This window comes from Scyliorhinus torazame, chromosome 4 (assembly GCF_047496885.1).
Source record: "Scyliorhinus torazame isolate Kashiwa2021f chromosome 4, sScyTor2.1, whole genome shotgun sequence".
In the NCBI taxonomy this organism is placed as follows: Eukaryota; Metazoa; Chordata; class Chondrichthyes; order Carcharhiniformes; family Scyliorhinidae; genus Scyliorhinus; species Scyliorhinus torazame.
In genome coordinates, this window is record NC_092710.1 from 279,654,557 (window position 1) to 279,942,914 (window position 288,358).

The 288,358-nt window shown below is 48.6% G+C and overlaps 1 protein-coding gene across 3 annotated transcripts; it reads right to left on the reverse strand.

Annotated features, from left to right (window-relative positions):
- Positions 1-45,003: 45,003 nt before the first annotated feature.
- On the reverse strand, positions 45,004-236,429 carry cyb5r4 (cytochrome b5 reductase 4). Of its 3 annotated transcripts, none has more exons than XM_072499837.1 (16): positions 236,200-236,429; positions 229,254-229,401; positions 215,762-215,862; positions 199,924-200,008; positions 180,608-180,658; positions 178,931-178,982; positions 167,421-167,478; positions 162,369-162,462; positions 156,821-156,853; positions 156,171-156,293; positions 125,795-125,935; positions 124,072-124,221; positions 93,873-94,020; positions 86,737-86,823; positions 63,186-63,350; positions 45,004-46,617 (listed from the first exon to the last, which is right to left on the reverse strand). In XM_072499837.1, exons 1-16 carry the CDS (start codon positions 236,257-236,259, stop codon positions 46,563-46,565), a joined length of 1,551 nt encoding a protein of 516 aa, XP_072355938.1. In that variant the 5' UTR covers positions 236,260-236,429; the 3' UTR covers positions 45,004-46,562. The 3 variants fall into 3 exon arrangements, with proteins under 3 accessions (XP_072355938.1, XP_072355937.1, XP_072355940.1); XM_072499836.1 differs by having other exon boundaries at positions 229,254-229,407; positions 236,200-236,428; XM_072499839.1 differs by lacking the exon at positions 180,608-180,658 and having other exon boundaries at positions 229,254-229,407; positions 236,200-236,428.
- Positions 236,430-288,358: the final 51,929 nt, after the last annotated feature.

The window sequence follows — 288,358 nt, forward strand, 5'->3', positions numbered from 1 at the left end:
AATGATAGTTTAATGGTCACTATAGCCTCAATCACAATTCTATATTATATAAATTGAATTTAAATTACACCAGCTGCTGACCCCATATCCCGAGCAGATGAAACTAGTCCAGTGACACTACTATTACGCCACCATCTTCTCCCACCTCAACATGCCTCCAGATGTCTGCCCAAGATGGATACTCGGTGAGTTGGCATGGAGGGTATAAGGGCCAAGGATGGTCGGTGAGTTGACCTGAGTTAGGATAAAGGACCATGGGGATTGGGGGGGGGGGCATGAGTAGGCATTGAGTTTGCATGGGGGCACTGTTATTGAAAATATGGAAAGGTGTGTCATTTGAAACATGGAAGTCTGGCAATATCTGGTCTGAGAGAAACATGAGAGGATGCAGGGAAAGATTCCACAAAGGGTTAACAGCAGCTGCAAAGAGCAGGATTGTAAAATGCAGATATCCTTAGTCAAACAGGCTTAGCAAACAACGAAACAGGATTTTTGAATGAAGCCAAAAACAATGGCTCACACCTTTGTTGAAATTAACTATCTTAGTATGCAGCTGGAAATGAAAGGATGAGGTTCAGCTGAATTTGGTGACAATTCTAGGTGTGAAATTTTGCTAATACCAGGTAAATTAAAGAAAACTGGAGACTATCAGTCTACGAGAAACCTAATTCAAAGCCAAAATCAAAGTCAAAATTATGAGCTGAGGACACAATTGGAAAATAAAACTATAGAAATGACAGGAACCAAACCAAAATTCACACCTCTTGAAACAAAAGCATTTTTGAATATCACAAAGGAACTTTGAACATCACAAAAGAAGCAATGTAATCAGAGACCTGAGAGGTGAGGTAATGTCAAAATGAATACTTAGTTGTATTAGAATGTTTAGATCAAAGATACTTTTTACAATCAAAGTGTTACAATAAAGAGTTACTTTACAATAAAGTCATAAAAACTTAATAACTGTTAGAAAGAGGAGATAAACCTAGAGACCAGAGCAGGCAGAACCAGAACTCAGAACTCAGAGAGAGGGGAGAAACAGAGAAGGAACAAGCAGCTCAGAGTCAGATTACAGTCAGCTCGGCCATGGGAAAGGGACAGGGCATAGCAGCCGAGCTAAAACAGCTACATCTAAGGAAGAACAGAGTTTAAAGAGGGGGCAGAGTCAGCTCAGAGTCAGCCAGCTGAGCCAGCGCTCATAGATCGGTACATGGGAAAGATAGGACATAGCAACCGAGCTAACCAGCAAATACATCTAAAGAAGACCAGACTTTAAAGAAGATTGATTGTCAAGTTGGGCCTGAAGGTCCCTTCAACCAACCAGAAGGATCCAGAAGCAAGATCTTTTTACCTTTCTGCAAAGACAGTAATTGCAGCTTTTAAAAGAAAAAATATAATAATAAAATAACTTAATTTAACCTGAAATAGTGGTTATTCCAAAGTCGACTTTACTTACTTAGCAATGCGGGACCCAGGATCGATGCTACTAAGGGGTAAGTAGATGAAATCTTCGGGGAAGGTATGGGTTATACCGGGGGATAACTTGAAAATATAGTGTGACCTGAATGGCACCCACTGAAGCCTGCATCGGAGTCAGGGAGTGAGAATCCCTGTTCACCGTTTAGAATGTTGGCCCTTTTTGGTATAGGGGGACTTCTAAGAATAGTGGTGAGTTTTCAACAACAGCACGGATGTGGTATGGCAAATGGGTGGGTGGGTGATGGAGTGTGAGGGGCGAGGACGTGGATGTAAAATGTAATTAAGCCACGGGCACAAAGTTTAACCATCCCGCTTCGACACTTGGCCTCCCCAATGTATGCCTGTGATCTGTTTCTGGAAACGGTGGGCCCTACTCTATCCTGCACCAGCGAAGATCCCAGGGTACTTTCTACTGAGGCAGAATATGGTGATCCGGAATGTTTGCCTACTCGAGCTGTTTACCTCAATAGCAAAAATCCAGAACCTCTGGGTAATCATTTGGAAACAAAGTGAATATAGGTTTCCCAATAGCAGAAACACCCGATTGATGACTCTTATCCAAATTACAAGTGTATTACATGACAGAATGTTCAGAGGAGACCTCCACCCCTCAAGGCAATGCCACAGATTCTCACTCTATCCAGGGGTAGGTTGCTTGATGATGCAGCAGCTATTGGGATGCAAAAATGCCAAAATGTGTCTTTGTGCCCACCATCTGGGGAGTCCTATATCAGAGTACAGAATTGCCCATAGTTACAACTTTTTAAAATTCATTCATGGGACATTCTGTGCCGGAATTTATTGCCCATCCCTAATTGCCATTGAGGGGGCAGTTAAGAGTCAACCACATTGTTGTGGGTCTGGAGTCACATGTAGGCCAGACCAGGTAAGTGCAGCAGGTTTCCTTCCCTAAAGGACATTAATGAACCAGATGGGTTTTTACAACAATCAACAATGGTTTCACGGTCATCACTAGACTTTTAATTCCAGATTTTTATTGAATTCAAATTCCACCACTTGCAGTGATGGGATTTGAGCCTGGGTCCCCAGAGCATTACCCTAATCTCTGGTTAAGTAATCCAGTGAAATTACCACTTTGCCACCTCCTCCAAACAACTGTTTGCAAAGCAACATTGTCATGGATCTGGAAGTGAACCTCTGCTGGTGTTGTTGGCTCTGAATGTTGCGTAAAGCAGGTAGACCAAGAGAAAATAAACATCACCCTGCATGTGAATGTTCATTTCCCAGGAACACCAGTGACTCATTTTTATGAATACAAAAAAGAAGAACTACTGGCGACATTACATATATGTGTATATGTAACTTTGCACTTCAACAATATCTTTCTGTGAAGTTCTATCCGTAATGCAATCTCTACTGAGAAGCAATCAGGGACGGCATTTCTTGTTTCATTTCCTCTTTGGAAAAATTCTATTTGTATCTGCTTTTAATACCACAGCAGATACTTGTCTACAAGGAACAGAAAAGGCGGGCAGGAAGAGTACCTCATACATTCTGTCTGAATTTTTTAGAAAGACAATTGATCTCAGACGGTCACTCAATCGCAGGGGCAATCTTAACAGCAAACTGGGTAAAATTACTCATGTGGGCACCTTAAAATAATCCTGATGAAGAGATTTATTTTGCACTCTGAGTTATCCAATTTGAATGATCTCCCTGAATATGGAAGTTGTGTACAAACAGTGAGGTTTGGACCTTGGTTAGGAGCAGATAAGGAAGAAGTTAAATGGTATCAAAAGATGTGCTACGGTACAGGAATCTTTGCATATGTCATTACTATTCCTTCATACAAGGACTGGATCAATTCTGACTGTCCATCAGTTACATCCTCAGGTAGTAATCAGAAACTGGGAGGCAAGTACCGAGGGCTTAGCAATTGTTTCATCTACTTTGCCCATTATCACATCTTCAGCAATGTGCTCTGTTTCCTCGTCATGGTGAAAGAATTAAGGCTGATGAGGGCCTATGTGAGAAGATTCCAGGATCCTTATGTGACCAGTAAACTGAAAAAAGTATTGGTGAAGCCGTGTTAACATGCCGAGAACCATGGAGCTTCAGGTATCTCTGCGGTCTCTGTTGTGGGGCCCCTCAAGCACAGGACAGAGTTATTCTAGGGAATGCTATGAGTAACACTATTTGAAACTTTGGGTACTTAGAGGTGGCTGTGACTGCTGGATTTCAGGCACAGGATCATTGCTGTGAGAGTGGGGTTTACTCATCTCAGAAACCGCCCGTGGACTGACTGCTCTCGCCAGTAGACCCAACACTAAGGACAATGCAGAAGGGTCAACAGAGAGCTCTTCGTCTCAAGAAGGTTCCGCAAGTTCTCATTCTAGCCAAACCATGTAGGAAGCATTGGCAAAGAGTGTGCACGGCATTGGCAACCATTTAGCATAATCTCAATAAACTCAAATCAATAAAGATTTTTGTCTGACTGGTGATTATTGGTTACCTATAGATTTTTGGTCCCCCCTGGAGTGTTACCTGTCCTTTTTTATTTTAATGGTCAAATTGTGAAACAGCCATAATTCCCAAGAGCTCTAATCAATGGAAGCATTGCTTGAATGGGCCTATAGTGTGCGTGCACTATCAAAAATGGACACACTGCGTGAGCCCAGGTATCCTGTCAACAGGTCACCAATCGGACCATTGGGTGTTGGGACCCCCTCCTGAGGTGTCATTGGCAAGAGGCCAAGGGAAGTGGCAAAAGGGTGGGATGGAAAATGGGATAAAAATAGACACTTGGGGCACATAGCGAAGACTCGATGTGGGAGGTGACCGTGACCATCTGAAGACTGACTGGAGAAGAAAGGAAGGAAGAAGCTGCCAGTGAGATCCACCTTTGTGACGATGGACCAGAGGGACTGAGTAATCAGACCTACTCTTCAACCAGACCACCTTTGCAGATAGTATAACTGAATCTTACTTGTTGAACTTGTATTTGTGTTTGTCCTTTGTTCTTCTCGCTATTAAAAGATACCGAGGTAAAGCCTTTAAGCAAGTGAACTGGTCGAAGGTATCTGAATTGGACACAAACAACAATGGAAACACAGAAACTAAGAAGAGAGTAGGCCATTTGGCCTATCGAGCCCACTCTGCCATTCAACACGAGCATGGCAGACCCTCTATCTCAATGCTATATTCTTGTTTTCTCCCCGTCCCACTTGATGTCATTAGAATCTAGATATGTATCCATCTCTTTCTTGAATACATTCAGTGATTTGGCACAACCTCCTGTGGTAGAGCGTTCCAGTTTCACTGCAGAAATCTTTCCTCATCTCAGCCCGAAATGGTCTCCCCCATATCCTGAAACTGTGTCCCTGGTTCTAGACTCCTCAACCAGGGAAAACATCCTCCCTGCATCTAGTCTGTCCAGCCGTGTTACAATTTTATATGATTTATATGATTCAATCTATTCTCTAGTGAATACAGGCCCAGTCAAACCAATCTCTCCTCATAGGAGAATCCCACCAACCCCGGTATCGGTCTAGTGAACTTCCGCTGCACTCACTCAATGGCAAGTATATTCTTTCTTGGGTAAGGAGATCAAAACTGCACACAATGCTCCAGGTGTGGTCTCACCAAGGCCCTATATGACTGCAGTATCATATCCCTATTTCTGAACTCAAGACCTCTTGCAAAGAAGGCCAACGTACCATTTGCCTTTCTAACTGCTTGCTGCACCTGTCTCTCCACTTTCATTGACTGGTGTACAAGGACATACAGATCAGCAATAACCTGCTCACGGACACTCAGTTTGGGTTCCGCCAGGGTCACTCAGCTCATGAGCTCATTGCAGCCTTGGTTCAAACATGGACAAAAGAGCTGAATGCCAAAGGTCAGGAAGAGTGACTGCTCTTGACATGAAGGTAGCCTTTGACCGAGTATGGCATCAAGGAGCCCTAGAAATACTGGAGTCAATGGGAATCAGGGGGACAATGCTCTGCTAGTTGGAGTCATACCTGGCACAAAGGAAGATGGTTGTGGTGGTTGGAGGTCAATCATCTCAGTTCCAGGACATCACTGCAGGAGTTCTTCAGGGTAGTGTCCTAGGTCCAACTATTTTCAACTGTTTCATCAATGACCTTCCTTCCATTATAAGGTCTGAAGTGGGGAAGTTCGCAGATGACTGCTCAATGTTCAGCACCATTCGCGGCTCCTCAGATAATGAAGCAGTCCATGTCTGAATACTGCAAGACCTGGGCAATATCTAGGCTTGGGCTGACAAGTGGCAAGTTACATTTGCACCACATAAGTGCCAGGCAATGACCATCTCCAGAAAGAGAATCTAATCATTGTCCTTTGACATTCAATGGCATTACCATCGCTGAATTCCCCACAATCAACATCCTGGGGGTGACTATTGATCAGAAACTGAACTGGGCTAGCCACATTAATACTGTGGCTATCAGAGCAGGTGAAGGCCAGGAATTTTACAGTGAGTAACTCACCTCCTGACTCCCCAAAACCTGTCCACTATCTACAAGGCACAAGTTAGGAATGCAATGGAATACTCTCCACTTGCCTGCATGAGTGCAGCTCCAACAAAATTCAAGAAGCTCGACAGAACCCAGGACAAAGCAGCCTATTTGATTGCTACCCCTTCCACAAACATTCAATCCCTCCACCATCACTGGCAGCACTATGTACCATCTACAAGATGCAATACAGGACCTCATCAAGCTTCCTCAGGCAGAACTTTCCAAATCCACAATGACTCTCATCTAGATGGACAAGGGCAGCAGATACATGGAAACATCACCATCTAGAGGTTGCCCTCCAAGGCACTCATCATCCAGACGTAGAAATATACCGCTGTTCCTTTACTGTTGCTGGGTCAAAAATCATAGAATTCCGTCCCTAACAGCATTGTGGCTGTATCTGCACCTCGGGGCCTGCAATAGTTCAAGAATGCAGCTCACCACCATCTTCTGAAGGGCAACTCGGGATGGGCAATAAATGCTGGCCTAACCAGTGACATCCACACTTCCCTGTTATATCACTACTTAAATAATACTCTTCCTTTCTGTTTTTCACACTGAAGTGTATAACTTCAAATTTAGTCGTGTTGTACTACATCTGCCAGATGTTTGCCCACTCATTCAACTTGTCTAGATTACCTTGAAACCTCCTCGCATCCTCTTCACAACTTACAAATCCGCCAGGTTTTTTTCATCACTAACTTGGAAATGTTACATTTGGTTGCCTCATCCAGATCATTTATATATATCGTGAACAGTTGGAGACTAAGTACTGATCCCTGCGGTACCCCACCAGTCACTGACTGCCACTTGGAAAAAGGCTCATTTATTCCCACTCTCTGTTTCTTGTTTGTCAATCAATTCTCGATCCATGCCGATATATCAGCCCCTAACCTATGTGCTTTAATTTTGCTCACTAATCTCTTATGAGGGACCTGATCAAAAGCCTTCTGAAAGTCCAAATACACTACATCTACTGGTTCTCCCTTATCTATTCTACTAATTACATCCTCAAAAAACTCCAGTAGATTTGTTAAGCATGATTGGCTTTTCATAAACCGATGCTGGCTTTGTCCAATCCTAGACTCTAGCACCTTCCCCACAACTGATATCAGGCTAACTGGTCTGGAATTCTCAATTTTTTCCTCTCCCTCCCTTTTTAAACAGTGAGGTTAGATTTGCCACCCTCCAATCTGTAGGAACTGCTCTAGAGTTTTTAGAATTTTAGATGATGACCACTAATGAATCCAATATTTCCAGAGTTACTTCCTTTAATACTCTGGGATGTCAATTATCAGACATTGGTGATTTGTCGATCTTTAACCCCATAAATTCCCCAAGCATCATTTTATTACCAATACTGATTTATTTTAATTCCGCCATCTCACGAGAACCTTGGTTCCTCAACATTTCTGGGAGGTTAATTGTGACCTCTTTTGTGAAGTATGTGTTTAATTCTTCTGCCATTCTTTGTTCCCCATTATAATTTCCTCGGCTTCTGACTGTAAAGGACCTACATTTGTCTTTACTAATCTTTTTCTCCTCGCATGTTTAATGATGTTTTTACTGTCAGTTTCTATGTTCCCTGCAATTTTACTCTCATTCTCATTTTCTCCCTCTTGATCACAATTTATGCACTCTTTTGCTCCCAATCCTCAGGCTTGTTGCTTTTTTGGAGCAATTTTATATGTCTCCTCTTTGGATGTAATATTATTCCATATTTGTTTGTAAACCATGGTTGAGCTCTTTTATTTTATTGTCAGACAGGAATGAATAATTGTTGTAATTCATGCACATGTACTTGAAATGTGATCCATTGCCTGTCCACTGTCAACCACTTTAGTAAGGTTCCCCAATCTATCCTTGCCAATTCGTGCCTCATACCCTCATAGTTTCCTTTGTTCAAATTCAGGGTTTGACTACTTCACTCGCCATCTTAATGTAGTATTCTATCATATTGGTGGTTGTTCTTCCCCAAAGGACCCCACAATACAAGATTATTAATTAATCCTTTCTCATTGCACCATACCTACTCTAGAATAACCTGTTCTCTGGTTGCTTCCTCAACATATTGGTCGAAAAAAAATCATGTACACACTTCAGGAACTCCTCCTCCACTATACCATTGAAACTATGTGCAAATTAATTTCACCCATGATTACAATTGTACCCTTATTGCATACATCTTTGATTTACATCTCCACTACTGCTTTGGGGCTTATAGACAACCCTCAGAAAAGTTTTATGCCCTTTGGTGTTTCTTATCTCCACCCATACAGATTTCTGATTTTCTGAGCTTATATCCTTCATCACTATTACATTGATTTCCTCCTTTACAAATAATGCAACCCGACTTCCTTTCCCTTTTTGTCTGTCCTTCCTAAATAATGGATACCCCTGGATGTTCAGTCCCCATCCTCGGTATCCCTACAGCCATGTCTCTATAATTGCAACCATATCTATTTGTACTGTAAATTTAACAACTGCATTATGAATGCTCCCCGCATTAAGAAACAATGGGCGGGATTCTCCGTCTCGCCAGCCGGCCAATGGGGTTTTCCATTGTGGGCAGCCGCACGCCGTCGGGAAATCCCTAGGCTGCCGGCAAAACGGAGAATCCCAACAGCGGAGAATCCAGCCCAATGCCTTTAGACGTGCCTTTTTAACATTGTTAGTCATCTTAAGCTCTATTTTGCATTCTGGATCAATTTGTTTTTCGCCCTTGTTTTTTCTACCTTTCACTTTTGCTTCTTACATTTCTGTCTTTTCTATCCTTGTTTCTCCCTCCTCTGTCTTCCTGCTCAGGTTCCCATCACCCTGCCATTCTAGTTTAAACCCTCCCTGACAGCCCTAGCAAAGACTTCCCCCTTAGTGCTGGTTCTTCCCTTTTGCAACCCATCCTGCTTATACGGATTCCACCTTCCCCAGAACTGGTCCCAGGAATCTGACTCCCTCCCTCTGACACTGTTTCTGCAACCATTGTATTCTTCTGGTAGATCCTGCTATTTTTACCCTCCTTAACACATGGCACTGGTAGTAATCCTCAGATGACTACTTTTGAGGTCCTACTTTTCAATTTACATCCTAACTCTCTATATTCTGCTTGTAGGACTTCATCTTTTTTTTAAACCTATGTCGTTAGTAATGATATGCACCACGACCACTGGCTGTTCACACTCCCCTTTCAGAATGTCCCGCAGCTGCTCCAAGACATCCTTGATCCTGGCACCAGGGAGGCAACTCACCATACTGGAGTGTATTTTATGGCCATAAAGTCTCTGTCTGTTTCCCTTCCAGTTGAATCCCCTATGACTATTGCCCTGCCATTCTTCTTCACCCCGTCTTGTGCAGCAGCACCACCCATGGTGCCATTGGATATGACTTTGGTTACTGTCCCATGAGAAGTCATCCCCTCCAACAGTTCCTTAAACGGTATATATGTAGAGAGGGGGCGGCCACAGGGCCTCCTGCACTATCTGCCTACCTCTACTCTGCCCGGTGGTTACCCATCTGCTCTCTGCCTGTTCAGTTTTTACTTGTGCTGTGACCACCTCACTGATGCGCAATCAATTGCACAAATACGCAGATTGGGTACAACTGTGGCTTTATTGCAGTCAGATGCATGGCCTCCTGCTGCAGCTGGCGAAATGTCAGGGCAGTGGAGGTTATGCATATTTATACAGGTCTTAGTGGGCGGAGCCAGCTGGCAGGGGCTACCGGCGAACCTGTAGTGCAGGTCCTACCTTACATCCCATAATACAGTGGTTCACCACATTCACCCCCTGTTAAAAATGAATCCGGCGGGACTATGTGAATCTATATACAAATAGTGCAATTATGTACAGTGGTAAGAATAGGGAAAACGTAGGGAACAGGGAAGAAAAAAAAAGAAAAGTCCATGTTGACCATCCGGAGTCCGTCAAAGGTTCAGCCGGTCCGCTGCTTTGGTGCTTCGTTGGGAGCGGCGTAATAGTAGCGGCGAAGTCGATGCTGGCGGTGGTGGAGGTGGCACCGATGGCGGCGGTGGCGGTGGTGATGCTGGCCAGTCATCGGGGAACTCCGGGAGCGTGCCAAAGTCTTCTTCGTCCTCTTGTGCGGAAAGGGGGGGGGGGTTGTCTGGTGGTGTCAATGTTGGCGGCACGGTGGGAGGGGGGGGGGGGGGGGCGCATGGGTGGGGGAGTGTGTTGGGGTGGAACCTGATGGTGCCAGGTCCCTGAGTGAGACAATATCTTGGTGGCCGTCGGGGAACTCCACGTAGGCATATTGAGGGTTGGCATGGAGCAGGTGAACCCTGTCCACCAAGGGGTCCGCCTTGTGGAGTCGGACGTGCCTACGGAGAAGGACCGGTCCTGGAGCTGCGAGCCAAGTCGGGAGCGACACCCCGGATGTGGACTTCCTGGGGAAGGTAAAAACACGTTCATGGGGTGTGGTACTAGTGGCGGTGCACAATAGTGACCGGATGGAGTGTAGAGCGTCAGGGAGGACCTCCTGCCAGCGAGAGGCTGGGAGGTTCCTGGACCGTAGGGCCAGCTGGACGGCCCTCCAAACCGTTCTACTTGCCCGTCTACCCGGGTGTTGTAGCTGGTCGTCCTGCTGGAGGCGATACCCCTGCTGAGTAGGAACTGACGCAGCTCATCGCTCATGAATGAGGATCCCCTGTCACTGTGGATGTAGGCGGGGAAACCGAACAGAGCAAAGATGGTGTTGAGGGCCTTGATGACGGTGGCAGACGTCATATCGGGGCATAGGATGGCGAAGGGGAATCTGGAGTACTCATCGACCACACTGAGAATGTACGTGTTACGATCGGTGGAGGGGAGGGACCCTTTGAAATCCACACTGAGGCGTTCAAAGGGGCGAGAAGCCTTCACCAGGCGCGCACGGTCCGGCCGGTAGAAGTGCGGCTTGCACTCCGCACAGACCTGGCAATCCCTGGTGACTGTCCTTCCTTCCTCGGCGGAGTAGGGCAAATTGAGAACTTTGACCAGATGGTACAATCGAGTGACCCCCGGGTGACAAAGGCTGTCGTGTAGGGCCCGGAGATGGTCTACTTGTGCGCTGGCACATGAACCTCGGGAGAGGGCGTCGGGGTCTCGTTGAGTTTGCCGGGGCGATACATAATCTTGTAATTATAGGTGGAGAGCTTGATTCTCCACCGCAAGATTTTATCATTTTTGATCTTGCCCCATTGTGTGTTATTTAACATGAAGGCTACCTACCATTGGTCAGTGAGGAGAGTGAATCTCTTGCCAGCCAGGTAATGCCTCCAATGCCGCACAGCTTCAACAATAGCTTGGGCGTCCTTTTCGACGGATGAGTGTCGAATTTCAGAGGCATGAAGGGTGCGGGAAAAGAATGCCACGGGTCTGCCTGCCTGGTTTAGAGTGGCGGCAAGGGCGACGTCTGAAGCGTCGCTTTCTACTTGGCAAGGCAGTGACTCGTCCACTGCCTCGCATCCCGGCCTTGGCGATGTCTGCTCTGATGTGGGCGAAAGCGTGTTGTGCCTCGGCCGCGAGAGAGGGACTTGGGTGGACTGAATGAGTGGGCGGGCCTTGTCTGCATAGTTTGGGACCCACTAGGCGTAGTAGGAAAAGAACCCCAGGCAGTGTTTGAGGGCCTTGGGGCAGTGGGGGAGGGTGTGGTCCATGAGGGGGCGCATGCGGTCGGGGTCGGGCCCGAGAAGTCCGTTTTGGACTACATAGCCGAGAATGGATAACCGGGTCGTGCTGAACACACACTTCTCTTTGTTATAGGTCAGGTTGAGAAGAGTGGCAGTGCGGAGGAATTTATCGAGGTTGGCATCGTGGTCCTGCTGGTCATGGCCGCAGATGGTGACATTATCTAAGTACGGAAAGGTGGCCCGCAAACCGTACTGGTCGACCATTCGGTCCATTTCCCTTTGGAAGACTGAGACCCCGTTTGTGATGCCGAAAGGGACACTAAGGACGTGATAGAGCCGACCGTCCGCCTCGAAGGCTGTGTACGGGCGGTTCGCCTTGCGAATGGGGAGCTGGTGGTAGGCAGATTTCAGGTCCACTGTCGAGAAGGCCCGGTACTGTGCAATCTGATTGACCATATCAGATATGCGTGGGAGGGGGTACGCGTCGAGCTGCGTGTACCGATTGATGGTCTGACTGTAGTCAACCATCATCCTGTTTTTCTCCCCCGTTTTCACCACTACCACTTGGGCTCTCCAGGGGCTGTTGCTGCCCTTGATGATACCTTCCCGCAGCAGCCGCTGGACCTCAGTCCTGACGAAGGTCCTGTCCTGGGCGCTGTGCCGTCTCTTCCTGGTGGCGACGGGTTTGAAATCCGGGGTGAGGTTTGCAAACAGGGAAGGTGGGTCGACCTTATGGGTCGTGAGGCCGCACACAGTAAGAGGTGGTAGGGGCCCGCCAAATTTCATGGTTAGGCTCTGGAGGTTGCACTGGAAGTCCAGGCCGAGTAGCAAGTCAGTGCAGAGGTTGGGGAGGATGTAGAGCCGGAAGCCGCTGAACTCTTCGCCCTGGATGGTGAAGGTGGCGATGCAGTAGCCCCCGGATCGTCACGGAGGCCAGGGAGATTCTTTGGTTAATGGGGTGTACCGTGAGGGAGCAGCGCCTTACAGTATCGAGGTGGATGAAGTTCTCAGTGCTCCTGGAGTCCAGAAGGCAGGATATCTCATGCCCGTCGACCTTCACCTTTGTCGACGCGATCGCGAGGTTATGCGCTCGGGACTGGTCGATCGTGACGGAGGCGAGACGTGGCTGGTCGGCGGCGGTTGCAGGCGATGAGTGGCCCGATGAGGTGCCCGATGGGCAGGGGTCCTGAGGCAGGGTAGATGGCGGCACCCACAGGCCGCACGTATCCTGAGGCAGGTAAGATGGCGGCGCCCTCGGGCCGCAAGTGTCCTGGGGCAGGCAAGATGGCTCTGCCCATTGGTTGTGTGGCAAGCAAGATGGCGGCGCCCACGGGCCGCACGTGGTCTGAGGCGAGGAAGATGGTGGCGCCCACTGGCCGCACGCAGGGGGTGCAGGGACAATAGCGGCGATTGAGCGGGCCTGGCACACTGCAGCAAAATGTCCTTTCTTGCCACAGGCCTTGCAGAGCGCACTCCGCGGCGGGCAGCGCCGCCGGGGGTGTTTTGTCTGTCCGCAGAAGCAGCACTTGGGTCCCCGGGGTTGGTTGGCTGCCGCGCGGCGCAGGCGTGGGGTTGGCTGGGGGCGGTCGCTGATGGGGTCCACGATGGGGTGGCCGCTGACAGGGTCCACGATGCCCAGGAGCGTGGGCTGTGCGGTCGGGGGCATACGCCTGTACGTTGCGTGAGGTGACTGTGAGCGAGAGCGCTAGTTTCTTGGTCGCCGCGAGGTCATGCGTAGCCCCTTCTAAGAGGCGCTGGGCCGACCCTATGCCGATAATGAACGCTTCTCTCAGGTTAGAATGTTCAGCGGCCGAAACGGCCTGTCAATCGCAGTCTCTCATCAGGGCGAGCAGAGCACACCAGAAATCTTCCACAGACTCACCGGGAAGTTGGTGCCGCATGGACAGGAGGTGCCTGGCGTAGATCTTGTTGGTCTGCTGAACGTAGTTCTTCTTGAGTAGCGCCATGGCCTCTGCGTAGGTAGGCGCATCCTGGATGAGGGGAAAGACATCGGAGCTCAGCCGCGTGTACAGAATCTGGAGCTTCTGTGCCTCTGGGATTGGGTCTGTCACAGATCCGATGTATGCTTCAAAGCAAGCTCGCCAATGTGCAAAGTCCTTTTTGGCGTTGTCTGCTTGAGGATGCAGCTGCAGGCGATCAGGCTTGATGCGGAGATCCATCTTTGTAAAATCTCTGTGCACTATCAATTACGACGAGACGAGAGTAGAGAGTAATCGAGGCTTTATTAAGCAGAGATGTGTGGTCTCCTATAGCCGCTACCGAAATGGCTGCAGTTCGGAGGCACACACCTTTATACTCCGCCTACTGGGCGGAGCCAGCAGGCAGGGATCCACCCCCGTACCTGTAGTACTAACCCTCGTATGCAGTGCAGTATATACAATATAATACAACAGTGGTGACTACCACACCCAACCATTAGCTCACAAGTGTGCCCATGAAGTCACGGATGCCCTGCCACATGGTGCAGTGGTTAGCACTGCTGCCTATGGCGCTGAGGACCAGGGTTCGAATCCCGGCCCTGGGTCACTGTCCGTGTGGTGTTTTCACATTATCCTCATGTTTGCATGGGTTTCACCCCCACAATTCAAATAAACATGTGCAGGTTAGGTGGATTGGCCATGCTAAATTGCCCATTAATTGGAAAACAAATAATTGGGTACTCTAAATTTATTTTAAAAAGGAAAAAAAAAAGAATGCCCTGTTTGCCCAGGCAGCAGGCTATATGAACTTTGACCTGGACCAAGCCCATCAAGATGCTCGGCAGAAGGATTCTCCACCATCGCCGGAATGCCCTACGTCCATGAGGTAATAGATGGCACTCTTGCCAGCTTGCAAACACCAGTGCCCTTCATCCACTCCCTGAACATCCAGCTTGTATGCGACCACCACCTGAAGATGATGCATGTGTGTGCACGCTTAGCATGCAGGACAGCTACGTCCTGGGGCAGTCAGTGATCCCTGGCATCTTCGAGGGACACCCCAAGGTGGCCGGCTGGCTCTTGAGGGATGGGATGTGCTGGTGAGTGCAAGAATATGCTGTGGCACATCGCGGTCTTGTGCTGGGATGGGGTGCTGTTCCAGGCTGAGGGTCATTGGGATGGAGGGGGGTTTTCAGGCAGAACTGGAGCCAGTGGGCCGATGCCGACTCACCTGTGAGGCCCGGTCGAGCTCATTGAGCTTCTTGCGGCACTGGGTGACTGTCCTCCTGGTGACACTCCCCGTGCTGACAGCGCTGCCACTGCCTCTCAGGTGGCACTGGCTGACCTCTGACCCCCTCAGGGCAAAAGATAATTCCTTCTGGACTCCACCGCGTCCATGAGTCTGGCCAGGTCGTCATCTCCGAAACGTGGAGCTGGTCTGCGCACTGTCTGGCATTTACTCTGTGGGATCGGTTTAAGTGCTGCTCCCCCTCGTTAGCAGGGAGCTGCTGGACACGGCCGCAGAGAATCAGCCGGCGGGACAGACATTTGCGGCATGAAGCCTGTAGAGCTCCAGAATATGTTCTAATTAATGTTAGATACCGGTCACGGCCTTGCCGGGTCAGCCATTGCAAAACACCCGGTGATTTCCACTTGCTACCACACTGACTACGAATTTGGTTCGATTGCACCCCCAGTGTCTGCTGAGTGGGTTTCCTCCGGGTGCTGCCGTTTCCTCCCACAGTCCAAAGATGTGCAGGTCAGGTGGAGTTATGGAGATAGGATGGGGGAGTGGGCCTAGGTAGGGTGTTCTTTCGGAGGGTCGGTGCAAACTCGATGGTTCAATTGGCCTCCTTCTGCATTGTATGGATTCTATGATTTCAATTAAGGTGCCGAGTTTATGGAAACATAGTAGGCTCTGCTTGCCATTCTGGTCTGCTATTTTTACTGTCCTTTCAATTTAATTTAATTCAATGAGCCATATTACTCCTTCCCTAATAATGGCCACAGCTGCAAGGTTTCTCCTAGGCTGATCCAAAGGTAAGACAAAGATTTGCATGTTTGTAAATATTCTTGGGATATTGTTCGCAGTTTTGTGCCAAATCCATGATCTAATTAAAGTCTTGTCCTGGGAAATAATGAATCAATAGTGCAGATACCAGGCCCCAGATCATTAGTGATGTTAATTACTGCCAATCAACCTCTCTGGGACTGGAAATTTCTTATTACAGGTGTGGAAGTGCATTCGGATATTTTTAAAGATAAATTTCGAATACCCAATTATTTTTTTTCCAATTAAGGGTCAATTTAGCGTGGCCATTCCACCCAACCTGCACATCTTTTTTGGGTTGTGGGAGTGGGACCCAAACAGACAGGGGGAGAATGTGCAAATTCTACACGGACAGTGACCCCGGGGTCATCGGCGCCATGAGGCAGCAGTGCTAACCACTGTGCCACCGCGCCACCCTTTGCATTCGGATTTTGAATTTTCGAAGGAAATTTTCATTTCTCTCTCTTTTCTTTCGGTTGACATGACTGGATGTTAAATTCAGCTTTAGTTTACCCTCCTACTCAGTCCATGTGCTGATTCTATTTTCAAATCCTTAAATCCCTTTGGTTAAAGAGGTAGGCGGGATTATTTATGTTTGTTCCCAAAGCAGTTTTTCTGGGCTTGTGAGTCTCGTATGACGGTTTATTTCGTTCAATAAGTTTGGGTTCATAAAGGTGAGAAATGTGTAAGTGCTGGTTTGATGACATTGGAGATTGTTCTACATGATTACCCTTCACCCCGTCTCGGTGATATTGACAGCATGCGAACATTGTGCTATCTGCAGCATGCAACCCAGAGCTCAATGGCCTACTACTTGGCAGCACGCTCAGCAGGGACCCGGGCATGTGTGAGGCTAGCAGGTTTTAAAGCTATCCGGCAGTTCTTAAAGCCTGCCTTTGTCTACCTTTTAAGGGAGGTACATTCTGGCTGCAGAATATGTTGGAACTGTTTCCAAAAGTGTTTCTCGCCAGGAATGAAGTAAAGCAATGGAGCAGCAGTCCAGAATGAGGCCTGCCAGACTCTCTGATGTGGTACTGGAGTCCGGAGTCCAGCAGGTAAAAAGGAGGATAGATGTCTTTCTGCAGGGCACCAGGAGCACCTCCAGGAATACACATAAAAACACGGTAAATAGGAGGAGGAGGCTATTCGGTCCACCAAACCTGCGCCACTATTCATTATCATATGGGCAGCACGGTAGCACAGTGGTTAGCACAGTTGGTTCACAGCTCCAGGGTCCCAGGTTCGATTCCTGGCTGGGTCGCTGTCTGTGCGGGATCTGCACGTTCTCCCTGTGTCTGTGTGGGTTTCCTCCGGGTGCTCCGGTTTCCTCCCACAGTCCAAAGGTATGCGGGTTAGATGCATTGGCCACGATAAATTGTCCTTAGTGACCAAAAAGGTTAGGCGGGATTACGGGGATAGGATAGATACGTGGGCTTGAGTAGGTTCTCTTGGTAAGGGCCGGTGCAGACTCGATGGGCCGAATGGTCTCCTTCTGCACTGTAAATTCTATAATTCTATGATTATTGTCATGGCTGATCATCAAATCCAATAGCCTGTTCCCTGCTTCCCATCATGTCCTTTGATGCCTTCAACCCCAGGAGTTATATCTAACTCCTCCTGGACCGTACGAGCGAGTCCACTTTTGGCAACATTTAGCGGGATGTTTCTCGCCGCCTGCAGCTCAGCTCGCCAGCGCAGGAAGACCACTTTTGGATCAGAGCGGCATTGTTAAAGGCAGTCTCGATCTTTCGACCCCCTTGAGTGACCCCACCGTGGCCTCAGGACCCCCTCGCTTCTCCCAACTTAGCATTTCCGGGGTCCTTGAGCTCTCTCTCACCCCATCTTTTATGGGCAAGGCACCCCAGTCCCAACCCCTGGCGCGGGCAACCTGCCTGCCTGGCTGAACCAGAGTGCTTTTGGAGTTGGGTGAACAGGGAGTTAGGTGAAACCGGCAGAAGGTGAAGCCAAAAAGACTGAGTGCGGAGCTCAGTCTCAGTCCGGGCAGGAGCAGGGGAGAGCCGAACTTCATAAACACCAAGGTCAGATTCCTGTTCTCATTGACTTCGCTGCCAGTGTCACAGTGAAAGTCATGAGTATAAAAAGTGTTTTTTGTTTAGGAGGGGATTAACTGAGAAACAGCACAAATAAGTGTAAGTCAGGGTCATTACAATAAAATAATATAAGTAAACAAAGTAAGGTAAGGGAAATAAAGTTAGCGTTAGGGAGATAAGTAAATAGTCTTCTTGTATAGCTTCATTTTTTGTTAAAAAGGGAGTAAATGAGAGGCTTAAGGTATTCATGGCAGGAGAGCTTGCACCCGTGATATGTGGCAAATCATGGAAGCTTCAGTTGTCTTCGGTGACCATATGTGCAGAAAGTGTGTCCACCTGCAGCTACCGACTATCTGCATTTCAGAGCTGGAGCTGTGGGTCTGCTGCACAAGAGGGACCAGTGTCTGTAGTGATCTCTGTATATCAATTTCCATGATCAATATATGTAATGCTAGTACAGGCAGTTGAACACTAGAGGTCTCACATCAGGACCTATGTTAATAGCTTTCCCGCTCTTTCTGAAGGAGTGTGTATTATCAGGAGTGAAGAGAGAACAGACATAGGAAAGCTAGAGCGAGAAGTTATTTGTTATCAAAGCATTGTATTGTATAATTTAATTAGTTATCTCTACAATTGTTTCTTTATTTTGTTAGTTGAGTATTATGTGAAAAGAACTCACAATATTTATTTACATTACTCATTAAATTAGTTTATCTTTACAAGAAGACTACTGCTCATTTCAACAACTCAGTTGGTTCAAAAGAGTAATACATGTATTATGCAAGATAATATAACAATGTCCTTGCAGGGAGGTTTTTTAGTGCTGTTGGGGAGGGTTTGAACTAACTTGACAGCTGCCTGGGACCCCAAGGGAAGGTTTTGCAGGGATAGATGCACAGCCAAAATTAGAAGAGACATCAGGTGAGTCAGGAAGGCATTAAATGTCTCGACCAGTTAAATCATCAGGGAGTTTAGCAAGATTGGGTGGGATTTATTTTAATGTAAGGCAATCATTTTCAAACTCAGGGTCGTGACCCGCAGGTGGGTCGCGGCGGGAGTTGGTTGGGTTGCAGAGCGATCGCTCGTGGATTTCCCGATCATGGGAAGAAGTGCCCAATGGCTGGGACCGGCTTTTCAAAATGCTGGCCGCGACCGGTTTTCAAAAATGCCAGCCGTCCCACGCATGCATGCCTCCTCAGTCAGGTGTAGCAGTGCGCAGACTCGGAGCCCAGCAGGGCAGACCGCCTCCTCCGTATGTCAACATCCTGTTCCAGGAGCAGATTTTTTTTGAAAAATCGATTAGTCTTCCCACCAGAAGCGGCGGCAGAGAGCAGGTCACGGACCCAGTACACTGGCGTCACATACTATGGGCGCGAAATTACTGAGGAAAGCTTCCTCCATTTTGTAGTTGTCAGCAAACAAGCAACAGGACTGTGTGAACAACTGAAGATGGATCTTTTTGGACTAGGGGTCAGAGACACAAACGGGCCAGGATATCACAGAGAGAATGGTAGCACAGTGGTAGCACTATTGTTTCACAACGTCAGGGACCGAGATTCGATTCCCAGCTTGGGTCACTGTCTGAGTGGAGTCTGCACGTTCTCCCCGTGTCTGCGTGGGTTTCCTCTGGGTGCTCCGGTTTCCTCCCACAAGTCCCGAAGGATGTGCTTGTTAGGTAATTTGGACATTCTGAATTTTCCCTCTGTGTACCTGAACAGGTGCTGGTGTGTGGTGACTTGGGGCTTTTCACAGTAACTTCACTGCAGTGTTAATGTAAGCCTACTTGTGACACTAATAAAGATTATTATTACTATTATTATCAGTATCTGGAGACACAAAAAGTGCAACCATGCAGCAACATCAATAGCCATGTGACATACCGCTGTCGTCCATCTCATCGTCCCAGCCATCATGGAACAGTTTTTCAAAATCAAGGCCACACTCACAAACCTTAATGACAGTCCAAAATGGCAGCAGCCAACTCCAATAAGGACTCCCCGGTAAACCATTCTGCCACAGCAAGCCGGCATCGCAAAAACGTCACAAATGGAAAATGTGCGCCCAACGCCAGAGGTGGTCCTCATAGAATTTACAGTGCAGAAAGAGGCCATTCGGCCCATCGAGTCTGCACCGGCTCTCGGACAGAGCACCCTACCCAAGCCCACCCCCCCACCCCATCCCCATAACCCAGTAACCCCACCCAAAACTAAGGGCAATTTTGGACACTAAGGGCAATTTAGCTTGGCCAATCCACATAACCCACACATCTTTGGACTGGGGGAGGAAACCGGAGCACCCGGAGGAAACCCACGCACACACGGGGAGGATGTGCAGACTCCGCACAGACAGTGACCCAAGCCGGGAATCGAACCTGGGACCCTGGCGCTGTGAAGCAATTGTGCTATCCACAATGCTACCGTGCTGCCCTTCAGCATCAACTTCATTGATCATATCCTGTAGTTCTGCCTCAGTTGGGTTCTGTCCTAGTGATCTCATAACTGTCCCAAGTTCTTTTGTTGTTATGGTACCATCCCCATCTTTGTCAAAGAGTGAAAAGGCCTCTTTGAATTCAGCAATTTGCTCCTCTGTTAGTTGATCAGCCATTTCTGCACCGTTGTGGACTGGTTGGCGATTGCCCCGCTCGCGGCTGAACTCGTGCCTGAAGTCCTGATGACCTCACCTCCGGTACAGCCAGATACAACGGACCCCGGAACTCTCCAAGCATAAGCTGGCAGTGTGAAGGTATCAGGGTGCCACTCTGCCCAATGCCTACCCACCCAGGAGTCTCCAATAGCCTGTGAGACTCACTACCCCCCCCCCCCCCCACCCCCCCCTCCCAAGGTGCTGTTATGTTAGTGTGTACCAGCACCTACCAGGTAGCCGCTGAACCCCGGGCCCCAGCGGAAGCTGGCGAGAGCATATTTAAATGAATCTGATGACTTATTTAAATAAGCATATCTGGTTCGCACCCAGCGAGGGCGAGGGGGGGGGGGCTGGAAAATCCCACCCAGAACGTGGGATTACTTATAGGAAATAAAATAGCCGATCTTCCATCGCTTTATATGCAAATATTTCCTAAAATCCATTGAATGTTGCACTGAGCCAGTTAGGGATATTTGGAAGAACCTGAACCAGCTTTGGAAGGTCATGAATCCACGTGTGTAGTTTAACTTTAATATGGTTTGCAATGGAGCAGAAAAGAAAGTCAGAAAAATAAACACAAAGCCACAACTCTGAGCCTCACTCTTGACACAATTTTAAAATGTATACCTCGAAGCACTTGGATGCCTAACTTGATTCTCTCCTCACTTGATGGATACGCATTTAGTTTTCAGCAAGGTTGCTGCCAGTATCTTGGGGAAGGAACCTTGCTTGATTTCATCTGCTCCTAACTCATGGACACGATAGCACGTCTATTACCTCTGCAGCTGGGAACAGACAATTTGGCGCAGACTGGGGGGGGGGGGGGGGGGGGCTAAGACTTGGTCCTCTGTATGGGTCTGAATATCTCAGTACATCATCAGACAATGGCCTTATTCAGTGATCAGCACAGGGATCCCTGAGACAAATGGAATCTAAAAAGGTTTTAAAATGAGCAAAATTCAATTTACTCCCACTTAGCTGCATTTGGATCGGCAGAGTGAATTCAGTACTGATACTGCAAAAAAACATTATAATTAAGAACCATGTAGTCTTACACAGCGGGGGAAGGGGGGTTCACTCAACTGTTGCAGCTTTCACTATAACAAGTTTCTATTCAGATCATGCCGCAAGTGCACAATGTGAGAAGTATAATTTCATGCCAATTGTCAGCTTGAATTTTCCCTGAGCAAATCTACTCTACCAGAAATCTAACCTTTTTTCGAAATAAATCCTCATATTCTGCTGCAAAGCTATTTTGTGCTTACAATTTTCTAAGTTATATCAATCAGTACTTCACCATGTCAAAGAATTAGAACTTAGAACAGTACAGCACAGTACAGGCCTTTCGGCCCACAATTTTTTGCCGACCATTTATCCGAAAATAAGATCAACCTTACCTACACTCCTTCAATTTACTGCTGTCCACGTGCCTGTCCAAGAGTCACCTAAGTGTCCCTAATGACTCTGACTCCATCACCTCTGCTGGCAGTGCATTCCACGCACCCACCACTCTCTGTGTAAAGAACCTACCTTTGACATCTCCCCCATACCTTCCTCTAATCACCTTAAAATTATGTCCCCTCGTAACAGCTATTTCTGCCCTGGGGAAAAGTCTCTGGCTATCCACTTTATCCATGCCTCTCATCACCTTGTACACCTCTATCAAGTCACCTCTCTTCCTTCTTTGCTCCAGTGAGAAAAGTCCTAGCTCCCCCAACCTTTCTTCATGAGACATGCTTTCGAGTCCAGACAGCATCCTGGTAAATCTCCTCTGCACCCTCTCCAAAGCATTCACATCCTTCCTATAATGGTACCATATAACCAGGGTTTTATAAAGCTGCAGCAAAACCTTGCGGCTCTTAAACTCAACCCCCCTGTTAATGAAAGCCAACACACCATATGCCTTCTTAGCAACCCTATCAACCTGGGTGGCAACTTGAGGGATCTATGTACGTTGACCACAAGATCCCTCTGTTCGTCCACACTTCCAAGAATCCTACCTTTAACCCTGCATTCAAATTCGACCTACCAAAATGAATCACTTCACATTTATCCAGGTTGAACTCCATCTGTCACTTCTCACCCCACTCTGCATCCTGTCAATGTCCTGTTGTAAACAGCCCTCAACACTATCTACAACTCCACTGAAGTGTTGGGTACTCCACTGAAGTGTTGGGTACACAGACGAACCAACACGGTTGGGAATGGTACAACGCAGTTTTATTTCAAACATCTATTTACACTGGTAAACTGTTTACTGAGGTTCGATCATGACTTGATTCTATGGACCTATTCCTAATTCTATCCTGTAGTGGCACTCAGCACATGGTGGATGTCTGAGTGGCTTGTACTGAGCTCTGTGCCCTGAGCCGTCTCCTGCTCGAGTGCCCAGGAAGTGTCGTGTTCCCTGTTTTGTACTGTGTATGCTCTTGTCTGTGATTGGCTGCCGTGTTGTGTGTGTTGATTGGTCCGTTGATCTGTCCGTCAGTATGTAGCTATGTATGTGCTATGATGTTTACCTGAATATCATGACATCCACAAACCTTTGTGTCATCGGCAAACTTACTAACCCACCCTTCCACTTCCTCATCCAAGTCACTTATAAAAATCACAAAGAGCAGAGGTCCCAAAACAAATCCCTGCGGGACACCACTGGTCACCGCCCTCCAGGCTGAATACTTTCCATCCACTACCACGCGCTGTCTTCTTTTGGCCAGCCAATTCTGTATCCAGGCAGTCAAATTTCCCTGCATCCCATGCCCCCTAACTTTCTGAATGAGCCTACCAAGGGGAACCTTATCAAATACCTTGCTGAAATCCATATACACCACATCCACTGCCCGACCTTCATCAATGTGTCTCGTCACATCCTCAAAGAATTCAATGAGGCTTGTGAGGCATGACCTGCCTCTCACAAAGCCATGCTAACCAGCTTTAATCAAACTATGTTTTTCTAAATAATCATAAATCCTATCTATAAAAATTCCTTCCAATATTTTGCTCATATTATGTAATAATTCCAGGGAAAGGAGTCGAGAAGGCTACGAAGGTTTATTCTGGAACAAAAATAAAACCCAGCCGCAGCACACACAGAACAAGTGCCTGAGCCCGGGACCTTTCGCATCTGCCTGGTCTGGGCTGGCATTTAAGCCCGATTCCCTGTTGTATGGGCCTCCGCCCACTAAATATGGGAACTTGTAGTCCACAAAGCCCGCCTGTCACTCCCGCGACAATGAGACCGCTTCCACTTTGTGGAGCCTGGTCTGTGGCAGGTAGAACCAGGTCAGAATGTGTGAAGTGGACCTTCGCTTCCTCAAGGAGAGCCGTGGGGTCACTGATGCAGGTTCGTCTTTGGTACTGGTCTCCAGAGGCAGATCAGTCTCCTCAGCTCGAATCCCGAGTCTTCACTATCGGGGGAGGTGACTTTTGAGTCCCCCACAGGCTGAAGCCTAGTGCCGGAGGAGGTCGCGACTAAAGTTGGTGATGTGGTTTCGACTGGAGCTGGTTCTCCACTCGTTAGGTTGTCCAGCTGCTTTTTTAAGACTTCTTCTTGGACCTTAACTTTATTGGAGACGGGTCCTGCCTTCTCCAATACGACTCCAGTTTTCCAACTGGAGCCGTCCCCGAAGTTTCATACATATACGTCAACCCGTCTTTAATGGATCTCCTGGTGTCATAATTTCTCGCTCTCTTGTTTGGACTCCACCTTCCCTGTCAAATTGGGAGATAGCAGGCATAGCCTGGTGCGAAGCCTTGGTCCCATCAATAATTCTGCCAGGGCATGGTATAGGCATGGTCCGGTAGTTGAACAGGAATCAAACCAATCTTGTGTCCATGGAGCCAGCTGATTGTTTCTTCATCCTGGCGGCATGGTAGCACAGTGATCATCACTGTTGCTTCACAGCGGCAGGGTCCGAGGTTCGATTCCCGCTTGGGTCACTGTCTGTGCGGAGTCTGCACGTTCTCCCCGTGTCTGCGTGGGTTTCTTCTGGGTGCTCCGGTTTCCTTCCACAGTCCAAAGATGTGCAGGTTAGGTGGATTGACCATGCTAAATTGCCCTTAGTGTCCCAAAAAGGCTAGGTGGGTTACTTTGGGTTATGGGGACAGGGTGGAGGTGTGGGCTGAGGTAGGGTGCTCTTTCCATGGGCCAGTGCAGACTTGATGGGCTGAATGGCCTCCTTCTGCACTGTAAATTCTACAAAATCTATGAATCCTGTTTTTGAAAGTCGGTATTGCCCATTCTGCCAGGCCATTGGATGTGAGTGATATGGTGCCGTCCAGATGTGCTTGATGCCATTCTATTTCAAGAACATCTGGAACTAGTAAACGTTACCATTGTCAGATTCTAGGACCTTTGGTATGCAGTGAGTGCAGATGTGACCAGATTCAGGATGAATTTCTCATAATAATTTATCAACTCCAAAAACGATTTCAACTCTGTTGGATTTTGTGAGGTTGGCACATCCTTAATGGCCTTGCCCTTATCCTCCATGAGGTGTATGCCTTTCTTATCCACCCAATATTTGAGGTAGATCACTTTGCCTGCCTTAGATAATTTCTCCAACCGAAGGCGCTGAGGACACGGGTTTGATCCCGCCCCCGGGTCACTGGATGTGTGGAGTTTGCACATTCTCCCCGTGTCTGCGTGGGTTTCACCCCCACTAACCAAAGATTAGGTGGATTGGCCACGCTAAATTGCCCCTGAATTGGAAAAAAATAATTGGGTATTCTAAACAAAAGATATGCAATTCTCCCTCAAGGCGTCTGCCTGCATTGGAAAACTGTTTCAAGACCTCATCAAAGTTCCTCGATGCTCTTGTTCAGTAGTCCCTGTCGAGATATTGTGCCATCCTGGGTAGCCCTTGTAAAATAGTTTCCATGACACACTGAAAGATGGGACATGCTGACAAGACTCCAAAGGGCAGGGGTGTATATTCATACAGACCCTTTTGGGTGTTAATTTTGACGTACTTTCTGGATGGTTCGTCTAGTTTGAGCTGGAGATAAGCATGATTCATTTACTGTTTTGAGAAGCTTTGGCCACCTGCAAATTTGGCATACAAATCCTCAATGCAAGGCATGGGACACTGGTCCAGTCGCGAGGCCTTGTTGACCGTGAGTTTATAATACCCGCACAGGCCGACTGACTTGCCGAGTTTGAGGACAGGGATTACGGGTACGGTCCACTCCGTGAACTGCGTTGGCCGTATTATCCTGAGGTTTTACAACTGCTCAATCTCAGTTTCTACCTTCTCAAGCAATGGGTATGAGACTGGCCGTGCCCTGAGGTATTTTGGCATGGCGTTGGGGTCAACATAGATTTTGGCCCTTGCTCCTTTCATTTTACTGAGGCCCTCTTGGAATATGTTGGGGCATTTACTAATAACCTCATATAATCCACTGGTCCCCAGTTTAACAATTTCCAGCCAGTCCAGCTGGATCTAGAGCCAATCCCTGCCATGAGACTTGATCCTTACCCTTGCACGACTGTAAGTGGGAGTCGGGCCGACTGCGGTCCATGAATTGCCAGGGTCATGGTGGTGGACTGGGAAAATCAGGTTGATAGTGAATCCCAAGAAAAGGAATTTGTGGAATGTCAAAGAGATTTTTTTGGAGGAGCTCGTGACGGAGCCTACTAGGGAACAGGCAATTCTGAATTTAGTGATATGTAATGAGGCAGACCTGATTGGGGAACTTAAGGTGAAGGAACCCTAAGGGAGCAGTGACCCCGATATGAATTTACACTGCAGTTTGAGAGGGAGAAGCAGGAATCAGGTGTAACAGTATTTCAATTAAATAAGGGTAATTACAAAGACATGAGGGAGGAGCTGGCCAGAGTTGATTGGAAAAGGAGCCGAGCAGAGAAGACAGTGGAACAGCAATGGCAGGAGTTTTTGGAGGTTATTCGGGAGGCACAACAGAAATTCATCCCAAGGAGGAGGAAACCTGCTAAGGGGAGGACAAGGCATCCATGGCTGACAAGGGAAGTCAGGGACAGCATAAAAGCTAAGGAAAAAGCGTACAAAATGGAGAGGAAAAATGGGAAACCAAAGGATTGGGCAGCCTTTAAAATCGAGCAGATGACAACTAAAAAAGCAATAAGGGGGAGAAGATGAAGTATGATGCAAGCTAGCTAGTAATGTAAAGAAAGCTAGGAAGAGTTTTTTCAATATATAAAAGGTAAGAGAGAGGCAAAAATAGACATTGGACCTCTGGAAAATGTGGCTGTAGAAGTAATAATTGGAAACAAAGAAATGGCAGATGAACTGAATAGTTACTTTGCATCAGTCTTCACGGTGGAAGACACGAGTGGGATGCCAGAGCTCCAGGAGAACCAGGGGGCAGAGGTGAGTGCAGTGACCATTACTAAGGAGAATGTTCTGGGGAAACTGAAAGGTCTGAAGATGGATAATTCACCTGGACCAGATGGACTATACCCCAGGGTCCTAAAAAAGACAGCTCAGGAGATTGTGGAGGTATTGGTGATGATCTTTCAGAAATCACTGGAGGCAGAAAGGCTCCCAGGGGACTGGAAAATGGCTAATGTAACACCACTGTTTAAGAAGGGAGGGAGGCAGAAGACGGGCAATTATAGGCCGGTTAGCCTGACTTCAGTCATTGGTAAGATTTTAGAGTCCATTATTAAAGATGAGATTGCGGAGTACTTGGAAGTGCATGGTAAAATAGGACTGAGTCAGCACGGCTTCGTCAAAGGGAGGTCGTGTCTGATAAATCTGTTAGAGTTCTTTGAGGAAGTAACAAGGAAGTTAGACAAAGGAGAACAAGTGGACATCATAGATTAACATAGAATTTACAGTGCAGAAGGAGGCCATTCGGCCCATCGAGTCTTCACCGGCTCTTGGAAAGATCACCCGACCCAAGGTCAACACCCCACCCTATCCCCATGACCCAGTAACCCCACCCAACACTAAGGGCAATTTTGGACATTAAGGGCAATTTATCATGGCCAATCCACCTAACCTGCACATCTTTGGACTGTGGGAGGAAACCGGAGCACCCGGAGGAAACCCACGCACACATGGGGAGGATATGCAGACTCCGCACAGACAGTGACCCAAGCTGGAATCGAACCTGGGACCCTGGGGCAGTGAAGCAATTGTGCTCTCCACAATGCTACCGTGCTGCCCCAGACGTGATTTATTTAGATTTCCAGTAGCCTTTGACAAGGTGCCGCAGAGGAGACTGTTAAATTAGTTAAGAGCCCATGGTGTTAAGGGTAAGATCCTGGCATGGATAGAGGATTGGCTGACTGGCATAAGGCAGAGAGTGGGGATAAAGAGGTCTTTTTCAGGATGGCAGCCGGTGACTAGTGGTGTACCCCAGGAGTCGGTGCTGGGACCACAACTTTTCACAATATACATTAATGAACTGGAGGAAGGAACTGAAGACACTGTTGCTAAGTTTGCAGATGATACAAAGATCTGTAGTGGGGCAGGTAGTATTGAGGAAGCAGGCGGGCTGCAGAAGGACTTGGACAGGCTAGGAGAGTGGGCAATGAAGTGGCAGATGGACTACAATGTGGAAAAGTGTGAGGTTATGCACTTTGGAAGGAGAAATGGAGGCATAGACTATTTTCTAAATGGGAAGTTGCTAAGGAAATCAGAAGCATAAAGGGACTTGGGAGTCCTTGTTCACGATTCTCTTAAGGTTAACATGAAAGTTCAGTCGGCAGTTAGGAAGGCAAATGCAATGTTAGCATTCATGTTGAGAGGGCTAGAATACAAGACCAGGGATGGACTTCTAAGGCTGTATAAGGCTCTGGTCAGACCCCATTTGGATGTGCTGGCCTTGGAAGGGGTCCAAAGGAAGTTCACAAGAATGATCCCTGGAATGAAGAACTTGTCGTATGAGGAACGGTTTAGGACTTTGGGTCTGTACTCGCTGGAGTTTAGAAGGATGAGGGGGGATCTTATTGAAACTTACAGGATACTGCGTGGCTGGATAGAGTGGATGTAGAGAGGATGTTTCCACTTGTAGGAAAAACTAGAACCAGAGGACACCATCTCAGATTAAAGGGACGATCCTTTAAAACAGAGATGAGGAGGAATTTCTTTAGCCAGAGGGTGGTGAATCTGTGGAACTCTTTGCCGCAGAAGGCTGTGGAGGCCAAATCACTGAGTGTCTTTAAGACAGAGATAGATAGGATTTTGATCAATAAAGGGATCAGGGGTTATGGGGAGAAGGCAGGAGAACGGGGATGAGAAAAATATCAGCCATGATTGAATGGCAGAGCAGACTCGATGGGCCAAGTGGCCTAATTCTGCTCCTATGTCTTATGGTCTTATGGTCCCCGTAATTTTCAAAGATTAGAACAAAGAAATGTACAGCACAGGAACAGGCCCTTCGGCCCTCCAAGCCTGCGCCGAACATGCTGCCTGTCTAAACTAAAATCTTCTACACTTCCTGGGTCCGTATCCCTCTATTCCCATCCTATTCATCTATTTGTCAAGACACTCCTTAAATGTCACTATCGTCCCTGCTTTCACCATCTCCTCCGTTAGCGAGTTCCAGGCACCACTACCCTCTGTTAAAAAACCTACCTCGCACATCTCCTCTAAACTTTGCCCTTCGCACCGTGAACCTATGTCCCCTAGTAATTGATTCTTCCACCCTGGGAAAATATTCTGACTATCCACTCTGTCCATGCCCCTCATAATTTTGTAGACTTCTATCAGGTTGTCCCTCAACCTCTGTCGGTCCAGTGAGAACAAACCGAGTTTATCCAACCTCTCCTTATAGCCACATATATTCTCCCATATATGTGGCTAGTGTGACTCTGGTATCCCTTAGTGCAGAATCCCCATTTGGTGGTGATAGAATGTCTGTTGCCTAATGACGGAGACGTATCTACCTCTATCTCGAAAGGATGCCTGTTGAAGAGCAGCCTCATTCATATTGGGACAACCTTAATTGTGACGAAGCGGACGGCAGCACGGTGGCTCAGTGGTTAGCATTGCAGTCTCACGGCGCCGAGGTCCCAGGTTCGATCCCGGGTCTGGGTCACTGTCCGTGTGGAGTTTGCACATTCTCCCCATGTTTGTGTGGGTTTCGCCCCCACAACACAAAGATGTGCAAGGTAGGTGGATTGAACACGCTAAATTGCCCCTTAAATTGGAAAAAAATGAATTGGGCACTCCAAATAAAAAAATAAAAAAATTGTGACGACGCAGTTCAACTGCATTGAATCCTCCCCTGAGGGCTGGTATACTTGGAAAGCATGGGCCTGAGGTGACTTTGGGTTCTTGCCTGGGTGGTATGCATATTGCCGATTCCGGCAGCCTAGCCTAGGTCTGCAGCACTTACAACAGCCCAGTGGCTGACACTTGTATTCCTCCAGAGAGGTTTCCCTGGTGCATCTGGGGTTATCCAGCCATTTCTTAGGCCACCAGGACATCCTTATGGAATGTTGGGTTGATGGTGGGCAAGGCATGTGGGTGCCTTCATTGGAAGTGCAGGCTGCTCTAAGCAAAGACCTTCTCCCCAACCTGAGGATGTTTGAACCCTTTTTTCAGCCTTCTCCAGGGACGAGGATATCTCAGTGGAGTTTTTCAGGTCTAGATTGGGCTCCATCTAAGGGCAGCAAGGTAGCACAAGTGGATAGCACTGTGGCTTCACAGCGCCAGGGTCCCAGGTTCAATTCCCCGCTGGGTCACTGTCTGTGCGGAGTCTGCACATTCTCCCTGTGTCTGCGTGGGTTTCCTCAGGTTTCCTCCCACAGTCCAAAGACGTGCAGGTTAGGTGGATTGGCCATGATAAATTGCCCTTAGTGACCAAAAAGGTTAGGAGGGGTTTTTGGGTTACGGGGATAGGATGGAAGTGAGGACTTAAGTGGGTCGATGCAGACTCAATGAGCCGAATGGCCTCCTTCTGCGCTGTATGTTCTATGTTCCATCGGTCATTCTTTTTGGGTTGTGATATTGTTAACCCCACAAAACAGTCTATAGCATAGCACCTTGGTCAGGGATGGGCCGAAGTGCCAGTACTTTGTCATCTTCCGCAACATTTTGAGGAATTCCATTTAACAGGTTCTCCCGGGATTCTCTGAACTATATTAAAGCGCGAGCATTGGAGAATGATGGACGCTTTGGATTATAATGGTTATGCACCGTACGGGTGGGGAAGATAAGGAGGAATGGGAAGGGGAGTTGGGAGAGGAGATCAATTGGGGAGTATGGAGTGCGGCACTGCGTAGGGTAAACGGGACCACCTCTTGTGCAAGGATGAGCCTGATACAGTTTAAAGTGCTGCACAGGGTGCATATGACTCGGGCGAGAATGAGTGGGTTCTTTCAGGGGGTAGCTGATGAATGTGAGTGGTGTGGGCGGGGCCAACGAATCACACACACAAGGTTTAGGGTTGCGAAATAGTGGGAAGATTCTGGGTGGGAGTGTTCGCGATCTTAGCCAAGATAGTGGAGGAGGAGGTGGACCCGGACCCTTTGGTGGTGATATTTGAGTTTCAGAAAAGCCGGAGCTCACGGAGAGGAGGAAGGCCGATGTCGTGGCCTTCGTCTGTCTGATTGCACGGTGGCGAATTTTGCTGGAGTGGCGGTCTGCATCGCCACCGGGGGTAGCGGCTTGGTTGGGCGACCTGTATGACTTTCTGCGGTTAGGAAAGATAAAGTATGAGTTAAGGGGCTCTGCAGAGGGGTTTGAGAAAAGGTGGGGGATGTTTGCGACCGTGCTTGAGGAGCTGTTCGTCATAGGGAAGGGAGGGGGGGGAAGGGGAGGGTGAAAAAGGGAAAAAACTTGTACAGACTGTATAGTTGATTGCTGGGAAGTATGTTTCCTGGAGTGTTTATTTGCTGTAACCTGTTTTGATACATGTTTGTAACAAAATACATTTTTAAATAATGATTCCGCACCAAGTCTCCGAGTTTGTCGAACGTTTTAGTGTCAGGGGCCACTGGGAAAGTTTATGATGCTTAACTTTGGGGACCCGAATGCTGTTGAGAGGATTACCTCATGTTTCTCAACCCCTTCAATGCCATTGGCACAAAATAAATAGTGCATGCGTTCGGCATACCGTTTGCGTTGCACTGCTCAAGTTTGCCAAAGAAATACATTTCCCTGTTTTTTTTTCTTACCGGAGCCATTTTCTGTGTTTTAAAGGCTGCTCAAAATCCTGTGCTTGATCCTCGTCGCCAATGTAATCATCCCAGGGGAAGCAGATTGGAAGGCTGAGGAGGTTTATTTTGGAACGAAAATAAAGCCGCAGCATATACAGAACAAGTGTCCGAACCCGGGACCATTGGGATCTGCCCAGTCTGGGTCTGTGTCGCCATTTAAAGCCCTGCTGATTCCCTGTTGGACGGGTCTCCGTCCGCTCAACACGGGATCTTGTATTCCATGAAGCCCATCGGGAGTTGAATCAGCGAGTCTCCATGGTTGGCATGGGGGAGGTTATACCAAATTGTAACACAAATATTACTAGAATTCAGCAACTGTCCAGTATATTATAATGGAAGTCAACTCAGAAACACACAGCAATGCTTGCAACCATAATAACTATAATAATTGAGGCTTAGCACAGAAACAATCTTTAGTACAATCTTTTTCTTTGAGGACCGTAGAAACAAAATGGCTTAGGACTCAGAGATGAAACTAGATGGAAATCTGATTGAACATTTTACATGTTGAAACTTCTCCTGCTGATCCTTTGATCGCCCCATTAAAAGAATCTGGTGACATTTGATGTATATATATATATATTTCCCAAGGGGAACTCTGTGGGCAAGGAAATAAGTCATTTTTTCATCCATTAACGAGAGGTTCCTCAGGTAATAGGATTTATATTGAATCATTGGTTATTATCAATAAGTTTGACCACAGTATGGTTAAGATTTAGTAATTTAGAAACATAAATTACCTGAAATATTGAATTTGTGACTTGCATTTGAAGGCAATCTGGGAAATGGGTTTCCTGTCAGATTTTGAATGAATACACTTTCGTCATGTCAATTCGTAGCCAATTGTTGTAGTGATTGGGTTGATAGCAAGTGGTTGATAAAAGAATCCTCTCCTGGAGTGGGATAGCTTGATCTTGTTTTCGGACAATGCTTGGCACATCATCGAACCTGTTCTGTGCTGTACTGTTCTATGTTCTATTGTTAAAAGACAACTTCTGCCATGTCACAACAGAGATATGGATCAATTGGGGCAGCAACAACTTGCACTTTTAATGTAGTAAAAACATCCCAAAGCTTTCTGAAGGGGGCGAGGGCAAAGGTTGGGGCGGGGTGAGGGGAGGATAGTTAGGAGATATGATTGGCCTGAATAGTGTTGACTGGCAGTCTTGTCAAAATCAAATCGAACATAGGGTGCGATCTTCCGGCCACACTGCACAAAAGCAGCTTACGGTGCAGGGTGGCCGGTGAAAGCTGGGTGACCCCGCTCCGGGGATCTGCCCCGCTCGCAACGCCTCGTGAGATTCATCAAAATTCAATCAATTTTTGGCAAATCTGCACATTAGAGGGAGGCAGTAAGCCATACTACAGTAGGCAGATTCCCGAGGTACCTGAGGCTTTGGATTCAATCCCTTCGCCTTGAGGACCTCGGGCGAGCTGTTTGGTAATGGTCGCCACAAACGGCGTCCAGACAAAATGGCACTCATGGGGGACTGCAAGGGGATTGCAGGCCCCCAGTGCATTCCCTTTGGGCAAGGTGGTGCCCTGGCGGTGCCACCTGGGTGCCAACCTGGTACTGCCAAAGTGCCCAGGTGGCGTGGTGGGCAGTGTGCACGACACCTTCATCCTGGCACACTCGACGGTTCCTGGCATGTTCGAGAGGCCTGAGGACCGAGCCCCCCCCTCCCTCCCCCGGCTGAGGGGGTTGGCTAGTGGGCGACAGGGATTATCCACTGCGGTCGTGGTTGATGCCACCTATCTGGAGGCCATAGACCGACGCTAAGACCCGCTACAACGATGCACACAGCGACTTGGGGTGTGATCAAGTGGTACTTCGGCATCCTGAAGATGTGATTCAGGTGCTTGGACTGCTCTGGAGGGGCCCTCCAGTATGACGCTGAGGGTCGGCCACATCCTGGAGGCCTACAACATGGAGGATGATGACAACCCGCTCTGCGATGAGCTCCGGTGCTCCGCATCGTATGACATTGTCTGACTCCTGCCCACAGTAGCACTTTCCCCTATCCATCTGGGTGATCCACCACACGGTGCCATCGGATCCCTGGGTGGTGGGGACGGCATGCGGGAGGAACCCAGGAGCTCAGCCCACTCACAACATCCGCCCATTCCCCTCAACCCCTTGTAACCCATCTCTGACCAGTCCAGATCAGCCCCCCCCTCACACCGATCTGACAGAGCATTGAAGCAGGTTGCAACAGTGTGAACAGGTATTTAACGTGCACAAATATTTATAGATTTGTGCCCTAGCCCCTGTAACATAACTGGTGTATAATTATCTGGCCTTATGGGGCCTAACGCTACATCTCGGTGGACCTCGCCGGTACATCAGGACTGGAGGCGGGCTGCTGTGATTCCTGCCCTGTGACCTGGGTCACCGTTGGCGGGCATCTTCTGATGAGACTGGGCCTGGCTGCTGCTCGGGTGCCCCAGATGGCATGGTGCCACCCTGTTCTGCACGCTGCCCACCAGATGCGCCAGGGACAGGAGTGGGGTGGGGAGTCCAAGGCTCTGCGGTGTTCCGCCACCTCCCGTGCGGGAGCCACCGGCATAGGCCCCATCACCTCCTCCTCCCTCGAGTGCCCAATGAGCCCCAGACTACTGCCTGGGATGGGGATGCAAGCAGAGCTATCTCCTAAGGCCCCCACGCCACCTGCCGCTGACAGTCCTCAAAGTCAGCCCTGGTCTCGACCAGGGTCTGCATGCTCGTGGCCATGGACCATCTCCGTCTGGGACTACGCCACATCACCCATTGTCACATCAGCCAGTAACTGTGCCATCTCCCTCTGGAACTGGGCCACCTCCCTCTTGTCGGTCAGCACCTGGGCAATACCGCCAATCTTCCCAGCCACGGCCTGCTGTGACTGGGCCATGCTCAGGATTGCTGCTGCATTTTCTAGGTGGCTCTGGCACATGGCTGCTTGTGAGGTGGCCACCCTATCCTGGGCCTCGGCCAGCGCCTGCATACAATGACCCAGGCATTGGAGATGCTGATCCATAGCCACAACCCTCGCCCCCAATGCCTCCACCGTGGATGCCACCCACATGGTGTTGGCCTGGGTAGCACGCATGGTTGGCACCACCTTCTGTTCCTGCACACGGTTGGACTCCTCCAACTCCACCTGTAGGTGCTGGATGCTCGGCAACAACCCCTCATGTAGGTCCTGGCTCTGTGACTGCAGCTCCAGGATCGAAGGGACTGTCCGTTTCAGACGCCCAAAACCCAACTAGACGACAACTAGTTCCTGGGGTTGGCCTGCCCTCCGACCATCTGCCCCCTTGGGAGTTCCTACCTCCATCTGATGTACAGGAGCAGCTATGCGTTGCGCACCAGAGTGTGTCCCAGGAGCCTCTTCACTAAAGTGCCCAATTGAGGTGTGTCTTTGTGATGGTGGAGGGTGTTGGAGACAGCTGTGACGGAAAATCTGCGTCATCCCCGGACTCCTCATCACTGCTCGGCACACGGGGGCTCCGGATGTGGCAGTGGCGGGGTTCAGCGGATGGACCTGCCCCATCATCAGCAAGTTCTGCAAGGCACGAGACAAGACGCATGATTAGACCGTGGGCTGGGGTGGGTGTGTGGGGGGTGGGGGGACGGTGTGGGGATGGGATGGGGGTGAGGGTTAGGGTGGGGTGGGGGTGAGGATGGGGTTGGGGCGGTGTTGGGGTGGGTTGACACACGTGTCACGGGAAACCGTAACTCAGCTGGGTGGCACTTCCTCGCCCACGGCTCACCTCCATCCTGGCAACTTCCCTTTCCTCTGGGCATTATACTCGTGGTTTTATCTGTGACATCCTTTTGGAAAGCAAATTCCTGCAGATGCTGGAAATCTGAAATTAAAAAACAAGATCTTTTATTCTTTGACCTTACTGCATCTCGGCTTCTTCAACCAAGACACACAAATTCAATCCATGGTTGCAATTTCTTCTCTTATCTTTGATGACACTCCTCCACCTACTTGGTTGGGTTATTCAGATCTTTTGTAGTCAGTTGGGTAGGACACAATTTCTGAGACTATTTTCCAGGAGCTGCTTTGTTTAATGGGAGTGTACATAGGAGAAGCATCTGCAAAGGGTCACTATTTTTAGGGCGTTCCCAATGTTCTGGTCATTATAAAATCAAGTAGGCCTCAAATCTGGAATGCTGACCTCTGCTTTCAATTAGTACTCCTGTCAAGCAAGGCAGTTGCCAATCTTGGAAAGGTTCCTCTGTGTTGGGCTTCAAACAAAAGGAATCCACAACTGTGGTGCACAGCTTTGTCAGCTCCATCCCCAACTTTGAGCTCTGACCCGCACATATCTTAGAAAGTGTTTGAAGAATAATTATCTCCCACAAAAATGGAAAAAAAGCGCTAAAATAAAAACAGATTACTGCGGCTGCTGGAATCTGAAAACAGAAAATGCTGGACAATCTCAGCAGGTCTGACAGCATCTATGGCGAGAGAGAACTGAGCTAACGTTTCAAGTCTGGATGACTATTTGTCAAAGCTGGACTTTCAGTCATCCATACTCGAAACGTTAGCTCCGTTCTCTATGTGCAGATGCTGTCAGGCCTGCTGAGATTGTCCAGAAATGTTTGTTTCAAGGCAAAAACAAAGCTCTCTCTGACATACCCAGTTGTATCTCGTTAGCACTGCTGCCTCGCAGCACCAGGGACCTGGGTTCAATTCCAGTCACTGTCTGTGTGGAATCTGCACATTCTCCCTGTGTCTGCGTGGGTTTCCTCCAGGTGCTCCGGTTTCCTCACACAGTCCAAAGATATGCGGGTTCGGTGGATTGGCCATGATAAAACACCCCATAGTGTCCAGGAATGTGTAGGTTAGGTTACGGGGATATGACGGGGTGGATGGGTGAGTGGACATGTGTAGAATGTTCTTTTGAAGGGTCAGTGCAGACTCAATGGGCTGAGTGGCCTCCTTCTGCACTGTAGGGATTCTATCATTATACAACATTTGAACTGGAAACTTTGAAAATGATTATTAGGGCCAGTTTTATCAATGAAGATTGCAGACTTGGATGACTCCTTTCATGTTCCTTTGATTCTCCCTCTCTCAAACAGTTCTGATAAAATGAAATGCAAATATTGCTGGACATACACTGTGAAGCTTTTACTTACTTGTGCACTAGATGTAGGATTTTTGGAAACAAGACCAAACATTAGGTATGAACATAAGGACCAGGAGCAGGAGTAGGCTATCTGGCCCCTCGAGCCTGCTCCACCATTCAATGAGATCATGGCTGATCTTTTGTGGACTCAGCTCCACTTTCCGGCCCGAACACCCTTAATCCCTTTATTCTTCAAAAAACTATCTATCTTTATCTTAAAAACATTCAATGAAGGAGCCTCTACTGCTTCACTGGGCAAGGAATTCCATAGATTCACAACCCTTTGGGTAAAGAGGTTCCTCCTAAATTCAATCCTAAATCCACATCCCCTTATTTTGAGGCTAGGCCCCCTAGTTCTGCTTTCACCCGCCAGTGGAAACAACCTGCCCGCATCTATCCTATCTATTCCCTTCATAATTCTTTCTGTTTCTATCAGATCCCCCCTCATCCTTCTAAATTCCAACGAGTACAGTCCCAGTCTACTCAACCTCTCCTCGTAATCCAACCCCTTCAGCTCTGGGATTAACCTAGCGAATCTCCTCTGCACACCCTCCAGTGCCAGTACGTCCTTTCTCAAGTAAGGAGACCAAAACTGAACACAATACTCCAGGTGTGGCCTCACTAACACCTAATATAATTGCAGCATAACCTCCCTAGTCTTAAACTCCATCCCTCTTGCAATGAAGGACAACATTCCATTTGCCTTTTTAATCACCTGTTGCACCTGTAAACCAACTTTTTGCAACTCATGCACTAGCACACCCAGGTCTCTCTGCACAGCAGCATGTTTTAATATTTTATCATTTAAATAATAATCCCTTTTGCTGTTATTCCTACCAAAATGGATAACCTCACATTTGTCAACATTGTATTCCATCTGCCAGACCCTAGCCCATTCACTTAGCCTATCCAAATCCCTCTGCAGACTTCCGGTATGCTCTGCACTTTTTGCTTCACCACTCATCTTAGTGTCGTCTGCAAACTTGGACACATTGCCCTTGGTCCCCAACTCCAAATCATCTATGTAAATTGTGAACAATTGTGGGCCCAACACTGATCCCTGAGGGACACCACTAGCTACTGATTTCCAACCAGGGAAACACCCATTAATCCCCACTCTTTGCTTTCTATTAATTAACCAATCCTCTATCCATGCTACTACTTTCCCCTTAATGCCGTGCACCTTTATCTTGTGCAGCAACCTTTTCTGTGGCACCTTGTCAAAGGCTTTCTGGAAATCCAGATATACTACATCAATTGGCTCCCCGTTATCTACCGCACTGGTAATGTCCTCAAAACATTTGACTAAATTAGTTAGGCACGACCTGCCCTTTGTGAACCCATGCTGCATCTGCCCAATGGGACAATTTCCATCCAGATGCCTCGCTATTTCTTCCTTGATGATAGATTCCAGCATATTCCCTACTACCGAAGTTAAGCTCACTGGCCTATAATTACCCGCTTTCTGCCTACCTCCTTTTTTAAACAGTGGTGTCCCGTTTGCTAATTTCCAATCCGCCGGGACCACCACAGAGTCTAGTGAATTTTGGTAAATTATCACTAGTGCATTTGCAATTTCCCTAGCCATCTCTTTTAACACTCTGGGATGCATTCCATCAGGGCCAGGAGACTTGTCCATCTTTAGCCCCATTAGCTTTCCCATCACTACAGTATGGGGAGCAGCATGCCCTGTATGCCCAATAATTTTAATGGATAGAAAATGTCATGAAGTATATTGCCCTGAAATTAAGTGCCTCTTCTCTGTGTAATATCTTTGATATGCCAAAAAAAAGGGAATATTGCAGTCTCCATTACCCACCCTGGGAGAACAAATCCAAGAACAAATTTAGCCATTTGTTGAGCTTCAAATCCCTCTTTCAATACCAAGATAGATTGAACTTATTTCTCTGGAGTTTTGAGCTCAATGTCTTTGGTGCGCAGCTTTTGATTTTTCTTACCAACGCTCAATGATTTTCATTAACTTGGTATCAGACAGAGCGAATGTAATGGAACAAATGCCCATTCAATGTAAATCAATCCTATCTGGAAATATGGGTCCAGTTTAGTTTCTGGTCAATGGTCAGCCCCCAGGATGTTGAAAGTGGGGGATTCAGTGATGGTAATGCTGTTGAATGCCAAGGGACGGTGTTAAGATTCTCTCTTGTTGGAAATCATCAATACCTGGCACTTGTTTGATGCAAGTGTTACTTGCCGTTGTCAGCTCAAGCCTGGATGGTGTCCAGGTCTTGTTGCATTAGGAACTGCCTCAATATCTCTGGAGTCGGGAATGGTGCTGGATATTGAGCAATCATCAGAGAACATCCTTAGTTCTGATCTTATGATGGAAGGAAGGTCATTGATGAATCAGCTGAAAATGCTAACATTGATGCCAGGGTGGCATTGTGCACAATATCAGAGTGAAATATAACTGAGGCAAAGCTCTTTTCTCTTCCCAAACAAATAAAAATATATCAAAGACTTGTTTCTCACAATCCACATTCAGATGATACATTTTCTTGCTGTTGCTTCATTTTGCTGTGCTCCAAAGGCCATGACCATAAATTTGTTGTTACTTTGATACAACAAAGAGAAAAGGTCATCAAGTGAAATGTTGAAATGCCCATTCTGTTGTTTTTCCCAGACAGCAGTTGGTTTTGGCGCTACGACTTGCTGTTTACCATTGCACTTTGATAATAATAATCTTTGTTAATGTAAGCCTACTTGTGACACTAATAATGCAAATTACTGTGAAAATCCCCCAGTCGCCGCACTCCGGCACCAGTTCGGGGACACTGAGTGAGAAATCAGTGTCCAATTCACCTAACAGCACGTCTTTCAGGAGTTGTGGGAGGAAACAGGAGCATCCGGAGGAAACCCACACAGACACGGGGAAAACGTGCAGATTCCACACAGGCAGTGACCCAAACCGGGAATCAAACCCAGGTCCCTGGTGCCGTGAAGCAACAGTGCTAACTGTTGGGGTGTATGTAATAAGCTTCAGCTAAAGTACATTTGGATTTTGCAATGTATTTTAAGTTGTCTTGTTTAAGAGTCTCTCTGATGTAATGTTGATTCATTCAAGCCTCAGTGATTACTTCAAATGCTTTCGGAAAGTTTAATGTCTTGGCTGACGAATGCAAGTCTCCAGTAAGTTAATGTGAATTATCTCTCTGACAGGTATTGCAGAATCCAGTGGAGATTCAAAATCTGGAGTTCTGCTCCACCACCACTGGGGAATCACATTTTTAGTTTGGCTTCTAAAAATCATTGAAGCTCTTTTGAGACTGCAACGTAGGTACAGGGATCATGATAGAAGACTCAGGCTTCATGTCCGCCTGGTGAGGAAGCAAATCAATTACCCACCCCAAAGACTACAATCAAATGACATCATGTGAAATGTCAGAGGAGATGTGTTGCCAGGAGACTGCACTTCAACAAGGAAGCAACGGGACACCTTTGTGAAATGCTGAAGACCTGAAAACGAACTCTAACTGCTGCACTGCCCTAATAGTGAAATAAAACTTACAACATCGCTGAATGTCTTTGCGGCTGGGTCCTTTCAACATGGCATTTGTGACATATGTAATATTTCACAGAATGCTGTGAGGACCTGCATTCACCAGGTAATGAATGCAATTAATGCGGTCATACAGCAGTTCCTAATGTTAAACATTAAGTGAAATGTAAACATGGTATCAAAATTTGTATCCCTAACATTTTTGCAAATAAATGTTTTAAGCTACTGCAAATGTCTAATTGAAACATCAAAACACAACATTTAATTATGAGATAATTCTAAATGAATAATATAATTGAAGTAAACAAGGCAGAAATATAAAAATCAACCCAAAAAAATCAGATGTTACAAGGACAGTCATAGCTAAATTCAAAATGCCCTGGGGGGCGCGTTTTCAATCTTACGGCTAGGTAAGAACCATTTTGTAACTGCGGGCGCGATCTATCGGCTGTTCAAGCCGGCGGGATATTCCGGTTCCACGCCAGCTCACGGGTTTCCCAGCAATGAAGGGTGCAGTCACCGCAAAATCCTGTTGACAACGACGGGGTCGGTAAATACTGCTAGCGGACCACCTCAGCCACCCAAAAACACACGGCGGGTCGGTCGGTAAATCCCACCCAGTATTTTATGAGCCCATCTGCAGGTCTGTAAGGTGACGGTGCTATTTACATTTTGTCCTGCTTCAGGAATCTCCATTGTTAGTGGTCAGAGAAGTTCTGACTTCTCTTCTTCCCCACTAAATATTTAGTTGTCATAACCTAAACGAAAACATGCAAGCATGTTTTTAAGCATGCCACACATAAAGTTATAGAATACAGTGCAGAATTAAATAGTAGTTTCACAGATCTAAAACAAATAACAAAACCTATGTTCACTAAATATTAAATAATAATAATCTCAATCATAAAAAATAAACTTAAAAATTACTTTAAAGGAACCAATAAACAATGGCATTGCCTGTTTAAAAGGACAATAAAACAGGTTGATAAAACTTCAACATACCTTTAAAACAGCTGTGAAATCTGTTGCTGGCTGCCTTCAATACAAACTTGCAGTTGAAATCCCTGACCTCAATGGACTTTGCCGTCACAAGGGGACGTGGCTACATTCAAACTGCGCCGGGTTCTGGCCTGCACAGTATGTCCCGCGCAGGACCAAGGCTGCAGCTGGTGTCGGGAAGTTCGTCGGGATTTTGGAGCGTTAATAAACGGGCACTTTTCTTCCTCAGTATCGATGGCCCATGGCTTCACACCGATGCATGGAAGTTATGGGCCAATATTTCAGGTCGATGCTCTTTTGCCTAATGAAGCATTGGGCTGAATTTTGGATTCATGTCAAAGGCAGGACCAAAGTACTGGAGGAAAGTCGAAAACTGTCATCAGAAGGTGGTGTGCTGGGCTGTCATTTTGTTCAGTCGAGTGGTCCATGGGATGATATGCTTGACCAATGATGAAGGGCTGAGTAAATTAGGTTTACATTCTCTCACGTTTAGAAAAATGAGTCAGTTTGCGGACGACACGAAGGTTGGTGGAATTGAGGATAGCGCTGACTGTCAGAGTATACAGCCGGATATAGATCGGTTAGAGACTTGGGTGGAGAGATGGCAGATGGAGTTCAATCCAGACAAATGTGAGGTAATGAATTTTGGTAGGCTAATACAGGTGGGAAAAAGTTAATGGCAGAACCCTTAAGAGTATTGGCAGGCAGAGGGATCTGGGTGTATACGTCCACAGGTCACTGAAAGTGGCAACGCAGGTAGAGAAGGTAGTCAAGAAGGCATACAGCATGTTTGCCTTCAACGGATGAGGCAATGAGTATAAAAATTGCCACGTCATGCTGGAGGCTGTATAGAACCTTAGTTAGGCCACACTTGGGATATCGCGTTCAAGTCTGGTACCACACTGCCAGAAGGATGTGGAGGCTTTGGAGAGGGTACAGAAGAGGTTTGCCAGGATGTTGTCTGGTCTGAAGGGCATTAGCTTTGGGAAAGGTTGGATAAACTCGGTTTGTTCTCATTGGAATGACGGAAGTTGAGGGGCGACCCTTTAGAAGTTTACAAAATTATGAGGGGCATGGACAGAGCGGATAGTCAGAAGCATTTTCCCAGGGTGGAAGAGTCAATTACTAGAGGACATAGGTTTAAGGTGCGAGGAGCAAAGTTTAGAGGGGATGTAGGAGGAAAGCTTTTTCACACAAAGGGTAGTGGGTGTCTGGAGCTCGCTGGCGTAGGTGCTGGAAGCAGTCAAATTTAAGGGGCATCTAGACAAATACATGAGTAGGATGGGAATCGAGGGATACGGACCCCGGAAGTGTAGGAGATTTTAGGTTAGATGGACAGAATGGTTGGCGCAGGTTTGGGGGGGCCGAAGGGTCCGTTCCTCTGCTATACTTTTCTTTGTTCTTTGTTGCAATCCCAGCTGATGTTACCACTGGACAATCAGTTGCCAGAAAGGAACTCGGCTCAATAGATCGTAATTTTTATTTTTTTTTGTTTTGGGAAGTGGATGAACAGAATCACTGGACTGCCAGTATACTGGACTGCCAATATACACTTGTTTTCCTGCTGTTACGCTAATTCACATATCACAGAACCCCTTCACGCAGATGCACTCTTATCTATCTCTTTCTTCACTTTATTTTGTCCAAATTTGATTTATTTTACTCAATTCTAAAAGCCAATATACTTTCAACAAAAGAATAAAACATTTATTAAACAAGATTAACTATAAAGCACTACTCTTTCACCCCAGCTATACCTTTTATCAAGACATTGGAGTAAAAGGAAGATTTTAGAATTGAGTAAAATAAATCAAATTTGGACAAAATAAAGTGAAGAGATAGATAAGAGTGCATCTGCGTGAAGGGGTTCTGTGATATGTGAATTAGCGTAACAGCAGGAAAACAAGTGTTTTGCCCAGGTGACCAGAGAGTCACTCAGGTTGTCTTTGAAGTGCTTGCTTTGTCCTCCACTTGTTCAGGGGTTTTCCTTGAGCTGGGTGGAGAAGATTTACTTTAGCAGTTGGGACTCTGACATCCTCAGCACATGGCCGGCCCAGCAGAGTTGGATCCGGATGATCATGGCCTCGATGCTGGTGCTCTTGGCTCCTTCAAGGACACTGATGTCAGTACAGCTGTTCTCCCAGCTGATGCGGAGAATGCGTCTCAGACAGTATTGATAGTACCTCTCCAGGGCCTTGAGGCGGCTTCTGTACGTAGTTCAAGTTTCTGAGACGTGTGGAAGAGTTGGGAGGACAACTGCCTTGTAGCCGAGGATCTTGGTATCAACACAGATATCGAGAATCAAAGACTGGTCCTTAGACGTTCGAAGGAGGTGCTCACGGATTGTATAAGATATTGGATCTCTGCATCAATGTCAGTCTTAAAGGAGAGGAGAGGTGGTTTCCACATTTGGGAGGGTTTCTCCGTTGATCTTGATGGAGGGAGAGACTGGATTTTGCCCTAGGATGGTTTAGTAAACTCTTCTTGAGGTTGAGGGCGAGACTGATTCGATGGTATACATGGCTTGGAGATTCTCTTCTGAAAGTGGAGATGGCGATGTCATTCGCATACTGAAGTTCCACGAGTGATGTCAGTGTTGTTTGCTTCTTGGATTTTAACTGGTTGAAAGGTTTTCCGTCTATCCTGTAGATGGTGTCCACTCCACTGGAAAGCTTGTTCTTTACAAGGTGAAGGATGGTGGTGATGAAGGTGGAGAAAAGGGTGCGGGTGATGACCCATTTCTCGTCGACTCCAGTCTTGACCTTGAAGGTTTCGGTCTTATTTCCGTTGTTTAAGACTGTCGCCGACATCTTGTCGTGAAGGAGTCAAAGGACGCTGATGAATTTCTCTGGACAGCCGCCCTTTGACAGGGTCTTCCACAGCACTTCCCGATTGACTCGTCAGATTGATGAAGATCATGTAAAGTGGTTGATTTTGCTCCTGGCATTTCTCTTGAAGTGTGGAGCAGTGAAACCGACGTCTGCTGTTCCAGTTAGGGTTCTGAGCTTCACCATCACTCCGGCCGGCTGTGCCTGCTCACGCCTGTTGTGCTCGAGTTTGTCCTGCAATGAGACATATGGGAAAAGTGCAGCCAGGAGTCCTTTCAGATCAAATGGGGATGAAGTCTGGCACGCTTGGGAGGTGAGTGGGAGCACGCATTGGAGAATACATGACAAGTGCTTTGACCCCACTGGGTGGGTGGGTGGGAGTAAGATCACCGAGGAGGTGTGAGGGTTGTGTTAAGGGGTGCTGAGGGAGACAGGAGGAGGTGGACTTACCAGAGGTGGAAGGAGGTCATTTATCTTCTTACAGCACTGCAGCCCTGTCCTCTTTTGGAGTGAGATGGTGCTCAGAATCGCAGCCACAGCTTCTCAGTCACTTTGCTGGCTGGATGTCTGCCCAATCTGCCTCTGCTCGACTCCGTCGAGAGGTTTGCTGGAGGCTCCCTCTGTACAACGTGTTGCAGACTTTCTGGCAGCCACCCCATTTGGAGCAGGTGCTGTGGAAGCGTTTTAAAGGGGTGCCCACGGATTACAGAGATTAAGTTTCCACCGACCGTAACAAAGGCAAACCTCCACAAGGGGAGCGTGAATCACATGGAAAAAAGATTGTTAAAGAGGCTGAATATTCAGTGAGTTTTCCCGCTTGGCGGCAATGGGAATCTCCCTAGTTTTCTCACCGGAACCGACACTTTGAAAAATGTTTTGTTTCCGCTCTATCTTTAAAAAAAAAAATACATTTCTTTTCCTCTATTAATGGTGTTCACTTTGCAGGCACAGTCAAAATGAAGAGCTTTATATGTGAGGAGGTGAGGTCTCAAACGATGTCCCACCACTCAGTTACACGACAACCGATCCCATTTTCCAATCATAACTATACGACTGCATGAATGTGTGCATTCTTTGTTTGTGGAAAATACTGGACACAATGGGTAAATTTTTAAAAATATAATCTTTATTGTCACAAGTAGGCTTACATTAACACTGCAATGAAGTTACCATGAAAAGCCCCTAGTCGCCACATTCCGGCGTCTGTTCGGGTACAGAGGGGGAATTCAGAATGTCCAAAGTACCTAAAAGCAGGTCTTTCGGGACTTGTGGGGGGAAACCAGATCACCCGGAGGAAACCCACGCAGACACAGGGAGAACGTGCAGACTCCACACAGACAGTGACCCAAGCCAGGAATCGAACCTGGGACCCTGGAGCTGTGAAGCCATTGTACTAACCACTATGCTACCGTGCTGATCCCACCTCTCGATCTCTTAACTGGAAACTTTTCCCTTCTTGGTAGCAGTTGTAGGTTTTTGGAAGCATCAACAATTCAGACTTTGAAAGACATTTGCCTTCACTGATTTTCACAGAAGTCATTAGTCATTAACAGACGTTAATTTTCTTCCATGTCTCTTTGTATTGGACTCGCTTATAAAAATTAGTCTTATTGATGGTATTCTGGAGATCAGATAACTTCAGTGGGCACCGTCTTCATATGTAACTCAAACATTCAGAACCAAATCTCGCAAGACGCCCAAAACGTTTGATTTAAGGAATTATTTTAAAAAAAAATTTAGAGTACCCTGTTCATTTTTCCAATTAAGGGGCAAATTAGCGTGGCCAATCCACCTACCTTGCACATCTTTGGGTTGTGGGGGCGAAACCCACACAAACACGGGGAGAATGTGCAAACTCCACACGGACAGTGACCCAGAGCCAGGATCGAACCTGGGACCTTGGCGTGTGAGGCAACAGCACTAACCACTGCGCCACCGTGCTGCCCTGATTAAGGAATTCTGACGGGGTCAAACCTATCATCCAACTCCTGCAAATGGACAATCTCCTCCTCAGCACTGATTTAGACATGTCTGTCCTTCCCCACGCGTGCGCCACAGTAAGCAAATTGCAGTAAACAAATTGGGTAAATCTGTTCATGTTTGCATAAATATTTTATTGTACTAAAAAAAAAATTATATAGGTTCAAATTATTTTTCCAAGAAATAATGTAATTGAATCGGTCATTTGAGGGCCACTTTATACATCCAGCACTACAAGATATAGATATCAGTCCATACTCCAGGCTCAGTGAGGGAACATTACCGTGATAAATTATGCACAAAATATAACCTAGTCTTCCAGAATACAGTTGAGGTCGCAGAGTATTGCTACATTTTTAATACAGCATATTCGTCTTCCCTTACAGCAGGTACAACTAATACAACCAACTTGCACATTCAACATAATACCAGACAAAAACTTAAGCCTTTCAAAAATACTGAACCTGTCCAATCGGATCATCCTCATGAGCGCATGTGCAAGTTCATGTAAAAACTGAGTGCGTTCAGAACAGCTGTATCCAATGCAGCACACAAACTTCAGCTGAGGCAGGAGTTAAGCATAGCTTTTTTGAAAAAACGTTTTCAGTTGAACCTGCTCAGCAGGTTTTCTTCCGTTGCATCAAAAACGACTTTACTGATGATGTTTTTGCTGCGTGTGGATGTTATCCTTTGAAAGCATGAATCTCTCCATTGTTAAATCCTAACTGTTTGAAGAAGCTGCAAGGACATGCAACACAATAACAATTAACACAGTGAATATTCTATAATTTCGAATGATCAAGACATCACAAGGTGGCCACAAAGTGGGAATAGCTCTTTAGTTTGAGCAGAGGCACTGCTGGGCTGGTAGGTTCGGGGGGTTGGGTGGGGGGTTGGGGGGGGGGGGGGGATGAACTATTTTCTACATTATTTTAATGTTGATCAGTTGTAGTGCAACTGAGTGGTAGGAAATCCGACCAACTGTCCTGGCTTGAGACAATCCACACCTTTTTAGCCTGTGATTATCCATCCCTCCCTGCAGTCACACCGTCTGGACCTGTAAAGACTTAATTACCTGCAAAGACTCGCATTCAAAGTACCATCTTGCATCACTGAATTTGTCTATATACTTGTTTGCGGAACCCACCTCTTCATTCATCTAAGGAAGGAGCTGCGCTCCGAAAGCAAGTGATTCGAAACAAACCTGTTGGACTTTAACCTGGTGTTGTAAGATTCTTACTGTGCCCACCCCAGTCCAATGCCGGCATCTCCACATCATGGTTACATTATTTTAGCATTGTGTGCTCCCAGTCTCAGAGTAACACAGAGAGAAAGCTCCCCAGTTCTGCTCAACTCCTGAAGTACAAATTATGTATTTTTTCACGCCAGACATTAGATTAAGCAAAGTTAACAAATGTTCTCCACAATGAAAAATTTCTATTCTGTAATTATACTTGCAAGAAACAGTTCCACTCAAGATGCATTTCATACATAAGGAAAACTTCATCCAGAAGTCTGGACTGAATTCGAGATCACAGAATCATTTAATTTACAGTGCAGAAGGAGGCCATTCGGCCCATCGAGTCTGCACCAGCCCTTGGATAGAGCACCCCACTTAAGCCCACACCTCCACCCTAACCCTGCAACCTCACCTAACCTTTTTGGACGCTCGGGAAAATTAGCATGGCCAATCCACCCAATCTGTACATCTTTGGACTGTGGGAGGAAACCGGAGTACCCAGAGGAAACCCACGCAGACACGGGGAGAACCCACGCAGACACGGGACAGTGATCCAAGCCGGGAATTGAATCTGGGACCCTGGAGCTGTGAAACAACAGTGTTAACTACTGTGCTACCGTGCAAAAGAAGACTTTAAAAGATTCAAGACAACCAAGGAGAGCATCAGAAAACATACAAAATTGAATTGAGAAAATAAATCCAGGACAAATTTGAAAGAACAGTTATTTTTCCACCAAATAAAAGCAGGTCTGCACAGGTTCATGATAGGCAAAGTATTACAGATACCTTGAGAGTGTGAAACAACGCAAATGATTAGTTGCCCTGTTGTAAATAATGTTAAATCCTTTCTGAAAGGCCAACTCAGTACAATCAGAAGAGATAAACATGTTGAAAATGGTTCAAGGGAGTTGGTTATTTATTTCCTTGAGTTAAAAAGATTAGAAATTCCAGACAAGGCCACTCATAAAAGTGTGTTAAATCAAATAGTAGGTACGGGAGTAAAGCACAGGCTGTCCAGACTTAAGTGTCGACCTACCAATATAAAGGTGATAAGATATAAACTGCACAGGACATGGATAAAATATTTTTTTTAATTGAGAAAAGCTGTTTACTCTACTTTGTAGAGTTGGAAATAATACAGAACAGACAGCCTGTTCAGATCTATCACAGAAACATTCTAAGGAAGCTCAGCCTCCGTTTTAGATAAACATTTCCTCTTAACATCGGCAGATTGGGTTTCTGAGGCATCAGAAACCTGGTGGGTATATAATGAGACAAAATTGCCCAGATCCTTCAGCCTTTTTATTATTCCTTCATGAGGTGTGGGTGTCGCTGGCAAGGCCAACTTTTATTGCTCATCATTAATTGCATTAATTGAGAAGATGGTGGTGTGTGGCCACCCTGAACCATTGCAGTCCGTCTGCTGCAGGTACATCTGCAGTTCTGACAGGAAGGGAGTTCCAGGATTTTGATCCAGTAATAGTGAAAGAACAGCAATATAGTTGCAAGTCAGGATGGTGTGTGTGGTACCCTCAATAACGACGCTTAGAGTGTAAACGGTAAAGAAGGCTTTAATAAACTAAGAACTAGACTGGTGCTGAGACGTGTGCTAACAGCTACGCCGCCCACAAAGCGGCCCCTTATATACGGCTCCCAGATGGGCGGAGCCGGAGGCGGAGTTACCCAGGGTTCCAAGCCCGATCTTAAAGGGGACATCACCTTACATGATGACAAGGGTACAGTGTTACAGTAACCGTTCATCACATTCACCCCCTGTTTAAAAAAAGAGTCCGGCAGCGGTGAAGTGCCATCATAAGTCCATCCGTCTCGGTGGCCGGATCGTCCTCATCGACCTCCTCAGTTCGGGCGGTGGTGCGGCGGACACTGATGTCTTGGTTGAGGGTACGTCCGGGAGCACGGCGGTCGGAGCTTCGGTCCGGGTCGGGGCAGGGGAACGGAGCGCAGGATGAATTGGCGGGGCCGGGGGTAGCGGTGCCGGCGGGGTGTGTAAAGAGCGGGCGCGCGCGGTAGGTGCTCGCCAACGGGGAGTGGGGCCGGGAGGGGGTGTGTTGTAGGGGGTGCCGGGTCCTGCAGGGGAGCGGTGCGGGAAGGGGCATCTGTAGTGGGGAATCCAGCGGGTGCCAGATCCCGGAGGGAAACCGTATCTTGCCTGCTGTCGGGGTACTCGACGTGGGCATAACTGGGGTTGGCATGGAGTAATCGGACCTTTTCGACCAGGGGGTCCGTTTTTTGGTTCCTCGTGTGCCTCCGGAGAGGAACAAGTCCCGGAGCCGTCAGCCAAGGTGGAAGCGAGACTCCGGAGGTAGACTTCCTGGGGAAGACAAACAATCGGTTGTGAGGGGTCTCATTCGTGGCCGTGCAGAGGAGCGACCTAATGGAGTGAAGGACATCGGGCAGGACCTCCTGCCAGCGTGTAGTTGGGAGACTTCTTGACCGTAGGGCCAGAAGGACAGCCTTCCACACTGTCACGTTCTCCCTCTCCACCTGCCCGTTTCCCCGTGGGTCGTTCTGCTCGAGGCGATGCCTTTGCTGAGCAGATACTGACGCAGTTCATCGCTCATGAATGATGTACCCCGGTCGCTGTGGATATAAGCGGGGAAAGCGAACAGTGTGAAGATGCTGTGCAGTGCCTTAATCACGGTGGCTGAGGTCATGTCGGGGCAGGGAATGGCGAATGGGAAGCGGGAGAACTCATCGATAACGGTGAGGAAATAGGCATTACGATTGGTGGACAGAAGGGGCCCCTTGAAGCCCACGCTCAGTCGCTCAAAGGGCCCCGAGGCCTTCACGATCCGAACCTTGTCTGGCCGGTAGAAGTGCGGTTTGCACTCCGCACAGATCTGGCAGGCCCTGATCATGGCCTTGACCTCCTTGGTTGAGTAAGGTAGGTTGCGGGACTTGATAAAATGGACAAGCCGGGTAACCCCCGGGTGGCAGAGGTCATTATGGATGGCTTGCAGGCGGTCGTCCTGCGCGTTGGCGCATGTGCCGCGAGAGCTCCCCTGGACGATACTTGATATCGTACGAGTAGGTGGAGAGTTCGATCCTCCACCTCAAAATTTTATCGTTTTTTACTTTGCCCCGTTGCGTGTTATCGAACAAATAGGCAACCGACCGTTGGTCGGTGATGAGGGTGAACCTCCTACCGGCGAGGTAGTGCCTCCAGCGCCGCACAGCCTCCACAATGACTTGTACCTCCTTCTCGACTGCAGAGTGTCGAACCTCGGAGGCGGTGAGAGTCCGGGAGAAGAACACTACTGGTCTGCCTGCCTGATTGAGGGTAGCAGCCAGGGCGATGTCTGATGCATCGCTCTCTACCTGGAAGGGGATAGTTTTGTCCACCACGCGCATAGCAGCCTTGACGATATCGGCCTTGATGCGGTTGAAGGCCAATCGAGCCTCAGCCGAGAGGGGAAAAGTGGTGGTCTTTATGAGTGGGCGGGCTTTGTCCGCATACTTGGGGATCCACTGGGCGTAGTAGAAGAGCCCCAAGCACCGTTTGAGGGCCTTGATGCTGCGGGGGAAGGGGAGTTCCTTTAGGGGGCATGCGGTCGGGGTCGGGACCTAGGACTCCGTTTTCCACGACATAGCCGAGGATGGCGAGCCAGGTTGTGTGGAAAAGCATTTTTCCTCATTATAGGTCAGGTTAAGGGCTCGGGCGGTCTGGATGAACTTTTCGAGGTTTGCGTCATGGTCCTGCTGGTCATGGCCGCAGATGGTGACATTGTCCAAGTACGGGTATGTAGCCCGCAAACCATACTGGTCCATCATTTGATCCATCGCCCTTTGAAAGACGGAGACTCCATTTGTGACGCCGAAGGGGACCCTGAGGAAGTGGAAGAGCCGGCCGGCTGCTTCGAAGGCAGTATAGGGGCGGTCTTTTGGTCGGATGGGGAGCTGGTGGTAGGCGGATTTGAGGTCGACCGTGGAAAATACACGGTATTGGGCGATCCGATTTACCATTTCCGCGATGCGAGGAAGGGGGTACGCATCAAGCTGCGTGAATCGGTTTAAGGTCTGGCTATAATCCACGACCATCTGTTTCTTATTCCCGGACCGGACTACCACCACTTGTGCTCTCCAAGGGCTGTTGCTAGCCTCGATGACCCCCTCTCCCAGTAAACGCTGGACCTCTGACTTGATAAAGTCATATCTTGGGCACTGTACCGCCGGCTCCTGATGGTGACGGGCTTACGGTAGTCAGAGTTCTCAGCCGAGTTGGACTCGTAAAATGGCCGCCGCCGTCGGCTGCGCGTGTAGGGTCGAGAAGATGGCCGCCGACAAGATGGCCGCTCCCATGATTCGCACGAGGCTGATGATTCGTCACAAGGGGGCGTGTCGGGTTGGTGCGCAGCCACATTGCGAGGTCTACGGGCCTGAGAGCCTGCTTTTGGGCCGGCTGTTCTTTGTTTTTCTGGCCCCTGGGCCTGGCCAGGCAGACCCTCGCAAAATGCCCCTTCTCGCAGTCGTTGCAGATCGCGGAGCGGGCTGGGCAGCGTGGGCATGGGTGCTGGCCCTGCCCGCAGAAGTAGCACGGTGTGCCCCCATGATGAGCGGGTCGCCGCGTGGCACAGGCCTGTAATATGGCTGAGTCTGAGGAAGTCCGGGGGGGCTCGCAGAGTCCGCGGGGTACGTACCCAAGTTATGTCGGGCCACCTCCAGCGAGGAGGCGTGTCCTGGAGGTTTTTTGCCCCGTTTTCGAGCAGCCGCTGCCGGATGTAGGTCGAGCGGATGCCGGACACGAAAGCGCCCCTGATGTGTAGGTTCATATGGACTTCCCCTGTCACATCCTGGTGGTCACAGTCCCTGGCAAGCGCGGTGAGTTTTTCGACGAATTCGTCTAGCGATTTCCCCGAGCGCTGCCGGCAGGTAGAAAGCAGATGCCTGGCGTGCACCTCGTTGATAGGCTAGACGAACCGCTTGCGGAGTAGCTCGACCGCCTCTTCATAAGTCATCGCCTTTTCGAGCGTGGCTGAGATTCTGTGACTCACCCGGGCGTGGAGTAGACGCAGCTTGCGTGGCCCAGTATGGGAGTCTCTGAGGAGTCCAGGTAGGCCTCGAAGCATCGGAGCCAGTATTTAAAAATGTCCTTTGCCTCCGGTGTCCATGCTTCCAGGTTGAGCTTCTCTGGTTTTCGGCCTGCGTCCATCCTGATGTAGTTTAGTTTATTAAATTGTGGTACCCTCAATAACGACGCTTAGAGTGTAAACGGTAACGAAGGCTTTAATCAACTAAGAACTAGACTGGTGCCGAGACGTGTGCTAACAGCTACGCCGCCCACAAGGCGGCCCCTTATATTCGGCTCCCAGATGGGCGCAGCCGGAGGCGGAGTTCCCCAGGGTTCCAAGCCTGGTCTTAAAGGGGACATCACCTTACATGATGACAAGGGTAGTGTTACAGTAACCGTTCATCACAGTGTGTGGCTTGGAAGGAAGCCTGCAGGTGGTATTCCCATGCATCTGCTGCCTTTGCCCTTCTAGTTATAGAGGTCACAGGCTTCTAAGATGCTGTGAACGGAACATTAGTGACTGGCTGCAGTGAATCTTTTAGATGGCACACACTACTCCCACTGTGCGTCAGTGGTGGAGGGAGTGAATGTTTAAGCTGGTGTAGTGTCGGCCAAGCAGATTGCTTTGTCCAGGATGTTGTTGAGATTCTCGGAACTACACTTATCCAGGAAAGTTTAGAGTATTCTATTAAACTGCAAGTTAGGAGTGTATGGACATGTCCTGGGGAGACAGAAAATGAGAAATTTGTTGCAGATTTCTCAGCCTCTGACCTGATCTTGTAGCTCCAGTCTTTATATGGAGAGAGAAAGAGAAAGAGAGAGAATTTATCAATGGCAGTGTTATTGAATGCCAATGAGAAATTATTAGTTTTTCTATTGTTGGAGATGGTCATTGCCAGACATTTGTGTGACATTTGCCACTTCTCAGCCCAAGCCTGAGGGTTGGCCAGATCTTTCTGCATTGAATGGTGCTGAACATTTTGTACAATCATCAGTGAACATTCCCACTTTCGACCTTATGATGGAGGGAAGTTTAGTGATGAAGCAGCTGAAGATGGTTCGACCTAGAATACTCCCCAAAGGAATTCCTGCAGTGATGTCCCAGGGCTGAGATGATCAACCTCCAGCAACCATCACTTTTGGGCTGGGTATGACTCCATCCAGTGATGAGCTTTCCCCCTGATTCCCATTGACTTCAATTGTGCCAAGGTTCCTTGATGCCATAATTAGTCAAATACTGTTGTGATGCCAAGGGCAGTCATTCCCACCTCACCTTTTGATTCTAGCTTTTTTGGACTATGACTGTAATGAGATCAGGAGCTGAATAGCCCTGGTGGAATCCAAGTGGGTCTCCATGAGCAGGTCATTGCTGCATAAATGCCACTGGATAGCACTGTGATGACCCCTTCCATCACTTTGCTACTGATCGAGGAAAGACTGATTGTGCGGTAATTGGCTGGGTTGGATTTGTCTTACTTTCGACAGGACATAATTGGGCAATTTTTCACATTCTTGGGTAGATACCAGTATTGTGATTGTACTGGAATAGCCTGGCTCGGGTGTGAGCTCGATCATCCGCTATGCACTTCTGACTAAGGATGGTTGCAAATGCTTCAGCGTTGTCTTTTGCACTGATGTGCTGGGCTCCCTCATCATTCAGGATTGGGATATTTGTGCAGCCTCCTCTTCCTGTTAGTTGTTTAATTGTCCACCACCATTCACAACTGGATAGATCATAGAATTTACAGTGCAGAAGGAGGCTATTCGGTCCATCGAGTCTGCACCGGCCCATGGAAGATCACCACACCCCCACTAAGCCCACACATCCACCCTATCCCCGTAACCCAGTAACCCCGTCAAACCTTTTTGGACACTAAGGGCAATTTAGCCTGGCCAATCCACCTAACCTGCACATCTTTGGACTGTGGGAGGAAACCGGAGCACCCGGAGGAAACCCACGCAGACACGGGGAGAATGTGCAGACTCTGCACAGTGACCCAAGCTGGGAATCGAACCTGGGACCTTGGAGCTGTGAATCAACAGTGCTAACCATTGTGCTATCATGCCGCCCACTGATCCCTGAAGGTGATAAGACAGGTTAATCGGGTAGTTAAGAAGGCATACGGGACACTTGCCTTTATCAATCATGACATAGATTTTTAGAGCAGGGAGGTTATGTTGGAGCTGCACGGAACATTGTTTAGGCCACCGCTTGAATACTGTGTTCAGTTCTGGTCACCACATTAGAGAGGGTGCAGAGGAGATTCACTAGGATGTTGCCTGGGATGGAGCCAAGTTGACACCTCATTCTTCGATATGCCTGATGTTGCTCTCTTGCACTCGTCATTGAACCATGGTTGATCCCCTAGCTTGGTGGTAATGGTAGAGTGGAGGATATGCTGGGCCCTGAGGTTACAGATTGTGGTTGAATACAATTCTACTGCTACTGATGGCCCACAGCGCCTCATGGATGCCCAGTCTTGAGTTGCTAAATCTGTTCGAAGTCTATCCCATTTAGCACGGTGGGAGTGCCACACAACACGATGGAGGGTTTCATCAATGTGAAGACGGGACTTTGTCTCCACAAGACTGTGCGATAGTCACTTCTGCCGATACTGTTATGGACAGATGCATCTGCAACAGGCAGATTGCTGATGCAGTCAAATATGTTGTTTCCCTCACCACCTGCTGCAGTCCTAGTCCAGCAGCTATGTTCTTTATGACCTGGCCAGTTTGGTCTCTGGTGGTACTACAGCCTTGGTCTGTGGTGGTTCAACATCTCACTCCTCCACTCTGAGGTCCCCACCTCCTTCAAGAAGACCACCATAATACCAGTACCAAAGAAGAACAAGGTAGCCTGCCTCAACGACTACTGACCGGTGGCCCTGACGTCTGTCATCATGAAATGCTTCGAGCGGCTAGTCATGTGACGGATCACTGCCAGCCTCCCAGACAGTCTCGATCCACTGCAGTTTTTCTATCACTGCAACCGATCCACAGCAGATGCAATCTCCCTGGCTCTACAATCAACCCTCGAACACCTTGACAACAAGGACACCTATGTAAGACTGCTGTTCGTCGACTACAGCTCCGCCTTCAACACCATTATCCCGACAAGACTAATAACCAAACTCTGCAATCTTAGACTTGACCTCTCCCTGTGCAGCTGGATCCTTGACTTCCTCACCAACACACCGCAATCTGTCAGGATAGGTAACAGCCCCTCCTCCACAATAGTCCTCAACACCGGGGCCCCGCAAGGATGTGTGCTCAGTCCTCTACTGTACTCCCTATACACACATGACTGTGTGGCAAGATTTAACTCCAACTCAATCTATAAGTTTGCGGATGATACGACTGTGGTGGGCCCCATCTCAAACAACGACGAATCAGACTACAGAAGGGAGATAGATCACTTAGCTGCATGGTGTACCAAAAACAACCTCTCTCTAAATGTTGGAAAGACCAAGGAACTGGTCATCGATTTCAGGAACCATAGCACGACACACACTCCCATCTGCATCAATGGCCCCGAAGTGGAGATGGTCGACAGCTTTAAGTTCCTGGGGGTCACCATCACCAACAGTCTGTCCTGGTCCACTCACGTTGATGCAACAATCAAGAAAGCCCAACAACATCTCTACTTCCTACAGAAGCTAAAGAAATTCGGCATGTCTGCATCGGCTCTCACAAACTTCTACAGATGTGCCATAGAGAGCATCCTATCCAGCTGCATCACAGCCTGGTATGGCAACTGCTCAGTCCAAGATTGCACAAAACTGCAGAGTGTGGTGAACTCAGCCCAATGCATCACACAAGCTTGCCACCCACACATTGATTCTATATACACCTCCCGCTGCCTCAGGAAGGCAGACAGCATTATCAGAGACCCCCTCCCACCCAGGCATTGCCTTCTTCCAGACCCTTCCATCAGGCAGAAGGTACAGAAGTCTGAAGACTCGCACATCCAGATATACGAACAGCTTCTTCCTCACAGCTACTAGACTCCACAACGACACCCCCTCGGACTGATCTTTTCCATGTAAGACTATTCACGACACTCTATGCTGCTCTTGCTCATGTATTTGCTTTGTTTGGCCCCTTGTTCCGCACTGTAACCAATCACTATTTGCTGATGTACCATTTGTCAATGTTCTCTGTTGATTATTCTCTTTGTCTACTATGTATGTACTGTGTATATTCCCTCGGCCGCAGAAAAATACTTTTCACTGTACTTCAGTACATGTGACAATAAATCAAATCAATCAATCAATCTACCAAGCCCTCTTGGTGATGAACATTGAAGTCCCCACCCAGAGCATGTTTTGCACCCTTGCCACTCTCAGTGCTTCCTTCAAGTGGTGTTCGACATGGATGAGTACTGATTCTTCAGTACTTGGCCAGGACGTGGTAATCAGCAGGCGGTTTCCTTGTCCATGCTTAACCCGAAGCCATGAGACTTCACGTGGTCCAAAATCGATGTTGAGGACTCCCAGGGCAACTCCCTCCTGACTGTGTACCATTGTGCCGCCACCTCTGCTTGGTCTGTTCTGCCGGTGAGACAGGACATACCCAAGAATAGTGATAGTGCTGTCTGGGATATTCTGAGAGTATGACTGTGTCAGGCTGTTGCTTGACTAGTCTGTAAGTCAGCTCTCCCAACTTTGGTACAAGCCCCCAGATGTTCGTAAGGAGGACTTTGCAGGGTCAACGGGGCTGGTTTTCCCGTTGTTGTTTCCGGTGCCTGTTTCGATGCTGGGCGGTCCGTCTGGTTTAATTTCTTTTTTATGTTTTATTTGTACTGGTTGAATACAATTGAGTGGCTTGCTAGGCCATTTCAGAGGGCATTTAAGAGTCAACCACAGGGCGGCGTGGTGGTGCAATGGTCAGCACTGCTGCCTACGCTACTGAGGACCCGGGTTCGATCCCGGCCCCGGATCACTGTGTGGAGTTTGCACATTCTTCCCTGTCTGAGTAGGTTCCACACCCACAACCCAAAGATGTGCAGATAATTTGCCCCTTAATTGGGACAAAAAAAAAAATTGGGTTCTCTTTAAAAAAAAGTCAACCACATTGCGTTGGGTCCGGAGTCACATGCAGGCCAGACCAGGTAAGGATGGCGGATTTCCTTCCGTAAAGGACATCAGTGACCCAGATGGGTTTTTACGATAATCGAAAATAGTTTCATTAGACCTTTCATTCCAGATATTTTATTGAGTATAAATTCCATCATCTGCCGTGGTGGGATTTGAACCTGGGTCCCCAGATCATTATCCTGGGTATCCTGGGTATCTGGATTACGAGTCCAGTGACAATACCACTATGCCACCGCCTCCCCTCAATTGGGAATGCAACACACAGTTTGCTGCTGCCTTGAAAAAGATCACGATGGCGCTGGTTTTCAAAAATTAATTCATACAGTCTAAAAACAATTTACATAAATTGGCATGAATGCGAACCATGCGATTCTCAAAACATCTCTAATTTCTTAGATCATAAGACCATAAGACATAGGAGCAGAATTAGGCCACTTGGCCCATCGAGTCTGCTCCGCCATTCAATCATGGCTGATATTTTCTCATCCCCATTCTCCTGCCTTCTCCCCATAACCCCTGATCCCCTTATTAATCAAGAACCTATCTATCTTTGTCTTGAATTGGCCTCCACAGCCTTCTGCGGCAAAGAGTTCCACAGATTCACCATCCTCTGGCTGAAAAATTTCTCCTCATCTCTGTTTTAAAGGATCGTCCCTTTAATCTGAGATGGTGTCCTCTGGTTCTAGTTTTTTCTACAAGTGGAAACATCCCCTCCACGTCCACTCTATCCAGGTCTCGCAGCATATTGTATGTTTCAATAAGATCCCCTCTCATCCTTCTAAACTCTTGGTGAATGTATATGCACTGAATTGGGATGATGTAGATTTGTGAGGGGGCTGTTGGGAGCGATTTCAGACCTGGCCACGCATCAGTTGATTATGGGAGGGGACTTTAACTGTGTGCTGGAGCCGAGGGTGGACAGGTGGAGCCGCAGGACGATGGGAAAGCAGCGGATGGCGAAGAAGCTGGGAGGGTTTATGGGGATGGGGAGCCCATGGCGATTCAAGAACTGGGGGAGGGAGGCAGCATTCCTTCTTATCACACCTTATATATATAAGGTACACTCCTGAATTGACTTTTTTGTGGTGAGCTGTGAGGTGTTGGTGGGGGTGGTGGCGACAGAGTATGCAGGGGTAATAATTTCGGACTATGCGCTGCATTGGCTGGAGATTGGGCTCAGATTGGGACGGGATCAGAGGCCGGGATGGAGGTTGGATTCGGGGTTGTTAGCAGACAGAGGATTTTGTGATAAGGTGCGGTTGGTGATAATAATATAATATAATGATCGCTTATTGTCACAAGTAGGTTTCAATAGAGTTACTGTGAAAAAACCCTAGTCGCCACATTCTGGCGCCTGTTCGGAGGGGCCGGTACAGGAACTATGATTAAGGATTATGTGGAGTTGAACTAAAATAGAGAGGTGTAGGCGGCTACATTCTAGGAGGCATTGAAGGTGATGGTTCGGGGAAGATTATCTCATTCAAGGCGCATGAAGATAGGAATAGAAGAGAGAAGTACGAATGATTATTGGGCGAGATAGTCAAGTTGGACAGGGAGTATTCGAGGACCCCCACTGCGGATGGATTGGCGAAAAGGAAAACGCTACAGGGACAGTTCGATAGGTTGACGACGGGGAGGGCGGTTGGCCAGCTGCAGAGGGCAGGAGGGTCAGTATGAGTATGGCGAGAAGGCAATCAGTTCGTCCAGGGAAATTTTGAGGATACGGACAGGGACAGGGGAGGTAGTGTCAGAGCCGTGGAAGATAAATGAGGCATTTAGGGAGTATTACGAAGAACTGTACAGGGCGGAGCTGGGGAGGGGGGCAAAGCGGGGGATATGGGATGGTTCTTAGATGGGGCTGGAGTTTCCACGGCGGGATGAAGAGAAGAGGCAGGCGCTAGAGGAGCCTTTAGGGCTGAGGGAGGTAACGGAGTCGGGGAAGTCTCTGGAGCTGGATGGTTACCCAACGGAATTTTATAAGGAGTTTGCGACGGAATTGGTACCACATCTACTGGGGGTGTTTACTGAGATGCTGGAGAAAGGGGAGCTACTGGAGACAATGACACAATCGCCTTATACCAAAGAAAGTTATAAGAATGTGGGTCATACAGGCCCATATCACTGTTAAACACGGATGTAAAAGTGCTGGCCAAGGTAGTGGCGGGGAGGATGGAAGGATGTGTCCAGGGGGTGGTTGCAAAGAACCAAACGGGCATCCAATTCTTGAGTAATATAAGGCAATTGTTTAATGTGATTATGAGCCCGTCGGGAGGACGGGTACCGGAGGTGGTGGTGTCCATGGACGCGGATAAGGCATTTGATTGGGTGGAGTGGCGATACCTGTTCGAGGTCCTGGGAAAGTTTGGGTTAGGACCGAGGTTTGTGGCATGGGTACATTTGTTGTACATGGCACCGGTGGCGAGTGTATGGACCAATGAGATGAATTGACAAAGTTTTGGGTTGCACAGGGGAACAAGGCAGGGGTGTCCACTGTTGTCACTACTGTTTGCTCTAGCGATAGAGCCCTTGGCAATGGCCCTTCGGGGGTCAGTAGCGTGTCAGGGAACTAGAAGGGGCAGCAGGAGCACTGGGTGTCGCTATATGCAGACAACCTGCTACTATATGTGTCAGACCCGCTGGAGAGCAGAGGGAGGATTATGGGCCTATTCGAGAGGTTTGCGAGCTTCTCAGGCTGTAAGTTAAACGTGGGGAAAACTGAGGTGTGCCCATGAACGAGTTGGTTCGGAGAGCCAGATTAGAAGGGCTACCATTCAGAGTAGCCAGGCATAGGTTTAGGTATTTGGGGTTCCAGGTGATGGGAGAATGGGCGGTGCTACATAAGTGGAACCTAACAAAGTTGGTGGAGGAGATAAGGGAGGACTTTAAGAGGTGGGATTCGCTGCATCAGACGCTGGCAGGGAGGGTCCAAGTGGTGAAAATGAATGTCTTGTCAAGATTCTTATTCATATTCCAGACGATTCCGATTTTCGTTCCAAAGGCCTTTTTTCAGAAGCTGGATCGTTATTTTGGAGTTTGTATGGGTGGGGAAGCTGGCAAGGGTAAAGAGGGCCCTGCTGCAGAGGCAGAGGCAGAAGGGGGGGTTAGCACTACCAAATTTGCTGCATTATTATTGGGCGGTGAATGTGGAGAAGGTGAGGCAGTGGTGGGAAGGAGAGGGGTTAGAGTGGGTTAGGATGGAGGAGGAGTCCTGTAGGGGGTCCAGCCTGAGGGCCATGGTGACGGCGGTGCTCCCGTTTACACCAAGGAGATATACAGAGAGTCCAGTTGTACAGTCCATGATTAAGGTGTGGAACCAGCTGAGGAGACAGTTTAGGGTAGAAGGCATGTCGTTGTTAACGGCACTATATAAGAACCACAGGTTTAAGTTGGGACGGATGGACGGTATTGTCAGGAAGTTGAAAGAGGAGGGATTTGAGGGCTAGGGTTTGTATCTGGAAGAGAGGTTCACAAGCTTAGAGGAGCTCAGAGAGAGGCTAGAGCTCTCGAGGGGAAGCAAATTTAGGTATCTACAAGTAAGGGACTTTGCACGGAAGGTGTGGAAAGGGTTTCCCAGGTTGCCGAAGTATTCCTTATTGGAACGGTTGTTGCTTCCAGACGTGGGGGGGGGAGGGTAGGATTGGGGACATATTCAGGTGGCTAGGAGAGCAGGGTGTGTGTGCAGGTGGTGAGGATCAAGGAGAGCTGGGAGGAGGAGTTGGGAGGGGGCATAGATTGGAGAGTGTGAAATGAGGCATTGGGCACGGTCAACTCGACCTCCTCGTGTCCGAGGATGAGCTTGAAACAGTTTATGGTGGTGCACAGGGTGCATATGACTCGGGCAAGGATGAGTGGGTCTTCCGGGAGTGGCAGGCGAATGTGAGAAGTGTGTGCTGGGACCAGAAAACTAAACGCATATGTTCGAAATGAAAAATAGCTTATTGTCACAAGTAGGTTTCAAATGAAGTTACTGTGAAAAGCCCCTAGTCGCCACATTCCGGCGCCTGTTCGGGGAGGCTGGTACGGGAATTGAACCGTGCTGCTGGCCTGCCTTGGTCTGCTTTCAATGCCAGCGATTTAGCCCTGTGCTAAACCAGTCCCTTCTGGTTCTGGGGCAGTGAGGAGCTGGAGAGATACCGGGCAGGGGTGTTCGGGGCACTAACAAAGATTGTGGGGTAGGAGGTCAGGTTGGTCCCTATGATGGCGATCTTCGGGATATCGGAGAAGCCGGAGCTGATGGAGGGGAGGAAGGCCGATATTGTGGCCTTCGCCTATCTGTTTGCTCTGCGGAGAATTTTATTGGAATGGCAGTTGGCAACGCCGTAGGAGGTGGCAGCCTGGCTAGGGGACCTGTATGACTTCCTCCGGTTGGAGAAAATCAAGTATGAACTGAAAGGCTCAGTGGAGGGCTTTGAGAACATGGTGGCCATGTTTAAGGAGGTGAAAACGTGGAAAAAGCCTGTACAGACTGTAAAACCGAGAGTTGGGGAACATGTTCCTCGGATTATTTATATTTTATAACTGTTTGAATAAATTTGGAATAAGATACTTTCCAAAAAAAAATCTTGAATAAAAGGGAGTCACTTTAGAACAGAGATGAGGAGAAATTTCTTCAGCCAGAGAGTGGTGGGTCTGTGGAATTCATTGCCACAGAGGGCGGTGGAGGCCGGGACGTTGAGTGTCTTTAAGACAGAAGTTGATAAATTCTTGATTTCTCGAGGAATTAAGGGCTATGGAGAGAGAGCGGGTAAATGGAGTTGAAATCAGCCATGATTGAATGGTGGAGTGGACTCGATGGGCCGAATGGCTTTACCTCCGCTCCTATGTCTTATGATCTTATAACATGTCGATAGCAACAAGAAGAACCATCACAATTTCAGCTATATTACTTTCCAGTCTAAAACTGAAAAGCGTTTACAGCAATTCTTAAAACTCAGGTTGTGTTAAATCAAGGAGACATTGAGTGAATAGGAGCCAATGTAGATCAGCAAGGACAGCAGAGTCTATAGGCAGGCAATGTTTTGGATGAGTTGAAATTTATGAGGAGGAGGATGAAAGGCTGGTTGGACAGCATTGGAATAGTCAAATACAAGTAAAATACTGCAGATGCTGGAAATCTGAAATGGAAACAGAAAATGCTAGGGGTTTAGCAAAGGGCTAAATAGCTGGCTTTTAAAACAGACCAAGGCAGGCCAGCAGCGCGGGTTCAATTCCTGTACCAGCCTCCCCAAACAGGTGCTGGACTGTGGCGACTAGGGGCTTTTCACAGTAACTTCATTTGAAGCCTACTTGTGACAATAAGTGATTTTCATTTCATTTTCAAATGCTGGATACACTCAGCAGATCTGGCAGCAGAGTGGATATTTCCGGTAGAAGAGTCATATAAGACCATAAGATATAGGAGCAGAATTAGGACACTCGGCCCATCGAGTCTGCTCCGCCATTCAATCATGGCTGATATTTCTCTCATCCCCATAACCCCTGATCCCTTATCAATCTAGAACCTATCTATCTCTGTCGTCAAGGCACAAAGTGATTTGGACTCAAAACGCTAACTCTGTTTCTCTCTCCACAGATACTGCCAGGCCAGCTGAGTTTATCCAGCATTTTCTGTTTTTAGAATAGTCAAATCTAGAGATGGTAAAGGCATTTGTAAAGGTTTTGGCGGCAGAGTGTAGAGGTGGCTGATGTTACCAAATTGGATGATCGATGGGTTCAGTGCTGCATCAGTTGCCGAGATGTGAACAATCTGGTTCTGTCTAAGACCATCATCAAGGAGGGGAATGGAACTGTCAGCAAAACAATAAGCAGGACTATACAAGGCTACTGAGAGTCATTAAAAATTTAGAAATAAAGTAAATCATGGCAATGGTCTAGAAGTAAAAACAGACTATGGAAATTTGAAGAATATCATCCTGTGCAGGTTGGATAGCTCAGTACATACCCAACAGCTTGCTCAGTGAAGGAGGTTGGACCACAAACACACACAAGCGTTTGCAACTCTTCAGTACGCCCAGTCACAAATTCTGAACAAAGAGACATTTCAACCTTTCCCCGTTTCCCTGTCCATTCGAGGTGAGGCTCTGACAGGATGTATTCAACCTCAAACCTAAGGAGATAAATAAAAAGGCATTTTTATACCATGTATTCATGGTGCAGTGTTTAATTACTTTTTCTTATTTCATGTAACATGGCATAGGAATTGCAGCCTATTTTTCAGCTGTTCCCTGATCAGTTGCTTCAGAAACATAAGCCATCGGACTACATTCGGCAAAGAGTAATACCTAAATGCAGTGTGCTTATGAAAAATTCCTTGGTTGACTACTTTTAGAGGCAATAAATAGCCTGCTTAAATATAAATGGCTAGGATGTCTATTAAAATAATAGAATTACGGAATTTTTAGAAGAGGAAGTTGAACATTTGAATCACATAATTTCAAGATACAATCATAACAAATTTGATGAGGTGGTGTTATGGGCGAGGCGTTTTCTGAACCCCAAAATGTATCATGGAGTTCAACCAACCTCTCCCTTTAATGGATTTGTTGCTTTTCCTAGCACACGGCTTTTTCCTAGGTGTGGGATTACAATTATGGACATGTGGGTTTTTAAACACAAAACACTGTTTATTCCATGAACTCAACTTAACATCTTAAATAAACATTGGATCTCTTAACACCCCTTACTTCAAAGATAACTCAGAAAATATTGCAACAGTAAATAACCCCTTAAAATGTTCCTTCAAACTTCCAAGAGACTTAACACCTTTAAACAGTATCACAACAGGTTAAGTATGTATATATATTTTCTGTAGAATGGCAGAGATATATTAGCTTGGTTGACTTCAGCTCCAGCACCTTGCTTTCTTCCTGCGGCTCTCTGGAAACACACAGACACACACAAATTGTTTTTTCCAACTGGCTTCTCCCTTCAAGCAACTCACAGCAAACCAGAACTTCTCAAGCTGCTGTCTCAAACTGGCTTTCTCCTTTTAAACAGCTCACAGCAAAACAGCCAGGCACTTTGAAGCTGCTCTCTGCAAAACCAGCCAGCCAGGAGTTCAAAAGCAGGGAAGTTATGTCAAATCTTTATAAAGTTCTGGTGGGGCCCCAACTTAATTGCACCCAGTTCTGGTCACCACACTTTAGGAAGGAAACGAGGGGCATTGAGAGAGTGCAAAAAAACATTTACTAGAATGGTTCATAGGCTGAGGGGCTTGAGTGACGCAAGGGCAGGTTGGAAAAGCTAGGGTTGTTCTCCTTGCAGCAAAGGATATTGAGGGGAGATTTGACAGAAGCATATAAGATTATGACAGATTTAGATCAGGTCGACTAGGAAAAATTGTTCCCATTAGTTGATGGACAAGCGCCACAGAATACAGATTTCAGGTTTGGGGCAAGTGATGCAGTGGGAATAGGAGAACATTTTTATGCAGCGAGTGGCAATGACCTAGAGCTCGCTGTTCACAAGGGTTGTAGAAGCAGAAACAATCGATGATTTTGAAAGGAAAGTGGATGGGTACTTGAAGAAAATAATCTCAAAGGTTCATAGAGAGTGTTGCTAACTGGATTGCTCTGCGGGGAGCCAGCACTGAGTTGATGGGCTGAATGGCCTTCCTCTGCGCTGTAAGTGACTCTTATCTTCACATTCTTCCTAAAGTGTAGTCACCAGATACTCTAACTTGTGGCCTAACCAAAATTCTATGAAGGTTCAGCATAACTTACCTGCTTTTGTGTAATTTCCCTTCAAATATGGTGATTATTGTTTTAATAGACACCTACAGTAATACACTTCATATTATAAATGGCCTCTGAGAAATTAATTAGAATTTTCCCCGATAGGCACCTAACAATAAAACAATAATAATTTTGGTACCGATTCACCCACCATGGGCTGAATATTCCGTCTCCGCAGAAATAAAGTTGGTGTGGAGCCAATCTGCTCCGCACTAGCCCACACCTCAGCCATAGTGCACTGAGGGCAGCCTAAACAAAGGTTGACTAGGACTACTGCCCCTTACTGGAGAGGAGGTCCTGCCCTCGGGAGCTGCCTGCCAATCCAATTTACCAGCAGCTCCATCAGTCCCAGGAGCGTTAATGGACGCTGTCAATGGGGAGCAAGAGGGCCCATAGTCCCAGAGACAGGCAAATCCAGCGTCTTGGAAAGGAGGGTTTGGGCCAGTCAGGCAGGGGGTGGGGGAGGGAGTTAGGTTTAAGACTGCAGGCGGGTACCAAGAGGGGAGGGGATGAGGAAAAGAGTTCTATCTTAGGGGGTCATCCTGCTCCCCATTCACAAAGGGCAGGCCCCAAAGATAGAAACCTCCTCTCCTTGCCACCCTTTAAAAAATGGGATGCTCATGCCAAATGTTTTATCTTGTGGGCAGCATATTATCAGGGTGAATTTGCTTGGTAGATTGCTGATTTAGGCACTCGTCCTCCCTGTATTAGGTATGTGAAGAGAAAAAGAATGGTGAAGACAAATGTAGGTCAGAAACCGGAGAATTCATAATGGGGAACAGAGAAATGGCTGACCAACTAAATACATACTTTGACTCTGTCTTCACAAAGGAGGATACAAATAGCATAACAGAAATGTTGGGGAACACAGGGTTTAGTGAGAGGAAAGAACTGAAGGAAATCAGTATTAGTAGAAAAATGGTGTTGGGGAAATTGATGGATTGAAGGCCGATAAATCCCCAGGGCCAACTCCCGCTCCTATTTGCTATGTTTCTCTGGGGGCAAGCTTGGGTGTGGTTGGGAAGGTGGTGGGTATATTTCAACATTCTGAATGGTACAAAGCGATACAGATTTTCTGTAATGGGAAGATGGGTGATGTAGACCATCGACTAAGCCGTCCAGTGCGCCAACCTCACCAGTGATAAACGCTCTATTTTCCTGTCTTTTGATGCTAGAAAGTGTTTTGATGCATAGTGGTGCACAGACGTGACACAGCCAACGTCCACTGATGTTTGGTATTAATTTCTAATTTGATCACTTAAACAGTATCATTCATCCACTTAATAATAAAGTTACATTCTGGTTTTCTGCATTTTCAGGTGCCTGTGCTAATTGCAGGTTTCAATCGCTTCAGATTACTAAATGCCCTGGGAGAAATTAATTTGAATTTTCCCCTATAGGCACCTCACAATAAACAATAATCATTTTGTTACCGATTCATCCACCATGGGCTGAATATTCCGTCTCCCCAGAAATAAAGATGCTGCCATATTCCATCCCGGATATATTTCCACCAACCAATTTGTGGTAAATTTGCTAAAACAGGATGCGTGGGTGGAATATGGACATTTGCAACTTTATTATTAAGTGGATGAATGATACTGTTTCGGGGCAAATTACTTTCAAAGCACTTCCTGTGGTTTGCAGGGAAATATTTGAAATTCAATGCAAAATCAGCATGAGGTAATTCATTAACAGTGAATCTCTCAGATATCTCTGCATTTAAATTCAGAGTTACATGATCCATAACAACCACCTTAACTCTTTAAATAAACTATTTTAACATTTCTATCCTTTATAAAATATTGATGCAGTATCTCACTGAGTGTATTTATCAAGATGAATTCCAAATGAAACCTAAGGCTGGATTCTCCGCTGCCTGATGGGTGCACCACAAATCTATGCCAATTCCGACACGGTCTGGCAGTCAGGTTCATGCACCGCACCGGCTGCCCCATACAAATCCGTATGGATTTGATTGCGATTAGCAGATTGGACATTGCACGCTCCACTCCTCTTAGACAGTAGTCGCGTGGGGGTGAATTGGCGCAAGTATTTGCTAAATTGGGGGAAGGCTAATTACAACAATATTAGACAGGAACTGATAAATTTGGATTGGGGGCGGCTGTTTCAGGGTAAATCAACATCTGGTATGTGGAGGTCTTTCAAATGTCAGTTGATTAGGATTCATGACCAGCATGTTCCTGTGAAGATGAAGGATAAGTATGGCAAGTTTCGGGAACTTTGGATGACGAGGGATATTGTGAGCCTAGTCAAAAAGAAAAAGGAAGTAATTGTGAGGTCTAGACAGCTGGGAACAGACAAAGCCCTTGTAGAATATAAAGAAAGTAGGAAGGAACTTAAGCAAGGAGTCAGGAGGGCTAAAAGGGGCCTTGAAAAATAATTGGCAAACAAGATTAGGGAGAATCCCAAGGCATTTAAAAAGTATATAAAGAGCAAGAAGTTGGCCAGGGAAAGGGTCAGCCCACTCAAGGACAGAGGAGGGAATCTATGTGCGGAGCCAGATAAATGGGTGATGTACTAAATGAATTCTTTGCATCAGTATTCACCAAAGAAAAGGACTTGGTGGATGATGAGTCTAGGGAAGGGCGTGTAGATATGTTTGGTAATGCAGATATCAAAAAGGTGTTGTGTGTCTTAAAAAGCATTGAGGTGGATAAGACCCCAGGGCCTGATAGAATCTACCCAGAATACTGAGGGAGGCAAGGGAAAACATTTCTGGGGCCATGACAGAAATCTTTGTATCCTCATTGGCTGCAGGTGAGGTCCCACAGGGATGGAGAATAGCCAATGTTGTTCCTTTGTTTAAGAAGGGTAGAAGGGATAATCCAGGAAATGATAGGCTGGGGAGCCTTACGTTAGTGGTCGGGAAATTATTGGGGACAGGATTTACTCACATTTGGAAACAAATTGACTTATCAGCAATAAGCAACATGATTTGTGAAGGGGAGGTCATACCGCACCAACTGGGTAGGTTTTTTTTGAGTAAGTGACAAAGGTGATTGATGTAGGTAGGGCAGCAGATGTTGTCTACATGGACTTCAGTAAGGCCTTTGACCAGGTCCCTCATGGCAGACTGGTATAAAAGGTGAAGTCACACGGGATCAGAGGTGAGCTGGCAGGTACAGAACTGGCTAGGTCATAGAAGACAGAGGGGAGCGATGGAAGGATGTTTTTCTGATTGGAAGGCTGTGACTAGTGATGTTCCGCAGGGATCAGTGCTGGGGCCTTTGCTGTTCATATATATGATTAGTACGTTTGTGCATGACACAAAGATTGGTGAAGCTTGGGATAGTGAAGAGGATTATCAGAAGATACAGCAGGATATAGATCGGTTGGAGACCTGGCAGAGAAATGGCAGATGGAGTTTAATCTGGACAAATGTGAGGCGATGCATTTTGGAAGGTCTAATACAGGTGACAATTATACAGTATATGGCAGACCCCTTAGGTGTATTGACAAGCAGAAAGATCAGGTCCACTGATCACCAAAAGTGGCAACACAGGTGGATAAGGCAGTCAAGAAGGAATACGGCATGCTTGCCTTCATTGGTCGGGGCATTGAGTACAAAAATTGGCAAGTCATGCTGCAGCTGTACAGAACCTTGGTTAGGCCACATTTGGAATATTACATGCAATTCTGGTCGCCACACTACCAGATGAATGTGGATGCTTTGGAGAGGGTACAGGAGAGGTTTAACAGGATGTTGTCTGATCTGCGGTGTATTAGCTATGAGGAGAAGTTGGATAAACTTGGATTGTTTTCACTGGAGCGCCAGGGGTTGAGGGACGACCAGATAGAAGTTTACAAAATTATGAGGGACATGGACAGAGTGGAGAGTCAGAAGCCTTTTCTTCGAGTGGAAAAGTAAATTACTAGGGTACATAGACTTAAGTGGGAAAGTTTAGAGGAGATGAGGGTGGTGAGTGCCTGGACTGGAGCTGCCGGGGTAGGTGGTGGAAGCAGATACGTTTAAGAGGCATCTTGACGAATACATGAATAGGATGGGAATAGAGGGATGCGGAAGTGCAGAAGGTTTTAATTTAGACAGACATCATAATCGGTGCAGGCTTGGAGGGCCGAAGGGCCTGTTCCTGTGCTGTACCGTTCTTCGTTACAAGCAAGTCCTGCGCACCATGGCTGTTGAGGGGGAGCGAGAAGGTAAGAAAACTCTCAAAATGTGTCGCCCTTCCTGGAGGATCTCTGGCTGGACCACAGGGAGTAGCGGGGAATGACTGGTGGCAAGTCCGTGCACTCACGGTGTCCCCTTCGGGATGGGGATGGCCTGGCTCAGACTGCCATTACTGCAGGATGTGATTTAAACGCACCCCTTTGGTGCAACATGCAGGTTCCTGGCTGTTCACACTGCTGACTGTATGTCAATGCTCAGAGAGCCTCCGGTCATCTAGGAGCCCACCCAGCCTGTGCCGCCCCACTCCAGAAACCCTCCAACCCCAGCAGTATCATCAAGGGAATGGGCATGGTAATGCTCAATAACTGGTCCACCAGGTGTTGGCACTCATCAGTACATTCCTCAGAAGCGCAGCTCCACTGCCAATGAAGCAGTGGAATTGTTGAGCTCACCTCACATAAAGGACACATATACCGTGACCTTTGGCAGCCACCCTGTGGCAGGTGAGAGTACCTTTAAGAAATGGGTGTTTATAAATGGGTGTGTATATAAATATCTGTAGTGAGAGAACCTTTAAGAAATGGGTGTTTACTACTGCAGTGATGTAAGAGAGTGGGTGGAGCTGGGCTGTCTGTCAGCTTTTTACTTTTGTTTTTGAGCAGGCTGCAGGGTGTGTTTTAGTTTCGTTTTCAGTGTTGGAGCTGGAGCCAGGCAGAGCAGGTGTACTGTTGATCTCTCTGCCATGAAAATACTATCTCTTGATCATTTGGTGAATTCAGAATTATAAATGTTCTCAGTAGTGAATGTAAACCTAATGTGCTTCTGGTAAAAGGTGTTTTAAGTCTTATGGATGTTAAAAGGAAAGCTTAAATGATTACTTAGCGTTGTATTCTTTGGGGGTTGTATTTGAATTAATGGTTGCTAAGATGTTCACTGTATGTTTTGAAAAGGTTAACTTGAGTTCATAGAATTAACATTGTTTTGCTTTAAAAAATACTTTTCCATTTCTGCTGTACCACACCTGTAGAGTGTGCCGTGTGCTCCCCAGACCACAATCTATTAAAAGTTGTGGGTCAGGTGAACTCCATGATACACTTTGGGGTTCTCTAAACCCTGGCCCATAACACATGTCATACTGTCCCTCTCAGAGTAGAGGCCTCACCAGTGACAATATCAGCTAGCCCAACATCAGGACCACGAGCTGACTCCAAGCCTTGCCTGTCTACCGTGCTGCTGCTCCCATCCATCCTTCCCCCGTCAAGGAAACATGACCAGCTCCCTGACACAACCTGTGTGTAATACCCAGGCTGTAGATCACACTGCAGCTAAGGTCCCAGCAAAAGCACACTTCCCTTGCTCACCCCATCAGTAGGACCAGCCCACACACAAGTCTCTTATCATGGAGGAGCTTGGCAGCACGTTGACCGTCTCCACTACACCAACCAGTTGGCACCCTGCTGGTGGGATAACACACGGCCCACCAGTGTGGAGACCCACAGTAAACCCCAATGGGGGAAACAGGACAGGGCTCACAGAGCCTATCACTGACACTGGTGCCTCTATTGACAAGTACGGGTGGTGAGGATGGGGGATCCCAACATCACAGGCCGGCGTTCTCCCCCTGTCTGCTTGGGTTTCCTCCGGGGGCTCCGGTTTTCTCCCACAAGTCCCGAAAGATGTGCTTGTTAGGAGAATTGGACACTCTGAATTCTCCCTCTGTGTACCCAAACAGGCGCCAGAGTGCGGCGACTGGAGGATTTTCACAGTAACCTCATTGCAATAACCTCATTATTAAACGTACTTAATAATAATAATTGCTTATTGTCACAAGTAGGCTTCAATGAAGTTACTGTGAAAAGCCCCTCGTCGCCACATTCCGGAACCTGTTCGGGGAGGCAGGTATGGGAATTGAACCCGCGCTGCTGATTGTTTTGCATTACAAGCCAGCTGTTTTAGCCCAATGTGCTAAACAAGCCCCAAGTGACAATAATAAAGATTGGTATGCAGTGATGGGAACAGGGGTGCACCTGCAGAGATATGGATATCAGACTACTGCCAGCTGTGCTCGCTATCTACCTGGCCGCTACTGCCGTTGCGGACGAACGGAGGCTAGAGCATGAGAGAGGACCCTGCACAAGAGGAGCCTGCCCCAGAAGAGCTGGGGCCAGCTGGTGAGGCTCAAGTGCAGGCCGTCCAACAGGTCAAGGTGGTGAGAAGGAGATGCTGCACAGGCCACGTGTATACCATCGACGCCTATCCTTCGAGGAGCTTCCAGATCGCATGTACCACTGATGACTCCGGCTCAGCAGGAAGACCATGCGCCATTTGTGTCAGACCGTGGCTCATCTGGAACCAGGGGTGTATTGAGGACACCAACTCCCGGTGCCAGTCAAGGTGATGGTTTCCCAGAACCTTGAGATCTTTGGCTCATTCCAGGGCTCGAGCGGGGACCTGTGTGGGATCTCGCAAATATCCGCACAGTATTCGTGCTGTCACAGATGCCCTTATGTGCCTGGACATCATACAACATGACCTTCAATGTGGAACAGATCCCCCCAGGCTGCCTGGGCAGCAAGTTTAGCCGCCATCACTGGCATGCCCGAGTTCCAGGGGTGATTGATGGCACCCTCTGAACACCAGTGCATCATGGGTGTCCTTCATCAATAGGAAGGGGTTCCACTCCCTGGACGTGCAGCTGCACACCATGCACATATGCACCCAATATCCAGGCAGTGTGCGCAACTTTTACATCCTGGTGCAGATGAGGGGTTGGCTACTGGGTGACAAGGGCTATCCGGTCATAGAATCACCACTGTGCAGAAGGAGGCCATTGGGCCCATCGATTCTGCACCCACCCTACCTAGGACCATGTCCCCACCCTAGTCCGTAACCCAGTAGCCCCACCTTACCTTTTGGACACTGAGGGGAAATTTAGCATGGCCAATTCACCTACCTGCACATCTTTGGACTTTGGACTCTACCTTCCCCCTTGCCTTCCACTCCTTCCCACTACCACAGCTGCCTCTTCCACCTCTGGGGGTCATTCCAGGATCATCACAGAGTGTTGGCCCTGGGTTGGCAGTATCAGCGGGTCTTGTCCACGGGACGGAGGATAAAGACGACTCGCTGTGAGATGAGCTCTGGTGCTCCTCATTGCTTGACAAAGTCTGACTCTTGCCTGTAGGAAAACATGCCACTGCCCGCCTGGGTCCGCTGACCACACCTTCTCATGGGCCCACATATCTTCCCACCCGGCAGAATGGGGTTAGAGGCAGTTCGAACTGGTGGTGCAAAAGTGTTTAATGGTGACTATGTACAACGGTACGCCCTAACCCTAAACTATCTTCTATGTTCTACACGCTTGCCAACTTAAGTATCATCTACCTTCCTTATCTTATCTGCCCTACTGCTCCTTCAAGCACATCAGAAGCGGAGGTAGCCTGCTGCGTGCCTCACCCTCTGCCATGTGAGGTCTTTGGCAGCCGTCCCCTGGAGGGCCTGGACCTGGGTTGGCACGGCTGACCTTCGCGTGTCATAGGTGACGACGTGTCACCCTGTTCTGCCTGCTGCCCATGAGATGTGTCAGAGTCAGGTGGGGGGGAGGGGGATTCGGAAGGGCTGAGGAGTTCTAGCATCTCCCCTGTGGCAGACACCGGCACGGGTCCCATCACGTCCTCCTCCCTTGGGGTTCTCGCTGGCCCCAGGCCGACTCCATGGGACTGAGAGGAGGCCAGAGTGAGCTCCGGAAGCGCCAGTCACTTGGCGCTGCCAGTCCCGGAGGCCCTCCGTGTTTGGACCATGGCCTTGATGCCCTCAGTCATGGCGCTCTGAGACTGGGACATGTATTTGTGACTGGCGGCAGTCAGTCAGTGCCTGCTCAATGTTCACGATGCCCTCAGTGACTGGGCCAAGCTCTGGAGTGCCGCTGCAATGGCCATCAGCACCAAGGACATATCCACCTTTAACTGGGCCCTCCTGTTCTGCACCTCAGCCATGGACAGGACAGTGTGCCCCAAGTCTTTGATGTCCTGACCCATAGCTCTGATTTCTTGCCCCAAGCCTTCCACTGTAGATGCCACCCTTTAAGTGTTGGCCTAGGTGGCACACATTGTCGGTAACATTTCCAATGCCTGAAGGCGGATGAACTCCTCCAGCTGGACTTGCAGGCGCTGGAACGTTGCTGACACCACCTGCTGAAGGCTCTGGCTCTTCGGCTGCATTTGCACGAGTGGTGGGATCAAACTTTCCAGAAGCGCAATGCCTGTCTGGACAACAGCTGTTTCCTGGTATCAGGCAGCGTTCCGACCTTCCTCTCCCTCGGGAATCCCTGCCTCCACCTGAGGTGCATTAATCTGGTGCGCACCAGAGGGTGACCCAGGAGCCAGATGGCTAACATTACCCACTAAGGTGATAGTCTCTGCGCTGGTGGTGGGTGCAGGTGACAGCAGTGATGAAATGTCAGTGTCTTCCCCGGACCTGTGCTCTGGGGTATGTTGGGCATGTGGCTGGGGGCGGCGACCCGGGCCAGCCCGACCTCGTCTTATCGTGTTCCTGCAAAAGAAAAGACATGGGGTGAGATCTTGGGAGGGACTGGTTTGTGGGAGACCTCCATTGGGCTCTCAGTTGTTTGTCACGTGCTGACCTCTGCCCTCTCCCTGGCCTCGCCTTCGAGTTGCAGGTCTTTCTCCTCGCTACGATGTGGACCCGAAAGTCAGTGACTCCACCTCCTGTCTTTTTGCGCTCACGCCTATTATGGGCCGCCTTATCCTAGGAGACATAGAGAGGACATACTGAGTCTCTGGGAGGAGAGTTCTATGGGGGGGTTGGGTCTGTAACTGGTGGCATGTGTGTGCAAAGCTCCTAGCCAAAGAAGACAATGCATATTTGTAGGAGTTTGTCGAGGGTGGGATCTAGGGGAAATTATTATAATTATAATCTTTATTAGTATCACAAGTAGGCTTACATTAACACTGCAATGAAGTTACTGTGAAAAGCCCCTAGTCACCACGTTCCGGCGCCTATTCAGGTACATGGAGGGAGAATTCAGAATGTCCAAATTACCTAACAGCACGACTTTTGGGTCGCGTGGGAGGAAACTGGAGCACCCAGAGGAAACCCCACGCAGACACAGGGAGAACGTGCAGACTCCGCACAGACAGTGACCCAAGCCATCCCGGCAGGTGGGGTGTTGTTGGCGTCTAGGGCATTGGGGGGTGATGTGAGAAGTGAGGGACGGGAGAGATGCCAGGGCAAGATCTTCTTTGAGCCATTGTCTTGGCTGGAATGAGAGTGTGTGGTGAGTAGAGGGTTTGTAAGCAGCTCCAGCTTGTCAGGCTCTTTAACGCAAACCTCGGTCGCAGCAAACCGGATGCCAGCGGGGCAGGGCATCACTTGCAATTCACGTGGGCAGAGTGCTGGCCAATTTGCATCTCCTGAATTTTGTCCCACAGCGGGAACGCGAATTCCACGCAATTCTGACCGGAAAACGGTCTCCCAAACGGAAATCCAGGCCCATTTTTGGACGACATTCCATGTTAAAAAATAGCACCTGACACTGTTAAGGAACAAGAGATCAGTGAATCATTACAAACAATAAACAAATTCAAAAACTAAATCCCATTTAAAGGATGCTTTCTGGCCAGCTATTGTGTCTGAAAGTCAATTATATTTATGCTGGCTAAATTAGTTGGAGAAGTATGATGTTACGCATGCAAATTAAGCTGTTGACTCCTGCTAGTTTTAATCAGACACAGCTAAATGTTATTTGTGTGATGAATAAATATGACAATGTTTTGCTGTGCACAACATTTATTGTAGATAGATTGCCCACCAACACCAAAATTGTGATCCCAGGAAGTTGTGAAGTGGCCCAAATCTCTGACACAATTTCCTGGCATCTTTGCACTGAAAATCTGACACTTTGATATAAATGTCCCATCACAAAGGCACAAATTCAGGAAATTCTGGGCTATCATCTCTTTGGTACTCTAGTTAGGCAGAGTAAAACTTCACCACAATCCAGTCATATACCCATCATGACCATATCAAACATTATGGGCGGGATTTTCCAACCTTCCACGCCTAAATCGCGCCCGGCACGGGGGCTGAGAATAGCCGTTCACGCCGGAAATCCGGCACGACGTGCTTCCGCGATTCTCCGCAGGTCCGCTAGTCTAACATGCACATGCAGTCAACGCGGCGCCGGTCGGGGGCCGTTGGAACAGGCCTCCGCGGCGATTCTCCGCGGTCAACCGGCCGAACTCCCGCTGGCGTGGTTTACATGTGGTACCACTCGGCGGAAGCTGGGACCCACGGCCGCGGTCCTGGTGGGGGGCGGGGTGTATCGGACTCCGGGGTGGGTGCTCATCGGGGGCCACCGCGATCTGGGATGGACCTACCTTTTTCCTCGCGGGCACGCTGTGTGGCTCCGCCATGTCGCCAGCGCCGAGGTGGGCCGCCACATGCATGCGCGGACCTGCTTCCGGCCGCCATGCGCATGCGCGGCCGCGCGGTCTGGCTAGCAGGGCCCTGCCAGCAGCCAGAGCTGCGGGATGCACGCCGGGGCTCTGCTAGCCCCCTGGAAATCGGAGAATCACCTTGGGCCTTCGAGGAAAAAGTCCGGAGTGATTCTCGCCCGTTTTCCAGCGGGCTTGGGGACTTAGTCCCCAGAAGGGAGAATCCCGCCCTATAATTGGTGAGGAGAATCTTTTACTTCAACCGAGTGAATCACTGGGTGCACCCACTAAGTACCTTAGAGACAATGCTCACTGTAATGGAAATTGAATGCCTGCCATTGCCTGTCCACTGTCCTTCCTTTCAGTAATGTTTCCAGTCAATCATAGCCAGCTCATGCCTCATACCATCATAGTTACTTTTATTGAGGTTCAGGACCTTGGTCTCAGAATCAACTACCTCACTATTCACCTTGATAAAGAATTCTACCATATTATGGTCACTGATCCCCAAGGGTTCTCTCACAACTAGATTGCCAACTAATCCTTTCTCATTGCACAACATCCAATCCAAGATGGCATGTTCCCTTGTTGGTTCCTCAACATACTTGTCCAGGAAACCATCCCGGATACACTCCAGAATTTCTCCTCTATTGTACTGTGACTAATTTGACTCACCCAATCTGTATGCAGATTAAAGTTACCCATAATCGCAGATGTTCCTTTATCACATGCATTTCTGATTTCCTGTTTAATGCTATTCCCAACATTACCACTGCAGTTTGGTGGTCTGTATTCCACCCCTACAAATGTTTTTTGCCTCTTGATGTTCCTTAACTCGACTCAGACAGATTCCACAACGTCTGTACTAATATCATTCCTCAATATTGTATCACTATCTTCTTTAATCAACAATGCTGGGATCAACTGAGACATGCTCTGAAGCACCACAGCAATGCCCACCTGTGACTAGGACACCTCCCCCAGTGACAAGACATGCTCTGGAGTGCCTCAGCAATGCCCACCTGAGACTGGGACATGCTCCACAGCTCCTCACCAAGATCCACGTGGGACTGGGACATGTTCCCCAGAAACTGGGACATGTTGTCGAGGCGCTCAGCCATAGCTTCATTGACTGATCAACACCTTGGACACCTCCACTCAAGCTGCTGACATTGTTCACCAGGCTCTCCAATGCGGTCCCCACCCTAGCAGTGTTGGCCTCGGTGCCACGCATTGCCGGTGCCATCTCCTGCACCCGTAGTCTCTGGGACTACTCCAATTGGCTCTGGACCTAGAGCGTTATTAACATCCTCCTCTGAATCTCACGGCCGCACCCTATCGACTGCATCAGCTCCGGGTCCTGGTCTAGAGGTTCAGCGTCGGACTGGGGCCAGCTGGGTCCTGGGATCCAGCAGATCTGCGATTGCTGTCTCACCTGGGTATTCCTGCCCACACCTGATATGCATCAGCAACCACGTGCTGCTTACCAGAATGTGCCTCAGAAACCTGACCACTACTGTCGCCCACCGAAATGTGTGCCTCCACGCTGGTGGAGGGTGGGGATGACAGCTGTGCCGTGAATATGGTGGTTTCCTTGGAACTCCCCTCCGAGGTGTTCTCATGGGAGGCGGGATGGGGGGGGGGAACCTCCCCGAATGGGTCGGCACCGTCTGATAGAGATCCTGCAGGAGAATAGACATGTGGTCAGTGGAAGGGATGGGTCAGTCGGTATGGCATTAACAACTCGCGTGTGACAAGCCATCTGGGTGGGGCTCGGTGCATCCTCACCTCTGTACCATATGTCAACCTCTATGTCAACGACCAATCTGTCCTCGGCTACACGAACGACATCCAGGGCCCGCACCTCGAAGAGGTTGAGGACTCTGATGCCTGGCGCCCGCCTCCCATCTGGTCCCTCTCACATCTGCTGTGCGCCAATTATTCTTGCGGGGCACAGAGGGGGCATCGAGAGCCACATACTTTGTTTATCGTTGGGGGAGGGGATGGGATGGGGGGGGGGAAATGGAGAATATGGAGCCTGGGAGGATGGGGCCGACGTGGGCATCACTGCTAGACATGGGTGGGCCAGGGCACGGTACAGTGCTGGGCATGGGATATGCAAGGCGCATGCTCGGCGGGTGGAGGGGGCGTTGTCTGGAGGCCAGTGCCAACCCACCCATGTGGTCCGATGGAGGTCGTTGATCTTCTGACGGCATTGGCTGACAGTCATTCTGTTGATGCTTCTGAGCTGGCAGTTGTTGCAATTTCCTCCCAGGTGGCACTGGCTGCCCTGTGGTGGACCCTCCAAGCCCCTTGGGGGAACAGGGCATTCCGACCACTTCTAACAATCTAGCTAGGTCAGCATCCCTGAATCATGGTGCATGGCTGCAAGCTGTGTGGTGTTTGCTCTGGAGGATCGGAGTAAGTACTGCTCCGTTTGTTGTGGGCGCGGTCCTGGCGATCAGCTTGCGGCGTGAAGCCTGTGGGGTGGGTTATGTGGACCAATTAATGTTTTATAGCGGTGATGGCCTCGCCGGGCTGTGTGTCAGGAAGCCTGTGGCAATTCCCGCTCGCTTCCACACTTAGGAACTTTTCCATTAAATCGCGCCCACAATTTACCATATGCCTCACAAACTTCGACCCCAGTTTTTCAGGGATCAAAACCCATAAGTTTCAGAACCAAAGTATAATCTCTGCAGTCACATCAAAAACCTCAATTCCTTATTCATCAAAGTTCCCCGAGCCATATTTTCTCCTATTCCTACTTGTCAATCAAGGCAGGAAGACTGTAGATTGATCTTGATCTTTAGGGGAAAAACTGATAGACTGGAGTACAGCAATAAACAGTGCAAATGGAACCAGGATGCAGGGGTCAACTTTCAGAGTGAACTTTACACAATGAAGGCCCATTCAAGGCCGTGGTTGAGGGCTGGGAGCTGTCAGCGTGACACTTTCCAGTGGTGTGATGGTTCATCTTCCTTCTCCTGCTCCCCAAGCAGCACTGATCCACAGGCTGAGCCACAGGTACTAGCTCTCTGGAGCATGGGGGACAGGGGAGTGAGGAGAGAGAGAGGGGGAGCGGGCTGGAGAGAGAGGGAAAGAGCAAGAGAGTCATGCCAGGTGTGTTTCGAAAATATTTTTTTTTTGAAATTTAGAGTACCCAATTCGTTTTTCCAATTAAGGGGCAATTTAGCGTGGCCAATCTACCTATCCTACACATCTTTGGGTTGTGGGGGTGAGATCCACGCAGACGCGGGGAGAATGTGCAAACTCCACACGGACAGTGACCCGGGGCCAGGATCGAACCCGGGTCCTCAGCGCCCTGAGGCAGCAGTGCCAACCATTGCGCCACCATGCTGCCCTCGTGGGTGTGTTTTAACTGAAAGCAAGTGCCACAAAAATATTACCCATGTAAATCAACCTCAATTGCATAAAGACTGGGAACCATCATAGTTATCTCCAGTGTTTCCTTGCCTACTTAATGAAAGTCCAATGTTGCAATACTAACCAATGCTTCTTGTACTGGGCTACCTCTTAAGATATTCAAAGTTCTCTTGGTCAATTTGGAATGATTTAATACAACTGTCCCTGAAAATCGTGTTGAAGTTGCTGATTTTGCTGAAGTCTAACTGCATGAAGACAATTTTTAAAATGATAAATTTAGAGTACCCAATTATTTATTTTCCAATTAACGGTCAATTTAGCGTGGGCCAATCCACTTATCCTGCACATCTTTGGGTTGTGGGGTGAAACCCACGCAGACACCGGGAGAATGTGCAAACTCCACACGGACAGTGACGTAGGGCCGGGATTCGAACCCGGGTCCTCAGCGCCGTAGGCAGCAGTACTAACCACTGTGCCACCGTGCTGCCCCAGAAACAACATCAAAGGGCTCTCGCAGGATTTGAACCCGGGACCTCTCACAAATTCATGAAACACGAACCCTGAAGCGAGAATCTTACCCCTAGTCCAACGAGCCGGTCTGCAATAGGACAATTAAACAACCGTAATACGCACAACATTCTTTTTTTTGGTTGCAATTACATGTGCTTTGTTTGACATCTAAACAAATGGAAACTCTTTAAAATATATATTTTTTAAAGTTTCCATACTTTCCCTAGTATAATCTTTCTTGTGTATGCAATAGTGAACATACACCACAAACACAAAAAACAAATTTGGCTACATTGACACAAACCTCTGCTGGAGTGTCCAGTGAGGGTCTTTTGTTCCAGGTGACACAGCTTTCTAAACTGTTATTACAGCTATTCCTGTTTTTAAATTGTGAGGACAGCTTTTCACCAGTCTGTTGAACTAATCTCCACCATGTGATGGCTTTTGCAATATGACTCACTGAAAGCTTTATTAAAATGAAAGGGTTGTGAGTGTTTTGTGAGATGGCGCATCATCCTTTCGTACATGTAAATTGTAGTATAGGTCAAATCTAACAAGAGGTTTATCCAGGCAGGGGAGGTAGTGGTTTTGTGGTATTGTAACTGGACGAGTAATCCAGAGACTCAGGTTAATGCCTGCCATGGCAAGTGGCGAAATTTGAATTCAATTAAGAAGAAATAAATCTGAAATTATAAGTTTAATCAGCCAAGAAACCATTTGTCGACTGTCATAAAAAGCCATAGTGCCCTTTCGGGAAGGAAATCTGCTGCCTTTACCTGGTCTGGCCTACATGTGACTCCAGGACCACAGCAATGTGGCTGACTCTTAAATGCCCCTGCACGGGGAATTAGGGGTGGACAATAAATGCTGGCCCAGCCAGCGACATTCCATGAAGAATTTAAAAAAATGCCTGATCTTAATTCCAAACTCAACTCTTAAGATTTTATTAATTTGCACAAGGACAGAATGGTAGGTATAAATTGAAACAGAATGGAAAAGCACCAACAGATATTTAGGAATCTAGCTACATCATTAAAAACTAGCTTGTCCATGCAAAAGATTATCAAGGAGGCTAATGGAATGTGGGAGTTTTGTGACAGGAAGCACAGAATAAAAATACAGGAAGTAAAATTGGACTTGTACAATCTATTGGTCACACCTTATTTTGTATTTGAAAAAGGAGTATACTTATTTAGAAAGTTTGAGTAAAAACTATATGGAAAGAATCTTTTCCGCTTGTTTTTGATAATGGGGGTGATCTACCGGCTGCGTTACGCCGGAATGGGAGCACGATGCGGCCGGTAGATGCCGGGAGACCCTCCCACAGGTTTCCCAACAGTCAGTGCGCCTTGCGAGATCTCTCCAGACCTCGCGATCAGGATCCTGCCCGCAATGGGTGCGACTTCTAATCCCCGTGTGGTTTTAAACCCACTTGGGTGTGCTCACCCGCGGTTTACCGGCCTCCTGGCATCTATTGGCCTCCCCAGCAAGCCCCAGCTGGACGCTGTCCAGTACCGGTCCACAAAAACGTGGACTAGGGGGAATAGCAAGGGATCCTGGGATATTGGAGGCCCCTGGGTGGTCAGAGACCGGGCAGGGTGGCCCCCTGGCCTTCCTGTTGGAACACGGACGCCTTGGCACTGCCGCCTTGGCACTGTCAAGGTGCCCAGATGGCACTGCAAAGCCGGCAGCAGCACTGCCAGAGTGCCAGTGCAAGGATGCCGGGGTGGCACTGCCAAGAGTCAGGGCCTGGGAGCCTTACCCATGAAAGGAGGGTGGATATGAAGTGGGGTGGGGGGGTGCAGGGGAGGTATGAAGGGGCATCTGGAAGATTTGGGGGTGGTTGAAAGGGGGCATAGGAAGGCTTGAAAAGGGGGGCCTTTAGCGACCCCATAGTGGGGTATCATCACTTGGGGGGGGTAATGCCCATGTATGTGGGGGGTGACATTGCCCATGGGTGGGGTGTTTGGGGGATTCACTAGCCCTCTTAGGGATTGGGGTACACTTTCAAAATGGTGGCCCAATCTCAGAGGAGCCGGTCTGGCCAGTGAGTTCAGCTCCCCAGTGATGAAGATAATTTGACCGAGGAGAAACTCCCTAGGGCTCCAAAAAAGTGACTATATGTGATTAGATAGCGATGGGGAACCCAGTAAAACCCGCCACAAATGACACTTAGAAACCTTTCTGTTAGATTGCACCCAATATCTTTGTTAAAACTCACTTCCACAGACACATTTCTTTTTACGGCAACCATGTCCAGCTCCAACCTATTTCATGTGGATTCCAGCTTAAATGTGACAATTTGTGTGTCAGATGCCCTAACCTTCACAGATATCTCTGTGATATTTGGTGTTGCTGTATTCACTGCTCTCAATTATACATTGAGATTGAGCCTCGCCATCGCCTGATTTGCTGACTCATGGCCAAATACTGGAAAAGTGGAAACTTGGCCAAGATCCTACATGGCTGGCACGAAGTATTGAGGTGATGCACTATGATTGATGTGGGGAGAGAGGAAGAGGGAGAGAGGATGAGGTTGAATATGTAGCGGGGAATTGGTGAAGGGATGACTGAGATAGATGGAGATGAACAAGGATACAGAGAAGGAGATGGACAGAGGGAGTAACCTTGTATGTTTACTGCAATCTGCGATACTCATTTCTAAATTGAAATAAACTAGCAGTTACTAGTTTACACAATTCTCACCTTTTTATACAAAATGAAAAATGTGTGCTGCCTGTCCAATGATTCTGGCAATGAGTCATTCATTTTCTATAATAATTACTGTTGGTTTTTATCTGCAATTTGGAATTCACTCTTGCACTGTGTCTCCAAGCAATGAATCTAATTTTCTTTTAGAGTAAGTAAACAGCAACCAGGACCATAGCAGAGCAATATGTTAATCATCTTTTAATTGTATGCGATGGCCAAGAACCTTTCTCTGCTAGACTAACATTTGAAGTGGAATATGTTGACGACAGTATGTAATTTTCAATTAACAAGCAAAGCCATATACTGAGTAATGTCTTTTGGCAGACATATTACTGCATAGATTTGAGATCTTCTGTTACATGAGAGACTTGGCAGTCATAGATTTTTGGTCTGCAGATAAAGGCCAGATTTCTCTGACCCCTGCCGCTAAGACCGGGAATCCTGATCGGGCAGAGAATCCCATGTTGGGCAAAAAAACAGGAAAGGTGCTGGCTGGCAGACTGTCACCAGTCTCTGATCCCTCCCTGCCGGCCAGAGCGGGATTCCTGCCAGCACGCAAACAGATCCTTTGCATTAATTTGAATGGGATTAATGGGCTGGAAGCTTGAATACCCCCCACCCCTCCCCCCAATTATGCTCCATCCCTCACAGGGGGGTGTCACGCGGGCATGGTTTGGTGCAAGTATTTACAAGCGGGGTCCTGGAGTCATGGCCTTTGAAGGGAAACCAAGGAGTCCAGTACCTTTTTCATTGTCTTCAGGCTTGCTGGGGGTTGTGTGCCTGGAGCTCTGGGACTAACAGGGACCGATTTGGTGGCAAGGGCGTGGACTTGGGGTGTCCCCTTCAGGATCGGGGTGCTGTGGCCAAACCTCCCATTGCTGCTGTAAAAGACTAGCAACTCATCGCTTCGGTGTTATTTACAGGCTCCTGACTGGCATGGTAGCATAGTGGTTAGCACTGTTGCTTCACAGCGCCAGGGTCCCAGGTTCGATTTGCGGTTTGGGTCACTGTCTGGACGGAGTCTGCACGTTCTCCCTGTATCTGCGTGGGTTTCCTCCGGGTGCTCCGGTTTCCTCCCACAAGTCCCGAAAGATGTGATGTGAGGTAAATTGGACATTCTGAATTCTCCCTCAGTGTACCCAAACAGGCACCGGAAAGTGGCGACTAGGGACTTTTCACAGTAACTTTGTTGCAATGTTAACGTAAGCCTACTTGTGACACTAATAAAGATTGTGATAACTGTTGACTGCTGCCAGTATCCTGAAAATGCTCTGAGGTCTCCTGATCAAGTCGGTATCCATCGACCCTGCCCATCTGGAAACCTTCATGTATCTGAGGTATGATGAAGGGAATGGGCATGGCCAAGCTCAATCGCTAGACCACCAGGGGTTGGGACTTCTCATTGTACTCCTTAGATGCATAGCTCCACAGCAGAGCTAAACCCACACAAAGGACACATGCAATGATGACACATGCAATGGTGGCCGCTGGAACGCTCTTTTCCAGAGATGAAACGTCTGCCTTGGGCAGCTGTTCACTGGGACTGGCACCCCTCCAACTGGCTGCTTGCTCGGAAGCCCCTGCCTCCACTTGTTGTGCTACAGCTTGTCTGTGGTGCTCACCAGAGGGTGACCCAGGAGCCTGACCAATAATACTTCCCACCGATGTAATAGTCTCTGTGCTAGTGGATGGTGCTGGTGAAAGCAGTGCTGGGAATTCAGTGCCGTCCCAGGAGGTCTGCTCTGGGGGTCTTCTGAGGGTCTGGATAGGGGCTGCGACCCCGGACAGCCCGGCCTCATCTGATAGGGATGCTGAAAGATATAAGACATGGAGTCGGCTCTTAGGAAGGACAGGGCTGTGGGAGCTGAATGACAACGTCAGATAGAACTTCTGGATAAAGTTGTATTCGACTCACTTCTTCAGCACATGCCGAACTCCATACGAGCCACAGCTTGCTTCTCGGCCTCCATAGCAAGGTCCATGGCCCTTTCTTCAAAGGGGGTGTGGACCTGTATTTTGGGCATTCTGCCACCCATTTTCTGACATTCCCTTCGATTATGGCCCGCTTTATCCTTGGGGACACAGTAAGGACATAGGTACTGGACAGGTAGACGAGGGTAGAGCAGTTGATGTGGTGTATATGGATTTCAGCAAAGCGTTTGATAAGGTTCCCCACGGTAGGCTATTGCAAAAAATACGGAGGCTGGGGATTGAGGGTGATTTAGAGATGTGGATCAGAAATTGGCTAGCTGAAAGAAGACAGAGGGTGGTGGTTGATGGGAAATGTTCAGAATGGAGTGGCAGAATGTGGAGTCACAAGTGGAGTACCACAAGGATCGGTTCTGGGGCCGTTGCTGTTTGTCATTTTTATCAATGACCTAGAGGAAGGCGCAGAAGGGTGGGTGAGTAAATTTGCAGACGATACTAAAGTCGGTGGTGTTGTTGATAGCGTGGAAGGATGTAGCAGGTTACAGAGGGATATAGATAAGCTGCAGAGCTGGGCTGAGAGGTGGCAAATGGAGTTTAATGTAGAGAAGTGTGAGGTGATTCACTTTGGAAGGAATAACAGGAATGCGGAATATTTGGCTAATGGTAAAGTTCTTGAAAGTGTGGATGAGCAGAGGGATCTAGGTGTCCATGTACATAGATCCCTGAAAGTTGCCACCCAGGTTGATAGGGTTGTGAAGAAGGCCTATGGAGTGTTGGCTTTTATTGGTAGAGGGATTGAGTTCCGGAGTCGGGAGGTCATGTTGCAGCTGTACAGAACTCTGGTACGGCCGCATTTGGAGTATTGCGTACAGTTCTGGTCACCGCATTATAGGAAGGACGTGGAGGCTTTGGAGCGGGTGCAGAGGAGATTTACCAGGATGTTGCCTGGTATGGAGGGAAAATCTTATGAGGAAAGGCTGATGGACTTGAGGTTGTTTTCGTTGGAGAGAAGAAGGTTAAGAGGAGACTTAATAGAGGCATACAAAATGATCAGGGGGTTGGATAGGGTGGACAATGAGAGCCTTCTCCCGCGGATGGATATGGCTGGCACGAGGGGACATAACTTTAAACTGAGGGGTAATAGATATAGGACAGAGGTCAGAGGTAGGTTCTTTACGCAAAGAGTAGTGAGGCCGTGGAATGCCCTACCTGCTACAGTAGTGAACTCGCCAACATTGAGGGCATTTAAAAGTTTATTGGATAAACATATGGATGATAATGGCATAGTGTAGGTTAGATGGCTTTTGTTTCGGTGGGTGCAACATCGTGGGCCGAAGGGCCTGTACTGCGCTGTATTGTTCTATGTTCTATAGTGAGATGCCGGCATGTCAGTTTTATGGGGGAAGGGAGGTTTCTAGCTGGTGGCATATTTGGGCAAGCTGCTTGGCCAAAAGTGGCAGGCATGTGTTGGTGGGTTCGGGATGGGGGGGGCTGTGAGGGACATCCTGGTAGGTGGAGTGTCACTGGCATATAAGGATTTGGGGGTAGATGTCAGGGGTCAAGGACGGAGTGATGGCAGGGTCACAAAGCTGGCCACTCACCGGAGTTGATTGAAGGAGGTTGTTCATCTTCTTCCTGAATTGCATGCTGGTCCTCTTGGTGAGGCTACGAGCACTCATTGCATCTGCTACCTCACCCCAAGACCAAGAAAGCACAACAGCGCCTATACTTCCTCAGGAAACTATGGAAATTCGGCACGTCCACATTGACTCTTACCAACTTTTACAGACGCACCATAGAAAGCATCCTATCTGGCTGTATCACAACTTGGTATGGCAACTGCTCGGCCCAAGACTGTAAGAAACTACAGAGAGTTTTGAACACAGCCCAATCCATCATGCGAACCCGCCTCCCATCCATTGACTCTGTCGACATCTCCCACTGCCTTGGGAAAGCGAACAGCATAATCAAAGACCTCTCCCACCCTGGTAATCCTCTTTTCTAACCTCTTCCATCGGGCAGGAGATACAGAAGTCTGAGAACATGCAATAACAGATTCAAAAACAGCTTCTTCCCCGCTGTTACCAGACTTCTAAATGACCCCCCTATGGATGACCCGATCCCTCTACACATCTTCTCTACTATTGTTAGCACTATACTCCACATGCTTCATCCGATGTCTATGTCTATGTATTAACATTGTGTATTTATCATATGTCCTATGTTTTTCATGTATGCAACGATCTCCTGGACTGTACACAGAACAATACTTTTCACTGTACCTCGGTACACATGACAATAAATCTAAATCTAAATGTTCTTGTGTCATAACAAGATGTTATTGGAATAGAACTAATTTTCATACTTATATGTTTTAATCTGGAAGCTAATTGTAATTATTTCTGTTATGGACATTATAACGTTTACAAGCAATATCACCATTGATATAACAAAAAAACATTATTCTTATATACTCATGAAAATAAACAAGAATGGTCAATATTATTCTGTAACAAGAGACCATAGGCCTTTCGCTTGATCTCATATCCATGGACATACATAAATCTGTCACTTTAACTTGATTGACGAAGACACTTTGGTGTAGACATAAATTACCTTTTGTCTTTTGAAGCCAACAGGTCTAATTGATCCCTCCACACAATGTCCTTTTCTGTTTTGTTGAACACCATCAATCGGATTTTCCTGAAACCAAATAAAAGTGCCAAGGTAACATCTAATTCTCATCAGTATTTACAAAAGGTTGTTTAATTTAAAAAATAGCTTTAAAATCCTAAAAGGATGGTTTAAATAATGATGTGGGATGCATTGCCCAATAAGGCGATCTGCAGTTCCTGTTGTGTCAATAAGAATGGTGAGAAGCCAGATGTATCCCCGTTTGGAAGGAGACGACATGGAACGACAAGTTATACTTGATGCGACCATCAATTCATGAGAGACACGTTGAGAAGTAAACCGTGGTTTTAATCAGCTTACAACTGAGCCTGCCTGTGACCGGTACAACAATGAATGCGGCCCCGCAGGTCAGCTGCCTTTATACTTCCTGTAAGGGGTGGAGCCATGGGCCAGCCCGTACATGCCCCGACATATCCCCCTGTGGGTGAAGCCGTATAATGGCCCATAGGTGGAGCCCACAGGGTTAAACACACAACGTAACACGATACAGCAGTAACATGATATCACAGTGCACTGGTGAATTAACAGTAGTTCCATTCACCACAATACTGAACTGTTCTTGTGGGGCGGCACGGTAGCACAGTGGTTAGCACTTTTCTTCACAGCACCAGGGACCCGGTTCGATTCCCGGCTTGGGTCACTGTCTGTGCGGAGTCTGCACGTTCCCGTGTCTGCGTGGGTTTCCTCCGGTGCTCTGGTTTCCTCCCACAGTCCAAAGATGTGCAGGTTAGGTGAATTGGCCATGCTAAATTGCCCATAGTGTCTGAAGGTTAGGTGGGGTTACGGGGAGAGGATGGATGTGTGGGCTTAAGTAGGGTGCTCTTTCAAGGGTCGGTGTAGACTCGATGGGCCGAATGGCCTCCATCTGCACTGTAAATTCTATGATTCTATGATCCTATGATCTTGGGACAGCTGCAGTATACAATGTTGAAAAAAATCAATAGTCTAGGACAAAATGTGAAATTCACCTTGCTGCACAATAATTCCAGATCTTTATGCACAATACGCACCTCAACAAGGCAATATGTCAAACCAGCAAGACTGATTGGACAGGGATATATTCAAATTATGTTGGGAGTATGTTGTTGAGGTAGTGTATGGAAAAGTCACATCTGATCCAAGACTGCTTTGTGCCTTCAATGCTAACGTGAGGCCAGATTTTCATCTTGGTTGGGCCATTTCCTGCTGTTGTTTACTGACTTTTAAAAGTCAGCCCATTCACCCAGTATTCCAGTCAGGAGACAGATAGAGGTTAATAGAGGTTAAACGCTTCTTGAGGCAGGCCCAAGGTGGCAATGGAGAGATGTGGATGGCGAGGCTCATGCGTTAAAAGACTCGGCTTCATTTACTGGAGCCTTGGCCCTGTTGTCATCCCAGTTGTTAGGCCCTCTAGCTTTCACCCTTCAACCTCCCCCCACCCATCCATCTCCACGCCCCATCATGTCTCCCATGCCCCCTCACCCAGCATGTACGTCATCAATGCATTCTACAATAACACAGTCAAGTCTCTGAAACGCTCACTGAATTATAATTTTAAAATCAGCCATTTAAAAATTCCTTTGAAAACATTGCCCTCTTACATTCTCATGCAGCCTATTTCTGTTTACAAAGTTGCCAATTGGCTTCATTCTTGGGCTGAGCTCCAAGAGTGGCGAATGCATTCAGCCCTGCAGGGGGGCTGATTACACAACGTTAAAGAGACAGCTAGCTTTGTTTGATTGATTGGCAGTTTTATTCGTAATAATGAAGTGGATTTTCGATGCCTGTTGATATGAATGAAATAAGGGGTGTTAAGTGGATTAAAGGTTTCTTCAATTAAACGTTTCCTACCTGTGTCTGATAGGTAATTTTGTGAGATTGAAAGAGAGGTAACGGGCGGGATTCTCTGTCTTGCCGCACCCGTTTTTGGATCCGCCATCCCGGCAGGCAGCCAATGACGTCTCCCATTGTGGGTACCACCACGCCGCCGGGAGATCCACGTGAGTGCACTGCCGACGAAGCGGAGAATCCCGCCGACGGAGAATCCAGCCCAATGTTTTTTCAAAGGGATTTTTGAATATTTTTTCCTATTATTTCATGAGCATTCCAAAGGCTTGCCAGTGTTTTATGATTCATTGTTTCTGTACCTATTGCATTCTAAAAGAGTGCCTCAAAGACTCGGCAAATGTTAGGACATGCATTCAATGTGAAAATCAAATCACAGGGCTCTCTACATACATTTATATCAGATTCTGCATACAGTAGAATGCAGAAGAGCATCTATCCATTGGAGAAAGTGCTCTAATGTATCCGAACAGTGTTGATCAATGTAATGGTTTGTTACCTTTTAAGGACAGAAACCTATAAGAAATCACTGCATTGACAGCGTATTTAAATTATCAAACAATATCTAGTTATCACAGCTGAAGTTGGCGGGAGCTTTTAAACTCACCCACCAAAAGGTTCCCGAATTCACAGCAGGCTTTCTCCAAGGTTCACAAATTTGTCTTATCTGTCAGAGCCTGAAGGAATCCACTTGTCTCCATGAAAATAGCAAGAATTTGTAGCTGGCATTTAAATAGAGAATCTAACATCACTTTAAGGGAGAATCAGACCACGACTCTGACGTAAATGATGGGGAGTGGGGGATGGAATCGAGGAATAGTTTAAAAATACTGCCCTGAATGCCTCCTGCTTTGTTCTCCCATGGATTTGCTCAGTGTTGGGAAATGAAAAGTCACTTGCGACATCCAATAATAAAAAAAGCTTGCGATCTTAGCAATAAAGTTTCTGATAGTTAAGGATATTGTCAAGAGCATGTTGAGGAAAAGGGAGCCCTTCTAATCATTCCAATAAACATATTTCCTGCAACTGATAGTTATGCAATGTATTTCAACTTCCTGAGTATCATGCAATAAATAAAGATTTGTGGAGGAATATAGAGGTCTTTGAAATGCGGATGCGGAAATGTATGCTTAAAATTTGTGTACCGATCACAACAGCACTGAAGAGGTGCTTGAAGTTACAAGAGCAAAAGTAAATTCTAAGAATTGACATCCAGGAAGAAAATGTCAGCACTTCAGCCATTTGATCAGAGCTGAAAAGCTACAGTGATCTCTTTGAGGCAGCAAAGCGGAGGTCAGAAAGAACAGTCAATCTCAGCACAAGTTGGATGACAGAGGTCACAGTTCAGGTGCAGTCGAGCTAAACTGGATGTGTGAGGGTGGTTCAACACAGGCAATGGTGCTTTACTTTGACAGCAGATCTCCTGCTAGAAGTAGCTACGAGCAGCAGTAGTTTATTATTGAAGAATCATCACTGGACTGCCAGAACAAGGTCACATCCTCATCGCTCAAAATCTTTTCCATGTCAACCGCCAGCACATGGACATTTAACTGGTAGCAAAAATAAAACCATTTATTGGAAACAGGCTGTCAATTCCAAAGTGGACAACAGGAGCAGGCAGGCAGAAGGATACAAGTGAACAAAGGCTTTTACATAGGACAAGGTTGCAAAATTAAAAAAGAGTTGAGAGAATGGGGAAAAGTAAAAGCAAAAATATGACAAAACAATAGCACGTAAAGTGTTCTTTTGTTTTATGTAAAATTGTGTTCAACATAGTGATTTAGTTTTAACAAAACTGTTAGTAATAAAGTCATTCTAGAATAGTTGGGGGAGGATGGATGTGGAAATTATGTCTGACTGATTTGCACCATTGGGAACCACTTGAAAATATCAAGAGTCATCGCCATAGTATTTCCAGAATGGTAAAACCCATCTCTGGCAAATGCATATAGGAGTTGCTAGAACATCCTTTAAGATGCATGAACCTATTGAATAACTTACAAAATGGTATTTCCAGATATTAGAGAGATGATTGCCTAGTTACTTTCATTATCCCCCTTATGTCACAAAATGGTAATTGAGCACAAAGGGGGCTTTGGATTGAGTGTGTCATTCCTTAGGGCCTGCAGAATGCCATCCTGTTAATGCTATTCCTATGAGATTAACATTTGAACATATCAGGAAAATTTGTTGCTGGCTGAGGTTGTGCAGCAACCGTGGTTTAAAAAACATTGTTCCTTGCATGAGTCGAATTGTTATTAAAATTTTGAAATAAAAGAGGTTCTGATGAAAAACCAATAAGTCACATTGGCCCAGATCTCCGGACTGTCAGAGGCTGGACAAAAGACCAAAGATGTGCTTTGTCCCGGCTCTGGGTCACTGGCCGTGTGGAGTTCGCACATTCTCCCCGTGTTTGCATGGGTTTCGCCCCCACAACTCAAAGATGCGCAGGCTAGGTGGATTGGTCACACTAAATTGCCCCTTAATTGAAAAAAAATGAATTGGGTACACTAAACTTATAAAAACAAAGATGTGCTTTGGCATCCTATGAAAGTCCTGATGCGCTGACCTTCATGGGAATTGCATGGGATGTTTCAAGGGCAATTTCATAGCTCCACGGGACCCCTGTGAGTGTCCCCAATTCGAAGCGTGAAATGGAGACCTTGGACCGATCCACGGTACTTACCCCGAATCACTCAAGCGTTACCATGCTTCTCCACCCTCAATCCCTCTCGGACTACCACGGCTGACTGCCTCCAGTAACTAGAATTCACTTCCCCTCCTGACCATTCTCAGTTTGATCACTTGACTCTCTCTACCAACCTGATCTGACTACCTTGCACATCACCCTGGCTAATTCCCTGACTTGACCGGACTAGCCGCTGACAGACTACCCCCCGACCCAAGTGGCATCGTGTCCACCTGCCATCTCACCCACCTGTCGCTCTACCACCAACCCTCTTACTATAAATAAAGCTAATGGCTAAAGATAGACAAGTCTCCTGACCCTGATGGAATGCATCCTAGAGTGCTAAAAGAGATGGCTCGGGAAATTGCAAATGCACTAGTGATAATTTACCAAAATTCACTAGATTCTGGGATGGTCCCGGCGGATTGGAAATTAGCAAACGTGACACCACTGTTTAAAAAGGACGTAGGCAGAAAGCGGGTAATTATAGGCCAGTGAGCTTAACGTTGGTAGTAGGGAAGATGCTGGAATCTATCAACAAGGAAGAAATAGCGAGGCATCTGGATGGAAATTGTCCCATTGGGCAGTCGCAGCACGGGTTCATAAAGGGCAGGTCGTGCCTAACTAATTTAGTGGAATTTTTTGAGGACATTACCAGTGCGGTAGATAATGGGGAGCCAATGGATGTGGTATATCTGGATTTCCAGAAAGCCTTTGACAAGGTGCCACACAAAAGGTTGCTGCATAAGATAAAGATGCATGGCATTAAGGGTAAAGTAGTAGCATGGATAGAGGATTGGTTAATTAATAGAAAGCAAAGAGTGGGGATTAATAGGTGTTTCTCTGGTTGACAATCAGTAGCTAGTGGTGTCCCTCAAGGATCAGTGTTGGGACCACAATTGTTCACAATTTACACAGATGATTTGGAGTTGGGGACCAAGGGCAATGTGTCCAAGTTTGCAGACGACACTAAGATGAGTGGTAAAGCAAAAAGTGCAGAGGATACCGGAAATCTGCAGAGGGATTAGGATAGGCTAAGTGAATGGGCTAGGGTCTGGCAGATGGAATACAATGTTGACAAATGTGAGGTTATCCATTTTGGTAGGAATAACAGCAAAAGGGATTATTATTTAAATGATAAAATATTAAAACATGCTGCTGTGCAGAGAGACCTGGGTGTGCTAGTGCATGAGTCGCAAAAAGTTGGTTTACAGGTGCAACAGGTGATTAAGAAGGCAAATGGAATTTTGTCCTTCATTGCTAGAGGGATGGAGTTTATGACTAGGGAGGTTATGCTGCAATTGTATAAGGTGTTAGTGAGACCACACCTGGAGTATTGTGTTCAGTTTTGGTCTCCTTACTTGAGAAAGGACATACTGGCACTGGAGGGTGTGAAGAGGAGATTCACTAGGTTAATCCCAGAGCTGAAGGGGGTGGATTACAAGGAGAGGTTGAGTAGACTGGGACTGTACTCGTTGGAATTTAGAAGGATGAGGGGGGATCTTATAGAAACATATACAATTATGAAGGGAATAGATAGGATAGATGCGAGCAGGTTGTTTCCACTGGCGGGTGAAAGCAGAACCAGGGGCATAGCCTCAAAATAAGGGGAAGTAGATTTAGGACTGAGTTTAGGAGGAACTTCTTCACGCAAAGGGTTGTCAATCTATGGAATTCCTTGCCCAGTGAAGCAGTAGAGGCTCCTTTATTAAATGTTTTTAAGATAAAGATAGATAGGGCAGCACGGTGGTGCAGTGGGTTAGCCCTGCAGCCTCACGGCGCCGAGGTCCCAGGTTCGATCCCTGCTCTGGGTCACTGTGTGGAGTTTGCACATTCTCCCCGTGTTTGCGTGGGTTTCGTCCCCACAACTCAAAGATGTGCAGGTTAGGTGGATTGGTCACACTAAATTGCCCCTTAATTGGAAAAAATGAATTGGGTACTCTAAATTAAAAAAAAAAGATAAAGATAGATAGTTTTTTGAAGAATAAAGGGATTAAGGGTTATGGTGTTCGGGCCGGAAAGTGGAGCTGAGTCCACAAAAGATCAGCCATGATCTCATTGAATGGCGGAGCAGGCTTGAGAGGCCAGATGGCCTATTCCTGCTCCTAGTTCTTATGTTCTTATGTTCTTATTTACCCTCTTACCATTTTACCAGCCCATTCGCTAACATACATCCATTCACTAGCACTCAAAAAGACATTTAAACTTACCAAACGTCAGCTCGTGCTGTAAAGAGGATTCCCATCCCCGACTCCACAGCGCTGTGATGGAGTTCCCCAAGGGATGCTGCATTCCGCATTTCTAAGAAAGCTAGACTCACAAGATCCAGCAAGAAATGTAGAGCAGTGTCAAGTCAGGGGAATGCTCGAAGAGAGCGACAATCTGCTGAAGGTTACCACTCCTCGGAATATCCGTGCCACTGGATTTTAATCTCACATGCATATTGTGCCGGATAAAGGGAAACGCATGAAAGCAGGATTCCGTAATCGCGGAAAACGATTTGACCTTAATTTAAAGAGTCAGAAATCACACTGGTCAAACTCACCTGAAAGAAGACATTTTCCAACTGAAGTTTATAAGTTTGATCATTGGAGTGAAGCCTGTACCAGCAGCCATTAGGATGAGCTCAGTTATTCCTACAAGTTGTGAGCATTTGAAGTTGCCTACTGGGCTACTCACCGATACACAGTCTCCTTTAGATTAAATAAAGCATCAAATTAATGAGAAAAGGCATTACATAAGCATAACATTGCTAGTTATTTCCAAACTAACAAAATCCCTTCCTTTTAAAGTACAGCTGTCACATTATTAGGAACAATTGAGTTTAATCTCTGTTAAAAGTTGAATCACAGGTAATTCTGATTTAACCACACAAAATTGATAAACTTGCTGCACCTACTTCATTCACTTGTTTTATTACTGGCGCTATTATTATGCGGCATTGTACAGAATAATCAAAACCAAACCGTTAATTGTGAGTGCTTCTGTGATACCGAGGACTGGATTTTGCCACCGGAGTTGGGAATTGGGAGGTGGAAACGATTCCACTTCACGACCATGCCTCTGTCGCCAGGATGCCAGGGAAAGCCACCTCCACTTTGAGCCGGAGATAGGTCTGCCATTGCAATTGGTGAACCCGACACACAAACCAAGGTGGGATGGCCCCAGGATGCTGTCCGGCTGCCATTTTTGAAGAAGCCTGACAATCCCTGATAGGGCCTAAGCCTCAGTTTTTGACACGTGAATAAAAAGAATGATGTCCTGGGCCCACTGAGAGAAAGAGAGAGAGACAGAGAGAGAGAGAGACCCCGTCATCAAGATTGAGACCCTCCCAAAATTTGGCCCTTTTATGAAGTCCCTCTCTTACTGACCTTCATCAACATTAACTTGCCTTAATGCCACAAGTCGCTATAAATCCTCCAATTCATCTTCCAAGATGTTTTCTGGCCGTCTGTCCCACCCTTTAGTTGTTCATGACTCTGCTCACTTGGTGGGGTTGCAGAAACACCCCCGCCTCAGGTGAAAATTCGACAAGGTCTGACCTTGAGTTTCTGGCAGGCTTCCTTCCCGCATCCAGCAAAAACGGAGGCTGAGCTTCCACCTGCACTGCTCAGGAGCCACCGTTTTGCTATTCCGCTTCTATTGGGTTGTGTTTCAGACGCGCAAAATTAGGCCCTGGAACTCAGTTTAATAGTAGATGGATGTGATCAAATGACACATCTGACATTTTTGAAAAGTTAATTTCCTGTTCACGTCCAAGATTCTCTGTTCTGGAATCTAATACTCCCACCAGTGGAGAATTGAGATTGGTCCCCCTGAGAGCACCCCTGACGTGCCATTCCATGGCACTTGGAAAATTAAATTGGGGAAATCGGGTTTTCCGTGTCATGGAATGGCATGCCTGGATCTGTGCTGAAACTGAGATTGGCAGGACCTATCTCTTGGTCAGGTTCAGCACCTCTGAGATCAGTGAGCACTTTACCTGCTACAGCTCCGCACCCCCCCCACCCCGATCACAGGCAAGGCACCACCTCACCCTAATCACCCGAACTCCCTCCCCCACCACAGCCCCCCTTCAGTCGCCCCCCCCAGACCACGCTTTCAGCCCCCCTCATTCCCCATTGATCCCCCCTTCAGCCCCACCACTCCCATTCTTCCCCCCACTCCCTCCCCTCCCGGCCCCCATGTCTCCATTTCTGCCCCCGCCCTCATTCCCACCTCCCATTCAGGCTCCATCCCTTAGCAGTGCCAACCTGGCACTTTGCAGTCCGAGGGGTGGCAAGGTAGAAAGAACAGCTGTGAGGGGTGCCCTTTCACTTTCTGTGAAGCACTCCAGACAAAAAGGCAGACTCGTAAAAAAAATTGGTGTTCGAGAAGCTACCCTGACTTAATGGATCCCCGCAGAACTAGAAAAATAGATAATCCGATTCTACGCTTTAAAGTGCCAGCGAGGTGTCAGCAGGAAATGCAAACAATCCAGTTCAAAGCATTCAGCCTCCTAGCCATACACACTGCCTTCAATACTTCAAAAGGCAATTAAATTAACTGGGCAAAAACCACTTCAAAGATTTCCACCACTTTAAAGGCATAACTTTCACCTTCATCTCACAGACCTTGACTTGTCATGCTGACAGACGTTTTAAAGGGTTTAGGGGTATAGATGGTAAGATTTTCATTTTATTATTAGGGATGTGCATTTATGAGATAATGAATGACTGTCTAAATGGTAGGGATACAGATGAGCACATTTTCACTTTATTGTGGGAAAACTTTAACTTTTCAATACTGTATAATTGGTTATTTACACTCACTGTATAATCGGTTTCCTGGCTTCAGATGGGGAGAACAGCCACAGGAGCCCAACCTCCAGGAAGATCCCGACCTGATTACTCCAAGGACTGATGCTAGCATAACTGGCACAGTTCCCCATCTTCCCTCCTTCTCCCCTCAAACACAACAGAGCAATGTTTGCCCCTCCAGTCTCCAGGAACTGCTCCAGAATCTAAAGAATCCTGGAAGATGAAACCAATGCACCACCATCTCTGCAGTCACAACTCCAAGATGCAGGCCATTGGAACCTACCACCAGCCCCATCTATCTTTCCAGGACCATCACTCAACCCACACTGATTTTGTACACACTGACATACAAACAAGAAGCAGGAGTAGGCTATTCAACCCCTCAAATCTGCTTCACCATTTAATAAGATCATGGGCTGATCTGATAGTAACCTCAAGTCTGCATCCTGCCTACACCTGATAACCTATCTTGCATATTAAGAATCTATCCAAACCTATCACCCCCTTGCATACCAAGAATCTATCCATCTCTGCCTTAAAAATATTCAAAGTCTCTTTTCAGGAAGAGAGTTTCAAAAACGCATGACCCTCTGAGTGAAGATTTCATCTGTTTTAAATGGGCGCCCCATATTTTTTAAACAGTGACCCCTAGTTCTAGATTCTCCAACTCGAGGAAATATCCTCTCCACATCCACCTGGTAAAGACCCCTCAGGATCTTCAAGCTCCTCCCTCTTGCCAGACACCTGACCTCCCGCCAACACTTCAGAGAGTCGTGCGCACCGCCCAGTCAATCACACAAACCTGCCTCCCATCCATTGACTCTATTTACACCTCTCGCTGCCTGGGGAAAGTGGGCAGCATAATCAAAGACCCCTCCCACCCGGCTTACTCACTCTTCCAACTTCTTCCATCGGGCAGGAGATAGAGAAGTCTGAGAACACGCACGAACAGACTCAAAAACAGCTTCTTCCCCACTGTCACCAGACTCCTAAATAACCCTCTTATGGACTGACCCCATTAACACTACACCCTGTATGCTTCATCCGATGCCAGTGCTTATGTAGTTACATTGTATACATTGTGTTGCCCTATTATGTATTTTCTTTTCTTCCTTTTTCTTCCCATGTACTTCATGATCTGTGGAGCTGCTCGCAGAAAAATACTTTTCACTGTACCTCGGTACACGTGACAATAAACAAATCCAATCCAATCCAATCCACAGTTCCGTCCACTGTGACGATGGACACAAAGCACCCTACCACTTTTCCACTCCCCACTACAATTCCATCTGTCCTTGCTTCTGTCATGACCACGCCGATGGCATCTGTGAAAGTAGCCCAATTTTAAACACTAGTTCGTGGGGTGTATAGTTTTGTTTTGGGAGTGATGTGAGGAGTCACGTGAAACTCCAGTGAAAATAACCAGCCCATTCATCGTGTAGCAATGATTAAAAACTACTCATTAAATTAAAGAAAAGACAAATACACAAGAATAGGTCTACAACACTCAGAGACAATTATGTATATGAATCACTATGTACACAAACTGTTTATGTAGAATGTGCTCTTGTTCCAAAATATATCTAGGATCCCTGAACACCTCAAGACTTCCCCTTTCCCAAAACAACATTCAAATTAAATAAATCAAGAAGTCAAAAAACAAAGAAAAGTACAGCACAGGAACAGGCCCTTCGGCCCTCCCAGCCTGCGCCTACCATGCTGACCGTCTAAACTAAAATCTTCCACACTTCCGGGGTCCGTATCCCTCTATTCCCATCCTATTCATGTATTTGTCAAGGTGCCCCTTAAACGTCACCATCGTCCCTGCTTCCACCACCTCCTCCAGCAGCGAGTTCCAGGCACCCACTACCCTCTGTGTAAAAAACTTACCTCATACATCTCCTCTAAGCCTTGCCCCTCGCACCTTAAACCTGTGCCCCCTAGTAATTGACCCCTCTACCCTAGGAAAAAGTCTTTGACTATCCAAATCGAGTTTAAAATTACCACACAATACAGGGCTGATAATCAAGTCTGGGAAACATCTTATTCTGGTCCAGCGAAGATATTTAAACTTTCTTTATGAAGGTTTCTGTATTGTGTAGGCTCTCAGGCTTTGATGCAAGTTTAACTTCCTATCTGTGAGTTGTGGACTAGCCTCTTAGGCTGTTAGATGTAAAACATGCCTGTCCGCTTCTGAGAGTGCTGGCAATTATATAACTTTCCCCTTTGATTCTTCATTCTGTGCAGTGGACTGTCTGCCTCTCTCAAATTCTTAGATTCTAAAAATTACTATATATACCTCCACTGATCTCTCAGTCGTCTGGGTAATCTGTTTCTACTAATAGGACGATTTAACACCTGATTATGTCTCGGCACCTGCTAATCTAGTTACTGGGGAAGTCACATCTCATCATGCCTTTTAAATGCTGACTACTGCTGTCGCTAGGCATATTTCTACATATTGCTGGGCAGATTGCATCCTATCATGCCTTGTTAAATTTGTTTTACTGTTATTACTAGGCAGATCCATGGCCTCTCCAACAGGCCCAAATACACCACCACCAATCTACTCTCGTCCACACACCCACAAAACATCTACAATCTGCTTCTATGTCACTTGCCAGTGGACTCTCCTCTCACCTTCCTCATCGACCTCTCGGTCCTCTCCTGCCAAACTCCAACATCCTTTGGCCCATCACTCTTCCTGGCAGAGTAACAAGTCTCCTTTTTTGATCCAACACTATCTCCAATGGCTGGACATCTCCTCCTTGGGCACCTGTGCCCAACAAGAATGCATATTTGCTGCAATCCGTATACAATTTTCCAAGTGCCAGCTGAAACTGCCCACCATCGCATCTTTCAAAGTACTTTCCTGAGCACCTCAACCAACTTAGGCCCCCGAATCATGCTATTTATCCCACCCAGATTCAAGAAACAGCCTTGGGATCCAACCAAGTCTTCTCCAATTGAACAGAAAATTCATGCAGTCATTCCTTCCCAGAGGCCTCTTGGCCACATGGTCACACCTATAAACTCCTTCTCATTACACAACACCTGATCCAAAATAGCCAACTCCCAAGCCGCTTCCACGACACACTGATCACTCTGCAAAAACTCCACAAGTTTCCTTCCACAGCACCACTGCACATCTGGTCCGTTCAGTCCACATGAAGTTTTTTTATTTGTTCATGGGATGTGGGAGCCAACCAAGTTGCTGTGGGTCTGGAGTCACATGTTGGCCAAATCCTACAGAAGCTAAAGAAATTTGGCATGTCTGCATCGACTCTCACAAACTTCGACAGATGTGCGATAGAGAGCATCCTATCCAGCTGCATCACAGCCTGGTATGGCAACTGCTCGGCCCAAGATCGCAAGAAACTGCAGAGTTTGGTGAACTCAGCCCAACACATCACACAAGCTTGCCACCCCCACATTGATTCTGTCTACACCTCCCGCTGCCTCAGGAAGGCAGACAGCATTGTCAGAGACCCCTCCCACCCAGGCATTGCCTTCTTCCAGACCCTTCCATCAGGCAGAAGGTACAGAGGTCTGAAGACCCGCACATCCAGACATAGGAACAGCTTCTTCCCCACAGCTACAAGACTCCTCAACGACACCCCCTCGGACTGATCTGTTCCCTGTAAGAACACTATTCACGATGCCCTATGCTGCTCTTGCTCATGTATTTGCTTTGTTTGGCCCCTTGTTCCGCACTGTAACCAATCACTGTTTGTCGAGGTACCATTTGTCAATGTTCTCTGTTGATCATTTTTTTGTCTACTATGTACGTACTGTGTACGTTCCCTCGACCGCAGAAAAATACTTTTCACTGTACTTCGGTACATGTGACAGTGGGCAGGATTCTCCGACCCCCTGCCAGGTCGGAGAATCCCCAGGGGGCGGCGCGAATCCTGCCCCGCCGTCCCGTTGCCGGCTGCCGTATTCTCCGCCGCTGTTTTTCAGGCGGGGGCGGGATTACCGTCATGCCCCCGGTGATTCCCCGGGCCCCGATGGGCCGAGCGGCCATCCAGGTTTGGTTAGTCCCGCCGGCGTGAATCATTCAACTCACGTATCGGCGGGACCTGGCAGGTAAGTCGGCGGGGGCGGTCCTCGGGGGGGATCCGACCCCCACAGTGGCCTGGCCCGCGATCGGGGCGCACCAATCTGCGGGCGGGCTTCTTCCTTCCACGTTAGCCCCTGTAGTGCTCCGCTATGACCGGCGCGGAGAAGAGAACCCCCTGCACATGCGCCAAAATAGGGCGGCCGGTCTGCGCATGCGCGGAACCACGCCGGCGATTCCGCACATGCGTGAGATCCCGCTGGCCCTTCAGCGCATGCGCAAACTCGCGCCGTCCCTTCGCCGCTGGCTGGAGCGGCACCAACCCCTCCGGCATCCACCTAGTCCCCGAAAGTGTGGGGAATTCCGCATTTTCGGGGTTGTTGACGCCAGAGTGGTTGGCGCCGGTTCTCCCGCTGGCGTGGGGACCTAGTCCCCAGAAGGGAGAATCCCGGCCAATAAATCAAATCAAATCAAATCAGGTAAGGATAGAATATTTCATAGGAACATAGAACATACAGTGCAGAAGGAGGCCATTCGGCCCATCGAGTCTGCACCTACCCACTTAAACCACTATCCCCGTAACCCAATAACCCCTCCTAACCCTTTTGGACACTAAGGGCAATTTAGTATGGCTAATCCACCGAACCTGCACGTCTTTGGACTGTGGGAGTAAACCGGAACACCCGGAGGAAACCCACGCAGACACAGGGAGAACGTGCAGACTACGCACAGACAGTGATCCAGCGGGGAATTGAACCTGGGACCCTGACGCTGTGAAGCAACTGTGCTATCCACTTGTGCTGCCCAAAGTTCCTTTGCCTAAAGGATGTCAATGAACCAGATGGGTTTTAATGACAATCGACAATGGCTTCATAATCATTAGACTTTTAATTCCAGATTGTTTTAAACTGACTTCAAGTTTCACCATCTGCCATGGTGGGATTCAAACCCGGATCCCCAGAGCATTACCCTGATTCTCTGCATTACTAGTCCAGGGACAATACCATTATGCCACTGCCCCCTCATGACGTCCTCCTTCATCATTGCTCCACCCCACCGCATGAGACTCAATCCTCCGGATTCACACACTGCCCCACACCACAGCCACTGCCTGAAGGCCCATAAACAACTCCCCACCTGGATTATTAAACAAAGGGCCTAATTAAACTTGCCAATCAGACCATGTACATTTTCCTCTAGATCATTTGTATATAATTACAAGCAACAGTGGTCCCAGCACTGATCCCTGTGGAACACCACTAGTTACAGATCTCCATTCTGAAAAACTTCCTTCCACTGTTACTCTCTGTCTCCGGTTGCCAAGCCAGTTCTTTATCTATCTAGCTAACACACCCCGAACCCCATACGACTTTACCTTTTGTACCAGTCTGCCAAGATGGACCTTGTCAAATGCCTCACTAAAGTCCATGCAGATGACATCCACAACCTTTCCCTCATCTATTAACTTTGTCACCTCCTCAAAAAACTCTCTCAAGGTGGTAAGACATGACCTTTCCTGCACAAAATCATGTTGCCTATCACTACCAAGTCCATTAGCTTCCACATGTGAATAAATTCTATCCCTCAGTATCTTCTCCAACAACTTCCCCACCACTGACGTCAGGCTCACCGGCCTATAATTACCTGGATTGTGAAACAAAGGAAAAATGTTAGCTATTCTCTAGTCCTCTGGAACCTCGTCTGTGGTAAAGATGATGAAAAGATATCTGTTAAGGCCCCAGATTTTCCTCTCTTGCCCCCCACAGTAACCTGGGATATATCCCATCTGGCCCTGGGGACTTGTTTACGTTAATGCATTTTAAGATATCCAACACTTCCTCCTTCATTGTGCTGACATGTCACACGCCCATCCTTAACCTCAAAATCCATCATGTCCCTCTCCTTGGTGAATACCGATGCAAAGTACTCATTAAAGATCTCACCCACTTCCTCTGACTCCACGCATAACTTCCCTCCTTTGTCCGTGGGTGGGCCTACTCTTTCCCTAGCTACCCTCTTGCTCCGTATATATGTTTTCCAAATTTGCATGCTTGTACATAATGTACCAAGGATATCAAATCTGACCCACATATTATCCTAGTCTAATTTTTCCTGCAATTTATCTTCCATGAACAGAATATTCAGTAAAATTGAAAAAATGTTCTTGAGAATTTCAGCTTATTACACAAATAGCTGACTTTGGACAACAGTGTTGCATTAATAGTCCAGGTCACTTTGCCCTATGGTACCCATCATTTCTTGCCATTGGCTATTGTTTCAGAGAAACACAGAAAAGTCAGCCGTTGGAAAAAAAGTAGGGTTATATCTGTCAATTCCACAAATTAATATATTTACTCAACATCTACTCAATTCGCCACTAGTTTTTTCAGTTAAATGCCATCCTTTGTACAAAGTAGTTATCCTGAAATTATACAGGGTGAAGCTACAACACAGGACTACTTGCGTGCCAAGCTGCAGAAGTGAAAAGTGATTGACAGAGAAGAGCAATTTCACAACCAATGGATCAATCCAAGCTCTACAGTCGTGCCACATCCAGTTCTGAATGGTGGTGAACAATTGAACAATTCACTGGAGGAGGAGGCTCCACAAGTATTCCCATCCTCAATTGTGGAGGAGCTCCGCACATCAGTGCAAAAGATAAGGCTGAAACATTCACAAGGATTTTAAGCCAGAAGTGCCAAGTGGATAATTCATCTCGGCCTCCCCTGCATCACAGAAGTTAGTCTTCAGCTAATTCGATTCACTCCATATGATATCAAGAAACGCCTGAAAGCACAGGATATTGCAAAGGCTATTGGCCATGACAATAATCCGGCAATAGCACCAAAGACTTGCGCTCGAGAACTTGCTGCACCTCTAGCCAAGCTGTTCCAGCACAGCTACAACACTGGTATCTACAGGGCAATGTGGAAAATTGCCCAGGTATGTCCTGTACACAAAAAGCAGGACAGATTTAACTCAGCCAATTATCGCCCCCATCAGTGTGCTCTCGATCATGAGTAAAGTGATGGAAGGGATCATCAACAGCAATATCAAGCGGCACTTACTGAGCAATAACCTGCTCAGTGACGCGTAGTTTGCATTCCACCAGGGTCACTCAGCTCCTGACCTCATGGCAGCCTTGGCTCAAATATGGACAGACGAGCTGAACTCCAGGGATGGGAGAGAGTGACTGCCCTTAACATCAAGGCAGCATTTGACTGAGTGTGGCATCAAGGAGCCCTAGCAAAACTGGAGTCAACAGGAAACGGGGAAACCATCCACTAGTTGGAGTCTTACCTTGCACAAAGTAAGATGATTGTGGTTGTTGGAGGTCAGCCATTTCAGTCTCGGGACATTATTGCAGGAGTTCCTCAGGGCAGTGCCCTAGGCCTAACCATCTTTGGGTGCGTCATGAATGACCTTCCTTCCATCATAAGGTCAGCCCTGGGGATGTTCGTTGATGACTGCACAATGTTCGGCACCATTTGCAACTCTTCAAATACTGAAGCAGTCCATGTGTGAATGCAGCAAGACCTGGACAATATCAAGGCTTGCGCTGACAAGTGGAAAGTAATATTCATGACACACAAGTTCCAGGCAATGACCATCTCCAAAAAGAGAGATTCTAACCATTGCCCCATGACATTCAATTGCATTACCATCGCCGAATCACCCACTATCAGCATCCCAGAGATACCATTGATTAGACACTGAACTGGACTAGCCATATAAATACTGTGGTTACAAGAGCAGGTCAGAGGCTAGGAATCCTGCAGTGTATAGATATATGCAGTTGCATAAGATAAAGATGCATGGCATTAAGGGTAAAGTAGTAGCATGGATAGAGGATTGGTTAATTAACAGAAAGCAAAGAGTGGGGATTAATGGGTGTTTCTCTGGTTGGCAATCAGTAGCTAGTGGTGTCCCTCAGGGCTCAGTGTTGGGCCCACAATTGTTCACAATTCACATACATGATTTGGAGTTGGGGACCAAGGGCAATGTGTCCAAGTTTGCAGACGACACAAAGATGAGTGGTAATGCAAAAAGTGCAGAGGATACCGGAAGTCTGCAGAGGGATTTGGATAGGTTAAGTGAATAGACTAGGGTCTGGCAGATGGAATACAATGTTGACAAATGTGAGGTTATCCATTTTGGTAGGAACAAAAGCAAAAGGGATTATTAATTAAATGATAAAATATTAAAACGTGCTGCTGTGCAGAGAGACCTGGGTGTGCTAGTGCACGAGTCGCAAAATGTTGGTTTACAGGTGCAACAGGTGATTAAGAAGGCAAATGGAGTTTTGTCCTTTATTGCTAGAGGGATGGAGTTTAAGACGAGGGAGGTTATGCTGCAATTGTATAAGGTGTTAGTGAGGCCACACCTGGAGTATTGTGTTCAGTTTTGGTCTCCTTACCTGAGAAAGGACGTACTGGCGCTGGAGGGTGTGCAGAGGAGATTCACTAGGTCAATCCCAGAGCTGAAGGGGTTGGATTACAAGGAGAGGTTGAGTAGAGACTGTACTCGTTGGAATTTAGAAGGATGCGGGGGGATCTTATAGAAACATATAAAATTATGAAGGGAATAGAAAGGATAGATGCGGGCAGGTTGTTTCCACTGGCGGGTGAAAGCAGAACTAGTGGGCATAGCCTCAAAATAAGGGGAAGTAGATTTAGGACTGAGTTTAGGAGGAACTTCTTCACCAAATGGGTTGTGAATCTATGGAATTCCTTGCCCAGTGAAGCAGTTGAGGCTCCTTCATTAAATGTTTTTAAGATAAAGATAGATAGTTTTTTGAAGAATAAAGGAATAAAGGGTTATGGTGTTTGGGCTGGAAAGTGGAGCTGAGTCCACAAAAGATCAGCCGTGATCTCATTGAATGGCGGAACAGGCTTGAGGGGCCAGGTGGCCTACTCCTGCTCCTCGTTCTCATGTTCTTATTGCTCACCTTCTGATCCCCCAAAGCCTTCCCACCACCTACAAGGCACAAGTCAGGGATGTGATGGAATACTCCCCACTTGCCTGGATCAGTGCAGCTCCAACAACACTGAAGAAGCTCAACAACATCCAGGACAAAGCAGTCTGCTTGATTATAGAATTTATCATAGAATTTACAATGCAGCAGGAGGCCATTCGTCCCATCGAGTCTGGACCGGCTCTTGGAAAGGGCACCCAACTTAAGCCCACACCTCCAGCCTATTCCCATAAACCAGTAACCCCACCTAATCCAAGGGCAATTTAGCATGGCCAATCCACCTAACCTGCACATCTTTGGACTGTGGGAGGAAACCGGAGCACCCGGAGGAAACCCACGCAGACACCGGGAGAACGGGCAGACTCCACACAGACAGTGACCCAAGCCGGGAATCGAACCTGGGTCCCTGGAGGTGTGAAGCAACTGTGCTAACCACTGTGCTACCGTGCCTCCCTTCACCTCCTTACAAACCCACGATTGCTACCATCTAATAATAACAATAACAATCTTTATTAGTGTTACAAGTAGGTTTACATTAATACTGCAATGCGGTTACAGTGAAAATTCCATAGTAACCACATTACAGCACCTGTTCGGGTACACAGAGGGAAAACTCAGAATGCTTAATTCACCCAACAGCCTGTCTTTCAGGACTTGTGGGGGGAAACCACAGCACCCGGAGGAAACCCACACAGATTCAGGGAGAACATGCAGACTCCGCACAGACAGTGACCCAAGCCGGGAATCAAACCGGAGTCCCTGGCACTGTTAAGCAACAGTGCTAACCACTGTGTTACCGTGTTGCACATAGACTCTAGGAGGACAAGGGCAGCAGAAAAATGGGAACCCACCACCTGGAAATTCCCCTCCAAACCACTGACCAACCTGATTTGGAAATATATTGGCATTCCTTCATTACATTATCGCTCGGTCAAAATCCTGGAACTCCCTCTCTAACAGCACTGTGAGTGTACCTACACCACAGGGACTGCAATGGTTCAAGAAGGCAGCTCACCATCACCATTTTAAGGACAATTAGAGATGAACAATAAATACTGGCTGAGCCAGCATGCCCACTTCCTGTAAATGAATTTTTAAAATCCATATCCTTGCTATTCTTCGGGTCAAGAGCTCTCTGCGAGCTCTCTCCCACAGATTCTCTTCCACAGATTCGCTTCCTACATCTCTATAAATCAGTTGACTCGTGTCCTTAATCCTTTCATTCCTAGGCTCACCGGAGTAGATTCTGAGCTACATTTTGTAAGGTAAGAGTTTTGTTTTGTGTTTTTTTTCTTGTCACACTTATTAGAGGGTAGCAAGCCAGACTCAGTGTCCTCGACCAGCAGGTAAGTGATTGGCTGGTGAGTGGTAAGTAGTTTTTCCTTTCATTTTTCTCTTGGCATTGGAGTTGTTGTTGTAAGTTAACTTAAGGATTTAGACACGGCAGGAGATCCCAGACCCGTGTCATTCTCCTCGTGTGCGATGTGGGAGTCCCTGGACACGTCCACTGTCCCTGGCTCCTTCACGTGCAAGAAGTGTGTCCAGCTGCAGCTCCTGTTAGACCGCTTGACGGCTCTGGAGCTGCGGGTGGACTCACTTTGGAGCATCCACGATGCTGAGGGAGTCATGGATTGCATGTTTAGCGAGTTGGTCACACTGCAGATAAAGAGTACTGAGGGAGATAAGAAATGGGTGACCACCAGACAGAGGAAGGGTAGGAAGGCAGGGCAGGTGTCCCCTGCGGTCATCTCCCTCCAAAATATGAATACCGTTTTGGATACTGTTGGGGGGAGATGGCTCACCAGGGAAAGGCAGCAGTAGCCAGGTTCATGGCTGGATGTGCTGCGCAGGAGAGCAGGAAAAAGAGTGGTAGAGCTATAGTGATATGGGATTCGATTCTTAGGGGAGTGGACAGGCATTATTTTATTGAAGTTTTCAGATTTAACAAATACAAATTAAACTACAACACAACTATGAAAATTGTTCAAATATGGTACAATTGTCATGTTAACACAAGAAATCAGATATAGAAAAATATACAACAAGAGCTACATCCAAACCTCCCCCCGTATCCCCCCGAACCCCACCCATAAACCCTACCTCCCCCCCCCAACTGCTGAAAGTAATTAACTCTTTGAAGTGAGGGAAATGGCTGCCACCTCAGGTAAAATCCCTCTGCTGATCCCCTGACGGTGTACTTGACCTTTTCCAGGTATAAGAAGTCCATAATGTCACCCAACTAGCACTAGGAGGAGTGGACGCTTTCCATCCCAGCAGAACTTGCCTTTGGGCGATCAGTGAGGCAAAGACGAACGCATCCGCCCTCACGTCGGTTCGCAGCCCCAGCGAGACCGACACCCTGAAAATGGCCACCAATGGACAAGACTCCATGTCAATGTTAAGAATAGCTGTTAAAGAAGGAGACCCAAACGCTCACCATCTTTGGACAAGACCAGAACATGTGCGTATGGTTGGCGGGTGCACGAAAACACCGCTCGCACCTGTCCTCCGCTCCATCAAAGAACCTGTTCATCCTTCTTTTGGTTAGGGGAGCTCTATGAACCATTTGAAAATGAAAATGAAATGAAAATCGCTTATTGTCACAAGTAAGGCTTCAAATGAAGTTACTGGGAACAGCCCCTAGTCGCCACATTCCGGCGCCTGTTCGGGGAGGCTGGTACGGAGATTGAACCGTGCTGCTGGCCTGCCTTGGTCTGCTTTCAAAGCTAGCGATTTAGCCCTGTGTTAAACCAGCCCCTGAGTTGGGTGGGGCTGAGCCGCGTGCAGGATGAGGTCAGATTTACCCTTCAAAGGGTCTCATTCCAAACATCGTCCCAACTCCTCCTCCCATTTCACTTTCACCCCATCAAGTGACATACATTCCAATGAGATGGTCTGCTCATAGATGTTTAAAATCCTCTCCCCCACCCACCCCAATTTATGCTAACCGTAAGATTTGCTCCAACAGGGAAGGCTGTGGTGCTAAGGAGAACATAGGGTAAACCTTGCGACTAAGTCGCACAATTGAAAATATCGAAATAGGTGTGACCCTGATAGTTGGAATTTCACCAAGAACTCCTCCCAACTGGCGAACCGTCCATCTACAAACAGGTCTCTAACACACTCTAGCCCCCTTCCCTTCACACGCCTTAAAAGTTGAATCCAAATCCGATGGTGGAAACCAACGGTTACCATTTATAGGAGCCAGTAATGACATGGCACTCAGCTTGTCATGCTGTCTGAGCTGCCTCCATATCTTCAAGGTGGAGATTACCAATGGGTTTGAGGTATATCTTGTTGGAGAGAGTGGGTGAGGTGCCGTTACTAGGGCCCAGAGGCTCAACCCATTACATGATTGCCTCCATCTTCCCCCACCTGGTGTCCGACTCTCTGTACCACCCCAACACTTTCTCCATGTTGGGCGCCCAGTAATACATGAAGAAATTGGGTATTGCGACACCACCCAATGGTTAATTAATTTGTTTACCCTGGCAAAGTTCACCCGAACAAAGAACGATTTAGCACGAAAAGTAGGAAGGCATTTGAACAGAAATTGAAACCTCGGCAGAACGTTAATTTTGATTATTTGAACTCTGCCCATCAGGGACATCAGAAGGCTACTTCATCTCTGCAGATCGAGTCTCACCCTATCTAACAAACTATGAAGCCTCTGACAACATGTCACTTGGATGCCCAGATACCGGAAGCTACACTTACGGAAGGTAAGTGGTCAATCTAATGTTGCTGTTTTTCAGTTAAAAGTGCAGTGCGTAACTTAGTGTCTGATTGGCTGAAGCTGCCCCCACCCTAATTGCTGAGAGGCAGTTGTCAGTCACCTGAAGCCGGCTTAGTGACACAAAGGTGTACATTGTATTCTTCTGTTTGAAGCTTAAGTAGTGTGAGTCACCCTGGTTAGCTGATTTCTGTATAAAAGACAGACAGAAAGCGCACTCAGTAAGCTTTGCGCAGGTGAAGGAGACACATCTTGAGTGAGGGAGACACATCCAGAATGGGAATTGGAACTTGGTAATTTGATGCAGTGAGGTAATTCGGTGCAGAGTGGGAGAAGGTGCTTTTTCCCTATCATTTTGTTCTCTTTCTTCTGGCTTGTAACTGTTAATCTGCAGGGAGAGACCAGAGAGCATCCTGGGAAGGTAAGTGATTTTTATTTTATTTTTATTACCTTTTCAAATTGTGTGTGGGGAGAAAACTGTAAGTGACATCACGTAAAGCTGTGACCTGATTGGCTGGTTGGGAATCTAAAAAATAATATTGCAAAAAATAAATCTAATTGATTAACTAGATAGTGGAGTAACTAAACCTGAGGGCAGAGATCGGTATTTAGCATTTAATTTTACAGCAGAAATGATCTAGCATCAGGGCCATATAGTTAATTGTAACTCAATCTACCAATAATTCAAGTGTTTATTTTAAATTAATTAATTAGTGCTTAAATGTCACTTAGCGGGGAGCAGTGCTCCAACTGTGAAATGTGGCAGATCTGTGACGCTTCCAGCGTTCTGGTTGACTACATCTGCAGTAAGTGTAACCAATGGCAGCTCCTCACAGACCGCGTGGTTCGGTTGGAGCAGCAATTGGATGCACTTAGGAGCATACAGGTGGCAGAAAGCATCATAGATAGGAGTTATAGAGATGTGGTCATACCCAAGGTGCAGGCAGAGAGATGGGTGACCACCAGAAGGGGCAGGCAGTCAGTGTAGGAATACCCTGTGGTTGTCCCCCTCTCGAACAGGTATACCACTTTGGATACTGTTGGGGGGAATAGCCTATCAGGGGAAAACAGCAGCAGCCAGAGCAGTGGCACCACGGCTGGCTCTGATGTTCAGCAGGGAGGGTCAAAGCGCAGAAGAGCAATAGTCACAGGGGACTCTATAGTCAGGGGCACAGATAGGCGCTTCTGTGGATGTGAAAGAGACTCCAGGATGATATGTTTCCTCCCTGGTGCCAGGGAGCGGGCATCCTGAAGGGTGTGGGCAAACAGGCAGAGGTCATTGTACATATTGGTACTAACGACATAGGCAGGAAGGGGCATGAGGTCTTGCAGCAGGAGTTCAGGGAGCTAGGCAGAAAGTTAAAAGACAGGCCCTCTAGGGTTGTAATCTCGGGATTACTCCCTGTGCCACGTGCCAGTGAGACCAGAAACAGGAAGATAGAGCAGCTAAACATGTGGCGAAACAGCTGGTGTAGGAGGGAGGGTTTCCGTTATCTGGACCACTGGGAGCTCTTCCGGGCCAGGTATGACCTGTATAAGGACGGGTTGCATCTAAACTGGAGAGGCATAAATATCCTGGCCATGAGGTTTGCTAGTGTCACATGGGAGGGTTTAAACTAGCATGGCAGGGGGGTGATACTGGAGCAATAGGTCAGAAGGTGAGAGCATTGAAGGAGAACTAGGGAATAGGGCCAGTATGGCTCTGAGGAAGAGCAGACAGGGAGATGTTGCTGAAAACAGTGGGACTGATGGCCTGAAGTGCATATGTTTTAATGCAAGAAGTATAACAGGTAAGGCAGATGAACTTAGAGCTTGGATTAGTACTTGGAACTATGATGTTGTTGCCATTACAGAGACCTGGTTGATGGAAGGACAGGATTGGCAGCTAAACGTTCCAGGATTTAGATGTTTCAGGTGGGATAGAGGGGGATGTAAAAGGGGTGGAGGAGTTGCGCTACTGGTTCGGGAGAATATCACAGCTGCACTGCGGGAGGACACCTCAGAGGGCAGCGAGGCTATATGGGTAGTGATCAGGAATAAGAAGGGTGCAATCACAATGTTGGGGGTTTACTACAGGCCACCCAACAGCCAGCGTGAGACAGAGGAGCAGATAGGTAGACAGATTTTGGAAAGGAGTAAAAGCAACAGGGTTGTTGTGATGGGAAACTTTAACTTCCCCAATATTGACTGGGACTCACTTAGTGCTAGGGGCTTGGACGGGGCAGAGTTTGTAAGGAGCATCCAGGAGGGTTTCTTAAAACAATCTGTAGATAGTCCAACTAGGGAAGGGGCTATACAGGACCTGGTATTGGTGAATGAGCCCGGTCAGGTGGTAGAAGTTTCAGTCGGGGAGCATTTCGGGAACAGTGACCACAATTCAGTAAGTTTTAAAGTGCTGGTGGACAAGGATAAGACTAGTCCTAGGGTGAATGGGCTACATTTGGATTTGGATTTGTTTATTGTCACGTGTACCGAGGTACAGTGAAAAGCATTTTTCTGCGAGCAGCTCAACAGATCATAAAGTACATGGGAAGAAAAGGGAATAAAAGAAAATACATAATAGGGCAACACAACATATACAATGTAACTCCATAAGCACCGGCATCAGATGAAGCAAACAGGGTGTAGTGTTAATGAGGTCAGTTCATAAGAGGGTAATTTAGGAGCCTGGTAACAGCGGGAACGAAGCTGTTTTTGAGTCTGTTCGTGCGTGTTCTCAGACTTCTGTATCTCCTGCCCGATGAAAGAAGTTGGAAGAATGAGTAAGCCGGGTGGGAGGGATCTTTGATTATACTGCCCGCTTTCCCCAGGCAGCGGGAGGTGTAGATGGAGTCAATGGATGGGAGGCAGGTTCGTGTGATGGACTGGGCTGTGTTCACGACTCTCTGAAGTTTCTTGCGGTCCTGGGCCGAGCAGTTGCCGTACCAGGCTGTGATGTTGCCCGATAGGATGCTTCCTATGGTGCATCTGTAAAAGTTGTTAAGGGTTAATGTGGACGTGACAAATTTCCTTAGTTTCCTGAGGAAGTATAGGTGCTGTTGTGCTTTCTTGGTGGTAGCGTCGACGTGGGTGGACCAGGACATATTTTTGGAGATGTGCACCCCTAGGAATTTGAAACTGCTAACCATCTCCACCTCGGCCCGGTTGATTCTGACAGGGGTGTGTGCAGTACTTTGCTTCCTGAAGTCAATTACCAGCTCTTTAGTTTTGCTGGCATTGAGGGAGAGATTGTTGTCGCTACATCACTCCACTAGGTTCTCTATCTCCCTCCTGTATTCTGACTCATCGTTATTCGAGATCCGGCCCACCATGGTCATATCGTCAGCAAACTTGTAGATGGAGTTGGAACCAAATGTTGCCACACAGTCGTTTGTGTACAGGGAGAAGAGTAGGGGGCTAAGTACGCAGCCTTGTTCATTCTTACTGATTGTGGTCTGTTGGCCAGAAAATCGAGGATCCAGTTGCAGAGTGGGGAGTCAAGTCCTAGGTTTTGCAGATTTGATATGAGCTTGGCTGGGATTATGGTATTGAAGGCGGAGCTGTAGTCAATAAATAGGAGTCTGATGTAGGAGTCCTTGTTGTCGAGATGCTCCAGGGACGAGTGTTGGGCCAGGGAAATGGCGTCTGCTGTGGACCGGTTGCGACGGTATGCGAATTGCAGTGGATCAAGGTGTTCTGGGAGTATGGAGGTGATGCGCTTCATGATCAACCTGTCGAAGCACTTCATTACGACTGAAGTCAGGGCCACTGGTCGGTAGTCATTGAGGCACGTTGCCTGTTTCTTCTTTGGCAACGGTATAATGGTGGTCTTCTTGATCAGGTGGGGACCTCGGAGTGGAGTAGGGACAGGTTAAAGATGTCCGCGAATTCCTCTGCCAGCTGGTCCGCGCAGGCTCTGAGTGCACGACCAGGGTTCCCGTCCGGGCCCGTCGCCTTCCTAGGGTTCACTTTCAGGAAGGCCAATCTGACTTCGGAAGCTGTGATGGTGGGTATGGGTGAATTATGGGATGCTGGGGCACTCGACAGCGGATTGTTGGTTACCTGCTCGAACCGAGCATAGAATGCATTGAGTTAATTGGGGAGGGGTGCACAGCTGCCAGATACTGTTCGGCTTCGCTTTGTAGCCCGTTATGTTGTTTAGTCCTTGCCACAACCACCGAGAGTCTGTCTGTGACTCTAGCTTGGTTTGAAATTCTCTCTTGGCATTTCGGATGGCTTTGCGGAGGTCGTACCTGGATTTCTTGTATAGGTCAGGGTCGTCTGTCTTGAACGCCTCAGATCTGTCCTTCAGTAGGGAGTCAATCTCGCAATTGAGCCATGGTTTCCGGTTGGGGAACGTAAGTTCTGCTTTCTTTGGCACGCAGTCGTCCACACATTTGCTGATGAAGTCTGTGACGGTGGTGGCGTACTCATTTAAGTTGGTCGCTGAGTTCTTAAATATGGACCAGTCCACTGTCTCTAAGCAGTCACGTAAGAGCTCTTCTGTCTCCTCGGACCAGCACTGCACAACCTTCTTAGCTGGATTCTCCCACTTGAGTTTCTGCTTGTATGCCGGGAGAAGGAGCACCGTCTTATGGTCTGATTTCCCAAAGTGCGGTCGGAGGATGGAACGGTAGGCGCCCTTGATTTTTGAGTAGCAGTGGTCAAGAGTGTTGTTGCCTCTGGTGGGACAGGAGATGTGCTGGTGGAATTTTGGCAGTACACTTTTGAGGTTGGCCTTGTTGAACTCTCCGGCCACGATGAACAAGGCCTCCAGGTGTTCTCTTTTGTAGTTGTTTATAACTGTGTATAGTTCGTCCAGCGTCTTCCTCACTTCTGCCTGGGGTGGGATGTAGACCGCTGTGATAATGGCTGAAGTGAACTCACGTGGAAGATAATATGGGCGGCACTTCACGGTCAGGTATTCCAGGTCTGGGGAGCAGTAGGTCGTCAGGGTCGCCATATCCAAGCACCAGGAGGAGTTGATGAGGAGGCAAACCCCTCCACCCTTCGCTTTGCCTGATGATGCCGTGCGGTCCGCCCAGTGAATTGAGAAGCCTTCAGGTTGTATGGCACAGTCCGGTGAGGCGGGGGTGAGCCATGTCTCTGTGAAACAGAGCATACAGCAGTCTCTTACTTCCCTCTGAGAGGTAAGTCTGGCGTTAAGTTCATCCAGCTTGTTTTCGATCGCTTGGACGTTTGCCAGGAGTATGCTGGGGAGAGGGGTCTTGAAACCGCGTTGCTTCAGTCTAACCTGCAGACCGCCGCTTCCTCGGACGGCGGCTGCTGCTGGATGATCCTGGGATCCGATGGTAAATGTCAGCTCTTGTGGAAGGTAGGTGGTTGACTTTTACAAAACATTCTCAGACCAGCTAGTACCAGTTGTGTTAGATATGTTCAACGACACTTTAAGTTGAGCTTACCTGCCTGGTACGTTTACACAGGCCTCCATTTTCCTTATTGAGAAAGATGGCCCCATGGAGTGTGGTTCTTAGGGGCGCATTTCGGTGCTGAATTGGATGCCAAGGTACTGGCTAAGGTGCTGGCTTTGCGGTTACGGCCATGTGTCCCAGATATAGTGGTAGAAGACCAGATGGAATTTATAAAGGAGAGGCAGCTGGCTCTAATATTCTTTATTAATTGTTCACACAACGACTGGACTTTTCCTCCCTGATTTACATATTCTTCCTCACAGTGTGCCAAATTGAAAACATACACCATTAAAAACCGGTGTTCCAAGTCACCCTTATACTCCCTTATACTTTGGGATACTCTCGCATTTCACATCGGCGGGGTTCTTTCCAGTAGTGAGTAATTATGATCTGGAATGCACTAATAATAATAATCTTTATTAGTGTCACAAGTAGGCTTACGTTAACACTGCAATGAAGTGACTGTAAAAAATCCCCAGTTGAGTGGGTGGCAGAAAGGAAATGGATAAACACCTGGAGGGGAAACAAAAAAGCAGGACAATTTGGAAATGGGGCTGATGAAATTGCTCTGGCAGAGATTATAATAATCTGTCTTAGTGTCACAAGTAGCCTTACATTAACATTGCAACGTTTAGCTCAGTGGTTTGTGATGCAGAACAAGGCCAGCAGCGGGGGTTCAATTACCGTACCAGCTGAGAATTCTGAATTCTCCCTTTGTGTACCCGAACAGACGTCGGAATGTGGCGACTGGGGGCTTTTCACAGTAACTTCATTGCAGTGTTAATGTAAGCCTACTTGTGACAATAAAGGTTATTTATGTATTTAATGAAGTCAATGTGAAAAGCCCCTAGTCGCCACATTCCGGCGTCTGTTCGGGTACACAGAGGGAGAATTCAGAATTCTCAGCTGGTACGGGAATTGAACCCGTGCTGCTGGCCTTGTTCTGCATCACAAACCAGTGGTCTAGCTAAACCAGCCCCGATGCAGTGTTGATGTAAGGCTACTTGTGACACTGTGTTCGGGTACGCAGAGGGAAAATTCAGAATGCCCAATCATCTAACCTTTGGACTGTGGGAGGAAACCGGAGCACCCGGAGGAAACCCACGCAGATACGGGAAGAACGGGCAGACTCTGAACAGAGAGTGACCCAAGCCGGGAATTGAACGCGGGTCCCTGGCGCTGTGGTGCTATGAAGCAAAAGTGCTAACCACTGTCCGCAGGAGCCAGCATGGACATGAACGGCTCAGTGACTTTCTTCTGTGCCTTAATTATTCCATGATACTGTGAAGTCAGCCTCAAAACTAATTTTGAAAGTAAACCCCTTAACACCTGGCAAGTCAGACAGTGCATGGGTGGAAAAGTCGTCAGAGGGTTAATTTTTGTGCACAATTGGAGTACATCTTTTTTAAAAAAAGTTTATTTCTACTCAGAATAGGATGTAATGGCATAATGAATTTGAAAGCATTCTAAACTCTAGCACTGATTGTTTGGATACAAGTTATATGAAAATCTCCACTAAATGCAAGCTCTCTCATTTATTAGTGCTTAATGAGTAGAGCGGAACTCCAACGTCAGAAAATAACCTGTCCTTGAAAAATACATATAAAGCTCAAAGGAATACAAATGTTAACAGAATTTGATGGAAAATATATAAATAGGAAGTAATGAGAACAATTTAATTCAGGCAATAGTTGTTGCATTCTCTGCTTGGACTGGGCTGTGATAAACAACACTTCAGTGACAGGAAGGCCATACTGCTTTAAAAGATCATCCTGTATTTACTGTTGAATCCAGATAAAAGAGTCAGGTTTCATGTTGCAGGTACTGAGCTAAAAATTGGCCTGGGTTTTGCAGTTACACTGGTGGAAATGTTAGCGTTCTCCATCATTACAGCAATGAAACTGGCAGCAATAAATGGAATCGCCACATAGAACCATAGAATCCAGATCCATAGAATCCCGATCATGCTGAAAGGAGGCCATTTGGCCCATCAATTCTACACCAACTCTCTGAAAGAGACCCTAACTAGGTCCACACCCCCAGCCTATCCTTGTAACTCCACGGGCTGGATTCTCCGTTCTGGAGACTACGTTTGCACACCGGCGTGAAAACGGTGGCGTTTTACGCCAGGAAAACTGGCACAAAACGGCCACCGACTCCCAGTTCCAGGGGGGCTAGCAGGAAGGCAGCGTAGAGCTTCCAGCCATGGCCTGGAGAATTGCCGGGTCCGTGGCCACACATGCGCGGGGCGGCCTATAGCGGCCGTGCCGTGCATCATGATAGATGCCGCTTGCGGACCTGGCCTGCAAAATAGTCCTCTCCTTTGGCCGGCTCGCACGCTCCGGACCGTCCCACCAGAGTGCCCCCAGCCCGAATATTTTCCCCCCTGCCCGCAGATCGGCCCTCCCCCGACTGTCGCGGCACTGGACTGAGTCCGCAGCCGCCACGCTGAGTTCCCGATGGCTGAGACCATGAGAGACCAACGCCGTCAGTTACTCGACCGGTTGGAGATGGAACATCACGGTGCGGGCCTCAGCCAACGTTCGGAGACAGTTTATATGGCACGCGGCGTACTCCTAGAGTACGACACTTTTCAGGGGGCAGAGCAATTTCGGCATCGGAGAATCCAGCCCCACATCTTTGGATATTAGGGGCAATTTAGCAGGGCCAATCCACCTAACCTGCACACCTTTGGACTGTGGGAGGGAAGTGCAGTACCTGGTGGAAACCCACACAGACACGGGAGGAATGTGCAAACTCCACACAGACAGTTATCCGAGGGAGGAATTGAACCCGGGTCCCTAACCCTGAGGCAGTTAAAGGTAGAAATAACAACATAATTCATAAGAAATAAAGAGCAGGAATAGGTCATTTGACCCATCAAGCTTGCTCTGTCATTCAGTTAAGATCATGGATGATCTGATTGTTGCTTCAAGTCCAGCCCCCACCTCACCTCCATAACCCTAAACTGTCTTATACATCAAAAATCTAAGGCTCAGTCTCAGCTGTTCTCTGGGGAAGCGAGTTCCAAAGATTAACAGTCCTCTGAAAGAAGAAATTGCTTCTCACTCCCGTCTCATGTGGGAGGTGTTTCATTCTGAATCTACACCCTCGTTCTATGTTTTCCCTCTCGACCCTGTTAGGTCCTCGCATAAATTTCAATAAGGTCACCTCTCATTCTTCTAAACGCCAATGACTCTCAGCCCAATCTGCTCAAGCTTTTCACTGAATCCCTAAAGTGCAGAAGGAGGCCATTCATCTCATCGAGTCTGCACCGACCTTCCGAAAGAGTACCCTACCTACGCCCACTCCCCTGCCCTATACCTGTAACCCCACCAAACCTGCACACCTTTTGGACACAAGTAGACTTACATTAACACTGCAATGAAATTACTGTGAAAACCCCATAGTCATCACATTCCGGCACCTGTTCGGGTACAGGAGGAAGAATTCAGAATGTCCAAATTACCAAACAGCACGTCTTTCGGGACTTGTGGGAGGAAACCGGAGCACCGGGTGGAAACCCACGCAGACACAGGGAGAATGTGCAGACTATAGTTCTATAGTTTGCAGATGACTACAGTGTCATTACCCACTCTGCATCTAGTTTGCAAACCACTCCTGATTTCTTCAGTTCTGCATGCAAGAAACTTGGCCTATCCTTGAATGTTGCCAAAGCACAACTCCCATCAGCCCACAACTGGTCAGCCAAATATTGCACTTCCCACATGTGTTGAAGGAAAGACTCTGGAATATGTTAAACACGTCCCATGGCTGCCACCTCTTTCAAAAGGCAATCATTGAAACACCATTGGATCAGCTGAGCGAGCTCTGCCTTCTACAAATTAATAATAAGAATCTGTATTAGTGTCTCAAGTAGGCTTAAATTAAGGCTGCAATGAAGTTACTGTGAAAATCCCCTCGTCGCCACACTCCGATGCCAATTTGGGTACACAGAGGGCGAATTCAGAATATCCAATTCACCTAAAAGCATGTCTTTCGGGACCTGTGGGAGGAAACTGGAGCACCCGGAGGAAACCCACACAGACACGGGGGAAACTTCCAGACTCCGCACAGACAGTGACCCAAGTCGGGAATTGAACCTGGAACCATGGAGCTGTGAAGCAACAGTGCTAACCACTATGCCATCATGCTGCCCATTTACAGTACAGGAGGCCGCCTTTCGGCCCATTAAGTCTGCACCAGCCCTTGGAAAGAGCACCCGACTTAAGCCCACGCCTCCCCATAACCCAGTAACCCCACTTAACCTTCGGACACTGAGGGGTAATTTGGCATAGCCAACCACCTGACCTGCACATCTTTGGACTGTGGGAGGAAACCGGAGCACCCGGAGGAAACCCACGCAGACACGGGGAGAACGTGCAGACTCCGCACGGACAGTGACCCAAGCCGGAATTGAACCTGGGACCCTGGAGCTGTGAAGCAACAGTGCTAACCACTGTGTACCGCCCCAATGAGAACTTTCCATTTTATTCTATAATATTGCTGTTGAACCCCTCAAAAATATTATGCCTTGTTAGTAAGACGATAAGGAACAGGAACAGGAGTAGGCCGTTCGGCACCTCGTATCTGCTCCACCATTCAATAGGATCAGGGCTAATTCAACATTCCTCATGTCCACTTTCCTACCTTTTCCCCACAACTCTTAATACTGATCAAGAATCTGTCCATCACAACCTTAAGTCTCTGCCCACAGAGTTTTCTGCAGCAAGGAGTTCCAAAAACTCACAACCCTCAGAAAAAATTCCTCCTCTTCTCAGTATTAACTGGGCACCCCTGTATTCTGAGACTATGCCCGATGGTCCTCGACTCTTTCATGACGGTAAACCTCAGCATTTACCCTGTCAAGCCCCTTAAGAATCTTGTATGTTTGAATGAGATCACCTCTTATCCTAACCTGTTTAATTGTTCACAAGACAATTTTGCCATACCGGGGATCATCCTCGTGAACCTTCTCTCAACCGCCTGCCATGAAATAATATCTTTCCTTAAATAAGAGGACCAAAGACTGCTCACAGTACTCCTGATGTGGTCTCACCAGTACCTTGTACAGTTGCAGCAAGGCTTCCCTACTCTCAAACTGCAACACCCTAGAAATAAGGGCCAACATTCCATGAGTCGTCTTGATTATCTGCTGCTTGCTTTCTGTGTTTCATGCACAAGTAACCTCAAGTCCCTTTGGGTTGCTGCTTTCTGTCATTTTTCTCCATTTAAATAATACTCTGCTCTTACGTTTTCCTTTCCATGAAGCCAAGTTGACTCTGCTTGATTTGATTATCATTTTCCAGATGCGCTACTATTACTTCTTTAATAATTGATTCCAACATTTTTCAAACAATAGATGTTAGGCTAATTTGCTTATAGGTACCTGCTTTTTGCTTCCTTCCTTTTTTGAATAGGGGTTGTGGTGATATGCATCACTGTATATACACAAGGGGTTAATGGAAATACACTACAACTAAGTAAACACTAGAGGGAGCACCGAAGATGTCATGACATGCAGACATACAGCTAATGAACACTTAGAATAGGACACGACCAATGGGCAGGATGTCACATTGGTAGTTTTCCAATTCTCCGATACTTCTCCTCCAAGGAGTTTTAGAAAATTACAACCAATATATCCACCATCTCTGTAGTTACTTCTTTTAGGATCCTAGGATGCAAGTCATCAGTGCCAGAGGACCTTTCTGCCTTTAGTCCCATTATTTGTCGAATATTGCTCTAATGCTGGTGATGGTATTTAATTGCTGCCCCTGTATTCTTTGGTATTAATGGGATGTTCGAAGTACCTTCCGCCATTAAGACTGATACAAAATATCTGTTTAACTCCTCTACCATTTCCTTGTTCCCCAGAACTATCTCCCCAGATTCATTTTCTGAGAGGCCTATGTTCACTTTGAACCCTCTTCCTTTTTATAAATTTAAAGAAGCCTTTATTGTCAGTTTTTATATTCCTCGCTAGTTTGCCCTTGCGGTTTATTTCCTCACTTTATTATCTTTTTAGTCCTCCTTTGCTAGATTCTGAATTTATCCTAGTCTTTGGGACAGTCACTAACTTTTGCCTCCTTGTATGCTTTTTCTTTCAACTTAATACGCTCCTTAACTTCCATGGTTAGCCATGGTTGGTTTATGCTGCTCTTCGAATATTTCTTCCTTACTGGGATACATTTTAAAAAAAATATTTTTTATTCTCCTCCTTTTTCACATTTTCTATTGTAATGTCAATCCCCATATCAATAACAACGATCCCATCCTCCCACCAAACCCCAGACATTAGCCCGCATGTTAACATATAAATGACAAAAAGGAATCAGGAATCACCCATAGTCACCATTAACACATACAGTCCCTCTCCCCCCAACCCTCCCAGCCCCCAACAACTGGGATACATTTTTACCGAGAGTCATGAATTATAACTCTTGGCTGCAAATCTGTTTTATTTCCTTAAATGTCTGCCACTGCTTGTTTACTGTCTTTCCTGCTAATCTATCCAGCCAGTTCACTTTAGCCAACTCTATCTTCATTTCATTGTAATTTCTTTGTAATTGAAGTTAAAAACAGTTGTTTCCGACTCACATTTATCACTCTCAGACTGAATATTAAGTACTATCATGTAATGATCACTACTTCCTGGGGGATCTTTTACTCTGAGGTCATTTATTAAACCTGCCTCATTACCCAATACCAGATCCAAGATAGCCTGTTCCCTGGTTGGCTCCATTACATATTGCTCTTGGAAACTATCCCTAATGCATTCCAAGAATTTGTTGTTGGAGCTACCTGTTCCAACTTGAACTCAAATTAAAATGAAGATTAAAATCACCCATAATTATTGGTCTATTTATATGCTCTTATTATTTGTTGATTTGTACCCTTTTCTACTGTATGGCTACTGTTTGGGGGTCTATACAGCGCCCCTACCAATGTCTTCTTTCCCTTGCTGTTTTTTACCTCCACCCAAATGGACTCCACATCGGTCGTCTCTCACAACTGTCCTCATTTAATCTCTTATTAACAGTCCTACCCCAACACCTTTTCCTTCCCTCCAGTTCTTATGAAAGGTCAAATATCCCTGAATATTACACTTCCAGTTTTGATCTCCTTGTAACCATGTTTCCGTAATGGCTATGAAATCATATCCATTTACCTCGATTTGTGCCGTCAGTTCGCCTAACTTATACAAAATCTTTTGGCTTGCCTTTTTGCCATTGTTAGTCATCCTAACTTTTCTTTGTACTGTGGCCCTATTTTCCTCTCGCCCTTGATTACTCCGTCTACCGTTTTTTGCATTTTACAGTCCTTTCTTTTATTACTGTCCTTGCTTCTTCTTCCCTTGTCATCCTGCTTAGGAACCCATCCACCTGCCATTTTAGTTTAAACCTTCCACCAACCAAACTAACAAACACTCACCTGAGGATATCAGTCCCTGTTCTGCCCAGGTGTAACCCATTCAGTTTGCACTGGTCCTACCTCTCCCAGAACCTGTTCCAATGTCCCATGATCTGAAACTCTCCGCATTGCACTTCTTTCCATGTATTCATCCAATATATCCTGCTATTCCTACTCTGACTAGCACATGTCACTGGTAGTATTCCTGAGATAACTACCTCTGATAAATACCTATTTTTCAACTTACTTCCTAACTCCCATTATTCGGCTTTTAGGACTTCATCCCCTTTTTTACATATGCCATTGGTACCAATGTGAACCACGAGCACTGGCTGTTCACCCCTTCCTCCCTCCAGAATATCCTGTAGCCGCTGTGAGGCAACCTTGACCCAAGCACTAGAGAGGCAACATATCATCCTGGAGTCTCGTTTGTGGCCAGGGAAACACCTATCTACTCCCCTTACAATTGAATCCCCTATAACTATTGAATTCCCACACTTTTTAATCCTCATCTGTGCAGCAGTGCCAATCATGATGCAACAAAGCTAACTGTGGCTGTTTTCCCCTGAGAGGCCATTTCCCGTAACAGTATTCAAAGCGGTATATCTTTTTTGTAGGGGAATAGCCACAGGAGATTCCTGCACTGCCTGCCTAGTCCTCTTCTTCTGCCTGGTGGTCACCCATTCATCTCCTGCCTATGGACTCTGAGCCTATGGTGTGACTGTCTCTGTACATGCTAGACAGTCCACAGAGACCCCAGCCACCACTTCAGTTCCAAAATCCTAGCTTCTAGGGGCTATAGCTAGAGACACTACCTGCACACATGCTGACCACAGGCACTGGAAATGTGCCCCTCTTCCCACATAGAACAGATGTGTAACTGGGTTTTAGACAATGTCCTCGGTCATAACTGCTCAACAATCTCCCTGGTCCTGAAATTCCACATTTGTTTAATGTACTGGTTTCCCTTATGGAAAACTGCACTTGTAGACACTCATTGCGACATCAGCCTTTTCAATATTGCAATTCAATCATTTCATCAGTAAATATATGCAACATAGCTCAATCATGAATATATTACATCAACACTGGTGCAACTGATTGTGAGCTACTTCAGAAAGTGATTCATCAAGGCAGGTCACAATACACGACTGATACACTATGGTTCACAAAATCTCAGTCTCGCAAAGGCACACCTTCCTACAATTTCATTAATATTCCTTCATAGAGAAAAATACAAGTGTCTAGCTACAGACATAAAATATATGAAGAAGGCATTAAAAAACTGTAACATACTGAAATAAATATCACAGAAACAAATATGTATAAGGTTAAATTATCCATTGATTATATGTTCACAGATCAACTCGGTGGCCTTAAATTACACCAAATATAACAGACAAGTCATGTTGAAATAAAAGAGCCTTCATCTGAAACATAATTCTGCCCTTTCTCTTTACAGATAATGATGTGCCAACTGTGCACTTGCAATGATTTCTGTTTTAGTTAACATTTCCTGGCTTAATTAACCTATGGAAGGGTAAAAGTAAATAGATTTTATTTTTTCAGAAGGAAGCATTCAGTAGTTTTGATTAAATATCTTTTAGGATTTCATTTTGCTGATGGCCCCTGAGTGAACCTGCAGCTTGGTCTTCAATTCCATGTATAGAGTATGGATGCAGGAAAGACTAAGGGGTGGGATTTTCTGGCCACTTCCGCGGTGTGTGTCCCAGCGACGGTGGAAGAGGCTCACCCTTGGCTGCCAGAGGGATCATCCAGTCCCACCAATGCCTACGTTGGTTTGCGTGGTTTGCCCATCCCGCTGCCGGGGAAATCCACCACTGGAGGGGGGGGGGCATCAGTGGGACTGGAAGCTCCCACCAACGGAAAGGTCCGTAAAATCCTGTCTAAATGACTGTCACGGGAATTCTGGGAGGAGCTTTTTTAAAAAAAAAAAATAGATCCCATTTATCATTATATTTACGATTATGATGAAGATTACATGCTAACATCAGAAAACTTTGGAAACATTTATTTTCTATTCACTCAGTTGCTGACACAATTTTAGTTAAATTGTAATATCTAAGTTGGGTAACCACAAACCTTACCACCCAACTCCCCCCCGCCCCACATCCCTGCTTGCAGTTATTTGTTTGCATTTTAGCACGTTCACTACCACTCTTAGCCTTCTAATCAATCACAATTAGTTTCCTGATTCTGACGCAACCCAAACTGTTGAGTCACCAGTACAGACTAATTGCAAAGACAATGAAAACTATCGCAATTAATCTGCATCTCATTTATAGGCAGAACAGTCGGATCAAACAAATAAAGTCAAAATCCATTCTCTTACCGATTTGAAGCTTGTCAATAAGTGGTGTTAGCAATCCATCAGAGTAAATTTTGATCATTAAATAGATATTTGTACAGGTAAGACCACCATCCTTTGGCTCGGTATACAAGGATGACAACACAGGAGTATACGGCCGAACTACTTCTACACCTGGGAGAAGAGAAAAATGAAAGGGTAGTATAATAAAATTGCATCCTGGCTGAGCAACTAAAGACAAACATATACTGGTCCAGTTAGAACAAAGCACAATCTATTTACAAGCAGCTGTGGAATAGGCAAAGGTTTACGCCACTAGGCCTGTGACAGCAGGAAGTCCGGTATTCTTAGTTTTTATTTTTATTTTTTTAATGGTTGTTCGTGGGATGCAAGTGTCGCTGGCAAGGCCAGCATTTGTTGCCCATCCTTAATTGCCCTTGAACTGAGTGGCTCGTTAGGCCATTTCAATGGACAATTAAAACCATATTGCTGTGGGTCTGGATTCACATGTAGGTTATTACCGAGTAAGGTTGGCAGATTCCTTTCCTTGAAGGACAACCGTGAACCAGATGACTTTCAGTGACAACTTCATATAGCAGTGAGCTGGCATAGACATGATGGGGCAAATGATCTCCTTCCTTGTTGTAACCGTTCTATGATTCCATTATGGAGACTAGCTACCAATTGCAAATTTTATTAATTGAATTTAAATTCTACCAGCTGCCGTGATGGGGTTTGAACTCAGGTCCCTGCATTAACCTGGGTTTCTGGATTACTAATCCAGTGAAATTATCACAACCCCACCCTCTCCCCATTAAATTGCAAACCAGTGTCTCCTGCTGGAACCACATGGGTACCAGGTAAGGATATGCTCTGACTCAGCTGTGATTTGAAATTCAAACATTTAAAACGATGGGTTAGGGAGGGTCACCATGCCAACATTTACACCAGCATGATTCACTGCTGTTAGATCAGGGCTAAAGGGAATTAAATGAAAATGTACTACACCAGGAAGGTAATCACAGCAGTGCCCTGCTACAACGTAATTGTGCTAAGATCAAGCGCTTGTTAACTGATCACGACACAAAAGTATTATTGATGAATGCGTTTTGAAAAACTTCAATTTCCCTTGAGGAGAGGAGACTTTGAAATTGTTCACAATTACAGCGTCTCAATAGATTTTAATGTAATTTATAAATCATTGCTTGCAAATTCCAGATTCGATTCTTGGGTCACTGTCGGTGCAGTCTGCACGTTCGACGAGTATCTGCGTGGGTTTCCTCCGGGTGCTCCGGTTTCCTCCCACAAGTTCCGAAAGACGTGCTTGTTAGGTAATTTGGACATTCTGAATTCTCCCTCTGTGTACCCGAACAGACGGCGGAATGTGGCGACTAGGGGCTTTTCACAGTAACTTCATTGCAGTGTTAATGTAAGTCTACTTGTGACAATAAAGATTATTATAAGATTATTATTAATTTTAAAAGCAAAGATCACATTTTTTTTCCATGTAGTCAATTTCCCAGTAGTGGAAAGCCACATCCTCTTAGTAAATCAATGGCTCATAGGTAGATTTATGTTAAAAAGATAGCTAATAATTAAGGAACTATTTAACACATTCACCTTTGCCCCGTGGATGCTGCATAAAATAGAATTACAAATTAATTCTGCTTATTCATGGAAAGACTTCTTTTGCATTTAGATTACATGCTCTTAGCAGTGACGAATACATATAATTATGCTGTTGTACCTTGAACGCTCCTTTTGAGGTAAATATGTTGTCCAACAGGTATGGTCAAATAACATCCAGGGGGTAACAGAAAGCACAGCAGTCTAGTGTCATGTGACACATCCATCTTTGACAGCAGGGTGCACTTCCGATAGGAAAGGTCTAGGGGTTGGGGCAGGGAGAAAAAATACATTTTTTAAAAATTATAACTGAATTACTGGTACTTACAACTTTGATTTTTTCCCCTCGAATTTGCACATTTTTTGTTATATCGTTGCAACTGATTACTAACTGAAATAAACCTGTGTGTATGGAGAACACTTTTAGGGTCATACCACACAGAAAAGGCCCTACGGCCAATCGGGTCTGCGCTCGTCATAAACAACCACCTTGGTTTAAAGGGGTGTGATAAAAACCTTTTCAACCAGAGGGAGCCTGGAACTCACTGACTGAAAGGGTGGAGGACCTCATAACATTTAAGAAGTATTTAGATGTGCCCTTGCGAACCCAGGGCATACAAGGCTATGGGTCATGTTCTGGAAAATGGGATTCGGATAGTTTAAAAAAAAAATTTTTTTTAATTAAAGGTGTTTATAAAATATCAATAACAAAATTAGAAAGGAAAAAGAACCCAACAGGGTTAAGTACAAAACACAATCTAAAAAAGCGACCCCCCCCAAACCCCTCCCCCCCGTACATAAATAATAAATTAACATTAACACTCCGACTTAACACAACAGGTATATACACCCCCTCAGACCCTCCAGTGTAAATAACATAAACAAAAATAAAGTAAACCCCTCCCCCCCCAGCTGCTGCTGCCATTGACCAATGTCTATCGTTCTGCCAGAAAGTCTAAGAACGGTTGCCACCGCTTAAAGAACCCTTGTACCGACCCTCTCAAGGCGAATTTCACCCTCTCCAATTTAATGAACCCTGCCATATCGCTGATCCAGGATTACACGCTTGGGGGCCTCGCATCTTTCCACTGAAGGAGAATCCTTCGCCGGGCTACCAGGGACGCAAAGGCCAGAATTCTGGCCTCTTTCGCCTCCTGCACTCCCGGCTCCTCTGCCACCCCAAATATTGCGAGCCCCCAGCCCGGTTTGACCCTGGATCCTACCACCCTCGACACCGTCCTCGCTACGCCCTTCCAAAATTCCTCCAGCGCTGGGCATGCGCAGAACATATGGGTGTGAGTTGCTGGGCTCCCTGAGGCTGTATGTATGAGGCTGAGCCTCACGCACGAAGAGGAAGAGTTCACCCTCCCTAGGGCATCTGCCCACGTCTCATCTTCGATCTCCTCTCCCAACGCCTCCTCCCACTTACCTTTCAACTCCACCACTGAGGCCACCTCCTCCTCCTGCATCACCTGGTAAGTTTCCGAGATCTCCCCCCCCCCCCCCGAGAGCACCCTGTCCTGTACTGTGTGTGGCAGTAGCCACGGGAATTCCACCACCTGCCGTCTGACAAACGCCCTTACCTGTAAGTACCTGAAGGTGTTCCCCAGGGTGAGCCAGTACTTCTCCACCAGCTCACCCAAGCTCGGGAACTTCCCGTCCACAAACAGGTCCCCCAACTTTCGTATCCCTGCCCTGTGCCACCCCGAAAACCCTCCACCTGTTCTTCCTGGGGCGAACCGGTGGTTCCCCCGTAATGGGGTCCACGCCGAGGCCCCAACTTCCCCCCTATGCCGCCTCCACTGACCCCAAATTTTGAGGGCCGCCACCACCACCGGGCTGGTGGTATACATCCTTGGAGGGAGCAGCAGCGGCACTGTTGCCAGCGCCCCCAGACTTGTACCCACACAGGACGCCGTCTCCAGCCTCTTCCATGCAGCCCCCTCCCCCTCCATCACCTACTTGCGCACCATCGTCGCATTGGCGGCCCAGTAGTACCCACAGAGGTTGGGCAGCACCAGCACCCCCCCCCCTATCTCTACTCCGCTCCAGGAACACCCTTCTCACCCTCGGAGTCCCTCGCGCCCACACAAACCCCATTATAGTCCTGTTAACCCGCCTGAATAAAGCCTTCAGGATAAACACGGGGAGGCACTGGAACAGGAACAAAAACTTGGGACCACCGTCATTTTGTACCCGCCAAGGACAGCGGCAACGCGTCCCACCTCTTGAACTCCTCCTCCATTTGCTCCACCAGCCTTGTAAAGTTAGGGCCCCCCAGCTCCTGGCCACCTGGACCCCCAAATGTCTGAAGCTCCTCTCCGCCCTTTTTAGTGGGAGCTCGCCAATCCCCCTCTCCTGGTCCCCTAGCTGAACTACGAACAGCTCGCTCTTCCCCATATTGAGCTTGTACCCCGAAAAGTCCCTGTATTCCCTAAGGATCCTCATTACCTCTGGCATTCCTCCCACCGGGTCCGCCACATACAGCATCAGGTCGTCCGCATAAAGCGACACCCTCTGCTCCTCCCCACCCCGCACCAACCCCCTCCAGTTCCTCGACTCTCTCAGTGCCATAGCCAGCGGTTCAATCGCCAGTGCGATGAGCAGGGGGGACAAGGGACACCCCTGTCTCGTCCCTCGGTGCAACCGAAAGTACTCGGACCTCCTCCTGTTTGTGGCCACACTCGCCATCGGGACCTCATACAACAGTGTAACCCACCAGACAAACCCCTCCCCAAACCCGAACCTCTTCAGCACCTCCCACAGGTACCCCCACTCTACCCTATCGAAGGCTTTCTCAGCGTCCATCGCCACCACTATCTCCGCCTTTCCCTCCCTCGCCGGCATCATGATAATGTTCAAAAGCCTCCGCACATTCGCGTTCAACTGTCTCCCCTTCACAAACCCCGTCTGGTCTTCATGGATGATCTGCGGCACACAATCCTTAATCCTCGTGGCTAAGACCTTCGCCAGCACCTTGGCATCTACATTTAGCAAGGAAATCGGTCTGTAAGACCCACATTGCAGGGGATCCTTGTCCCGCTTCAGGATCAAGGAGATCAGTGCCCGGGACATTGTCGGGGGTAAAGCCCCCCCCCCCTCCCTTGCCTCATTAAAGGTCCTAACAAACAGCGGGCCCAACAGGTCCAGATATTTTTTATAGAACTCGACCGGGAAACCGTCCGGCCCCGGTGCCTTCCCCGCCTGCATGCTTTCTATCCCTTTGATCAGCTCCTCCAGCCCAATTGGGGCCCCCAGTCCCGCCACCAGTCGCTCTTCCACCTTTGGAAACCTCAATTGGTCCAGGAAACGGCCCATCCCTCCCTCCTCCCGTGAGGGCTCGGATCGGTACAATCCCTCGTAGAAGTCCCTGAAGACCCCATTGATGCCAACCCCACTCCGCACCACGCTCCCTCCCCTGTCCTTAACTCCCCCGATCTCCCTAGCTGCGTCCCGCTTCCGAAGCTGATGCGCCAGCATCCGGCTTGCCTTTTCCCCATACTCGTAGACTGCCGCCTGGGCCTTCCTCCACTGCACCTCCGCCTTTTTGGTGGTCACCAGGTCGAATTCGGCCTGGAGGCTGTGCCTCTTCCTCAACAATCCTTCCTCAGGCTCTTCCGCACACCTCCTGTCTACCCTCACCATCCCCCCCACCAGCCTCTCCCTCTCCCCCCGCTCCTTGTGGGCCCTAATGGAGATCAGCTCTCCCCTCACCACCGCCTTCAGTGCCTCCCATACCATCCCCACTCGGACCTCCCCGTTGTCGTTGGTCTCCAGGTACCTCTCTATACTTTCTTGGACCCGCTCGCTCACCTCCTCGTCCGCCAACAGCCCCAACTCCAAGCGCCACAGCGGGCGCTGGTCCCTCTCCTTCCCCATCTCCAAGTCCACCCAACGCGGGGCGGGGTCCGAAATGGCTATTGCCGAATACTCGGTATCCTCTACTCTCGCTATCAGCGCCCGACTCAAAGTGAAAAAGTCGATTCGAGAATAAGCCTTATGGACATGTGAGAAGAATGAAAGTTCCCTAGCCCCCGGCCTTGCAAATCTCCAAGGGTCCACCCCTCCCACCTGGTCCATAAACCACCTCAGCACTCTAGCCGCCGCCGGCTTCCTACGCGTCCTAGACCTGGAGCGATCCAGTGCCGGATCCAACACCGTGTTAAAGTCTCCCCCCATTATCAGGCCCCCCACTTCCAAGTCTGAGATCCGACCCAACATACGCCACATAAAACCCGCATCGTCCCAGTTTGGAGCATACACATTGACCAGTACCACCCTCTCTCCCTGCAACTTACCACTTACCATTATGTACCTACCGCCATTATCTGCCACAATGCTCGACGCCTCGAATGACACCTTCTTTCCCACCAAGATCGCTACCCCTCGATTTTTGGCATCTAGCCCCGAGTGAAACACCTGACCTACCCACCTTTTCCTCAGTCTTACCTGGTCTGCCACCTTCAGGTGTGTCTCCTGGAGCATAACCACATCCGCCTTGAGCCCCTTCAGGTGCACGAACACGCGGGCCCGCTTAACCGGCCCATTCAGTCCCCTTACATTCCAGGTTATCAGCCGGATCAGGGGGCTACCCGCCCCACTCCCCCGCCGACTAGCCATGACCCCTCCTCGGCCAGCCACGCGCCCGCACCCCACACCCGGCCCGTTCCGCACAGCGGCATACCCCCGTCTCGACCCCCCCCCCCCCCCCCCCACTCGCTCCAGCTCCTCCTTGACCTTAGCAGCAGAAACTCGATTCCCCCCCGGCTAGGACCCATCCTAGCTGGTTTACTCCCCCCATTGCACTTCCATAAGTCAGCTGACTCCTGCTGACCCCAGCCACTCCCGCCTCCCCTTCGACTCCTCCCATTGTGTGGCACACCTTCCTCTTCCGCTCCCCATCCACAGGCTCACCCCCTCCCCCCTCCGTTCTAAGCGCGGGAAACAATCCTCGCTTCCCCCCCCCCGGACCTGCCCCCCCACAGTCTTCAGCGCGGGAAAAAATCCCGCACTCTCCACCTACCAGGCCCTGCCACCAACCAAAACAGTGCCCAACCCGCCCCATCCACCCTCCCCAACCCGAAAGTGAAAAACACAGAGAAAAAGAAACCCAAAACAATGCAAAGGCCCCCCCCTCGCCCCCGAACAAAGAATCGGCATAACCTATCCACCGCAGTCCCCAATCGCCCAGTCTGTGTCCAGCTTCTCGGCCTGAACAAAGGCCCACGCCTCCTCCAGAGACTCAAAATAATGGTGCCGGTCCTTGTAGGTAACCCACAGTCGCGCCGGCTGCAACATGCCAAACTTCGCCCCCTTCCTGTGCAGCAACGCCTTCGCTCGATTGTACCCGGCCCTCCTCTTCACCACCTCCGCACTCCAGTCCTGGTATATTCGAACATCTGCGTTCTCCCACCTGCTGCTCCTCTCCTTCTTGGCCCACCCGAGCACACACTCCCGATCGACGAACCGATGGAACCGCACCAGCACCGCCCGCGGAGGCTCGTTAGCCTTGGGCCTCCTCGCCAACACTCTGTGGGCCCCTTCCAGCTCCAGGGGCCCCTGGAAGGACCCCGCTCCCATCAGCGAGTTCAACATGGTGACTACATAGGCCCCCACGTCCGGCCCCTCCAGCCCCTCCGGGAGGCTCAGAATCCGCAGATTCTTCCGGCTAGACCGATTCTCCATCTCCTCGAACCACTCCTGCCATTTCTTGTGGAGCGCCTCGTGCGCCTCCACCTTTACCGCCAGGCCTAAGATCTTGTCCTCATTGTCAGAGATCTTTTGTCGAGTCTCTCGGATCGCCACCCCCTGGGCCGTCTGTGTCTCCAGCCGCTTATCAATAGAAGCCTTCATCGGCTCTAGCGGGTCCGTTTTAATCTCTCTGAGGCAGCGCTGGATACCCTCCTATTGCTCCTTGGTCTCCGCCCGCCGCCATTTTGTCCTTCCCTCCCTTCTTCGGGTCCACCACCACCATTTTGTCGGCCTGCTCCTAGTTGAAGCCATATACTGACGGGGAGCTATTATTAACTCCTTCCCACACCGGGAAATGTCGAAAAAGTTCCGTTGGGGGCCCTGTAAAGAGCCCAAAAGTCCGTTCCAAGCGGGAGTTGCCGAATGTGCGACTTAGCTCTGCATAGCCGCAACCGGAAGTCCCGGGATTCGGATAGTTAAATGAATGTTTTTGACCAGTCGAAATGTGATGGGCCGAAGAGCTTTTTCTGTGCTGTAAACGTCTTGTGACTCTAACCAGGAGGTCTTGTGGCACACTAGGCACTGTACCTGTACCTCAGTCAGGAACTCAGGGTGGTCGATATTTCTGGTCAATGGAAGGAACGTCGGAGCCACAACCTTCACTCTTTGTGGCAGAGGTGGTGGAGGTGTGTGTGTGTGTGTGTGTGCGGAGGTGTGTGTGTGTGCTTAGGTGTGTGTGTGTGTGTGTGTGTGTGCGGAGGTGTGTGTGTGTGTGTGTGTGCGGAGGTGTGTGCGTGTGTGCGGAGGTGTGTGTGTGTGGTGCGGAGGTGTGTGTGTGTGTGTGTGCGGATGTGTGTGTGCGGAGGTGTGTGTGTGTGTGCAGAGGTGTGTGTGTGTGTGCGGAGGTGTGTGTGTGTGTGTGTGTGTGTGTGTGCAGAGGTGTGTGTGTGTGTGCGGAGGTGTGTGTGTGCGGAGGTGTTACTGTGTGTGCGCGGAGGTGTGTGTGTGTGCTGAGGTGTCTGTATGTGTGCGGAGGTGTGTGTGCGCGTGTGCGGAGGTGTGTGTGTGTGTGCGGAGGTGTGTGTGTGCGCGGAGGTGTGTGTGTGTGCGCGGAGGTGTGTGTGTGTGCGCGGAGGTGTGTGTGTGTGCGCGGAGGTGTGCGTGTGCGCGGAGGTGTGCGTGTGCGCAGAGGTGTGTGTGTGTGCGCGGAGGTGTGCGTGTGCGCGGAGGAGTGCGTGTGCGCAGAGGTGTGCGTGTGCGCAGAGGTGTGCGTGTGCGCGGAGGTGTGCGTGTGCGCGGAGGTGTGCGTGTGTGCGGAGGAGTGCGTGTGCGCAGAGGTGTGCGTGTGCGCAGAGGTGTGCGTGTGCGCGGAGGTGTGCGTGTGCGCGGAGGTGTGCGTGTGTGCGGAGGTGTGTGTGTGCGCGGAGGTGTGTGTGTGTGCGCGGAGGTGTGCGTGTGCGCAGAGGTGTGCGTGTGCGCAGAGGTGTGCGTGTGCGCGGAGGTGTGCGTGTGCGCGGAGGTGTGCGTGTGTGCGGAGGTGTGTGTGTGCGCGGAGGTGTGTGTGTGTGCGCGGAGGTGTGCGTGTGCGCGGAGGTGTGTGTGTGTGCGCGGAGGTGTGCGTGTGCGCGGAGGTGTGTGTGTGTGCGCGGAGGTGTAGGTGTGTGCGGAGGTGTGTGTGTGTGCGCGGAGGTGTGTGTGTGTGCGGAGGTGTGTGTGTGAGTGAGTGTGCGGAGGTGTGTGTGTGCGGAGCTGTGTGTGTGTGGAAATGTGTGTGTGCGTGTGTGGAGGTGGGTGTGTGTGTGTGCGGAGGTGTGTGTGTGTGTGCGGAGGTGTGTGTGTGTGCGGAGGTGTGTGTGTGCGGAGGTGTGCGTGTGTGTGTGGAGGTGTGTGTGTGCGTGTGTGGAGGTGTGTGTGTGTGCGGAGGTGTGTGTGTGTGCGGAGGTGTGTGTGTGTGTGTGTGGAGGTGTGTGTGTGCGTGTGTGGAGGTGTGTGTGTGTGCGGAGGTGTGTGTGTGTGTGGAGGTGTGTGTGTGCGTGTGTGGAGGTGTGTGTGTGTGCGCGGAGGTGTGTGTGTGTGCGGAGGTGTGTGTGTGAGTGTGTGTGCGGAGGTGTGTGTGTGCGGAGGTGTGTGTGTGTGGAGGTGTGTGTGTGCGTGTGTGGAGGTGGGTGTGTGTGTGTGCGGAGGTGTGTGTGTGTGTGCGGAGGTGTGTGTGTGTGTGTTTGTGTGCGGAGGTGTGTGTGAGTGTGTGTGCGGAGGTGTGTGTGTGCGGAGGTGTGTGTGTGTGGAGGTGTGTGTGTGCGTGTGTGGAGGTGTGTGCGTGTGTGTGCGGAGGTGTGTGTGTGTGCGGAGGTGTGTGTGCGTGCGCGGAGGTGTGTGTGCGTGCGCGGAGGTGTGTGTGTGTGTGTGCGGAGCTGTGTGCAGAGGTGTGTGCGTGTGCGCAGAGATGTGTGTGTGTGCGGAGGTGTGTGTGCGTGTGCGGAGGTGTGTGTGTGTGCGGAGGTGTGTGTGTGTGTGTGCGGAGGTGTGTGTGTGTGTGCGGTGGAATGTGTTATGTGTGCGGAGGAGTGTGTGTGTGTGCAGAGGTGTGTGTGTGTGTGTGTGCGGAGGTGTGTGTGTGTGTGCGGAGGTGTGTGTGTGTGTGCGGAGGTGTGTGTGTGCGGAGGTGTGTGTGTGTGCGGAGGTGTGTGTGTGTGTGCGCGGAGGAATGTGTTATGTGTGCGGAGGAGTGTGTGTGTGTGTGCGGAGGTGTGTGTATGTGTGCGGAGGTGTGTGTGTGTGCGAAGGAGTGTGTGTGTGTGTGTGCGGAGGTGTGTGTGTGTGTGTGCGGAGGTGTGTGTGTGTGTGCGGAGGAATGTGTTATGTGTGCGGAGGAGTGTGTGTGTGTGCGGAGGGGTGTGTTTGTGTGTGTGTGTGCGGAGGTGTGTGTGTGTGTGCGGAGGAATGTGTTATGTGTGCGGAGGAGTGTGTGTGTGTGTGCGGAGGTGTGTGTATGTGTGCAGAGGTGTGTGTGTGTGCGGAGGAGTGTGTGTGTGCGGAGGTGTGTGTATGTGTGCGGAGGTGTGTGTGTGTGCGGAGGAGTGTGTGTGTGTGTGCGGAGGTGTGAGTGTGTGCGGAGGAGTGTGTGTGTGTGCGGAGGTGTGTGTATGTGTGTGTGCGGAGGTGTGTGTGTGTGTGCGGAGGTGTGTGTGTGTGTGTGCGGAGGTGTGTGGGTGTGTGCGGAGGTGTGTGTGTGTGTGCGGAGGTGTGTGTGTGTGTGTGTGTGTGCGGAGGTGTGTGTGTGTGTGTGCGGAGGTGTGTGTGTGTGCGCAGAGGTGTGTGTGTGCGCGGAGGTGTGTGTGTGAGTGTGTGCAAAGGTGTGTGTGTGTGCGGAGGTGTGTGTGTGTGTGTGCAGAGGTGTGTGTGTGCGCGGAGGAATGTGTTATGTGTGCGGAGGAGTGTGTGTGTGTGCGGAGGTGTGTGTGTGTGTGTGTGCGGAGGTGTGTGTGTGTGTGCGGAGGTGTGTGTGTGCGGAGGTGTGTGTGTGTGTGTGTGCGGAGGGGTGTGTATGTGTGTGTGCGGAGGTGTGTGTGTGTGTGCGGAGGAATGTGTTGTGTGTGCGGAGGAATGTGTTATGTGTGCGGAGGAGTGTGTGCGTGTGTGGAGGGTGTGTGTGTGCGGAGGTGTGTGTATGTGTGCGGAGGTGTGTGTGTGTGCGGAGGTGTGTGTGTGTGTGCGGAGGTGTGTGTGTGTGCGGAGGTGTGTGTGTGTGTGTGTGTGTGCGGAGGTGTGTGTGTGTGCGGAGGTATGTGTGTGTGCGGAGGTGTGTGTGTGTGTGCGGAGGTGTGTGTGTGTGCGCGGAGGTGTGTGTGTGTGCGCGGAGGTGTGCGTGTGCGCGGAGGTGTGTGTGTGTGCGCGGAGGTGTGTGTGTGTGTGTGGAGGTGTGTGTGTTTGTGTGCGGAGGTGTGTGTGAGTGTGTGTGCGGAGGTGTGTGTGTGCGGAGGTGTGTGTGTGTGTGGAGGTGTGTGTGTGCGTGTGTGGAGGTGTGTGTGTGTGCGGAGGTGTGTGTGTGTGCGCGGAGGTGTGTGTGTGTGCGGAGGTGTGTGTGTGAGTGTGTGTGCGGAGGTGTGTGTGTGCGGAGGTGTGTGTGTGTGGAGGTGTGTGTGCGTGTGTGGAGGTGGGTGTGTGTGTGTGCGGAGGTGTGTGTGTGTGCGGAGGTGTGTGTGTGTGCGGAGGTGTGTGTGTGTGTGCGGAGGTGTGTGTGTGTGCGCGGAGGTGTGTGTGTGTGGGTGTGTTTGTGTGCGGAGGTGTGTGTGTGTGCGCGGAGGTCTGTGTGTGTGTGCGCGGAGGTGTGCGTGTGAGCGGAGGTGTGTGTGTGTGCGCGGAGGTGTGTGTGTGTGTGGAGGTGTGTGTGTTTGTGTGCGGAGGTGTGTGTGAGTGTGTGTGCAGAGGTGTGTGTGTGCGGAGGTGTGTGTGTGTGTGGAGGTGTGTGTGTGCGTGTGTGTGCGGAGGTGTGTGTGTGTGTGTGCGGAGGTGTGTGCGCGTGCGCGGAGGTGTGTGTGCGTGCGCGGAGGTGGTGTGTGCGGAGGTGTGTGTGTGTGTGCGGAGGTGTGTGCGGAGGTGTGTGCGTGTGCGCAAAGGTGTGTGTGTGTGCGGAGGTGTGTGTGCATGTGCGGAGGTGTGTGTGTGCGGAGGTGTGTGTGTGTGTGTGTGCGGAGGTGTGTGTGTGTGCGCGGAGGAATGTGTTATGTGTGTGTGTGCGCGGAGGTGTGTGTGTGTGCGCGGAGGTGTGTGTGTGTGTGCGGAGGTGTGTGTGTGTGCGGAGGTGTGTGTGTGCGGAGGTGTGTGTGTGTGGAGGTGTGTGTGTGCGTGTGTGGAGGTGGGTGTGTGTGTGTGCGGAGGTGTGTGTGTGTGTGCGGAGGTGTGTGTGTGTGTGTTTGTGTGCGGAGGTGTGTGTGAGTGTGTGTGCGGAGGTGTGTGTGTGCGGAGGTGTGTGTGTGTGGAGGTGTGTGTGTGCGTGTGTGGAGGTGTGTGCGTGTGTGTGCGGAGGTGTGTGTGTGTGTGCGGAGGTGTGTGTGCGTGCACGGAGGTGTGTGTGCGTGCGCGGAGGTGTGTGTGTGTGCGGAGGTGTGTGCAGAGGTGTGTGCGTGTGCGCAGAGGTGTGTGTGTGTGCGGAGGTGTGTGTGCGTGTGCGGAGGTGTGTGTGTGCGGAGGTGTGTGTGTGTGTGTGCGGAGGTGTGTGTGTGTGTGCGGTGGAATGTGTTATGTGTGCGGAGGTGTGTGTGTGTGTGCAGAGGTGTGTGTGTGTGCGCGGAGGTGTGTGTGTGTGGGTGTGTTTGTGTGCGGAGGTGTGTGTGTGTGCGCGGAGGTCTGTGTGTGTGTGCGCGGAGGTGTGCGTGTGAGCGGAGGTGTGTGTGTGTGCGCGGAGGTGTGTGTGTGTGTGGAGGTGTGTGTGTTTGTGTGCGGAGGTGTGTGTGAGTGTGTGTGCAGAGGTGTGTGTGTGCGGAGGTGTGTGTGTGTGTGGAGGTGTGTGTGTGCGTGTGTGTGCGGAGGTGTGTGTGTGTGTGTGCGGAGGTGTGTGCGCGTGCGCGGAGGTGTGTGTGCGTGCGCGGAGGTGGTGTGTGCGGAGGTGTGTGTGTGTGTGCGGAGGTGTGTGCGGAGGTGTGTGCGTGTGCGCAAAGGTGTGTGTGTGTGCGGAGGTGTGTGTGCATGTGCGGAGGTGTGTGTGTGCGGAGGTGTGTGTGTGTGTGTGTGCGGAGGTGTGTGTGTGTGCGCGGAGGAATGTGTTATGTGTGTGTGTGCGCGGAGGTGTGTGTGTGTGCGCGGAGGTGTGTGTGTGTGTGCGGAGGTGTGTGTGTGTGCGGAGGTGTGTGTGTGCGGAGGTGTGTGTGTGTGGAGGTGTGTGTGTGCGTGTGTGGAGGTGGGTGTGTGTGTGTGCGGAGGTGTGTGTGTGTGTGCGTAGGTGTGTGTGTGTGTGTTTGTATGCGGAGGTGTGTGTGAGTGTGTGTGCGGAGGTGTGTGTGTGCGGAGGTGTGTGTGTGTGGAGGTGTGTGTGTGCGTGTGTGGAGGTGTGTGCGTGTGTGTGCGGAGGTGTGTGTGTGTGTGCGGAGGTGTGTGTGCGTGCGCGGAGGTGTGTGTGCGTGCGCGGAGGTGTGTGTGTGTGCGGAGGTGTGTGCAGAGGTGTGTGCGTGTGCGCAGAGGTGTGTGTGTGTGCGGAGGTGTGTGTGCGTGTGCGGAGGTGTGTGTGTGCGGAGGTGTGTGTGTGTGTGTGCGGAGGTGTGTGTGTGTGTGCGGTGGAATGTGTTATGTGTGCGGAGGAGTGTGTGTGTGTGCAGAGGTGTGTGTGTGTGTGTGTGTGTGTGCGGAGGTGTGTGTGTGTGTGCGGAGGTGTGTGTGTGCGGAGGTGTGTGTGTGTGCGAAGGAGTGTGTGTGTGTGTGTGCGGAGGTGTGTGTGTGTGTGCGGAGGTGTGTGTGTGTGTGCGGAGGAATGTGTTATGTGTGCGGAGGAGTGTGTGTGTGTGTGCGGAGGGGTGTGTGTGTGCGGAGGGGTGTGTGTGTGTGTGTGTGCGGAGGTGTGTGTGTGTGTGCGGAGGAATGTGTTATGTGTGCGGAGGAGTGTGTGTGTGTGTGCGGAGGTGTGTGTATGTGTGCAGAGGTGTGTGTGTGTGCGGAGGAGTGTGTGTGTGCGGAGGTGTGTGTATGTGTGCGGAGGTGTGTGTGTGTGCGGAGGAGTGTGTGTGTGTGTGCGGAGGTGTGTGTGTGTGCGGAGGAGTGTGTGTGTGTGCGGAGGTGTGTGTATGTGTGTGTGCGGAGGTGTGTGTGTGTGTGCGGTGGTGTGTGTGTGTGTGTGCGGAGGTGTGTGGGTGTGTGCGGAGGTGTGTGTGTGTGTGCGGAGGTGTGTGTGTGTGTGCGGAGGTGTGTGTGTGTGTGTGTGCGGAGGTGTGTGTGTGTGCGCAGAGGTGTGTGTGTGCACGCAGGTGTGTGTGTGTGTGTGTGTGTGCAAAGGTGTGTGTGTGTGCGGAGGTGTGTGTGTGTGTGTGCAGAGGTGTGTGTGTGCGCGGAGGAATGTGTTATGTGTGCGGAGGAGTGTGTGTGTGTGCGGAGGTGTGTGTGTGTGTGTGTGTGCGGAGGTGTGTGTGTGTGTGCGGAGGTGTGTGTGTGCGGAGGTGTGTGTGTGTGTGTGTGTGCGGAGGGGTGTGTGTGTGTGTGTGTGTGTGCGGAGGTGTGTGTGTGTGTGCGGAGGAATGTGTTGTGTGTGCGTAGGAATGTGTTGTGTGCGGAGGAGTGTGTGCGTGTGTGGAGGAGTGTGTGTGTGCGGAGGTGTGTGTATGTGTGCGGAGGTGTGTGTGTGTGCGGAGGTGTGTGTGTGTGTGCGGAGGTGTGCGTGTGTGCGGAGGTGTGTGTGTGTGTGTCTGCGGAGGTGTGTGTGTGTGTGCGGAGGTGTGCGTGTGTGCGGAGGTGTGTGTGTGTGTGTGTGCGGAGGGGTGTGTGTGTGTGTGTGTGTGTGCGGAGGTGTGTGTGTGTGTGTGGAGGTGTGTGTGTTTGTGTGCGGAGGTGTGTGTGCGGAGGTGTGTGTGTGCGGAGGTGTGTGTGTGTGTGGAGGTGTGTGTGTGCGTGTGTGGAGGTGTGTGTGTGTGCGGAGGTGTGTGTGTGTGCGCGGAGGTGTGTGTGTGTGCGGAGGTGTGTGTGTGAGTGTGTGTGCGGAGGTGTGTGTGTGCGGAGGTGTGTGTGTGTGGAGGTGTGTGTGCGTGTGTGGAGGTGGGTGTGTGTGTGTGCGGAGGTGTGTGTGTGTGCGGAGGTGTGTGTGTGTGCGGAGGTGTGTGTGTGTGCGCGGAGGTGTGTGTGTGTGCGCGGAGGTGTGTGTGTGTGGGTGTGTTTGTGTGCGGAGGTGTGTGTGTGTGCGCGGAGGTCTGTGTGTGTGTGCGCGGAGGTGTGCGTGTGAGCGGAGGTGTGTGTGTGTGCGCGGAGGTGTGTGTGTGTGTGGAGGTGTGTGTGTTTGTGTGCGGAGGTGTGTGTGAGTGTGTGTGCAGAGGTGTGTGTGTGCGGAGGTGTGTGTGTGTGTGGAGGTGTGTGTGTGCGTGTGTGTGCGGAGGTGTGTGTGTGTGTGTGCGGAGGTGTGTGCGCGTGCGCGGAGGTGTGTGTGCGTGCGCGGAGGTGGTGTGTGCGGAGGTGTGTGTGTGTGTGCGGAGGTGTGTGCGGAGGTGTGTGCGTGTGCGCAAAGGTGTGTGTGTGTGCGGAGGTGTGTGTGCATGTGCGGAGGTGTGTGTGTGCGGAGGTGTGTGTGTGTGTGTGTGCGGAGGTGTGTGTGTGTGCGCGGAGGAATGTGTTATGTGTGTGTGTGCGCGGAGGTGTGTGTGTGTGTGCGGAGGTGTGTGTGTGTGCGGAGGTGTGTGTGTGCGGAGGTGTGTGTGTGTGGAGGTGTGTGTGTGCGTGTGTGGAGGTGGGTGTGTGTGTGTGCGGAGGTGTGTGTGTGTGTGCGGAGGTGTGTGTGTGTGTGTTTGTGTGCGGAGGTGTGTGTGAGTGTGTGTGCGGAGGTGTGTGTGTGCGGAGGTGTGTGTGTGTGGAGGTGTGTGTGTGCGTGTGTGGAGGTGTGTGCGTGTGTGTGCGGAGGTGTGTGTGTGTGTGCGGAGGTGTGTGTGCGTGCGCGGAGGTGTGTGTGCGTGCGCGGAGGTGTGTGTGTGTGCAGAGGTGTGTGCGTGTGCGCAGAGGTGTGTGTGTGTGCGGAGGTGTGTGTGCGTGTGCGGAGGTGTGTGTGTGCGGAGGTGTGTGTGTGTGTGTGCGGAGGTGTGTGTGTGTGTGCGGTGGAATGTGTTATGTGTGCGGAGGAGTGTGTGTGTGTGCAGAGGTGTGTGTGTGTGTGTGTGTGTGCGGAGGTGTGTGTGTGTGTGCGGAGGTGTGTGTGTGCGGAGGTGTGTGTGTGTGCGAAGGAGTGTGTGTGTGTGTGTGCGGAGGTGTGTGTGTGTGTGCGGAGGTGTGTGTGTGTGCGGAGGAATGTGTTATGTGTGCGGAGGAGTGTGTGTGTGTGTGCGGAGGGGTGTGTGTGTGCGGAGGGGTGTGTGTGTGTGTGTGTGCGGAGGTGTGTGTGTGCGTGCGGAGGAATGTGTTATGTGTGCGGAGGAGTGTGTGTGTGTGTGCGGAGGTGTGTGTATGTGTGCAGAGGTGTGTGTGTGTGCGGAGGAGTGTGTGTGTGCGGAGGTGTGTGTATGTGTGCGGAGGTGTGTGTGTGTGCGGAGGAGTGTGTGTGTGTGTGCGGAGGTGTGTGTGTGTGCGGAGGAGTGTGTGTGTGTGCGGAGGTGTGTGTATGTGTGTGTGCGGAGGTGTGTGTGTGTGTGCGGTGGTGTGTGTGTGTGTGTGCGGAGGTGTGTGGGTGTGTGCGGAGGTGTGTGTGTGTGTGCGGAGGTGTGTGTGTGTGTGCGGAGGTGTGTGTGTGTGTGTGTGCGGAGGTGTGTGTGTGTGCGCAGAGGTGTGTGTGTGTGTGTGCGCGCAGGTGTGTGTGTGTGTGTGTGTGTGCAAAGGTGTGTGTGTGTGCGGAGGTGTGTGTGTGTGTGTGCAGAGGTGTGTGTGTGCGCGGAGGAATGTGTTATGTGTGCGGAGGAGTGTGTGTGTGTGCGGAGGTGTGTGTGTGTGTGTGTGTGCGGAGGTGTGTGTGTGTGTGCGGAGGTGTGTGTGTGCGGAGGTGTGTGTGTGTGTGTGTGCGGAGGGGTGTGTGTGTGTGTGTGTGTGTGTGCGGAGGTGTGTGTGTGTGTGCGGAGGAATGTGTTGTGTGTGCGTAGGAATGTGTTGTGTGCGGAGGAGTGTGTGCGTGTGTGGAGGAGTGTGTGTGTGCGGAGGTGTGTGTATGTGTGCGGAGGTGTGTGTGTGTGCGGAGGTGTGTGTGTGTGTGCGGAGGTGTGCGTGTGTGCGGAGGTGTGTGTGTGTGTGTCTGCGGAGGTGTGTGTGTGTGTGTGCGCGGAGGTATGTGTGTGTGCGGAGGTGTGTGTGCGGAGGTGTGTGTGTGTGCGCGGAGGTGTGTGTGTGTGCGCGGAGGTGTGCGTGTGCGCGGAGGTGTGTGTGTGTGCGCGGAGGTGTGTGTGTGTGTGGAGGTGTGTGTGTTTGTGTGCGGAGGTGTGTGTGAGTGTGTGTGCGGAGGTGTGTGTGTGCGGAGGTGTGTGTGTGCGTGTGTGGAGGTGTGTGTGTGTGCGGAGGTGTGTGTGTGTGCGCGGAGGTGTGTGTGTGTGCGGAGGTGTGTGTGTGAGTGTGTGCGCGGAGGTGTGTGTGTGCGGAGGTGTGTGTGTGTGGAGGTGTGTGTGTGCGTGTGTGGAGGTGGGTGTGTGTGTGCGGAGGTGTGTGTGTGTGTGCGGAGGTGTGTGTGTGCGCGGAGGTGTGTGTGTGTGCTGAGGTGTCTGTATGTGTGCGGAGATGTGTGTGCGCGTGTGCGGAGGTGTGTGTGTGTGTGCGGAGGTGTGTGTGTGCGCGGAGGTGTGTATGTGTGCGCGGAGGTGTGTGTGTGTGCGCGGAGGTGTGTGTGTGTGCGCGGAGGTGTGCGTGTGCGCGGAGGTGTGTGTGTGTGCGCGGAGGTGTGTGTGTGTGCGCGGAGGTGTGCGTGTGCGCGGAGGTGTGCGTGTGCGCGGAGGTGTGCGTGTGCGCGGAGGCGTGCGTGTGCGCGGAGGTGTGCGTGTGTGCGGAGGTGTGTGTGTGTGCGGAGGTGTGTGTGTGCGCGCGGAGGTGTGCGTGTGCGCGGAGGTGTGTGTGTGTGCGCGGAGGTGTGCGTGTGCGCGGAGGTGTGTGTGTGTGCGCGGAGGTGTGTGTGTGTGCGCGGAGGTGTGTGTGTGTGCGGAGGTGTGTGTGTGCGCGCGGAGGTGTGTGTGTGAGTGAGTGTGCGGAGGTGTGTGTGTGCGGAGCTGTGTGTGTGTGGAAGTGTGTGTGTGCGTGTGTGGAGGTGGGTGTGTGTGTGTGCGGAGGTGTGTGTGTGTGTGCGGAGGTGTGTGCGTGCGGAGGTGTGTGTGCGGAGGTGTGTGTGTGTGTGGAGGTGTGTGTGTGCGCGTGTGGAGGTGTGTGTGTGTGCGGAGGTGTGTGTGTGTGCGCGGAGGTGTGTGTGTGTGCGGAGGTGTGTGTGTGTGTGTGTGCGGAGGTGTGTGTGTGCGGAGGTGTGTGTGTGTGGAGGTGTGTGTGTGCGTGTGTGGAGGTGTGTGTGTGTGTGTGCGGAGGTGTGTGTGCGGAGGTGTGTGTGTGTGTTTGTGTGCGGAGGTGTGTGTGTGTGTGTGCGGAGGTGTGTGTGCGTGCGCGGAGGTGTGTGTCCGTGCGCGGAGGTGTGTGTGTGTGTGTGCGGAGGTGTGTGCAGAGGTGTGTGCGTGTGCGCAGAGGTGTGTGCGGAGGTGTGTGTGCGTGTGCGGAGGTGTGTGTGTGCGGTGGAATGTGTTATGTGTGCGGAGGAGTGTGTGTCTGTGCAGAGGTGTGTGTGTGTGTGTGTGTGTGCGGAGGTGTGTGTGTGTGTGCGGAGGTGTGTGTGTGCGGAGGTGTGTGTGTGTGCGGAGGTGTGTGTGTGTGCGGAGGAATGTGTTATGTGTGCGGACGAGTGTGTGTGTGTGTGCGGAGGTGTGTGTATGTGTGCGGAGGTGTGTGTGTGCGCGAAGGAGTGTGTGTGTGTGTGTGTGTGTGTGTGCGGAGGTGTGTGTGTGTGTGTGCGGAGGTGTGTGTGTGTGTGCGGAGGAATGTGTTATGTGTGCGGAGGAGTGTGTGTGTGTGTTTGCGGAGGGGTGTGTGTGTGTGTGTGTGCGGAGGTGTGTGTGTGTGTGCGGAGGAATGTGTTATGTGTGCGGAGGAGTGTGTGTGTGTGTGCAGAGGTGTGTGTATGTGTGCAGAGGTGTGTGTGTGTGCGGAGGAGTGTGTGTGTGCGGAGGTGTGTGTATGTGTGCTGAGGTGTGTGTGTGTGCGGAGGAGTGTGTGTGTGTGTGCGGAGGTGTGTGTGTGTGCGGAGGAGTGTGTGTGTGTGTGGAGGTGTGTGTATGTGTGTGTGCGGAGGTGTGTGTGTGTGTGTGCGCGGAGGTGTGTGTGTGAGTGTGCGGAGGTGTGTGGGTGTGTGCGGAGGTGTGTGTGTGTGCGGAGGTGTGTGTGTGCGGAGGTGTGTGTGTGTGTGTGCGGAGGTGTGTGTGTGTGCGCAGAGGTGTGTGTGTGTGTGTGCGCGGAGGTGTGTGTGCGTGTGTGTGTGTGCAAAGGTGTGTGTGTGTGCGGAGGTGTGTGTGTGTGTGTGCAGAGGTGTGTGTGTGCGCGGAGGAATGTGTTATGTGTGCGGAGGAGTGTGTGTGTGTGCGGAGGTGTGTGTGTGTGTGCGGAGGTGTGTGTGTGTGCGGAGGTGTGTGTGTGCGGAGGTGTGTGTGTGTGTGTGTGCGGAGGGGTGTGTGTGTGTGCGGAGGTGTGTGTGTGTGTGCGGAAGAATGTGTTGTGTGTGCGGAGGAATGTGTTATGTGTGCGGAGGAGTGTGTGCGTGTGTGGAGGAGTGTGTGTGTGCGGAGGTGTGTGTATGTGTGCGGAGGTGTGTGTGTGTGCGGAGGTGTGTGTGTGTGTGCTGAGGCGTGTGTGTGTGCGGAGGTGTGTGTGTGTGTGTGTGTGTGCGGAGGTGTGTGTGTGTGTGTGTGTGTGCGGAGGTATGTGTGTGTGCGGAGGTGTGTGTGTGTGCGCGGAGGTGTGTGTGTGTGCGCGGAGGTGTGTGTGTGCGCGGAGGTGTGTGTGTGTGGAGGTGTGTGTGTTTGTGTGCGGAGGTGTGTGTGAGTGTGTGTGCGGAGGTATGTGTGTGCGGAGGTGTGTGTGTGGAGGTGTGTGTGTGCGTGTGTGGAGGTGTGTGTGTGTGCGGAGGTGTGTGTGTGTGCGCGGAGGTGTGTGTGTGCGGAGGTGTGTGTGTGAGTTTGTGTGCGGAGGTGTGTGTGTGCGGAGGTGTGTGTGTGTGGAGGTGTGTGTGTGCGTGTGTGGAGGTGGGTGTGTGTGTGTGCGGAGGTGTGTGTGCGGAGGTGTGTGTGTGTGCGGAGGTGTGTGTGTGTGTGCGGAGGTGTGTGTGTGTGCGCGGAGGTGTGTGTGTGTGGGTGTGTTTGTGTGCGGAGGTGTGTGTGTGTGCGCGGAGGTCTGTGTGTGTGTGCGCGGAGGTGTGCGTGTGTGCGGAGGTGTGTGTGTGTGCGCGGAGGTGTGTGTGTGTGTGGAGGTGTGTGTGTTTGTGTGCGGAGGTGTGTGTGAGTGTGTGTGCAGAGGTGTGTGTGTGCGGAGGTGTGTGTGTGTGTGGAGGTGTGTGTGTGCGGAGGTGTGTGTGCGTGCGCGGAGGTGTGTGTGCGTCCGCGGAGGTGGTGTGTGCGGAGGTGTGTGTGTGTGTGCGGAGGTGTGTGCAGAGGTGTGTGCGTGTGCGCAGAGGTGTGTGTGTGCGGAGGTGTGTGTGCATGTGCGGAGGTGTGTGTGTGCGGAGGTGTGTGTGTGTGTGTGTGCGGAGGTGTGTGTGTGTGCGCGGAGGAATGTGTTATGTGTGCGGAGGAGTGTGTGTGTGTGTGCGGAGGTGTGTGTGTGTGCGGAGGTGTGTGTGTGTGTGCGGAGGTGTGTGTGTGTGGAGGTGTGTGTGTGCGTGTGTGGAGGTGGGTGTGTGTGTGCGGAGGTGTGTGTGTGTGTGCGGAGGTGTGTGTGTGTGTGTTTGTGTGCGGAGGTGTGTGTGAGTGTGTGTGCGGAGGTGTGTGTGTGCGGAGGTGTGTGTGTGTGGAGGTGTGTGTGTGCGTGTGTGGAGGTGTGTGTGTGTGTGTGCGGAGGTGTGTGTGTGTGTGCGGTGGTGTGCGTGCGCGCGCGGAGGTGTGTGTGCGTGCGCGAAGGTGTGTGTGTGTGTGTGTGCGGAGGTGTGTGCAGAGGTGTGTGCGTGTGCGCAGAGGTGTGTGTGTGTGCGGAGGTGTGTGTGCGTGTGCGGAGGTGTGTGTGTGCGGAGGTGTGTGTGTGTGTGTGCGGAGGTGTGTGTGTGTGTGCGGTGGAATGTGTTATGTGTGCGGAGGAGTGTGTGTGTGTGCAGAGGTGTGTGTGTGTGTGTGTGCGGAGGTGTGTGTGTGTGTGCTGTGCGGAGGTGTGTGTGTGCGGAGGTGTGTGTGTGTGTGCGAAGGAGTGTGTGTGTGTGTGTGTGCGGAGGTGTGTGTGTGTGTGTGCGGAGGAATGTGTTATGTGTGCGGAGGAGTGTGTGTGTGTGTGCGGAGGTGTGTGTATGTGTGCGGAGGTGTGTGTGTGTGCGAAGGAGTGTGTGTGTGCGGAGGTGTGTGTGTGTGTGTGCGGAGGTGTGTGTGTGTGTGCGGAGGAATGTGTTATGTGTGCGGAGGAGTGTGTGTGTGTGTGCGGAGGGGTGTGTGTGTGTGTGTGTGCGGAGGTGTGTGTGTGTGTGCGGAGGAATGTGTTATGTGTGCGGAGGAGTGTGTGTGTGTGTGCGGAGGTGTGTGTATGTGTGCAGAGGTGTGTGTGTGTGCGGAGGAGTGTGTGTGTGTGTGCGGAGGTGTGTGTGTGTGCGGAGGAGTGTGTGTGTGTGTGCGGAGGTGTGTGTGTGTGCGGAGGAGTGTGTGTGTGTGCGGAGGTGTGTGTATGTGTGTGTGCGGAGGTGTGTGTGTGTGTGCGGAGGTGTGTGTGTGTGTGTGCGGAGGTGTGTGTATGTGTGTGTGCAGAGGTGTGTGTGTGTGTGCAGAGGTGTGTGTATGTGTGCAGAGGTGTGTGTGTGTGCGGAGGTGTGTGTGTGTGTGCGGAGGTGTGTGTGTGTGTGTGTGCGGAGGTGTGTGGGTGTGTGCGGAGGTGTGTGTGTGTGTGTGTGTGTGCGGAGGTGTGTGTGTGTGCGCAGAGGTGTGTGTGTGTGTGTGCGCGGAGGTGTGTCTGTGTGTGTGTGCAAAGGTGTGTGTGTGTGCGGAGGTGTGTGTGTGTGTGTGCAGAGGTGTGTGTGTGCGCGGAGGAATGTGTTATGTGTGCGGAGGAGTGTGTGTGTGTGCGGAGGTGTGTGTGTGTGTGTGTGCGGAGGTGTGTGTGTGTGTGCGGAGGTGTGTGTGTGCGGAGGTGTGTGTGTGTGTGTGCGGAGGGGTGTGTGTGTGTGTGCGGAGGTGTGTGTGTGTGTGTGCGGAGGAATGTGTTGTGTGTGCGGAGGAATGTGTTATGTGTGCGGAGGAGTGTGTGCGTGTGTGGAGGAGTGTGTGTGTGCGGAGGTGTGTGTATGTGTGCGGAGGTGTGTGTGTGTGCGGAGGTGTGTGTGTGTGTGTGCGGAGGTGTGTGTGTGTGCGGAGGTGTGTGAGCGTGTGTGTGTGTGTGTGTGCGGAGGTGTGTGTGTGTGTGTGTGTGTGTGTGTGCGGAGGTATGTGTGTGTGCGGAGGTGTGTGTGTGTGTGCGGAGGTGTGTGTGTGTGCGCGGAGGTGTGTGTGTGTGCGCGGAGGTGTGCGTGTGCGCGGAGGTGTGTGTGTGTGCGCGGAGGTGTGTGTGTGTGGAGGTGTGTGCGGAGGTGTGTGTGAGTGTGTGTGCGGAGGTGTGTGTGTGCGGAGGTGTGTGTGTGTGTGGAGGTGTGTGTGTGCGTGTGTGGAGGTGTGTGTGTGTGCGGAGGTGTGTGTGTGTGCGCGGAGGTGTGTGTGTGTGCGGAGATGTGTGTGTGAGTGTGTGTGCGGAGGTGTGTGTGTGCGGAGGTGTGTGTGTGTGGAGGTGTGTGTGCATGTGTGGAGGTGGGTGTGTGTGTGTGCGGAGGTGTGTGTGTGTGTGCGGAGGTGTGTGTGTGTGCGGAGGTGTGTGTGCGGAGGTGTGTGTGTGTGCGCGGAGGTGTGTGTGTGTGGGTGTGTTTGTGTGCGGAGGTGTGTGTGTGTGCGCGGAGGTCTGTGTGTGTGTGCGCGGAGGTGTGCGTGTGCGCGGAGGTGTGCGTGTGTGCGCGGAGGTGTGTGTGTGTGTGTTTGTGTGCGGAGGTGTGTGTGAGTGTGTGTGCAGAGGTGTGTGTTTGTGTGGAGGTGTGTGTGTGCGTGTGTGTGCGGAGGTGTGTGTGTGTGTGTGCGGAGGTGTGTGTGCGTGCGCGGAGGTGTGTGTGCGTGCGCGGAGGTGGTGTGTGCGGAGGTGTGTGTGTGTGTGCGGAGGTGTGTGCAGAGGTGTGTGCGTGTGCGCAGAGGTGTGTGTGTGTGCGGAGGTGTGTGTGCATGTGCGGAGGTGTGTGTGTGCGGAGGTATGTGTGTGTGTGTGCGGAGGTGTGTGTGTGTGCGCGGAGGAATGTGTTATGTGTGCGGAGGAGTGTGTGTGTGTGTGCGGAGGTGTGTGTGTGTGCGGAGGTGTGTGTGTGTGTGCGGAGGAATGTGTTATGTGTGCGGAGGAGTGTGTGTGTGCGGAGGTGTGTGTGTGTGTGTGTGTGCGGAGGTGTGTGTGTGTGCGGAGGTGTGTGTGTGCGGAGGTGTGTATGTGTGTGTGCGGAGGTGTGTGTGTGTGTGCGGAGGTGTGTGTGTGTGTGCGGAGGAATGTGTATCTGTGTGCGGAGGAGTGTGTGTGTGTGTGCGGAGGTGTGTGTGTGTGTGTGTGTGCGGAGGTGTGTGTGTGTGTGTGCGGAGGAATGTGTTATGTGTGCGGAGGAGTGTGTGTGTGTGTGCGGAGGGGTGTGTGTGTGTGCGGAGGTGTGTGTGTGTGTGCGGAGGAATGTGTTATGTGTGCGGAGGAGTGTGTGTGTGTGTGCGGAGGTGTGTGTATGTGTGCGGAGGTGTGTGTGTGTGCGGAGGAGTGTGTGTGTGTGTGCGGAGGTGTGTGTATGTGTGCGGAGGTGTGTGTGTGTGCGGAGGAGTATGTGTGTGTGCGGAGGTGTGTGTGTGTGTGCGTAGGTGTGTATGTGTGTGCGGAGGTGTGTGGGTGCGTGCGGAGGTGTGTTTGTGTGCGGAGGTGTGTGTGTGTGCGGAGGTGTGTGTGTGTGTGTGTGCGGAGGTGTGTGTGTGTGTGCGGAGGTGTGTGTGTGCAGAGGTGTGTGTGTGTGCACGGAGGAATGTGTTATGTGTGCGGAGGAGTGTGTGTGTGCGGAGGTGTGTGTGTGTGTGTGCGGAGGTGTGTGTGTGCGGAGGTGTGTGTGTGTGTGTCTGTGCAAAGGTGTGTGTGTGTGCGGTGGTGTGTGTGTGCAGATGTGTGTGTGTGTGCGCGGAGGAATGTGTTATGTGTGCGGAGGAGTGTGTGTGTGTGCGGAGGTGTGTGTGTGTGTGTGTGCGGAGGTGTTTGTGTGTGTGCGGAGGTGTGTGTGTGCGGAGGTGCGTGTGTGTGTGTGTGCGGAGGTGTGTGTGTGTGTGCGGAGGAATGTGTTGTGTGTGCGGAGGAATGTGTTATGTGTGTGGAGGAGTTTGTGTGTGTGCGGAGGAGTGTGTGTGTGCGGAGGTGTGTGTATGTGTGCGGAGGTGTGTGTGTGTGCGGAGGAGTGTGTGTGCGTGCGGAGGTGTGTGTATGTGTGTGTGTGCGGAGGTGTGTGTGTGTGTGCGGAGGTGTGTGTGTGTGTGCGGAGGTGTGTGTGTGTGTGCGGAGGTGTGTGGGTGTGTGCGGAGGTGTGTGTGTGTGCAGAGGTGTGTGTGTGTGCGGAGAGGTGTGTGTTTGTGCGTGTGTGGAGGTGTGTGTGTGTGTGTGTGCGCGGAGGTGTGTGTGTGTGCGGAGGTGTGTGTGTGCGGAGGTGTGTGTGTGTGTGCGAAGGTGTGTGTGTGTGTGTGTGCGGAGGTGTGTGGGTGTGTGCGGAGGTGTGTGTGTGTGCGGAGGTGTGTGTGTGTGCGGAGGTGTGTGTGTGTGTGCGGAGGTGTGTGTGTGTGTGTGCGGAGGTGTGTGTGTGTGTGTGTGCGCGGAGGTGTGTGTGTGTGTGCGGAGGTGTGTGTGTGCGGAGGCGTGTGTGCGTGTGTGCGGAGGTGTGTGTGTGTGTGTGTGTGCGGAGGTGTGTGTGTGCGGAGGTGTGTGTGTGCAGAGGTGTGTGTGTGGAGGTGTGTGTGTGGAGGTGTGTGTGTGTGTGTGTGCGGAGGTGTGTGTGTGTGTGTGTGTGTGCGGAGGTGTGTGTGCGTGCGGAGGTGTGTGTGTGTGCGGAGGTGTGTGTGTGTGTGTGCGGAGGTGTGTGTGTGTGTGTGTGTGCGGAGGTGTGTGTGTGTGTGTGTGCGGAGGTGTGTGTGTGCGGAGGTGTGTGTGTGCGGAGGTGTGTGTGTGCGCGCGGAGGTGTGTGTGTGTGTGTGCGGAGGTGTGTGTGTGCGGAGGTGTGTGTGTGCGAAGGTGTGTGTGTGTGCGCGGATGTGTGTGTGTGTGTTTATTGGGGGGTGGGGGTGCTGTTGGCTCAGTTGGCTGGGTAGCCTTCTCCTGGCTGGGGTGGACACAGGACCCACCTCCTTTCCCTACACGTGGCGGAGAGTGCAGTGCTATGGGATGTGCCAGCCTTCGGGCAGAGAACTGAGGAAGGTGGGCAGTGTTGAAGTGGAGGTGATGTCAATCATTTCCTTGTCACTAATCAATGCTGGAGCCTGAATGACTAGATTTCTTAAACTTACTATTCTTGCTCTGAATGAAGTGTAAAACGAGGTGAAATTATTCCTTACAGGTGGTTTCAAAGCTGAGTCACATTTTCAGCATTATGACAACAAGCATTTTATTCATCAATGCACAGCAGCATTTAACAGATGTTTGCATAGATATGTAGATTTAATTATGGAGACAATAAATTGATTTTCAATGAAACGTACATAATGCATGATTAGTATGAAGAGCAAGTTGCACAAACACAACCTAGCTAGGTGTCGCCAGTGCTAAAGTTCCAATCTGTGCTACCTTGTGTTCCAGTGCTTTGCCTGCTTCAGTGGTTCTCATCTAGTAATTCACTACTTTGGATGAAGCAAACTTCCATCAGCGTGTATGAGTGATGGGTACATATAATGAGCATATCACACAGCGCAAATTTCATATATTACAGATATGGTCAACTTGGGAGCGTGGAATTGGCGGAGGAGGGAATGGGAAGGAGCAGAGACAGGAGGGATCGGGGCGGAGCGAGAGTCAGGAGGGAGCGGGGAGGCGCGGGAGACGGGAGGAGTGGGAGACAGGAGGGATCAGGGAGGAGCGAGAGACAGGAGGGAGTGGGGAGGAGCGAGAGACAGGAGGGAGTGGGGAGGACCGGGAGACAGGAGGGAGTGGGGAGGAGCGGGAGACAGGAGGGAGTGGGGAAGGAGCGGGAGACAGGTGGGAGCGGTAAGGAGCGGGAGACAGGAGGGATCGGGGAGGAGCGGGAGACAGGAGGGAGCGGGGAGGAGCGGGAGACAGGAGGGAGCGGGGAGGAGCGGGAGACAGGAGGGAGCGGGGAGAAGCGGGAGACAGGAGGGAGCGGGAGACAGGAGGGAGCGGGGAGGAGCGGAGACAGGAGGGAGCGGGGAGGAGCGGGAGACAGGAGGGAGCGGGAGACAGGAGGGAGCGGGGAGGACCGGAGACAGGAGGGAGCGGGGAGGAGCGGGAGACAGGAGGGAGCGGGAGACAGGAGGGAGCGGGGAGGACCGGAGACAGGAGGGAGCGGGAAGGAGCGAGAGACAGGAGGGAGCAGGAGACAGGAGGGAGCGGGGAGGTGCGGGAGACAGGAGAAGGGGGGGAGGAGCGGAGACAGGAGGGAGCGGGGAGGTGCGGGAGACAGGAGGGAGCGGGGAGGAGCGGGGGACAGGAGGGAGCGGGGAGGAGCGGAGACAGGAGGGAGCGGGGAGGTGCGGGAGACAGGAGAAGGGGGGGAGGAGCGGAGACAGGAGGGAGCGGGGAGGTGCGGGAGACAGGAGGGAGCGGGAGACAGGAGGGAGCGGGGAGGTGCGGGAGACAGGAGAAGGGGGGGAGGAGCGGAGACAGGAGGGAGCGGGGAGGAGCGGGGGACAGGAGGGAGCGGGGAGGAGCGGGAGACAGGAGGGAGCGGGGAGAAGCGGGAGACAGGAGGGAGCGGGGAGGAGCGGGAGACAGGAGGGAGCGGGGAGGAGCGGGAGACAGGAGGGAGCGGGGAGGAGCGGGGGACAGGAGGGAGCGGGGAGGAGCGGGAGACAGGAGGGAGCGGGGATGAGCGGAAGAAAGGAGGGAGCGGGGAGGAGCGGGAGACAGGAGGGAGCGGGGAGGAGCGGGAGACAGGAGGGAGCGGGAGACAGGAGGGAGCGGGGAGGACCGGAGACAGGAGGGAGCGGGAGACAGGAGGGAGCGGGGAGGACCGGAGACAGGAGGGAGCGGGGAGGAGCGGGAGACAGGAGGGAGCGGGAGACAGGAGGGAGCGGGGAGGACCGGAGACAGGAGGGAGCGGGGACTCGAGGGAGCGGGGAGGAGCGGGAGACAGGAGGGAGCGGGAGACAGGAGGGAGCGGGAGACAGGAGGGTGCGGGGAGGAGCGGGAGACAGGAGGGAGCGGGAGACAGGAGGGAGCGGGAGACAGGAGGGTGCGGGGAGGAGCGGGAGACAGGAGGGAGCGGGAGACAGGAGGGAGCGGGGAGGACCGGAGACAGGAGGGATCGGGAGACAGGAGGGAGCGGGGAGGAGCGAGAGACAGGAGGGAGCAGGGAGGAGCGGGAGACAGGAGAAGGGGGGGAGGAGCGGAGACAGGAGGGAGCGGGGAGGTGCGGGAGACAGGAGGGAGCGGGAGACAGGAGTGAGTGGGGAGGAGGAGACAGGAGGGAGCGGGGCGGAGCGGAGACAGGAGACAGCGGGAGACAGGAGGGAGCGGGAGACAGGAGGGAGCAGGGAGGAGCGGGAGACAGGAGGGAGCGGGAGACAGGAGGGAGCAGGGAGGAGCGGAGACAGGAGGAAGCGGGGAGGAGCGGGAGACAGGAGGGAGCAGGGAGGAGCGGAGACAGGAGGAAGCGGGGAGGAGCGGGAGACAGGAGGGAGCAGGGAGGAGCGGGAGACAGGAGGGAGCGGGGACTCGAGGGAGCGGGGAGGAGCGGTGACAGGAGGGAGCAGGGAGGAGCGGAGACAGGAGGAAGCGGGGAGGAGCGGGAGACAGGAGAAGGGGGGGAGAAGCGGAGACAGGAGGGAGCGGGGATGTGCGGGAGACAGGAGGGAGCGGGGAGGTGCGGGAGACAGGATGGAGTGGGGAGGTGCGGGAGACAGGAGGGAGCGGGAGACAGGAGGGAGCGGGAGACAGGAGTGAGTGGGGAGGAGGAGACAGGAGGGAGCGGGGAGGAGGAGACAGGAGGGAGCGGGAGACAGGAGGGAGCGGGGCGGAGCGGGGGACAGGAGGGAGCGGAGACAGGAGGGAGCGGGAGACAGGAGGGAGCGGAGACAGGAGGGAGCGGGAGACAGGAGGGAGCGGGGGACAGGAGGGAGCGGAGACAGGAGGGAGCGGGAGACAGGAGGGAGCGGGGAGGAGCAGAGACAGGAGGGAGCGGGAGACAGGAGGGAGCGGGGAGGAGCAGGAGACAGGAGGGAGCGGGAGACAGGAGGGAGCGGGGAGGAGCAGGAGACAGGAGGGAGCGGGAGACAGGAGGGAGCGGGGCGGAGCGGGGGACAGGAGGGAGCGGGAGACAGGAGGGAGCGGGAGACAGGAGGGAGCGGAGACAGGAGGGAGCGGGGAGGAGCAGGAGACAGGAGGGAGCGGGAGACAGGAGGGAGCGGGGAGGAGCAGGAGACAGGAGGGAGCGGGAGACAGGAGGGAGCGGGGCGGAGCGGGGGACAGGAGGGAGCGGAGACAGGAGGGAGCGGGAGACAGGAGGGAGCGGGGCGGAGCGGGGGACAGGAGGGAGCGGAGACAGGAGGGAGCGGGGGACAGGAGGGAGCGGAGACAGGAGGGAGCGGGGAGGAGCAGGAGACAGGAGGGAGCGGGAGACAGGAGGGAGCGGGAGACAGGAGGGAGCGGGGAGGAGCAGGAGACAGGAGGGAGCGGGAGACAGGAGGGAGCAGGGCGGAGCGGGGGACAGGAGGGAGCGGAGACAGGAGGGAGCGGGGAGGAGCAGGAGACAGGAGGGAGCGGGAGACAGGAGGGAGCGGGGAGGAGCAGGAGACAGGAGGGAGCGGGAGACAGGAGGGAGCGGGGAGGAGCAGGAGACAGGAGGGAGCGGAGACAGGAGGGAGCGGGAGACAGGAGGGAGCGGGGAGGAGCAGGAGACAGGAGGGAGCGGGAGACAGGAGGGAGCGGGGCGGAGCGGGGTACAGGAGGGAGCGGAGACAGGAGGGAGCGGGGGACAGGAGGGAGCGGAGACAGGAGGGAGCGGGGGACAGGAGGGAGCGGAGACAGGAGGGAGCGGGGAGGAGCAGGAGACAGGAGGGAGCGGGAGACAGGAGGGAGCGGGGAGGAGCAGGAGACAGGAGGGAGCGGGAGACAGGAGGGAGCGGGGAGGAGCGGGGGACAGGAGGGAGCGGAGACAGGAGGGAGCGGGGGACAGGAGGGAGCGGAGACAGGAGGGAGCGGGGAGGAGCAGGAGACAGGAGGGAGCGGGAGACAGGAGGGAGCGGGGAGGAGCAGGAGACAGGAGGGAGCGGGAGACAGGAGGGAGCGGGGAGGAGCGGGGGACAGGAGGGAGCGGGGAGGAGCGGGGGACAGGAAGGAGCGGGGGACAGGAGGGAGCGGGAGACAGGAGGGAGCGGGGAGGAGCAGGAGACAGGAGGGAGCGGGGAGGAGCGGGGGACAGGAGGGAGCGGGAGACAGGAGGGAGCGGGGAGGAGCAGGAGACAGGAGGGAGCGGGAGACAGGAGGGAGCGGGGAGGAGCAGGAGACAGGAGGGAGCGGGAGACAGGAGGGAGCGGGGAGACAGGAGGGAGCGGGGAGACAGGAGGGAGCGGGGAGGAGCAGGAGACAGGAGGGAGCGGGAGACAGGAGGGAGCGGGGAGGAGCGGGGGACAGGAGGGAGCGGGGGACAGGAGGGAGCGGGGAGGAGCAGGAGACAGGAGGGAGCGGGAAGAAGCAGAGACAGGAGGGAGCGGGAGATAGGAGGGAGCGGAGACCGGAGGGAGCGGGAGACAGGAGAGAGCGGGGCGGAGCGGGGGACAGGAGGGAGCGGGAGACAGGAGGGAGCGGGGAGGAGCGGGAGACAGGAGGGAGCGGGAGACAGGAGGGAGCGGGGACAGGAGGGAGCTGGGAGGAGCAGACGGGAGGGGACAGGGCGGACAGTCGGGATGGGGCTGGGTAGACAGTCGGGAGAGGACAGGGCAGGCAGGCGTGAGGGGACAGGGCGGGCAGGCGGGAGGGGACAGGGCGGGCAGGCGGGAGGGGACAGGGCGGGCAGACGGGAGGGGACAGGGCGGGCAGACGGGAGGGGACAGGGCGGGCATACGGGAGGGGACAGGGGGGACAGGGTGGGCAGGCGGGAGGGGACAGGGCGGGCAGATGGGAGGGGGCAGGGCGGGCAGACGGGATGGGGCAGGGCGGGCAGACGGGATGGGGCAGGGCGAGCAGACGGGATGGGGCAGGGCGGGCAGACGGGAATGGGGCAGGGCGGGCAGACGGGATGGGGCAGGACGGGCAGACGGGAGGGGGCAGGGCGGGCAGACGGGTGGGGGCAGGGCGGGCCGACGGGAGGGGACAGGGCGGGCATACGGGAGGGGACAGGGAGGGGACAGGGTAGGCAGACGGGAGGGGACAGGGCGGGCAGATGGGAGGGGGCAGGGCGGGCAGAAGGGATGGGGCAGGGCGGGCAGACGGGATGGGGCAGGGCGAGCAGACGGGATGGGGCAGGGCGGGCAGACGGGTTGGGGCAGGGCGGGCAGACGGGATGGGGCAGGGCGGGCAGACGGGAGGGGGCAGGGCGGGCAGACGGGAGGGGGCAGGGCGGGCAGACGGGTGGGGGCAGGGCGGGCAGACGGGTGGGGGCAGGGCGGGCAGACGGGATGGGGCAGGGCGGGCAGACGGGATGGGGCAGGGCGGGCAGACGGGAGGGGACGGGGAGCAGACGGGAGGGGACAGGGCAGGCTGACGGGAGGGGACGGGGAGCAGACGGGATGGGGCAGGGCGGGCAGACGGGATGGGGCAGGGCGGGCAGACGGGATGGGGCAGGGCGGGCAGACGGGAGGGGGCAGGGCGGCAGATGGGATGGGGCAGGGCGGGCAGACGGGAGGGGACAGGGTGGGCAGACGGGATGGGGCAGGGCGGGCAGACGGGATGGGGCAGGGCGGGCAGACGGGAGGGGACAGGGCGGGCAGACGGGATGGGGCAGGGCGGGCAGACGGGAGGGGACAGGGCGGGCAGACGGGATGGGGCAGGGCGGGCAGACGGGAGGGGACAGGGCGGGCAGATGGGATGGGGCAGGGTGGGCAGATGGGATGGGGCAGGGTGGGCAGACGGGATGGGGCAGGGCGGGCAGACGGGATGGGGCAGGGCGGGCAGACGGGATGGGGCAGGGCGGGCAGACGGGAGGGGGCAGGGCGGACTGGACGGGAGCGGGTTTGGACGGATTGGGGTCCTGTGCTAGGAGGTGGGGACGGGGAAGGTCGGATCGGGACGATGACTTTGGTTTCGGCCAAGGTGGTGGCGGGGGTAAGGGGGGGTGGGCGACAGGGGTATGGTATGTCCCCTGAGCTGCCCTGTTCACTGGATCTCGATTTTTAAAATCGTTATTCTGCAGTTTCAAGTTGTATTTCCTTCTAACTCTTGGAGTGTAACTATCAGGGTAAAACTAGCAGAACCACCCGAAGTTAGTAATTTAAATTGCTTCTATCAGATGGTTCCCAGCACAGCACAGCCGTCCAGTGAGTTAGCATTTCTGGGCAATTGCCGCGCAAACCCTTATGTAGGAACCTCCTAGATGGATTCCCCAGTGCATCACTGAGGTATACCAAAATGCAACGCTGGGGAAGCAGAATGTTCTGGGCCTTGATCTTTCACTGAGATCACAAATGAAGAAAAGAATTTCAAAAGAAAATATATCTCTCAACATATTACTCAAATGATAAAATTATAAATATTCATACCTCCATCAGTATTCTTTTTGTACGAGTTATGATGTTCTCGAGGTTGTCCAAGGTCACTCCATAGAACACTGTTAAGCTTTTTAAGGTTCACTTCTATTTTCCCCACCTTACTGGCGCAGTGAACTTTAAAAAAAAGTTGCAATTTACTTCTAATTAACAGCGCATACAGAAAATGGTGTTCAACAGATCTCAGAACAGTCTGAAATTCTGCGTTAAATTCCTAATGCAACACTCAACTGGAGACAAATTGTAATTATCACAATCGTATATCTTGAAGGTGAACTTTAAAAAAAAGTTGCAATTTAAATGGTCAATTTTACATCAACCGAAAATTGTTGGAAGTCCCTGCCTAAATTTCTGATACATGTCATAGGCAGGAGAAACCCAAAGTCGGCTTCATGTACTTGGAAAACTTTCCTTGTATTTTGGGTGAACAATACGGAGCTTCTAAAATACATCAATATTTTATTGATGCATTGTCCGAGATTAGTAAGGAAAGTAAGGAGGTACTTAATATGAGACATTGGTGTAAATAGACAATTGCCCTGCAAGGAACTAAGAGCAAAAATATTATTAACTGCAAGCATGAATAACATTGAATAATTTCACTATTGTGTGAAAGCAAGCAATTTTATTAAAATTCTACATACCAGATACTACCTCTTGTACCTCATGACTGAGTTCTATACAAAAAAAACAAGGAATTTTGTCAATGTCAAAAACATTTCACAGTATTTACAAATAAAGTAAGACAAAATCTATATGTAGGATGAATTGACATCAAGAGGCCTGAATACCCTCTAAATGCTGTGAAGCAATAAGAGTGAATTCATGATCCCATTGGTTGGATGGGTAAATCCCAAGCCACATATTATCTGGGAAGATCCAAAGTTTCATCTGGTGAGTGAAAAGTCACCCAATCCATGTTTGACCATTTGTTCTCAAGCTGCGAGCCATGCTGGCAAGGACACATTTATCACCAATTTGTGCTTGTCGTAGAACGATGATGGAGCATCTTCTGCACTGTGATTGTTTTCACAACGGAGTAGCACAGTCAGCCATTTCAGGGAACATTCAATTGTCAATCAAATAGGAGTGGATTTACCACAGCATCTTGGCCCCACCACCCTGGCTATAAAAATGCAAGGGGAGCACACCTCTGCTCCCAGTGGCTGCCCTGCAGTAATTCAACACTGTGAACATACTTACGTGGTTGGAGGTGGGACTTCCATCACGATCTCGGGAGACATTCACCCTCAGAGAACTGCCTGCCAATCTGTTTGGCCAGCAGCTCTCTAGTCTCAGGAACGCCACTAGGAGCAGTGGCCACTGCTGGGACTGCAGCCAGTCCCGACGAAGGGGTGCCTGGACTCAGAGGGTCTTGCCGGGACCAGGTTGACATGCCCTGCTGAGGGAGGTGTGGGGAGGCGCCAGGTTTGTGAGGCTGCTGGGGAAGGTAAAATTCGGGGGGTCAAAGTCTCCACTATTATTTTGATGGGCACAGGGGCCCACGAATGAGGTTCCCGCCCCACCCATCCCCTTGCTCGACACCAGCCCATGCAGCGAAAGTGATAATGGTTTCACGGTCATCATTAGACTTTCAATTCCAGATTTTTATTGAAATAAAAATTTCAACATCCACCGAGGTGGGATTCGAACCCGGGTCCCCAGTGCTTGCCCTGGGTCTCTCGAATACTAGTCCAGTGATAATATCACTATGCCATCGCCACATTAAGTGGTCATTAATTGGCCTAAGGATGGGCAGGTTGCCCAGCAGCTTGCCCGTGCCGTTTAATTGCGGACGGGGCAGGAAGGCAGCGGCACGGTGGCCACTGGATTTTACATACCCCCTGCCTTCAACTTTCCCTCCTATACACCCCCTCAGGAGGCGGGGGAATGGGGTCGGTGGAAGCAAGCGTGCAAAATTGAGCCCATAGTATGTCATTTGAGTTTTCCCTCAGAAAAGGGAGGAATGAAAAGTGCACTTTGCTGAAGGGCATTAGTGAATCAATTGCTTCAATTGGGTGCTCCTGGAAAGTGCCTGGCTTCACCAGAGAATGAGCCTTGATGCAGCATGAATCATTGCCTTTAGAAGAGAAAAATAAATTACAAATACTCAACATCACCTTAACTATTCTGATGAGACACTTGCTTGCTAAAGACTTTGGCCTGAGTTTCTTGCCTGTTGAGCTTGTGCACTGGACGGGCCGGGAAGTGGATGATTTCACACTGGCTGGCCAATTAACGGGCAGCTAGCGTGAAACGCTCACTGAGAAACGCTGAGGCTGCTGGGAAGGGTGGGGAAAGGGTAGGAGCCAAGGAATGGAAGGTCTCGGCTGGCATTTCTAATGTGCTCCCTTAGGTGGCCAGCCGCTGCAGTGCTGTCTCAGGGTGCTGCAGACCCGTGGAAAATAAAATGCAATGGGAAAACATTGCAACGAATGTCTGGGCAGCACATTCAAACATAAATCTTAGACACAGACATCTTTTAAAATTTAATTTCAGCCACGACATTTTATCCTGCCCAGGATCGCAGTTGCAGCTAAAACATAAAGGCTGCTTTGGCAATCGGCCCGCCCTACAGCTGTAAAAGCAGGCGGGCCATGTAAAATCATATCTCCTTAATGGGCTAAACTACCTTCTTGGTTGTCAGCAGGTGAACGCCCGACTCTTGCGTGAGCCTGCCAACCAAAATATCACGCGTGCATGATGTCGGGATGCGGGCCTGATGTCTTCTTGCACAATTTCACGCACTTCCTAGTTGTGCACATACCCGCCCAAGCAACGCAAGATTCTGGCCTTGATGTTGTACAACATTATAAATGACAGGATTTGCAGATCTATCTCGTACATTTAATATAAAACATCGGGCACCTACATATTAAAGTTCCATTCTAACCCTTATTTGAAGGGGTGGGAGATAAGACAATGGATTGGATTGTGTAGTAGGAATAAAGGTCATTATAGTAGGAATAAAGGTCAAGCTATCAGTATTCATAGTTGTTAAGGAATAAACTCGAAAGCCACTTCCAGTATCTGAACACGTACAGTTAAATGTGGAAATCAGGAAGCTGCAGTCCGAATTGCCTTGGGCATCCAGAAGCTGCACCACACTGGCACAAAAGCAAGCAAGTTGCGGTGAGCTTTTATAAAACATTGGTTTAGCCTCAACTGGACTATTGTTTCCAATTCAGGGAACCACGCATCAGAGGAATGTGGTGTATTTAGAGAAAATGCAGAAAGGTTTCACAAGAATGGTTCCAGGGATGAAGGAATTCAATTTCAAGGATATATTGGAGAAACTGGAGTTGCTCTCATTTGGGAAGACAAGCTTGCCAGGGGGTTTGATAAAATCATGCGGGGACAGAGTACATAGGCAGAAACTGTTTCCATTGGAAAAGGTACAAGAACGAGAGGATAAAGATTTAAGATACGCGGCAAAGGTAGCAACGGCGACGTGAGGAAAATTGTTTTGGTGCAGCAAGTGGTTAAGGTCTGAAATACACTGTCTGAGAATGTGGCAGATTTAATCGTGACTTTCAAAAGAGAATTGGATAATGATACAAGAAGAAAAGATTTGCCGGGCTATGCAGAAAAGAGACGGGTGTAGGACTAGGGGAGTTGTTCCTGCAGAGAGCCAGCGAGTGCACAGACTTCTTTCTGTGCTCTGACTATTTAAATGGGCTGCAAGGTAGCACACTGTTGCTTCACAGCGCCAGGGTCCCAGGTTCGATTCCGGCTTGGGTCACTGCCTGTGCGGAGTCTGCACATTCTCCCCGTGTCTGCGTGGGTTTCCACCGGTTTCCTCCCACAAGTCCCGAAAGACATGCTAGTGAGTGGAATTGGACATTCTGAATTCGCCCTCTGTGTACCCGAACAGGCGCCGGAATGTGGTGACTAGGGGATTTTCACAGTAACTTCATTGCAGGTGTTAATGTAAGCCTACCTGTGACAATAATAAAGATTAATATTATTCTATTCTCTTAATTTCCTCTTGGACCATGCAACAGAATTTTTCAATCTCAAATGCCTTCTGAAAAGCGACACACCGCTTCAACTGCATTCCCAATTTCTACAGAATCATATCTTCAAGAAACACGATTCAGGAAGGAATAGTTTCCAAGTTAGGATGCTGTGTGGCTGGAAGGGGAATTTGGTGATGTACCCCTGCATCTGCTGGTGATAGGGATTGCGGGTGGTAGAGATTGTGGGTTCGTAAGATGCTGCTGAAGGAGGATTGACGAGTTGCTGCTGCACATCTCGTAGATAGTACACACTATTACTACTGTGCGCTGGTGGTGGAAGGAGTGAATGTTTAACTTGATGGATGGGATATCAATTAAATGGGCTGCTTTGTCTTCGAGAATGTGGAGCTGAGTGTTGTTGCAGCCGCAAACATCCAGGCATGTGGAGCATATTCCATCACAGTCCTGACTTGTATCTTGTAGATGGTTAGAATCATAGAATTTACAGTGCAGAAGGAGGCCATTTGGCCCATCGAGTCTGCACTGGCTCTTGGAAAGAGCACCCTACCCAAGCCCACACCCCCCACCCTATCCCCATAACCCAGTAACTCTACCCAACACTAAGGGCAATTTGGACACTAAGGGTAATTTAGCATGGCCAATCCACCTAACCTGCACATCTTTGGACTGTGGGAGGAAACTGGAGCACCCGGAGGAAACCCGCGCACACACGGGGAGAACGTGCAGACTCCGCACAGACAGTGACCCAAGCCTGGAATCGAACCTGGGACCCTGGAGCTGTGAAGCAAGTGTGCTAACCACTATGCTACCATGCTGCCCTTGTGGAGAGGCTTTGGGGAGTCAGGAAATTAGTTGTTTGCCACAGAGTACTCAGCCTCTGACTTCTTCTTGTACCCAAATAATTCATCTGTCTGGTCCAGTTAGGTTTCTGGTCAATGGTAACTTCCAGGACGTTGATGGTTAGGTCATGGTAATGCAGCTGAATGTCAAGGGGAGATGGTTAGCTTCTCTCTTGTTGGAGATAGTCATTGCCTGGCATTTGTGTGGCATGAATGTTGCCTACCACTTAACAGGCCAGGCCTGAATGTTGTCCAGGTATTACTGCATACAGGCAGACCTCTTCAGTATCTAAGGAGTTATTAATGGGTACCGAATATTGTGCAATCATTGTTGCTGAGTAGGTACTGCTTAACAGCACTGCCAATGACACCTTCCATCACTTTGCTGCTGGAATCAGTTGACCTGGTATAGACAAAAAGGGTATCCCTTCAATCCTATGCTGATGTTGCTCCATTGAACCACCTGACATTGATGGGCTAGTGCTGTAAACAACCTCTCTGTTTAACCTACTGTTAATGTTTAACCTACTGTTTCTAATGCTTTCAACTTCATAACTTGTGAAATTGTCAAATCTTTCTCCAGAAAAAGAGATTTCACCAAATTTACCTTCCTTTTTGCTCTAATCCCCTGGCTGAAGATTTCAATGTTGACCATGAGCTATGGTTCTGCTTCTCTGCTTCAGGTAAAGTGGCTTCAAATGATTCATTGCTAAATTCCCTTCTTACTCTAGGATCAAGGACAACTTCAAACTTTTTGCTGCAAATCAACTCCTTTAACCCCCCTTATTCTCCCCATCTATCTTCATTTCTGATCTGAGGTACAAGGAGCCCAAACATTTCATTTCAAAATGAAGGTTAAGCCATTGGCTGGTCTTCTATAGAACCTTTTTAGGATATTCCACTACATTAAAGGCTGTTGGTATCTGTGACAAAATCTTGCATTGGATCATCATCCTCTTCTTTAGATCCCATATTTTTAGGTAAATGGACAATAGAAAACTTTCCAAGATCATCAAAAATTGTTGGAGGCATTCCATGCCTTGTTTCAACATTTCCTACTTTCTTTTAACTTATGCTATCACAAACATTTTTTACTTGCAGTCATCATTTTAAAATAACAGGAAAAAATGATTTATTTAAAATTCTTCAACCGTTTAGTTCCCTAAACTGGGTGCTGACCCATATAAGTTTTAACCTTGCAACAATGAACAAATTCAGCCTTGAATTCTAAGGTACATTTTCAGCAATTGATTAGCAAAGCTTTCAAAAATACAATATCAGTGATAAATATGTAGTGACTAATGTACATACAGAATGAAAACACTCATTTTCTGATTTAGTTAACCAACAGCAACAGTGAAGCACCTACATACCAAGGTGAAGGATGTAAGAATATTCTTGTTGACGAACTTCTGTTCTGAGCACACCACGTTCCAAGTCGACAATCACAAAATCGGAGTTGATGTCCTTTGAAATAATTTTTGCACAAATTAGGAACTGCCGCAAATTCTATGCTCCTTCAAATGAATAGGTTCAGATTAAGAATTTAAATAAGCAGATTTATAGATACTTGGAATAACTGCTCATTTTGCATGCAAGTAGCATTTCAATTATTGGTACCATTATGTATATTATAAATAGTCATATCAAATTCCTCCCTTTCCTTTTGAAAGGAATGTGTAATTTGTGAGTTGGTACCAGAAAAGATCATCACTGATTGTTAAAAACGCTGAACTAGTGCATTGAAATCTGTGAGAGAAAGGATTCTGCCATCTCTACCTGGTCTGGCCTAAATGTGACTCAAGTCCAAAAGACAGTTCACTCTTTGTGACCTCGGAAGATACTCTGCTGTACAATCTAAGACAATTAAGGATGCTTGGTAAAAACATCTGAGTCAATGTCACCCACATCCTGAACACAATTTTTTATAAAAGCAATACTTGGTGTGGGTAGTGAGCTGTGATCTGAAATGCTCATTACGACAGGCGAGTCTGACAACTACATTAGCTCAGCAGGGGTTCTGTTTTGACAACCAAAATGGATTGTCGACATCTTTATGTGGTTACAACAAGTTGTTCAGTGATCTCTTTTGTCAATGTCTCAATATTTATTTCGATAAGATTATCAGGTGTGAAGTGGTTACAGCTTATGCTCCTGATTGACACTTTAATAGGGCTCTTGGCACGGCATTTTTTTCAAAGATTTTTGAATGGGTGTTTTTTTCGCTCAGCATTTCCACACTTGCCATTGTTATTGTATGGCTCATTACTTCTGCGCATTCTGGGTAAATGGGCACAAAGGTTATGAGGGGCCATGGGGGTGGGGGTGAGGGATTGCTTTTATAGGATAACGGCATTGCGATTAGGTCAGCAAATCCAGTTAGGCCAAACACCAGATTTAACCTTCACAAGACAGTCAAACCTCAGCAGCTTAACCATAGTCTTAGCAACCATCCCTAACTGCGCCAAGGCCAAGACCTGCTCCTCCAGAACTAGTTTTCAGTTCCCCGTCAGCCACACCCACCGGCTGCTCTGCAAGGGCCACTATGCTGAGCTGGTGGATGCCGGAGCCCCCATCTACCTGGCCGCTTTGCTGGAGTATCTGACATCCGAGATCCTTGAGCTGGCAGGCAAAGCGGCCTTGGACAACAAGACAACCCACATCGTCCTTCATCACCTGTAGCTCGCCATCCATAATGGCGAGGAACTCAAGAAGCTGCTGGGAGTGGTCAGGACCATTCCTGAACGGTCACGCCCAGGGCGTGGTCCTGTCCAATATGCAGGCTGCTGTCCGAGAAAACCTGGAACCCCAGCAAGGTTTATGCCTGAAAGGGGGGGGGGGGGGGGGGGGGGGCAAGACGAGGGATAAAAATCCCTCACTGCTCTTGAGCTGAATGGCTTGCATTGTAATAGAAAATTAAGAGTCAACCACATTTCATTTCATTTCATTGCAGTGGGTCTGGAATCCCATGCAAGCCAAACTGGGAAAGGATTGCAGATTTCCTTCCATAGAGGATATTTGTGAACCAGATGGGTGTTTACACCAATTGATGATCATTTAATTGTCACCAGTATTTAGACTAGCTTCCAATTTCAGACTTATTAATTAATTGAATTTAAATTCTACCAGCTGGCCTCCTGCGCCCAGGGCAATAGCCTAGACTTCTGGCCCTGGAATTTCAGAAGGACAGTGAACAGGAAGGATTAAGACCGGAGAACAAAAATATAGGGCGGGATACACCGCTCCTGGGACTAAGTGCCCGCGCCGTCGTGAATGCCGTTGCGTTTCACGACGGAGCGAACAGGGCCCAGGCACGACCTATCCTGGCCCCTACAGTTCATGCCTAATGGGCGCCGCGCCATCCTGCGCATGCGCGGGGAACTTCTTACGCGTGCCGGCCCCTCACCAACATGGCGCCGGTGTTCTGGGGCAGCGTGCGGAAGGAGGTAGACCTGGGGGGGGGGGGAGAGGCCGGCCCACGATCGGGGCCCACCATCAGAGGCCCCCCCCCCCCCGGGTGAAGGAGCCCCCCCCACCCCCAGCGTTCCCGCAGAGTTCCCGCCGGCAGCGATCATGGGTGGACGGCACCGGCGGGAACCTGTTGTGTCGTAGCGGCCTATCGGCCCATCCGGGCCAGAGAATCGGCGCTCGCCGTTTGCGGTGATTCTCCGAGCGGCCCGGCATGAATCACGCGGCGCTGGTTTCGGGGGGGTGGGAGAATCGCGTGCGGGGGTTGGGGCGGCGTGGCGCGATTCGCGCGGCGCCCCGGCAATTCTCCCACCCGGCGTGGGGGGGGGGAGAATCGCGCCCATAGTGGGTAAAGGGGCATCAAACAAATAAAAAGTAAAAAGGTTCATGAGTGAACACGGTGGCGCAGTGGATAGCACTGCTGTTTCACGGCGCCGAGTCCCAGGTTCGACCCTGGCTCTGGGTCACTGTCCGTGTGGAGTTTTCACATTCTCCCCGTGTCTGCGTGGGTTTCACCCCCACAACCCAAAGATGTGCAGGTTAGGTGGATTGGCCACACTAAATTGCCCCTTAATTAGAATAAATGAATTGGGTACTCTAAAATGTTTTTTTTTTTAAAGTTCATGAGTGAACACACAAGACAATGTGTGAAAAATAATGTATCTGCAGAGAGAGGAAGAGATGAAAGAACACATCACATGTTTTAGCCGATCAAACAGGGACAAGTACAGGATATTGGCAGAGTGTCACCTAGCTTGAAGATTCCTAAGAGAACTGAATCAATGCTCATTAGGAAAGTTGAAGAGGGACAGAAATAGTGTGACAAGAAAATGGTGCACCATGAAAAGTGTACAAAATTAATAACGACACAAGTGTATCCTGCTTAGGTACAGGTTCTCGACAATATAAACTAGTTGACCTCCCATGACATTACCCATAAATCAAAGGATATGCTGGCCGCTTTACCAAACTCCAAAAATTCCTCCAAAGCTTTGAAATCCAATATATTCTGCTGCCGTGCTGTTTAGCCCAGGTACCCTTCTTCACTGCACCCGTAACCTTCGCTACCCCAATTCTTTTTTTTCCAATTAAGGGGCAATTTAGTGTGGCCAATACACCTCCCCTGCACATCTTTGGGTTGGGGGGGGTGAGACTTACACAGACACAGGGAGAATGTGCAAACTCCACACGGACAGTGACCCGAGGCTGGTGTCGAACCCGGGCCCTCTCCACCATGAGGCAGCAGTACTAACCACTGCTCGATCGTGCCGCCCTAACTTTGCTACCATTTAAGACACCAGGAACCTTCTGAAGAGGAGAGACAAAATGCACTAGGGTAGCAGTAGATTCATGGTATTTTGGAGCACTTGGGTAAGGCGGGTATCAAGGGTTTTACTGCTCCTTCCCTTCCACCTCCTTCTCCTTTAATATTCATTTGGCTTATGCTGATTTTTTTCTTCCCCTTCCTCTGACTTCTATGTTATGACTTGTTCTGTGCCTCAACATTAGCATTGCATTTCCCACTGGGAAAGTGGCCTTTCAATTTGATGAACCTACAAGTGAAGCCCTGTGGTTTGCTAAGACTCTGGTTAAGCTGCTGAGATTTGCCGGCCGTGTGAAGGTTAAATCTGGTGTTTGGGGATTCGGATATTTGGGAGAGGGAGATTGCATAGTTGATAGAGAGGCAGGGATGAATGAAAAGAGGCAGAGAGAGAAGGAAGGCAAGACAAGTGTTAGATAGTTGGAAGTTGGGGAGGAGAACTGGAGGAGCTACTGAAATGGGGAAGTTGCAGACTGGAATTATTCCTGGAGAGTAAGGAGTAGCCAGCGACCTTTATTTACCCTGGGTTCATCCCCGTCTCACATCTCTCTTCTGCTTCTTCTCACCCACCAGTTGCTACACAATTTCTCCTTCCCTACTTCCTCCTTTCACTGATCCCATCCACAACCTTTCTGCTCCCCATTATGCTCATCCTTCCCCTACCTGCTTCCCTCTATTCCCTGGTAAACAAACTACCACTTACTACAAAGCCAGTTTGAGCTTTAATAAATGTAAAAATAATCACAATTATGGCCTTGAGGCAGAACAGCTTGGCAACTGAGAGGGGGACTTGATAGCATCTGGTGACGGCTCATTAAGAACCAGTGATGAGACCACACAGGAGCCAGCTGAGGATAAAATCAATTCTCAAATAATATCCCCAAATATTAGAGCAAAAGGAAAACCCGATCAGAATGTCGCAGAAGTCTTAGGCTGGTGCTCTCTGTGCCTACTCAGAGTTAAGGAGGCATCAGCAAATACTTTGGAGACCAAAATGTTGTGTTCAGAGGCAATTAAAATCAACCTAAATATTTTAGTGTGGGAGAAATGGTGAGTGGAATCAGTGTTACAGACTTAAGAGAATTGTGCGTATATGCATATGCACACAAATATTCTGAAGTAGACACTGGTGGACAATGAGATGCCGATAGAAAATTGAACCCGTGATTCACAGGTTCTTTCAGTCATTTATTTTATCCAGGGGAGCACTTGCCTATAGTTTGGTTCCAGGAATTATAAACTCTGGATTTACTTGCAAGATTCCTAGGAAGGATTGCTAAAGAACAGCACAATAGAGCGAGAATTAATCTGCCGTAATTTGTTGCAAGCAACACAACTGAGCCCAAATGAAGATCAATGTTATAATTTGCCAAAATCAATTTCAAGGGTTAATTTGCCAAATGTTTGCAAGCTTCTCAAATATTAAGTTACACAATTCAGAAGGGTGGCAGCTGCTTTTTAATTGTTAAGTTAAACTGATCTTAGAATTATTCAAAGTACGGGCTTCTTCTTCTTCTCCAGTGTCCTACAAACTGCTCAACATGCCTACGGAAAGCAAACCTATTGCAGTCAGCTAAGTTTACACGTCATCTATTCAATGGCATTTCTGCCAGTGGTTTTATTCTTGAGTACATACCTTCTTTTTGGTGTATATAACAACTGTGATTGTGTCGTCTGTCTGAAACCATTCATGTCTGGTAAAAGTGTTCGAAAAAAAATTTGAGTTGGATGACAAATACCTTTTGAATTCAGAATACAAAATATATTTTCACAGTCAAACTTAAGTGAGAGAGTAACATCCGTAGCCTCAAAGAACGGACATAGATTAGAAAACTAGAAAAAGAACTGGGGGTCCTTCACGTGAAAAAGGTGACAGAGGAGATTTAGCAGAAGCTTGCACGATACCAAACAACAGGGAAAAGGCAAGCATGAAGCGCTACATCATGGTGAGCCTTGGGTGCAGGTCATCAAGTGTCTGAGGTTCAAGTGATGAAAGGCAAATTTGTTCTTTTGCGAAGAAAACATATCCTCCTTCCCCAGTTTGACCCATACCAAGGCAATTGAGTCTTAACTGGCTTCTGAACTGGCCTAACAAACGCTGCTTTATCAAATTTCTACGCAGTTGAATAAGAAAGTTCATCAAGACCTTCTTGGGGTAAATTAGGAACAAGATACCAGCCTTGCTAATGGTACCCACATTGCTCACATTATTCTTAACAAGCCACTTAGGTTAATGACAGAACTGCTTGAATTCAGAATCCAAAATACATTTTCACTGTCAAATGGAAGTGAGTGAGTAACATCCATGGCCCCAAAGAACAGAGATCTGATCGAAAACTAGGAAACTAGAAAAATACAACGGATTAAAATAACTGATGTCAAAAAGAAGTGTTTTCAGTACTTGAAATGGACATCTGACAAATTGGTAATGAAACATTAAGATCATTCAAAACCCAGTTCTATATCTTAAAGGGGTTGGGGTGGGGAGGGGGGTTCATAGGTCATTCTCTTTTGCAAGAATTGACTGTATGGCCACCCTCATCTGTATATTTACTGAAAACTCAGAGGGTGTGATCCTCCGGTTCCCCAGCTGCGTGTTACTCAGCGTTACTGTTTGCTTGCCACGTGAACATGGAACATAGAACAGAGAACATACAGTGCAGAAGGAGGCCATTCAGCCCATCGAGTCTGCACCAACCCACTTAAGCCCTCACTTCCACCCTATCCCCATAACCCAATAACCCCTCCTAACCTTTTTTGGTCACTCAGGGCAATTTGGCATGGCCAATCCACCTAACCTGCACGTCTTTGGACTGTGGGAGGAAACCTGAGCACCCGGAGGAAACCCACGCAGACACGGGGAGAACGTGCAGACTCCACACAGACAGTGATCCAGCAGGGAATCGAACCTGGGACCCTGGAGCTGTGAAGCCACAGTGCTACCGTGCTGCCCAATGTGATTGTATACTCTTGCCACTTGTCAGTGGGATTTCTCATTGAAGCCACCATATGCCGCCAGAAAATCCGCAGGCAGGAAGAGAGAATCCCAATTGCCGGAGAATTTCGCCAGGGTATGAACCAGGTTACAGGATGAAGGGAAGAAGTGAAACTCAAGAATAACAAGTTTATGGGAAAGAATATTCTTAGAAGTTGAGAACAGCTGTTTGAGGATGCAGTGAAGCCCCATCAAAGATTTACATTCAGTCTTCCTCTTCGACCATTCTCGTGTCTTATCTCAATTCGATACCCCTTTTCCCATTATCAACACACTCTAAAAATGTTTTCATACGTTACCTTACACATAATAAACTTTATTATGCAAACTGTTGAGACTTCCGGGCAAAAAACAGTAAAGGGAAATGTCGAAAATTAGTTAAAAAACGGCTGTGAAAAAAGCGGCTGAAAGTCGTCGGGGAGTGGAAAGGTCACCGCGGGGACGGCAAGAAAAGTGGAGGCTGGGGCACCAGGTGAGGCCGCATTGCCCACGGCTGAAGAAATGACTACGGTGATGGCCGTGGAACTCGAAAGGCAGTTCACAAAGCACATGGAGGTGATGAGGAAGGAGATGGGGGCGGTATTGAAAGTGCTGGTGGAGGAGGTGATTGCCCCGGTGAGGGCAGCGGTATTGAGGGCAGTGGCGGAGGTGTGGGAGCAAGGGGAGGCGCTGAAGGAAGTGGAAGAGACATTATTGCAGCACAGTGATCAACTCACCTCGATGGTGAAGGAGTTGCGGAGGGTGATAGAGATCAACCAGGGTCTGCGAGCCAAAATGGACAACTTGGAAACAGATCCAGGCGACAGAATCTGAGGATTGTGGGTCTGCCCGAAGGGGTGGAAGGCCCGAGGCCGACTGAGTATTTTGCCACGATGTTGGCTATTGGGGGAGGGGAATGATCCCTCCCGATATGAACTGGATCGGGCTCATCGGTCGTGGAGGCCTATACCAAAGGAGGGTGAGCCGCCAAGAGGAGTGACTCTGTGTTTCCATAGATACAGTGTGAAGGAGAAGGTCCTGTGCTGGGCAAAGCAGAAGCGGGTGGTGCAGTGGGCTGGAGTTGGTGTACGCATATATCAGGACTTTACGGTGGAGCCGGCGAGGAGGCGGGCTGCCTTCAGCCGGGTGAAGAAGCCACTGTCCATTAGCAAGGTGCAGTGCGGCATAGTATATCCAGCGAAGTTGAGGGTGACCTACAAATCCAAGGACTTTTATTTTGGGACGGCAGAAGCAGCGGAAGAGTTTGCGAAGCTAGAAGGACTGTGGCAGAATTGAGAAATGGTCATGTACCGATGTAGCCTCATGTAACTTTATTTTTTCACTGCATGCTGGTGTATGTACTAAATGAGTCGACGCTGTGTATATTTGGACAAGGGAAGAGATGGGACTTTCATTTGCAATGATGGTTCTTTGGGGCTTGGGTGTGTATGCGGGGGTTGTGTGCTAAAGGGGTTTTCTTGGTTTTCCTGGGGGCCTCCAGGCTGGCCGGAGTAAGCCGGCCATGATCTGGAGTGAGGTGGGGGGAGGGGCTGTGGCCATCGGAGCCTGGCAGAACAGGTTCCGATGAGTCTAGCCGGGGTGGAAAGTTGGGGGGAAGGAGCAGAGGTTGGGGGGAGGAGTTTTATAAGAGGAAGTGGAGGGGAGGGGTCGGGGAGGGGGGGGGGGGTGGACTCTATAGGTCAATGGTGACCATAGGTGATTCCTGATTTCTTTTTCTTTTTTCCATTGTTTTTCCCACCGTGGGAGGGTGTGTTTTTTTTAATGCTTATATTGTCAGGTGGGCCGTTGTTTGGGGTGGTGGGAAGATGGGATCGTTGTTGTTGATAAGGGGATTGACTTTGTATTTGTTACCGTTTACTGCTTGTTGGTGGGGTGTAAATTCTGAAGAAAATTGTGAAAATGGAGAATAAAAACATTTTACAAAAAAAAGATATGCAAACTGTTAAATATTTGCACACACAAAGAAATAAAATCAGAACTGAAACGAGGGGCACGATCTAACTGAAAACTTTGGAAGCTTCATTTGTGCCGTGTTTTGCTGAGTTTCCCCCTGGCTCTGTCGGCGAGTTTCCCACCGCGATCTAACCAGACTTAGTTACTTTTTTGGGCCGTGGGGAGTTTCTCACCGGTTTAGCCGACACTTAGAATTATTTTCCCCTCTGGGGAGCTGAACTCACTGCCCCTTCAGAGATCGGGCCGCCATTTTTGAAAGGGTGCCCCGGTCTCTTAGTGAGCCTGCGTGTCCCCACACATGAGCAATGTCACCCGCCACACATATAGGCATCACCCCACACCCCCAAGTGATGACACCACGCTATGGAGTCGCTCACGGGCCCCCATTTTCAGGCCTTCCCACAACCCCTTTTGGCCCCCATTGCTTCCAGGACCCCCCACTCTTCACCTCCCAACCGTCTATATGCCCCATCATACCTGCCCAACAGACTCCTACCCTTTAAACCCCCCCCCTCCACCTTCCTTTCAGGGACGTGCCCCCCTCCCCCCTCAGGCCCTGACTCTTAGCAGCCACCCTGGCAGTGCTCCTGCCAGATTTGCAATGCCACCCAGGCACTTTGGCAGTGCCAGGGCGGCAGCGGCCAAGGTGCCTGCATTCCAGAGGGAGGACCAGGGGGCCATCCTGCCTTGTCCCTAACCACCTAGAGGCTTTGGATGCCCCAGGAGACCCCCCCCAGGTGCCGTTCCTCCTGGTACATGTTTATGTGGACCAGTACTGAACAGTGCCTGGTTGGGGTTCCCTGGGGAGGCCGTTAGATGCCAGGAGATCAGTAGATCCCGGGTGAGTGCACCTAAGTAGGTTTAAAACCTACTTACTTCGGCACACGTGGCTTGGTCACGCCCACTGTAAGTGGGGTCCTGATCGCATTGCCTCGCGATGTCCGCGTAGATCTCGCGAGATGAACTGGCTGCCATAAAGCCCGTGGGAGGTTTCTCCTGGCATCTACCGGCCAAGTCCCACTCCCATTTTGGCGCAACGCGGCTGATAGATCGTGCCTATGGTCTGCTTTGGCAATGTCAAACTTTTAGCAAATTCATTGTCTCACAGTTTACCTTCATGATAGTTTATTATAAGGAATATGGACTACAAGTCTTCTTTAGTAGACAAATTAATACATTTTTACTTTCTATGTTCTTTATATTTGTCACCCCTTAAATAAGTTGGCAGATAAAATTGATGTGGTAAATGATACTAAAACTAATAGCCAATAGGGAAGATGCAGGCAAGTAAGGTGTTGGGGCCGGACGGTTTCCCGGGAGAGTTTTATAAAACGTTTTGGGATAAGCTGGCGACGCTGTTGGTGGAGATGTCTGAAGATGTGGTGGCTAAGGGAGTACTGCCAGAGACAATGGGACAGGCATCCATTTCATTGTTGTTTAAGAAGGACAAGGACCCAGTGGAGTGTGGATCCTATAGGCTGTTGAATGTGGATGCCAAGATTCTGGCGAAGGTGGTGGTGCTAAGGATGGAGGAGTGCCTCCCGAAGATGATTGGGGAGGACCAGACGAGGTTTGTAAAGGGCAGACAGCTGTCATCAAATGTGATGAATGTGGTGCTTTCTCCGGCAGAGGGGAGGGACTAGGAGGTGGTGGCGGTGCTGGATGCGGAAAAGGTGTTTGACCGTGTGGAATGAAGCTATTTGTTTGCAGGGTTGGAGAGTTTTGGGATTGGGTCCAGGTTTGTGGCTTGGGTGAAATTGTTATATAAGGGTCCAATGGCGCATGTGCGCACAAATGAGACCAATTCAGGGTACTTTCCGTTGCATAGGAGAACATAGGTGCCCTTTGTCCCTCCTTCTGTTTGCAATGGCAATAGAGTCCTTGGTCATTACGCTGAGGAGCTCGGATAAATGGAGGGAGATAGTGGGCGAAATTCTCCCGAAACGGTGCGATGTCCGCCGACTGGCGCCCAAAACGGTGCCAATCAGACGGGCATCGCGCCGCCCCAAAGGTGCTCCAAAGGTGCCGAGCCCCAACATTGAGGGGCTAGGCCGACGCCAGAGGAATTTCCGCCCTGCCAGCTGGCGGAAACGGCCTTTGTTGCCCCGCCAGCTGGCGCGGAAATGACATCTCGGGGGGGCGCATGCGCGGGAGCGTCAGCGGCCGCTGACATGTTCCCCGCGCATGCGCAGTGTAGGGAGTCTCTTCCGCTTCCGCCATGGTGGAGACCGTGGAGGAGGCGGAAGGGAAAGAGTGCCCCCACGGCACAGGCCCGCCCGCGGATCGGTGGGCTGCGATTGCGGGCCAGGCCACCGTGGAGGCATCCCCCGGGCCAGATCGCACCGCGCCCCCCCCAGGACCCCGGAGCCCGCCCATGCCACCTTGTCCCGCCGTTCAAAAGGTGGTTTAATCCACGCCGGCGGGACAGGCAATTTATCGGCGGGACTTCGGCCCATCCGGGCCGGAGAATCCAGCGGGGGGGCCCGCCAACCGGCGCGGCCCGATTCCCGCCTCCGCCGAATATCTGCTGCCGGAGACTTCGGCAACCGGCGGGGCGGGATTCACGGCAGCCAACGGCCATTCTCCGACCCGCTGGGGGGGTCGGAGAATGACGCCCCAGTGAGTGGGGTGGAGCATAGGGATTTCCTGTCTGCAGATGATCTATTGCTGTATATCTCCAACCCGGCCTCTTCAGTGGGGACACAATGGGGCGGCTGAGGAGATTTGTTTTACAAAGCTACAAGTTCAATTTGAGAAATAGTAAGTGTTTCATGGGCCAGGATTCTCCTAGCCTGCGCCAGATCGAAGAATCGCCGGGGGACGGGACGGGACGGGGACGGCGAACGGACGCGCGAATCCCGCTATGCCGCTCCGACGCTGGGCCGCCGATTCTCCGGTTGCCATGGCGATTCTGCGCGCCGGTTCTTTCGACGGCCCCCGCGGCGATTCTGCGCGCTCGACGGGCCGAGTGCCTGCCAAGTTCTGTCGAGTCCCGCTGGCGTCGTTTGCGTATAGTCCTACCCGGCGGGACCTCGCCGTTCGGGCAGCGGGGGCCGTCCTGGTGGAGGGGCGGGGGGAGCCGACTCTGGGGAGGGCCTCCGCAGTGGCCATGCCCCCGATTGGGGGCAACCGATCAGCAGGCACACTTATTCCGGGGGGAGGCCTATGTTCCTCCGCGCCGGGCCCCTGTCGGACTCCGCCATGTTGGTCGTGGGCCGGTCCGGAGATGGCTGTGGCGTACATGCGCGGACACGCGCCGGCCATGGCAGGCCAGCTTTTGGCGCCGGAGCAGCGCACAGCACTCCGGCACAGTTCTAGTCCCCGACGACGGGCAGAATGACTGGTGTCTTCTCCAGTGGTAGGAGTCTAGGCAGGTGGGGGTTGCCATTTTGGGTGGCAATAACCCACTTTAGGTATCTGGGAGTGCAGGTGGCTCAGGATTGGAATCAGCTCTGTAAATTGAAATTCACGAGCCTGGTGGGTAGGGTCAATGTGGATTTACTGAGGTGGGATTGCCTTCCGCTATCGTTGGCAGGCCGGGTGTAGAGATTAAGATGAATATCTTGCCGCGGTTTTTATTTCAGTGCCTACCGGTCTTTTTGCCCAAATTGTTTTTTATGGGGGTGGATAGGTTGGTTTTGGCGTTTGTGTGGGCAGGGAAGGTAGCCAGGATGAGGATGGTGCTTCAAAGAGGGCGACGGTCAGGGAGGTTGGTCCTTCCGAACCAGTTGTACTATTATTGGGCAGCGAACGTTGAGAAGGTGCGGGGTTGGAGTAGGGAGACGGAGACTTTTTGGCGAAGGATGGAGGCAGTCTCTTGCAAGGGGTCGGGGTTGCGGGCACTGGTAAAGGCGCCACTCCCGTTTTGCCCCACGGAAGTACTCGGGGAGTCCGGTGATGGTGGCCATGCTGAAAATGTGGATGCAATTTGGGCAGTACTGCATGGCTGAAGTTGATGCCGATCCGAGGGAACCATGGCTTTGAGCTAACGGGGATGGATGCGAGGTTTGGGGAATGGGGAGCGAGGGGTGAGGGAAATTAAGGACTTATTTTTAAAAGGGCGGTTTGCAAGTTTGGAGGAATTGGGGGAGAGGTTTGGGATCCCGCGAGGGGTGGTTTTCAGGTACTTGCAGGTGCGGGATTTCACGAGAAAGGTTTTTCCGCCCTCCTCGTTGCTGGAGGGGGTGTTGTCGGTGATGGGCTGGAGGGAAGGGGTCATCTCGGTGATGTATGGAAGGATTTTGGAGGAGGTTTGGGTGTCTCTGGAGGGGGTTATGGCTGAGTGGGAAGAGGAGCTGGGGTGGCATTGGAGATGGGGCTGTGGTGTGAGGTGCTGCGGAGGGTGAATGCCTCAATCTCACACACAAAGCTGGGGTTTATACATCTAAAGGTAGTGCACAGAGCGCACCTGACGAAGTTGAAGGTGAGCCAGCTGTTTGAGAGGGTGGAGGATATTTGAGAGGCTGGAGAATATTTGTGAGCGGTGTGGGAGGGGCCGAGCTAATCATGTACACATGTTCTGGTCCTGCCAGGAGTTGGAGAAATTCTGGAGGTCATTCTTCAGCACCAATTGGTGATCTTGCATGTGGATTTAGAGCCCTGTGCCCTTGGGGCCATATTCGGGGTGTCAGACTTGCCGGAGTTGCAGACGGGAGTGGGGGCAGATGTTTTAGCATTCGCCTCATTGATCGCTCGCAGGCAGGTCCTGTGGGGGTGGAGGTCAGTTTCTCCACCTTGTGCTTCGGTGTGGCTGGGGGATTTAATGGAGTTCCTGTACTTGGGAATTTGCTTTGAGGGGGGCGAGTAAGGGGTTCCACAAGAGGTTCCACAAGAGTTGGAGCTTGTTTATACTACATCTCAAGGAGCTGGTTACCGTAGACTGCTGGGGGGGGGGGGCGGGGGGGGAAGGAGATGAGGTGGGGTTAGGGTGTTGGGGCGGCGGGTTTGGGGCTTTGTGTCGGTTTTGTAACGTCAGGTTTTTGAATGTTAAAATGTTAGAAATTTGAATTAAAATACTTTTTTTTTTTAAAAGAAGGAAACTCGGCAACACACAAAACATGTTAGGAGTTTGGAACATCTCTTCTGCAACCACCACAGCTGATGCTAGATCAATTGTAAATTTTAAACCTGATAGATTTTTGTAAACCAAAGATATGAAGGGATATGAAGGCTGGTACTTCCCGTACCGGCCTCCCCGAACAGGCGCCGGAATGTGGCGACTAGGGGCTTTTCACAGTAACTTCATTGAAGCCTACTCGTGACAATAAGCGATTTTCACTTCAATTTTCATTTCATGTAGGTCAAAGACGGGTCTGTGAAGTTAAATCACAGATCTCCAATGATCTCACTGAATTTCAGGAGAGGCTTGAAATGTTAAATGGCCTGTTCCTATCTTCCTGGGTCTCAGAATGCAATTGACAGAAGTGTGTTATGATGAGGTGGCGATGTTGTGGTAATGTAGCTGGACTGGTAGGCCAAGCTAATGTTCTGGGGACATGGGTTCAAATCCCACCATAGCAGTTGGTGGAATTCAAATGTAATCAATTGCTTAAAATGCTGGAATGTAAAGCTTGTTACTGTAATGGTGACCATGAAGCTATCACTGGTTGTTGTAATAACCCACCTGCTTCACTAATGGCCTGTAGGGAGGAAATCTGCCAACTTTACCTGGTCTGGCCTACACGTGACTCCGGGTAACTGCCATGCGAGGCAGGGGTAATTCAGGATGGCAAATCATTCTGGCCTCGGCACCAATGCCCACATCTCAAAGAATTTTGTTAAAGTGAACTGCGAGTTTATGGAGGATGGGATCAGAAAGCCGCCAACAGTATTGTATCGAGAGACGATAAATGAAAGGCTTCGGGTATTAACAACGTGGAGATAAGGTTAAAATTTCACCACGGGGGAAACAGGAACGGAATTTGATTTGGGTCAGACGCCAGCCTACCGTGCAAAACTGATTAAATAAAGACTTCCATGGGGATCCGGACCGTTTCCTGGCCAAGTCAATGGGGGCAAGACAGGAGGCAGGTCAGATAAAGATTGGGAATAACTTAGACTCAGCACGATAGCCAATATTGAGGCTGCTAGTTGTCTTAAGAGAGAAAACTGCTGATTGTGCCAAAGCCTTCTTCGGCACCAGAGAGATGTGCAATGTCACAGGAGAAACAAAGACATGGCGCCTAAACAGTATTCCCTTCGCTTCAGCAATGCCAACCTGGACTGAACGTCGGAGGCTTTGAAGCAAAAGAGGAGACCACCTCATCATGCAGCAAGGACATCTAGGGGCAGCCATGAATGATTCTCCACTCCTTATCCTCCGCCCTTTAATTGATCTGCAACAGACACCTCTTGAAACCTCGGCCCACCTTAAAAGATTCCACCCTACCGCTCCAATAAGATCTTAACAAGCTTTTTAAAAACTTTAATTAGACTCACTAGGGAGGAGAGTTGGGTCCCCGCCTACCTTGCCCTGCCCTGTTTAACATTATTGATGACATTCTGAACTGACATGCCAGTCAATGATGGCATTTACAAGTCACCATTCCCCACCCCTCTCCTCATCTGTTTCCAACTAAAGGGAAGCCTGAAAATTCAGCCCAGAGTAGGTGCAGAAATGAGTAGCTTTGTTGATGGAGAAGTGAACAATTTTGAGAATGAATAGAATCTGGAGTTTGAAGCTTGGGTCTTGGTCACCAGAGAAAGCCTAGTCTCATTCAGCCTGAGTAGACGAGGAGAGGCCGGAATCAAAGGTAAGTTTGCAGATGGAGATTGGAAAACCATGTTTAATTATGAGATATTCAGCTCACCCATTACGCACTATCACGCAGGCAGTCTGAAAACACAGAGATGGAGATGAAATCAAGAGATTCAGTAGACTAGTAGAGCGGATGTCATACTTGGAAAAGCCAATGCTGGCTTTGCTGAAAGAATGGAACCATACAATGGCAATCCTACTGAGATGGGCTGTGGAAGACAATGGGCTGAGTTTTCCAGCCCTTCCCGCTCACAGAACCTTATATCCAGAAATGTTGATCTTTTATCAACTGTCGAATATGGAAACTCCACTACTCACTATTTCCTCGTCAGATATAAGGGGCGTCATTCTCCAACCCCCCGCCGGGTTGGAGAATCCCCGGGGGCTGCCGTGAATCCCACCCCCGCCGGTTGCCGAAGTCTCCGGTACCGGATATTCGGCGGGGGCGGGAATCGGGCCGCGCCAGTTGGCGGGCCCCCCCCGCTGGATTCTCCGGTCCGGATGGGCCGAAGTCCCGCCGATAAATTGCCTGTCCCGCCGGTGTGGATTAAACCACCTTTTGAACAGCGGGATAAGACGGCGTGGGCGGGCTCCGGGGGGGGCGCGGGGCGATCTGGCCCTGGGGGTGCTCCCACGGTGGCCTGGCCCGCGATCGGGGCCCACCGATCTGCGGGCGGGCCTGTGCCGTGGGGGCACTCTTTCCCTTCCGCCTCCGCCACGGTCTCCACCATGGCGGAGGCGGAAGAGACTCCCTCCACTGCGCATGCGTGGGAAACTGTCAGCGGCCGCTGACACCCGCGCGCATGCGCCGCCCGGAATGTCATTTCCGCGCCAGCTGGCGGGGCAACAAACGCCGTTTCCGCCAGCTGGCGGGGCGGAAATCCCTCTGGCGTCGGCCTAGCCCCTCAATGTTGGGGCTCAGCCCCCAAAGATGCGGAGCATTCCGCACCTTTGGGGCGGCGCGATGCCCGTCTGATTGGCGCCGTTTTGCCATAAATACAAATAAGTATTTGCTTTTTTTGTTAGAAGAAAAGACATGGGGGAAAGAACAGAATAATAGTCCAAATTGGACAGCCCGCCCAGAAAGCAAGCATGTGAGTCTCCTGCTTTCAATTAAATGTTTTTTTAAAAATGGTCTCCGGCCCTGGTTTAATGATTAGTACAACATTGTGTTAGCTATTTCAACAGAGTAATTAAGCCATTTAGACTATACAGATTAATACGTTTGTTCAGTTGCAAGTCAAAGAATGCCAAATATTTCATTCTGTTCATTTGTTCATCCACTAATGTCACTAACAATCACTTTTCAGCAAAGGTCTTTCAAGTGCTGTGGATGTAAAAGACTAAAACTACAGGCATAGGTATAGCAGGTCACTTAAGCTACAAAACAGCCAGGTCTTAGTACCAGTTAAGTCACAAACAAAACAAGTATAGCACTTACCTTAAGGAAATATCTTTGGATTGTTTCTCAAACCCTTCTGGAACACTTGTGCCTTTAAAAAAACATTTAAGATGACAATATATGATCCATATAAAACGAAAAGCTGTTAAAAGATTATCTTACATGCACATTCTGTTCAGATGCTAAGAGATCGCAATGCCTGTCAATTTTAAAACAGAGACGGTTTTCCTGAATTCCTCCGATGCCGTTTTCCTTGACATTACAGATCACCTCATGAGTACAAGATTGGTTGCTGTATGTGCTTCTGCAAGGGTCAACTATAAATTCTCCACAAGGTAACGCCAACCATTACCCGTAAAAGGCCAGGCAGTTCATTTGCAGTTATGTAAAGTAGCCAATGGCTTAGGCAAAGACAGAGAAATGCTAATTATGAACACTAAAACTGCTCTGAGATCTACTTGTACCTGTACTGGTACTACAGTTAACAACCTATATGGCAACCGTGTCAAATAGCAGAGGTTATTGTCATAGGGCCCAGTGATTACTCCAAAATTTGGAGGATTTTAAAAATACATTCACAAGATCTGGATGCCACTGGCAAGGCCAGCATTTATTTCCCATTCCCAATTGCCCTTGAGACGTTGGTAGTGAACTATCATCTTGAATCGCTACAATCCATGTGGTGAAATCCAACTGAATGGCGTGGTGGCCATTTATGAGTCAGCCACATCAGTGTTGGACTGAGCAGGGTTAGGAGGGCAGAAGGGGGCAGGGGGAAGAAACGATGCTTAGAGCGTGGAAGAGATGATGGTTGGGGGTGTGGAAAGTTTGTGTCTGGAAAACTGCTCCTCCTTTATGAATCAAGTCCCTTTTGCCCTACGTTTACCTACCAGGCTTCTTGAAGCCTGTGAACCCCCTCCACCCCTCCCCCCAGCATGAGTTAAAAGCAGAAATATTAAACAAAGTTGCATTGTCCCCTTAAAAGGTTTTGGTCACCCCTCCTTTCCCTATGAGCTGAATGAAGTGGGCAGGTTAGGTCCCTGTTTCAGATGTTATTAATTTGTTCATCTCCCAAACTCATCCATTTATTGGGGCTAAAGATATCCCCCAATACTTCAGGACAATGGCCTTTAATCTTAACTGGTGGAAGCACTGCAATTCTGATGGAAGGCCATCAACCTGAAACATTAACTCAATTTGTGTCGCCATTGATGTTGGCTGAGTGTTTCTGGAATTTTCTGTTTTATTTCAGATTTCCAGGATCCACTTGGTGGGATTTACCAAAAATAAAAAGCCAGAGTCCTAACTGCAAACTTAAATTTGCAAATTTAGGACCTGTCCATTGTGAGCGGGATTCAGATCACAGCGTCGCAAAATCCCATTAGATCTCGCGAGGTGGGTGCGCGGCACGGTGGCACAGTGGTTAGCACTGCTGCCTCACAGTGCCGAGGAGCCGGGTCACTGTCTGTATGGAGTTTTCACATTCTCCCAATGGGTTTCACCCCCACAACCCAAAGATGTGCAGAGTAGGTGGATTGGCCACGCTATAAAGAAAGACGTATTCTGGGAAACTACACTCAGAATGCAGAACCTGCCTTCAATTATCAGAACTGGTGATTGGGGCAACAATATCAAGTCCCCAAACAGGATTTAGGCACAAAGAAAATGGTGAATTGATGATAATTATGTCTGTTCCCAGGTTCTTTTTCCACATACCATTTAGTGGTGTCTGCTTTGGCACTTTTAAACCTGACAGATTCTCAAACGCTGTGGGGGAAAAGATAAAAAACAATTTAACACAGCAGAAAATGCACCGTTACTGCTGCACGATACAAATTATTATTAATTCTCGAAACAGTATCTGTAAAGTTATACCTTGCCAACGGTAGAAATGAAGGGATTTCCCAGAATTATATTTTTCCTTCAAATTGGCCAAGTTTTTTCTTTTTCTGTTTTATTTTGTTGCAGCCAGGAGATCACCTGCCTGCAGGTGGGTGGGCGTGTTGCCAATCGTACTGTCCAGTTGCAACGTGACTGAGCGTGCATTCTTGATGGACTCGTTCTATTCCCTGTTGTATGTTTGTCGGGTGACTGAATGGACATGAAAAATATAGGGCGGAATTTTGCAGTTTGCAGACTAAATGGGCGTGAAAGAGCGGGTTTCCCATCGGCTGCAATGGCAGGTTTTTGCACCTCATGGTGTGCTGCAGAGCTCATTAAATATCCATCCATGGGAAATACACCGAAATGCTGGCGGGCAGTCTCCGATTTGCTGCCTGAACACCACATTCCTGAATTCGGGATCTCTGCCTGCGGGCCATCTCCAAGCCAACCCTGCATTACTGCTGCTTCACCCCTACTCTACCACCATCTCTCCTCCGCCACACCCCACCCCAAAAAGAGTGAGTGCCGTTGGCAGCTGAACCTGACAAAGATTTCCTGATGCCAGGACCACTCCTCTAAAGGCGCAGGTGCCCGGCGAAGTGCAGCTCACCATGCCCGCGACACTTATGGCGCGCTGTGAAAGATGTCAGGCTGCAGGCCTGATTGAGCGTGTGGGCGGAGAATCCTGGCAAGGAGCCCCTTTAATGAATTTTTATAATATTCAAAAATATGCATAATATGTACCCGACGTTACGTGGTGAGAAACACGGCCTGCCACTGAAACCCTTATGGCACAATCGCAACTAGTTCCATGGCATCTGTTACGAAACCCTAGCTGATGTTATGTGCGAGGGTGTTCCAACCAGAAACACTGGTTTTGTGCGGTGTATTTATTTGTTTTGGATATTAGTGAGAAATGTTTGCAGAAACAGTGGGAAACCTCGCTTTCATTAAACAACAGTAACATTTATTAAAATAGAAGAAAGATTATGAAACACTACAAAATTATAAGGGGCATGGACAGAGTGGACAGTCAGAAGCTTTTTCCCAGGGTGGAAGAGTTAATTACGAGAGAACATAGATTTAAGCTGCGAGGGGCAAACTTTAGAGGAGATGTGCGAGGGAAGTTTTTTTTACACAGAGGATAGTGGGTGCCTGGAAATCACTGCCGGATGGGGTGGTGGAAGCAGGTTTGATAGTGACATTTAAGGGGCACCTTGACAAATACATGAATAGAATGGGAATAGGGGATATGAGCCCCGGAAGTGTAGGTTTTAGGTTCAGCGGGCAGCATAGTCGACACAGGCTTAGAGGATCGAAGGACTTGTCCATGTGCTGTACTTTTCTTTGTTCCCTGTACAAAGAACAATCATGTGAAGAGAGACCTGGGTGTGCTAGTGCATGAGTCGCAAAAAGTTGGTTTACAGGTGCAACAAGTGATTAAGAAGGCAAATGGAGTTTTGTCCGTCATTGCTAGAGGGATGGAGTTTAAGACTAGGGAGGTTATGCTGCAATTGTATAAGATGTTAGTGAGGCCACACCTGGAGTATTGTGTTCAGTTTTGGTCTCCTTACTTGAGAAAGGACGTACTGGCGCTGGAGGGTGTGCAGAGGAGATTCACTAGGTTAATCCCAGAGCTGAAGGGGTTGGATTATGAGGAGAGGTTGAGTAGACTGGGGCTGTACACATTGGAATTTAGAAGGATGTGAGGGGATCTTATAGAAACATATAAAACTATGAAGGGAATAGATAGGATAGATGCAGGCAGGTTGTTTCCACTGGCGGGTGAAAGCAGAACTAGGGGACATAGCCTCAAAATAAGGGGAAGTAGATTTAGGACTGAGCTTAGGAGGAACTTCTTCACCCAAAGGGTTGTGAATCTATGGAATTCCTTGCCCAGTGAAGCAGTTGAGGCTCCTTCATTAAATGTTTTTAAGATAAAGATAGATCGTTTTTTGAAGAATAAAGGGATTAAGGGTTATGGTGTTTGGGCCGGAAAGTGGAGCTGAGTCCACAAAAGATCAGCCATGATCTCATTGAATGGCGGAGCAGGCTCGAGGGGCCAGATGGCCTACTCCTGCTCCTAGTTCTTATGTACTTCAGCACATTAACAGTAAGCACTTGGTCCCTCAAAGACTGAAAGCCCAAAAGCATCTGTTTCCCCCATAATCGTAAACTCTGCTGAGACTTCTCTGTTTTTCAAACAACAACCATAAATCTATTGGTTAAATCTTGCCAGGGACTACTATGCTGTGACCAGGGATGGTCTTTAATTCAGCGAAGAAAATGATCACCAGGCAGGAATGTTCCCTTCCAGTCGGGGAACACTTCAGCAGTCAAGGGCATTCAGCCTCTGGCAAGCGTTCTCCAAGGCGGCCTTCAGGATGCAGAACAACGCAGAATCACCAAACAGAAACTGACAGCCAAGTTCCGCACGCATGAGTACGGATTCAAACAGGACCTTGGATTACATTTAACCCCCCACCATCTGGCCTGGGCTTGCAAAATCCTACCAACTGTCCTGGCTTGAGACAATTCACACCTCTTTAACCTGTGATTATCCCTCTCTCCAGTCGCACCGTCTGGATCTGTAAAGACTTAATTACCTGCAAAGACTTTCATTCAAATTATCATCTTGCATCTTTGGCTTTGTCTATATATGCTGTGTTTGTGTAACCTACCTCTTCACTCATCTGATGAAGGAGCTGTGCTCCGAAAGCTCGTGATTCCAAATAAACCTGTTGGACTTTAACCTGGTGTTGTAGGACTTCTTACTGTACCCACCCCAGTCCAATACTGACATCTCCACACCTTGAAAAAGGAGTCTAATGCCATATATAATGCACCAAATGTGGTCTCCTCGGTGTGCATTAGAACTGAAGCATAACATCCCTACTTTTCAATTACTCTCACAATGAGCAATAACATTCTAATCACTTGCTGTGCTTGCCTTTTGCGATTAATGCACTGGGACCTGCAGATTTCACCTTCCGATGGCGCACTTTATAGCCTTTTGGATTTAGCATTGAATTCAACAATTCACACCGTTTTTTCCTCCAATCCCCTCCCCCACAGGGCCAATTCTGGCCCCTTCTGTATTCCTGATTTTATTCAGTGCAGCAAAGATACTCATGCCTTCAGTTGCTTAAGCCTTCAGTTCGGCGTTTTCTCACTAAACCTCAGAGTCTTTCTATCCTCCTTTAAGGCACTCCTTAATTTAAAAAAGCATGTTGACACAGTGGCTAGCACTGCTGCTTCACACAGTGCTGGAGACCCCGGTTTAATTCTGACCTTGAGTGACTGGCTGTGTGGAGTCTGCACGTTCTCCCTGTGTCTGCGTGGGTTTCCTCCGGGTGCTCCGGTTTCCTCCCACAGTCCAAAGATGTGCAGGTTAGGTAGATTGGCCATGCTAAGTTACCCTATCATGTCCAGGGATGTGCAGGTTAGGTGGGGTTATGGGGTCACAGGGAATGGGCCACGGAAGAGTGCTCTTTCAGAGAGTCGGTGCAGTCTCGATTGGCCGAATGGCCTGCATTCTGCACTGCAGAGATTGTATGATTGTATGATTAATACTGACTTCATCCAAGCTTATGTTCAAATATGTCCTCATGAAGCTTGGTGTCGAATTTTGTTTGGTAACACTCCTGTGGACACTCCGAAATAAATGCAAGTTGCTATTACTGGTTGTGAATCAATCGCAATAACACAACATAATGTACTAATTACTAAATTATTAAGCAATCAGCTAGATTGAATGAATCGATATGGTGAATGGAAGTTCACAGAAATTACCAGCACAGACTTGATAGGCCAAATGGTCTGTTTCCATGTTATGGAATTCAGAACTGCATACCTACCGCTTTATAGAAAGATCATTCAATTACGCAATGGAAAATATACCCATTGGAACAGATTCTTGTTGCTGAATCTCAGTTTATATTGCAACACAGATTCTGCTTGTACATATCTGGGTACTCGGGTGGCTTGTACAGGACATCAAAGTAGTTGCACACACAACATTAATGCAATGCTCATTATCTTTTCAATTTGCTTTCCTCAGTGTAAGATCATCTCCACATTTCGGCGATGGAAAGGTGCTGCTGCTAACCTGAAAATGCCAACGCTGTCAGTCACAATCATTCATTGTTGCCACAATGAAGTCCAGCACCAGAAAAGACACACCGCTCGGTTTTCAGTGCCTTCAACTTCTTAGGTGTCAGGACTTGGCAGGTTAAATTGCATCGTACTCGTCATCACAGTAAACTTCATTCACTCAATGAGACAGTAGTCAATGACATGTTTCAAAAAAACGTAATGCTTGTAATGCAAAGGAATTCATGTGTTTAGGCACAGCTACAGCATTCTAATGCTACAGCTGAATTATAGTAGGACAATGAGCTCAGATTGATAATAAAGTAGGAAGGGAGTTGGGGCAGGAAAACAGATGAGACACAGCATGATTCAGATCTTTAAAATTAGTGAATGGAAGGCAGACTGTACACCTTTCCCTCGAAGGCATCACCACCCATCCATACAAATAAAAGCAGAAATCTACTCCCACCCCCGCCCCAAAAATAGCTCGCATTTTGCATCCCTATTGCAAAGTTTAACACAGGGAAATTTCATTAGAAATATTATTTGCGTGTGTATGTCAAAAGCTTTGAATAAAAATATTTTTTAAATATATTATTTGTATCCAAAAATTGTAATCTTTCTCATCTTGGAATACAGGAGAAGATAGACTGGAAGATACCTGTATGTTCCCAAAAACATACTATTATATGTTTTGGTAGTTTCCCCTCCTTGAGCGGCACAGTAGCACGGTGGTTAGCACAGTTGCTTCACAGCTCCAGGGTTCCAGGTTCGGTTCCCGGCTTGGGTCACTGTCTGTGCGGAGTCTGCACGTTCTCCCTATGTCTGCGTGGGTTTCTTCCGGGTGCTTCAGTTTCCTCCCACAGTCCAAAGATGTGCAGGTTAGGTGGATTGGCCCTTTGTGTCCAAAAAGGTTAGATTGGGTTGTGGGGATAGGGTGAAGGTGTGGGCTTAGGTTGGATGATCTTTCCATGGGCCGGTGCAGACTTGATGGGCCGAATGGCCCCTTTCTGCACTGTAAATTCTATGTCTATGTCTATGATGCGCTCACTGAAATAACAGCAGTTACATAAGTTCAATGTTGGAGACATCCCTAATTACTGTGGGGGATAGACGAGAGCGGGAAGTGACATTTGGCCAAAAGATTGAGAACACTGTAAAATTTGGTGAAAGAAGTAATCGTTGTCATCCAGAGAGCAAACATGTAGAAAGTTTACAAAATGCTGACGCTAATGAACAACAACGCGAAAAGGTCCAGAAAACTGCATATTTATTACCACTGTTTATGCAAAAAAGGTAGCTGCGCACATAACCAGGCCACCAGTTCCTGCAGTAATAGGGTGCTCTGCTGAATATTAATAGAAGGAAAAGATGCAGCACAGGGCCTTTGATTAGTCCTTTCACAATACAAAGAAGATCTAAGCTTCAACAGTGATGAAAACTCTCATAAACTGCTTATGTTTCCTCCTCATTTAAAGCTACATTGTCTCCTGATTCCATTTCCACTTGAATCAACTGAAAGAATAAAAATGATCAATATCCTGATTTATTCTTTGTTGTGAGCAGAGGTGTTAATGGATCATTCTCGTCTCCGAGTCAAAGGTTTTGGTTTATGTCACAAAACAGTTCTTTAGCATATAATCCAAATGGGGGAATGCAGCATTTTTAAAAATTCATTCACAGGATGCGGGCGTAGCTGGTTGGGCCAGCATTTATTGCCCATTCCTAGTTGCCCTTCAGAAGGTGGAGGGGAGTTGCTTTCTTGCACTGCTGCAGTCCCTGAGGTGTGGATACACCCACTGTGCTGTTAGGGAGGGAGTTCCAGGATTTTGACCCAGCGACAGTGAAGGAGCGGCGATATATTTCCAAATCGGGGTAGTGAGTGATATGGAGGGGAACCTCCAGGTGGTGGGGTTCCCAGGTATCTGCTGCTCTTGTCCTTCCAGATGGTCATGGTCCTGGGTTTGGAAGGTGTTGGCTAATGGACCTTGGCAAGCTCTTGCAGTGCATCTTGATGAAACTGTTCATAGGTGGAGGAGGCATTGAATGTTGGTGGAAGGGGGAGCAATCAAGTGAGCTCCGTTGTCCTGGATGGTGTCGAGCTTCTTGAGTGTTGTTGGAGCTGCTCATCCAGGTAGGTGGAGAATATTCCATTCCACTCCTGACTTGTGCCTTGTAGATGGTGGACAGGCTTTGGGGGGGTCAAGAAGCGAGTTGCGTGGTGTAGGATTCTTAGCCTTTGACCTGCCGTGATAACCACAGTATTAATATGGCTAGTCCAGTTCAGTTTCTGATCAATGGTAACGCCCAGGATGTTGATTGTGGGGGATTCAGCAATTGTAATGCCACTGGGGCGATGGTTCGATCCTCTCTTGAAGGAGATGGTCATTGCTTGGCACTTGTTATAGATCACAGAACAGTACAGGCCCTTCGGCCCACGATGTTGTGCCGACCACTTATCCTAATCTAAGAAAAGCCTAACCTACACCCCTTCAATTTACAGCTGTCCATGTGCCTGACCAAGGGTCGCTTAAATGTCCCTAATGACTCTGATTCCACCATCTCTGCTGGCAGTGCATTCCACGCACCCACCACTCTGTGTAAAAAAACAACTTCTGACATCTCCCCTATACCTTCCTCTAATCACCTTAAAATTATGTCACCTCGTGACAGCCATTTCCACCTTGGGGAAAAGTCTCTGGCAACCACTCTATCCATGCCTCTCATCACCTTGTACACCTCTATCGAGTCACCATTCTTCCTTCTTTGCTCCAGTTAGAAAAGCCCTAGCTCCCTCAACCTTTATTCATAAGACATGCCCTCCAGAAAGGCAGCATCCTGGTAAATCTCCTCTGTACCTTCCCCAAAGCATCCACATCCTTCCTATAATAAGGCGACCAGATCTGGACACAATATACCAAGTGTGGTCTAACCAGGGTTTTATAAAGCTGCAGCAAAACCTCGCGGCTCTTAAACTCAATCACCCTGTTATTGAAAGCCAACACACCATACGCCTTCTTAACAACCCTATCAACCTGGGTGGCAACTTTGAGATATCTATGTGCGTGGAACCCAAGATCCCTTTATTCCTCCACACTTCCAAGAATCCTGCCTTCAACCCTGTATTCAGCATTCAAATTCGACCTTCCAAAATGAATCACTTTGCATTTATCTAGGTTGAACTCCATCTGCCACTTCTCAGCCCAGCTCTGCATCCTGTCAATGTCCTGTTGTAACCTGCAACAGCACTCGACACAATCTACAACTCCACCAACCTTTGTGTCATCGGCAAACTTACTAACCCACCCTTTCACTTCCTCATCCAAGTCATTTATAAAAATCACAAAGAGCAGAGGTCCCAGAACAGATCCCGGCGGGACACCACTGGTCACCGACCTCCAGGCGGAATACTTTCCCTGTATCCCATGCCCCCTGACTTTCTGAATGAGCCTAGCATGGGGAACCTTATCAAATGCCTTACTGAAATCAATATACACCACATCCACTGCCCGACCTTCATCAATGTGACTCGTCACATCCTCAAAGAATTCAACGAGGCTTGTGAGACATGACCTGCCCCTCACAAAGCCAGGCTGACTATCTTTAATCAAACTATGTTTTTCTAAATAATCATAAACCCTATTTCTCAGAATCCTTTCCAGTATTTTGCTCACCACAGACGTAAGACCGACTGGTCTGTAATTCCCAGAGATTTCCCTATTCCCATTCTTGAACAGGGGAACAACATTCGCCTCCCTCCAATCGTCCGGTATTACTCCAGTGGAGAGTGAGGACGCAAAGATCATCGCCAACGGTGCTTCCCGTAGGAACCTTGGATATATCCCGTCTGGCCCAGGGGACTTATCTATCCTGATGCTTTTCACAATTTCCAGCACATCCTTCTTCTTAATATCAACCTGTTTGAGCCTATTAACCTGGTTCACACTGTTCTCACAAGCAACAAGGTCCCTCTCTCTAGTGAACACTGAATCCATTTAGGGACTCCCCTACCTCCTCAGACTCTAGGCACAAGTTCCCTCCACTATCCCTGATCGGGCTGATCTCCCACTGACCATCCTCTTATTTCTCACATCAGCCTTGGGGGGTTTCCTAATCCTTCCCGCCAGGGCATTTTCATGTCCCCTTCTAGCTCTCCTAAGTCCATTTTTGAGTTCCTTCCTGGCTACCAAACGGGATGGTCTGCACCTGGACCAGAGGGGTACCAATATTCTGGGGGGGAAATTTGCTAATGCTCTTCGGGAGGGTTTAAACTAGTTCAGCAGGGGCTTGGGAACCTGAATTGTAGCTCCAGTATACAGGAGGTTGAGAGTAGTGAGGTCATGAGTAGGGTTTCAAAGTTGCAGGAGTGTACCGGCAGGCAGGAAGGTGGTTTAAAGTGTGTCTTCTTCAATGCCAGGAGCATCCGGAATAAGGTGGGTGAACTTGCGGCATGGGTTGGTACCTGGGACTTCGATGTTGTGGCCATTTCGGAGGCATGGATAGAGCAGGGACAGGAATAGTTGTTGCAGGTGCCGGGATTTAGATATTTCAGTAAGCTCAGGGAAGGTGGTAAAAGAGGGGGAGGGGTGGCATTGTTGGTCAAGGACAGTATTACGGTGGCAGAAAGGACGTTTGATGAGGACTCATCTACTGAGGTAGTACGGGCTGAGGTTAGAAACAGGAAAGGAGAGGTCACCCTGTTAGGGGTTTTCTATCGGCCTCCGAAAAGTTCCAGAGATGTAGAGGAGAGGATTGCAAAGATGATTCTGGATAGGAGCGAAAGCAACAGGGTAATTGTTATGGGGGACTTTAACTTTCCAAATATTGACTGGAAACGCTATAGTTCGCGTACATTAGATGTGTCCGTTTTTGTCCAATGTGTGCAGGAGGGTTTCCTGTCACAGCATGTCGATAGGCCAACGAGAGGCGAGGCCATATTGGATTTGGTACTGGGTAATGAACCAGGACAGGTGTTAGATTTGGAGGTAGGTGAGCACTTTGGTGACAGTGACCACAATTCGATTACGTTTACTTTAGTGATGGAAAGGGATAGGTATATACCGCAGGGCAAGTGTTATATCTGGGGGAAAGGCAATTATGATGCGATGAGACTTAGGATACATCGGATGGAGAGGAAAACTGCAGGGGATGGGCACAATGGAAATGTGGAGCTTGTTCAAGGAACAGCTACTGCTTGTCCTTGATAAGTATGTACCTGTCAGGCAGGCAGGGAGTGGTCGAGTGAGGGAACCGTGGTTTACTAAAGCAGTCAAAACACTTGTCAAGAGGAAGAAGGAGACTTATGTATAGATGAGACATGAAGGTTCAGTTAGGGCGCTCGAGAGCTACAAGTTAGCTAGGAAGGACCTAAAGAGCTAAGAAGAGCCAGGAGGGGGCATGAGAAGTCTTTGGCAGGTAGGATCAAGGATAACCCTAAAGCTTTCTATAGATATGTCAGGAATAAAAGAATGACTACGGTAAGAGTAGGGCCAGTCAAGGACAGTCGTGGGAAGTTGTGCTTGGAGTCCGAGGAGATAGGAGAGGTGCTAAATGAATATTTTTCATCAGTATTCACACAGGAAAAAGACAATGTTGTCGAGGAGAATACTGAGATTCAGGCTACTAGACTAGTAGGGCTTGAGATTCAAAAGGAGGAGGTGTTAGCAATTCTGGAAAGTGTGAAAATAGATAAGTCACCTGGGCCAGATGGGATTTATCCTAGGATTCTCTGGGAAGCTAGGGAGGAGATTGCTGAGCCTTTGGCCTTGATCTTTAAGTCATCTTTGTCTACAGGAATAGTGCCAGAAGACTGGAGGATAGCAAATGTTGTCCCTTTGTTCATGAAGGGGAGTAGAGATAACCCCGGTAACTATAGACCAGTGAGCCTTACTTCTGTTGTGGGAAAAATCTTGGAAAGGTTTATAAGAGATAGGATGTATAATCATCTGGAAAGGAATAATTTGATTAGAGATAGACAACACGGTTTTGTGAAGGGTAGGTCGTGCCTCACAAACCTTATAGAGTTCTTTGAGAAGGTGACCAAACAGGTGGATGAGGGTAAAGCAGTTGATGTGGTGTATATGGATGTCAGTAAAGCATTTGATAAGGTTCCCCATGGTAGGCTACTGCAGAAAATACGGAGGCATGAGATTCAGGGTGATTTAGCAGTTTGGATCAGAAATTGGCTAGCTGGAAGAAGACAAAGGGTGGTGGTTGATGGGAAATGTTCAGACTGGAGTCCAGTTACTAGTGGTCTACCACAAGGATCTGTTTTGGGGCCACTGCTGTTTGTCATTTTTATAAATGAACTGGAGGAGGGCGTAGAAGGGGTGGGTGAGTAAATTTGCAGATGACACTAAAGTCGGTGGAGTTGTGGACAGTGCGGAAGGATGTTACAAGTTACAGAGGGACATAGATAAGCTGCAGCGCTGGGCTGAGACGTGGCAAATGGAGTTTAATGCAGAAAAGTGTGAGGTGATTCATTTTGGAAGGAATAACAGGAAGACTGAGTACTGGGCTAATGGTAAGATTCTTGGCAGTGTGGATGAGCAGAGAGATCTCGGTGTCCATGTATCTAGATCCCTGAAAGTTGCCACCCAGGTTGAGAGGGTTGTTAAGAAGGCATACGGTGTGTTAGCTTTTATTGGTAGAGGGATTGAGTTTAGGAGCCATGAGGTCATGTTGCAGCTATACAACACTCTGGTGCAGCCGCATTTGGAGTATTGCGTGCAATTCTGGTCGCCGCATTATAGGAAGGATGTGGAAGCATTGGAAAGGGTGCAGAGGTGATTTACCAGAATGTTGCCTGGTATGGAGGGAAGATCTTATGAGGAAAGGCTGAGGGACTTGAGGCTGTTTTCGTTAGAGAGAAGAAGGTTAAGAGGTGACTTAATTGAGGCATACAAGTTGATCAGAGGATTGGATAGGGTGGACAGTGAGAGCCTTTTTCCTCGGATGGTGATGTCTAGCACGAGGGGACATACCTTTAAATTGAGAGGAGATAGAGAAAAGACAGATGTCAGAGGTAGGTTCTTTACTCAGAGAGTAGTAAGGGCGTGGAATGCCCTGCCTGCAACAGTAGTGGACTCACCAACACTAAGGACATTCAAATGGTCATTGGATAGACATATGGATAATCAGGGAATAGTGTAGATGGGCTTTAGAGTGGTTTCACAGGTCGGCGCAACATCGAGGGCCGAAGGGCCTGTACTGCGCTGTAATGTTCTATGTTCTACCTTGTAACCCTCTAGACCCATGCCAGATCCTTGCTTCCTCAGCCTTATGTAAGCTTCCTTCTTCCTCTTGACCAGAAGCTCCATTTCTCTTGTCATCCAAGGCTCCTTCACCTTATCATTCCTTCGTTGTCTCAGTGGGACAAAACTATCCAGCACTCGCAGAAAGTGCTCCTTAAACAACCCCCACATTATTGTTGAGCATTTCCCTGAGAACATCTGGTCCCAATTTATGCTCCCCAGCTCCTGTCTAATAGCAGTATAATTTCCCCTCCCCCAATTAAATATCTTCCCATACTGTCTGCTCCTATCCCTCTCCATGACTATGGTAAAGGTCAAGGAGTTGTGGTCACTGTCACCGAAATGCTCTCCCACTGAGACATTTTACACCTGGCCTGGTTCGTTGCCAAGCACCAAATCCAATATGTCCTGCCCCCTAGTCGGCCTATCTACATATCGAGTCAGGAATCCTTCCTGGACACACCTGACAAAATCTGCACCATTTGCACTAAGGAGGTTCCAGTCAATATTCGGGAAGTTGAAGTCACCCATGACAACAACTCTGTTACTTCTGCACCTTTCCAAGATCTGCTGTCCAATCTGTTCCTCTATCTCTCTGCTGCTACAGCGGGGGGTCTATAGAAAACTCCCAATGAAGTGACTGCTCCTTTGTTTGTTACTGACTCCCACCCATATAGACTCAGTAGACAACCCCGCCTCGACTACCTCCTTTTCTGCAGCTGAGATGCAGAATTAACAGTGTCACTCCCCCTCCTCTTTAAACTCCTTCCCTATTCTTCTTAAAACATCTAAACCCCAGAACATCTAGCAACCATTCCTGCCCCTGTGAAATCCATGTCACCGTAATGGCTACAGAATCGTAGTTATGCTCAAATGTAACGTGCCACTTGTCAGCCAAAGCCTGGGTATTTCCATGGCTTGCTGCATTTGTACATGGGCTGCTTCATTATTTGAGGAGTCACGAATGGTGCTGAACATTGTACAGTCATCCTCAATCACCGCAAACATCTCCACTTCTGACCTTATGATGGAAGGGAGGCCATTGATGAAGCAGCTGAATGTGGTTGGACCTAGGACACCACCCTGAGGAACCTCTGCAGTGATGTCCTGGAGCGGAGATGATTGACACCCAACCATCAAAACTGGGCTGGATTCTCAAAAATGGGGCTATGTCCCCACGCGGCGTACAAATGCTGCCATTTTACTCCAGACTTTCCTGAAAAAAATATAGAGCAATTCAGTTACCTGCAGGGGGCTAACAGGCACCCGAGGAGCTTCACGCAGCTTTGGCTGCGGATACGGGTCCCTGCACTTCCGGTTCCACGCATGTGCACAGCGGCGGCCTCCAGCGGCCGCGCCGAGCGCCATGGCGGACTGGGACCGCGGACCAGCACTAAGAAAGAAGGTCACCCCGATCGGCCCCGTGCCGCTTCATCCGATCCACCTGATCGTTGCACTGGCTGCCCATAAGGCCCCCCCTCCGGTGATGGATTCCCCCGCCCCCCGCCAGGGCGGCCGTGGACTGAGTCCGCAGCCGCCGCGCGTGAGTCCCGACCGGCCAGGTGTGGTTAGAACGCCGTCAGTACCTCGGCCGGTCCGAACCGGAGTATCGCTGGGAGGGCCTCTGGCAAGGCCCCCTTCCATCAAAAAATAAATATCTGTGAAGCCTCCTCCTCCAGTGAATTGTTTAATTGTCCACAACCACTCACGGCTGGATGTGGCAGGACTGAAGAGTTTAGATCTGATGAGTTTGTTGCGGAATCGCTTAGCTCTTTCTATTACTTGCTGCTGATGCTGTTTGGCACACAAGTAGTCCTGTGTTGTAGCTTCTCCAGGTTGACACCTCATTTTAAGGTATGTCTGGTGTTGCTCCTGGTTTGCCCTCCTCCACTCTTCATTGAACCAGGGTTGATCCCCTGGCTTGGTGGTAATGGTCGAGTGGGGATATGCTGGGTCATGAGGTTACAAATTATAGTTGAATATAATTCTGCTGCTACTGATGGCCCACAGCACTTCATGGATGCCCAGTCTTGAATTGCTAGATCTATTCCAAGTCTATCCCTTTTGACACTGTGGCAACGCCACACAACACGATGAGAGTATCCCCACAAGGACTGTGCGGTGGTCACTTCTACCGATACTGTAATGGACAGATAGATCTGCAGCAGGCAGGTTGGTGACGATGAGGTCAAGTCTGTTTTTCCGTCTGTCGGTTCCCTCACCACCTGCTGCAGTCCTAGTCTTGCAGCTATGTCCTTTAGGACCTGATCAGTTTGGTTTGTGGTGGTACTACTGAGCCACTCTTGGTGATGGACATTGAATTCCCCCACCCAGAGCATATTCTGTGCCCTTGTCACCCTCGGTGCTTCCTCCAACTGGTGTTCAACATGGAGGAGTACCGATTCATCAGCTGATGGTGGCCGGTACGTGGTGATCAGCAAGAGGGTAAGGACCAGGTAAGGACCACAGGTTTCCTTCCCTGCAGGACATTCGTGAACCAGATGGGATTTTACGACAATCGTGACATGGTCATCATTAGACTTTTAATTCCAGATATTTCATTCAGTTTAAGAACAAGAACAAAGAACATACAAAACACAGGCCCTCCAAGCCTGTGATGACCATGCTGCCCTTCTAAACTAAAATCTTCCACATTTCTTGGGTCTATATCCCTCTATTCCCATCCTATTCATGTATTTGTCAAGGAACCCCTTAAATGTCACTATCGTCCCTGCTTCCACCACCTCCTCCGGCAGCGAGTTCCAGGCATCCATTACCCTCTGTGTAAAAAACTTGCCTCGTACATCTCCACTAAACCTATGACCCCTCTACCCTGGGAAAAAGCCTCTGACTATCCACTCTGTCAATGCCCCTCATAATTATGTAGGCCTCTATCAGGTCGTCCCTCAACCTCCGTCGTTCCAGTGAGAACAAACCGAGTGTATTCAACCTCTCCTCATAGCTAATGCCCTCCATACCAGGCAACATCCTGGTAAATCTCTTCTGCACCCTCTCTAAAGCCTCCACATCCTTCTGGTAATGTGGCGACCAGAATTGAACACTATACTCCAAGTGTGGCCTAACTAAGGTACGATACAGCAGCAACATGACTTGCCAATTCTTATACTCAATGCCCCGGCAAATGAAGGCAAGCATGCCGTATGCCTTCTTGACTACCTTCTCCACCTGTGTTGCCCCTTTCAGTGACCTGTGGACCTGTACACCTAGATCTCTCTGACTTTCAATACTCTTGAGGGTTCTACCATTCACTGTATATTCCCTACCTGCCAAAATGCATTACCTCACATTTGTCCGGATTAAACTCCATCTGCCATCTTTCTGCCCAAGTCTCCAAACGATCTAAATCCTGCTGTCCTCATCGCTATCCACAATTCCACCAACCTTTGTGTCGTCTGCAAAATTACTAATCAGACCAGTTACATTTTCCTCCAAATCATTTATCTACACTACAAACAGCAAAGGTCCCAGCACTGATCCCTTTTGTACCAGTCTACCATGAGGTCAGAGCACTGATCCCTTTTGTACCAGTCTACCATGAGGGACCTTGCCAAAGGCCTTACTGAAGTCCATATAGACAACATCCACTGCCCTACCTGCATCAATCATCTTTGTGACTTCTTCGAAAAACTCTATCAAGTTAGTGAGACACGACCTCCCCTTCACAAAACCATGCTGCCTCTCGCTAAGACGTCCATTTGCTTCCAAATGGGAGTAGATCCTGACTCGAAGAATTCTCTCCAGTAATTTCCCTACCACTGACGTAAGGCTCACCGGCCTGTAGTGAATCCCTGGATTATCCTTGCTACCCTTCTTAAACAAAGGAACAACATTGGCTATTCTCCAGTCCTCCGGGACATCACCTGAAGACAGTGAGGATCCAAAGATTTCTGTCAAGGCCTCAGCAATTTCCTCTCTAGCCTCCTTCAGTATTCTCGGGTAGATCCCATCAGGCCCAGGGTACTTATCTACCTTAATATTTTTCAAGACGACCAACACCTCGTCTTTCCAGATCTCAATGTGACCCAGGCTATCTACACACCCTTCTCCAAACTCAACATCCACCAATTCCTTCTCTTTGGTGAATACTGCTGCAAAGTATTCATTTAGCACCTCGCCCATTTCCTCTGGCTCCACACGTAGATTCCCTTGCCTATCCTTCAGTGGGCCAACCCTTTCTCTGGCTACCCTCTTCCTTTTTATGTACGTGTAAAAAGCCTTGGGATTTTCCTTAACCCTATTTGCCAATGACTTTTCGTGACCCCCTTTTAGCCCTCCTGACTCCTTGCTTAAGTTCCTTCTTACTTTCCTTATATTCCACACAGGCTTCTGCTGTTCCCAGCCTTCTAGCCCTGACAAATGCCTCCTTTTTCTTTTTGACGAGGCCTACAATATCTCTCGTTATCCAAAGTTCACGAAATCTGCCGCATTTATCCATCTTCCGCACAGGAACATGCTGGTCCTGAATTCCTTTCAAGTGACATTTGAAAGCCTCCCACATGTCAGATGTTGATTTACCTTCAAACATCCGCCGCCAATCTAGGTTCTTCAGTTCCTGCCTAATATTGTTATAATTAGCCTTCCCCCAATTTAGCACATTCACCCTAGGACCACTCTTATCCTTGTCCACCAGCACTTTAAAACTTACAGAATTGAGGTCACTGTTCCCGAAATGCTCCCCTACTAAAACATCTACCACCTGGCTGGGCTCATTCACCAATACCTGGTCCAGTACAGCCCCTTCCCTAGGTGGACTATCTACATATTGTTTCAAGAAGCCCATCAAGATGCTCCATCACAACCACCCTGTTGTTTTTACTCGTTTACAAAATCTGCCTACCTATCTGCTCCTGTATCTCCCGCTGGCTGTTGGGAGGCCTGTAATAAACCCCCAACATTGTGACTGCACCCTTCTTATTCCTGATCTCTACCCATATAGCCTCGCTGCCCTCTGAGGTGTCCTCCCATAGTACAGCTGTGATTTTCTCCCTAACCAGTAGCACAACTCCGCCACCCCTTTTACATTCCCCTCTATCCCGCCTGAAACATCTAAATCCTGGAACGTTTAGCTGCCAATCCTGTCCTTCCCTCAACCAGGTCTCTGTAATGGCAACAACATCATTGTTCCAAGTACTAATCCAAGCTCTAGGTTCATCTGCCTTACCTGTTATACTTCTTGCATTAAAACATATGCACTTCAGGCCACCAGACCAGCTGTTTTCAGCAACATCTTCCTGTCTGCTCTTCCTCAGAACCATACTGGCCCTATTCCCTAGTTCTCCCTCAATGCTTTCACCTTCTGACCTATTGCTCCGGTGGTACCAACCTCCCTGCCATACTAGTTTAAACCCTCCCAGAAGACACTAGCAAACCTTGAGGCCAGAATATTTATGCCTCTCCGGTCTAGATGCAACCCGTCCTTCTTATACAGGTCACACCTGCCCCGGAAGAGCTCCCAGTGGTCCAGATAACGGAAACCCTCCCTCCTACACCAGCTGTTTAGCCACGTGTTTAGCTGCTCTATCTTCCTATTTCTAGCCTCACTGGCACGTGGCACAGGGAGTAATCCTGAGATTACTTGCCTCGAGGTCTTGTCTTTTAACTTTCTGCCTAGCTCCCTGAACTCCTGCTGCAGGACCTCATGCCCGTTCCTGCCTATGTCGTTAGTACCAATATGTACAACGACCTCTGCCTGTTTGCCCTCCCCCTTCAGGATGTCCGCTACCCGTTCTGAGACATCCTGTGCCCTGGCACCAGGGAGGCAACATACCATCCTGGAGTCTCTTTCACGTCCGCAGAAGTGCCTATCTGTGCCCCTGACTATAGAGTCCCCTATGACTATTACTCTTCTGCGCTTTGACCCTCTCTGCTGAACATCAGAGCCAGCGTGGGTGCCACTGCTCTGGCTGCTGCTGTTTTCCCCTGATAGGCAATCACCCCCAGACAGTATCCAAAGGGGAATACCTGTTCAAGAGGGGGTCAACCACAGGGGATTCCTGCACTGACTGCCTGCACCTTCTGGTGGTCACCCATTTCTCTTCCTGCAACTTGTGTGTGACCACATTTATATAACTGCTATCTATGACGTTTCTGCCACCTGCATGCTCCTAAGTGCATCCAACTGCTGCTCCAACCGTACCATGCGGTCTGTGAGGAGTTCTAGTTGGGTGCACTTTCTGTAGATGAAGCCGTCCGGGACGCTGGAAGCCTCCTGGACCTGCCACATCTCACAGTCAGAGCACTGCACCCCTCTAATTGACATTATGTTAATTAATCAGTAAATTAAATTTAAACAAATTTTTAGAAAATAGTTACTGTTAACTATATGTTTCCTAGCACTAGATTTCTACTATAAATATGAAAGCTAAATATAGTACTCTCCAATCTCTGGCTTAGATACCCCTCTAAATTATAATTGAGTAATTATGTTTAATTAGTTTAACAATGTTTAATTTTTAAATTTAGTGTAGATTCCCAACCAGCCAATCAGGTCCCAGCTTTACTGTGATGTCACTTCAGTTTCTCCACCCCCCCCATACAATTTGAAAAGGTAGTAAAAATAAAAATAAAAATCACTTACCTTCCCAGGATGCTCTCTGGTTCGCTCCCTGCAGATTAAAAGTTACAGGCCAGAAGACAGAGAACAAAACAGTAGGGAAAAAGCACCTTCTCCCACTCTGCACCGAATTACTTCACTACACCAAATTACCAAGTTCCAATTCCCACTCTGGATGTGTCTCACTCAGGCTGTGTCTCCTTGACCTGCGCAAAGTTTACTGAGTGAGCTTTCTGTCTGTCTTTTATACAGATCTCAGCTAACCAGGGTGACTCACACTACTTAAGCTTCAAAGAGAAGAAATTCCATGCACCTGCCGTGAGGGAATCGAACCCGGGACCCCAGATCATTACCCTGCGTCTCTGGATTGCTAGTCCAGCAACAATACCACTACAGCATTGCTGAAGATGGAGGAGATCTATAGTTATACTCATTTTGGTGAGCTAATCAGGCAATTAGACTTTTGATAATGGTCGCAACTACGTTTCCAAAATTGACTGGGGCCGGGACTTTTAGCCCCCATTTGCCACAGGCTCAAATGGCGACATGGGTACAAACTCCAGTGAGAGTCAAACATCGCAAATCGCTGGCGGAGCTCCCACGTCAGTGGAGAGAGGTGGGTGATGGAGACTTCATCCTCTTTTGTTATCGGCGTTCGGGTGCCCTGCAAGCTTTTTCTGGCCCCACTCCGCCAAAGTGGACCACGCTTTCATTTTTATTTTCCACCAGATTCTGGATTATCTGCCTGTTGTGTAGCTGGCGAGCTGCAGGACGGCTTTCTCACCTGAGCCAGCACTGGGTGTAAAAATTATAAAATTCTGCCTTTGATCTCTTTAATTGTTACATTTTTGTTTGTGCATATATGAAGCAATCAGAACCAGAGAACAGCAAATTAAACAAGAGTTCTTGATTAATACCCTTGTAGTATATTTTGAGCAATCCGTGGAACAGGTTTTTACCAGTGAAATGCTGAAGGTAGACAGCACTTTGGGAAAAAAATTGCCTCATTAGAATCATAGAATCCCTCCACTGCAGAAAGAGGCCATTCAGGCCGTCCCGTCAGCACCGACCCTCTGAAAGAGCACCCTACCTAGGCCCACCCTTTGAAATTTCTGCCAAAATTGATTGCTTCGAATACCAAACAGAACACATACTTGCTCCATTCTTTTTACGCCATGGCTTTAGTTGAGAATGGTTCAATTTCTAGCATAATGAGAAAACAACACTACCTTTAGCACGAGCTTTAGGCTTTGTAGCCATTCTTCCTACAAGGCATTCCTTCAACATGGATTCGGAGTTGACCCAGCTGTGAATCTGAAATTTGAAGAGAATGGTCACACTAACTGGTTTAATAAGATTCACATGTATTTGTCTGCACTATATTTCAGCACATTTTTCAAAATTCTGAAAATACACAGAAATAAGGAGGAAATACAGCTTATCATTCTAGGAAACTGAAAGGTAAGCTACGTCAGACATAATAAAATAAAGGGGGCTGGAGAAGCGGAATACGTGCAAAGATCATATCTTACAAGTTTTATTTCCTACAAGCAAATTTTACTTAAAAAGCCAGGAGAGTGAAAGGTCATGTCTGTACTTGAAAAAAATAAAAAGGCACTGGAAAAGATGAAAAAAAATATTCACAAAAATACTTCCATAACTGAGAGAATATGCTGAACAGATCAGGGTTAGTTTCTGTGGAAAATAGAAAACTGAGGGGTAACTTAATAGAGGTGTTCAAAAATCTGAAAAGATTTGATAAGATCGATGGAGAGAAAATGTTTCCACTTGTGGAGGAGACTAAAATTAGGGGCCATAAATATAAGGCGGACACCAATAATTCCAATAGGGAATTCAGGAACAATGGGCGGGATTCTCCGACCCCCCGCCAGGCCAGAAAATCGCTGGGGGGGGGGGCGTGAATCCCACCCCGACACTGGCTGCTGGATTCTCCGGCGCCGGTTTTTCGGCGGGAGCGGGAATCGCGGCACGCCAGTTGAGGGTCGTTGGCAGTGGCCCCCTCCGGCTATGCTCCGCTCCACGATGGGCCGAGTGGCCGCCCGTTTTCGTCCAGTCCTGCTGGCGTAAATCAAACCAGGTCCTTACCGGCGGGACTTGGCTCTGAGGGCGGCCTGCGGAGTCCTCGGGGCACACAGGGGGATCTGGCCCCGGGGGGTGCCCCCACTGTGGCCTGGCCCGCGATTGGGGTCCACCGATCCGCGGGCGGGGCTGTGCCATGGGGGCACTCTTTCCCTCCGTGCCGGCCGGTGTAAACGTCCACCATGGCCAGCGCGGAGAAGAACCCCCCCGCGCATGCGCTGGGATCACGCCAGCACACGCTGGTGCTCCCACGTATGCGCCAACTCGCGCCGGCCGGCGAAGGCCCTTCGCCGCCGGTTGGTGCGGCGCCAACCCCGCTGACGCCGGCCTAGCCCCTGAAGGTGCAGAGGAATCCGCACCTACCGGGTGGCCCGACGCCAGAGCGGTTCCCGCCATTCCTCGGCGCCGGTACGGCCCGCCCCGCCTGTTAGGGGAGAATCCCGGCCAATGTCTTCACCCAAAAGCGGGAAGGATGTGGAACTCAATGTTGCAAGGAGTATTTGAGGAAAATAACATAGTTACATTTAAAGGGAAGCTAGATTAGCAAAATAATGAAGAAAAGGATAGAGATATGTTGATGGGATTAGATGAAGAGAGGTGGGAGGAGGCTCATGTGGAACTTGATCATCAGCACAGACTCATTGGACTGAATAACCCGTTTCAGTCCTGTTGGCTGTGAATCATGTTGACAGATGAATTCAAGTAGGGAAAGCCATTAAACCAGAAGAGGGCGTGAAAGTAGCTGAGAAGGCAGTGAAGCAGTGTGGTATGCAAGCTTCAAATGCAGAGGATGGGAGAAACAGGTACAACGTAGAAGGCAATTACCTTGGCCTGAAGTCAGTAAACTCAACCCAACAACTTCACAAGCATTTTCGCAGATACCAGCACGGTAACACATTGGCTAGCACTGTTGCTTCACAGCTCCAGGGTCCCAGGTTCGATTTCCGACTTGGGTCACTGTCTGGGTGGAGTCTGCATGTGCTCCCCGTGTCTGCGTGGGTTTCCTCCGGGTGCTCCGGTTTCCTCTCACAGTCCAAAGATGTGCAGGTTAGGTGTTGGCCATGATAAATTGCCCTTAGTGTCCAAAAAGGTTAGGTGGGGTTACTGGGTTCCGGGGATAGGGTAGAGGTAGGGTGCTCTTCCAAAGGCCGGTGCAGACTCGATGGGCCAAATGGCCTCCTCTGCACTGTAGATACTGTGACACTATGGTTAGATTTTTACTTCAAACAAAAATTCAAATTCACAAACTGTCATGCTGGGAATTTAATTTATAATCTATGGATTATTAATCCAGGCCTCCCGGATTTATGCCCTGCCAGAGTGACAGTAGACTGGACACTATCAGATGGAAGAGAAGTTAGCCAAAGAAAACCTGGGGAAATACATTTAAGAAAGACCTTCAAGAGTGGGACACCACCTGGGATGGTGAGAAAGAGATGGTAACGGACTGGCGGCGGAGTCTTGCTGCCCATTATCTGCATTGGACTCCAGGAACTAAGTCGAAGTCCGCTGGATTACTAGCCCAGAAATATAACTACTACTGTACCATAGACCTCAACAGTGGTAGAGCCAAATGCAATATGAATTCATCTAAAGCTGACCTCATGTGAAGGTGCCTCACTTCAAGGAGAGCATCAGTGTCTTTGAAACACCGTCCTGGCTCTTCTCAGAACATTGGCATTTGAGAGGTGAGAAACCAGGACCTGGCAGGGTAGTTGGCTTTAACCCATCCAGGTACAGTGTCTAGTCCATTGAAGTTGATTCTGCAGGAGTTTTGCCTGAATGCTTGCAAAGTTGGCTTAAAGAAGGACACTAATGTGTGTTGGACGGTCCTTCCATTGAATCCGGAGCAGCAAAAGTAATGCCCATGGAATTTCTCCAGCGCTCGTTCGCCTCACTGATGCACAGTCTGGGTCTCACTCCAATACAGGAGTGTAGTGATGATAACTACTCTGTACACGAGGACTTCTGTTGTCTTGCGGAGGTCTTTGTTGTCAAATACGCACGGTAGCAGTGGTTAGCACTGTTGCTTCACAGCACCAGGGTCCCAGGTTCGATTCCCAGCTTCGGTCACTGTCTGTGCGGAGTCTGCAAGTTCTACCTGTGTCTGCTTGGGTTTCCTCCGGGTGCTCCGGTTTCCTCCCACAAGTCCCAAAAGACGTGCTTGTTAGGTGAATTGGACATTCTGGCTTCTCCCTCAGTGTACCCGAGCAGGCGCCGGAATGAGGCGACTAGGGGATTTTCACAGTAACTTCATTGCAGTGTTAATGTAAACCTACTTGTGACAATAATAAAGATTATTATTATTGTTAATTTGTAGAAGGCAGAGCTGGCTCAGCTGATCCAATGGTGTTTCAATGATGGCCATGGGACGTGTTTAACATATTCCAGAGTCTTTCCTTCAACACATGTGGGAAGTGCAATATTTGGCTGACCAATTGTGGGCTGATGGGAGTTGTGCTTTGGCAACATTCAAGGATAGGCCAAGTTTCTTGCATGCAGAATTGAAGAAATCAGGAGTGGTTTGCAAGCCAGACTAGTGGTGTTCCGCAAAGATCAGTGATGGGATCTTTGCTGTTCATAGTATACATAAATATGGAGGAAAATGTAACTGGTCTGATTAGTAAGTTTGCGGATAGCGATGACGACTGCCAGAGGATACAGCACGATTTACATAGTTTGGAGGCTTGGGCGGAAGAGATGGCAGATGGGAGTTTAATCCGGACAAATGTGAGGTAGTGCATTTTGGAAGGTCTAATACAGGCAGGGAATATACAGTGAATGGTAGAACCCTCAAGAGTATTGACAATTAGAGAGATCTAGGTGTACAGGTCCACAGGTCACTGAAAGGGGCAACACAGGTGGAGAAGGTAGTCAAGAAGGCATACAGCATGCTTGCCTTCATTGGCCGGGGCGTTGAGTATAAAAATTGGCAAGTCATGTTGCAGCTGTATAGAACCTTAGTTTGGCCACATTTGGAGTATAGTGTTCAATTCTGGTTGCCACACTACCAGAAGGATGTGGAGGCTTCAGAGAGAGTGCAGATAAGATTTACCAGGATGTTGCCTGGTATGGAGGGCATTAGCTATGAGGAGAAGTTGAATAAACTCGGTTTGTTCTCACTGGAACGACGGAGGCTGAGGGGCGACCTGATAGAGGTCTACAAAATTATGAGAGGCATAGACAGAGTGGATAGTCAGAGTGGATAGTCAGAGACTTTTTCCCAGGGTATAGGGGTCAATTACTAGGGGGCATAAGTTTAAGGTGCGACTGGCAAGGTTTAGAGGAGATGTACAAGGCACGTTTTTTACACAGAGGGTAATGGGTGCCTGGAACTCGCTGCCGGAGGAGGTGGTGGAAGCAGGAACGATAGTGATGTTTAAGGGGCATCTTGACAAATACATGAATAGGATGGGAATAGAGGGATACGGACCCAGGAAGTGTAGGAGATTTTAGTTGAGACGGGCAGCATGGTTGGCGTGGGCTTGGAGGGCTGAAGGGCCTGTTCCTGTGCTGCACGTTTCTTTGTTCTTTGTTCAGATGCAGAGTGGGGAACGACACTGCAGTCATCTGCAAACTATAGAACATGGTGGTCAGTTTAGTTGTGGCATGGAGGTAACTGAAGTTAAAAAGTTTTCCATCTGGACAATATTTAATACTGACACTAAAGGGTAGCTGATCATTGATGAGGTGAATAGCCACTGTGAGGTATGGTGGCTATCACACAGTCTTACTTGCACCTGGTCTGGATTTTGAATGAGTCTGTTCAGATCTTTCATCATGAATCAACTGCAGGATTGTGATTGAGTTTGTTGGACATCCAAAACTTTGGAGCACAATCCACAGAGCCTCACAATTTACTGCTTTGGTAAGCTCAATGAATGCAATAAAAGGTTCAGGGTGCAGTTCTCAACACCCCCACCGAATTTGTCCAGTAACAAATACCATGTCAAAGGTTACTCTGGAAGGTCTAGAGCCATGTTGGGTGTCTGTACGAATATTTGCAGCCAAAGGAAGTAGGCGGTTTAGGAGAATGCGTGTTAGCATTTTTCCTGCCATGGACAAGAGGAAAATAGCTCACTAGTTATCTCCCTTTTTGAAGGTAATTCCAATTTTCCCATTGCTGAAGTCAAGAGGAGAAAAGTACAAAGATAATGATAAAATAGTTATTGGGAAGATGGATGCCACTGCCAATGAAATAGAGTCTGTGAAGATCCACAGTTGCCCCACTCTCCAGTACATCCCTGCCAGCACTGAGCGAATGATTATAGATTTCAATGGCGAGAGGACACTGGAATCTTGTGTCAAGTTCCGGGAGAGTGGCGGAAAGGATGAGGATGAGGACCTCGACGATGCTGAAGATACTGAAGAGGATAAAGAAGGAAAGGATGTGGAGTCGGATGACGAAGAAGACAGTGATCATCTTAAAGATGAATTGTAAAATGAAATTCGAGGATGAAGGGCATGGAGACTTGGTGTGAGCAAAAGTCTGCCAACTTTGAAGACCTCATATGGAATATCATCTGGGCCACATGCTTTGTTGTTCTATATTCGTTTGATTGTATGTTGTAGTTCTCCAATCGATGGTGGTCCCTCTCTGGATTCTACCACAGGGTGCTTGGCGATACAGGGTACTGGATTCTCAGTTGAGGAGTTGGTGAAAATGTTCTTTCCAGCATTGACAGGTGGCATCATCATCCTTATGAAGGGAAACACCACCTTATGCTAGAAGGGGATTTTGTCCATTTGACATTGGTCTGTAAATTACTGGTGAGATCTTTTGGTTGTTCACGCCGATGGGATCTTCCAGTCCTGCCAACAATGCATCCCTGCCATGGATCTCCCAGCGGCGAGGGGTGAAATCAGTGGGAAACCCCATTGACAGCGACGGGACCTGAAGATCCTGCCGCCGGCAAATGTTGGGCCGTCACCTGCGGCCAAGAAACATGCTGCAGGGAGGCCAGAGAATCTTACCCCACACTTTAGGAAAGGCAAAGAACAGAGGAGATTGACGAGAATGATAGCAGGTGAAGGATGAATGAGTGAATTTAGTTAGGTAGGGAGGCTGGAGGAGCTAGGATTTTTCTCAGAGCAGAGGTTATGAGGAAATATGACAGAAGTGTTCAAAATCATGAAAAGTTTTGATAAAGTAAATAACAAGAGCCTGTTTGCCATGGTAGAGAGGCTGATAAACATAGGGCAATGATTCAAGGTGTTTGGCAAAAAAAAATCAGGATTATTTTTTTCACACGGCAAGGTGTTGTGATTTGGATTGCATACCTTAAAGGATGGTGGAAGCAGATTCAACAGCAACATTCAAAAGAGAGTTGCAGAGATACTTGATGGGAAAATGTGAACAGAGTATGGGGAAAGAGAAGGGGAAATCGGAGTAACTGACTAGCTCTACCAAAGAACCAAAAGGCCCATTTTGTGCTACATTTTCTTGTGATTCTCTGACGGAATATTCCAAAATTTATTTGGCAGTGAAACACATGTTTAAAGTTTAATTACGGAGAGCTGGGTGAAACCATCACTTCACAATCCTTGCTCTACTCTCTACTCATTCTTGACAAAATGCTCCAGGAACTCGAGAGACTTCGATTACATGAAGGATTAATGAGATTTAGAAGAGGCGGTAAAAGGTTCTACAGATGAGTAGTCTGACAAAACAAAATAAGTGTTAATGGTGGTATAATTAGGACAGTGCAGTTGAAACCATTGTTCTGCAAAGGGACTAATGGGGAGTGTAGCAGCTGCACTATTATCCATACATTCCAGACTGTGAGGCTGGCTGTTTGAATCCTTGCATTTTGAGCAAGATTGGTGGATGCTACATCTTCCTTGAAATGTACATGTTTTAATTAGTATAGGTCATTTCAGGTAACAAATTCCACAAAGCAAAAACATTCTGTGTTTCTGAACTGGTTCATTAATGCCCGTCAGGGAAGCAAATCTGCCATCCTTACCAAGCTGACCTATACAGGACTCGAGTAACGTGACCAACTCTTCATTGCCCAGTCAAGTACCCTAGCAAACCAGTAGAAAGAAACAAGTCCAGCACCACCTTGTCAGGGAACTAGGGATGGGCAGTAAATGGCGCCAATGTCAGTAATGCCCACATCCTGAGAATGAATCCAAAAATGCACAGCGTAAGTGCAAACATGAAAATATTCAACTGAAAGGCGGTGCTCTTATAGAAAGAAGCAGGAGTTGTGCAACATGAACTTGTACAATTTATTTTCTTTGGAATTGCATACCGCAGAGGCTTGTTGATGCTCCATCTTTTATTCTATTCAAGGCTGAGATCGATAGATTCTTGATCAGGGGTTATGGGGAGCAGGTACAAAAGTAGAATTCAGAGAATCATAGAATTTACAGTGTAGATGGAGACCATTTGGCCCATCGAGTCTGCTTTGGCTCTTGGAAAGAGCATTCTACCTAAGCCCACACCTCCACCCTAACCCCGTAACCCAACCCAACCTTTTTGGACACCAAGGCCAATTTAGCATGGCCAAACCACCTAACCTGCACATCTTTGGACTGTGGGAGGAAACTGGAGCACCTGGAGGAAGCCCATGTAGACACAGGGAGAACGTGCCTGTGACCACAGACAGTGACCCAAGCCAGGAATCAAACCTGGTACTCTGGAGCTGTGAAGCAACAGTGCTAACCTCTGTTCTACCGTGCTGCCCGCATGGCAAAACTGAGATTGCAAAACTTATTGAATGGCATAGAAGGCTCAAGGGGTCAAATGGTATCTCCTGCTCCTTTTCTTAAGTCTTTACAATCATTATTCTTAAAAGTTGAGAATTAATAGTCAACCAATCTTTCCCAAATGTGCAAAGGTATCAATTACACATGTGCATTAAATTCCCAGGATGCTTCAGTCTGAGTATGTGCAGTGCGAAGTATTTCTAAGGGTTCTTCAGTGTGATTCTACCAGTGCGAGTATCTTCTTCATGCAATAACAGGATTTCAGAATTTGTTGGCTCTTCTTAATGACTTGACAACCAGTTTTTAGAATGAATTTGAATTTTGAACGATTGTTCGGATTCAGGTTAAGATTTACACTACATTGAAGTGCTGAATATTTAATTCGGGGAAAGTTCAATCCGGAGTACAAAATTATACTTCCGATCTTTAGACTGAGAATCCATAAACAATTCTTCATTAAAAATATAACTTTACGATGGTGGTCGTGCTATGTTAACCATTCACCCAGGGAATCCAAGTTGCGATGTATGTTGCAGTCTGGAGCTCTGGATATTCATGGTAGGAGCTTCAACGCTCTTTCCAACACATAGTCAACCAAGAATCTCTCCCAATCATACCCTGCCCAGGGTAGGAGCCTCTGGTTCAGAGGCAGGGATGCTACCCACTGCGTCACAACACCTCCAATTTTCATTGGACAAACATTGAATTATCTTTGTTCACACTGTGTTAGGTGAGGTTGATCATAGAATCATAGAATTCCTACAGTGCAGAAGGAGGCCATTCGGCCCATCGAGTCTGCACCGATCCTCCGAAAGAGCACTCTACCATGGCCAACTCCCCCGCCCTATCGCCTTAGCCCCAACTCACCTTTTGGACACCAAGGGGCAATTTGTAATGCCAATCCACCTAAACTGCACATCTTTGGACTGTGGGAGGAAACCGAAGCATCCGGGGAAAACCCACACAGACATGGGAAAACATGAAAATTCCACACATAGAGTCACCCAAGGTCTTGAATGTGGGTCCCTGGCACTTAGAGGCAGCAGTGCTAACCACTGTGCCACCCATTTCTAATTATTCAAAAGAATCAAAATCCTCTAACCATTTGCAATCTTGGCATCCTATCAACCCCAAGATGGGCTTCTGGCCCCAATACATTCACCTTTCATTTCCGTAGTATTGACAGCCATCTCCCATCTCAGCCCATTTGTCTTGAAATCCTCATTTATAACTCATCACCTCCAGACTAAATTATGTTACTGTTTTATCTTCTACCCTGCGCCTTCAATGAACTTCAGTTCATCCATGATTCAGCTTTCTACATCCTATGTTGCTCCAAATTCTGCTCACTTATCGGCACTATTCTCTCAGACCCCAATGCTTCTAATTTAATCTCTAATCCAAATGTTGACATGCCTTCATGGCCTTATCCCTCCCCATCACAAACTGCCTCCAGCTGATTTGCTGTTCTTTTGACTTGGGTTTTTAGTATATCCAACCAGAGGGGCAGCACGGTGGTGCAGTGGTTAGCATTGCTGCTTCACGGCGCTGAGGACCCGGGTTCGATCCTGGCTCTGGGTCACAGTCCGTGTGGTGTTTGCACATTTTCCCCGTGTCTGCGTGGCTTTCACCCCCACAACCCAAAGTTGTGCAGGTCAGGTGGATTGGCCACGCTAAATTGCCCCTTAACTGGAAAAAAATGAATTGAGTATTCTAAATTTATTAAAAAGAAAAAAAAAGGTATATCCAACCAGCACCCCGCCCATTCCCCAATTACTCTTCATTACATCCACTGTTAAATATGCAATCAACTGCCTGGACCTAGGTTCTAGAATTCTCTCCTTAAGCTCTTCTGCTTCCCCATCGCCCTCTGTTCCTTTGGGGCCTACCTTAAAAACGACTTATTTATTCCATGCAAACATTTTCATTTGAACTTCATAAATAATTCATTCTTCGTAAATGCAACTGAAAGGCATCAAATTCAAATTTATCCTCACCTCAGGGAGGAAGGGATGTCATCAGCAGTAAATAACTGGGCATCTTATGACAGCATAAAGCCACCACTAGCGGCATAACTCGAGTGACTCAGTCCTCAAGTGCTGCAGCGTAACACTGAGACACAAATGTCTGGGTATTAGAGAATCTGAATTTAAGGCCACAAGTGGATTAGAAAATCATGTTTTTATTTTTTTAAACTAGAGTTTTCAAGGATGATTGTCACGGCCAATCAATCATAAAAGTGAAAGTTTTGATTTGAACTTTTAATCTGAACCGGGCCAAAAGAGAATAATTACCCTTTTCTTTCCCAGGTATCTCTTCACAGCTGGGAATGAAGTAGCTTTCTCACAGGAGAGAAACATGTCCTGGGGGGGTGTTTGCTAGTGCTGTTGGTGAGGGTTAAACTAATGTGGCAGGGGGATGGGAACCGATGCAGGAAGTCAGAGGATAGTAAAACGGGGCCAGAAACAAAAAGCAGTAAGGGGGAAAGTGAAGCAGAGATAGTCAAAAATCAAAAAGGGCCACAGTACAGTGTACAGTGTACAGTGACTGAGGAGAGTGTGAAAAGGGAGGTGGCCAATGCAGGATTGAGGGTGTTTTACCTAAATGCGCACAATACGGAACAAGGTGAATGAGCTTGTTGTGCACATTGAAATTGGCCGGTATGATGTTGTGGGCATCACAGAGATGTGGCTGCAAGGGGATCAGGGCTGGGATCTAAATATACAAGGATAAATGTCCTATCGAAAGGACAGGCAGATGGGCAAAGGGGGCGGGGTTGCATTGTTAGCAAGGAATTAAGTTAAATCGATAGCAAGGAGGATATAGGATCAGAAGGCATAGAATCTCTGTGGGTAGAGTTGAGGAATCGCAAAAGTAAAAAGACCCTGAGGGGAGTTATGTACAGGCCCCCTAGCAGTAGTCAGGATGTGGGGCAGAAAATAAATCAGGAGATAGAAAAGGCATGTAAAAAAGGCAATATTACAATAATCATGGGGGACTTCAAATGCAGGTGGACTGGGAAAATCAGGTTGGTCGTGGATCCCAAGAAATGGAATTTGTGGAATGTCTATGAGATGGTTTTTCGAGCAGATTGTGACAGAGCCTACTAGGCAACAGGCAATTCTGGATTTGGTGATGTGTAATGAGGCAGACTTGATTAGGGAATTTAAGGTGAAGGAACCCTTAGGGAGCAGTGACCACAATATGATAGAATTTACCCTGCAGTTTGAGAGGGAGGAGCTGGAATCAGATGTAACGGTATTACAATTAAATCAGGGTAACTACAAAGACATGAGGGAGGAGCTGGCCAGAGTTGATTGGAAAAGGAGCCTAGCAGAGAAGACAGTGGAACAGCAATGGCAGGGGTTTTTGGGGGTTATTAGGGAGGCACAACAGAAATTCATCCCACGGAGGACGAAACTTGCTCAGGAGAGGAGAAGGCATCCATGGCTGATGAGGGATATCAAGGACAGCATAAAAGCTAAAGAAAAAGCATACAAAGTGGTGAGCATTAGTGAGAAACTAGGGGATTGGGAAGCCTTTACAAGCGAGCAGAGGACAACTATAATAATAATCGCTTATTGTCACAAGTAGGCTTCAATGAAGTTACTGTGAAAAGCCCCTAGTCGCCACATTCCGGCGCCTGTTCATGGAGGCTGGTACGGGAATTAAACCCACGCTGCTGGCCTTGTTCTGCATTACAAGCCAGCTGTTTAGCTCACTGTACTAAATCAGCCCCTAAATAAAAAAGCAATAAGGGGGGAGAAGATGAAGTATGAGTGCAAGCTAGCTCGTAATATAAAGGAAAAGAGGAAGAGTTTTTTTCAATATATAAAAGGTAAAAGAGAGACAAAAATAGACATTGGACCTCTGGAAAATGTGGCTGGAGAAGTAATATTAGGAAACAAAGAAATGGCAGACGAACTGAATAGTTACTTTGCATCAGTCTTCATGGTGGAAGACACCAGTGGGATGCCAGAGCTCCAGGAGAACCAGGGGGCAGAGGTGAGTACAGTGACCATTACTAAGGAGAAGGTTCTGGGGAAACTGAAAAGAATGAAGATGGATAAGTCACCTGGACCGGACGAACTACAACCCAGGGTCCTAAAAGAGAGGGCTGAGGAGATTGTGGAGGCATTGGTGGTGATCTTTCAGGAATCACTGAAGGCAGGAAGGGTCCCAGAGGACTGGAAAGTGGCTAATATAACACCACTGTTTAAGAAGGGAGGGAGGCAGGAGACGGGAAATTATAGGCCGGTTAGCCTGATTTCGGTCATTGGTAAGATTTTAGAGTCTGTTACTAAAGATGAGATCGCAAAGTACTTGGAAGTGCATGGTAAAATAGGACTGAGTCAGCACGGCTTTGTCAAAGGGAGGTTATGTCTGAAAAATACGTTAAGAGTTCTTTGAGGAGGTAACAAGGAAGTTAGACAAAGGAGAACCAGTGGACGTGATTTATTTAGATTTCCAGAAGGCCTTTGACAAGGTGCTGCATAGGAGACTGGTAAATAAGTTAAAAGCCCATGGCGTTAAGGGTAAGATCCTGGCATGGATAGAGGATTAGCTGACTGGCAGAAGGCAGAGAGTAGTGATAAAGGCGTCTTTTTCAGGATGGCAGCCGATGACTAGTGGTGTGCCTCAGGGATCTGTGCTGGGACCACAACTTTTCACATATACATACATGATCTGGAAGAAGGAACTGAAGGCATTGTTGCTAAGTTTGCAGATGATGCAAAGATCTGTAGAGGGACAGGTAGTATTGAGGAAGCAAAGAACATAGAACAAAGGGGCGGCAGAAGGATTGGACAAGCTAGGAGAGTGGTCAATGAAGTGGCAAATGAAATACAATGTGAAAAAGTGTGAGGTTATGCATTTTGGAAAGAGGAATTTAGGCATAGACTATTTTCCAAATGGGGAAATGCTTAGGAAATCAGAAGCACAAAGAGACTTTGGAGTCCTTGTTCACGATTCTCTTAAGGTTAACGTGCAGGGTCAGTCAGCAGTTAAGAAGGCAAATACAATGTTAACATTCATGTCGAGAAGGCTAGAATACAAGAGCAGGGATATACTTCTGAGGCTGTATAAGGCTCTGGTCAGACCTCATTTGGAGTAATGTGAGCAGTTTTGGGCTCCGTATCTAAGGAAGGATGTGCTGGCCTTGGAAAGGATCCAGAGGAGGTTCACAAGAATGATCCTTGGTATGAAGAACTTGGGTCTATACTCATTGGAGTTTAGAAGGATGAGGGGGAATCATATTGAAACTTACAGGATACTGCGAGGCCTGAATAGAGCGGACGTGGAGAGGATGTTTCCACTTGTAAGAAAAACTAGAACCCGAGGACACAATCTCAGACGATCCTTTAAAACAGAGATAAGGAGAAATGTCTTCAGCCAGAGGGTGGTGAATTTGTGGAACTTTTTGCCGCAGAAGGCTGTGGAGGCCAAATCACTGAGTATCTTCAAGACAGAGATGGATGGATTCTTGATTAATAAGGGGATCAGGGGTTATGGGGAGAAGGCAGGAGACTGGGGTTGGGAAAATATCAGCCATGATTGAATGACGGAGCAGACTCGATGGGCCAAGTGGCCTAATTCTGCTCCTATGTCTTATGGTCTTATTTATAGTAGAAGGTACGGTTTTCTAGGTACCAATAGAAAAAGGAGTTCATACAAATCCTTTTGGCAATTAAGGAATTAACAACAGTTGACGCCAGACCACCGGATGGAACCAAAACTGAATGACTAGAACTATGATTTTCCATGAGAAACCTTTCAAATTATAACCTGCGTTTTAAATCTATTTCAGCTTCAAACCACAAGAGAACTCACATCTTGTGGGCAGAACATTCATTGGGGGATATTGCCATAATTCTCTAATAGTTTCTGCCATCAAGATAACCGTATTTAACTATCCTCTGGTCTATTAACCCACATTCACTTACATTGCAAAACAGTCAGGCCTCACCATCAAGGATAATTTAGGTACTTTCTGGGCAGGGGCAATGGCAGAGTACCCATTTGAGATTTCCACAGACTAAATGTACAATTAGTAATTTGAGCTGGACTCTGGTACAAACAATAATAGCTACTTCATTAATCAACTTTATCTCACCTAAAGTCATTGAAATGTAGCACAGATACACATAGATGATTTGGAATTGGGGACCAAGTGTAATGTGTCCAAGTTTGCAGACGACACTAAGATTAGTGGTAAAGCAAAAAGTGCAGAGGATACCCTGAGTCTGCAGAGGGATTTGGATAGGTTAAGTGAATGGGCTAGGGTCTGGCAGATGGAATACAATGTTGACAAATGTGAGGTTATCCATTTTGGTAGGAATAATAGCAAAAGGGGTTTTTATTTAAATGATAAAATATTAAAACATGCCGCAGTGCAGAGAGACCTGGGTGTGCTGGAACATGAGTCGCAAAAAGTTGGTTTACAGGTGCAACAGGTGATTAAGAAGGCAAATGGAATTTTGTCCTTCATTGCTAGAGGGATAGAGTTTAAGACTAGGGAGGTTATGCTGCAATTATGTAAGGTGTTAGTGAGGCCACAGTATTGTGTTCAGTTTTGGCTCCTTACCTGAGAAAGGACGTACTGGCGCTGGAGGGTGTGCAGAGGAGATTCACTAGGTTAATCCCAGAGCTGAAGGGGTTGGATTACGAGGAGAGGTTGAGTAGACTGGGACTGTACTTGTTGGAATTTAGAAGGATGCAGGGGGATCTTATAGAAACGTATAAAATTATGAAGGGAATAGATATGATAGATGCGGGCAGGTTGTTTCCACTGGCGGGTGAAAGCAGAACTAGGGGGCATAGCCTCAAAATAAGGGGAAGTAGATTTAGGACTGAGTTCAGGAGGAACTTCTTCACCCAAAGGGTTGTGAATCTATGGAATTCCTTGCCCAGTGAAGCAGTTGAGGCTCCTTCATTAAATGTTTTTAAGATAAAGATAGATAGTTTTTTGAAGAGTAAAGGGATTAAGGGTTATGGTGTTCGGGCCGGAAAGTGGAGCTGAGTCCACAAAAGACTCAGCCATGATCTCATTGAATGGCGGAGCAGGCTCGAGGGACCAGATGGCCTACTCCTGCTCCTAGTTCTTATGTTTTTGTCACAGTGTTGTTCGAATGTTAAGGAATAAAAATGTTTATGTGCGTTTCAAAATGTATAAATTTGGGTTGATGGATTTTTGTATTGGATCATATAAGTCTTGTGGAGAGGAGTGTGAAACACTGGAAGAATTCACCACTGTTACATGAACGCTCCCTCCAGATCTGTCAGCATCTTGATACCAATTTAATTATTCCGACATAGAAACATAGATAATAGGAGCAGGAGGAGGCCATTCAGCCCTTCGAGCCTGCTCCGCCATTCATTGGGATCATGGCTGATCATCCACTCGATAGCCTAATCTCGCCTTCCTCGCATATCCTTGGATCCCCTTCGCCCAGAGTGCTATATCTAACTGCTTCCTGAAAACATACAATGTTTTGGCCTCAACTACTTCCTGCGGTAAGGAATTCCACAGGCTCACCACTCTGGGTGAAGAAATTTCTCCTCATCTTTGTCCTAAATGGTCTATCCCGTATCCTCAGACTGTGACCCCTGGTTCTGGACACCCCTACCATCGGGAACATCCTCTTGTATCTACCCTGTCTAGTCCTGTTAGAATTTCATAGGTTTCTATGAGATCCCTGCTCATTGATCTCGATGTCAGTATTATGGGGCTACACGGTGGCACAGTGGTTAGCACTGCTGCCTCACAGTGCCAGGGACCCGGGTTCAATTCTGGCCTCGGGTGACTGTGTGGTGTTTGCACTTTCTCCCATGTCTGCGTGGGTTTCCTCCGAGTGCTTCATTTTCCTGCCACAGTCCAAGATGCGCAGGTTACATGGATTGGCCATGCTAAATTACCCTTGGTGTCCAAAAAAGGTTAGGAGAGGTTAGTGGGTTATGGGGATAGGGTGGAAGTGAGGGTTTAAGTGGGTCGGTGCAGACACGATGGGCTGAATGCCCCCTTCTGCACTGTATGTTCTATACATCTATGTATGTATATGTATTGCATGCAGCCATACAATCCTTAGCTCCAAGTCCCCATTAGACTTCAAAGCTATTGTGGACAAAAATAATTGCTCGCCCCCGCCACCCAACAACTCAGTTTGCAACAGATGACTGACAAACAAAATGTAACTCATGTTCGATTTCTATCACAAAATTTGAGCAATGAAACTGAAATAATCTTGACAAATTCACCTGATCAAATAATTCTGTTCCATCAGCTCCTGCACCTCTCATAAGCTCCTCCTCTCCTCCAGGGTGATATTCCAAATACGGTGTCACATTGTAAACCATGCCTACAAAAGGCAAATACGGTGAATTATTAAGAGTTAGGCACATGTGGCATGCATTACTCTGTTGGCAATGGCCCTCTGCAAAACAATATTTACAATCAAGTTATTACGAATTGATGCTAGTCAGCAACAGGTCAAAGAAAGCAAATACGATACAACCTTATGTGTCAAATATTTGACAAAGCTGATCACCAGGCCTTTAAAGGGAGCATTCAACTTCGCAGAGTTTCTCTCAAGAAAGGGAACAAAACATGTCGAGCTGTTGGAGAATTCGCAGGTCTCAAAAATGCAGTCTGAAATCATCACCGTACAGGACATAGAACATACAGTGCTGAAGGAGGAAACCGGAGCACCCGGAGGAAACCCACACTTACACGGGGAGAACGTGCAGACTCAGCACAGACAGTGACTCAGTGGGGAATCGAACCTGATGTCATGATATGCTGACAGGCACTTAATCAGATACAGGCAGGCAGCTAATGGGCACAGGGAACAGGACATAACCAATCTGCAGGCAGAACATTTGGGAGGTGGTTTCCCACGCTAAAAGGCACAAAGCACTCACACTCCGCCTCTTTCCACGAGGGACATCTACAGAGTGAGTCCAGTGTACATATCACGTAACGTATACAGCACGTGGAGAAGAGCTAGTCTGGTTCAGTCTAGATAGAGAAATCACACTTAGGTTAGCAGTGTCGAACTCACATAGAACTGTGCGACAGGTTCAATAAATCAAGTTGAACTAAACTTAAGGTCTGGAGTCTACTTGAGCTATAGCTGCATCCAGTTGCAACCCGTGTTATCTCAACGTGCTTAACACGGCATTGTACGAGTAGTCTGCTTTATCTAGGTGGTTTACCTCAATCTGTTCCATAACGACCAGCAAAGACATCTCGGCATCATGAAGAAGATCCAGCCTCCTCAACTGCTGCGGACCTCCAGCAATCTCAGTGTCAACTGGCGGACCTTCAAGCAAAGGTTTCTGCTGTACATCGAAGCCTCAGACCTCATGGGTGCGTCTGATACAAGGAAGATCGTGCTCCTCCTTTCAACTGCAGGGGATCAAGCCATCCAAATCTTTAACTCGTTCAACTTCGCCGACGGCCAGGACAAGACAAAGTTTCAGACCAGCCTGGACAAGTTTGACAGTCATTGTGAAGTGGACACCAATGAAACCTTCGAGCGCTATATTTTTAAGCAACGCCTACAAGGTAAAGACAAATCTTTCAACTCTTTTCTAACTTGTTTCCGTCTACTAGCGCTATCCTGCAACTTTGGTGACATTGCTGACTCCATGGTCAGGGATCAGATCGTTTTTGGCGTTCACTCCGATCTGCTGAGGGAGCAGCTTTTGAAAATCAAACATATGACCCTGTCAGTCGCGATCGAAACGGTGTACGGTGCATGAGCACGCCAAAAATCGGTATTCCCAATACAAATCGTCCGAATCTGAGAAGCTTGCCTCCCACGAGGCAGAGAGTGTGCAGGCCATCGCCCGGATGCAGCGCCTCAGCCTTGATGAAAGCGACCATTTTGCGCGCTCTTCCCGGGGACCCACGCATGCGCGATGCGAATGGGATAACGAAGCGGCCGATCAACACACTGTGCAGGTGCGAACGTCTGACGACCACACTGCGCATGTGCGACGACGCACAGAGCGTAACGACGTCACAACGTGCCCGAACTGTGGCACCGCCCATTTAAAGAAACACTGCCCTGCAAGAGGCTGGCGCTGTTTGAATTGCGGGAAGCCTGGACACTATGCAGCCGTGTGCAGGTCTGCACCACCGGTCAAGGGCTAGCGCTCCCAACTCCATCGCAGGCGCGAACGGAGTGTACAGAACGGATTACAGGATTCAGATCCTGGCAGTATCACAGATCCGGAGGACGATTGCCTGGAGTCCCCCTACCATATGAGCATCATCAACACGCGTACACATGCCTCGCCAACAACATCATGAAGCCTGCCCATCTTCCTTGTGGATTCTGCGGACGAATTCTATGAATGGCGTGCGGTGATGCAAGTTAATCAATGCTCTATCCAGTTCAAGCTGGACACAGGTGCTTCTGCCAATCTCCTTTCACAGGCGGATTTCCACCGCATCAAAAAGCCACCCAAGCTCCTTCCAGCAGCCTGCCAGCTCCTGGACTATAACGGCAATGCCATCACAGCACTGGGATCCTGCCACCTGCTTGTCTCCAACAGAAGCGTTCATGCGAGGCCTCCCTACTCGGTGCACAGCATGCAAGCAGCTGAACCTGGTGCAGCGGGACTACACGATGACCTCCCCCAACGTGGATCTTCAAGCCGGCATTGATGACATCCTCGCTCAATATCCGGACGTATCTGACAGGATGGGCACTCTCCATATCGCTACAAGATCCTGCTGCGGCCTGATGCCACACCTGTGATCCACGCTCCACGCCGGGTTCCGGCTCCACTGAAGGAGTGCCTGAAGGCACAGTTGAAGAATCTTCAGGACCAGTGCATTATCTCCAAAGTCACAGAACCGACTGACTGGGTCAGCTCGATGGTCTGTGTAAAGAAACGGTCAGGGGAGCTGCGCATCTGTATTGATCCCAACGATCTAAACCAGAACATCATGCGGAAACACTACCCAATCCCGAAGCGGGAGGAACTCACAAGTGAGAAGGCGCACGCCCGGTTTTTTACAAAGCTGGATGCATCCCACGGGTTCTGGCAAATCCAGCTGGATGAGTTCAGCAGAAGGCTCTGCACCTTCAACACACCGTTTGGCAGGTACTGCTACAATCGTATGCTGTTCGGCATTGTTTCGGCCTCGGAGATCTTCCATAGAATCATGGAGCAGATGATGGCGGGCAGTGAAGGTGTTCGTGTGTATGTGGACAACGTTATCATTTGGTCCACTACCCCCGAAGAGTACATCTCTCATCTCCAGCAGGTATTTCGCCTTGTCCCTGCCAATGGCCTCAAGCTGAACAGGGCAAAGTGCTCTTTTGGCATGTCAACACTGAAGTTCTTGGGTGACCAGATATCTCAGCAGGGTGTGCGCCCGGACACAGACAAGGTCAAGGCCATCGAAGCCATGAAGGCCCCTGAAGATCAGAAGGCAGTGCTGCGCTTTCTAGGGATGGTGAACTTCCTGGGCAAGCATATCCCGAATCTGGCATCACACACCACGGCCCTCAGACACGTGGTAAAAAAGTCCACTGCCTTTGAGTGGCAGGCAGCTCATCAAGCAGAGTGGTTGGAGCTGAAAGCCAAGCTCACCACTGCACCTGTGTTGGCTTTTTTTTGATCCTGACAGGGAAACAAAGATCTCGACGGATGCGAGCCAGGACGGCATTGACGCGGTGTTGCTCCAGCGCGATGACACCTCCTCCTGAGATCCGGTTGCCTCTGCATCACAGGCGATGATACCCACCAAGCAGCGGTACGTCCAGATCGAAAACGAATGACTGGGCCTGCTTACTGGAATCCTCAAGCTCCACGATTATGTGTACGGCCTGCCGATGTTCACCGTCAAAACAGACCACAGGCCTCTGGTCCACATCATTCACAAGGACCTAAATGACATGACACCCCGGCTGCAGCGCATTCTCCTCAGGCTCAGACGGTATGACTTCGAGCTCGTGTACACACCGGGCAAGGAGCTAATTATTGCGGATGCCTTGTCCCGCTCCGTTACCTTGCCTGCCGATCCCCCGGCATTCGTCCAGCAGATCGAATCACAGGTGCAGCTGTGGGCCAGCAACCTCCCCACGTCGGATGAAAAGTGATCCGCATTCGCGACGAGACAGCCAAGGACCCACTTCTGCAGTGTGTCATGAGTCACCTCACCGATGACTGGCAGAAAGAGCAGTGCCCCCAATTCTTTAATGTGAAGGACGACCTCACAGTGGTGGATGGCATCTTCCTAAAGCTGGATGGCATCTTCCTAAAGCTGGATCGCATCGTCATTCCGCACAGTCTCCAGAGTTTGGTGCTCAGGCAGATACACGAGGGGCATCTGGGTGTCAAGAAGTGCAGGTGCAGAGCCAGGCAAGCTGTCTACTGGCCTGGGACCAGTCAGGACATCTCAAACATGGTCCTCAACTGTCCGACCTGTCAACGCTTCCAGCCAGCACAGGGTAGGGAGACGCTTCAGCAGCACGAGATTGTGACCTCCCTGTGGTCTAAGCTGGGCAACAACCTCTTTCACGCCAATGGTCGTGACTATGTGCTCATCATTGATTACTTCTCCAGCTACCCAAAGGTTGTGAAGCTCTCGAACCTCACGTCCAGGACCATCATCAAGGCCTGTAAGGAGACGTTCTCCAGGCATGGTATTCCCCTCACTGTCATGAGTGACAATGTCCTTGCTTCAGCAGCCAGAGTGGTCAAGATTTGCCCAGGTATATCAGTTTCATCACGTCACTTCCAGCCCGCATTACCCACAATCCAACGGGAAGGTTGAGAAAGGGGTGCACATAGTAAAGCAGCTCATCTGCAAGGCTGCAGATTCTGCATCTGACGTCAACCTTGCGCTGCTTGCGTACAGGGCAACCCCTCTGTCTACCAGCATGTCACCAGCTCAACTTCTGATGAACAGGGACCTGCGGACGACTCTTCCAGCCATACACTTGCCTGTTCTGGATCACCTCCCGGTGCTGCAGAAGGTGCAGAAGCTCAGGGGCCAGCAAAAGCAGGGCTATGATGCTCATGCCACTGATTTGCCTGTGCTATCCCCGGTGGATACGGTCCGGATCCAGCTGCCTGATGGAGGCTGGTCAGCTCCAGCGGTTGTTGTCCGACAGGCTGCTCCTCGATCGTACGTTGTGCGTATGGCTGATGGCTCTGTCGTGCGGCGCAACAGATGGACCCTGTGCGCAGTTTCCCGCCCGCAACCACATTCTTTGTTTTTTCCAACTGTTATTGTGCCACCTCCTGACACCTCGAATCACGAGGCCACCAGTCTGGCTGCAACCCCGCCCATCAAGTCGCCGTCGTCCCCACCACCACCTCTCCGGCGGTCGACCAGGATCAGATGCAAGCCCCAGAGACTGGACTTATGAACTTTTGTTTTGTTTGCCATATTCCGTTTTTGCACATTAGACACCTGTTCTCGTATGTACATTTTTTTTTAAAACTGTCATCTCATGTAAATATATTAGTTTTTCAGCCGACACATGTAAATACCTTCACATAGGCTGCAGAAAAACTTTTCAAAGGGGGAGAAGTCAGGATATGCTGACAGGCACTTAATGACATACAGACAGGCAGCTAATGGGCACAGGGAACAGGACATAACCAATCAGCAGGCAGAACACTTGGGAGGTGGTTTCCCACTATTAAAGGCACGAGGCACTCACACTCCGCCTCTTTCCGCGAGGGACATCTACAGAGTGAGTCCAGTGTACATATCACATAACGCATACAGCACGTGGAGAAGAGCTAGTCTGGTTCAGTCTAGATAGAGAAATCACAGCTAGGTTAGCAGTGTCGAACTCACAGAGAACTGTGCTAACTGTGTGACAGGTTCAATAAATCAAGTTGAACTAAACTCAAGGTCTGGAGTGTACTTGAGTTATAGCTGCATCCAGTTGCAGCCCGTGTTATCTCAACGTGCTTAACACGACACCTGAGACCCTGATGACTCCAAAGTGGTTGACAGCTCTTGGTGGCAGGACTTCTGCCCCTTGGGTCCTTGATCCCAGGGGATGGGCTTGTGCTGGCCTATCAAATACCTGAACAGAACAAGGTGCAGCATGCCTTCCTGACAAGATGCAACACAGAGATCTTGATGGCCGAGACTCCCATCGCCTCCACAAGAATCCCCTCTTTGTCTTGGTTTTTTTGATCAAGCCATTGTATGATACTCTGCTGCACAATTTATACTCGTGTACATAAATGTGTTCAACGGGATAATTGTGAAACAAACATTTAAAGTAACAGTTCAATATTACAAGATGACCAGAATTATATTTCAAGGAATATATTTCCTGAAATTAAAAATTAGGAGTCATGCTTGACTCAACCTGCATTTATGGAGCAAATTTAAAGGGAATAAACATCCCAAGGGGTTTCATGGGAATTCATTCAGACAAAACATGACACTCATCAGACTGTCATCGGCTATTTAAAAAAAGACTTCAGCTTTCACAAATTTGTATTTACAACATAAAGGAATTGAGAAAGCGAAAGCAATTCTGATTGTGCGAGGTACGTGTTGCTTGGAATCAGCGAGAATGCTCCAAATGGCAGGAAACTATGAACAGGACTCAACTCAACTATTCCTGAAACTGATCACAGCAACAGGTTGCTCAGGCACATTGCATTTTTCAACTTCAAACAGATAAAAATCAACCACTGGAACAAAACACTCCAAAGTATCAGCTTGTGCATCAACTTGTTTTCACTCTAACATTACACCTTCAGTTTTCTCCCCTATTAACAGCTTCTAAGAAGCAAATCTACAACTAGGAAATAGTGTTACCACTCACAGGGTGTCATTTGGCAAACATGCCAGATCCTGCTTACATCCACTTTCAGTTCAAAATGTTTTTTTCTCTTTGCAAACATTTTCCTCACAAATAAAAGGTAACGGTAAGGTAAAGTCGCCATAGTCCCAGTTGATCATAGGCTGCTTTCCCCTTTAAAGGGGGAGAGTTTTGTGGAGGTGGTTTAACCTGAGGATCACCACACCTCAGGCGGGGGGGAAAGGTTGAGAAGGACTTTCATGAAGAACGTCAGCCGGTAGGGGAATTGAACTCATGCTGCTGGCTAATATTTTCAACCACTTTGTCCAAAGACATTGTCGCTCAACTGAAAAGTTGAGATAATTTACTGAACGTCTTCGTCAAGCCCAGTGAAAATTTGAATTGTTTTAACAGCTTGATGTTTGAAATGAAATTAAATATTTTCTGCTGAGGAATACCGCTAGCCTCTAATTTAATAAGATGATGGGCGGATGAAATTTTTTTGCCATCACCTTGTAAATGTTTGTAAAATTCTCAATGAGTGTAAGATTCTGGCAAATTCTAATGCAGTCTGAAAATGCCCCCTTGTGTTCACAATATAGAACACAGGTACGTGTTATTAATAAGGCACCACAGTCAGCTCAAGTGAAACCTACACCAGACACTTTTATTTCAGAAGTGATGTGTACTAGGGTTGCCAGCTCTAGCTGGACATATTCCGAGAGATGTCGGAAGAAATGATGTTGGGGAAAGCGGACATCTAGACACACCCACCATAGGGAACATCCTTCCTGCATCTAGCCTGTCCAGTCCTGTTAGAATTTTATAGGTTTCAAATAGATTCTCCCTCGAACTCCATCGAGAGCAATCCTAACTGATTCAATCTCTCCTTGTAGGTCAGTCCTGCCATCCTAGGAATCAGCCTGGTAAACCTTCGCTGCACTTCCTCCATAGCTAGAACATCCTTCCTCAGATCAGGAGACCAAAACTGCACACAATATTCGAGGTGTGGTCTCACCAAGGCCCTTTATAAATCCAGCAAGATATCCCTGCTCCTATACTCGAATCCTCTCGCAATGAAGGCCAACATACCATTTGCCTTCTTTACCACTTGATTGATTGATTGGTTCATTTATTGTCACATGTGCCGAAGTACAGTGAAAAGTATTTTTCTGCAGCTAAGAGAACGTAAACAGTAGACAAAAAGGATAATTGACAAAGCACATTGACAAATAGTGATTGGTTACAGTGCGGAACAAGGGCCAAACAAAGCAAATAAATGAGCAATAGCAGCACTGGACCTGCATACTTACCTTCAGTGACTAGTGTACGAGGACACTAGTATACATTAAAAACAAACGGGAGGCAAAAGTTGACATTGGGCCACTCCAAAATGACGCTGGTAATTTTGTGATGGGAGACAAGGAAATAGCTGAGGAACTAAATAAGTACTTTGCGTCAGTCTTCATTGTAGAAGACATGAGTAATATCCCAACAATTCCGGAGAGTCACGGGGCAGAGTTGAATATGGTAGCCATCACAAAGGAGAAAGTGCTAGAGAAACTAAGAGGTCTAAAAATTGATAAATCTCCAGGCCCAGATGGGCTACATCCTAGAGTTCTAAAGGAGATAGCTGAAGAAATAGTGGAGGCGTTAGTTATGATCTTTCAAAACTCACTGGAGTCAGGGAAAGTCCCAGAGGATTGGAAAATCGCTGTTGTAACCCCCCTGTTCAAGAAGGGAACAAGGAAAAAAATGGAAAATTATAGGCCAATTAGCCTAACCTCGGTTGTTGGCAAGATTCTAGAATCCATTGTTAAGAATGAGGGGCGAAATTCTCCCCCAACGGCGGGATGCCCGCCGACTGGCGCCAAAGCCGGCGCAAATCAGACGGGCATCGCGCCGGCAAAAAGGTGCGGAAGTCTCCGCATCTTTGGCGGCCTAGCCCCAACATTGAGGGGCTAGGCCGACGCCGGAGGGATTTCCGCCCCGCCAGCTGGCGGAAATGGCGTTTGTTGCCCCGCCAGCTGGCGCGGAAATGCGGCGCATGCGCGGGAGCGTCAGCGGCCGCTGTCAGTTTCCCCGCGCATGCGCGGGAGCGTCAGCGGCCGCCGAAAGTTTCCCGCGCATGCGCAGTGGGGAGAGTCTCTTCCGCCTCCGCCATGGTGGAGGCCGTAGCGGAGGCGGAAGGGAAAGAGTGCCCCCACGGCACAGGCCCGCCCGCGGATCGGTGGGCCCCGATCGCGGGCCAGGCCACCGTGGGGGCACCCCCCGGGGTCAGATCGCCCCGCGCCCCCCCCCAGGACCCCGGAGCCCGCCCACGCCGCCTGGTCCCGCCGGTAAATACCAGGTTTGATTTACGTCGGCGGGACAGGCAGTTTCTGGGCGGGACTTCGGCCCATCCGGGCCGGAGAATCCAGCGGGGGGTCCCGCCAACCGGCGCGGCTGGATTCCCGCCCCCGCCCAATCTCCGGGAGCGGAGACTTCGGCGGGGGCGGGGGCGGGATTCACGGCGGCCAACGGCCATTCTCCGACCCGGCGGGGGGTCGGAGAATGACGCCCCAGATTTCTAAATTCTTGGAAGTGCAGGGTCGGATTAGGACAAGTCAGCATGGATTTAGTAAGGGGAGGTCGTGCCTGACAAACCTGTTAGAGTTCTTTGAAGAGATAACAAATAGGTTAGACCAAGGAGAGCCAATAGATTTTATCTATCTTGACTTCCAAAAGGCCTTTGATAAGGTGCCTCACGGGAGACTGCTGAGTAAAATAAGGGCCCATGGTATTCGAGGTACTAACATGGATTGACGATTGGCTGTCAGGCAGAAGGCAGAGAGTTGGGATAAAAGGTTCTTTTTCGGAATGGCAACCGGTGACGAGTGGTGTCCCGCAGGGTTCAGTGTTGGGGCCACAGCTGTTCTCTTTATATGTTAACGATCTAGATGACGGGACTGGGGGCATTCTGGCTAAGTTTGCCGATGATACAAAGATAGGTGGAGGGGCAGGTAGAATGGAGGAGGTGGGGAGGCTGCAGAAAGATTTAGACAGTTTAGGAGAGTGGTCCAAGAAATGGCTGATGAAATTCAACGTGGGCAAGTGTGAGGTCTTGCACTTTGGAAAAAAGAATAGAGGCATGGACTATTTTCTAAACGGTGACAAAATTCATAATGCTGAAGTGCAAAGAGACTTGGGAGTCCTAGTCCAGGATTCTCTAAAGGTAAACTTGCAGGTTGAGTCCGTAATTAAGAAAGCAAATGCAATGTTGTCATTTATCTCAAGAGGCTTGGAATATAAAAGCAGGGATGTACTTCTGAAGCTTTATAAAGCATTAGTTAGGCCCCATTTAGAATACTGTGAGCAATTTTGGGCCCCACATCTCAGGAAGGACATACTGGCACTGGAGCGGGTCCAGCGGAGATTCACACGGATGATCCCAGGAATGGTGGGCCTAACATACGATGAACGTCTGAGGATCCAGGGATTATATTCATTGGAGTTTAGGAGGTTGAGGGGAGATCTAATAGAAACTTACAAGATAATGAATGGCTTAGATAGGGTGGATGTAGGGAAGATGTTTCCATTAGCAGGGGAGACTAGGACCCGGGGGCACAGCCTTAGAATAAAAGGGAGTCACTTTAGAAAAGAGATGAGGAGAAATTTCTTCAGCCAGAGAGTGGCGGGTCTGTGGAATTCATTGCCACAGAGGGCGGTGGAGGCCGGGACGTTGAGTGTCTTTAAGACAGAAGTTGATAAATTCTTGATTTCTCGAGGAATTAAGGGCTATGGAGAGAGAGCGGGTAAATGGAGTTGAAATCAGCCATGATTGAATGGTGGAGTGGACTCGATGGGCCGAATGGCCTTACGTCCGCTCCTATGTCTTATGGTCTTATGGACACCCAGGTCTCATCGCACGTTCCCCTCTCCTAATTTATGATCATTCAGATAATAGTCTGACCTTCTTGTTTTTGCTACCAAAGAGGATAATCTTGCATCTATCCAACTTATACTGCATCTGCCATTCATTTGAGTGAGTGGGCAACTTATCCAAATCACACTGAAGGATCTCTGCATCCTCCTCACAGCTCACCCTCCCACCCAACTTGGTATTATCTGAAAATTTGGAATTCTGACATTTTGTTCTCTTATCAAATCATGAATATATATTGTGAGTAGCTGGGGTCCTCGCACCGATCCCTGTGGTATCCCATTAGTCAATGCCTGCCAATTTGTAAAAGACCTGTTAATTCCTACTCTTTGTTTCCTGTCTGCCAAACAGTTTTCTATCCATCTCAATACACTACCCCCAATCGCATGCGCTTTTACTTTTACACGGTAATCTCTTATGCTGGACTTTGTCAAAAGCCTTCTGAAAGTCCAAATACACCATATCCTCTGGCTCCCCTTCATCAATTCTGCTAGTTACATTTTTGAAGAATTTCAGTCGATTTGTCAAGCATGATTTCCCCTTCATAAATTCATGCTGACTCTGTCCGATCCTGCTACTATTTTCCAGTGCTCTGCTATAAAATCTTTGATAATGGATTCTAGAATTTTCCCCACCACTGACGTCAGGCTTACTGGTCTATAATTCCCTGCTTTCTCTCTCCCCCCCCCTTTTTAAATAGTGGAATGACATTAGCCACCCTCCAATCTGTAGGAACTGTTCCTGGAAGATGATTCTCATCCTTTATCCCACCTTCCGGTGTTTTGCTTGACAAGTCACATCTCCACTCCCCCACTCCCACCTCTCCTCTCTCCCAAACCCTCACTCAGTCAGTGTCCTCTAGGAGCTGTAGTCCGCTCGACACTCAATTCCCTGCTCTCTGCCATGCAGAGATAGCGAAATTTTGGTTTAGAGGGGCTGGTTTAGCACAGGGTTAAATCACTGGCTTTGGAGGCAGACCAGCAGCACGGTTCAATTCCCGTACCAGCCTCCCGTACCAGCCAGAATGTGGCGACTTGGGGCTTTTCACAGTAACTTCATTGAAGCCTACTTGGGACAATAAGCGATTTTCATTTCATTCTGGGTTTATGGGTTGGTTTAAGAACAGAGACACATAAATAAAAATCCTGCCCTACCTGTTTTACTGTCATTGATGCCCAATGATCGGAGCAGGAGAGACAATAATAAGCCAGCACCACAGGATCCTCCTTCCTGGTTTCTTAAGAGTCCCTACGGTGCAGAAGGAGGCCATTCGGCCCATCAAGTCTGCACTGACCCTTTGAAAGCCCACTCTACCCATCTCCACGCCCTCATCCACCCCACCCTATCCCCATAATCTCATATTCTAACCTGCACATCCCAGGACACTAAGGACAATTTAGCATGGTCAATCCACTTAACCCGCACATCTTTAGACTGTGGGAGGAAACCGCAGCACCTGGAGGAAATCCACACAGACACGGGGAGAACGTACAAACTCCACGCAGACAATGACCCAAAGCCAGAATTGGACCAAGGTTCCTGACGCAGTGGGGTTACTGGGTTTATGGGGATAGGTTGGAAGTGTGGGCTTAAGTGGGATGCTCTTTCCAAGGGCCGGTGCTGACTCGATGGGCCAAATGGCCTCCTTCTGCACTATAAATTCAATGATTCTATGATTCTGAATGGAAACAGACAGGTTTGTATATCAGACAACCAAGCATCTGGGAATTACTGACTTTATTACAAAGAGCAATTATTAATGTCTGATTTAATCCATTTCATTTAAGCTGATAGGCTGTGGCACTCTTCACTATAAAAGTACGAGAGTTCTCTCTTTTCACTGGCCAGTTTACCCAAAGTAAACAGAGCATTTAAGATGTTTAATTGGCAACTTGGAAACTGGCATTAACTACATATAGAAGTCTTATAACACCAGGTCAAAGTCCAACAGGTTTATTTGGAATCACTAGCTTTCGGAGTGCAGCTCCTTCATCAGGTGAGTACAGATTTGGTAAAGCCAGATATGCTGAGAATGGTACAAAAAAAACCACATTCGAACTGGCAGTAAATAGAGAATCTGGACAAAAATGCAAAAGCAGGAGCGAAATGCAAACACGTCTATACTTAAAAAACAGAAACAGCAAGCTTAAAAATTGTGCAAACACTGGAAGTCAGATTAAAAGTAACACAACAGCAGCAGTGTACTAACTGTATCCTCAAATAGCCAAATCTTGCCATCAGGTTGATAATTAGCTGAGATAACATCCTACAAGAAGGGAAATAATAATAGGTTTGTTGGTATACTGAAAGTCGTGGCCAAACTCTTAGAATCCATAATAAAATATGGAGCTATTTAGCAATGCATGGGCTAATTAAAAGTTTTGTGATGACATTGGGACTAACAAACATCCGCAGTCACTTTGGAATAAAGTTAAGAGTCAATATAGAAATTGAAAGTGCTGGAAAAACTCAGGGAGTCTGTCAGTCTCCTTGGAGAGTGAAATGGCAGCTAGAGTTATGAAATGTTAACGCGGTTTCTCTCTGCAGATACTGCCAGACCTCCTGAGCTGTTCCAACAATTTTCTTTTTCTCATTTCAAATTTCCAGCATCTGCAGGATTCTGCTTTTATTTTAGAAGTCAGGAGTCATCCCAGGTTGGAGTGGGGCTGAAGTCAGATTATGGGCAAGGCGAGATCGGGACAGCAAGCTCTCCTTTCCAAAAGGCTATTAGTGAACTAATTGTTTTTTTTTTAGATAATCTGAGACTCTGTCACGGTTACCGATACAACCCCACCACTTAAAACAGTGAATGCTTGTCCATTTTGGAACCTACTCCCACCAAGAGACCCACTTCAACATGTTGGATCATCCTCATTTTCTCCTCAAATGTCTTTTCACTGCCATGTCTTTTCCTTTGAAGTAAACTATTCCCACGATTGTTGAAGATTTCTGTTGACCAGAGGTTATCTTCCACATTTTTCACAGCACTAATTTAACTGGTGTCTACGAGCTGTCGTTCCTCATGCCCTACCTCTGATACACATCCAGCAGTCAGTCTTCTTATTGTGTTCAGCAAGTTCCTCCTCCGTTACTGTAATAAGCCTTCCACGCAGCCCCGTCATATCCTTTGCACTCTTTGTGAGACGGATCCAGTCCATCAGACTTCGGCCTGGCTTTAGCTGCACCTTCAAAGAATGAAAACCACAGTTTAATAAAGACATCTTAGAAGCGGCGCTTTTCTCTAATGAAAACTCAGATAATTATAATGATATTTAATATCTGGAAGACATCACATATCCAATAATGATAATAATACGGAGACTTCAAACGTTCATACAGTTTGAGTCTGTTCTTATAATTCAACTCTGATTTAATTACAATCTTTCAATTTGTCCCCTCGGCATTCAGCTTTTGTTACTTTGTACTCAAATCATAGAGTACAAGCCTGAGGATTCTAATAATATAGTGCTCTGGTCAGACTACACCACTTCTTGATTACTACATCCTGAAGACCCGCACATCCAGACATAGGAACAGCTTCGTCCCAACAGCTACAAGACTCAACGACTCCCCCTCGGACTGATCTGTTCCCTGTAAGAACACTATTCACGGCGCCCTATGCTGCTCTTACTCATGTATTTGCTGTCTTTGGCCCCTTGTTCCGCACTGCAACCAATCACTATTTGTCGAAGTACTCTGTTAATTATTCTTTTTGTCTACTATGAACATACTGCATACGTTCCCTCAGCCGCAGAAAAATACTTTTCACTGTACTTCGGTACATGTGACAACAAATCAAATCAATCAATCAACAATCATTGAAGGAAGCAAGCGTAGCAACAACGTACATTAAGAACATAAGAAATAGAGGCTGGGGTAGAAGATTTGGCCTTTCAGGCCTGCTCCGCCACCATTCAGGGTGATGATGGCTGATCTTACACCAATCACCATTCTGCACTTTTCCCACATCCCTTGATTCTCATAGTATCCCCTCAGCATCCAAAAATCTATCAACCTCTGCCTTAAATATGCTCAACAACTCAGCATTCGATGTCTCTGGGGTAGAGAATTCAGAAGATCCACAAACCTCCGAGTGATGAAATTTCTCCTCTTCTCAGTCACAAATGGCCTATCCTTATTCTGAGACTGTGACCCCAGTTCTAGATTCCCAGATCAAGGAAACATTCATCCAGCATAGATTATCATAGAATTTACAGTGCTGAAGGAGGCCATTCGGCCCATCGAGTCTGCACCGGCTCTTGGAAAGAGCACCCTACCCAAGGTCAACACCTCCACCCTATCCCCATAACCCAGTAACCCCACCCAACACTAAGGGCAATTTTGGACACTAAGGGCAATTTATCATGGCCAATCCACCTAACCTGCACATCTTTGGACTGTGGGAGGAAACCGGAGCATCCGGAGGAAACCCACGCACAAACGGGGAGGATGTGCAGACTCTGCACAGACAGTGACCCAAGCCGGAATCGAACCTGGGGCCCTGGAGCTGTGAAGCAATTGTGCTATCCACAAGGCTACCGTGCTGTCCTTTATCTTCCATCTATCCTGTCAACCCTTTAATAATTTGATAGAGGTCGATGTCCTGGCCTTTGCCTCCCTGGTGGCCCGGAGACGTACTAGGATGGAGGGATCCGGAGCCCCCGAAGTCGGGGGTATGGGTTAGCGGCATGGCGGGATTTCTCAGACTCGAGAAAATTAAATTTGCCCTGAGGGGCTCGTTACAGGGGTTTGCTCGGAGGTGGCAGCCGTTCATCGACTTCTTCGAGAAAAATTAAGCTGTCAGCAGGGGTGAGGGGGGGGGGGGAAAGGGGAGGCATGGGAGAGACGAGTGAGAGCAGGAGAACCAACGAGGGCAGGAGAACCAACTGAGGGGGGGCTGGGGAAGGTGGCACTGTTTATGTAAGCCATGTTGGCTGGGGTCTGAGCTGGGGCGGGGGGTTGGGTATATTGTTGTGTTTTTGTTCTCGTTGGAATTTGATGTTTAAAACTGTTAAAATTATAAATGCCGCCATAAAATAATTTCTAAGAAAAAATATATATGTTTTAAAGAGATCACCTCTCATTCTTCTGGATTTCATGGAATATGGTTCCAGGCTACTCAATTACTCACCGTAAGACAATCCTCATTGCAGGAATTAAGTGAAGATCTGTTGCATTCCCTCTAAGTCAAGAATATCCTTCCTTCAGCAAAAAGCCTGAAGCTCCACCCTATACTCCAGGTACGGGCTCACAAAAGCCCTTCACAATTGCAGTAAGACTTCTTCATTCTCATATTCTAATCCCTTTGGAATAAATACTAACATAAGATTTCCTCCCTTACTGCTTGTGCACCTGCACGTCCAACAAATTTGATTCTTGTACAAAGACACCCAAGTGTCTCCCACCACCTGGAGGTTCCCCTCCAAGTCACTCACCATCCTGACTTGCAAATATATCGCCATTCCTTCACTGTTGCTGGGGCAACATTCTGGAACTCCTGCCCTAACAGCACAGTGGGTGTACCTACACCTCAAGGACTGCAGCAGTTCAAGAAGGCAACTCACCACCACCTTCTGAAGGGCAACTAGGGATGGGCAATAAATGCTGGCCTAACCAGCAACACCCACATCCTGTAAAAATAAATTTTAAAACGTCTCCTCGAATATACTTTTCTAGTCTCTCATCATTTCTAAATGAGGTGGAGATGCCGGCGTTGGACTGGGGTGAGCACAGTAAGAAGTCTTACAACACCAGGTTAAAGTCCAACAGGTTTGTTTCGAATCACTAGCTTTCGGAGCACTGCTCCTTCCTCAGGTGAATGAAGAGGTGGGTTCCAGAAACGTATATATGGACAAAGTCAAAGATGCAAGACAAGACAATACTTCGAATGCGAGTCTTTGCAGGTATTTAAGTCCACAGGTCCAGACGGAGCAACTGGAGAGAGGGATAATCACAGGTTAAAGAGGTGCGAATTGTCTCAAGCCAGCTCAGTTGCTCGTCGGGGGAGGTGGGGGGGGGGGGGGGGGGGCGGTGCAGCTGGGAGGTAGGGGTGCGGGCAGGCCCACTGTGAAGAATATCATGACTTCACATGTATCACGCTCTAGTGCTTGTTCAGTGATCCTCAATCTTCTTCGTCTTCCGTGCTCTACTGCTACTTCAGTGCATCCCTGGGATGCACATCAGAGGTGGAAGCAGCCTGCTGCTTCTTCCGCCATGGGGCCTTTGATGCCCTTGGCAGGCGTCCTTTGGGGGGCCTGGAGCCGGAGGGCCCCAGCCGGATTATCGGTGTCACTGGCATCGCCCTGCCACCCTGACCTTGAGAAGCGCCGGTGTCAGGAGGGACTTCTGGGAGGTGGAGACTACCATCTTCTCCCTGGTGGAGGCCCCGGGTTGGTATCCAGCGCACCCTCCTCCCGGATGACAGGAGTCTCCATGAGGCGGAGAGGCAGCTGGAGTGAGCTCCAGGGGCCTTTGCGTACATCAAGCTCTGCCAGTCCTGGCGCCTCCCCATTGTCTACAGCATGGTGTTGATGCCCTCGACGATGCTCCTCAGTGACTGGGCCCCGCTCTGCAGTGCCTCCCACCTGCAACTGGGGCATGATGTTGAGGCCCTCAGCCATGGTCGATGCGGACTGAGCCACGCCTTGGACACCACCACACATGACACTGACATCATGCTCCAGGCTTTCCACTGCGGTCGTCACCCTGAATCTCACAGCGATGCCCTTGTGTCTGCATCAGCTACGGCATAACCTTGCCCAGAGACTCAGCATCTGACAGGGTCACAGCTAAGTCCTAGGATCCAGCAGTCCTCCAACCGCTGACTCCCTTGGATGTTCATGCCCCCACCTGATGTGCATCAGCAACTGGTGGTGCTCACCAGAGTATGCCCGAAAGACCTGTCCACTAGTGTCGCCCATCAAGGTGTGTCTCTCTACACTCGTGGAAGGTGGGGGTGAGAACCGTGATGCATTGATGGTAATGTTCTGTTGGTTGGTGAGGTGAGGGGGGGTTGCGGCCGATCCAGATGGCCCGGCCCCATCAGTTGTAGAAAATGGGCTTGTGGTCAGTGAGAGGGAAGGATCATTTTGTCTGACATAAACAACTTACTTGAGACAGCTCATCTGGGTGAAGGGGCAGTGGATCCTCACCTCTGCGGTGCGGGCCAACCTCGCTGTCAGTGGCCGCACTCTCTTAGGGGTGAGGATTATGATGACCAGAACCCCGCTACTCGTCTGGGCCCTTTCCTGCCTACTATGGGCCAACTTCTCCTGCGGGGCCAGGGGGCCTTGTGAGCCACACGCTTGATGCATCAGGGTGTCAATGGCAGGTTGGGCAGTTGGATGCCAGGGTGTGCTGGAATACAAGCGCAGTGACATGATACAGGGGGAGGTGCGAGGTGTCAGGTGGAACTGATGCCAGGGGGGGCAGGTGTCAATTTACCCTTCAGGCCAAGTGCAGGTCTTTGGTCACCTTCCGACATTGGACAACGGTCCTCCTGGTCACGCTGCCCGAACAGACGGCCGCTGCCACTGCCTCCCAGGTGGCATTGGCAGCCCTCCAAGCCCTTCGGGGGAACAGGGTGTCCCATCTCACCTCCACGGCGTCTAGCAGCCTAACCAGAGTGGCATCCCTGAAGTGTGGAGGTCCATGTGGTGCCACGGTCGTGCGCTACCTGGGCATGAGTGCGGAGGAAGCTTTATGTGCAGCTTCTCCTTGTTAATGGGCGGGGGCTGCCGGGCGCAGTTCCAGCAAAGCAGCTGGTGGGATATCCAGTTCCCCGTGAAGCCCGTGGAGGATCATCTTTCGCACTAAGTGCTGTTAAATACAGGCCACGATCTCGCCAGCTCGGTGTCGGGAAGCACCCGGGAAATTGTGCCCGATATGACACTTAGAACTTATCCCATTAAATCGCGCCCCTTGTGACGTAATGCTGAGAAGAATCAATAAATTGAACTCTCGTGTCAAAGGATTGTGTTCTAAGAGAAAACAGGAGAAACTTCAGTTTTCAGCCTGAAAAGGATGCAGCCGAGAGGTATGTAAAGATATTCAAATTAGCAAATAAATGGTATAGAAAACATAAATCCAACCACTTCAACTTAAATCATAACTTTAGAATAAAGTGGTTTGGTGATATGAGCGAAAGGTAATCCAAGCTAGACACCCAGTCACAAACACGCAAATTTCCAATAAAAATACACAGCACTGTTCTTTGCATTGTAACTCTTGTACAGTTTCTTCCCAGAGCAGCCAGAAAACCTATCTGTCTGCAGCATTCACATTTGTCACTGGGCACTGCTGCATCTGGAACTTCCAATGAAAATCACCTTGTGCAATCAGTGGAAGTAGCAGCACAAACCTGTTAGCCTGACTTTTGTGGACAAAGCAAAGCGGCTTGCCATTAACCTCAAAGTTCGAACTGTCTCTGTGGGATGGAATTCATTTTCACAAATATTAATTGAATCTGGCACCAAGTCAAAGGGACCCAAAGACAATGACACTGATCAATTCTCAGAAATAGCAAACCAGGACATAAACCAGGAAAATGCACCAATTATCTTTCACTTTTTATAAATTTTGCAGAGGCAAAGCTGAAATACCATAAACAAACTTTAAATGAATTAAACTGTTTTCTAGAGCCAGAGATTGTTCAACAATAGTAACTTAGTATGTTCTTAAAAGCTTTGTTATGCCTACTTTTTCAGGAATTTTCAACAGTGATATTAAATCACTGGGTCAAAAACTTGGAACTCCCTCCCTAACAGCACTGTGGGTGTACCTACACCACTCAAACTGCAGCGGTTCAAGAAGAAAATTCACCATCAGCCATCTCAAGGCCAATTAGGAATGGGCAATAGCCACTGAAACCCACATAAATTCCTTGAATAAAAAGAAGTTCCATGTTAGCTTAGCGATTTCTAAATATTGCAGGAACTTCAACAGAGTGCTCTACTGAGGAACATAAGAACATAAGAAGCAGGAGCGGAAAAACAGTACCATACAGCCCCTTGAGCCTACTCCAGTATTCAATACAATGAATCATAGAAACAATGAGAGTAACTTCTGGATATCCCTGTTTAGTTGCTCATATACGGATTCCGGAAGTTGGTGTTGTCAGTTTCAGAGACGTAATGGCAGTGAGCACTGACAGTTCCACCATCATTCAGACCGCAAAATCCAGGCCATGAAGTATGGGGAATAAATTCAAAAACAGCTTCTTCCCCACTGTTACCAGTCTCCTTAATGACCCTCTTATGGACTGATCTCTCCACACATCTTCTCTACTGAGTAGTCCGACACTCCGTATGCTTGACCCGATGTCTATGTATTTACGTGGTGTATTTATTATGTCATATGCTTTTCACGTATGGAACGATCTGGACTGTACTCAGAACACTGTACCTTGGTACACATGACAACAAACCCAAATCCTGGCCTTGCCCACATCAGCTATTATGCACAACCATGCCACCTTAAAGAGCAAGTGTCACTTGGCTAACTGACTTGCAAAACGTTCAATTTATAAGGACATTTGTGCATTATTGCTTCTGCACAGATGGTTGGCTTTGATGTATTTTTTTTAAAGTTCATGTTCTTGAAATGTGGTCAATGTTTTAAGTATGACCCCATCCAAAATGCTGGCTGACATTTCAGTAGTACACCCAGTGTACTACAACAGAAGGCAGTTTAATAAAAGCAAAGGCGAAAATTTATAACAGAGCAAAACTACACTTGGCACTCCTTTGATAGGGCTTTCCTTTTAAATCTAACACTGTAATCTTGCATTTGCATCAGCCCTGCCCACTGGTGGGAGAAGTTCCTGTAACTGGAGCTGTCTGCATGGAGCAGCCATCCCTCAACAGGCTCGAGCCCCTTGAATCAGCATCACGTGACAGCGCGGTGCGACCTGATTGACAGCTGCACGCCCAGACCCGGGCCTCCCGTCACTCAGAGCAACCCCGACGCCTGCACCTCACCTTGTTCCTGCCGCCCGCAGCCACCCGCTGCTGAGAGCCGGGCGCAGGGAACTGAGACATCTCGGGACCCCCTTCAGCAACACCTCCGATTGCAGTAAAGAGGGTGGGGAGGGGGAGAAAGGGCCCCCACCCCGCCCTCCACCCACAAGTTTAGCCGCCAGGCAGCTTCTCTCCCCCGGATTCGCACCGCTCACTCGAGCTCGAGGCGGGCACTAGGCCCACCCCGTGAAATCACATGCGCATAGGAGAATGGCATCATGGGATCTGTAGTCTCTTACACCATGGTCCTAAGCAAATTACTGCAGATGCTGGAATCTGAAACAGAAAATACTGGACAATCTCAGCAGGTCTGAAAACATTAGTGGAGGGAAGGGAGCTAGGCATGCTCTTGTGGACTGCTGCTGACCTCCGTGTGCAGTTATATGGTTGTTAGTTGACTTGTACTTGGATTTTTCATGCATTGTGGTTTTGTGTCTTCTGTAGCGTAATGGTGCTTGACTGGCACGGCACTTTTTCTTTATATTAGTGATTGACCGTTCATGTGTCTGGCTTGGCTTTTATCTTTTTGTATGCTTACTTGCAGTTCAGCAAACAAAATAAGAGGGGTTTAGCACCATTGGCTGGGCAGCTGGTTCATGATGCAGAGCAGGGCTAGCAGTGCGGGTTCAATCCCTGTGCCAGCTGACCTTATTCTCAACCGTTCCCTCACCGGAGGTGTGGTAATCTTCAGGTTAAATCACCACCAGTCAACTCTCTATCAGCAGCCTATGGTCATCTGGAAAGATGGCAACTTTACCTTTAATAAACAAAATATGAAAGGGCGCCAATGAGTCATCCAGACTCAAAACCATTCAGTGACAGAAAAACAGAAAATACTGGACAATCTCAGCAGGCCTGACAGCTGACGTTTTGAGTTTTGTTTATTAAAGGTGAAGTCACCATAGTAACCATCCAGACTCGAAACGTTAGCTCCCTTCTCCACAGATGTTGTCAGGCCTGCTGGATTGTCCAGTATTTTCTGTCACTGATTGGTTACCGCAAAGAAGGAGAACATTCAACCATCATGTCCACGCTGGCTCTGTAAAGGAACAATCCACCTAGTGCCACTCCCCAGTCTTCTCCCCATCGACATTTTTCCCTTTCAGATAATGACTGAATTCCCTTTTGAAAGTCTCAATTGATCCTGTTTCCACCACATCCTCATGCTGTGCATTCCAGATCTCTTTGTTGGTCCAACAAATTTCCCCTTGGGTCGCCATTGTTTCTTTTGCCAATTACCTTAAATCTGTGCCCTCTGCTTCTCGATCCTCCCACCGACAGTTTCTTACTATCTACTCTGTCTAGACCCCTCGTGCTTTTGAATACCTCTCTATCCAATCTGTCTAAATAGCTGAAGTTTCTCATGCCTGGAATCATAAATCTTTCAACCACATTGCTGTGGGTCTGGAGTCATATGTAGACTGGACCATGAAAGGACAACAGATTTCCTTCTCTAAAGGACACACGTGAACCAGGTGGGTCATTACCACAATCAATAATAATTTCATGATCACCATTACCGAGACAAGTTTTATATTCCAGATTTATTAATTGAATTTATATTCCACCAGCTGCATGGTAGCACAGTTGTTAGTACAGTTGTTTCACAGCTCCAGGTTCGATTCCCGCTTGGATCACTGTGCGGAGTCTGCACGTTCTCCCAGTGTCTGCGTGGGTTTCCTCTGGGTGCTCCGGTTTCCTCCCACAGTCCAAAGATGTGCAAATTAGGTGAATTGACCATGATAAATTGCCCTTTGCGTTCAATAAGGTTAGGTGGGGTCACTGGGATAGGGTGGAGGTATGGGCTTGGGTAGGGTGCCCTTTCCAAGGGCCAGTGCAGACTCGATGAGCCAAATGGCCTCCTTCTGCACTGTAAATTCACTGATTTGAACCCATGGCCCCAGATTGTTAGCCTGATCCCCTGGATTACTAGTTCCGTGATATAACCACATGTCCATTAAATTATCAGACACTTCAACCAGTTTATTATTATTATGCTTACCCAGGTACCCTTGTGAGACAAACAAAGGACAGAAACAGGTTTGCAGTTTAACCCAATTTTATTCTCAATTCTCTGATCCTTTTACTGCAACTATTTTAATTGGGTATTACAATCTTCAGCATCACTGACAAAATATGACTCACAGCTGAGCTCTAGGTATTACCCACACTTAGTGAAGGAGGCTGGTCAGGCTACAATCACTTTTGATATGGATGTCTTCTCTTAGCTCAGAGCCCAGGGTCCCTGCTTCTTGCAATTGTTGTGCTGGAGGATGCCAGGATGATCTGTTTCGATGTTTCTTCTTTTATACTGATTCTGCTAGCACTGAGTCATAGGTATATGCCCACACTTGTCCAATCCAGACTTCAACTAATTTTTGGGAATAAACAGGGTTTAACCAGGGTGATTATATCAATATCCATTGTCCTCTGAAACACTTGTTTGTTCAGCTATTAGCCCATTATGGAGTCTGATGGCCTCTTTATTTATCGTTCATTCTGCTGCAAAGTTGATCATCTCTGTCTGAAAGTTGATTACATATTCATAGCTTTTGTGTAAAATTGTCATCTACTATGAGTGGGTAATCACAAAGTACATATAACGATAATGATTTTCTGTGGTGACTTGAGTGTCCCTTATCTGAGTCACTTTTCCGACATGCTTGGGGCCGAGTGTATATTGGATTTCTGAGTTTTTTCGATTTCAGAATATACTGCAAAGGTGCAGCGCGTGATGGGGACTATGCATGTACGGAACATTGGGAACTGCTCATGTTGACGCACATTGGGAACTGTACATGCGAGGAATGCTTGAAAAAAAGTGCAATTTTGGAATTTTTCCGTTTTTGGAATTTTGGATGCTCAACCTGTAATATAATTTGTAAATCACTATGGCTCCAGCACTAATTCTTGTGACACTCCACATGGAACAGCCCGTCAAGCTGAAAATGATCTTGTTCTGACTCTGTTTTCTGTCCTTTCCTCGATTAACTTCACTGCAGTGTTAATGTAAGCCTACTTGTGACACTAATAAAGATTATTATTGTGTTAATTACCCCCAGCCCCATGAGTCCTTGGGCAGCAACCTTTCATGTGTTGTCCTTTTGAATAACTATCGAAGATGGGAATATATTATACATTCCCTGGTCCTGTTGTGACATTGTGTGCATGCCATTATAAGGTAAAGTAAAGTTGCCATAGTCCCAGATTACCATAGGCTGCTTTCCCCTTTGAGGAGGAGAGCTGATTGGTGGTGGTTTAACCTGGGGATCGCCACACCTCAGGTGAGGAGCAAGGTTGAGAAGGTAGGTCTTCATGAATAACTTCAGCCTGTACGGAAATTAAACCCGCACGGCAGCCTGGTTTTGCATCACAAACCAGCTAGCCCACTGAGCTAAACCAGCACCTTTGTAATGCAGAGGTGATCGGCAGAGCAAGGTTTAATGTGGGACTGGGGAATAGCAGTACCCACAACTTGATGTATAGAGTCACATGGTATGAGACTCAGAGAGAACACTCTGGAAGCAGCTGGCCTGCATCGAAGAAGCATCATGCATGATTGTAACCTGGGATTAGTAAATAGTCAAAGACTACCAATAAATGGTTCATGTTTAAATACATATGTTTCAAGACCTCATCATCCAACAAATACATATTGCAACAGTTTCCCTTTATATATGGGCAGCACGGTGGTTAGCACTGTTGCTTCACAGCTCCAGGGTACCAGGTTCGATTCCGGCTTGGGTCACCGTCTATGGCGTCTGCACTTTCTCCCCGTGTCTGCATCGGTTTCCCCCGGGTGCTCCGGTTTCCTCCCACAAGTCCAAAAAAAGTGCTGTTAGGTAATTTGGACATTCTGAATTGTCCCTCTGTGTACCTGATCAGGTGCCGGAATGTGTCGACAAGGGGCTTTTCACAGTAACTTCGTTGCAGTGTTGATGTAAGCCTGCTTGTGACATTAATAAAGATTATTATTATTATAATATCTGCTAGTTACATCCTCAAAAAACTTTAATTTCAAACATGGTTTATATCTGGTATATAAATAATATTGGCTCTGCCTGGTGTTGCTAACTTTCTCCTTGGTTCAATTGCTCTGTTTTATTACCTTTGCTCTCGAGTCGCCAGGTATCTTTATGATACCGCCACTTGGGTTCAAGTCCGAGTAATGATCAATAATCCAATACACCGATTAGTAAGATTCAAATCAAAGCACATTTATTATACACAGTAATCGCTACTCATGCACAAATTCTACGTCTAAGCTACTTCTACAACTAACAGGCCTATACTTAACTTCGGACTGGCCCACCTGGTCAGGGGAACAAATGGCCTTTCGTTCGAGTTCTGAGTCTGCGGGATTCAAAGTTGGTACGGATTGGTAGCTAGGAGCACCTATCTCGTAGCGAGCGTTGAATTAAGACTTACTTCGTTCGGTGGTCACTGCACCGGTCACGGTCAATGTTGGTTCGTGTTGCTGGGTGACCCGGGCAGGACGAAGAGGTGAAGAGAGTGATTTGGACTTGGGGCTTAACTCTTACAGTCCCAGGCTTCCCGCCTTTCGGGGCGGACCCTGTACCTGGTCCCAAGTGATTGGACTCCGTCCCAATCGCTTGGCTTGATTTCCCCAATACTGGAGCGGTTCCCTGATCGATGGGCGGTCTTGAGGTGCTCGTTCACCTCCTTTGTATTGGCTCCTGCTGGTGCCGAGGAGTTTTGCTTTGTGTGTCCAAAATGTTACTTATTGTTCCCGGGGATTGCTCATCAGTATGTAGATGGCTGCTACATTGTTATGGTGATGGTCGCTGGTATCGATGTTGTCTGGCCTTTTGCAGAGTTATAATACACAGCAAACCTGCACCTGCCGGTTTCTGTCTTGTTGGCTGACTTTCCCATCAGCCTTTGCCGTTCGCCATTTTAAATCGGGAGTTGGCCAATTTAGGCGGCTACACTGGTCTAAGTGCCCTGTTACCACTTCCTTAACAATGGATTTCCCAATGGCTGATGCAAGTTTAACTGGTTCCCGGTTTTCTTTCTTCCTCCTTTTGATAGCAGTGTTATATTTTATACCTTCCAATCCACTGGGACAATTTGAGAATCTAGAGAATTTTGGAAGATCTCAACCAGTGCATCCACAATCTCTCTCCACCTTCTCTTTTCTAATCCTAGGCTGATGCAAAAGATTAAATCACATGGGGTCAGGGATGAACTAGCTGGATGGATTCAGAACTGGTTTGGCCATAGAAGATAGAGGGTAGCAGTGGAAGGGTGTTTTTCCGAATGGAGGTCTGTAACTAGTGGTGTTCCGCAAGGATCAGTACTGGGACCTCTGCTCTTTGTAATATATATAAATGACTTGGAAGAAAATTTGGCAGGTCTGATTAGCAAATTTGTGGATGGTACTAAGATTGCAGGAGTTGCGGATAGTGATGAAGATTGTCAGAGAATACAACAGGATACAGATAGGCTGCAAAATTGGACAGAGAAATGGCAGATGGAATTTAACCCGGACAAATGTGAGGTGATGCATTTTGGTAGATCCAATTCAGGTGGGAGCTATAAATAAATGGCAGATCCATCAGGAGCATAGAGACACAGAGAGATCTGGGCGTGCAGGTCCACAGATCCTTAAAAGTGGCAGCACAGGTGGAAATGATGATAAAGAAAGCATCTGGCATTTTTGCCTTCATAGGGCGAGGTATTGAGTATAAAAGCTCAGAAATTATGTTACAGTTATATAAAACCTTGGTTAGGCCACATTTGGAATACTGTATCCAATTCTGGTCACTGCACTACCAGAAGGCCGTGGAGGCTTTGGAGAGAGCACAGAAAAGGTTTACCAGGACGTTGCCTGGTATGGAGGGTGTTAGTTATGAGGAGAGATTGAATAAACTGGGATTGTTCCCGTACAGAGACAGCAGCTGAGGGGCAACCTGATAGAAGTTTATAAAATTATTAGGGCTTCAGATAGGGTGAACAGTTGGAGGCTTTTTCCCAGAACGGAAATGACAATTACAAGGGGGCACAAGTTCAAGCTGAGAGGGGACAGGTTCAGTGGAGATGTGTGGGGGAAGTTTTTTTACACAGAGGATGGTGGTGGCCTGGAATGCACTGCCAAATGAGGTGGTTGAGGCAGATACGTTAGCGACCTTTAAGACTTATCTGGATAGGCACATGAACAGACGGGGTATAGAAGGATACAGGTGGTTGGTCTGGATGGGACACGTGATTGACGCAGGTTTGGACGGCCGAAGGGCCTGTTTCTGTGCTGTTTTGTTCTTTGCTCTTTGTTCTAGCCTACCCAAGCCCACACCTCCACCCTATTCCCAGAACCCCACCCAACACTAAGGGAAATCTTGGACACTAAGGGCAATTTAGCATGGCCAATCCACCTAACCCCTGGTGACTGACCCCTCCACCCTGGGAAAGAGTGCCTGCCCATCCACTCTATCCATGCCCCTCATAATCTTGTAGACCTCTATTAGGTTACCCCCCCAACCTCAGTCTTTCTAATGATAACAGTCCGAGTCTATTCACCCTCTCCACATAGCTAACACCCTCTTTACCAGGCAACATCCTGGTAAACCTCCTCTGCACCCTCTCCAAAGTCTCCACAGCCTTTTGGTAGTGTGGCGACCAGAATTGTGCACATTATTCCAAGTGCGGCCTTATCAAGGTTCTATACAACTGCAGCATGACTTGCCAGTTTTTATACTCGATGCCCAGTCCAATGAAGGCAAGCATTCCGTATGCTTTCTTGACTACCTTGTCCACTTGTGTTGCCACCTTCAAAGATAATAATCGCTTATTGTCACAAGTAGGCTTCAATGAAGTTACTGTGAAAAGCCCCTAGTCGCCACATTCCGGTGCCTGTTCGGGGAGGCTGGTATGGGAACTGAACCCGTGCTGCTGGCCTTGTTCTGCATTACAAGCCCACTGTGCTAAATTAGATCTGTGGACCTGCATGCCCAGATCTCTCTGACTTTCTATTTTCCTAAGAGTTTTACCATTTACGGTATATTCTCCCTTCCTGTTAGACCTATCAAAATGCATTACATCACAGTTGTCAGGATTAAACTCCATTTGCCATTTCTCTGCCCAAGTCTCCAATTTATCTATGTCCTGCTGTATTTTCTGACAATCCTCAACACTATCTGCCACTGCACCAACCTTGGTGTCATCCGCGAACTTACTAATCAGGCCGGCTACATTTTCCTCCAAATCGTTTATGTATACTACAAACAACAGAGGCCCAAGCACCGATCCCTGTGAAACACCACTAGTCACAAACTTGCATTCAGAAAAACACCCTTCTACTGCTACCCTTTGCCTTCTATGACCTAGCCAGTTCTGTATCCATCTTACCACCTCACCTCTGATCCCATGTGACTTCACCTTTTGTACCAGTCTGCCATGAGGCACCTAGTCAAAGGCCTTACTAAAGTCCATGTAAACAATATCCACTGCCCTCCCCTCACCAATCATCTTTGTCACCTCCTTAAAAAATCAGCCATCGATCAATTCCCCAGACTGCAGACATATCAGCTCCAACAAATACCTTGACGTAATCTTCAATATCTCTGTATACTTCAAAAACAATATTTAATCTGCCTAGCTGGCTAACCCCTAACATGTGCTTCCTTACTATGACATTATGATAAATGTACAGAACTGTAAGGGTTAATGTTATGTCCAAATCAACCACTAGAGGAAGCTAGATGCAGAACTATATTAGGCATCGATGTTGAGCCTTGTGGTGAGAGGTTGAGGAGAAAGCTAGAAGACAGACTGTAGGAAAGATAGTGTGAGTGAGAGCAGATCACAGCTATTGTATTAATGTAGAGAGTAGTAGTAGATGAGTGCAGATTGTACGTTTATTAATAACTTTATTATCCAGGAGTAAGGGTCAAATCCAATTAAGTAGTGTAAATAAATCTTTAGCTTTGTTCAATATAAAAGCTATTTGTGGTCTTTATGAACATGACATCAACCATCCTAGGATTAGAACCACAAAGAACACCACACTTACCTTCAATGCCCATGTAGGTGACCCCACATTGTGGAGATTAAACCATACAGTCAGTATCTAATCCTCAAGTCCACACACACAACCAGCTATCATCAACGCAAATTCAGTATCAAATTCTGTTTGATAATGTTACAGTAAAGTGTCTTGGGATGTTTCATGATATTAAAGGCACTACATAATTGCAAGTTGTGTGTTGTTGATAAGCTTACTGTATTCATTGAGTTTTCTTTGTTGCTCAAAGCAACATTTTGAGTAATGTAATGGCTGGTAATTGACTTCAGGAAGCAAAGTACTGTACACACCCCTTTCTGCATCAACGGGGCCGTGGTGGAGATGGTTAGCAGTTTCAAATTCCTAGGGGTGCACATCTCCAAAAATCTGTCCTGGTCCACCCACGTCGACGCTATCACCAAGAAAGCACAACAGCGCCTATACTTCCTCAGGAAACTAAGGAAATTCGGCATGTCCACATTAACTCTTACCAACTTTTACAGATGCACCATAGAAAGCATCCTATCGGGCTGTATCACAGCCTGGTATGGCAACTGCTCGGCCCAGGACCGCAAGAAACTTCAGAGAGTCGTGAACACCACCCAGTCCATCACACGAACCTGCCTCCCATCCATTGACTCCATCTACACCTCCCGCTGCCTGGGGAAAGCGGGCAGTATAATCAAAGATCCCTCCCACCCGGCTTACTCACTCTTCCAACTTCTTCCATCGGGCAGGAGATACAGAAGTCTGAGAACACGCACGAATAGACTCAAAAACAGCTTCTTCCCCGCTGTTACCTGACTCCTAAATGACCCTCTTATGGACTGATTTCATTAACACTACACCCTGTATGCTTCATCCGATGCCAGTGCTTTTGTAGTTACATTGTATATGTTGTGTTGCCCTATTATGTATTTTCTTTTCTTCCCTTTTCTTCTCATGTACTTAAAGATCTGTTGAGCTGCTCGCAGAAAAATACTTTTCACTGTACCTCGGTACACGTGACAATAAACAAATCCAATCCAATCCAATCCATTTTGAAGTGAGTTTTTAGCAACGACCAACAGATGGCATCAGAACTGATGATAATTACACATATAAGAACTAGGAGCAGGAGTAGGCCATCTGGCCCCTCGAGCCTGTTCCACCATTCAATGAGATCATGGCTGATCTTTTGTGGACTCAGTCCACTTTCCGGCCCGAACACCATACCCCTTAATCCCTTTATTCTTCAAAAAACTATCTATCTTTATCTTAAAAACATTTAATGAAGGAGCCTCTACTGCTTCAGTGGGCAAGGAATTCCATAGATTCACAACCCTTTGGGTGAAGAAGTTCCTCCTAAACTCAGTCCTAAATCTACTTTCCCTTATTTTGAGGCTATGCCCCCTAGTTCTGCTTTCACCCGCCAGTGGAAACAACCTGCCCGCATCTACATAGAACATAGAACAATACAGCGCAGTACAGGCCCTTCGGCCCACGATGTTGCACCGAAACAAAAGCCATCCAACCTACACTATGCCATTATCATCCATATGTTTATCCAATAAACTTTTAAATGCCCTCAATGTTGGCGAGTTCACTACTGTAGCAGGTAGGGCATTCCACGGCCTCACTACTCTTTGCGTAAAGAACCTACCTCTGACCTCTGTCCTATATCTATTACCCCTCAGTTTAAAGTTATGTCCCCTCGTGCCAGCCATATCCATCCGCGGGAGAAGGCTCTCACTGTCCACCATATCCAACCCCCTGATCATTTTGTATGCCTCTATTAAGTCTCCTCTTAACCTTCTTCTCTCCAACGAAAACAACCTCAAGTCCATCAGCCTTTCCTCGTAAGATTTTCCCTCCATACCAGGCAACATCCTGGTAAATCTCCTCTGCACCCGCTCCAAAGCCTCCACGTCCTTCCTATAATGCGGTGACCAGAACTGTACGCAATACTCCAAATGCGGCCGTACCAGAGTTCTGTACAGCTGCAACATGACCTCCCGGCTCCGGAACTCAATCCCTCTACCAATAAAGGCCAACACTCCATAGGCCTTCTTCACAACCCTATCAACCTGGGTGGCAACTTTCAGGGATCTATGTACATGGACACCTAGATCCCTCTGCTCATCCACACTTTCAAGAACTTTACCATTAGCCAAATATTCCGCATTCCTGTTATTCCTTCCAAAGTGAATCACCTCACACTTCTCTACATTAGCTCCATTTGCCACCTCTCGGCCCAGCTCTGCAGCTTATCTATATCCCTCTGTAATCTGCTACATCCTTCCACACTATCGACAACACCACCGACTTTAGTATCGTCTGCAAATTTACTCACCCACCCTTCTGCGCCTTCCTCTAGGTCATTGATAAAAATGACAAACAGCAACGGCCCCAGAACAGATCCTTGTGGTACTCCACTTGTGACTGTACTCCATTCTGAACATTTCCCATCAACCACCACCCTCTGTCTTCTTTCAGCTAGCCAATTTCTGATCCACATCTCTAAATCACCCTCAATCCCCAGCCTCCATATTTTTTGCAATAGCCTACCGTGGGGAACCTTATCAAACGCTTTGCTGAAATCCATATACACCACATCAACTGCTCTACCCTCGTCTACCTGTTCAGTCACCTTCTCAAAGAACTCAATAAGGTTTGTGAGGCATGACCTACCCTTCACAAAGCCATGCTGACTATCCCTGATCATATTATTCCTATCTAGATGATTATAAATCTTGTCTCTTATAATCCCCTCCAAGACTTTACCCACTACAGACGTGAGGCTCACCGGTCTATACTTGCCGGGGTTGTCTCTGCTCCCCTTTTTGAACAAAGGGACCACATCTGCTGTCCTCCAGTCCTCTGGCACTATTCCTGTAGCCAATGATGACATAAAAATCAAAGCCAAAGGTCCAGCAATCTCTTCCCTGGCCTCCCATAGAATCCTAGGATAAATCCCATCAGGTCCCGGGGACTTATCTATTTTCAGCCTGTCCAGAATTGCCAACAACTCTTCCCTACGTACCTCAATGCCATCTATTCTATTAGCCTGGGGCTCAGCATTCTCATCCACAACATTATCTTTTTCCTGAGTGAATACTGACGAAAAATATTCATTTAGTATCTCGCCTATCTCTTCAGACTCCACACACAATTTCCCATCCCTGTCCTTGACTGGTCCTACTCTTTCCCTAGTCATTCGCTTATTCCTGACATACCTATAGAAAGCTTATGGGTTTTCCTTGATCCTTCCTGCCAAATACTTCTCATGTCCCCTCCTTGCTCGTCTTAGCTCTCTCTTTAGATCCTTCCTCGCTACCTTGTAACTATCCATCGCCCCAACCGAAACTTCACACTTCATCTTCACATAGGCCTCCTTCTTCCTCTTAACAAGAGATTCCACTTCCTTGGTAAACCACGGTTCCCTCGCTCGCGCCTTCCTCCCTGTCTGACCGGTACATACTTATCAAGAACACGCAGTAGCTGATCCTTGAACAAGCCCCACTTATCCAGTGTGCCCAACACTTGCAGCCTACTTCTCCACCTTATCCCCCCCAAGTCACGTCTAATGGCATCATAATTGCCCTTCCCCCAGCTATAACTCTTGCCCTGCGGTGTATACTTATCCCTTTCTATCATTAACGTAAACGTCACCGAATTGTGGTCACGGTCCCCAAAGTGCTCTCCTACCTCCAAATCCAACACCTGGCCTGGTTCATTACCCAAAACCAAATCCAACGTGGCCTCGCCTCTTGTTGGCCTGTCAACATATTGTTTCAGGAAACCCTCCTGCACACACTGTACAAAAAACGACCCATCTATTGTACTCGAACTATATCTTTTCCAGTCAATATTTGGAAAGTTAAAGTCTCCCATAATAACTACCCTGTTACTTTCGCTCATATCCAGAATCATCTTCGCCATCCTTTCCTCTACATCCCTAGAACTATTAGGAGGCCTATAAAAAACTCCCAACAGGGTGACCTCTCCTTTCCTGTTTCTAACTTCAGCCCATACTACCTCGGAAGAAGAGTCCCCATCTAGCATCCTCTCCGCCACCGTAATACTGCTCTTGACTAGCAGCGCCACACCTCCCCCTCTTTTGCCTCCTTCTCTGAGCTTACTAAAACACCTAAACCCCGGAACCTGCAACATCCATTCCTGTCCCTGCTCTATCCATGTCTCCGAAATGGCCACAACATCGAAGTCCCAGGTACCAACCCATGCTGCCAGTTCCCCTACCTTGTTTCGTATACTCCTGGCATTGAAGTAGACACACTTCAAACCACCTACCTGAACACTGGCCCCCTCCTGCGATGTCAAATCTGTGCTCCTGACCTCTATACTCTCATTCTCCCTTACCCTAAAACTACAATCCAGGTTCCCATGCCCCTGCTGCATTAGTTTAAACCCCCCCAAAGAGCACTAACAAATCTCCCCCCCAGGATATTTGTGCCCCTCAGGTTCAGATGTAGACCATCCTGTCTGTAGAGGTCCCACCTTCCCCAGAAAGAGCCCCAGTTATCCAAAAATCTGAATCCCTCCCGCCTGCACCATCCCTGTAGCCACGTGTTTAAATGCTCTCTCTCCTTATTCCTCATCTCACTATCACGTGGCACGGGCAACAACCCAGAGATAACAACTCTGTTTGTTCTAGTTCTGAGCTTCCATCCTAGCTCCCTGAAAGCCTGCCTGACATCCTTGTCCCCTTTCCTACCTATGTCGTTGGTGCCAATGTGGACCACGACTTGGGGCTGCTCCCCCTCCCCCTAAGGACCCGGAAAACACGATCCGAGACATCACGTACCCTTGCACCTGGGAGGCAACATACCAAACGTGAGTCTCTCACGCTCCCACAAAATCTCCTATCTGTGCCCCTGACTATAGAGTCCCCAATTACTAATGCTCTGCTCCTCTCCCCCCTTCCCTTCTGAGCAACAGGGACAGACTCCGTGCCAGAGGCCCGTACCCCATGGCTTACCCCTGGTAAGTCGTCCCCCCCACAAGTATCCAAAGCGGTATACTTGTTTCTCAGGGGTACGACCGCAGGGGATCCCTGCACTGACTGTTTTTTCCAAGTCCCTCTTACAGTTACCCACCTATCTCCAATCTTTGGTGTAACTAATTCCCTGAAGCTGCTATCTATGACCCCTTCTGCCTCCTATCTATCCTATCTATTCCCTTCATAATTGTATATGTTTCTATAAGAACCCCCCTCAGCCTTCTAAATTCCAACGAGTACAGTCCCAGTCTACTCAACCTCTCCTCGTAATCCAACCCCTTCAGCTCTGGGATTAACCTCGTGAATCTCCTCTGCACACCCTCCAGTGCCAGTACGTCCTTTCTCAAGTAAGGTATGGTAAAACGCAGCATCCCCTAAAAAACAACTTGCATTTATATATTTTAAATGGGATGTCAGTGAGGAAAGGGTTAGAATAGTTAAATTTGGAGCTAATTAAGTTATGGTAAAAGAAGGGAACTCACTGTCATAATATACACCAGTATATCATGGTGCAGACACACACACACATTGATGGACACACAGCGGGACCAATCAACACACACAACACCGCAGCCAATCACCAGTTAGAGCACACGCACTGATAAAGACAGGGGGCATCAGAGTTCCCTCTCATTCGAGCTGCAGCTTCCTAGTAGGACAGAGCTCACAGCCTGCAGCACAGATCTTCACCATGTGCTAAGTGTATAGACTGGTTAAGACAAGGCATAGGTCTTTAGTTCAATCTAATATCGTGTTAACCCACAGTGAAAGTATGTTAAACAATTTCTGACTTAATAAAATAGTGTTGCACTATTTTAAGTGTTGGTGGCCTGTATGTGTTCCACGGATCCAGAGCGCCCAACACAACATGTGTTGCTAACTTTTGGTTGGTTCAATTGGCTCTGTTTTATAACCTTTGCTCTCGAGTCGCCAGGTATCTTTATGATACCGCCACGAGGTTCAAGTCCAAGTGATGATCAATAACTCAATACACCGATTAGTAAGATTCAAATCAAAGCACATTTATTATACACAGTAATCGCTACTTATGCACAAATTCTACGTCTAAGCTACTTCTACAACTAACAGGCCTATACTTAACTTCGGACTGGCCCACCAGGTCAGGGGAACAAATGGCCTTTCGTTCAGGTTCTGAGTCTGTGGGATTCGAAGTTGGTACGGATTGGTAGCTAGGAGCGTCTATCTCGTAGCGCACATTGACTTCAGACTTACGGTCTCTCAGCGGCAGCTGCACCGGTCACGGTTAAGGTTGGTTCGCGTTGCAGTGTGACCCGGTCAAGAAGAACGATTTGAACTTGGGGCTTAACTTTTATAGTCCCCAGGGGCTTCCCGCCTTTCGGGGCGGACCCTGTACCTGGTTCTAGGTGATTGGACTTTGTTCCAATCGCTTGGTTCGATTTCTCCAATACTGGAGTGGTTCCCTGATCGATGGGCGGTCTTGAGGTGTCCGTTAACCTCTTTTGTGTTGGCTCCTGCTGGCGCCAGGGAGTCTGGCTTAGCTTTGTTTGTCCTAAATGTTGCGATTGTTCCCGGGGATTGCTTATTAGTATGTAGATGGCTGCTACATTATTATGCTGATGGTCGCTGGTATCGATGCTGTCTGGGCTTTTGCGGAGTTAAATACACAGCAAACCTGCACCTGCTGGTTTCTGCCTGTGTTGGCTGAATCTCCCTTCAGCCTTTGCTGTTCTCCATTTTAAATCGGGAGTTGGCCAACTTAGGTGGCTACATTCCCTCCTTGTGATCCTAACACGAAGCGTGAAGGATCACATAACTGCGTTGTTTTCATTCCCTGACCCGGCGAGCACTCTGCAATGGCCTCTACACTAACCATAACTATGCAAAAACATTTTAACTGACAATTCTAAGGGGTGCTATGTCAAAACAGGGACATGCATTACAAAACAAGAAAATCATTTCATTCATTTCATTTCAAAACAAGAAAATCAGAACCTCTAACTCTCCTTAATAAACTACACTCACTTAAACATTTCATCACTCTAACTTCCTCAACCATACAAACAAAATCATAGCAGTTTTATACACATTTCCTGGCTTGGCAGTCAAGCTCAGAACTGTACAATTGCTCATGAACATTTCTTTATTGACAACAAATCGCAAATGAATGCTCTTTATTATAGATCGCGGGGGCCGGGGGTCTGGTCATATCCAAAAATAGGGGATCTGATTCTATATACCGGGGTGCGAGCGCGGTAGGCTCTCCTTCTCCATTTTCTCAGACGAATAGTGTGCACGATGCAGCAGAGTATCACCAATACCAATAAGGATTCTATCACGTAGGACAGGGAATACCAGGTTATAAACCTGTCACACCAAGATGGTGTGGTGTCGCTTGTGACTGGGCTCTGGGTACTGTGGGGAAGTGAATCATTAACGGCTTGGGGGGGGGGGGGTTTGAGGTCAGGGGGTTCGCGTTCACGTGCAACCAAATGTCCATTATAATGATGAGCCACGCGGAGGATGTCCTCATGGTTCTTCTTCTTTCACTTCTCTTCTCTTCTCTGCTCTTGTCCTGGAGCTTCTGGAGTTCTGTGTGATCAAGCATAGTGTCTGTTACTATCTTGGTTTAACATCTCGTATGATAGCCTGTCTGTCCTTTAGTGCCAATTACTCCCTTTATAATTGGTCACTATGTGTCACTTTATTTTTCAAAAACCGAATTTCTGGACAAGACACACTTGCAAATACTGAACCAGTGCGAGCCGTCTCGCAGACTGTGCGGTTTACCATCCAAATGTTTGAGGATGTAAATAGCAGAGGGTTGGCAACCGAAGGGTTACCTGAAACAAAACAAAACTTTTTGAACCAAAAATTTCCGAAATGAGGTGCGTATGGGCACGATTTGGATGGAGTCCCTGGGTAGGACGGCGACCAATGCCGTGTGTGCCCTACCCGAGCGTAGCTGACCGGAGGGGGGGGTTCCCAGGCAGGGCGGGTCCCAATACTGTTTCTCCACTGCCTGAGCAACCGACAAGAACGGGCAAGAAATGTAGTCATCGTGGGGGGTTGCCGTATTGGTTCTACCTTCAAACCAGAAGGGCAGTTACGAACGGGCATCTGGCAAGCTCTCAGAGGTCTCTGCCGATGAGCGTGCGGACAAGTTCTCAGAGGTTTCGGCCGAAAGGGCGTGGGGCGATGGAAAAAAAATAAATTCCGGTCTGACGTACAACATTTAACAGTACAAGTACAAACAACATCAAACATGCTGCAGGTTCCATCAGAAAGGACCCATTTCTCCCAAGCGGTTCCTTTTAAAACGTCATCTTGACACCTCAGTTATCGGTTGCGAACAGGGTCGCAAAGGGGTTCTCGTTTTGGGAGTCAGACTGAAGGTCGTCATCTTCTCCCAGATGCCAAACTCTCGAGTGTATCAGGGCTGATAGGGCTGCTTGGTATGATCTGGGATCGCTCTCGTCATTCCGGACGAGTCTGTACGAATTATCTCTGTGCCAATAGGTGGTGTCTAGTTCTGTGGGGACGGAATCGGGGACGTCATTGTAGGTCGGTGGTCGGTGGTGGGGTTTGTTTAGGAAAGTGATCGTGAAGGGATCACTCGAATCGTGGTCAGATTCGCTGGGTGTGGGTCCTGTTGCATGGGGATAGTAGGGAGGCGTGCTGTGGCTATCGTCCGAGTCACAGACGCTGTCTCTGCTGCTGCAGTCTGTGGGCTATATATGTGATGGCTGCAAGTTCTGCTACCTGCGCACCTAAGTGTCCTGGCAGTTTAATTGCTATTTCTTCTAGGGCGCCTCCCTGCGCATCCTCGACATAAATACCGCATCCTGTTATGCGCTTCCCTTCCAATATCATGGAAGATCCATCCACATATACCTTTATGGGTTTGCACGTGTCTGTGTGCTTGGGGCTCTGGGTTGAACTACCTATCTTTCGGGGGGGTGTTTTAGCAATAAAGGGGCCTGTGTTGTGATGTGGAGAGATAATTTCACATTCATGGGGGCTTCCGGGGTACTGTAGGTTGTCGGCTAAAAAGGTGTGGGTCTTTGTCCTTTTAACAGTAATGTCCCGTCCCTGCAAAAGAAGGGTCCATCTAGCTGCTCTAATCTGACTGACTGTACCGTCCTTGAGTCGTCCGTCCAGTAAAAGCTGGGTGGGGGTGTGTTCCGTGAGGATTGTGATGGGGTTCAGTCCGGTAATGTACGAAAAATACTGTACTGCCCAGAATACTGCGAGCAGGTGCCTCTCACAGGCTGAAAATCCCTGCTCCACAGCATCTAAAACTCTGGAGGCATAAGCCACGGGCCTTAACTGTTCGTGCCGTTCCTGGAGGAGCATGGCCGAAAGGGTGCGGTCTGTGCTTGCTACCTCTATAGCGTAGGGGGAAAGTGGGTCTGGAACTTGTAGTGCGGGGGCTGCTATGAGTGCTTGTTTCAAAGAGTCCACAGCATCCGTATGCTGTGGAAGCCATTCCCAGGGGGCTCCTTTCTTTAGGAGGTTTAAGAGGGGTGCTGCCTTGCTGGCGAAACCGTCAATGTGGTTTCGGCAGTAGCCAACCAGTCCTAAAAACGACCGGAGGGCTTAAACGTTCTGAGGAAGGGGCAATTTAGCAATCGAGTCAATCCTTTTATGCTCGATCTCTCGTTTACCATGTGTGATAATTGTTCCCAAATATATCACCTTATCTTCCAAAATCTGGGCCTTTTTGGGGTTAACTTTACAACCAATTGAATGTAAAAGTTCCAGGAGTTCGGACAGAAGCTCAATGTGCTCTTCCTTGATGTCTGTCTGCAGTAGTAGGTCGTCTACATACTGGACCAGACATTCGAGTCGAGAAAATTTGGCTAAACCATTTGCCAGCTGTCGGTGGAAAATGGAGGGGGAGTTGTGGAATCCTTGTGGCAGTCATGTCCACGTGTACTGTTGGTTTTTAAAGGTGAAGGAAAATTTGTACTGGCACGCGTTTGCCAATGGAATGGACCAGAATCCATTACTGACATCCCAAACCGTGAAGTATCGGGAATTGAGTCCCTGCTTGAGCATGGTCTTGGAACTTATGGCTACTGTGGGGGCTGCTGCGGGGGTGATTTTGTTGAGTTCCCGGTAATCGATGGTCAGTCGCCATGATCCATCGGGCTTTCTCACTGGCCAAATCGGGGCATTATTAGTGGAGGCTACTGATCTAAGTACGCCCTGCTCTAATAAGCTGTCAAATACCTTTGATTTCTCCCTCTGACTCTTGGGGAAATCCATATTGTTTTTGGGGTCTAGGGTCAGGTCCTGTGATTTGTACTGAACCGGTCATCCGTCCACAGTCGTGCTTGTGGGTCACGAATGCTGCCCTGTTCTTTTGTAAAACTGCCCTAACCTGCTTGTCCGTGCTAAGCGTGGTCGGGTTGAACCGAAATTTGCCTACTGCGCTAATTTTGTTCACGTATTCACCTACGTTGAGCGTTGCGGGGGCTCTTGCGGATTTTGCCATTTTCCAGACACACTGGTTGACTGGATCAAATGATAGGTTGTGGGAATTCATAAAATCGATTCCCAGAATGTGTTCTGCTGTGTGGGGCAGGTCAACTAAAACTACGGGGTGCTTGGTGGTGATGGTGCCGATTTGAATGGGTACAGGGGCTGTGATGTGTCCCTGCTGTGAGTGGCCTGTAAAGCCGCTGAGGGCGATGGTGGCTGTAGTGGGCCACGTGTCCTTTTGGAACATGGTGGAGGTATTTATTGTGGTGCGGGACCCTCCTGTGTCCCACAGAAATTCGATGGGCTGTCCCCGAATTCTTGCTGCAACTACCGGTCGTCCGGACCTATCCCAAAGGGTGTCGCAGACCCAACTGGGGGAGCCCGAACACCGTCAGTCCGTTCCGTTCATGTCCGTCTGATCTGAACGGGTGCTCACACTATGTATGGGCTCTGTCTTATTCCTACTTAGCGTGCACATCTGCTGGGCTCTCTGTGGCTTTCGTGGGGCATTGCATTCTCTTGCGAAGTGTCCTAAATGGCCACAGTTGAAACACTCCTGTGACTTTTGTGGGGGGCTGTTCTTGCCTTCATTTACCCATGCGGGGTTCTGGTGTGTTTTAACGGCTTGTATGTCTGCTTCTGCCTGCTTTTCTTCGGGATTTTTAACTGCGGGTTTGTTTTGTACAGACTGCTCCCAGGCGCGGGACAATCTTTTTACAACCCATTTCTCATTATGAGCCTCCTCTGAGGGATCACAATTCGCGCAAGCTTTCTGTCCTGTTTCTGTGGCATGGGAGATAAGGGTGCGGGTCCATTTGGCCATGTTGTCTGGGGACAAATGGGCGCGGTCTAAGTCTCCGAAAACTGCTGCATAGTGGATCCACAGGCTTCCAGCAAACGCTGTGGGGTGCTCGGTTTTCTTTTGCCTGCATTTGTTGGGGCCATCTACGGGGTCACCCCGGTTATACCCGATCGCGTCTAGGACCGCGGTATGCATTTCTGCAAGGGTGCCTCCTCCTACATTCTGTGGGTCGGGAAGGGCTGCTACGACCGAAGGGTCCAAACTCAAAACCGCGAGTTTTACGTGCTCTCGCTCATCCAGGTCGTACATGGTCGCCTGCTGCTTTACTCTGGCAAAGACGTGGTGGGGGTCTGAGGTGGGGAGGAATGGTGTGATTTTCTCACACGTGTCCCGTAATTGGGTCACTGTTAAGGGGGTGGTATACAAAAATTCCATGTCGTCTGCTATGGCTGTGTGGTGGGTGGTTACTGGGTTCATTGGAGCCTGAACTATCTGCTCTGTGGGGGGTTGGGGCGCTTTCCTCTTTTTGGGGCTTTCCCAGCGCACATGTTCCCTGAACATATCTCTGCGCTGTCTTGTTTAATTCTTCCCAATCAGGGCCGTCTTCCTCATCTAATTTTGCTCCAAAGGTTTCCTGGAATCCTTTTTGAACTGAAAGCAGAGATTGCAGTTCTGCAATCTGCTTCCGGCACTTTGCGTGGTCTAGTGAGCTTTGTCTTTGCTCCGTGGTGGCAGCATGGAGTGCTCTTAACGCTGCCTTCAGGTCACTACACTGCCTCTTCAATGTCTATACCTGCTTCTCGGTTTCCCCACGTACCAGGACTGCACGTTGTGTGTCCTGATAGGTCTTTTCATACTGGGACTGGAAGCTGCTTAAGCGCGCCAGACAAGACTGGTGTGCCCACTTGGCATCATCAACCTCTCCCTCTTTTGCTGCCAAATCCCTCCTCAACTCTAAGTTCTCTCTTTCTACCTCACTTACATCGACCTTACTCATTCGATGTATGCCTTCTACCTCTTTCCAGAGCATCCTAATGACCTCATCTGTGCCTCGCAATTGTGCCAAGCAGGACACGATTGCCATCGGCTTGTGAGCTTTTCCTAAGCTCTTCTTGTGAATCTCGCTCAGGTTCTCCCACCAAGTATGTCCTATACTCCCGGGACCTGTTTCCTCGTTGTTACAGAATTCGCTCAAAAGGGGCCATCCTTTCACTTTGAGGTACTTCCTAATTTCTTCCTTCCATACGGGACACTGTCCTACTCTACTGCTGCTGGTCACTGCGACCGCAAATTCCTCTGGGTTCATGAGGCGCTGCATTGCCTGCATTGCCATCTTTCTTATCTGGATGCTTCTTTTAATTTGGAACAAGGGGTATTAAAGCGGTGCTGTAAATACGGGTACGGCTTTTGCTAATGTCCAAAGTACAAACTCCCGACAGTTTTGTCGCAACAAAAAATCTATCAGTTTACCTTATAGCCCTGTTAGTTACGCATGCATACACACACTTCCGAATTATGAGAATTGATCAGAACTGCTTGAACACGTGTGGTTTTCTGTTCCCAATTGGATCTCTAATTCAAATTTTTGGGTTCTCCCGGAGTGGTTAAGCCACTTCTAGTTCGGGTCCCGTCAGAATGTCACCAGTAATATGTTGCTAACTTTTGGTTGGTTCAATTGGCTCTGTTTTATAACCTTCGCTCTCGAGTTGCCAGGCATCTTTATGATACCACCATGAGGCTCAAGTCCAAGTAATGATCAATAACTCAATACACCGATTAGTAAGATTCAAATCAAAGCACATTTATTATACACAGTAATCGCTACTCATGCACAAATTCTACGTCTAAGCTACTTCTACAACTAACAGGCCTATACTTAACTTCGGACTGGCCCACCAGGTCATGGGAACAAATGGCCTTTCGTTCGGGTTCTGAGTCTGCGGGATTCAAAGTTGGTACGGATTGGTAGCTAGGAGCGCCTATCTCGTAGCAAGCGTTGACTTAAGACTTACGGTCTCTTGGCGACAGCTGCACCGGTCACGGTCAAGGTTGGTTCGCGTTGCTGTGTGACTCGGTCAAGAAGAACGATTTGAACTTGGGGCTTAACTTTTATAGTCCCCAGGGGCTTCCCGCCTTTCGGGGCGGACCCTGTACCTGGTTTTAGGTGATTGGACTTCGTTCCAATCGCTTGGTTCCATTTCTCCAATACTGGAGCAGTTCCCTAATCAATGGGCAGTCTTGAGGTGTCCGTTAACCTCTTTTGTGTTGGCTCCTGCTGGCGCCGGGGAGTCTGGCTTAGCTTTGTTTGTCCTAAATGTTGCGATTGTTCCCGGGGATTGCTTATTAGTATGTAAATGGCTGCTGCATTATTGTGCTGATGGTCGCTGGAATCGATGCTGTCTGGGCTTTTGCGGAGTTAAATACACAGCAAACCTGCACCTGCTGATTTCTGCCTGTGTTGGCTGACTCTCCCTTCAGCCTTTGCTGTTCTCTATTTTAAATTGGGAGTTGGCCAACTTAGGTGGCTACACATGATACCAGGAGTTGAGGGATATTAACACTTCTTAGACCTACCTGCAAGTGATCTGCCTTCTGCCAGCATTCCGTTATCCTGCAACATGGACAACATCTGCCCGCCGCCGCTGCTCCGCATTGCCGGCAACCTCGGGGCCAACTGGAAGATATTCAAACAACGCTTCCAGCTCTTCCTTGAGGCCACAGAACGGGAGGACGCCTCGGATACCAGGAAGATCGCTCTCTTCCTATCCACAGCCGGGGACCATGCCATCCACATTTTCAATTCTCTCACCTTTGCGGATGATGAAGATAAAACAAAGTTCAAGACGGTCATCCTCAAGTTTGACACTCACTGCAGCGTAGAGGTGAATGAAAGTTTTGAGCGCTACGTGTTCCAACAGCATTTGCAGGGGAAGGATGAACCTATCCAGTCCTTTCTCACTCACCTCCGCAGACCTGTAGCTATGGGCCCACCTCCGACTCCATGATATGCGACCAGATCGTTTTCGGTGTTCAGACCCCTTACGACAGCAGCTCCTCAAGGTAAAGCAGCTTACCCTAGCGACCGCCATCGAGACCTGCGTCCTACACGAAAACTCCACAAGTTGGTATTCCCACATCCAAGCGGCTGAAACGGCGCGGCAAGGTCCCCACGAGGTGGAACGGGTCCAAGCAATCGAACAATTCCTGGGCCTCAGCCTGGATGAGAGCGGCCATTTCGCGTGCTTTTCTCAGACTCCCGCGCTTGTGCGCACCAAACGCGGGGACGTCGACGAACGTAATGCGCAGGCGCGCACCACGTCTGGCCGCGCAGCGAATGTGCTGACGCTACGATGTGCGACAACTGTGGCTCCGCCCACTTAAAACAGCAATGCCCTGCCAAATCTCGACAATGCCTGAGATGGGGCAAACTTGGCCACTATGCTGCCTTATGCCGAGCAGCTCAGCCTGCCAACTCTCATCGCTCCAGCCAGCCTCGCAGGAATGTCCGGGCCATTCAACACACGGTCACCGAGTCCGATGCGGACCTACCACACAACATTGACACCGAGGACCTGAAGGCGCCTTTTCGAGTCGGTATCGTGACAAAAAACAGGGTGTCCCCGAAGCAAAGACACCAGCCGCTGTCGGTATACAGCATTGATCCAGACGATGAGTGGTGTGCCACCCTGACGGTCAACCGGTCCCAAATACGATTCCGCCTGGACACTGGTGCCTCTGGTACCTCCAAAGCCTTCATGTCAAACCAGCCCTCCTTCCGTCAGCCTGCCAGCTATTGGATTACAATGGCAATGCCATTGATGCCAGCGGCTCGTGCCAACTTGAAGTGACGCACAGCCATCCTTCCTTTTGAAATCGTGTGCGCCTCGAAAGCCTCCCTGCTTGGCGCGCAGGCATGCAAGCTGTTGAACCTAGTTCAGAGAGTTCATTCTCTCTCTCCTGATGACACGTCTGCCTTTCAGGACACCGACTTCAGGGTGCAACTCAACGCCATCATCAACCAGCACCACAACGTCTTTGAGGGCATGGGCACGCTCCCATACACCTACAAGATCTTATTGAAACAGAATGCCACGCCTGTGGTACACGCACCTCGCAGGGTCCCAGCATCCCTTAAGGACCGCCGCAAGCAGCAGCTGCAGGACCTCCAGGACCAAGGAGTGATTTCCAGAGTCACGGAACCGACCGACTGGGTCAGTTCCATGGTGTGTGTAAAAAAGCCTTCCGGCGAATTGAGAATTTGCATTGATCCCAAGGATCTGAATCGCAATATCATGAGGGAGCATTATCCAATTCCCAAGCGCGAAGAGCTCACATGTGAGATGGCTCGCGCCAAGCTCTTCACCAAACTCAACGCCTCAAAAGAATTCTGGCAGATCCAGCTCGACAAATCCAGCAGGAAACTCTGCACATTTAACACCGCCTTTGGCAGATATTGTTACAACAGGATGCCGTTTGGGATCATATCTGCTTCAGAAGTGTTCCATAGGATTATGGAACAAATGGTGGAAGGCATTGAAGGTGTTCGCGTCTATGTCGACGACATAATCATTTGGTCCACCACCCCGCAGGAGCATGCCAGTCGCCTCCAGCGAGTATTCAAATTTATACGTGAGCATGGCCTCCGCCTCAACAGGGCCAAATGCTCTTTTGGTCAGACGGACTCAAGTTCCTCGGGGACCACATCTCCTAGTTGGGTGTGCGGCCGGATGCGGACAAGGTAGCTGCTATCACAGCTATGAAAACACCAGAGGACAAGAAGGCGGTCCTCCAATTTCTGGGCATGGTCAATTTTTTAGGGAAGTTCATCCCTAACCTCGCCTCTCATACCACGGCTCTCAGGAACCTGGTCAGGAAGACGACAGACTTCCAATGGCTCCCTGCCCATGAGCGCGAATGGAGAGAACTCAAAACAAAACTCACCACGGCCCCGGTCTTAGCTTTCCTTGATCCAGCAAAGGAGACCAAAATTTCGACCAATGCCAGCCAATCCGCCATTGGGGCAGTGATCCTCCAACGTGATGAGGCCTCAACATGGGCCCCCGTTGCATATGCGTCACGCGCCATGACCCCCATGGAACAACGCTACACGCAGATAGAAAAGGAGTGCCTGGGCCTTCTGACTGGTGTGGTGAAGTTTCACGATTATGTATACGGACTTCCTCAATTCACCGTCGAGACCGACCATCGCTCGCTGGTCACTATAATACAGAAAGACTTGAACGACATGATACCCCGTCTCCAGCGTATTCTTCTCAAGCTCCGGCGATACGACTTCCAGCTGGTATACACCCCAGGCAAAGACCGCATCATTGCTGACGCTCTCTCCAGGGCAGTCAACACTCCATGTGACCCAGCGGGATTTGTCTGCCAGTTTGACGCCCATGAGGCATTCGTGGCCTCCAATCTACCTGCCTTGGATGAACGCCACGTCCAAATTCGCCGCGAGATGGCGGCTGACCCCTTGCTACAGCGTGTCATGCTCCACCTAACAGACGGGTGGCTCAAGGGCCAATGCTCTCTGTTCTATAATGTCAGCGATGATCTGGCGGTAGTAGACGGGGTTCTTCTAAAACTGGACCGCATTGTCACCCCGCATAGCATGCGCCAGCTCGTCCTGGAACAGCTGCATGCGGGCCATCTTGGCATGGAAAAGTGCCGCCGACGGGCCCGAGAGGCAGTGTACTGGCTCGGCATTAATGAAGACATAGCCAACACAGTGCTCAACTGCCCCACTTGTCAGCGCTTCCAGCCGGCCCAACCACGTGATACCCTGCAGTCCCACGAGTTGATCACGTCACCTTGGTCCAAGGTGGGCATCGACCTATTCCACGCGCTGGGTAGAGACTATGTCCTGATCGTGGACTACTTTTCAAATTACCCAGAGGTGATACGGTTGCACAATATCACCTCGTCTGCAGTCATTCATGCCTGTAAGGAAACCTTTGCTCGACACGGCATCCCACTCACGGTTATGTTGGACAGTGGCCCCTGCTTCGCCAGCCAGGAATGGTCCAACTTTGCCAGGCGGTACAATTTTGCCCATGTGACATCCAGTCCCCTGTACGCCCAATCCAACGGCAAAGCGGAGAAGGGAGTACATATAGTCAAACGGCTCCTCTGCAAGGCTGCCGATGCTGGGTCCGATTTCTACCTCGCCTTGCTGGCCTATTGCTCCACCCCACTGTCCACTGGCCTGTCGCCAGCCCAGCTGCTCATGGGTCGTACCCTGAGGACGACGGTGCCGTCCATTCATGTCCCAGACCTCGACCACGTTCCGGTCCTTCACCGGATGCAGCTGTCTCGTGCACAGCACAAGGCGGCTCATGACTCCCGTGCAGCTGATCTCCCTGCTCTGGCTCCAGATAACAACGTCCGCATCCATCTTCCGGATGGTGGCTGGTCTGCAATCGCTGTTGTCCTTCGGCAGGTGGCCCCCCGCTCGTTCCTGGTTCATCTACCGGATGGCTCCATTCTGCGCCGTAATCGACGCGCCCTTCGTCTTGTTCCACGCTCGCCACGTGATCCTCCACTGTCGCCTCGCACTCCTGCCGACCCTGCCATGGACTATGCAGAGATCCCTGTCACTCTGCATCCCCCTGACTCTGACGCAGTCCAGCCCGCTCCTGAACCGGCGGCTCCCGACCCACTCTTGAGGCGGTCAACCAGAATTCGTCGCCCACCTCAGAGACTTAATTTATGAACTTTGCGGACTGATAGATTTTCTGAATTGTTTTGTTGCTTTGTTTGATCGTTTACCTGGTTTGTATACAGTGTTCATCTCGTTATTCTTGTTGCATACAGTTTCTCTGCACCAGGCACCTTCTCATGTAAATAGCTTAGTTCTCATATACATAGTCCTGTAAATATGTCTCTCGCACCGCACATGTAGTTAGGAACATTCTCACCATACACTATTTATTGCCGCACATATACATTCTTTTATAAAAGGGGGATGTCATAATATACACCAGTATATCATGGTGCAGACACACACACACTGATGGACACACAGTGGGACCAATCAACACACACAACACTGCAGCCAATCACCAGTTAGAGCACACGCACTATAAAGACAGGGGGCATCAGAGTTCCCGCTCATTCGAGCTGCAGCTTCCTAGTAAGACAGAGCTCACAGCCTGCGGCACAGATCTTCACCATGTGCTGAGTGCATAGACTGGTTAGGACAAGGCATAGGTCTTTAGTTTAATCTAACATTGTGTTAACCCACAGTGAAAGTATGTTAAACAATTTCTGACTTAATGAAATAGTGTTACACTATTTTAAGTGTTGGTGGCCTGTATGTGTTCCACGGATCCAGAGCGCCCAACACAACACTCACCATCGCCTTCTCAAGGGCAATGAGGGATGGACAGCAAATGCTGGCCTTGCCAACAACGCCCACATCCCATGAAATTATTTTTTAAAAATTCAACGTTTCAGCAATCGATGAGCCGAGACAAGGGTAAGGATGGGCAATTTGTCAAAAGTCTATGGTCTAACTATTTTAAGATTTATTAGCGCTCTCCACAGATGACTAAGTGTAAGAATTCTGTCCAAATTCAAGATGGTTTCAATATGGACTTTTTTTTGAGTATAAAACACAATCAGTTTAATGCCTTGTTGATAAATTGTATTCTGTAATTGGGCAGCCCTGAGCTGGTGCTGCTGATAATGGAACAATTACAAAAATGTTGGGCATGATGAATGATGGATCAATCACTGGTTTGATACATCTGCGGACAGCCAATGGAATGATATTATAGGGTCCCTCTGTCAGAGGTGTAACAATTGAGTGCTATAGTCACCTTAACTGTTGAAAGCAATGCTAATCTTGTGGAGTTAGGCTGCAGGTCTCATTGAAGTACACAGCATTGCTCTGCAAGTTTATCCCTGCTGGGTCTGAATGCACAGAGGCCACTTATTCTGTCCTGTGTGAGCCTGTAGCTACAGATGACATAAGAGTAGCTATGACCAACCCACCTGAGGTGTAATGTGCAATCCCCGTTATCTGTTCATGTTCCTCTTTGGCGGTCCCATTAATTACAGTGCGGGGTGGGTGGGACACTGAAAACAATCCCCCAAACTTGCATTTCTTCGACATCAGAGCAAAATGAACAGCACAGTTTCAGGCCAGAGTTTCTCAAACAGGCGGAAACCTGGCTGGCCTTTAACAATGACTGAAATGGACGTGATTTGTGTATTCAACAAGTGGGGGCGGGGGGTGAGGGGTTGGGGGGGGGGGGGGGGGGGGCGGTGCAAGGAAATCACAGTCTTTCTAATTTGAAATATATAATGAAGTCCTTCCCTATTCTGTGTAAGGACTTACAGTTAATGGGGTCCTGTGCTCAGCATCATTTTTTCACTCCCCCTTTGCCCCCAACCCTATCCATGATTGGACACTCAAGTGGCAACACTGATACAATGGGACGAATGGCCTCCTCCTTTGCTGTTTGATTCTGTGATTCTACATTATCCTCTCAATGCACTGAAAAATATCTTAATATTTCTATCTACCCTATCTATGTCCTTCATAATTATGTACACCTTAGTCATGTCTGTCCCCCCCCCCCCCCCCCCCCCTCCCCCTCCTTCAGCCTCCTCTGCTGCAAGGAAAACAACTCCAACCGAACCAGTCTCTCTTCATAACTTAAAGGCTCCAGCCCAGGCATCCTGGTGAATATCCTCTGCACCCTTTCGAGTGCAATCACATCCTTCTTATAGTGGGGTGACCAGAACTGCACACAGTACCCCACTTGTGGCCTCTCTACCCTTATATTCTATGGCTCGGCTAATAAAGGCAAGCATTGTGGTAATACCAGGTATTGCAGTACAAAGAACAAAGAACAAAGAAATGTACAGCACAGGAACAGGCCCTTCGGCCCTCCAAGCCCGTGCCGACCATGCTGCCCGACTAAACTACAATCTTCTACACTTCCTGGGTCCGTATCCCTCTATTCCCATCCTATTCATGTATTTGTCAAGATGCCCCTTAAATGTCACTATCGTCCCTGCTTCCACCACCTCCTCCGGTAGCGAGTTCCAGGCACCCACTACCCTCTGCGTAAAAAACTTGCCTCGTACATCTACTCTAAACCTTGCCCCTCTCACCTTAAACCTATGCCCCCTAGTAATTGACCCCTCTACCCTGGGGAAAAGCCTCTGACTATCCACTCTGTCTATGCCCCTCATAATTTTGTATACCTCTATCAGGTCTCCCCTCAACCTCCTTCGTTCCAGTGAGAACAAACCGAGTTTATTCAATCGCTCCTCATAGCTAATGCCCTCCATACCAGGCAACATTCTGGTAAATCTCTTCTGCACCCTCTCTAAAGCCTCCACATCCTTCTGGTAGTGTGGCGACCAGAATTGAACACTATACTCCAAGTGTGGCCTAACTAAGATTCTATACAGCTGCAACATGACTTGCCAATTCTTATACTCAATGCCGCGGCCAATGAAGGCAAGCATGCCGTATGCCTTCTTGACTACCTTCTCCACCTGTGTTGCCCCTTTCAATGACCTGTGGACCTGTACTCCTAGATCTCTTTGACTTTCAATACTCTTGAGGGTTCTACCATTCACTGTATATTCCCTACCTGCATTAGACCTTCCAAAATGCATTACCTCACATTTGTCCGGATTAAACTCCATCTGCCATCTCTCCGCCCAAGTCTCCAAACAATCTAAATCCTGCTGTATCCTCTGACAGTCCTCATCGCTATCCGCAATTCCACTAACCTTTGTGTCGTCTGCAAACTTACTAATCAGACCAGTTACATTTTCCTCCAAATCATTTATATATACTACAAAGAGCAAAGGTCCCAGCACTGATCCCTGTGGAACAGCACTGGTCACAGCCCTCCAATTAGAAAAGCATCCTTCCATTGCTACTCTCTGCCTTCTATGACCTAGCCAGTTCTGTATCCACCTTGCCAGCTCACCCCTGATCCCGTGTGACTTCACCTTTTGTACTAGTCTACCATGAGGGATCTTGTCAAAGGCCTTACTGAAGTCCATATAGACAACATTCACTGCCCTACCTGCATCAATCATCTTAGTGACCTCCTCGAAAAACTCTTATCAAGTTAGTGAGACACGACCCCCCCTTCACAAAACCGTGCTGCCTCTCACTAATACGTCCATTTGCTTCCAAATGGGAGTAGATCCTGTCTCGAAGAATTCTCTCCAGTAATTTTCCTACCACTGAAGTAAGGCTCACCGGCCTGTAGTTCCCGGGATTATCCTTGCTACCCTTCTTAAACAGAGGAACAACATTGGCTATTCTCCAGTCCTCCGGGACATCCCCTGAAGACAGTGAGGATCCAAAGATTTATGTCAAGGCCTCAGCAATTTCATCTCCAGCCTCCTTCAGTATTCTGGGGTAGATCCCATCAGGCCCTGGGGACTTATCTACCTTAATATTTTTTAAGGTACCTGAGAGGTGGCTGCCCATTGGCTAGACCTAGGAGTCTACCATTGGCCAACGTACATAGCTCCACCCTGAGAGGCGGGGTATAAGAACCAATGCCATCCCAGCAGCCTTCACTTTCTGTATCAAAGCTGCTGGGTACAGTTCTAGCTGATTAAAGCCGATTAGTATGACTCTCCTTGTCTCTCGAGTAATTGATTGTGCATCAAGCATCTCACATGTCTTTTTAGCCACCTATCCTACTGCCTTCAGGGATTTTGAACGTTCACCCCATAGTCCCTCTAATCCTCTGTACTTCCTAGCGTCCTACGTTCATTATGTATTCCATTGCCTTGATTTGATTTGATTTATTATTGTCACATGTATTAGCATACAGTGAAAAGTATTGTTTTTTGCATGCTTTACAAACAATGCATACCGTACATAGGGAAGAAAGGAGAGACTGCAGAATATAATGTTACAGTCATATCTAGGGTGTTGAGAAAAGATCAACTTAATAACGAAGTTGGTCCATTCAAAGTCAGATGGCCTAAAAATCGGCAAATCTGTAAGTGATGGAATTAGACTATTGTTAGAGGGTTTAAAAGAGGTAGAATGAAGTTTTAGAAGCATAGATCGAGAGTAAAAGATAGAATTAGAGGGTTGCTGGGCACAGCTTGCAAGAAGTCGCCTCGCTCCGGCGCCATCTTGAATTCTTGTTAGTCCTTGCCTTGTTATCCTTACAAAATGCATCACCTCACACTTCTCAGGGTTCAATTCCATTTGCTACTGTTCTGTCTAGCTGACCATCCCTGTACCATCCTGTAATCTAACACTTTCCACCTTGCTATTTACCACATCACCAATTTTCATGTCATCTGTGAATTTACTGATCATACTTCCCAATTCACATCTAGATTATTAATGTACATTACAAACAACAAGAGACCCAGCACCAATCCCTGTGGTACACCACTGGACACAGGCTTCCAGCCAGAAAAAAAAACATCCCCTCTATCTCCTGCCACAAAGCCAGTTTTGGATCCAAGTTGCCAAATTTCCCTGAATCCCATCGCTCTTACATTCTTGATCAGGCTGCCATGTGGGACCATGTCAAAAGCCTTACTGAAGTCTATGTGAACTACATCAACTGTACTGCCCTCATCTACACACCGAGTCACCTCCTCGAAAAATTCATTCAAAATTTGTGTCACGACACCCTGGGCTAGTGCGTGGCCAATTCCACCCCCACAGGCCCTGGAGTCACAAGACAAGTGAATTAGCCAATAATTTGTATAAAGCTTCCGAGACCTTTGGCGGATGACTGCTCCAATGACTCACAAGCACCAGAATTGTAAGTGAAGCCCAACAATTGTTTATTTATAACAACAATAGAGATAATACATGCAATAATCACAACAGAATAACGGCCAGCTAATCTATTATTTATCGTCCCACCCTCTACCTAAACAGACACAGGACACACACATGCAGAGGGAGGAGAGGGGAAGAGGGTACAAAAGTAAGATGGAAGATGAGTGACCTTGCTTTGGATGTTGAGGTTGTTATTTTAGCTGACTAAACTTCCAGGATGCGGAGTGATTGACAATCACCGGTTGGATGGCTAACGAGGATCCTCTGGCTGGAACATTCAGTCCGAATCCCTAGACTGTGGGGTTCCCTCTGGGGTGTCTCTTTCATCTTTTTGTTTTTAAGTTCCACCAATATGACCTCAATTAAGGAGCTGGATAAGATATCATCCCTCTTTGCTGCATAACGGTAGCACAGTGGTTAGCACTATGGCTTCACAACGCCAGGGTCCCATGTTCGATTCCCGGCTTGGGTCACTGTCTGTGCGGAGTCTGCACGTTCTCGCTGTGTCTGCGTGGGTTTCCTCCGGGTGCTCCAGTTTCCTCCCACAAGTCCCGAAAGATGTGCTGTTACGTAATTTGGACATTCTGAATTCTCCCTCTGTGTACCCGAACAGGCGCTGGAATGTGGTGACTAGGAGCTTTTCACAGTAACTTCATTGCAGCGTGAATTTCAGCCTATATGTGACAATTAAGATTATTAATTAACTCCTTGATTGATTGATTGATATTCATTGTCACATGTACCAAAGTGAAGTGAAAGGTATTTACGACACTAGCTCCTCTTTTACCCCCCCCCCCAACCCACCATTTTGCCTGCAGATTCTATATCTTGGAATATTGAACTGCCAATCTTGCCCCCCCCCCTCAACCATGTCTCTTGTGATAGCAATAATATCTTACTCCCATGTGTAAATCAATGCCCTCAGTTCATATGCCTTGCCCATAATTGCATTAAAATAAATGCCATCCAGCTATGCGATAGAACCCCAGCAGTGTAGAAGGAGGCTATTTAGCCCATCAAGTCTGCGTCAACCCTCTGAAAGAGCACTCTACCTAGGCCCACTAACCCCACCCCCTCCCCCCCACCCCCCCCCCCCCCCCCACCCCCACTATCCCCGTAACCCTGTGTATTGATCATGGCTAATCCATCTAATTTGCACATCTTTGGACACCAAGGGGCAATTTAGCTTGACCAATTCACCTGCACATTGTTAGACTGAGAGAGGAAACCAGAGCACCCGAAGGAAACCCATGCAGACACGGGGAGAACATGCAAATTCTACACAGACAGTGCCTTTTGTCTTAATATGTCTTTCTTTACTCTGCTGTTGCCTTTCTTTTCTATTTGGTCTTTTCTGTGGCTCTGTTCCAATTAGGGCAATCAGTGAATTTGCCTTTCTTTCTATGCTATCTATGTCCGAATGCTTAGAGTCGCCAGGTATCGAATGATACCACCACAAGTTTCAACCAGCTATCGATCAAAGAGCCAAACACCAGTTAGTTAGTTCAAGGTCAAGGGTACTTTATTTACACACAATTAGTCATGCAACATAAATACTACTAGTTAACTACACCTATCGACTAAGACAATCTGTACTTAACTTCAGGCACCCGGCTTAGGTCAGAAAACAGTGGCCGCTGTTCGCTTCTGGATCTTCTCGGGATCGAAGGAGTAACTGCTGCTCGGCTCATCCGTCTGGTAGCGAGCGTTGAACTTGGACTCGCTTCTGGTGTTGCTGCGATTGGCAGTGACCGGGGTACCAGGACCAAGAGAGAGCGAACATATGGCGAACTCTTCTTCTTATACTCAGGGGGTTTTTGCGCTCTTTTGGGCGGTCCTGCGATTTGGGCCTTACTAATTGGGTGATCCCTGATCACTCCGTTCGATTCCTTAACCAATAAGTGGGCGGGGATCTGGATGGCTGGGCGTGTCCCAAGCAGTCACTGACCCCGTTGTTTGCATTTCCCTTGGACAGGGAGTGGCGCTGAAATGTCTGGGACTGTCCCGGTTGCTTGAGTACCAGTCCTTGGTTTTGGGGACGATGGGCCATCAAATGCTAATCGGCCTGATTAACATGCTAATGGGACGGAGTTTCGATACCGTCTGGACTTTTGCTGACAAATATGCATTTCGGGCTCTGAGCCTGCCTGATTCTTGGCTTGCCCATTTTACCCACCAGGCTTTGCGAGTTTCTCTGTACCTAGTTGGAAGTGGCCATCCCAGATGGCTACACTGCCTCCAGGATGACTTGGGTTTTTTTCTATACTTGACTGTACATCACCCCCTCCTCTACCACCACACTGTGCCACATCGCCCTGCCAAATTAGTTTCAGTACCAGAGAGGTAACGCACCATAGAGGATTAGAGGTCTACAACACAGAATAGGCCCTTCGGCCCATCATGTCTTCACCAGTAAAATATTACCACCTACCTATTCTAACCCCACTTTCCGGCACTTGGCCCATAGCCTTCTATGTCTTTGCATCGCAAATGCACACATAAATACTTATTAATTGTGATAAGGGTCTCTGCCGCCACCAACCTTTCAGGCAGTGGATGTCTCAGAGCGGCAACAAGACATTCTAAAGGGGGAGGGTGAACAGCCAGCTGTTGCAGTGCATATAGGCACCAACGACATAGGTAAAAAATGGGATGAGGTCCTACATGCTGAATTTAGGGAGTCAGGAGATAAACTAATAAGTAGCAACCTCAGGATTGCTACCAGTGCCACTTGCTAGTCAGAGTAGGAATGACAGGATAGACAGGATGAATGAGTGCCTTGAGAGATGGTGCAGGAAGGAGGGATTCAGATTTTTGGGACATTGGAATCGATTCTGGGAGAGGTGGGACCATTACGAATATCGGACAGTCTACACCTGGGCAGGACTGGAACCAATGTCCCAGGGGGGTTGTTTGCTAGCGCTGTTGGGGAGGGTTAATCTGCAGATGAGGATGCTGTTGGGGAGGGTTCATGTTGGCTTCACCTGCAGAAAGTGCACCCAACTGGAGCTCCTCACAGACCGCATGGTTCGGTTGGAGCAGCAGTTGGATGCACTTAGGAGCATGCAGGTGGCAGAAAGCATCATAGATAGCAGTTATATAAATGTGGTCACATTCAAGGTGCAGGCAGAGAAATGAGTGACCACCAGAAAGGGCAGGCAGTCAGTGCAGGAATCCCCTGTGGTTGTCCCCCTCTCAAACAGGTTTACCCCTTTGGATACTGTCGGGGGGGATAGCCTATCAGGGGAAAACAGCAGCAGCCAGAGCAGTGGCACCACGGCTGGCTCTGATGTTCAGAAGGGAGGGTCAAAGCGCAGAAGAGCAATAGTAATAGGGGACTCTATAGTCAGGGGCACAGATAGGCGCTTCTGTGGATGTGAAAGAGACTCCAGGATGGTATATTGCCTCCCTGGCGCCAGGGTCCAGGATGTCTCCGAACGGGTAGAGGGCATCCTGAAGGTGGAGGGCAAACAGGCAGAGGTCGTTGTACATATTGGTACTAACGAGATAGGCAGGAAGGAGCATGAGGTCCTGCAGCAGGAGTTCAGGGAGCTAGGCAGAAAGTTAAAAGACAGGACCTCTAGGGTTGTAATCTCGGGATTACTCCCTGTGCCACGTGCCAGTGAGGCTAGAAATAGGAAGATAGAGCAGCTAAACACGTGGCTAAACAGCTGATGTAGGAGGGAGGGTTTCCGTTATCTGGACCACTGGGAGCTCTTCCGGGGCAGGTGTGACCTATATAAGGACGGGTTGCATCGAAACTGGAGAGGCATAAATATCCTGGCCGCGAGGTTTGCTAATGTCTCACGGGAGGGTTTAAACTAGTATGGCAGGGGGGAGGGCATGGGAGCAATAGGTCAGAAGGTGAGAGCATTGAGGGAGAACTAGGGAACAGGGACAGTATGGCTCTGAGGCAGAGCAGACAGGGTGAAGTTGCTGAACACAGCGGGTCTGGTGGCCTGAAGTGCATATGTTTTAATGCAAGAAGTATTACGGGTAAGGCAGATGAACTTAGAGCTTGGATTACAGAGACCTGTTGAGGGAAGGGCAGGATTGGCAGCTAAACGTTCCAGGATTTAGATGTTTCAGGCGGGATAGAGGGGGATGTAAAAGGGGTGGCGGAGTTGCGCTACTGGTTAGGGAGGATATCACAGCTGTACTACGGGAGGACACCTCAGAGGGCAGTGAGGCTATATGGGTAGAGATCAGGAATAAGAAGGGTGCAGTCACAATGTTGGGGGTTTATTACAGGCCTCCCAACAGGCAGCGGGAGATAGAGGAGCAGATAGGTCGACAGATTTTGGAAAAGAGTAAAAACAACAGGGTTGTGGTGATGGGAGACTTCAACTTCCCCAATATTGACTGGGACTCACTTAGTGCCAGGGGCTTAGACGGGGCAGAGTTTGTAAGGAGCATCCAGGAGGGCTTCTTAAAACAATATGTAGACAGTCCAACTAGGGAAGGGGCTGTACTGGACCTGGTATTGGGGAATGAGCCCGGCCAGGTGGTAGAAGTTTCAGTAGGGGAGCATTTCGGGAACAGTGACCACAATTCAGTAAGTTTTAAAGTGCTGGTAGACAAGGATAAGAGTGGTCCTAGGGTGAATGTGCTAAATTGGGGGAAGGCTAATTATAACAATATTAGGCAGGAACTGAAGAACCTAGATTGGGGATGGATGTTTGCGGGTAAATCAACATCTGACATGTGGGAGGCTTTCAAATGTCAGTTGAAAGGAAGTCAGGACTGGCATGTTCCTGTGAGGAAGAAGGATAAATACGGCAATTTTCATAAGAACATAAGAACATACCTTCTCCACCTGTATTGCCCCTTTCAGTGACCTGTGGACCTGTACACCTAGATCTCTCTGACTTTCAATACTCTTGAGGGTTCTACCATTCACTGTATATTCCCTACCTGTATTAGACCTTCCAAAATGCATTACCTCACATTTGTCCGGATTAAACTCCATCTGCCATCTTTCCGCCCAAGTCTCCAAACAATCTAAATCCTGCTGTATCCTCTGACAGTCCTCATCGCTATCCGCAATTCCACCAACCTTTGTGTCGTCTGCAAACTTACTAATCAGACCAGTTATATTTTCCTCCAAATCATTTATATATACTACAAAGAGCAAAGGTCCCAGCACTGATCCCTGCGGAACACCACTAGTCACAGCCCTCCAATTAGAAAAGCATCCTTCCATTGCTACTCTCTGCCTTCTATGACCTAGCCAGTTCTGTATCCACCTTGCCAGCTCACCCCTGATCCCGTGTGACTTCGCCTTTTGTACTAGTCTACCATGAGGGACCTTGTCAAAGGCCTTACTGAAGTCCATATAGACAAAATCCACTGCCCTACCTGCATCTATCATCTTTGTGACCTCCTCAAAAAACTCTCTTCTGCACTCTTTCTAGTTTAATAATATCCTTCCTATTACAGGGTGACCAGTACTGAACACAGTATTCCATGTGTGGTCTTACCAATGTCTTGTACAATTTCAACAAGACGTCCCACCTCCTGTTCAATATTCTGACCAATAAAACCTAACATGCTGAATGGCTTCTTCACCACCCTGTCCGTCTGCGACTCCACCTTCCAGAAGCTATGAACCTATACTCCTGGATCTCTTTGTTCTGTAACTCTCCCCAACTCCCTATCATTAACTGAGTTGGTCCTCCCCTGATTTGATCTACCAAAATGCATCACCTCACATTTATCCAAATTAAACTCCATCTGCCATTCATCGGTCCACTGGCCCAATTGGTCAAGTACCTGTTGAAATCTTATATAACCTTCTTCACTATCCACTCTGCCACCAATCCTGGTGTCATCTGCAAACTTACTAATCATGCCTCCTATATTCTCATCCAAATCATTTATATCGATTTCGGCATGAGAACAGCTGGTGAGTCAGTTTCAGCGGGAGCATTGCGGAAGGAGGTTGCTGGGAGGTAAGTCAACCTTTAAAAGCACTTGTCTTTGCAGGGGCAGGCCAGTCGATTTCGGCGTGAGAACAGCTGGTGAGTCAGTTTCAGCGGGAGCATTGCGGAAGGAGGTTGCTGGGAGGTAAGTCAACCTTTAAAAGCACTTGTCTTTGCAGGGGCAGGCCAGTCGATTTTGGCGTGAGAACAGCTGGTGAGTCAGTTTCAGCGGGAGCATTGCGGAAGGAGGTTGCTGGGAGGTAAGTCAACCTTTAAAAGCACTTGTCTTTGCAGGGGCAGGCCAGTCGATTTCGGCGTGAGAACAGCTGGTGAGTCAGTTTCAGCGGGAGCATTGCGGAAGGAGGTTGCTGGGAGGTAAGTCAACCTTTAAAAGCACTTGTCTTTGCAGGGGCAGGCCAGTCGATTTCGGCGGGAGTGGAGCTGGCTGGTTAGTCAATTTCAGCAGGAACTGAGAATTTTTCTTTTTTTTTTTAATTAGTTTTTTAGGCGGGAACAGGAAGTCGACCCGCGGACGTCTGGGAAGACCCTCACCAATAAATTCTGGTGGAGAGGAAACCCACCCGCCCTCCTCCTCTAACCTAATAATAAAACCCATTGGTCTGAGGTAAGTACCATATTTTATTATATTATTATTATTTTTTATAAAAATTTAATTTAGTTGTTAGCCAGATCTTGGTAGAAAGTTAGAGGAATGGCAGGGAAGGGAGTGCAATGTTCCTCCTGCAGGATGTTTGAGGTGAGAGATGCAGTTAGTGTCCCTGCTGATTTTACCTGCAAGAAGTGCTGCCATCTCCAACTCCTCCAAGACCGAGTTAGGGAACTGGAGCTGGAGTTGGAAGAACTTCGGATCATTCGGGAGGCAGAAGGGGTCATAGATAGCAGCTTCAGGGAATTAGTTACACCAAAGATTGGAGATAGGTGGGTAACTGTAAGAGGGACTGGGAAAAAGCAGTCAGTGCAGGGATCCCCTGCGGTCGTTCCCCTGAGAAAAAAGTATACCGCTTTGGATACTTGTGGGGGGGGGGACTTACCAGGGGTAAGCCATGGGGTACGGGCCTCTGGCACGGAGTCTGTCCCTGTTGCTCAGAAGGGAAGGGGGGAGAGGAGCAGAGCATTAGTAATTGGGGACTCTATAGTCAGGGGCACAGATAGGAGATTTTGTGGGAGCGTGAGAGACTCACGTTTGGTATGTTGCCTCCCAGGTGCAAGGGTACGTGATGTCTCGGATCGTGTTTTCCGGGTCCTGAGGGGGGAGGGGGAGCAGCCCCAAGTCGTTGTCCACATTTGTTGATCTCCAAATTTCTTTCTCTGTCAGTCTGGCCTCAATAAAAGTTGAGACGGATTCGCACGTAAACAGAAGTTATTTATTTAGCTTGCAAGCTTAATCACCTTACAGAAATGTAAGAGACATCCAGCCTCTTTCATTCCAGAAAACGACTGAACTAACAGACAAAGGGATCTCTGCAAAATCAGTTCAAATGGTATCAAGTTTCACATACTCGACGGACATAGGTCAGCCTATGTCCCTCCTGACCTGTTCGATCTATTCTGATTGGCTCACTTCCAATCCCTTTCTCTGGCCCCTATCAATGAAGCATCACCCTCATAGACACACCTCTTCCTGCTTTTTCCATGCGGTCTCAAATTCCTTTGTCCCTAACTGCAAAAATCAAAGTGGCTTATTTCTACATTACATTAACTAGTAACTCTAAAGTAACTATTTTATATCACATTCGTCACATTGGCACTAACGACATAGGTAGGAAAGGGGACAAGGATGTCAAACAGGCTTTCAGGGAGCTAGGATGGAAGCTCAGAACTAGAACAAACAGAGTTGTTATCTCTGGGTTGTTGCCCGTGCCACGTGATAGTGAGATGAGGAATAGGGAGAAAGAGCATTTAAACACGTGGCTACAGGGATGGTGCAGGCGGGAGGGATTCAGATTTTTGGATAACTGGGGCTCTTTCTGGGGAAGGTGGGACCTCTACAGACAGGATGGTCTACATCTGAACCTGAGGGGCACAAATATCCTGGGGGGGAGATTTGTTAGTGCTCTTTGGGGGGGTTTAAACTAATGCAGCAGGGGCATGGGAACCTGGATTGTAGTTTTAGGGTAAGGGAGAATGAGAGTATAGAGGTCAGGAGCACAGATTTGACGTCGCAGGAGGGGCCAGTGTGCAGGTAGGTGGTTTGAAGTGTGTCTACTTCAATGCCAGGAGTATACGAAACAAGGTAGGGGAACTGGCAGCATGGGTTGGTACCTGGGACTTCGATGTTGTGGCCATTTCGGAGACATGGATAGAGCAGGGACAGGAATGGATTTTGCAGGTTCCGGGGTTTAGGTGTTTTAGTAAGCTCAGAGAAGGAGGCAAAAGAGGGGGAGGTGTGGCGCTGCTAGTCAAGAGCAGTATTACGGTGGCGGAGAGGATGCTAGATGGGGACTCTTCTTCCGAGGTAGTATGGGCTGAAGTTAGAAACAGGAAAGGAGAGGTCACCCTGTTGGGAGTTTTTTATAGGCCTCCTAATAGTTCTAGGGATGTAGAGGAAAGGATGGCGAAGATGATTCTGGATATGAGCGAAAGTAACAGGGTAGTTATTATGGGAGACTTTAACTTTCCAAATATTGACTGGAAAAGATATAGTTCGAGTACAATAGATGGGTCGTTTTTTGTACAGTGTGTGCAGGAGGGTTTCCTGAAACAATATGTTGACAGGCCAACAAGAGGCGAGGCCACGTTGGATTTGGTTTTGGGTAATGAACCAGGCCAGGTGTTGGATTTGGAGGTAGGAGAGCACTTTGGGGACAGTGACCACAATTCGGTGACGTTTACGTTAATGATGGAAAGGGATAAGTATACACCGCAGGGCAAGAGTTATAGCTGGGGGAAGGGCAATTATGATGCCATTAGACGTGACTTGGGGTGGATAAGGTGGAGAAGTAGGCTGCAAGTGTTGGGCACACTGGATAAGTGGGGCTTGTTCAAGGATCAGCTACTGCGTGTTCTTGATAAGTATGTACCGGTCAGACAGGGAGGAAGGCGTCGAGCGAGGGAACCGTGGTTTACCAAGGAAGTGGAATCTCTTGTTAAGAGGAAGAAGGAGGCCTATGTGAAGATGAAGTGTGAAGTTTCGGTTGGGGCGATGGATAGTTACAAGGTAGCGAGGAAGGATCTAAAGAGAGAGCTAAGACGAGCAAGGAGGGGACATGAGAAGTATTTGGCAGGAAGGATCAAGGAAAACCCAAAAGCTTTCTATAGGTATGTCAGGAATAAGCGAATGACTAGGGAAAGAGTAGGACCAGTCAAGGACAGGGATGGGAAATTGTGTGTGGAGTCTGAAGAGATAGGCGAGATACTAAATGAATATTTTTCGTCAGTATTCACTCAGGAAAAAGATAATGTTGTGGAGGAGAATGCTGAGCCCCAGGCTAATAGAATAGATGGCATTGAGGTACGTAGGGAAGAGGTGTTGGCAATTCTGGACAGGCTGAAAATAGATAAGTCCCCGGGACCTGATGGGATTTATCCTAGGATTCTTTGGGAGGCCAGGGAAGAGATTGCTGGACCTTTGGCTTTGATTTTTATGTCATCATTGGCTACAGGAATAGTGCCAGAGGACTGGAGGACAGCAAATGTGGTCCCTTTGTTCAAAAAGGGGAGCAGAGACAACCCCGGCAAGTATAGACCGGTGAGCCTCACGTCTGTAGTGGGTAAAGTCTTGGAGGGGATTATAAGAGACAAGATTTATAATCATCTAGATAGGAATAATATGATCAGGGATAGTCAGCATGGCTTTGTGAAGGGTAGGTCATGCCTCACAAACCTTATTGAGTTCTTTGAGAAGGTGACTGAACAGGTAGACGAGGGTAGAGCAGTTGATGTGGTGTATATGGATTTCAGCAAAGCGTTTGATAAGGTTCCCCACGGTAGGCTATTGCAAAAAATACGGAGGCTGGGGATTGAGGGTGATTTAGAGATGTGGATCAGAAATTGGCTAGCTGAAAGAAGACAGAGGGTGGTGGTTGATGGGAAATGTTCAGAATGGAGTACAGTCACAAGTGGAGTACCACAAGGATCTGTTCTGGGGCCGTTGCTGTTTGTCATTTTTATCAATGACTTGAGGAAGGCGCAGAAGGGTGGGTGAGTAAATTTGCAGACGATACTAAAGTCGGTGGTGTTGTCGATAGTGTGGAAGGATGTAGCAGGTTACAGAGGGATATAGATAAGCTGCAGAGCTGGGCTGAGAGGTGGCAAATGGAGTTTAATGTAGAGAAGTGTGAGGTGATTCACTTTGGAAGGAATAACAGTAATGCGGAATATTTGGCTAATGGTAAAGTTCTTGAAAGTGTGGATGAGCAGAGGGATCTAGGTGTCCATGTACATAGATCCCTGAAAGTTGCCACCCAGGTTGATAGGGTTGTGAAGAAGGCCTATGGAGTGTTGGCCTTTATTGGTAGAGGGATTGAGTTCCGGAGTCGGGAGGTCATGTTGCAGCTGTACAGAACTCTGGTACGGCCGCATTTGGAGTATTGCGTACAGTTCTGGTCACCGCATTATAGGAAGGACGTGGAGGCTTTGGAGCAGGTGCAGAGGAGATTTACCAGGATGTTGCCTGGTATGGAGGGAAAATCTTATGAGGAAAGGCTGATGGACTTGAGGTTGTTTTCGTTGGAGAGAAGAAGGTTAAGAGGAGACTTAATAGAGGCATACAAAATGATCAGGGGGTTGGATAGGGTGGACAGTGAGAGCCTTCTCCCGCGGATGGATATGGCTGGCACGAGGGGACATAACTTTAAACTGAGGGGTAATAGATATAGGACAGAGGTCAGAGGTAGGTTCTTTGCGCAAAGAGTAGTGAGGCCGTGGAATGCCCTACCTGCTACAGTAGTGAACTCGCCAACATTGAGGGCATTTAAAAGTTTATTGGATAAACATATGGATGATAATGGCATAGTGTAGGTTAGATGGCTTTTGTTTCGGTGCAACATTGTGGGCCGAAGGGCCTGTACTGCGCTGTATCGTTCTATGTTCTATCTCTAACACATAACAATGGACCCAGCAGCAATCCCTGAGGCACACCGTTGGTCACAGGCCTCCAGTTTGAAAAACAACCCTCCACAACCACCTTTTGGCTTTGGTGGCCAAGCCAATTGCTTACCTTGCCCTGGATTCCGTGAGATTTAACCTTTTGCAACATCCTACCATGCGGTTGAGAGTTTTTAAAAAAGGGACCTAGTGGGGAAGGTGGGGCTGGTGGGATGGAGAATCCCACCCAGTATTTATATGGCGAGTCCAGTTCAGTTTCTGATCAGTGGTAATCCCTAGGATGTTTAGAGTGTGGGAATTTAGCGATGGTAATGCCATTGAATGACAAGGGGCGATGGTTAGATCCTCACTTGTTTTTTTTTCGTTTTAAAAAAAAATGTAGAGTGCCCAATTATTTTTTCCAATTAAGGGGCAGTTTAGCGTGGCCAATCCACCTATCCAGCACATTTTTGGGTTGTGGGGGTGAAACCCACGCAAACACGAGGAGAATGTGCAAACTCCACACGGACAGTGACCCAGGGCCGGGATTCGAACCCGGGTACTCAGCGTCGTAGGCAGCAAGGCTAACCACTGTGCCACCGTGCCGATCCTCACTTGTTGGAGATGATTTTTAAGGCCTGGCACTTGTGTGGTGCAAGTGTTACTTGTCACTTGTGAGCCCAATCCTGGATATTGACTAGATCATGGACTGTTCTAGTGCATGAGTCACAAAAAGTGAGTACAAAGAACAACAAAGAACAAAGAAATGTACAGCACAGGAACAGGCCCTTCGGCCCTCCAAGCCCGTGCCGACCATGCTGCCCGACTAAACTACAATCTTCTACACTTCCTGGGTCCATATCCTTCTATTCCCATCCTATTCATATATTTGTCAAGATGCCCCTTAAATGTCACTATCGTCCCTGCTTCCACTACCTCCTCCGGTAGCGAGTTCCAGGCACCCACTACCCTCTGCGTAAAAAACTTGCCTCGTACATCTACTCTAAACCTTGCCCCTCTCACCTTTAACCTATGCCCCCTAGTAATTGACCCCTCTACCCTGGGGAAAAGCCTCTGACTATCCACTCTGTCTATGCCCCTCATAATTTTGTATACCTCTATCAGGTCTCCCCTCAACCTCCTTCGTTCCAGTGAGAACAAACCGAGTTTATTCAATCGCTCCTCATAGCTAATGCCCTCCATACCAGGCAACATTCTGGTAAATCTCTTCTGCACCCTCTCTAAAGCCTCCACATCCTTCTGATAGTATGGCGACCAGAATTGAACACTATACTCCAAGTGTGGCCTAACTAAGGTTCTATACAGCTGCAACATGACTTACCAATTGTAGGTATGTAGGTACAGCAAATAATTTAGAAGATTAATTGATTACAAGAAAGAGGCGTGGAACATAAAAATACAAGGTATTGGTGAGACCAATGAAAACTATGTGCACTTTTGGTTTCCATATTTATGGAAGGATGTAAATGCATTGGAGACAGTTCAGAGGAGGTTTACTAGACTGTTACCGGAATTAGCATGTTGCCTTCTGAGGAAAGGTTGGACAGGCTGGGCTTGTTTCCATTGGAGATTAGAAGAGTGAGGGGTCACTTGATTGAATATATAAGATCCTGAACGGTCTTGATAAGGTGAAAGTGGAAAGGATGTTTGCTCTTGCGGGTGAGTCTTAAAGTAGAGGGCACTGTTTTAAAATTAGGGGTAGCCCATTTAAGATAGAGCTGAGGAGAAATTCTTTCTCTTCGAGGCTTCTGCCGCTTTGGAAGTCTTTGCCTCAGGAGGCAGTGGAGGCAGGGTCATTGAATATTTTTAAGGCCGTGGCAGATGGTTTCTTGTTAGGCAAAGGAATCAAAGGTGACCATGTGTATATAGGGATGTGGAACTTTAAAAACAAACGCATCGGCTATGATCTTATTGAATGGCAGAGCAGGCTCAAAAGGCCACAAGGCCTACTTATGCTCCTATTCCGTATGTTCATTATCTGAGGAGTCGTGAATGGTGCTGAACATTGTGTAGTCATCAGGGAACATCCCCACTTCTGACCTTATGATGGAGCGAAGGCCATTGATGAAGCAGCGGAAGCTGGTTGGGCCTAGGACAGTCATTGCTTTCATAACGCGTTGATGAAAAGTCACAGAATTTTCTGCAATTCTATTTTCTGAGAAACATATTTGTATAATACTCTCAAAATTCAAAAACAAATTGCATATATTGGAAAATTGCTCCTATCACGACTTGTTTTTGATGAAGTGTACTTTTAACATGTATGTGAATAGAAGTAATGTATCATAAGTAAATGATTTTAATGTTAATCGAGCCTGATTTGTCATGTTTTAAAAGGACTGCAGAACAGGTGTGTGCTTGTATTAATTAGAATTGCAACCATTTTTTCACTGAATGAACACAAACTAAAGTCAAAATAATTTTTATTTACTAAGGGCGAGATTCTCTGGCCTCCCTAACCGTGTTTCCCGGCAGCGGGAGGCGGCATGCTGTTGGCCAGCGGCGGGATCTTCTGGCCCCCGCCGCTGTCAATAGGATTTCCTATTGAATCCACCTCAAGCCACCCGGAATCCCAGGGTGGGGGTGCGTTGTCGGTGGGATCCTAAGATCCTGCTGGCACGAACAGCCAGAAAACCTTGCCCTATAACTGTGTTTAATTTAGCAACAGCTATTCGTATTTCCAATACGTGGCATGGTAGCACAGTGGTTAGCACTGTTGCTTCACTAATATTATTATTAGTCACATTTTTAAATAGCAAAACTGTTCACTTAACTTGACCAATGTCATTTTGGCATTAAAGTTTATTACTTCTCAAATTTAAAATTTAAAATGTAAATTTGGATATCTGGGCCTCAACGTATTTTAAAATCAAGATCCTTACAACATTTATGCCCTCCTGCCCGATGTCGTTCCTGAGCCATAAAGCCACCTGTTGCAATTGGCATACGTTCAAAACTCTTCTGCACCCTTGTAAATGTGGCAACATGCATGGAGGCCAGAGTGTTTTTGTGACGGTATCACTTTCAAGGGAGCTCACAAAGAGTCAAATTGGGAAGGACTTCCATTCCACTGGATTGCAGCTTAGCTACAAAGACTTTGTGTTTGCTCAGGTCGTGGGTGACCATGTGTGGATTGAGCCTCCAGCAATAGCTTTGCCAATGTCCCGTGGGAAGGTACCTCATTAGAATTCACAAGAGGGCACGTCTCATGCACCTCCCCTGCGTCCTACTCGTGAAAACTCTGCACCCTGGGAGAGATACCCACAAATCATTGACCGACACCAATCCCCTCCAACTTCTGCCATATGGCTCCAGCTGACCAATCAGGGAATTCGTTTTTTTTTAGGCTCTTCAAAGTACCCATTGCCTGACCTGGAGCCCACCAGTGAGGTCCACACATGCTCTTTCAGAGGCCGCTATGCCTGACTTTGAGGGCCTTACTGGTTTCCATGGGCAATGCCAGATTTCCAACCAGGTCCTGGTGCGGCAAGTCCATGATTGAAGAATCCCTGTAGTTCCACCTCCAGCACTATAAAGAGTGGATGGAAGTTCTGCTTTTTTACAAGCCAATGTGCAAGGTTCCGGTAAAATAGAAGAAAGTCGGTTACCATTTATCTGGTGAAGTGAGATGGGCTTCCTCCAATTCTGACCTCCTGTGTATCCCTGATTTCCTTCTCTGTACCATGAGCAACCACATCCTCCGCTGCCGAAGCCATAATCTCTGGAATTCCCTCCCAAAAGCTCTCCATTTCACTCTCCTCCTTTAAGAGACCCTCTAAATCCTGCCTTTTTGAACAGGTTTTTAGTCATCTATCCTCATCAGATCAGATCTAGATCACGGGGAAGGCAGTGGTGTAATGGTATTGTCGCTGTGACTACTAATCCCAGGGTAATTTTCTGGGAACCTGTGTTTGAATCCCTTTGGCAGATTGTGAAATTTGAATTCAATAAGAATCTGGAATCAAAATCTGACAATATCCATGAAACCATTATCGTGAAAACCCATCTGGTTCATTTAATGTCACCTTACCTGGCCTATCCGTAACTCCAGATCCATAGCAATATTGCCTTTTAGTGCCAAAAGGTGGGGTTAACGGGTTACAGGGATAGGGTGGAGGCGTGGGCTTAAGGAGGATGCTCTTTCCAAGGGCCGGTGCAGGCTTGATTGTCCGAATGGCCTCCTTCTTCACTGTCGGGATTCTATGATTCTATGAATGTGGTTGACTCTTAAATGCCCCCAGGGATGGGCAATAAATGTGGACCCACCACATCCCATGAACAAATAAAAAAAGGCAACTCACTGCGTATTGTTCACGTCACAATCATTAAACGTACAGACCATGACTGGCAATTAGAGCTACTGTAAGGAAAATGTACACTCAAGAAATGCACACTCAAGACCATCATAGTTACAACATTTAAAAAAATATTGAAATAGGTGCTTGGGGTTCAGTCAACTATTATAATCTGTTTAAGCTTCAATCCCTTTAATGGTTTATAATGCTATCTAAATCCGTCAATTAATTATTACTTGTAATCTTTCGAAATGGAATTTATGTAAATTACACAGCTCTACAATACATTATGAAGTGATCGGAAGACAAGTGCCAGAAATCCCACTGACAGGCTCCAACACGTCAGATCACAATCGTGATCCATTGTGCAATACACAACATTCTTAAGTGAACCGCCACTACTTTTTCATCCTTATCCAAAAACTCATTGGTTACAAGAGCGGGTCAGAGGTTGGGAATTCTGCTGCGAGTAACTCACCTCCTGACTGGGCAGCACGGTAGCATTGTGGATAGCACAATTGCTTCCAGGGTCCCAGGTTCGATTCCCGGCTTGGGTCACTGTCTGTGCGGAGTCTGCACATTCTCCCCGTGTCTGCGTGGGTTTCCTCCGGGTGCTCCGGTTTCCTCCCACAGTCCAAAGCTGTGCAGGTTAGGTGGATTGCCCATGCTAAATTGCCCTTAGTGTCCAAAATTGCCCTTAGTGTTGGGTGGGGCTACTGGGTTATGGGGATAGGGTGGAGGTGTAGACCTTGGGTAGGGTGCTCTTTCCAAGAGTCGGTGCAGACTCGATGGGCCAAATGGCCTCCTTCTGCACTGTAAATTCTGTGATAATCTATGACTCCCTAAAGCCTGTCCACCATCTCCAAGGCACAAGTCAAGAGTCTGATGGAATTCTCCCCACTTGCCTGGATGGGTGCAGCTCCAAGATTCAAGAAGCTCAACACCATCCAGGACCAAGATCATTGGCACCCCATCCACCATCTTAAACATTCAGTCCTTCCATCACTGATACACAGTAGCAATAGTGGGTACCAGCCACAAACTGCACCCGAGCAACTCACTAAGGCTCCTCCAACAGCACCTTCCAAACCTGCAACCTCTACCAGCTGGATAAACAAGGGCAATAGCTGCTTGGGAACACCCACCACCTGCATGTTCCCCTCCAAGCCACACACCATCGTGATTTGGGACTATATCACTGTCGCTGGGTTAAAGTCCTGGAACTCCCTCCCTAACAGCACAGTGGGTGTTCTCTACCACATAGATTGCAGAAGTCCAAGAAGGCAACTCACCACCACCTTTCTCAGGGACAATTAGGGATGGACAATAAACCTGTGGGTGGACTGCAGCATGTCAAAAAGACAGCTTAAGGGCAATAGGCAAAGGGTAGTAAGCTCTGGCCTTGCCAGTGACACCCATGTCCAATGAAAAAATAAAAACAAATTACCAGGTGAAACAACAACCTCACAAACCAACAATAAGACCATAAGACATAGGAGCGGAAGTAAGGCCATTCGGCCCATCGAGTCCACTCCATCATTCAATCATGGCTGATTTCAACTCCATTTACCCGCTCTCTCTCCGTAGCCCTTAATTCCTCGAGAAATCAAGAATTTATCAACTTCTGACTTAAAGACACTCAACGTCCCGGCCTCCACTGCCCTCTGTGGCAATGAATTCCACAGACCCACCACTCTCTGGCAGAAGAAATTTCTCCTCATCTCTGTTCTAAAGTGACTCCCTTTTATTCTAAGGCTGTGCCCCCGGGTCCTAGTCTCCCCTGCTAATGGAAACAACTTCCCTACGTCCACCCTATCTAAGCCAATGGGAAGATATTGGTTAGCCTGCAAACTTTCCGGACTGAAACCTACACTGAGTTGTGCATTATCTACAAATGTATTGTGCATTATCTACAAATCCTCTGGTGGCATCCATAAACTTTGTAAACTTTGGAAGATCACAACTAATGCACCCCTAATTTCTTGACCTATTTCTCTTATTACTCTTGCACCCAGTGCCTCTGTTTATCTCTCTCTGCCTTCGCACTTGCTTTTCTCTCTGTTCCATTTGTGTTACTTTGGCTATTGCTACTATTGTTCCTTCTCAGCTGCAGATTTGGGGCACTACATATTAATTCTCTCCACTTTGAATCAAGACACATCACATTACATTCAACTGATGTTTTCCCTGGATTTTCTCAGCTTCCTTCTGTTATCTTCTTCAGGTAGCTACCCAAAGGCAAGCCCTACCCATAGTGCCAAGATGAGGGCATAATAGCCGGTCTCAAAACAATCCCAGCCAGAACGGGGATCGAATCCCATTGTTATTGGCACTGAGGGGCACATACCCGCCATCCAGCCAAATTAGCTAATCAGAACCTCAAGGAGTTCAACACACACTTTTACATGCATATTGAAACCAGAGCTATGGATAGTGATGGTTGAGGTTTCAATTTTCTTTCCATTGTTATGTGTCTGGGCCAGAACCCCAATTTTAGTTAAGAGCCTCGATTAGAAACCAACTATTTGCATTTGGCAAAATTGTGCGGAAATATTACACAGGAGTGATAACACTGACCAGTAGACAGCTATAAAACTTTAATTTTGAACAGAATTAAGCACAATAGCAACAAAGAAATAGCTTTACAGGTAACGGTTACAACATCTTAACTTGCTTCCTGAAACCTGCTTCTACATTCCAATAAAGCAAACCCATATATTTCAAATACCACTTATGTGTAAAGCTAACAACCAGGTTTTACTTGTTAATCTTGGTGCAGAGTCCTTCGAGAGAGAAACATTTTTTTAGGACCATGCACATAGTGCAAAGCGCATAAGGAGGCCACTTGGCCCATCAAGTCTGCACCAGCCCTCTGAAAGAATACCTTACCGAGGCCCAACTCCCGCCCTATCGCCATAATCCCACCTAACCTGCACATCTTTGGACTGTGGGAGGAAACCGGAGCACCCGGAGGAAACCCACACAGACACGGGAAGAATGTGCAAACTCCACACAGACACTCACCCAAAGTTGGAATAGAACCGGGTCCCTGGCGCTGTGAGGTAGCAGTGCTAACTACTGTGCCACTGTGCCACCCATGCTGAAAACCTTCTGCTCAGCGTAGTCCTGGAAGTAACTACTTTGTCCAGACAGACCTGGCCCATTTGCGACACCAGCTGCACTCAAAGCACACAGCATTCATTTGTCTCTTGTTACAATATATGCCTTGAAATGTTTCGCCAGGCTCAAAAAAACATTACACTAGCCGTCTATCTGCAAAAGGGTAATATGGCTTTTAATATCTATTATCAATACTTCCCCTGTAAAAATCACCGATAACCTCACTTTTTAATCACAGCTCTATAAAGCATCACACCTCCCCCTTAAAAAAAGAACCAACAATATAAACAGATTCCAGAGCCTTATTAATGTTAGATGTTCCAATCTACTCCCATTTCAAAGTCGTGATAGAGCATCTGCAATTAGGTTCTCTGTTCCTGCTACATGTATAATTTTTAAGTTAAATGGTTGAAAACAGTCTTGCATTCCAATCTTTAAACGTCTCGTGAAAATTTAAGGGATTATGGTTGTTATAAATAATTGTCTCTGATAAATTATTAGAACCATAAATGTTAAAATGCTTCAATGCCAGTAGCAAACCAGACTTTGCTTTTTCTATAGCTGAATACTTTTTTTGATGTGTATTCAGTTTCCTTGAAAAATAACTAACAGTATTTTCGATCCCTTCAACATCCTGTGTAGTAATGTAGCACCAACACCCACATCACTCTCGTCAATCGCCCCATTAAATTGCTTGTCATAATTCGGTGTTGCCAAAACTGGTGAACAGTTTTCAAATTATCAAATGCCTCCTGACATTCTGACATCCACTGAAATTTCCTGTTCTTGTTCAAAGATTCAGTCAGTGGAGCCATCACACTGCCAAAATTTGGCATGCATTTTCTGTAGAAACCACTCATGCTCAGAAATCTCAGAACTTCTCTTCTCGTTGAAGATATGGGGAACTCCCCAATAGCTTTCTTTTTCATGTTCTGTGGGGCCATCTGACCAGGTCCAACAGTATGGCCTAAGAATGTGACTTGGGCTTTCCCAATTTTGTTTTTACCACCAAGCCAGCCTCCTGTAGTAGATCAAACAATTCCTTTAAATGTTCCAAATGTTCGAAATGCTCCTTCCACGTTTGCCTGAACACCATCAGATCATCTATGTACATTGCACTATTGTTTTGCCCAGAAATAACCGTGTTGGTTACTCTTTGAAATGTTGCTGGTGCATGCTTCATTCCAACTGGCATAACGTTTTTTTGAACAATATTTTTATTGGGATTTTTTACAATTAGTAACACGATTTATACACAAGAGACAGAGCCATTGGCAAAAACACAACAGAAGAAATCAAGCAACAGAAACATCATAAACATCTGTACAACAGGTTGTCATGTCTGCCGTGACTCAGGTTCCCATGCTCGCATTGTGTTATTTAAATTTGTATTTACAATCAATGCTTGACTTATATTTACACTTGTTTTGACAGGGTGGGGGGTGGGAGTCTTGTTCTCCATTGAATTTTTGAGGGAGGTTAGGATGGTCCGCCTGATCATCCGCCTGGTGTGTAGCGCTCTGAATGCTTTGTTGACATCCTGAAGGCTGCCACAGATGGCATGGCTCTATCTCGACCCCCACAACCATGGGCATGGCCTCAAAAAAGGCTCTCCATATCTCCCTGAGTCTGGGGCAGGATCAGAACATGTGGGCTTGGTTGGCCGGACCCCCCAGACACCGCTCGCACTTACCCTCCACTTCCGGGAAGAACCCCTCATGCGTGTTTTCGTAAGGTGCACTCTGTGCACCACCTTGAGCTGCATCAGGCTTAGCACGGCACATGAGGAGGTGGAATTGATTCTGTGCAGTGCCTCACTCCAGAGCCCCTCTCTCTCTCCATGCCCAGCTCCTCTCCCCATTTCCATCTGGTCTCGTCCATTGAGGCCATTTTCTATGAGTCGTCCGGAAATGTCGCTACATTTGTTGTTCCCTAACCAGTTTAACCCGACCATTGTGTCCAAAAGTGTGTGCCCGGGTCTCTGGGGCAATGTTTTTGTCTCCTTGCGGAGTAAGTCACGCAGCTGCAGGTATTGGAACATTGTTCCCTTTTGGGAGCTGGAGCTTATCTGAGAGTTAACTCAGTCTATCGTCCATGTACATGTCCTTTACTCCCAATGTCCCCCTGTCCTCCCTCCATGTTCCAAACGTGGCTTCTATCTTCGCTGGTGTGAAACTACGGTTGTTGTAGATGGGGGCCTCTATGGACATACCACTGAGCTTGAAGTGGTTCCAGGTCCTTAGTGTGGTCACTATCACGGGGCCCCTGGAGTGTGTGTGCAGAGGGGGGGGGGGGGGCGGTGGGCACAGCAGGGGTGGGGGGGGGAGGGGGGGCACAGCAGTGGTGCGGTGGCCAGTGCTCAGAGAGAGGTCCCCGTGCAGGAGGCTTCCTACTTTTGGACCCAGTAGGCCTCCGGTTCCTTCAGCCACCCCTTCACCCTCTCCACGTTTGCCGCCCAGTGTTGGTATAGGAGGTAGGGCCAGACCTCCCACGTGTTGCCCTCGCTGCAAGATAGTCTTATGTTTCCTCGGGACCGTAACTCCCCCCCCCCCCCCCCCCCCCCCCCCGCCGACAACGGCTTGTTAATCTGGTGAAGATGAATTTGGGGATGAAGATCGGTAGTG

Coding starts and splice junctions, on each gene's coding strand:
- cyb5r4 (XM_072499836.1), bottom strand. CDS start 236,259: ATGTCTCAGTTCCCTGCGCCCGGCTCTCAGCAGCGGGTGGCTGCGGGC. Junction 200,009..215,761: donor GAACAGAATTATTTGATCAG/GTGAATTTGTCA, acceptor TTCAAATTTCAG/ATTCACAGCTGGGTCAACTC. Junction 63,351..86,736: donor TTGGCTTCAAAAGACAAAAG/GTAATTTATGTC, acceptor TTATCTCCTTAG/GTTTGAGGTTGAATACATCC.